At 43.5% G+C, this 260,774-nt stretch overlaps 8 protein-coding genes and 1 long non-coding RNA gene across 10 annotated transcripts; 5 read left to right on the plus strand and 4 right to left on the minus strand.

Annotated features, from left to right (window-relative positions):
• Positions 1–3,489: 3,489 nt before the first annotated feature.
• LOC109900023 (extracellular serine/threonine protein kinase FAM20C) lies at positions 3,490–105,802 on the plus strand. Its single transcript, XM_031835283.1, has 9 exons — positions 3,490–4,952; positions 5,342–5,520; positions 8,192–8,270; positions 82,767–82,859; positions 89,681–89,796; positions 92,133–92,313; positions 92,579–92,688; positions 98,674–98,815; positions 103,976–105,802. The coding sequence occupies exons 1-9, from the start codon at positions 4,213–4,215 to the stop codon at positions 104,235–104,237; spliced, it is 1,902 nt and encodes a 633-aa protein (XP_031691143.1). The 5' UTR covers positions 3,490–4,212; the 3' UTR covers positions 104,238–105,802.
• Positions 105,803–109,660: 3,858 nt separating this feature from the next.
• LOC109899165 (forkhead box protein L1-like) lies at positions 109,661–114,597 on the plus strand. Its single transcript, XM_020494223.2, has 4 exons — positions 109,661–110,067; positions 110,817–110,918; positions 111,012–111,078; positions 111,483–114,597. Exons 1-4 carry the CDS (start codon positions 109,922–109,924, stop codon positions 111,951–111,953), a joined length of 786 nt encoding a protein of 261 aa, XP_020349812.1. The 5' UTR covers positions 109,661–109,921; the 3' UTR covers positions 111,954–114,597.
• A 490-nt stretch (positions 114,598–115,087) lies between these two features.
• On the minus strand, positions 115,088–117,618 carry LOC116376168 (uncharacterized). The gene is made up of 2 exons (XR_004211561.1): positions 117,530–117,618; positions 115,088–115,514 (listed from the first exon to the last, which is right to left on the minus strand). It is a non-coding gene; the product is annotated as an uncharacterized LOC116376168 (long non-coding RNA).
• Positions 117,619–118,097: 479 nt separating this feature from the next.
• Positions 118,098–134,620, minus strand: LOC109900019 (TOM1-like protein 2). The gene is made up of 15 exons (XM_031835284.1): positions 134,508–134,620; positions 133,911–134,040; positions 133,084–133,168; positions 132,158–132,386; positions 131,222–131,356; positions 130,900–131,091; positions 130,637–130,753; positions 130,287–130,420; positions 130,090–130,138; positions 128,759–128,921; positions 128,430–128,553; positions 128,165–128,246; positions 123,040–123,099; positions 122,460–122,496; positions 118,098–122,383 (listed from the first exon to the last, which is right to left on the minus strand). The coding sequence occupies exons 2-15, from the start codon at positions 133,960–133,962 to the stop codon at positions 122,241–122,243; spliced, it is 1,602 nt and encodes a 533-aa protein (XP_031691144.1). The 5' UTR covers positions 133,963–134,040; positions 134,508–134,620; the 3' UTR covers positions 118,098–122,240.
• On the minus strand, positions 133,869–138,485 carry LOC109900020 (ATP synthase mitochondrial F1 complex assembly factor 2-like). 2 transcript variants are annotated; one of them, XM_020495738.2, is made up of 9 exons: positions 137,725–137,859; positions 137,397–137,527; positions 137,243–137,287; positions 136,985–137,133; positions 136,711–136,808; positions 136,470–136,550; positions 136,195–136,307; positions 135,850–135,965; positions 133,869–135,709 (listed from the first exon to the last, which is right to left on the minus strand). In XM_020495738.2, the coding sequence occupies exons 1-9, from the start codon at positions 137,841–137,843 to the stop codon at positions 135,572–135,574; spliced, it is 990 nt and encodes a 329-aa protein (XP_020351327.1). In that variant the 5' UTR covers positions 137,844–137,859; the 3' UTR covers positions 133,869–135,571. The 2 variants fall into 2 exon arrangements, with proteins under 2 accessions (XP_020351327.1, XP_020351329.1); XM_020495740.2 differs by having other exon boundaries at positions 137,397–138,485.
• Positions 137,937–148,036, plus strand: LOC109900022 (glucose-induced degradation protein 4 homolog). Its single transcript, XM_020495741.2, has 6 exons — positions 137,937–138,390; positions 140,969–141,028; positions 145,368–145,475; positions 145,937–146,038; positions 146,175–146,305; positions 146,643–148,036. Exons 1-6 carry the CDS (start codon positions 138,202–138,204, stop codon positions 146,704–146,706), a joined length of 654 nt encoding a protein of 217 aa, XP_020351330.1. The 5' UTR covers positions 137,937–138,201; the 3' UTR covers positions 146,707–148,036.
• An 18,854-nt stretch (positions 148,037–166,890) lies between these two features.
• LOC109898944 (putative neutrophil cytosol factor 1C) lies at positions 166,891–188,753 on the plus strand. The gene is made up of 8 exons (XM_031836448.1): positions 166,891–166,932; positions 167,255–167,356; positions 180,490–180,562; positions 180,789–180,972; positions 181,218–181,411; positions 181,602–181,732; positions 186,695–186,861; positions 187,364–188,753. The coding sequence occupies exons 1-8, from the start codon at positions 166,891–166,893 to the stop codon at positions 188,118–188,120; spliced, it is 1,650 nt and encodes a 549-aa protein (XP_031692308.1). The 3' UTR covers positions 188,121–188,753.
• A 6,542-nt stretch (positions 188,754–195,295) lies between these two features.
• Positions 195,296–200,320, plus strand: rnf151 (ring finger protein 151). The gene is made up of 5 exons (XM_031835285.1): positions 195,296–195,630; positions 196,083–196,228; positions 198,237–198,333; positions 198,665–198,894; positions 199,780–200,320. The coding sequence occupies exons 1-5, from the start codon at positions 195,628–195,630 to the stop codon at positions 200,036–200,038; spliced, it is 735 nt and encodes a 244-aa protein (XP_031691145.1). The 5' UTR covers positions 195,296–195,627; the 3' UTR covers positions 200,039–200,320.
• Position 200,321: 1 nt separating this feature from the next.
• Positions 200,322–236,727, minus strand: LOC109900018 (testis-expressed protein 2). Its single transcript, XM_020495732.2, has 12 exons — positions 236,495–236,727; positions 228,995–230,497; positions 226,568–226,774; positions 225,863–226,178; positions 220,952–221,076; positions 220,697–220,846; positions 220,421–220,520; positions 219,082–219,214; positions 202,949–203,080; positions 202,488–202,703; positions 200,989–201,109; positions 200,322–200,767 (listed from the first exon to the last, which is right to left on the minus strand). The coding sequence occupies exons 2-12, from the start codon at positions 230,465–230,467 to the stop codon at positions 200,591–200,593; spliced, it is 3,150 nt and encodes a 1,049-aa protein (XP_020351321.1). The 5' UTR covers positions 230,468–230,497; positions 236,495–236,727; the 3' UTR covers positions 200,322–200,590.
• Between the last annotated feature and the right edge of the window lie 24,047 nt (positions 236,728–260,774).

Below are 260,774 nucleotides of genomic sequence, written 5' to 3' on the forward strand. Positions count from 1 at the left end.
CAGATGTCACAACGTGTTATACAGAAACCCAGCCTAAAACCCCAAACAGCAAGCAATGCAGATGTAGAATCCCAGCTGGCAGTCTTTTTCTGGCTGTGCCGGGTGGAGATCATAAGATCATAAGAGTACATGGCCATGGTACAAACCCGAACAGGAATATCACGTCAGTGACTCAACCCACTCAAGTGACGCACCCTTCCTAAGGATGGCATGGAGGAGCTAGTGACTCAGACCCGTGACTCAGTCCCCTTAATAGGGTCAGAAGCAGAGAATCCCAGTGGAGAGGGGAGCGTGCCAGGCAGAGACAGCAAGGGCGGTTTGTCGCTCCAGTGTCTTGCCATTCACCTTCGCACCCCTGGGCCAGACTACACTCAATCATAGAACCTACTGAAGAGATGACGGAGTCTACGTCTCTCACATGGATAGGCAAACCATTCCATTCAAATTGATTTTAAAGGAGAAATCCCTGCCTCCAGCTGTTTGCTTAGAAATTCTAGGGACAGTAAGGAGGCCTGTGTCTTGTGACCGTAGCTTACATGTCGGTATGTACAGCAGGACCAAATCGGAGCGATAGGTAGGAGCAAGTCAATGTAAAACCTTAAAATCAGCCCTAGCCTTCACAGGAAGCCAGTGTAGAGAGGCTAGCCCTGGAGTAATACGATACATTTTTGGGGTTCTAGTCAAATTTCTAGCAGCCGTTTTTAGCACTAACTGAAGTGTATTTATTGCTTTATCCTGGTGTCTGGAGAGTAGATCATGACATGGGTGTGAGGGTTATGAGACAGATTGAAGCATTGAAACATTCATCCTGAGGTGTTCTGAAACATGACATGGTGTGTTGTAACACATGGGTGTTAGGGTTATGAGACAGATTGAAGCTAAACTGAAACATTCATCCTGAGGTGTTCTGAAACATGACAGGTGTGTTGTAACACCAGTTAATCAAGAATGTGTTATATATTTTTTTAGGGCAATGGTCAGTAAAATATCAAGAATACAAAGGTGGTCTTGATTCATATTGAAAGGTTGAATAAACTGCACAATGCAGTCAGTCATTCAGGCCATGGGGTTTGTGAAGAGTCACTGACCCATTGACTGCATGCTATCATCATCATGCCTACCTGGCTGACATCAATACACATTCATTCAACCCTGGCTATTTCCCCTCGGGTAGGAGAGGAAGCTAGAATAGTCCATTGTCAGAATATGTAATTGTGGGAAGATGGGAAACAAGACCACTATATTGTTGTCATTTGAGAGTGTTGCGGGGGGGGGTATCCAGAGACATATCACTGCTGGCCTGTGTCAGCCAGAGATAACACAGAGCACTTTGTCACGTAAAGGGCATCCTAGGTGATATCTTGTGGCCAATGACACAATGAGCAGAAACGTCTATTTGTTTCAATTAATTAATTTAGAAATTAATCCATTATTAAATGTTATCAATTATACAATTGTTTCTCCTCATCTCATTGCAGTCTCTACTGGTACAGTTGGCAAATGGTATTGGACCACCTGTAAAATGATGTCTTCCCCTTACAGGGCAATGGTCAGTAAAACAGCAAGAATACAAAGGTGAACTTGATTCATATTGAAAGGTTGAATGAATTGCACAATGCAGCCTGTCATTCAGACCAGTGTTTTTAGATTCAGTGACCCATTGAGTGCATGCTATCATCATCATGCCTATCTGACTGACATCAATAGACGTATGGCTCTGGCTATTTCACCCTATAGGCAAGAGGGAGGAAGCTAGAGCAGTCATTGTAGATGATCATAGTGGATGATGGGTAACAAGCGAAGCATTGTCTCTAAGTACAGATGTAGGATCTTATTTAGAGACAGTTTACTACAGTTTACTACTGCAGCAACAGGAAATGTAAATTATTATGTGGATTATAATTAATGGAATTTTTTTGTAGGAGTTGATACATTTTTTTGTTCGGGTAAATCAAGTCTGACATTTTAAAGTGGAATAAAAACAACTTTAGAAGCCTTTTTAAAACTTGAATACACTAGAAGTTTGCATTTCTGGTTGTGCAGGAAAATTCTCAGTAACAAAAGACTGATCAAATTAAGATCCTAGATCTGTAGTCTGAATCAATGCCATTAGTAACCTTCTATTTTATTGAGTTTCTTCATGGCTTCAAAGTCCATGTGTCACCCCATGTTATCCCTGCAGGAAGGCAACATAGCAATTTGGTGAACTAATCTCTAATCTATTAAGTTAGTGGGGCTATGTTCCTCCTCCTCTGTCTCACACAATAGGCAAGACTGTAGTGGTCTGTTGTGTTAGGTGAGTGAGTCCCTAGAATGTTACTTGCTTCTTGGAAAGGCTCCTTTTGGTAGGACTGAAATAAACCCATAATTTCTCACTCACTCACTTTAGTACACACACACACGCATGACCGCAATCATACACACAGGCAGGCAGGCAGGCACACACACACACACACACACACACTTCCAATTTAGTGCCCGGATTGACAATTATCATTATGTTCCCATCTAATTTTGCCTTTACAGATACTTAATTAGTCCTCACGGTTAATGTACTGTTTTATGTAAATCCCTATAAAGTCTAAGCGCATCCATATACCTTTGTGGTGTGGCGTGGCACAGACCCCACTGTCTGTCTCCTTTCATGTTGTTAAGCCATGCTGCTTTTACTGTAGCTATAATGTCATCTCAAAAGGTAATCATGATGGACATGATCGGTCATACAAGACATGGTCCAACCATCCTAACCCTAACCATCCATTCAGTAGCTTTACGGCCAGTCAATTAGCCATAAAGACTACCATTGGTCTGTTGATTGGGAAGTGAAGGCAGGCGATGTGAATATTAGCTGCAGCCATCTGCTGTTTCTGTACATTTCCATACTGCCAGGTATTCCTGTAGTTGTTTTTGGCCACATACATTTGTTTTATACATGTTGATGATGCTGCTGTACCACAGGAGGTTGGTGGCACCTTAATTGGGAAGGACAGGCTCATAGTAACGTCTGGAACAGAATTAATGGAATTCCGTTCCAGCCGTTCACTCCATTCCAGCCTTTATTATGAGCCGTCCTACCCTCACCAGCCTCCTGTGTGTTGTACAGATAATGCAGTGCTGATTTGGCTGAATGGAACCCCTGGACTGACACTACCATGTCTCCATAAGGAAGCATCCATGATGCAAGCAGACGCACTTCACTAATCAGTAGCCATAAATCATTGAATGTATAGTATTCACACAACATTGTGCAACAGCGGATTTTCGCCACTGTGATGAGACGCCCTCTTCTTGCACATCCTGGATGTGCAGGGGGATATTTTCAACAATACAGACACAGGCAGGCCAGGCACTTGAGCCTAAGGGGTTTGCTGTCCTCATCCTCTCTCTATGACTGAAAGAGAGACTCAGCCAATCTGTGCACGGTGACGCACCGCAAGGCTGGATCTAGATGCGCTTCATCATCATATTTAACACACCCACCCTCGATCTCACGCTGGACAGACAGTGGTTCTCTTTTTCCTCGCGCAAAAGCCACATATTCGAGAGAGAAAGCGAATCGGCACCTGTCCGAATTATTTATTTGATTTGTCTCGTTTTGGTTGTTTTGTATTGCCTGTCGTTATTCCGGATTTGTTGTGTGATCATTGACATATATTTCATACTGGGTCACTTACTGTGCAATAGGCTATATGTGAACTAATTCACTTAGCCTACACTTTTTTAATTTAATTTTTTACCTGCGGCGCTTTTCAACGTTGGTTCGCCGTTTATCGTGGCAAAGGAGGAATCTCAAATAGTATTTTATTTATTTATTATATTTTGACATTGGTGAATAGCGCTCTCTGCGCGTTTCCTATCCCGGACTGGACCAATGCGTTGTCCGTGGCCAGCGGATCCACGATAGCCTCGTTTCTCACACCGCAGAGTTCACGCTCAACGGCCGGACGGATGTGTGCCAGCAGACCCCGCGAACACACACCTCTGATGGATCATTTATCTACCGTTTTTCAGCTTTTATTTCGGGCCCCTTGCACTTTCTTTATACCTTATGTTGTGCATAAAGCCTTGAGGTCGGACTCGGATCTATAGAGTAGAAAGCAGTTGAGATAATGCCGCTTGCTCAACTTGACCGTTGGTCTGAACCGAATCGACCTGTTTTACCTGGGCGCATGCGGAGAATCCTCTCGTTCTGAATCACAAAAGGAGCCTTCTATGTGGTTGGGAATACAAAAGTTGAACACTGAAAACTTTAGTCTACTCAAGACGGCTATAAGTGAAGATGGTTTCGTGTTCAACGTGTATTTCATTAAATTGGCATCCAGCGTTATAAACATAATCAGTGATGTAGTGAGTCTGTTCATATGCGTGCTCATCATTTGCAGTAAATACTCACAACAGCTCAAACAGAGGACTATGAAGATGCTACTCTTCCGTAAATTCCGGGTTTTGATTCTCATGGTGTTTCTAATCGCCTGCTCGATGCACATCTTGATAGACTTGTTACCAAAGCTGGAGAGGCGCGGCAACACCGGCTGCTCCTGCTCGCACACGCCGAGCGAGGGCCCTCAGAACTGGGCTAAACACCGAGCCAGGTCGGGAGTGGAGTCGGGCTGGCCTAACAAACACACTCTGAGAATCCTCCAGGACTTCAGCAATGAGCCAAACTCTAATATCTCTTCCCATTCTCCGGAGAAGATCCCCAAAGCGGGGGATAAAACGGAAGCCTTTATACGGCCTGAACATTATGCGCAAAATGGTGACAAAAATAGACGGTTTATACCGGACACTGTGCTCAACAAAAACGTACCTGTCAAAGGTTCAAGGTTGCGGGCGCTGTTTGACCACCCATTATTTAAGAGAGCCTTACCATCTCTGACCGACGAGGACACATTGTTCAATGTCAACACAGACATCAGATTTGACACCAAAGGCGCCACAGAGAATCAGGAATGGTAACCTATATTTTTATAGATATTTATAGACTATCACCACAATCTGAAAGTGATTATTATCCTCCTCAAATTCAACATAAGACATGAACATACATTAAACAAACAATACACCTAAGATATGATATGTTAATGACAATTGTAATCGTGTTACTACATGAATAAAAGTGTTATTACACAAAGGGTTATAGGCTGCTGAACCGTATTATCAAATGTCCCTCTTGCAAATTCAAGTCCCTTAGTAAAACATGTCACCTCAACACACGAAACACTAAAACAGCTGAAGCACTAAAAAGGATGGTGATTCTGGGGTTACACAAAATGCATAATCATGTCATCCTCCCTGTTGTAATAACACTGATCACCCCCCCCCCCCCCCCCTCTCCCCCCAGGCATGCTGAGCGGAACATGGAGGAGTACTCTCCGACAGGAGGGGAGCTGACGGTTGACTCCTACCCCAACTGGCTCCGCTTCCACATAGGGATTAATCGATATGAGCTCTACTCCAGACACAACCCAGTCATCGATGCCCTCCTCAGAGACTTGGTCTCACAGAGAATCACCAGCGTTGGTAAGTCAGAGGAGAGAAGGTAGCTTCTCTATAGCCTGGTCCCAGATCTGTTTTTACATTGTTCAGCCAACTCTCATGCCATAGAAGTTGAGAAACTAGCCTGGTTACAGATCTGTTAGTGGTTTGTTTAGCCACCTCCTCTGACTATCATTGACACAGATAACTTGGCGAAGGCACATACAGATGGGACGAGGATAGTTTGTCCTCTGTATGGCACAACAACAGTAGTCAGAGGACTTGGCTAAACGAAACACAGAAACAGATCTGCGACCAGGTTCTCTCTCCAAATGCAGTGAAATGAGAGGATGCAGGATGGATTCAGCTTGGTCTGGCAGTATGGCCAGCTACATGCTGCTCCCTCCAGCCCATGTAATTACACAGCTATATGACTACTGAGAGGCCAGGATGTCAATACCAATTGAGACTACAGAAGCCATCAGTTGGTAGTTTGGGTTTTTCTTTATATAGCATGCCTAGCTACCGTCACATCTACTTCACTCATTCACAGAAAGAATACAATACAAATGATCAATGGATATTATATACTGTATATTGATAATGTATGACAAATTCAATTTTCTAGTTGATAGGTGACATATTTGGTCATGTGTAACTCACACTAGGACACGTAGAACATAGAGCCTAAAGCCTTTGGGTCTGTTACATCAGGGCATCTTTATAGAGTGGGTATGCCAACAGTCTAGAGACTGAAACGTTGACATTTTCCTCTTTAACGGTTCACCCTCTTCTCGCCTTTGCACAGCCCATGTCAACATCTCTTTACATGAAACAATATTTTCTCAAAGCTATTATGGTATTTTTCAAAGACTTTGTGCCTCTTTTTTTGGGGCCAATTTGCTTTACGGCCAAGAAATTGACTTGAATTTTGTCCCTTTTTGGATGTGAGGATTCCATCTTCTGCCCTCTGAACAGCTGTCTCAGGAGTCCCTGTAGAATGGCTTATTATGTTCTAGGTTCTAGAATGAGAGAGCGAGAGAGAGGGAAGAAAGAACAGAGAGAGAGAATAAGGGAAGAAAGAAGAGCGCGAGAGAGAACAGAGAGAATGGAAAGAACAGAGAGAAAACAGACAGCGATGTGAATGCACTCTTTGTCCTTCACCTCCCAGTCTCCTTCCTGATCAAACAAACACTGTGACATCATCTGTCACTCAGTCACACAGTCTGAACTAGAGGTCGACCGATTATGATTTTTCAACGCCCGATACCGATATCGATTATTGGAGGACCAAAAAAGGACCAAAAAAGCAGATACCGATTAATCGGCCAATTTATTTATTTGTAATAATGAATATTACAACAATACTGAATTAACACTTATTTTAAAATAATATAATACAACAATAAAATCAATTTAGCAAAAACAAAGTGTTGGAGAAGAAAGTCATGTGCCAATATGCAATATGTGCCATGTATGTTCCATGTACAAATATGTGCCATGAAAAAATGTGTGCCATGTAGAATATGTGCCATGTAAAATATGTGCTATGTAGAATATGTGCCATGTTAAATATGTGCCATGTAAAATGTGTGCCATGTAAAATACGTGCCATGTAAAAAGCTAACGTTTCAGTTCCTTGCTCAGAACATGAGAACTTATAAAAGTTGGTGGTTCCTTTTAACATGAGACTTCAATATTCCAAGATAAGAGGTTTTAGGTTGTAGTTAATATAGTATTTATAGGACTATTTCTCTCTATACCATTTGTATTTCATATACCTTTGACTATTGGATGTTCTTATAGGCACTATAGTATTGCCAGTGTAACAGTATAGCTTCCGTCCCTCTCCTCACCCCTACCTGGGCTCGAACCAGGAACACATCGACAACAGCCACACTCGAAGCAGCGTTACCCATCGCACCACCAACGTGACCCATTGCACCCCTTGCAGCGCAAGGGGAATAACTACTCCAAATCTAAAAGCGAGTGACGTTTGAAACAGTATTAGCGCACACCCAGCTAACTAGCTAGCCATTTCACATTGGTTACACCAGCCATTAGGCTGATAGGCTTGAAGTCATAAACAGCGTTGTGCTTGTGAAGAGCTGCTGACAAAACGCACAAAAGTGCTGTTTGAATGAATGGTGACGGGCCTGCTGCTGCTTAGTCAGACTGCTCTATCAAATCAGACTTAATTATAACATAATAACACACAGAAATGCGAGCCTTTGGTCATTAATATGACACAATTTCACTAGTTAACTGTACAGTTTGCAAGATTGGATCCCCTGAGCTGACAAGGTGAAAATCTGTCATTCTGCCCCTGAACAAGGCAGTTAACCCACCGTTCCTAGGCCGTCATTGAAAATAAGAACGTGTTCTTAAATGACTTGCCTAGTTAAATAAAGGTATAAAAAAAAGAAAAAAAGAAAGGAAATTGGTGCCCAAAAATACAGATTTCCGATTGTTATGAAAACTTGAAATCGGCCCTAATTAATCGGCCATTCCGATTAATCGGTCGACCTCTAGTCTGAACTGAATCAGTGGGAGAGGTTGACCATCCTCTGGAGAGGGAAATTCATTGCGTAATTGATTATATCATCTCTGATGATTTCCTTGTACTCTACAATGTCATCCAGTGAGAATGATTCTGCCATACTGTAATTGCTGTCAATGATGATTTGAGTTGTTTGTCTTTGTGTATCTCCAACAGCCATGAAGTCTGGAGGCACACAACTAAAACTCATCATGACGTTCCAGAACTACGGACAGGCTCTGTTCAAACCTATGAAGTAAGTAGACTGCTTTATAACAAGCAGAAATGCGTCTCATGGTGATGTATTGTATAGGTTCAATAGGCTATTCGTACAGTGCCTCAGGGGGACAATCTAGATGAATAAAGGTTAAATGAAAACTAAATTAATTTTATTTAACCTTATTTGTATCCAGGTTGGCCATATTGTAATGATAATATACTTCCTCTGAGAGACTTGGTCCTTTGGTCCTAATCCTTTTCATCATTGTTATAGCTAGCTGGGTTTTAAATTGAATTACTTTTGTTATCGTAATTGGTTAATCATATTCACCCTCCCGTGGTGTGTGGCCTCAGTGGCAGTGTGGAGAGCTGGGTTAAGCCTGTGGCTGATCCCAGGGGGGAGAAGGAGGAGGAGGAATGGGAGGAGGGAAGGGGAGAAGGTGGTGGAGGAATAGGAACAGGGAAGGGGGACAAGGAGTAAGAGGAGGGAAGGGGGGAGAAGGAAGAGAAGGGGGGAAGGGGGAGAAGGAGGAGGGAAGGGGGAGAAGGAGGAGGAGGGAAGGGTGGAGAAGGAAGAGGTGGGGGAAGGGGGAGAAGGAAGAGGAGGGGGGAAGGGGGAGAAGGAGGAGGGAAGGGGGAGAAGGAGGAGGGAAGGGTGGAGAAGGAAGAGGAGGGGGGAAGGGGGAGAAGGAAGAGGAGGGAAGGGGGAGAAGGAGGAGGGAAGGGTGGAGAAGGAAGAGGAGGGGGGAAGGGGGAGAAGGAAGAGGAGGGGGGAAGGGGGAGAAGGAGGAGGGAAGAAGGGAGAAGGAAGAGGAGGGGGGAAGGGGGAGAAGGAAGAGGAGGGGGGAAGGGGGAGAAGGAAGAGGAGGGAAGGGGGAGAAGGAGGAGGGAAGGGTGGAGAAGGAAGAGGAGGGGGGAAGGGGGAGAAGGAAGAGGAGGGGGGAAGGGGGAGAAGGAGGAGGGAAGGGGGGAGAAGGAGGAGGGAAGGAGGAGGAGTGAAGGGTGGAGAAGGAGGAAAAGGAGGAGGGAAGGGGGAGAAGGAGGAATAGGAGCAAGGAAGGGGGAGAGGAGTAGGAAGAGGGAAGGGGGAAGAAGGAGGAGGAGGAGTGAAGGGGGGAGAAGGAGGAATAGGAACAGGGAAGGGGGGAGAAGCTATTCATAGGCTGTCATTACTAACTCCTTCAGTCTAGTCATATTAAGTCAAGCGAGACACACCTCAAATCAGGAGAGGAGAATCAGGAGAAGCATACTGACATTTTAAACCAGGTGGTTCGAGCCCTGAATGCTAATTGACTGAAATCTGTGGTATATCTGACCGCATGCAACGGGTATGACAAAAAAGTACTTTTTACTGCTACTAATTACATTGGTAACTAGTTCATTATAGCAATAAGGCACATCAGGGGGTGTTGTATATGGCAATATAGCACGTCTAAGGACTGTTCTTACGTACACAATGCAACATGGAGTGCCTGGATACAGCCCTTATACCACAGCCCTTATACCATATACCACACCCCCTCATGCATTGTTGCTGAAATATGCAATCAAAATCCATCCAGATTTTCTCTATGTGGTACACTAATATTACATTTGAACAAAAACAGAAATTACGTTTGTTTGGGATTTGAATCTATTTGTTGTTTGAGGCTGTCAACTCATGTCTGATATTATCTATCCTCTTGGTGTTCTAATCTAAAGACAAGAGGGGCAGGAGGAGTATGAGACTTATTTTCACTCCCCCGTCTTGATACATTTAATTTAACAAAGCATGGCCATCAGAACTGTCTTGATGGCAGAGTTAGACCCCAATCTCCATCCAGCTGGACTGGCAGACATTTCCTCTGCACTATTCCCTAGACAATATTGTGAACCGACACACACACACACTTACATTTGAGACATTTTGCAGACACTCTTATTCAGAGGAATCAGTGTTAACTGCCTTTTGCATGGGCACATCGACAGATTTTTTTCACATTGTCTGTTCGGGGATTCGAACAGCAAACTTCCGGTTACTGTACCAACACTCTTAACCGCTAGGTTACCTGCCGCCACACACACATGCATACACATGCATGCAAACACTTGCACACTCACACACACACTGCTCCATAACACCCCACCAACTCTCTCCTCAATCTGTTTGCGTGTTGCCACATGGTGCATCAAAGAGACAGAGGCTGCAACATCAAAGGCTTCACATCAGCATCTCCTCTGAACACAAATGCAAATGCATCAACATTTGCGAGAGAGGAGCAGAGCGTCTGGGTACCAATCTGGCGACGGACTCTACCAGTAAACTGGGTTCAGAATAGAATGGCACCGAGCAGGTGCAGAACAGAGCAGGAATCCAGTAGTGCTGCTCTGTATCAATCCTATGTCTCTCTCTCTCTCTCTCTCTCTCTCTCTCTCTCTCTCTCTCTCTGTCTCTCTCTTTCTCTCTCTCTCTCTCTCTCTCTCTCTCTCTCTCTCTCTCTCTCTCTCTCTCTCTCTCTCTCTCTCTCTGTCTCTCTCTCTCTCTCTCTCTCTCTCTCTCTCTCTCTCTCTCTCTCTCTCTCTCTCTCTCTCTGTGTGTGTCTCTCTCTCTCTCTCTCTCTGTCTCTCTCTCTCTCTCTCTCTCTCTACCTGTCTCTCTGTCTCTCTCTACCTGTCCCTGTCTCTCTCTACCTGTCTCTCTGTCTCTCTCTACCTGTCTCTGTCTCTCTCTCTCTCTCTCTCAATTCAATTCAATTCAATAGACTTTATTGACATGGCAAGTTAAATTACTTGTCAAAGTATACAGTACCAGTTAAACGTTTGGACACACCTACTCATTCAAGTGTTTTTCTTTATTTTTAATAAATGATAATAATGAAGACATCTAAACTATGACATAACACATATGAAATCATGCAGTAATAAAAAGGTAGCCGCCTTTGCCTTGATGACAGCTTTGCACACTCTTGGTATACTCTCAACCAGCTTCACCTGGAATGCTTTTTTCAACAGCCTTGAAGGAGGGTCCCACATATGAAGAGCACTTGTTGGCTGCTTTTCCTTCACTCTGCTGTCCAAATCATCCCAAATCATCTAAATTGGTTTGAGGTCGGGTGATTATGGAGGCCAGATCATCTGATGCATCACTCCATCACTTTTCTTCTTGGTCAAATAGCCCTTACACAGCCTGGAGATCATCCGGAACCAACCTGGAAGCAAAAATCTCAAATTTGGACTCATCAGACCAAAGCACAGATTTCCACCAGTCTAATGTATATTGCTCGGGTTTCTTGGCCCAAGCAAGTCTCTGCTTCTTATTGGGGTCCTTTAGTAGTGGTTTCTTTGCAGCAATTCGAACATGAAGGCCTGATTCACACAGTCTTCTCTGAACAGTTGATGTTGAGATGTGTCTGTTACTTGAACTCTGTGAAGCATTTATTTGGGCTGCAATTTCTGAGGCTGGTAACTCTAATGAACTTATTCTCTGCAGTAGAAGTAACTCTGGGTCTTCCTTTCCTGTGGCAGTCCTCATGTGAGCCAGTTTCATCATAGCGTTTGTTGGTTTTTCCGACTGCACTTGAAGAAACTTTAAAAGTTCTTAAGATTTTCCAGAATGACTGACATTCATGTCTTAAAGTAATGATGGAATGCCTTTTCTCTTTGCTTATTTGAGCTTTTCTTGCCATACTATGGACTTGGTCTTTTACCAAGTAGGGCTATCTTCTGTATACCACCCCGTACATTGTCACAACACAACCGATTGGCTCAAACGTATTAAGAAGGAAAGAAATTCCACAAATGTACTTTAAACAAACCACACCTGTTCATTGAAATGCATTCCAGGTGACTACCTCATGAAGCTGGTTGAGAGAATGCCAAGTGTGTGCAAAGCTGTCATCAAGGAAAGGGTGTTTACTTTTACACATCGCAAATATAAAATATTTTTGATTTGTGTAGCACTTTTTTTGCTTACTACATGATTCCATATGTTATTTCATAGTTTTGATGTCTTCATTATTATTTTACAATGTAGAAAATAGTAATAATAAAGAAAATCCCCTGAATGAGTAGGTGTGTCCAAAATGTTGATTGGTACTGTACATATAACAAAATAGTGGGACCAACAGCAATAATAATAGTATTAGTGGAAATGGGATTACCATTAACAGAAATTATGTCTACTTATGATAAGGTAAAAGGTTTATGTTTTGTCTCTATATGATATGGTAAATATATCCAATGCAAAAAACATCGACATTTAAATTGGATTAATATGCATATATTCCCGTTAATTCCCAAAGAAAGTTTCCACCTATGAATATTCCCCAAAATGTGCAACCATACTCTGATCACTCTGACATCAATGAAATGTAATTCAACCAGTCAATAGTAGTAGACCAGTCTCAACCAGTCAATAGTAGTAGGACCAGTCAATAGTAGTAGACCAGTCTCAACCAGTCAATAGTAGTAGACCAGTCTCAACCAGTCAATAGTAGTTGACCAGTCAATAGTAGTAGACCAGTCTCAACCAGTCAATAGTAGTAGACCAGTCTCAACCAGTCAATAGTAGTAGACCAGTCAATAGTAGTAGACCAGTCTCAACCAGTCAATAGTAGTAGACCAGTCTCAACCAGTCAATAGTAGTAGACCAGTCAATAGTAGTAGACCAGTCTCAACCAGTCAATAGTAGTAGACCAGTCTCAACCAGTCAATAGTAGTAGACCAGTCTCAACCAGTCAATAGTAGTTGACCAGTCAATAGTAGTAGACCAGTCTCAACCAGTCAATAGTAGTAGACCAGTCTCAACCAGTCAATAGTAGTAGACCAGTCAATAGTAGTAGACCAGTCAATAGTAGTAGACCAGTCAATAATAGTAGACCAGTCTCAACCAGTCAATAGTAGTAGACCAGTCAATAGTAGTAGACCAGTCTCAACCAGTCAATAGTAGTAGACCAGTCTCAACCAGTCAATAGTAGTAGACCAGTTCTCAACCAGTCAATAGTAGTTGACCAGTCAATAGTAGTAGACCAGTCTCAACCAGTCAATAGTAGTAGACCAGTCTCAACAGTCAATAGTAGTAGACCAGTCAATAGTAGTAGACCAGTCAATAGTAGTAGACCAGTCAATAGTAGTAGACCAGTCTCAACCAGTCAATAGTAGTAGACCAGTCAATAGTAGTAGACCAGTCAATAGTAGTAGACCAGTCAATAATAGTAGACCAGTCTCAACCAGTCAATATTAGTAGACCAGTCTCAACCAGTCAATAGTAGTAGACCAGTCAATAGTAGTAGACCAGTCTCAACAGTCAATAGTAGTAGACCAGTCTCAACCAGTCAATAGTAGTAGACCAGTCTCAACCAGTCAATAGTAGTTGACCAGTCAATAGTAGTAGACCAGTCTCAACCAGTCAATAGTAGTAGACCAGTCTCAACCAGTCAATAGTAGTAGACCAGTCAATAGTAGTAGACCAGTCAATAGTAGTAGACCAGTCAATAATAGTAGACCAGTCTCAACCAGTCAATAGTAGTAGACCAGTCAATAGTAGTAGACCAGTCTCAACCAGTCAATAGTAGTAGACCAGTCTCAACCAGTCAATAGTAGTAGACCAGTCTCAACCAGTCAATAGTAGTAGACCAGTCTCAACCAGTCAATAGTAGTTGACCAGTCAATAGTAGTAGACCAGTCTCAACCAGTCAATAGTAGTAGACCAGTCTCAACCAGTCAATAGTAGTAGACCAGTCAATAGTAGTAGACCAGTCAATAGTAGTAGACCAGTCTCAACCAGTCAATAGTAGTAGACCAGTCAATAGTAGTAGACCAGTCAATAGTAGTAGACCAGTCAATAATAGTAGACCAGTCTCAACCAGTCAATAGTAGTAGACCAGTCTCAACCAGTCAGTAGTAGTAGACCAGTCAATAGTAGTAGACCAGTCAATAGTAGTAGACCAGTCAATAGTAGTAGACCAGTCTCAACCAGTCAATAGTAGTAGACCAGTCAATAGTAGTAGACCAGTCAATAGTAGTAGACCAGTCTCAACCAGTCAATAGTAGTAGACCAGTCAATAGTAGTAGACCAGTCTCAACCAGTCAATAGTAGTAGACCAGTCAATAGTAGTAGACCAGTCAATAGTAGTAGACCAGTCTCAACCAGTCAATAGTAGTAGACCAGTCAATAGTAGTAGACCAGTCAATAGTAGTAGACCAGTCAATAGTAGTAGACCAGTCTCAACCAGTCAATAGTAGTAGACCAGTCAATAGTAGTAGACCAGTCAATAGTAGTAGACCAGTCAATAGTAGTAGACCAGTCAATAGTAGTAGACCAGTCTCAACCAGTCAATAGTAGTTGACCAGTCAATAGTAGTAGACCAGTCAATAGTAGTAGACCAGTCTCAACCAGTCAATAGTAGTAGACCAGTCTCAACCAGTCAATAGTAGTAGACCAGTCAATAGTAGTAGACCAGTCTCAACCAGTCAATAGTAGTAGACCAGTCTCAACCAGTCAATAGTAGTAGACCAGTCTCAACCAGTCAATAGTAGTAGACCAGTCTCAACCAGTCAATAGTAGTAGACCAGTCAATAGTAGTAGACCAGTCAATAGTAGTAGACCAGTCAATAGTAGTAGACCAGTCTCAACCAGTCAATAGTAGTAGACCAGTCAATAGTAGTAGACCAGTCAATAGTAGTAGACCAGTCTCAACCAGTCAATAGTAGTAGACCAGTCTCAACCAGTCAATAGTAGTAGACCAGTCTCAACCAGTCAATAGTAGTAGACCAGTCTCAACCAGTCAATAGTAGTAGACCAGTCAATAGTAGTAGACCAGTCTCAACCAGTCAATAGTAGTAGACCAGTCTCAACCAGTCAATAGTAGTAGACCAGTCTCAACCAGTCAATAGTAGTAGACCAGTCTCAACCAGTCAATAGTAGTAGACCAGTCAATAGTAGTAGACCAGTCTCAACCAGGCAATAGTAGTAGACCAGTCTCAACCAGTCAATAGTTGTAGACCAGTCAATAGTAGTAGACCAGTCTCAACCAGTCAATAGTAGTAGACCAGTCTCAACCAGTCAATAGTAGTAGACCAGTCAATAGTAGTAGACCAGTCTCAACCAGTCAATAGTAGTAGACCAGTCTCAACCAGTCAATAGTAGTAGACCAGTCAATAGTAGTAGACCAGTCAATAATAGTAGACCAGTCTCAACAGTCAATAGTAGTAGACCAGTCAATAGTAGTAGACCAGTCAATAGTAGTAGACCAGTCAATAATAGTAGACCAGTCTCAACCAGTCAATAGTAGTAGACCAGTCTCAACCAGTCAGTAGTAGTAGACCAGTCAATAGTAGTAGACCAGTCAATAGTAGTAGACCAGTCTCAACCAGTCAATAGTAGTAGACCAGTCAATAGTAGTAGACCAGTCTCAACCAGTCAATAGTAGTAGACCAGTCTCAACCAGTCAATAGTAGTAGACCAGTCTCAACCAGTCAATAGTAGTAGACCAGTCAATAGTAGTAGACCAGTCTCAACCAGTCAATATTAGTAGACCAGTCTCAACCAGTCAGTAGTAGTAGACCAGTCAATAGTAGTAGACCAGTCTCAACCAGTCAATAGTAGTGGACCAGTCTCAACCAGTCAATAGTAGTAGACCAGTCTCAACCAGTCAATAGTAGTAGACCAGTCTCAACCAGTCTCAACCAGTCAATAGTAGTAGACCAGTCAATAGTAGTAGACCAGTCTCAACCAGTCAATAGTAGTAGACCAGTCTCAACCAGTCAATAGTAGTAGACCAGTCAATAGTAGTAGACCAGTCTCAACCAGTCAATAGTAGTAGACCAGTCAATAGTAGTAGACCAGTCTCAACCAGTCAATAGTAGTAGACCAGTCTCAACCAGTCAATAGTAGTAGACCAGTCAATAGTAGTAGACCAGTCTCAACCAGTCAATAGTAGTAGACCAGTCTCAACCAGTCAATAGTAGTAGACCAGTCTCAACCAGTCAATAGTAGTAGACCAGTCTCAACCAGTCAATATTAGTAGACCAGTCTCAACCAGTCAAAAGTAGTAGACCAGTCTCAACCAGTCAATAGTAGTAGACCAGTCAATAGTAGTAGACCAGTCTCAACCAGTCAATAGTAGTAGACCAGTCTCAACCAGTCAATAGTAGTTGACCAGTCAATAGTAGTAGACAGTCTCGACCAGTCAATAGTAGTAGACCAGTCTCAACCAGTCAATAGTAGTAGACCAGTCAATAGTAGTAGACCAGTCTCAACCAGTCAATAGTAGTAGACCAGTCTCAACCAGTCAATAGTAGTAGACCAGTCAATAGTAGTAGACCAGTCTCAACCAGTCAATAGTAGTAGACCAGTCTCAACCAGTCAATAGTAGTAGACCAGTCTCAACCAGTCAATAGTAGTTGACCAGTCAATAGTAGTAGACCAGTCTCAACCAGTCAATAGTAGTAGACCAGTCAATAGTAGTAGACCAGTCTCAACAGTCAATAGTAGTAGACCAGTCTCAACCAGTCAATAGTAGTAGACCAGTCAATAGTAGTAGACCAGTCTCAACCAGTCAATAGTAGTAGACCAGTCTCAACCAGTCAATAGTAGTAGACCAGTCTCAACCAGTCAATAGTAGTAGACCAGTCTCAACCAGTCAATATTAGTAGACCAGTCTCAACCAGTCAATAGTAGTAGACCAGTCTCAACCAGTCAATAGTAGTAGACCAGTCAATAGTAGTAGACCAGTCTCAACCAGTCAATAGTAGTAGACCAGTCTCAACCAGTCAATAGTAGTAGACCAGTCTCAACCAGTCAATAGTAGTAGACCAGTCTCAACCAGTCAATAGTAGTAGACCAGTCAATAGTAGTAGACCAGTCTCAACCAGTTCAATAGTAGTAGACCAGTCTCAACCAGTCAATAGTAGTAGACCAGTCTCAACCAGTCAATAGTAGTAGACCAGTCAATAGTAGTAGACCAGTCTCAACCAGGCAATAGTAGTAGACCAGTCTCAACCAGTCAATAGTAGTAGACCAGTCAATAGTAGTAGACCAGTCTCAACCAGTCAATAGTAGTAGACCAGTCTCAACCAGTCAATAGTAGTAGACCAGTCAATAGTAGTAGACCAGTCTCAACCAGTCAATAGTAGTAGACCAGTCTCAACCAGTCAATAGTAGTAGACCAGTCTCAACCAGTCAATAGTAGTTGACCAGTCAATAGTAGTAGACCAGTCTCAACCAGTCAATAGTAGTAGACCAGTCTCAACCAGTCAATAGTAGTAGACCAGTCAATAGTAGTAGACCAGTCAATAATAGTAGACCAGTCTCAACCAGTCAATAGTAGTAGACCAGTCAATAGTAGTAGACCAGTCAATAGTAGTAGACCAGTCAATAGTAGTAGACCAGTCTCAACCAGTCAATAGTAGTAGACCAGTCTCAACCAGTCAATAGTAGTAGACCAGTCTCAACCAGTCAATAGTAGTAGACCAGTCTCAACCAGTCAATATTAGTAGACCAGTCTCAACCAGTCAATAGTAGTAGACCAGTCTCAACCAGTCAATAGTAGTAGACCAGTCAATAGTAGTAGACCAGTCTCAACCAGTCAATAGTAGTAGACCAGTCTCAACCAGTCAATAGTAGTTGACCAGTCAATAGTAGTAGACCAGTCTCGACCAGTCAATAGTAGTAGACCAGTCTCAACCAGTCAATAGTAGTAGACCAGTCAATAGTAGTAGACCAGTCTCAACCAGTCAATAGTAGTAGACCAGTCTCAACCAGTCAATAGTAGTAGACCAGTCAATAGTAGTAGACCAGTCTCAACCAGTCAATAGTAGTAGACCAGTCTCAACCAGTCAATAGTAGTAGACCAGTCTCAACCAGTCAATAGTAGTTGACCAGTCAATAGTAGTAGACCAGTCTCAACCAGTCAATAGTAGTAGACCAGTCTCAACCAGTCAATAGTAGTAGACCAGTCAATAGTAGTAGACCAGTCTCAACCAGTCAATAGTAGTAGACCAGTCTCAACCAGTCAATAGTAGTAGACCAGTCAATAGTAGTAGACCAGTCTCAACCAGTCAATAGTAGTAGACCAGTCTCAACCAGTCAATAGTAGTAGACCAGTCTCAACCAGTCAATAGTAGTAGACCAGTCTCAACCAGTCAATATTAGTAGACCAGTCTCAACCAGTCAATAGTAGTAGACCAGTCTCAACCAGTCAATAGTAGTAGACCAGTCAATAGTAGTAGACCAGTCTCAACCAGTCAATAGTAGTAGACCAGTCTCAACCAGTCAATAGTAGTAGACCAGTCTCAACCAGTCAATAGTAGTAGACCAGTCAATAGTAGTAGACCAGTCTCAACCAGTCAATAGTAGTAGACCAGTCTCAACCAGTCAATAGTAGTAGACCAGTCTCAACCAGTCAATAGTAGTAGACCAGTCTCAACCAGTCAATAGTAGTAGACCAGTCAATAGTAGTAGACCAGTCTCAACCAGGCAATAGTAGTAGACCAGTCTCAACCAGTCAATAGTAGTAGACCAGTCAATAGTAGTAGACCAGTCTCAACCAGTCAATAGTAGTAGACCAGTCTCAACCAGTCAATAGTAGTAGACCAGTCAATAGTAGTAGACCAGTCTCAACCAGTCAATAGTAGTAGACCAGTCTCAACCAGTCAATAGTAGTAGACCAGTCTCAACCAGTCAATAGTAGTTGACCAGTCAATAGTAGTAGACCAGTCTCAACCAGTCAATAGTAGTAGACCAGTCTCAACCAGTCAATAGTAGTAGACCAGTCAATAGTAGTAGACCAGTCAATAATAGTAGACCAGTCTCAACCAGTCAATAGTAGTAGACCAGTCAATAGTAGTAGACCAGTCAATAGTAGTAGACCAGTCAATAATAGTAGACCAGTCTCAACCAGTCAATAGTAGTAGACCAGTCTCAACCAGTCAGTAGTAGTAGACCAGTCAATAGTAGTAGACCAGTCAATAGTAGTAGACCAGTCAATAGTAGTAGACCAGTCTCAACCAGTCAATAGTAGTAGACCAGTCAATAGTAGTAGACCAGTCTCAACCAGTCAATAGTAGTAGACCAGTCAAATAGTAGTAGACCAGTCTCAACCAGTCAGTAGTAGTAGACCAGTCAATAGTAGTAGACCAGTCTCAACCAGTCAGTAGTAGTAGACCAGTCAATAGTAGTAGACCAGTCTCAACCAGTCAGTAGTAGTAGACCAGTCAATAGTAGTAGACCAGTCTCAACCAGTCAGTAGTAGTAGACCAGTCAATAGTAGTAGACCAGTCTCAACCAGTCAGTAGTAGTAGACCAGTCAGTAGTAGTAGACCAGTCTCTCTCTCGCTCTGTCTCCTTTTTGCATCCGGAAAGTCTTCTGTTTTGTGAAAAGTGATTTTGAGTATCATTCAGGTCAGTCAGCTTCCTCATTGCCCAACTCAGGCAACAGTAAGTCTGATGATTCACCTCTTAACATCGGCCTTGTCATGTTGTGCGCCTTACAAATGATCTCTGCATCCTAGTTAGTTGCACAATGAGGTAGAGCCACCCACGGTACAGTCTAGTCTACTGTCTTAGTGGGTTAGCCTGGAATCCTAACTGATAAGCTCCATTTCACCATGATTCCAGTCTTTGTTTGGGTATAGAGCAGTAGGTTGGGCTTTAACACTGCCTCTGTAACGGTCATTATTCAGTCTAGCTGTCTGCCTGTCAGTCTCTCTGTCTCGTCTGTTTATGGGTGTGGAGGAGACGTGATCGTCATATGTACATCCAAATTAGACCCTGAGTACACAGACATTGTTTGTTAGCTGATGAGATCAAATTGGAGGCAGGGTTGGGTGTTGATATAATCATGGTTTCTGTTCCAGCATTCCTGGTTAACTGTATTGCTTGCCAATCAACTCCACTGAGTCATACAGTACACACAAATCCAATATACCCTGTCGCTTTCTATGGAGACAAATTGGATAGTCTGTGTAGTATCAATCAAACACAGGAGGCTGGTGAGGGGAGGACGGTTCATAATAATGGTGCAACCATATATTTAACTGATTGACAGTTTGACAGTAGAGCCAGTGCAATATTTTTCACTCTTTTTTGTCAGTATATTAACAACACCAAATAACTCCCCTGAGATATGTGTAGGCATATCATTACTCACACAAAACATTTCAACATTTCATCAAAATGGGCGAGATGTGAAACAATGGTTTTATCAAATAGCATCAGAGCTCAGGGCGATGTGCTGTATTGAGATAGAATAATGTCTGAACTGAACAAGACGTGTCTGAACAGAGTGTCTTTCATTCACTTTGATGGCCGCTTGGCTTCTCTCTGAGAACAATGCAGCCCTATGACAATACAATGAGTTCTGTTTTGTCAGCCTTATAGAGAGATATCAAACTAACACAATCGTTCAACATTCTCAGCATATAATATCATCTCTTCTCTTTATTTTAATCTCGAATACAATATGAACATTATTTCTCTCTCTCCCTCCCTTTCTCTCTCTCTCCCTCCCTTTCTCTCTCTCTCCCTCCCTTTCTCTCTCTCTCCCTCCCTTTCTCTCTCTCTCTCTCCCTCCCTTTCTCTCTCTCTCTCTCCCTCCCTTTCTCTCTCTCTCCCTCCCTTTCTCTCTCTCTCGCTCCCTCCCTTTCTCTCTCTCTCCCTCCCTTTCTCTCTCTCTCCCTCCCTTTCTCTCTCTCTCCCTCCCTTTCTCTCTCTCTCCCTCCCTTTCTCTCTCTCCCTCCCTTTCTCTCTCTCTCCCTCCCTTTATCTCTCTCTCCCTCCCTTTCTCTCTCTCTCTCTCCCTCCCTTTCTCTCTCTCTCCCTCCCTTTCTCTCTCTCTCCCTCCCTTTCTCTCTCTCTCCCTCCCTTTCTCTCTCTCTCCCTCCCTTTCTCTCTCTCTCCCTCCCTTTCTCTCTCTCTCTCCCTCCCTTTCTCTCTCTCTCCCTCCCTTTCTCTCTCTCTCCCTACCTTTCTCTCTCTCTCCCTCCCTTTCTCTCTCTCTCCCTCCCTTTCTCTCTCTCTGTCCTCTCTTTTTTATAATATAACAATATTTGACTAGGTTGTAGAGGAATGACTGGCCTCAGGACAACTGGTTGAGAGGAGATGAATATGAGACAGGTCTAAAATGAGTAGAACTGACACTTTATGATTACTACAATGACACAGCTTCAGGCCAGCGAAGGTTGGTATACTGTAGTAGATGTTTCACCTCTAACCGCTGGTTCAGGGTCAGATATTGTTTTCCCATCAGATTGTTTTATGGTGAACAAATACTGATTATTGTAAGGTTGTGTGATCCCAGATCTGTGGTGATTGAGGGTTCATCTTCTAACATAAGTGACACAGGGCAGTGATTGCTAGATGCGGATGCCTTCCCCGGGCCATTGAAAACAAGTCTAGGAAGCGCAAGATCTGTTCTATATGCACTATTTCTATGCTTTTTAATTAATTAATTTTTGCATCTTTTTCTTTCAGGTTTGTACACCAGGCAAATATATTTCACAGCGGTTTAGATGGTACAATGATTTTCTACACTATACTTGATTGTTTTGTCACATAAACTGAAATTAGGCGAACTATTAGAATTTTAGCAAGCAGGAAATTGCAGAGCGATTTCTGCATAGTGCACCTTTAATTGACCTGCCGGGTAAAATAATTATAATTACAGTAAGTAAAACAAGAAATACCACACTCTTCAAAGATATATTATGATGATCATCTGAACACAGATCTAGGATCAGTTTAGCGTCACCCTACTATAACTTAACTATTAGGAGGAAACACACAAACAGACCTTAGACCAGTGTCTTAGTAGCAGTTCACAGTGTTCCTAATGGGAGATGAAGTGAGTCAGAAAAACAAAATAATGAATCAGTTAAGATCCCAGTGTGATCATGTGATACAACAACACTGTGAGCCCAACACTGGTTCAGCAAATTACCCCCTAATGTTTAATAATGTTTTGACAATTTCCCTGTTGTAATACTGTAATTGGGTCCTCTGGGCTTTGTTGAGTTCAACAGGGTTTGTGTTGAATGACTTAATATATGTTTATGGAGGCTAGTCTAATGAACGGGAGGCATTGTGAAAGGCAATGTAAGCATAACACACGCACGCACGTACGCACGTATGTACGTATGTATGTATGTATGTATGTATGTATGTATGTATGTACAGTGGGGCAAAAAAGTATTTAGTCAGCCACCAATTGTGCAAGTTCTCCCACTTAAAAAGATGAGAGAGGCATGTAATTTTCATCATAGGTACACTTCAACTATGACTGACAAAATTAGAAGAAAAAATCCAGAAAATCACATTGTAGGATTTTTTATTAATTTATTTGCAAATTATGGTGGAAAATAAGTATTTGGTCACCTACAAACAAGCAAGATTTCTGGCTCTCACAGACCGGTAACTTCCTCTCCTCTCCTCTCCTCTCCTCTCCTCTCCTCTCCTCTCCTCTCCTCTCCTCTCCTCTCCTCTCCTCTCCTCTCCTCTCCTCTCCTCTCCTCTCCTCTCCTCTCCTCTCCTCTCCTCTCCTCTCCTCTCCTCTCCTCTCCTCTCCTCTCCTCTCCTCTCCTCTCCTCTCCTCTCCTCTCCTCTCCTCTCCTCTCCTCTCCTCTCCTCTCCTCTCCTGTCCTGTCCTGTCCTCTCCTCTCTGCTGTGCTCTCCTCTTTGCTCTCCTTTCCTCTCCTGTCCTCTCCTCTCTGATCTCTCTGCTCCGCACTCCTCTCCTCTGCTAGGCTCTCTTCTGCTCTATTCTCTCCACTCTCCTCCTCGCTGTTCTCCTCTCCTCTCTGCTCTCCTCAGCGTTGTCTAGCATTGCTGAGTCTCATTGTTATAAATGAACACTTCTCAACCCAGTGTTTGTCCTCACCACACCCCTGATGATTTTGGACAGGCTGGGAGCAAACAAACCTTTCTCTGTTACATTCATTGATAGGTAGCTCTGCAATCCGTGCATTACTCACAGCTACCATGCTGTGAGTGTTTAAACCTTAGAAACATTTCTTTAAAAAGCTAAAAATCCTCCCTCCAGGTTGATTATTATCAGTTAGAATGTTGTTCTGCTTCCACTGTTAAAGGAATGAAAACACATTTTTGTGCTTAGTAAAGGAAAGGTGACGGGTTAATACAGAATCTGCATATCACAGGTTCTCTGTGTGTTTGTCTTTGTACGCCTGGGTGCGTGTGTGACTTCACTCCTGACATTTCTGTGTTGTCTCAGAGGCATAATGTTTATGGCTCATCACAATGCATCACATTAAGGCAGGCTCTGATAAACCCGCTCATTGTCTCTGGGAAGACAGAGAAGGTTAATCACCCTGTTTTTATGACACTGATGTACACAACCCCTCCTCCGGCCTCATCCCTATCTGTTCTCCTCTGGAGAGAGAAAGAGTCATTTTAACAGTAGCTCATTGTGTGACTGTGTCAGTTGATATCAACTGTCACCTTGTGTCATCTCTTGGAGAGAGAGAGACATTATTAGACCCAACCAAATCAGGAAAAAACTAAACATAATTACTTGACACATTAAGAAGAATTAACAAAAAAACTGAGCAAATTAGAATGCTTTTTGGCCCTAAACAGAGAGTACACCGTGGCAGAATACCTGACCAAAATGAAGGAAAGCTTTGACTATATACAGACTCATTGAGCATAGCCTTGCTACTGAGGAAGGCGGCCGTAGGCAGACCTGGCTCTCAAAGGAAGACAGGCTATGTGCACACTGCCCACAAATGAGGTGGAAACTGAGCTGCACTTCCTAAACTCCTGCCAAATGTATGACCATATTAGAGACACATATTTCCCTCAGATTACACACACCCACATAGAATTAAAAAACAATCCCAATTTTGATCAACTCCCATATCTACTGGGTGAAATACCACAGTGTGCCATCACAGCAGCAAGATTTGCGACCTGTTGACACAAGAAAAAGGCGACCAGTGAAGAACAAACACCATTGTAAATACAACCCATATTTATGTGTATTTATTTTCCCTTTTGTAGTTTAACTATTTGCACATTGTTACAATACTGTATATAGACATGATATGACATTTGAAATGTTTCTATTCCTTTGGAACTTTTATGAGTGTAATGTTTACTGTACATTTTTGATTGTTTATTTCACTTTTGTTTATTATCTATTTCACTTGCTTTGGCAATGTAAACATATGCTTCCCATGCCAATAAAGCCCTTTGAATTGAATTGAGTTGAATTGATATCCCTCCAAGGCCGACAGTACAACTCTATCTTTCTGCCCAGAGATAATGTAGCTGCTCTCAAAGCCATCACGTTGATTCTTTCAAACTGCTTGACGAAAACAGTGAATACTCCTTTTACCCTGACGTACCTGGGTATGAGACGTGAAGCAGCCGGTTAACTCTTCTCAACTTTGATCGGCACAGTGCTTTTCCACGTTTATAGCTGTAGGTTTAATCTAGTCTCCTGCATGCCAAAAGAATAAAGCCATTTCAAATGTCATATTAGGTCTATATACAGTATTGTAATGATGTGCAAATAGTTTAAGTACAAAAGGGAAAATAAATCAACATAAATATAGATTGTATTTAGATTGTATTTACAATAGTGTTTGTTCTTCACTGGTTGCCCTTTTCTTGTGTCTCTCTGTCTCTCTCTCCTCACCAGTAGACATGTTTTATAACCGGTAGTTCGTTTCGGAGGAAAGACCCTCAGGAGAATCATTCATACATAGATAATGAAGCAGGGGGTGAAATACCACGTTGACAGTTCCACAAAGTCTTGACTGTCAGGGTTAATTATGACACCGAAGGGCCAGTGTCCTGTTTTCACTCCTCACATCTCCTCTCACCAGACGGACAGTAGGTCTAATCGGGTTTTTATTTTTATTTTGTACATAGGAGCTAAGTGATCTGATATGAAATATGGTGTTGTATAGGTCTATATGCATCATTATTGGACAACAGCTACATCTATTTGCTGCTGTACAGTACATGGTAGTTTGGTCTTTCCCTAAGCTAAGTGATCTGATTCTAAATACACCATGTTGTGTTGTAAATATATAATATCTGGTCTTTCCCTAAGCTAAGTGATCTGATTCTAAATACACCATGTTGTGTTGTAAATATATAATATCTGGTCTTTCCCTAAGCTAAGTGATCTGATTCTAAATACACCATGTTGTGTTGTAAATATATAATATCTGGTCTTTCCCTAAGCTAAGTGATCTGATTCTAAATACACCATGTTGTGTTGTAAATATATAATATCTGGTCTTTCCCTAAGCTAAGTGATCTGATTCTAAATACACCATGTTGTGTTGTAAATATATAATATCTGGTCTTTCCCTAAGCTAAGTGATCTGATTCTAAATACACCATGTTGTGTTGTAAATATATAATATCTGGTCTTTCCCTAAGCTAAATGATCTGATTCTAAATACACCATGTTGTGTTGTAAATATATAATATCTGGTCTTTCCCTAAGCTAAGTGATCTGATTCTAAATACACCATGTTGTGTTGTAAATATATAATATCTGGTCTTTCCCTAAGCTAAATGATCTGATTCTAAATACACCATGTTGTGTTGTAAATATATAATATCTGGTCTTTCCCTAAGCTAAGTGATCTGATTCTAAATACACCATGTTGTGTTGTAAATATATAATATCTGGTCTTTCCCTAAGCTAAGTGATCTGATTCTAAATACACCATGTTGTGTTGTAAATATATAATATCTGTTCAAAGCTGTACATGAGTACAGCACCTTGACTCCATCTCTCACAAGGGATTTTTAACTCCCTGATCCAGTAAAGGGAGATGGGAGTTGTGGATGGCTCACCCCATTGATGTAACTGTCCTCAACGCAACGCGTAACATCCCTGTCCCAACATGATTAGTTCTCTAGTCTCCCCTCTCCTACAGTCCACCAGGGTTGATGAAGACTTTCTATTTGGACTCTGTCTCTGTTAGTTAGATGTTGAATCTCTCTCTCTCTCTCTCTCTCTCTCTCTCACTCACTCGCTCTCTCTCTCTCTCTCTCTCGCTCTCTCAGCCCCTCATGATGGGTTCAGATTTTTTTGTGTGGCCCTCATCCCCATCAAAGTTGCCCACCCCTGCTCTAAATTGTACCAGATAGGGGTTCTTTGGCTTGTAACTGTAGCAAAACCCTTTTTGGTGCTACGTAGAACCATTTATGAATGTTCTATAAATAACCATGCTGATAAGGTTCTAAATGGCACCTGTATAGTGCTATGAAGAACCCTTTCCTAAGGTTCTATAACGTACCATTACAAAAAGTAGTTTATAAACTGGGTGATTGACTCTGTTATATATGGCCAATACACCACAGCTAAGTGCTGTGTCCAGGAACTCCGGTTGCATCGTGCTTAACAATATTGGCCATATACCACACCTTATTGCTTAAATATAACACCTAAAAAGGGTTCTGCTGTCGTTAAATACCTTTTTGGGGCTATATAGAACCCTTGTTATGGGTCTTTGTAGAGCCGTTATAGAGAATGGTTCTATAAAGAATCTTCCTCAATCTGAAAGGTTCTTTGTAGATCCTTTTGAATATAGTTGTTTTTTATTCTGGTCAGCCATATTATATTGTTAAATTCATAAGTGTTATTATGTGTTCATTGACAAGTTGAATCAAGTCATCTACCTCTGGAACAGCTGGGGGTCCCTGAGGGGAGAATTGACAACTAGTGACTGATTCAGTCAACCACGTTCAAAATAAACAAGGCCATACGTGAGTCTCTCACAAGACGCTGGCCGTAGTCATATATAATATGTCATTCTTCTTCTTCTCTGAGGTTTAACGGTGGTTGACATCCAATATGTTGCATTGCTACCCCCAACCGAACTATAGTGTAGATCCATTACACTTTGTGATACAAAATGGGAAAAAGGAACCAAAAAAATTAACAAAATTGTATATATACAGTGCCTTGCGAAAGTATTCGGCCCCCTTGAACTTTGCGACCTTTTGCCACATTTCAGGCTTCAAACATAAAGATATAAAACTGTTTTTGTGAAGAATCAACAACAAGTGGGACACAATCATGAAGTAGAACGACATTTATTAGATATTTCAAACTTTTTTAACAAATCAAAAAATGAAAAATTGGGCGTGCAAAACTATTCAGCCCCTTTACTTTCAGTGCAGCAAACTCTCTCCAGAAGTTCAGTGAGGATCTCTGAATGATCCAATGTTGACCTAAATGACTAATGATGATAAATACAATCCACCTGTGTGTAATCAAGTCTCCGTATAAATGCACCTGCACTGTGATAGTCTCAGAGGTCCGTTAAAAGCGCAGAGAGCATCATGAAGAACAAGGAACACACCAGGCAGGTCCGAGATACTGTTGTGAAGAAGTTTAAAGCCGGATTTGGATACAAAAAGATTTCCCAAGCTTTAAACATCCCAAGGAGCACTGTGCAAGCGATAATATTGAAATGGAAGGAGTATCAGACCACTGCAAATCTACCAAGACCTGGCCGTCCCTCTAAACTTTCAGCTCATACAAGGAGAAGACTGATCAGAGATGCAGCCAAGAGGCCCATGATCACTCTGGATGAACTGCAGAGATCTACAGCTGAGGTGGGAGACTCTGTCCATAGGACAACAATCAGTCGTATTTTGCACAAATCTGGCCTTTATGGAAGAGTGGCAAGAAGAAAGCCATTTCTTAAAGATATCCATAAAAAGTGTTGTTTAAAGTTTGCCACAAGCCACCTGGGAGACACACCAAACATGTGGAAGAAGGTGCTCTGGTCAGATGAAACCAAAATTGAACTTTTTGGCAACAATGCAAAATGTTATGTTTGGCATAAAAGCAACACAGCTCATCACCCTGAACACAACATCCCCACTGTCAAACATGGTGGTTCAAGGGGGCCGAATACTTTCGCAAGGCACTGTATATATATATATATATATATATATATACATTTATATATATTTATTTTTATATATTTATATGTTTTTATATATTTATATATACAGTACCAGTCAAAAGTTTTGACACACCTACTTATTCCAGGGTTTTCTTTATTTTTACTACATTGTAGAATAATATTTTAGAATAAGGCTGTAACATAACAAAATGTGGAAAAAGGGAAAGGGTATGAATACTTTCCGAATGCACTGTATAGTGTACCATGGGTAAAGACTCAAAAAGACTGACAGTGACTCCTCAGGTTCACCACGGAGGTGAGCCTGGTCACAAACACCAGAAATCTTCAAATTCAATTGCTCCACCTCCACACTTAATGCTACCCCTACTCCTTGCCCTGTTCCTAAGAGCAAAGGAAGAAACAGATCTTGACTCAAGTTTCATGGCACAGAGCGTCTGATCCTTCTGGTCAGAAGAAACACAAACTTCAGAAGTCCACTTCGGGTTACCTTCACCGATTCAACAACACCCATCTTCTTTTCCACCAAACCGGGAACCATCCATTGATCAGCCAAAAGGCCTGGTATAATGTGTAATGGCATAACACAACACATTAGATCAACTGAAATGATACTCACGGCTGCACAAAAAGAGTTGTGAGAAAACCTACACACCCAAATATGCTAATGAGCTGCCTCCCCTAGAGTTTAATGATCATTCAAAGAGCAAATTAGCCTTTTGTGAACTGCAAAGAACCATTGAAGGATTATTTGAGCCATTATGGTTCCACATAGAACCATCACCCTTCCCAAAGAAACGTTGAGAAACCCTTTATTTTGTTAGTACGTTTCAGGGCTGTAGAATATAAAAACCTTCACAGAGGAACACAAAGCAGACAGAAGTGTTCCTATATCAATGCATAAGGAGGACACACCTGCCATAACAGCTTATCCACCATCATTAATTGTCTACATTTGTGAATGTGATTGTGCTATCCAAGTGGTAGGCAGTAGTCACAGCTGTTTTGGATGGAACAACAACAACAAAAAGTATTCCACAGGGACTGGAAACTGGTGGCTTATCATATATAAAAATGTATTGCTCTTTGTGTGTGTGTGTGTGTGTGTGTGTGTGTGTGTGTGTTTTCCTCCCTCTTATTCTCCCCAGAGAGTTTATTAAAGTAGTTTGTGGATTGTGTAAAATGAAAGGATAAAGAAAATTGCATATGGCAACCAGCCCCACCAAAGAATGATTATAATTTGTTGTTGCAAAGAAAACATGACTAGTGTACTTCAGCTTGGTTTTGCCAATCTGGAGAAAAACAGTTTATGAAACTCCATGTAGTAGGGACAGACCATCTTGTTAGTCTTTCAGTAAGGAGGGAAAACATGATGGTGTTTGTCTATTGGCTTATTCAAATATGAGCTTTGGAGTTGAATCTCTGTCCGAGCAAGACCTTGTGTCTGGGGGAGTGTCTCGCTCATCAGTCACAGTAATGACCCAGTGAAGAAATCATAAAACAGTGCCAGAAATAGGATTTTATATTTACCTTCTGCCCTACCCCCTTCCTCTCCCTCCCACACAGTAGACATCATCATCAAGATGGCTGCCACTTGTAGTCTCTCTCTGCAAAACATTAACTCTGGCATACTTTCAATACACTGATCCAAATAAACTAGTTGGCCAACCATTATATAAACAAATGACTTGGCTTTAGCATGAAAACATCACTTCAGATCAACAAAGTGATAATCCTGCTCCAGCTATGATCACTTAATGGCATTTTTCCCTTAGAGGAAGTGGAAAGGCTTGGGATGGGACTATTTGAGGTTTTAGAGTCTAAAAAGGCCCCAGAACGAGTAGGTCACCACAGGCTATTATTTAATTTGTGAATGTGTTATGAGGGAGTGTATGGTGAGGCTCTGTGACTAGTTATGTAGGCTTTGGTTCCCCTGTAGGAAAATACATGACAGTCATTCAGGAAGAGGTTTACAGAGTGGCACCGAGACTATAAGTGACTATAACTGCCACCAGACCTCTCTCTCTGCTGGATCCTTCTGGTATTCTGCAACATATTTGTCACAGTTCTATTTTTGTATATCTATATCATGTGTATCTATATCTTTGGTTCTATATCTACACACAGTTCTATTTATATCATTAATCTAAAAGTAATGTTGATTCTCTTTCTTTCTCTCTTTCTCTCCTCTCTCTCACCACTCGACTCCCTTTTCCAGTCCTCCTCCCCCATCCCTTCATCTTGGAGCAATAGAAAGCAGAAAGCACTGCCCTTTGTCTAGCAACAAACATGTTTTCTCTTTAACAACCTGACCGATCCAATACGAAGGAAAATATATCTCTTAAAATCTTGTGTTTTTCACTCCTTCTCACTTTGTGTTTTGCTCCAGTGACTCTTACCAAAGCAGTTTATCCACATTGTTGGACAATGTGAACAGTCGTTCATGCACTGCCAATGTCAAGGGAGTCATTTATAATCTCTTTTTTCTTCTCTGACAAACGTGTTTTTCCCCAATGAAGCGTCCCAGATGGTGCCTGTAAATGTTTAACAAGGTTAGTTTTCAGTTGTAGTTTCCACAGTGTATCCTCTCCTCTATTATCCTGTTATATTGGTGTGTGTAAAATAACACAATGAAAGGTTTGGGTTCGTGTAAGGTCAAACAGAGAGTTTTTTAAGATGCCATATTCTCTACTTACACAATAACACAAGGAGCTCTGCAGATTGTGTGGGTTGGGATCATCCTTTACTGCCGTCTCTATGGGTGGTTTCTCTCAGTTTCTTTCTGTTTCCAGCAGGCTCTCTCTTTCTCCCTGGCTCTATTCCAACCTCTCTCTCTTATCTCTATCTCTGTCTTCCCTGCTCTCTTCATCTATCCATCTCTCTCTCTCTAGGCATCAGACTGGGTGTTGGTCAGGGGGTTCTCCTCACCGCTGCCTTACTGCCTGGTCACAAAGGCTCGTCCCAGAGTTTCCCTACTATATTTATAGAAGCCTTTCTGTGTTTTAAATGCTTATCAACAGCCACATTATTCCCCACCCACCAATTTACCGTACTGAGTAGTGCATCTCTGGCTATACCACAGGATCTGACTACACCACTGGCTATACCACAGGGCTCTGACTATACCACAGTCCTCTGACTATACCACTGGCTATACAACAGGGCTCTGACTACACCACTGGGCTCTGACTACACCACTGGGCTCTGACTACACCACTGGGCTCTGACTACAACACTGGCTATGCCACAGGGCTCTGGCTACACCACTGGGCTCTGACTACACCACTGGCTATACCACATGGCTCTGACTATACCACAGTCCTCTGACTACACCACTGACTATACAACAGGGCTCTGACAACACCACTGGGCTCTGACTACACCACTAGGCTCTGACTACACCACTAGGCTCTGACTACACCACTGGCTATACCACAGGGCTCTGACGACACCACTGGGCTCTGACTACACCACTGGCTATACCACAGGGTTCTGACTACACCACTGGCTAAACCACAGGGTTCTGACTATACCACAGGGTTCGGACTCTACCACAGGGTTCTGATTACACCACAGGGTTCTGACAATACCACAGGGTTCTGATTACACCACAGGGTTCGGACTATACCACAGGGTTCGGACTATACCACAGGGTTCTGATTACACCACAGGGTTCTGGCTATACCACAAGGTTCTGATTACACCACAGGGTTCTGACTATACCACAGGGTTCGGACTTTACCACAGGGTTCTGATTACACCACAGGGTTCTGACTATACCACAGGGTTCTGATTACACCACATGGATCTGACTATACAACAGGGTTCTGATTACACCACATGGATCTGACTATACCACAGGGTTCTGAGTATACCACATGGTTCTGACTGTACCACAGGGTTCTGATTACACCACATGGTTCTGACTATACCACAGGGTTCTGATTACACCACAGGGTTGTGGCTTCTCTCAGTCACATCCTACAGTATAGGTTCTCTCCACCACATCTCTCTTTCTCTTTCTTTCTCACTTTCTCTCTATCTCATTGCTCTCTAATGACTATTCCAATAAGGAGTGTCACTCTGCGTCTACCACATACTCTGTCTCTCCTCATGCACAGTCCACATGATTTACTGTTGAAACCCAGATACTGGAACTAGAAGGATCTATTCTATACTATATCTTTTTGACTCTCTTCCATGTGTTTTTGAGCCATTTTCACATTTTATTAGCTTTTGGAAATGCTTTATTGATTTGATATTCTACACCATTTAGGATGTTTGTGCCTTGAGAGCAAACCAGCCAACATTGCGAGATCTACTCAACATACCTGTGGTGACATCTGTTATCCAATCACCTCAATTCACGTCAACGCAAAGGAACCAGGATTAAGAAGTACTGATTGTGTTGCAATTAAGCCTCCTGGAAAAACTGGGGAAAACAGCTCTACATGCCTGGTCCTGTCGGTGCTGTGGCATGCCAACAAAGCCTTACTACCGAGACTGCTTAGCTGTATAATTAGCTTAATTTTTGCAGCAATACATCCCAAACATGAAAGATTTTCGAGAAACAAATCTGTTATAGTTAGAGAAGTCAAAGAAGCGAACAAGGATGCTTCTGTCTGAAATTATATCCAATAGGGATCTACTTTTGACTGAATTGTCCCCCTATTCCCTATATAGTACACTGCCTTTGAAATATCACCCTATTCCCTATATAGTACACTGCCTTTGAAATGTCACCATATTCCCTATATAGTACACTGCCTCTGAAATGTCAACCTATTCCCTATATAGTATACTGCCTTTGAAATGTCAACCTATTCCCTATATAGTATACCGCCTTTGAACTGTCAACCTATTCCCTATATAGTATACCGCCTTTGAAATGTCAACCTATTCCCCATATAGTACACTACTTTTGAACTGTCAACCTATTCCCTATATAGTACACTGCCTTTGAAATGTCAACCTATTCCCTATATAGTACACTACTTTTGGACTGTCAACCTACTCCATATATAGTACACTACTTTTGAACTGTCAAAATATTCCCTATATAGTACACTACCTTTGAACCATCAATCTATTCCCTATATAGTACACTACTTTGAACTGTCAACCTGGAAAGTTAAAGGCCTGGTGTCTGCAGTTTGGTCTCCTACCCCGGGTGTTGTGGCCCTTAGCAGTGTATGAGGTTCCAATCTCAACAGTGGAGAAGATGGAAAGAGGAGTCACAGGCTACTTAAAGAAGTGGCTCGGAGTTCCACGATGCCTTACCACCATCGGCCTCTATGGAGATGGTGTCCTCAAGCTGCCCCTCACCAGTCTAACAGAGGAATTCAAGTGTTCAAAAACCAGGCTCCAGATGACACTGAATGAATCTCGAGACCCAGTGGTGAGCAACAACGCGCCGACCTTGGCAACTGGGCGCAAATGGAGGCCAGGAAAAGCAGTCCATGAGGCAACAGCAGCCCTCAGACATGCTGACATTGTGGGTCATGTTCAGCAAGGGAGAGGAGGCCTTGGGCTAACTAGCCGTGCTGCTTGGAGTAAGGCCACTGCACCAGAGCGGCGGAAGATGGTAGTGCAGGAAGTACCCCATCAGGAGGAGGCTGCAAGGTGGGCCAAGGCAGTCTCTCTTGCCAAACAGGGACAGTGGACTCGATGGGACAGTGTGGAGAAGAGGAAGATCAGCTGGAAGGATCTGTGGGCCATGGAAGCGAGGCGGTTGAGCTTTTCCATCAGAGCAACATATGACGTCCTTCCAACTCCAGTTAATCTTCACCAATGGTATGGTGAAGATCCGGACTGTGCCCTCTGTTCCATGCCAGCCAACCTCAGGCACATTCTCACGGGGTGTAAAACAAGCCTCACCCAAGGACGCTACACTTGGCGTCACAACCAAGTCCTTAAAAACCTTGCGTCCGCCCTGGAGGACAAGCGAGCTGCCACCAACTCCCTACCACCCCCAGCAGCATCACACCCCTTATGGACAAACTTTGTCCGCGAAGGGGCTAAACCACCGAAGCGCGGCTCGACAACATTAGAGCGAGAACAGCTGCGTTTGGCCCGCGACTGGAAAATGCTAGCTGACATTGGCCGACAACTTGTGTTTCCTCCGGAGATCGCAACCACCACCCTAAGACCTGACATGGTGCTCTGGTCCCGTTCCCTCAAGAAGGTCTTCATCATTGAGCTCACAGTACCCTGGGAGGACTCAGTAGATGAGGCTGGAACACAGAAGTCCGACCAGTGGAGGTGGGCTGCAGAGGTTTTGTGGCAACATCTACAACCAGACTGCTTAGAGACCTTGGAATTAAGGGCCAGAGCCAGCGTTCGGCAATCAAAGCTGTATCGGAGGCGGCAGAAGGCAGCAGTCAGTGGCTCTGGATGAAGAGGAAAGACCCCAGCTGGGCCCCGAAGTGAGAGGGCCAGGAGGTATGTAGTCAACAATGCTTGACTCAGGGAGGAGGACGCCCCTGCCATGCATAGTCCCATGGGATGTTGGCTATCATCAACAAGGCAACTCCTATGACTAATTGGGAATGGGACGCAAGCGTAGGATTGATCACCCTGTCGCTGGCCGCCTTTGGGGAGGGTGTATAGTGTGAAAGGCCGAAACACCCTAGGAACCAAAGGTACACTACTGACGATGCGCTCCCCAAATTTCACCAGGCTCACTGTTCATTAACTCTTGGAAGTGCTTGCACAAAGGATAGTAACATCTCATCCTGTGTTCTTGGAATCACTACCTTTGAACCGTCAATCTATTCCCTATATAGTACATTACTTTTGAACTGTCAACCTATTCCCTATATACAGTGCCTTGCGAAAGTATTCGGCCCCCTTGAACTTTGCGACCTTTTGCCACATTTCAGGCTTCAAACATAAAGATATAAAACTGTATTTTTTTGTGAAGATTCAACAACAAGTGGGACACAATCATGAAGTGGAACGACATTTATTGGATATTTCAAACTTTTTTAACAAATCAAAAACTGAAAAATTGGGCGTGCAAAATTATTCAGCCCCTTTACTTTCAGTGCAGCAAACTCTCTCCAGAAGTTCAGTGAGGATCTCTGAATGATCCAATGTTGACCTAAATGACTAATGATGATAAATACAATCCACCTGTGTGTAATCAAGTCTCCGTATAAATGCACCTGCACTGTGATAGTCTCAGAGGTCCGTTAAAAGCGCAGAGAGCATCATGAAGAACAAGGAACACACCAGGCAGGTCCGAGATACTGTTGTGAAGAAGTTTAAAGCCGGATTTGGATACAAAAAGATTTCCCAAGCTTTAAACATCCCAAGGAGCACTTTGCAAGCGATAATATTGAAATGGAAGGAGTATCAGACCACTGCAAATCTACCAAGACCTGGCCGTCCCTCTAAACTTTCAGCTCATACAAGGAGAAGACTGATCAGAGATGCAGCCAGGAGGCCCATGATCACTCTGGATGAACTGCAGAGATCTACAGCTGAGGTGGGAGACTCTGTCCATAGGACATCAATCAGTCGTATATTGCACAAATCTGGCAAGAAGAGTGGCAAGAAGAAAGCCATTTCTTAAAGATATCCATAAAAATTGTCGTTTCAAGTTTGCCACAAGCCACCTGGGAGACACACCAAACATGTGGAAGAAGGTGCTCTGGTCAGATGAAACAAAATTGAACTTTTTGGCAACAATGCAAAACGTTATGTTTGGCGTAAAAGCAACACAGCTCATCACCCTGAACACACCATCCCCACTGTCAAACATGATGGTGGCAGCATCATGGTTTGGGCCTGATTTTCTTCAGCAGGGATAGGGAAGATGGTTAAAATTGATGGGAAGATGGATGGAGCCAAATACAGGACCATTCTGGAAGAAAACCTGATGGAGTCTGCAAAAGACCTGAGATTGGGACGGAGATTTGTCTTCCAACAAGACAATGATCCAAAACATAAAGCAAAATCTACAATGGAATGGTTCAAAAGTAAACATATCCAGGTGTTAGAATGGCCAAGTCAAAGTCCAGACCTGAATCCAATCGAGAATCTGTGGAAAGAACTGAAAACTGCTGTTCACAAATGCTCTCCATCCAACCTCACTGAGCTCGAGCTGTTTTGCAAGGAGGAATGGGAAAAAATGTCAGTCTCTCGATGTGCAAAACTGATAGAGACATACCCCAAACGACTTACAGCTGTAATCGCAGCAAAGGGTGGTGCTACAAAGTATTAACTTAAGGGGGCTGAATAATTTTGCACGCCCAATTTTTCAGTTTTTGATTTGTAAAAAAAGTTTGAAATATCCAATAAATGTCGTTCCACTTCATGATTGTGTCCCACTTGTTGTTGATTCTTCACAAAAAAATACAGTTTTATATCTTTATGTTTGAAGCCTGAAATGTGGCAAAAGGTCGCAAAGTTCAAGGGGGCCGAATACTTTCGCAAGGCACTGTAGTACACTACTTTTTGACTGTCAACCTACTCCCTATATAATACACTACTTTTGAACTGTCAAACTATTCCTTATATAGTACACTACTTTTGAACTGTCAACCTATTCCCTATATAGTACACTACCTTTGAAATGTAAACCTATTCCCTATATAGTACACTGCCTATGAAATGTCACCCTATTCCCCAAATAGTACACTACTTTTGAACTGTCAACCTATTCCCTATATAGTACACTACCTTTGAAATGTAAACCTATTCCCTATATAGTACACTGCCTATGAAATGTCACCCTATTCCCCAAATAGTACACTACTTTTGAACTGTCAATCTATTCCCTATATAATACATTACTTTTTAACTGTCAACGTATTCCCTATATAGTACACTACTTTTTAACTGTCAATCTATTCCCTATATAGTACATTACTTTTGAAATGTCAACCTATTCCCTATATAATACACTACTTTTGAACTGTCAACCCTTGTACAGTACACTACTTTTGAACTGTCAAGCTATTCCCTATATAGTACACAACTTTTTAACTGTCAATCTATTCCCTGTATAGTACATAACTTTTGAAATGTCAACCTATTCCCTATATAATACACTACTTTTGAACTGTCAACCCTTGTACAGTACACAACTTTTGAACTGTCAACCTATTCCCCATATAGTACATTACTTTTTAACTGTCAATCTATTCCCTATATAGTACATTACTTTTGAAATGTCAACCTATTCCCTATATAATACACTACTTTTGAACTGTCAACCCTTGTACAGTACACTACTTTTGAACTGTCAACCTATTCCCCATATAGTACATTACTTTTTAACTGTCAATCTATTCCCTATATAGTACATTACTTTTGAAATGTCAACCTATTCCCTATATAGTACACTACTTTTGAACTGTCAAGCTATTCCCTATATAGTACACTACTTTTGAACTGTCAACCTATTCCCTATATAGTACATTACTTTTGAAATGTCAACCTATTCCCTATATAGTACACTACTTTTGAGCTGTCAACCTATTCCCTATATAGTACATTACTTTTGAACTGTCCACCTAATCCATATTTAGTACACTACGTTTGAACTGTCAACCTATTCCCTATATAGTACATTACTTTTGAGCTGTCAACCTATTCCCTATATAGTACACTACTTTTGAAATGTCAACCTATTCCCTATATAGTACACTACTTTTTAACTGTCAACGTATTCCCTATATAGTACATTACTTTTTAACTGTCAACGTATTCCCTATATAGTACACTACTTTTGAAATGTCAACCTATTCCCTATATAGTACACTACTTTTTAACTGTCAACGTATTCCCTATATAGTACATTACTTTTTAACTGTCAACGTATTCCCTATATAGTACACTACTTTTGAAATGTCAACCTATTCCCTATATAGTACACTACTTTTTAACTGTCAACGTATTCCCTATATAGTACACTACTTTTGAACTGTCAACCCTTGTACAGTACACTACTTTTGAACTGTCAAGCTATTCCCTATATAGTACACTACTTTTGAACTGTCAACCTATTCCCTATATAGTACATTACTTTTGAAATGTCAACCTATTCCCTATATAGTACACTACTTTTGAGCTGTCAACCTATTCCCTATATAGTACATTACTTTTGAACTGTCCACCTAATCCATATTTAGTACACTACGTTTGAACTGTCAACCGATTCCCTATATAGTACATTACTTTTGAGCTGTCAACCTATTCCCTATATAGTACACTACTTTTGAAATGTCAACCTATTCCCTATATAGTACACTACTTTTGGACTGTCAACGTATTCCCTATATAGTACATTACTTTTTAACTGTCAACGTATTCCCTATATAGTACACTACTTTTGAAATGTCAACCTATTCCCTATATAGTACACTACTTTTTAACTGTCAACGTATTCCCTATATAGTACATTACTTTTTAACTGTCAACGTATTCCCTATATAGTACACTCCTTTTGAAATGTCAACCTATTCCCTATATAGTACACTACTTTTTAACTGTCAACGTATTCCCTATATAGTACACTACTTTTGAACTGTCAACGTATTCTCTATATTGTACACTACTTTTGACCAGAGCCGGCCTGAATTTCGGACACACCCCGAACCAGCCAACGTTTCACTGCTGAGACAAGCTTTTCTATTTAGAAATGATGCTTTTCAGAGCAGGGTTTACCAGGTTGGTTTATTGTCATTTCAACAGGGTTGATTAGACCGTGCCTTGCTTGGCATCTCAAATTAAACATTGCTCCGACATCACCAAAAAGATATACCTCAAATGTGACTCATAGCTACAGAGGGTAGTGCCTTCGGCCCAGTACATCACCTGGGCAAAGCTTCCTGCCATCCAGGACCTCTATACCAGGCGTTGTCAAAAGAAGGCCCTAAAAATTGTCAAAGACTCCAGCCACCCTAGTCATAGACTATGTTCTCTGCTACCACACAGCAAGTGGTATATGAGCGCCAAGTCTAGGTCCAAGAGGCTTTTAAACAGCTTCCACCCCCAAGCCATAAGACTCCTGAACAACTAATCAAATGGATACCCAGAGTATTTGCATTACCCCCCCCCCCCCCCCCCCCCTTCTACGCTGCTGCTACTCTCTGTTATTATCTATGCATAGTCACTTTAATAACTCTGCCTACATGTACATATTACCTCGACTAACCGGTGCCCCCGACACATTTTTATTTCGTACTTTTTTTTAGGTATTTTCTTAAAACTGCATTGTTGGTTAAGGGCTTGTAAGTAAGCATTTCACTGTAAGGTGAATGCCTGTTGTATTCGGCGCATGTGACAAAGAAATTTTTATTTTATTTGATCATACCACATAAAAGGCCCAATTCAACATCCAGATTATGAGATAGGGATTGGGAGTTGTACTGTAGCTAGTGACGTGTCATTGGTGGGATAGGGATTGGGAGTTGTACTGTAGCTAGTGACGTGTCATTGGTGGGATAGGGATTGGGAGTTGTACTGTAGCTAGCGACATGTCATTGGTGGGATAGGGATTTGGAGTTGTACTGTAGCTAGTGACGTGTCATTGGTGGGATAGGGATTTGGAGTTGTACTGTAGCTAGTGACGTGTCATTGGTGGGATAGGGATTGGGAGTTGTACTGTAGCTAGCGATGTGTCATTGGTTGCAAGACACTTGAATGGAGTTTAATAGAGCATCAGACAATAACAGATGATGTGTGAGTCAGTGATTATCTTTAATAGAACTTAGTTTCACTCCACTTATTTTGTGTTGTTGGCTGTGAAAGCCATTGTGATGTAATATTTTTCAGTCTGTCTGTCTCTGTGTCAACCCTAGCCTAGGGGCTTGGCACAGTGGGGAACAACAATGCTCATTTGAACACATCAGCACTGTATTGAACAGTTTTTCCAGTTTCTTTGTTTCAATGGACATCAAGGAAAAACGGAAGACAGTGATATGTCTGATGTTTCCTGTTTTGGTGCACGATTATTCCCTGCTTTGGCTAACATCAAGGGCAGTGGAAATGGACTGGCATTAATTAATCTGCTTTTATTCCTGTCATGGCATACACGCACACACACACTCACACACCTCCCCAAAAACGCATTTATGGCTGATTTATTTATTTCAATTATCGCCCAGCGCTAACACACACACACACACACACACACACACACACAATGTAGCTGTACACTCTTGATTGTCTGTAATGAATGAATAGGGTCAGGCTAGGTATGGGACTCCAGAAACTAGATCTGTGATCTCCTTTCTCTCCTTTTACCTCCGAGCCCCCTATAGGGGAGGCAGGGTAGCCTAGTGGTTAGAGCGTTGGACTAGTGACCGGAAGGTTGCAAGTTCAAATCCCTGAGCTGACGAGGTACAAATCTGTCGTTCTGCCCCTGACAGGCAGTTAACCCACTGTTCCTAGGCCGTCATTGAAAATAAGAATTTGTTCTTAACTGACTTGCCTAGTTAAATAAAGGTTAAAAATAAAATAGGCTCTCTGTGTTGGAGTCCTACTCTACTCCTGGCTATAGGATCAGACAGAGGGCTCTCTGTGTTGGAGTCCTACTCTACTCCTGGCTATAGGATCACTCTGCTTCTGGCTATTGGTTATTCTGCACTGGGACTGGCTGGGAGTATTAGGCATGGGGGTTACATAGGGTCTTCTGCTGGAATATCAATACAATACATAAAAACATTAAAACCGAACATTACACAAATATAAAGGAGAAGGGACTTTTGGGCCGGTGGAGTGAAATTCAATAGTCTGTTTTAGTGCAGAGATGTGTGTAAAGGTGTTTTATTTTATTTTAATTGAACCTTTATTTAACCAGGAAAAGCCCATTGAGACACAAACTCTCTTTTTCAAGGGAGACTTGGCAAAGAAGGCAGCAACAATCAATATATTAGAGAATAAAAAAATACAATACAATTACATTTTTTAAAAGCATTTATACTCCTCTGTAACAGAGTCTCCCATCAAAAATATAAATTCATTCAGTGGCACTAACATATACATGAAGCAAGGGTTGTAGACTATTCCATGCCTCTGGTGCACAATATGAGAAGGCTGTCTTGCCTAATACTGTAAATGAACTGTGGACTTTAAGTAGCAACCAGAGCAGACTGGGTATGGTAACTGCTGGTGGTGAAGGAGACCAGACTACAGAGGTAAAGAGGGAGTTTACCCAGAAGGGCTTTGCAGATGAACACATACAAATGTTACTTTCTGCGCGTATAAAGTGAGGTTCAACCCACCATTTGGAACAAGGTGCAATGGTGGGTGAGTGACTTTGCATTTGTAATAAAGCGCAAGGATGTATGATAAACAGAGTCCAGTCTCTGTAAGACAGAGGCTGCATGCATATGCAACAAGTCACCGTAGTCAATTACAGAGAGAAAGGTGCGTATGTTTAGCTGCTCTACAGGTACTCCACCATGATAATCACCTCTGCTCCAGCATGCCACGTAGCAGGGTGCCAAGTCCTGTTCATTTGAAACTTAAGAACATGTCTTGCCTGTCTCTCTGCACACCTGTAACTTGGGAAGTATCTGCTCTCTGCAACTGGGATTTCCCTGCAATTAAAAAAATAATTAACCTTTATTTAACTAGGCAAGTCAGTTGAGAACAAATTCTTATTTTCAATGATGGCCTAGGAACTGTGGGTTAATGGCCTTGTTCAGGGGCAAAACGACAGATATTTACCTTGTCAGTTCGGGGATTTAACCTTTCGGTTACTAGTCCAATGCTCTAACCACTAGGCTCTAACCACCTGCCACCCCAGGCTTCAACCAGGCTTCAAAAAGGTCTCTTTTTTAAATTGATTTTTTTACCTTTATTTAACCAGGAAGGGCTCATTGAAAGGGCTCATTCAAGAGCGTTCTGGCCAAAATAGGCAGCACCAAGTTATTACAAAAAAATTACAGACAGACAACATAAAAAAACTACAAGTAATCTAGTAAAAACCATTGAATTCACAAGAGTATAAAACAGCAAATTAAAAACATTGCCAGGTCAGGGAATCAGCCTCAAAATCTTTCATCATGGATTTAAAAACACCAATCGGGACAGGTTCTTCCAGTTCAAAAGTATTTTGTAAGGTGTTCCAAGACGATGACGCAGAGTACATAAAAGCCCTTTTACCAAATTCAGTTCGGACATTAGCAGGATAAAGTCCAGCGAACGAAGAGAGTACCCACCACATTTCTGAACAATAAAAATGCACCAATAAAAAGGTAGTAAACCCAAAATGGCTTTGTAAATAAAAGTATACCAGTGTCTGAGCCTACGAGTGACTAGAGAAGGCCAGCCAGCCCTGGTTTACAAAGTGCAGTGGCGCGTAAGTGTTTTGCAGTTTAAAATATATCTCAAAGTGTCAATGTGGTAAAGAGTGTCAATTGATCTTAAACACTGAGCGGAAGCATTCATATATAAAATATCCCCATAGTCTAGTAAAGGCATAAATGTAGCTGATACTAGCCTCCTTCTGGCTTCAAAAGAAAAACAGGCCTTATTCCTAAAATAAAATCCCAATTTCAGCTTCAATTTTTTTGTAAGTGGTTGAATATGCAATTTAAAAGAGAGGCCGTCGTCAATTAAAATTCCAAGATACTCCACTACACAAGATACTCCACTCCACTACATCCCACATTGAGGGAGAGATTGTTGTCCTGGTACCACACTGCCAGGTCTCTGTCCTCTTCCCTATAGGCTGTCTCACCGTTGTCGGTAATCAGGCCTACCACTGTTGTGTCTCAGTAAACTTAACGATGGTGTTGGAGTTGTGTTTGGCCACGCAGTCGTGGGTGAACAGGAGGGGTCTAAGCACACACTCCTGAGGGGCCCCAGTGTTGAGGAGCAGTGTGGCAGACATGTTGTTGTCTACCCTTACCACCTGAGGGAGGCCCGTCAGGAAGTCCAGGATCCAGTTGCAGAGGGAGATGTTTAGTCCCAGGGTCCTCAGTTTAGTGATGAGCTTTGTGGGCACTATGGTGTTGAACGCTGAGCTGTAGTTAATGAACAGCATTCTCACATAGGTGTTCATTTTGTCCATGTGGGAAAGGGCAGTGTGAAATGTGGATATTTTGGGGCAGGATGCGAATTGGAGTGGGTCTAGGTATCCGGGATGATGCTGTTGATGTGAGCCATGGCTACCGACGTGAGTGCTACAGGGCGGAAATCATTTAGGCAGGTTACCTCCGCTTCCTTGGGCACAGAGACTATGGTGGTCTGCTTGAAACATGTAGGTATTACAGACTCGGTCAGGGAGAGGTTGAAAATGTCAGTGAAGACATTTACCAGTTGGTCCGCGCATGCTTTGAGTACAGGTCCTGGTAATCCATCTGACCCGCGGCTTTGTGAATGTTGATCTGTTTAAAGGTCTTGCTCAGATCGGCTATTCAAGCCCTGCCACTGTAACAGTATAACTTTAAACCGTCCCCTCGCCCATACCCGGGCGCGAACCAGGGACCCTCTGCACACATCAACAACAGTCACCCACGAAGCATCGTTACCCATCGCTCCACAAAAGCCGCGGCCCTTGCAGAGCAAGGGGAAACACTACTTCCAGGTCTCAGAGCAAGTGACGTCACCGATTGAAACGCTATTTAGCGCGCACCACCGCTAACTAGCTAGCTATTTCACATCCGTTACACCACATCTGACGATGTAGCATGATTCAATCTTAATCCTGTATTGAAGCTATGACTGTTTGATGGTTCGTCTGAGGGTGTCTGGATTAGTGTCCCGCTCCTTGAAAGCGGCAGCTCTAGCCTTTAGCTCGATGAGGATGTTTCCTGTAATCCATGGCTTCTGGTTGGGATATGTATGTACGGTCACTGTGGGGACGACGTCGTCAATGAACTTATTGATGAAGCCGATGACTGAGGTGGTATACTCCTCAATGCCATTGGATGAATCCCAAAACATATTGCAGTCTGTGCTAGCAAAACAGTCCTGTAGCCTAGCATCCGTGTCATCTGACCACTTCCGTATTGCGTGAGTCACTGGTACTTCCTGCTGTAGTTTTTGCTTGTAAGCAGGAATCAGGTGGATAGAATTATGGTCAGATTTGCCAAGTGGAGGGAGAGCTTTGTATGTGTCTCTTTGTGTGAGGTAAAGGTGGTCTAGAGTTTTTTTCACTCTGGTTGAACATGTGACATGCTGGTAGAAATTAGGTAAAACAGATTTAAGTTTTCCTGCATTAAAGTCCCCGGCCACTAGGAGCGGAGCTTCTGGGTGAGCATTTTCTTGTTTGCTTATGGCCTTATATAGTTGGTTGAGTGCTGTCTTAGTGCCAGCATCAGTTTGTGGTGGTAAATAGATGGCTACGGATAATATAGATGAGAACTCCCTTGGTAGATCTTGTGGTCTACAGCTTATCATAAGGTACTCTACCTCAGGCAAGCAATACCTCAAGACTTCTTTAATATTAGAAATTGCCCACTAGCTGTTATTGACAAAAGACACACACCCCCGTCCCTCGTCTTACCAGACATAGCTTCTCTATCCTGCTGATGCATGGAAAATCCCTCCAGCTCTATATTATCCATGTTGTCGTTCAGCCACGACTCGGTGAAACATAAGATATTACAGTTTTGAATGTCTGGTTGGTAAGATAGTCTTATATCATCCATTTTGTTTCCCAATAATTGCACGTTGGCCAATAGAACGGATGGTTAGTGAGGTTTACTCACTCGCCTACGAATTCTCATAAGGCAGCCTGACCTCCGCCCCAGGTCCAAGACCTCCGGTTTTGGACCTGTTCCTGAGAAAGCACTATATCCTTTGCATCGGAATCATTAAAGAAATATCTTTGTCCAGTTCGAGGTGAGTAATCGCTGTTATTTTCAGTCATAAGAGATGGTAGCAGCAACATTATGTACAAAATAAGTTACAAAATAAGTTACAAACAATGTGAAAAAACAAACAAAATAGCACAGTTGATTTGGAGCCCGTAAAACGGCAGACATCCCCTCCGGTGCCATCATTACTATGTTCTGAGATCAGAAACCTCTCGACTGGGGTCTTAACATTACATTATAAAGTAACACCATTGTCGATGCAATGCTACTAGGTTGCTAGGTTTTTCTGAAGTGTGTAAACCCTGGTGGAACTTTGGGTCTTAGTCCAGTAGTGTAAAGTAGGATTTGAACTGTGTTGGAGAATGATGGTCTTTAGTCCAGTAGTGTAAAGTAGGATTTGAACTGTGTTGGAGGATGATGGTCTTTAGTCCAATAGTGTAAAGTAGGATTTGAACTGTGTTGGAGGAGGATGGTCTTTAGTCTAGTAGTGTAAAGTAGGATTTGAACTGTGTTGGAGGATGATGGTCTTTAGTCCAGTAGTGTAAAGTAGGATTTGAACTGTGTTGGAGGAGGATGGTCTTTAGTCTAGTAGTGTAAAGTAGGATTTGAACTGTGTTGGAGGATGATGGTCTTTAGTCCAGTAGTGTAAAGTAGGATTTGAACTGTGTTGGAGGATGATGGTCTTTAGTCCAGTAGTGTAAAGTAGGATTTGAACTGTGTTGGAGGAGGATGGTCTTTAGTCCAATAGTGTAAAGTAGGATTTGAACTGTGTTGGAGGAGGATGGTCTTTAGTCCAGTAGTGTAAAGTAGGATTTGAACTGTGTTGGAGGAGGATGGTCTTTAGTCCAATAGTGTAAAGTAGGATTTGAACTGTGTTGGAGGAGGATGGTCTTTAGTCCAGTAGTGTAAAGTAGGATTTGAACTGTGTTGGAGGAGGATGGTCTTTAGTCCAATAGTGTAAAGTAGGATTTGAACTGTGTTGGAGGAGGATGGTCTTTAGTCCAATAGTGTAAAGTAGGATTTGAACTGTGTTGGAGGAGGATGGTCTTTAGTCCAGTAGTGTAAAGTAGGATTTGAACTGTGTTGGAGGAGGATGGTCTTTAGTCCAATAGTGTAAAGTAGGATTTGAACTGTGTTGGAGGATGATGGTCTTTAGTCCAATAGTGTAAAGTAGGATTTGAACTGTGTTGGAGGAGGATGGTCTTTAGTCCAATAGTGTAAAGTAGGATTTGAACTGTGTTGGAGGATGATGGTCTTGTGTTTCCTCCATCCTCAGCCCCAGCCTAGCCAGGCAGGATCCCCAGGGGCTAGCCTAGTACATAGACACTCAGTGTCAGTTTACAGCGGAAGCTCACACAGCGTAGTGTGTGTGTGTTTGACAGTGCTCATCATCCCAAACGACAGAGGAAGAGTAGTGCCACGAGTTCGCTCTTCTCCCTTTCCCCCTCTCTCCCATCCCTGCGAATGACTTTCACATGTTCACAGATGCGATATGATTCTCCTGAGATCTCTAAGTCTGGGAGTTCATTGACTGTCTGACTAAGCTGACTTATGCACTGGGACTGGAGGACAAGGACAGCATGTGTTGTCCAACAACATTTTGCATTACGTGTCACTGCACTACATTTACAGTGATATCTACACAGCGAAATCCACACAGCGATCTCCACACAGCAGTCTCCACACAGCAGTCTCCACACAGCGATCTCCACACAGCAGTCTCCACACAGCGATCTCCACACAGCGATCTCCACACAGCAGTCTCCACACAGTGATCTGCGTTTTGAGCTCTGTTGGCAAGTTACCTTCAAATCCTACATTGTTATTTGGAAATATTTTGAAGTATTTATGAGGCTCTGGCTTTGTCCTCCTTAGTGTGGCCTTCAGCTTTCAGCTGCACAGTGAGGTTTGCATCACTAAGAAGATATGAGTCTGATATTCTTCTTCTGATAAAAGGCCTGTCTTTACTGTGTTTTCAAGTTCAATCTCTGATGTGTGTGTGTGTACTTGCGTGCATCACAGCTGGGGTCAATTAAAATTGAAGGCAGTCAATTCTGGAAGTGTTTTTAATTTAAAATAAAAAATGTAAACTCTTTTGAAATAAATAGCGTTATTGAGAAGTCATTGAAAATCAATGGCGTTTTTTCTACGTTTTGAATTGACCCCACCCCTGGCATATGTGATTGGCCCATGCAGCCTCTCAAGGGAAGATTCATAAGCCAGGCCAAGCAGAGCTGTGTAATCTGAAGGAATGGACGGCCCCTGGCACTCTAACATTATGACTGTGTCATCATTGACCGCCTGTCTGGAATAGCCAGTCAAAGTGTGTGCATGTGTGTGTGTGTGTGTGTGTGTGTGTGTGTGTGTGTGTGTGTGTGTGTGTGTGTGTGTGTGTGTGTGTGTGTGTGTGTGTGTGTGTGTGTGTGTGTGTGTGTGTGTGTGTGTGTGTGTGTGTGTGTGTGTGTGTGTGTGTGTGTGTGCAGGTTTGTGTGTATATTCTCAGGGAGACCTAGCCAGCTGTATGACTGAGGACTCCACTCAAATGGCACAAATGATGCTCCTTTTATTGGCAGCTCCCAGGTTATCCCACTAACCAACCCCCCTCCCTGGCCCTCAGAATGCCCTTGTAAAAATGATCCCACCACTCAGTAGATCCTCTCCCTTCCTGTCCTCTCCTCTCCTGCCTCCTCCCCTACTGTCCTCTCCTCCCATCCCCTTCTCTACCAGGGAACTCTCCCTCTGCTCTCCAGACAGAGCTAAACCCATCAGACCCCAGCTGAGAGGAATGGAACAGATCGACTCCAGTTACTCATCCTAAGCTTGTGTTAATTAAGAAGCCCCTGTGTATGTGTAGCCTAGCTGGTCTAGCAGAGAGACACTGTTCGTTCCTTTTCCGTCCTCTTAAATGTATATAATTTCTACCACTTGAAGAGAAGGAACTACAAGGCTGCATGCATCTTTATAACACTTTTATCTACCACAACAATATGATGGATCTAGACTCTTACAGGATGAAGTACCTGTTGTTTATTTCATGGCTGTTGTAGAGCATCCCTGTAGCCCTCAAATTCAAATCTGGATCTCGAAGCCAGTCACACTTCTAGTTTTCATCCTCTCATTCTGATCAGGGACTGATTCAGACCTAGGACACCAGGTAAGTGCAATTAACTACCAGGTAGAAACAAAAAACAGAAGTGTATTGGCCCTCCAGGACCAGAATTGAACAGCCTGATGTAGACCATCACTGTGGGTTAGACCAGGGTTTCCCTAACTGGGTGGACATTTTGGCTTTTGCGCTTGCACTACACATCTTCTGATGACATCCCCCACTGTAGGTGCTTTTGGTAGCCTGGTTGCGTCCAGACTGAGGAGAAATCCGCACACAATGCATCCCTGACCACCTCCTGAGTGGTCAGACAGATCTGAACACAAAGCGACATTTGTGTCGTCTAGGCCCGTCTTTTCAATAATATCATCGTATTCTGTTAGCAGAAGTCGCATGTACTGTAAGTGTCAACACAACCAGAGAAATGCTGAGGGGCTGCCTTAACCTCTTTGGGGTAGTTGGGACGCCAGCGTCCCACCTGACCAACATCCGGTGAAATTGCAGAGCGCAAAGTTCAAGTTACAAAAATTATAATATTAAACATTCATGAAAATACAAGTGTCATACATCATTTAAAAGTTTGACTTCTTGTTAGTCCAGCTGCTTTGTCAGATTTCAAAAAAGCATTACATTAATTTTCCAATCAAACAGAGGCAGAAATAGCAATAAAATAAATCACTTATTTTTGAAGATCTTCATCTGGTTGCAATCACAAGGGCCCCAGCTACATAACAAATGGTCCTTTTGTTTGATAAAGTCCTTCTTTATATCCCAAAAAAGTTAGTTTAGTTGGCGCGCTTGACTCAGTAATCCACCGTTTTCCCTCGTTCAAAATGCATACAAATGAATCCCGTAAATTACCAATAAACGTCTTCCAAACAAGTCAAACGACGTTCCTAATCAATCCTCAGGTACCCTAATATGTAAATAAACGATAAAATTTAAGACGGAGAATAGTATTGTCAGTACCGGAGATAAATAACTACGTTTTTTATTTTTTTATTTCACCTTTATTTAACCAGGTAGTCTAGTTGAGAACAAGTTCTCATTTACAACTGCGACCTGGCCAAGATAAAGCATAGCAGTGTGAACAGACAACAACACAGAGTTACACATGGAGTAAACAGTAAACAAGTCAATAGCACAGTAGAAAAAAAAGAAAGAGTCTATATACATTGTGTGCAAAAGGCATGAGGAGGTAGGCGAATAATTACAATTTATCAGATTAACACTGGAGTGATAAATGATCAGATGGTCATGTGCAGGTAGAGATGCTGGTGTGCAAAAGAGCAGAAAAGTAAATAAAAACAGTATGGGGATGAGGTAGGTAAATTGGGTGGGCTATTTACCGATGGACTATGTACAGCTGCAGCGATCGGTTAGCTGCTCAGATAGCAGATGCTTAAAGTTGGTGAGGGAGATAAAAGTATTTTGCAATTCGTTCCAGTCACAGGCAGCAGAGAACTGGAAGGAAAGGCGGCCAAATGAGGTGTTGGCTATAGGGATGATCAGTGAGATACACCTGCTGGACCGCGTGCTACGGGAGGGTGTTGCCATCGTGACCAGTAAACTGAGATAAGGCGGAGCTTTACCTAGCATGGACTTGTAGATGACCTGGAGCCAGTGGGTCTGGCGACGAATATGTAGCGAGTGCCAGCCGACTAGAGCATACAGGTCGCAGTGGTGGGTGGTATAAGGTGCTTTAGTAACAAAACGGATGGCACTGTGATAAACTGCATCCAGTTTGCTGAGTAGAGTATTGGAAGCTATTTTGTAGATGACATCGCCGAAGTCGAGGATCGGTAGGATAGTCAGTTTTACTAGGGTGAGGTTGGCGGCGTGAGTGAAGGAGGCTTTGTTGCGAAATAGAAAGCCGACTCTAGATTTGATTTTAGATTGGAGATGTTTGAGTCTGGAAGGAGAGTTTACAGTCTAGCCAGATACCTAGGTACTTATAGATGTCCACATATTCTAGGTCAGAACCATCCAGGGTGGTGATACTAGTCGGGCGTGCGTGTGCAGGCAGCGAACGGTTGAAAAGCATGCATTTGGTTTTACTAGCGTTTAAGAGCAGTTGGAGGCCACGGAAGGAGTGTTGAATGGCATTGAAGCTCGTTTGGAGGTTAGATAGCACAGAGTCCAAGGAAGAGACAGAAGTATACAGAATGGTGTCGTCTGCGTAGTGGTGGATCAGGGAATCGCCCGCAGCAAGAGCAACATCATTGATATATACAGAGAAAATTGTCGGCCCGAGAATTTAACCCTGTGGCACCCCCATAGAGACTGCCAGAGGACTGGACAACATGCCCTCCGATTTGACACACTGAACACTGGGCTCGGAAACCAGATTGCACAGCGGAGAAGGTACGGTGGGATTCGAGATGGTCAGTGATCTGTTTGTTGACTTGGCTTTCGAAGACCTTAGATAGGCAGGGCAGGATGGATATAGGTCTGTAACAGTTTGGGTCCAGGGTGTCTCCCCCTTTGAAGAGGGGGATGACCACGGCAGCTTTCCAATCCTTGGGGATCTCAGACGATACGAAAGAGAGGTTGAACAGGCAGGTAATAGGGGTTGCGACAATGGCGGCGGATAGTTTCAGAAATAGACAGTCCAGATTGTCAAGCCCAGCTGATTTGTATGGGTCCAGGTTTTGCAGCTCTTTCAGAACATCTGCTATCTGGATTTGGGTAAAGGAGAAGCTGGGGAGGCTTGGGCGAGTAGCTGCGGGGGGAGCGGAGCTGTTGGCCGAGGTTGGAGTAGCCAGGAGGAAGGCATGGCCAGCCGTTGAGAAAAGCTTGTTGAAGTTTTCGATTATCATTGATTTATCGGTGGTGTGTGCACCCTCACCGGAACGCACTACAAACACTACAGCCAAAATGGGAGCCACTTACAAAAACTACAAATTCTAGCTCATTTTTCAAAAAATAAGCCTGAAACTTTTTCTAACGGCTGTTGACATCTAGTGGAAGCCCTAGGAACTGCAATCTGGGAGGTATTCCTTTTACATTCCCATTGACAGCCATTGTAAACAGTGGTGAGCTGACAAAGAAAAAAATCTGGATGGATTGTCCTCGTGTTTTCGCCTGTCATATCAGTTCTGTTATACTCACAGACATTAGAGTGTTTTCTATCCAATACTACCAATTATATGCATATCCTAGCTTCTGGGCCTGAGTAACAGGCAATTTACTTTGGACACCTCATTCATCCAAGCTTCCGAATACTGCCCCCTATCTCGAAGACATCCATGTCATTGGCATCGGGGTAGCAGTTGTTGTTGGGGGTTAGCTGCCTTGCTCAAGGGCAGAATGGCAGATTTTCCCACTTTGCCAGCTCGGGGATTCAAACCAGCAACCTTTCAGTTACTGGCCCAACGCTCTTAACTGGGGAACTCTGAAAAAAACTTACTCCAACTAGGAAAAATTGTTTTGAACGTTCATACAACTAGGAATTCCAAGTCGGAAACTCAGGCATCTTTCTAGAGCTCCGACTTTGCGACCTAAAGATCACTGACTTTATGATTTGACTTCAGAGTTCCCAATAGTCTTGAAAGCACCATTAGACAGCCTTGTTCGTTCCTCTGTAGTGTGAGAAGAGAGGTCCACAGGGATGTTCATACATCAGCCGGGTGCAGGAAGACCATCCATTACCCATAATCATTAAAACATAATTGGCCAGGTGGCATGTTGAGAGGGCTGGAGATGAAAAATACAGGTAACCACCAAAATAATGAAGGGATGAAGGGTACAAAGTATACTGAAAGCAGGTGCTTCCACACAGGGGTGGTTCCTGAGTTAATTACCTTATTTGTATTGCTTTGGTACTGTTTTCACAAGTACTGAATGTGGTACATTTTCACAACTCTTAGTACAAAACTCCAAACTGGTCACACTTGTAACGCAGCCAGTCTTTCATTTAAAACATGTCATTGTATATTAATTTGGATTATGAACATCTTTCACCACACAACCATTAATTCAAAATATGTTTATTGTGAAATGTAATGAGAACGGTGGTTTAAATCACTAAAACACAACATAATGACATCTTTTCAATTTAGTCATTTTAACTACCAGTTAATCCAATAGCAAACAATGCAAGATACGTCTTTCAAATCGCCCTTAGAAGTGCTGAAAGTAATATGCCACAGTACAGTACTGTAAATTACAGTAGATCACATAGTTTTCACATTAGGCAATGCACTTACATTACCCAACAAAATGGACAGAAAATCTATAATTTCCATAATATCTATCCAATGTGTGATCAATGAAGACATTCTCTACAATCATTGATGAAATAAATGTATAGATAATTGCAACATAGGCGAACTGTCTGTAAGAAATGTATGTTTTTAGTGTATTACATGTATTGAAACAAATGAGAAGAGAATCATATGAAAAGTATTGTGTGCTTTGTGAAAGGCAATTACTTTATATGAAATGTATTCCAAGGTGACACTGATTAGGTTTGATGAAAAAGTTAGTATGATTTTGTGTAGTCAATTGAAAATGTGCTCAAAGTTGTGAAAAACTGCCTTTTTGATGATCTGTTTTGAGTTCTGTACTAAGAGTTGTGAAATATTACCACATACTTGTGAAAATAGTCCCAAAGCCATAAAAAAAAACTGTACGCAATTAACATCCCATCACGCTTAGAGTCATGTATAAAAAGTCCCAGCTGCCCATTATTATAACTACCATGGCTAAAAGAAGAGAGCTCAGTGACTTTGAATGGGGGGTCTCAAAGGTGCATAGGGGGTTTAAAGAGGGTGTGTGTGTGGGGGGGGGGGTGTGGGGGTGTGTGTGGGTGTGTGCATGCGTGTTTGTGTCAGTCACCAAATCTCAACCCATTTGAAAAATGATGGGAGATTCTAGAGCAGTGCCTGAGACATCAGTTTCCACCACCATCAACAAAACACCAAATGAGGGATTTTCTCGTGGAAGGATGGTGTCACATACCTATAATATTTTCCAGACTTTTGTAAAATCTATGCCTAAGGTGCATTGAAGCTGTTCTGACTCATGGTGGCCCAACGCCCTATTAAAACACTTTATGTTGGTGTTTCCTTTATTTTGGCAGTTATCTGTACATCCCTGTTCTGTGGCTCATCTGAAACAACAAGTCATTCCCGGTATATATATATATATATATATATATATCTATCTATCTATCTATCTATCTATCTATCTATCTATCTATCTATCTATCTATCTATCTATCTATCTATCTATCTATCTATCTATCTATCTATCTATCTATCTATCTATCTATCTATCTATCTATCTATCTATCTATCTATCTATCTATCTATCTATCTATCTATCTATCTATCTATCTATCTTTCTTTCTTTCTCTCACTCTCACTCTCACACTCTCACTCTCACACTCACTCATTCACTCAGGGGAGGGGGAATGGAGAGAGGGGGGGGGGAAGAGAGTGAAGAAAGAAGTGAAGGCCAGGTCACTGGGTGGGTGACTTTTAGGAACAGATGTATGTAGTTACACAGAGAACGCTCCAAAAACCTACTGTCAACTTAGAACCACTTTCTGAATTCTATAGTGTCTAAGACAAGGGGAGTTAAGCCAGTTTATGCAATAAAGATCACCAAGCAATTTTTAGAGTGAATTATATTATATAGACTACAACTATGTTTTAGAATGCTATAGAATTTCAAAAAGGACCATTGAAGAATGTAAGGATTCCGACCATCAATTGCTTGTTTTGAAATGGCATCAAAATGAATCACCTTCTGAATGAGCTCATGGGACAGACCAGAGACCATTCCATTCAACTTCACTAACTTCCAAATGTGGTTTGTGTTTCATACTGAATCTAATACAGTTAATATAAAGAATAGCACCTTCAGACACAAGGATGCAATGAGCAGGGGTCAATGAGCAGGGGTCAATGAGCAGGGGTCAATGAGCAGGGGTCAATGAGCAGGGGTCAATGAGCAGGGGTCAATGAGCAGGGGTCAATGAGCAGGGGTCAATGAGCAGGGGTCAATGGGTAGGGGTCAATGAGCAGGGGTCAATGAGCAGGGGTCAATGAGCAGGGGTCAATGAGCAGGGGTCAATGAGCAGGGGTCAATGAGCAGGGGTCAATGAGCAGGGGTCAATGAGCAGGGGTCAATGAGCAGAGGTCAATGAGCAGGGGTCAATGAGCAGAGGTCAATGAGCAGGGGTCAATGAGCAGGGGTCAATGAGCAGGGGTCAATGAGCAGGGGTCAATGAGCAGGGGTCAATGAGCAGAGGTCAATGAGCAGGGGTCAATGAGCAGGGGTCAATGAGCAGAGGTCAATGAGCAGGGGTCAATTCTATTTATAAAACAACAATAGCAGTGGGTGTTGTCCTTATACTGCATTGCAGTAACAGGGATAATAATAGTCCATTCCATTTACATGAAGAGGGTGATTGTGTTATCGAGACAAAAGCAAACATTAAAGTAAATGCATGGAAGCTTGGTGATTGTTGACGTCAGTCTTGTTATCAACATCAGAAGGATTAAATTGCACCTTTGGCACTGTGAGAGGTTGAAGCAGGTGTTATGGATGTGTGGATCAATGAATCAATGCAGGAGAAGTTCTACGATCAGCACAACTAGAATAACAATGGCAGCTATTCTACCTTCACTCTTCTACCTTCACTCTTCAACCTTCACGCTTCTACCTTCACGCTTCTACCTTCACGCTTCTACCTTCACTCTTCAACCATCATCTGAATGGTGGTATTAGAATGATGGATTATCTTCTATGACAGTGGTTCCCAGACTGTGGGGCAAGGGATCGGCAGGGGTCATAGAGGATAAAGGAACTCAGTCCGAATTTCAACTTACTCTTGAAAGTTGTAATAGTAGAATGCACAAGGTGCAATTTGAAATTGAGTATTCCATCATCAGTTTTCCTGTTGTCATATCATTGCATACCTTAGAGAGCTATTTATAACTTGTCAGAAATGTCCAGATCAATTAGCCCATGTCAGCTAAGGTTTTTTAGCTTGGTGTTTTAGCCCATATATTTTGTTGTAATGTTTGAGTCACAAGAATATCACATGAATACACAAGACATGGCAACATTTATAAAATTGCAAGGAAATGAGCTTTAAAATGGCAACATTTTCTCTGCACCCCATTACAAAATGTGTAGAATTGCAGGAAATAAGCTTTAAACCTTGCAAAATTGTCTCTCCACCAACAAGAGGGGTGTGAACAGTTAGTGTCATGTACAGTGTTTGTGTCCATAGAAATAGATGTGGCACGCAAGTGCAGGGGTGGCACGGGATGTTCCCCAATGCTGTCAGGGGAAGTTTGGGAACTCCTGCTCTATGACACATACAGTATGTTCCTAAAGGAGACCAGAATTTCTCCTGCCCGCGCTGTAAAACACACATACAGTCCTCATTGCTAGAGATTAAGAATAATTTAAAGACATGGCTTGTACATTGAGTGAACAAAACATTAGGAACACCTGCTCTTTCCATGACTTAGACTGACCTGTTAAATTAAAATTCTTATTTACAATGACAGCCTACCAAAAGGCAAAAGGCCTCCTACGGGGACGAGGGCTGGGATTTAAAAAATTTAATTTATTAAATAAAAATATAGGACAAAACACACATCACGACAAGAGAGACAACACAACACTACATAAAGAGAGACTTAAGACAACAACATAGTATGGCAGCAACACATGACAACACAGCATAGTAGCAACCCAACATGACAACAACATGGTAGCAACCCAACATGACAACAACATGGTAGCAATCCAACATGACAACAACATGGTAGCAACCCAACATGACAACAACATGGTAGCAACCCAACATGACAACAACATGGTAGCAACCCAACATGACAACAACATGGTAGCAACACAAAACAGGGTACAAACATTGTTGGGCACAGAGAACAGCGCAAAGGGCAAGAAGGTAGAGACAACAATACATCATGCAAAGCAGCCACAACTGTCAGTAAGAGTGTCCATGATTGAGTCTTTGAATGAAAAGATTGAGATAAAACTGTCCAGTTTGAGTGTTTGTTTTTGCTCGTTCCAGTCGCTAGCTGCAGCGAACTGAAAAGACGAGCGATCCAGGGATGTGTGTGCTTTGGGGACCTTTAACAGAATGTGACTGGCAGAACGGGTGTTGTATGTGGAGGATGAGGGCTGCAGTAGATATCTCAGATAGGGGGGAAGAGGGTTTTATAAATAAGCATCAACCAGTGGGTATTGCGACGGGTATACAGAGATGACCATTTTACAGAGGAGGGATGTGTCCTATAAGGAGCATTGATTGCAAATCTGATGGCCGAATGGTAAAGACCATCTTGCGGCTCAAGAACACCCATACCTGCTGATCTATAATTTACTTCTCCGTAATCTAGCATGAGTAGTAGGATGGTCATCTGAATCAGGGTTAGTTTGGCTGCTGGGGTGAAAGAGGAGCGATTACGAAAGAGGAAACCAAGACTAGATTTAACTTTAGCCTGCAGCTGTGTACCATCTCGCCATACTCCCAAGTACTTGTATGAGGTGACAACCTCAAGCTCTAAACCCTCAGAGGTAGTAATCACCCCTGTGGGGAGAGGGGCATTCTTCTCCCAAACCTTTGTTTTGGAGGTGTTCAGAACAAGGATAAGGTCAGAGAAAGCTTGTCGGACACAAAGAAAGCGTTGTTGTAGAGCATTTAACACAAATTCCGGGGAGGGTCCAGCGGAGTATAAGACCGTATCATATGCATTTAAATGGATGAGACAGCTTCCTACTGCCTGAGCCATGTTGTTAATGTAAATTGAGAAGAGCGTGGGGCCTAGGATCAAGCCTTGGGCTACACCCTTGGTGACATGCAGTGGCTGAGACAGCAGATGTTCTGACTGTATACACTGCACTCTTTGAGAGAGGTAGTTAGCAAACTAAAGAGTGTTTTATATCCTAATCTGACGATTATATGCATATTCTAGATTCTGAGCCTGAGAAATAGGCAGTTTCATTTGGGTAATTTTTCATCCAAACATCAAAATACTGGCCCCTACACTCAACAGGTTAACCGGCCCACAAGAATGAAATGGTCTACCGTATCAAAAGCTTTGGCCAGTCAATAAAAATAGCAGCACAACATTGCTTAGAATCAAGGTCAATTTTGACATCAATGAGGATCTTTAAGGTTGCAGTGACACATCCATAACCTGAGTGGAAACCTGATTGCATACCAGAGAGAATACTATAGACATCAAGAAAGCCAGTCAGTTGATTATTGACAAGTTTTTCCAACACTTTTGATAACCATGGAAAAATAGAAATAGGCCTATAACAGTTAGGATCAGTTTGATATCCCCCTTTAAATAAAGGACAAACTGTGGCTGCCTTCCAAGCAATGGGAACCTCCCCAGAGAGGAGAGAGAGGTTAAAAAGGTCAGAGATATGCTTGGCAATGATAGGTGCAGCAACCTTAAAGAAGAAAGGGTCTAAACCATCTGACCCAGATGTTTTTTGGGGTCAAGTTTAAGGAGCTCCTTTAGCACCTCGGACTCAGTGACCGCCTGCAGGGAGAAACTTTGTAGCGGGGCAGGGGGAAAAGCGGGAGGAGCATCGGGGCTAGTCACATTAGAAGGGGTGAGAGATGAGGAAATGTTGGAAGGGCAAGGAGGCATGGCTGAGTCAAATAGAAATCCTGACTTAATGAAGTGGTGATTAAAGAGCTCATGTGCTTCTTGTCAGTAACAACCACATCATTAACTTTAAGGGACATGGGGCAGCTGTGAGGAGAAGGGTTTATTCTCCAGGTTTTTAACCGCTTTCCAGAACTTCTTGGGGTTAGACCCACAGAGAGAGAACTGCTCCTCCGGAAGGCCAAAGTTAGTTACTTATTTCTTATTTGCCTTAATGAGAGCCAGTCAGCCTGAGTATGTGTGTGCTGAGCCTTTCGCCAAATGCAGTTCTTGAGGTGGAGTAACTCTGCAAGATCATAGTTGAACCAGGGGCTGAACCTGTTTTTAATTAACAATACCACTGAAAATATAAAAAAAGAAGTTTCAAGCGTCTTCGAAAGAGGGGATTAAGCTGATTCTATACCAATTTACAGAGGCCAGTTGATCACTAAGGTCATTACTGAAAACACCAGACTGATACCTATCAGGATTATTTGTGAGGATAACATCTAGGAGTGTAGCCTTTTCTGGATGTTTGGAGTCATACCTTGTGGGATTGGTAATAATCTGAGAAAGATTTAGGGAGTCCCATTGCTTTAGGACTTGGTCAGGTGGTTTAAGCATGTCCCAGTTTAGGTCACTGTCACACCCTGACCTTAGATTCTGTGTTTTTCTATATATTTTGGTTAGGTCAGGGTGTGACTAGGGTGGGTACTCTAGTTGTTGTATGTCTAGGGTTTGCTGATTTTTTGCTTTTGGTGATGCAAAACAAACTTGCCCATTGTCAGACTCTTTTCACCAGCCCGCATAGATGCTCGGTTGCCTAGAACGTCCGGCTGCCCAGAGTTGGAGCGCAGCAAGACACAAACACGCAGTCTAGTGATTGAACTTACTTTTTTCATCATCATTACAAACATCGGCTAAGCTGCTCAGGAGGCAGACAGACAGTCAAGTATTGCTTTTTCAGGAACTATGATATGGCCGCAACTATAAAGGTTAGCCTACATCATCACACAAAACATTGATTGTTTTTTCTCCAAAGTGTAGGGACTGCATCCTTCTTGTGCAACTGCAATATCGTTTACAACAGACAGAGAGACAAGGTTGTAGCCTTTATAATATACAGTATGTTTTACGAATGTTCGTTAAAATTGCGCAGGTTTCTTTTTCAGCTGTTCAGAAATATGAGGAAGAGACATAGTGTAACGATTCTCCTCCTCTTCTGAGGAGCAATGCGCAGCGTGATAAGTGTCCATGTTGTTTATTAAGACCGGAACACTGAAGCAAAACAAAAATAGAACAAAACGCAACAGTTCTGTCAGGTACTCACACACAACACTAAACAGAAAATTATCACCCATTATCACCCAACTCAAAATGGGAAAACAGGCTACCTAAGTATGGTTCTCAATCAGAGACAACAATTGCCAGCTGCCTCTGATTGGGAACCATACCAGGCCAAACACATAGAGATAGAAAACATGGAACACAAAACATAGAATGCCCACCCCAACTCACGCCCTGACCAAACTAAAATAGAGACATAAAAAAGGAACTAAGGTCAGGATGTGACACAAAGGCTACATCATCATTGTTCAGAAGAGAGGGAGAAAAGAGATAAACGTGAAGAGGGGGAGTGTGTGCAGCAGCTGCGTTAGTGTGCGTAAAATAACAAAATAACACACAAAATAGCACATGTGCAGAATGTTTTTTAAATTTATTTCACCTTTATTTAACCAGGTAGGCCAGTTGAGAACAAGTTCTCATTTACAATTGCGACCTGGCCAAGATAAAGCAAATCAGTGTGACACAAACAACAACACAGAGTTACACATGGAATAAACAAACATACAGTCAATAACACAATAGAAAGGTCTATATACAGTGTGTGAAAATGAGGTAAGATAAGGGAGATAAGGCAATAAATAGGCCATAGTGGAGAAATAATGACAATTTAGCAATTAAACACTGGAGTGATAGATGTGCAGAAGATGAATGTGCAAGTAGAGATACTGGGGTGCAAAGGAGCAAAAAATGAAATAACAGTATGGGGATGAGGTAGTTGGATGGTCTATGTACAGATGGGCTATGTACAGGTGCAGTGATCTGTGAGCTGCTCTGACAGCTGGTGCTTAAAAGTAGAAAGGGAGATTTGAGTCTCCAGCTATAGGGATTTTTGCAATTCGTTCCAATGTGATCCGGATCCTTAAGTAAGAGATTTCCGGAGAGGGAGTGTGGCTTTGGCGAAAACACCGTATCCATAGCCACGGCCTATTATTAATCCCTTATGATGAAATTAAATAGAAACCTACACTTTAATATAACACTGTCGGAACGTGACTATCATTAATGTGATGACTGGTATTCATTGAATAATTACGTACTACGTTTAATTATTACTTGATTAAATGAATCATGTAACAATTAACTCATCAAGAATTTGGGGCACCATGGGAAAGTTTATTTAATTAGTTACCATTTCCCAAAATAACTCAAGACTATATCGATACCACACCAGTCATCAATCATTCACTTATTAATTATTTCCTCATATCAGTCTCATTCTAAATGTCGTTGACTCCGTTAATCTGCACAAACCCTAACCTAAGTGATGAATCAGCAATACACAAATTAGCTTAATTATGTATTTACTAACTAACTAAATAATCACACAGAAATACATAAACACACACACTGTATATGTTATTGATTACTAACATAAGGCAATGAGAAGTGCCTAGTGGATTAACAAAAATACGGCCGTTTGGTTACACAATGGAAATGGGTGGGGGGAAAAAAAGAGCGGTAGAGACAAAGAGAGTGGACATATCGTACATACATTTGGAACTACGCTCACCGTAAATATTAATATTTAGCACCCTAACAACCACTAATCGCATTTAGAAATGCAACATATATTTACTCGTAGATGTCTTTCTCTGTCGTCTCTCTGTTGAAACCACTCGTCCATCTATGGCGAGTAGTTCGATGCAAGTCTGGATGTCCATCAGAGGTCACAATGTCCTTCTTAGTTGTAGGCTTCTATTGTTCTGGAGTGTTGCATTTCTAAATCCGAATGAGCGGTTGTTAGGGTGCTAAATATTCATATTTACGGTGAGCGTAGTTCGAAATGTATGTACGATAATTCCACTCTCTTTGTCTGTCCTGTTCTTTATCTTTCCCCACCTGTTTCCATTGTGTAACATCAGAGGTGTACCACACGGTGGTAAAGAGGGAAATGCTCTTCCCTTTCGTCATGGTCAATTGTCCTAGACTACTTCACAGTACCCAGCTGCAGACTGAGAATGTTTGGTCTAATCTTCACCTTCACTCGTTGAGAGTTTCACAGGATCTATTATTTTCTGGTCTTGTAGTTTTAACCATTTCGTGACGTCCTGCTTACACCATCTAATGTACAATTCCTTACGAGTTATTTCAAGCACTCTGGCCTGAAATGCGGTTCCATCATGTTGACACAAACTCTGAGCTCACTTGGGCGTGGCTACTAACCGTAGCCACATGAAAAACTATTCTCATTTAGAAGGCTGAAATCACATTGCTATCTTTTCACAAATAGATTCATATTTAATCATATACGTTTTACAACATTTAGATGTAAATCTGAAATATACATTGTGAAAGCTCTTAAAGTTACGATGTTCCCGTTATAACGTATTTCTGATCATTTTAATGACATCCCAAAAGAAATACTAATTTCCCATATTCCATCCCTGATCATCCCCATCATTTGGATGTTGAAGTATATTGTCCCAGTGTCCATTGTCTAATGTTTGAAGATTTGTGCAAGAGTCTCTCTTCTGTAACCCAAATGATTTCTTTCCCAATATTGCAGAACCAAACGGAGAGATTCTGCAAGGTATTTACGATTTGGTTGTTAAGTCATAAAACCGTGCCAACTCCAACAGGAGAGAGAGAATTTGGCTATCTGTCAGCCATTGGCCTAGCTGGTCCGGCACCTTTGATCCTCACCAAGGAGAGCGAGTCATGACAACACTTTTACTTTAACGTAATGATACAACTAGTTGTTGATTCCAGACTAACTGACTTGCCTAGTTAAATAAAGGTCAACAAAAACAAAAAAATATTAAATTAAATACCTTGATGTTTCACACCTTTTATAATTAAAATAATTTGTTTAGACTTTATTTTATGATACTTATAAATACATTTTATAATCAGCTAGTGTTGATTAACACTTTACTCTGCATCCCTGAGGGTAGTAAGATATATTATATAATTTAGGTGTTGTTAGCACCATAGAGCCCTCTATCTCTCTTCACCAGCCCCACAGTGAAGCCTCATCACTGGGCTGTGTTGAGAGACACTCCACACTCTGCTTCTCCACGACTCAGGGTTGGACGTTAATAGCCTGTTTGAAATGCTTAATCGCGTTCTCAAGCTACGTTTTTAATCATATGCATTTTCATTAAATGTAATCGCTTAATAATGTCCTGGTGGCTTTGATAAAGATGCACTGGAAATGGAATGAGAGAAATTATATACACCAGGTGCTGTAGATGTCCTGGGTAGTGTTCCCACGGTGTTGCGTTGGGCTGACCGTACCACCCTCTGGAGAGTCCTGCAGTTGCTGATGCTGCAATTTCCATTCCAGGCGGTGATAAAGGCCAACAGGATGCTCTCAATGGTGTATCTGTAGACATTTGTGAGGGTCTTAGGGGCCAAGACAAATTTCTTCAGCCTCCTGAGGTTGAAGAGGCGCTTTTACGCCTTCTTCACCACACTGTCTGTGTGATGGGACCATTTCAGGTTGTCAGTGATGTGCGCACCAAGGATCTGAAAGCTTTTGGCCCTCTCCACTGCGGCCCTGTTGATGTCGATGGGAGCATGCGCTCTCTGCTGTCTCCTGTAGTCCATGATCAGCTCCTTAATTTTGTTGACGTTGAGGTTATTTTCCTGCCACCACTCTGCCAGGGCTCTCACTTCCTCCCTGTCTCATGGTTGTTGGTAATCAGGCCTACCACTGTTGTGTTGTCAGCAAACTTGATGATTGAGTTTGAGATGTGCGTGACCATGCATCCAAGGGTGAACAGGGAGTACCGAAGGGAGCTGAGCAAGCACCCCTGTGGGGCCCCCTTATTGAGGATAAGAGTGGAGGAGGTGTTGTTGCCTAACTTCCTAACTGTCAGGAAGTCCAGGACCCAGTTGCAAAGGGTTCAGACCCAGGGCCCTGAGCTTAGTTATGAGCTTGGAGGTCACTAATGTGTTGAAGGTTGAGCTGTAGTCGATGAGCAGCATTCTTACATAGGTATTTCTCTTGTTCAGGTGGGATAGGGCAGTGTGCAGTGCGATGGTGATTGTGTCATACATAGATCTGTTGTTGCAATATGCAAATTGTAGTGGGTCGAGGAAGTGAGGCTACAGGGCGATTGTCATTTAGTTCAGTTACCTTCACTTTCTTGAGTACAGGAACAATGGTGGACATCTTGAAACAAGTGGGGACAACAGACTGGGATATGGAGAGATTTAATCATGTCTGTAAACACATTGAATCAAATCAAATGTTATTTGTCACACACATATTTAGCCGATGTTATTGCAGGTGTAGTGAAATGCTTGTGTTCCTTGCTCCAACTGCGCAGTAGGATCTAGCAATTCACAACAATACACACAAATCTCAAAGTAAAATAAATATCTAAGAAATTCACTACCGTTCAAACGTTTGGGGTCACTTAGAAGTGTTCTTGTTTTTGAAAGAAAAGCACATTTTTTGTCCATTAAAATAACATCAAATTGATCAGAAATACACTGTAGACATTGTTAATGTTGTAAATGACTATTGTAGCTGGAAACTGATGATTTTTTATGGAATATCTACATAGGTGTACAGAGGCCCATTATCAGCAACCATCACTCCTGTGTTCCAATTGCATGTTTTGTTGCATTATTATGGTGAAAATTATCTTCCCCAAATTTGAAACTCACGAGCTGCTTATGTATGTCAGATTAATGTGCTCCATTTTAAGAAGTTATACAAACATATAGGCCTATGGGCTAGACTACCTGAGGTGTGCGACTATGATTTGAAAATGTTGCAAAATGTTGTTTCTTATGCTGGGCATCCGTGACATGTAAATATAATTCACAAGTGATAGGCTAATATTGTCACCGAATTCATTTTTTTTCTTTATTTGTAATATTTTCTACAGAATAATAGAATAATAAAGTAGAATAATAGTGAAGACATCAGAACTATGAAATAACACATATAGAATCATGTAGTAACCAAATAAGTGTTAAACAAATAAAAATATATTCTTATGACAGCTTTGCACACTCTTGGCATTCTCTCAACTAGCTTCACCTGGAATGCTTTTACAACAGTCTTGAAGGAGTTCCCACATATGCTGAGCACTTGTTGGCTGCTTTTCTTTCACTCTGCAGTCCAACTCATCCCAAACCAGCTCAATTGGGTTGAGGTTGGGTGACTGTGGAGGCCAGGTCATCTGATGCAGCACTCCATCACTCTCCTTCTTGGTCAAATAGCCCTTACACAGCCTGGAGGTGTGTTGGGTCATTGTCCTGTTGAAAACAAATTATAGTTCCACTACGCGGAAAACAGATGGGATGGCGTATCGCTGCAGAATGCTGTGGTAGCCATGCTCGTTAAGTATGCCTTGAATTCTAAATAAATCATAGACAGTGTCAACAGCAAAGCACCCCCACACCTCCTCCTCTATGCTTCACGGTGGGAACCACAGATGCGGAGATCATCCATTCACCTACTCTGCGTCTCACAAAGACACGGGGGTAGGAACCACAAATCTCAAATTTGGACTCATCAGACCAAAGAACAGATTTCCACCAGTCTAATATCCGTTACTCGTGTTTCTTGGCCCAAGCAAGTCTCTTCTTCTTATTGGTGTCCTTTAGTAGTGGTTTCTTTGCAGCAATTTGACCATGAAAGCCTGATTCAAGCAGTCTCCTCTGAACAGTTGATGTTGAGATGTGTCTGTTACTTGAACTCTGTGAAGCATTTATTTGGGCTGCAATTTCTGAGGCTGGTATTTTTGATGAACTTATCCTCTGCAGCAGAGGTAACTCTGGGTCTTCCTTTCCTGTGGCGGTCCTCATGAGAATCAGTTTCATTATAGCGCTTGATGGTTTTTGCGATTGCACTTGAAGAATCTTGAATATTTTCCGGATTGACTGACCTTCATATCTTAAAGTAATGATGGACTGTCGTTTCTATTTGCTTATTTGAGCTGTTCTTGCCATAATCTGGACCTGGTCTTTACCAAATAGGTCTATTTTCTGTATACCACCCCTACCTTGTCACAAAACAACTGATTGGCTCAAACGCATTAAGAAGGAAAGAAATTCCACAAATTCACTTTTAACAAGGCACACCTGTTAATTGAAATGGATTCCAGGTGACAACCTCATGAAGCTGGTTGAGAGAATGCGAAGAGTGTGCAAAGCTATCATCAAGGAAAAGAATAGCTACTTTGAAGAATCGTAATTATAAAATATAGTAGGCCTAATCTATAGAAAGCTGATGAGAACCCCCTCTTTTTAGTAGAGGCCATCACTCTTTTCTCGTGCTTAGCCTATACAAATGTTGCACAACATGAGCACATGGCCTGTCATGAAGTGTTTGATTAGATTTTCAAGTACATTTTCATTGATGTCAGAGTGATCAGAGTAGGGTTGCACATTTTGGGGAATATTCAGAGGTGGAAACTTTCCTTGGGAATTAAAGGGAATATATTGGAATTAATGGAAATATATGCATATTACATGTTTTTTGCATTGGATATATTTACCATATCATATAGAGACAAAACATAAACCTTTTACCTTATCATAAGTAGACATAATTGCAAATGCTCAAATATTTTACAATATAAATTAAAAAACGATTTAGTTACGAATTGAACTTAAATTAAATGAGTTGACTCTTCACATGGGATGATTTCACTGAACAACAAAAGAAAGGCAATATTGAAAAATAAAATTATAGTCTAGAAACTAAAGCTTTGGTTTTCTTCCTCTCAGGCTTCCATGTCTTCTCCCTGGACCTCCTCAATGTCCACCTCTTGGACATCAGACTCTGAGGCCTCATCTTCACTGTCATTTTCCAACCTTGTTGAGGATGACTTGTTGTCAGGCTCAAATTTGCCAGGATGGCCACCAATTTTTCAACCCTTGTATTGGTCAGCCTGTTGCGTGCTTTGGTGTGTGTGTACCCAAACAAGGACCAGTTGCGCTCTGAGGTGGCCGATGTTGGTGGGATTTAGAGGATGATGGAGGAAACAGGGTAAAGACCCTCAGATCCACAAAGTCCCTTCCACCCGGTGGCTGATGAGATATGTTGGCACGACTGCCATATTGCATCTCCATACCAAATCCCTTGCTTGAAAGTGTACTTCACCAGACTGACAAGAACCTTGCCCTCATCTAGGCCAAGGTGGCGAGACACGGTAGTGATGACACCATAGGCCTTGTTGACCTCTGCACCAGCCAGGATGCTCTTGTCAGCATACTTGGGGTCCAACATCAAATCAAATCTAAGTTTATTTGTCATATGTGCCAAATACAACAAGTGTAGACCTTACATTGAAATGCTTACTTACAGGCCCTAACCAACAGTGCCATTTTTAAGTAAAGAATAGTTATTCTGCCGGGGCGGCAGCGTAGGCTAGTGGTTAGAGCGTTGGACTAGTAACCGGAAGGTTGCAAGCTCAAACCCCGAGCTGACAAGGTACAAATCTGTCATTCTGCCCCTGAACAGGCAGTTAACCCACTGTTCCTAGGCCGTCATTGAAAATAAGAATTTGTTCTTAACTGACTTGCCTAGTTAAATAAAGGTAAAATATATATATATTTTTAAATTAGGTGAACAGTAGATAAGTAAAGGAAATACAAAACAACAGTAAAAAGACAGTGAATAATAACAGTAGCGAGACTATATACAGTAGCGAGGCTATAACAGTAGCGAGGCTATATACAGGCACCGGTTAGTCGGCCTAATTGAGGTAGTACGGTTGGTATGGTTAAAGTGACTATGCATATATGATAAACAGAGAGTAGCAGTAGCGTAAAAGAGGGGTTGGCAGGTGGTGGGTGGCAGGACACAATGCAGATAGTCCGGGTAGCCAATGTGTGGGGGCACCAGTTAGTCGGGCTAATTGAGGTAGTACATGTACATGAATGTATAATTAAAGTGACAATGCATATATGGTAAACAGAGAGTAGCATCAGTGTAAAGAGGGGTTGGGGGAACAATGCAAATTGTCTGGGTAGTCATTTGATTACCTGTTCAGGAGTCTTATGGCTTGGGGGTAAAAGCTGTTGAGAAGCCTTTTGGTCCTAGACTTGGCGCTCCGGTACCGCTTGCCATGTGGTAGTAGAGAGTTTATGACTGGGGTGGGGTCTTTGACAATTTTTAGGGCCTTCCTCTAACACCGCCTGGTGTAAATGTCCTTGATGGCAGGCAACTTTGCCCCAGTGATGTACTGGGCTGTATGCAATACCCTCTCTAGTGCCTTGTGGTCGGAGGCCGAGCAGTTGCCGTACCAGGCAGTGATGCAACCTGTCAGGATGCTCTCGATGTTGCAACCTTTTGAGGATCTGAGGACCCATGCCAAATCTTTTAGTTTCCTGAGGGGGAATAGGCTTTGTCGTTACTGTCTTAGTGTGTTTGGACCATTCTAATTTGTTGGTGATTTGGACACCAAGGAACTTGAAGCTCTCAACCTGCTCCACTACAGCCACGTCGATGAGAATGGGGGCGTGCTCGGTCCTCCTTTTCCTGTAGTCCACAATCATCTCCTTAGTCTTGGTTACGTTGATGGATATGTTGTTTTTCTGGCACCACCCGGCCAAGTCTCTGACCTTCTCCGTATAGGCTGTCTTGTCGTTGTCGGTGATCAGGCCTACCACTGTCGTCTGCAAACTTAATGTTGGTGTTGGAGTCATACCTGGCCACGCAGTCGTGGGTGAACAGGGAGTACAGGAGGGGACTGAGCACTCACCCCTGAGGGGCTCCAGTGTTGAGGATCAGTGTGGCAGATGTGTTGCTACCTACCCTCACCACCTGGGGGCGGCCTGTCAGGAAGTCCAGGATCCAGTTGCAGAGGGAGGTGTTTAGTCCCAGGATCCTTAGCTTATTGATGAGCTTTGAGGGTACTATGGTGTTAAACGCTGAGCTGTAGTCAATAAATATCATTCTCACGTAGGTGTTCCTTTTGTCCAGGTGGGAAAGGGCAGTGTGGAGTGCAATTTGGTTGTATACAAATTGGAGTGGGTCTAGGGTTTCTGGGATAATGGTGTTGACATGATCCATTGCCTTTCAAAGCACTTCATTTCGACAGGTTGCGTTAGTGTTCTTGGGCACAGGGACTCTGGTGGTCTGCTTGAAACATGTTGTTATTACAGACTCAATCAGGGACATGTTGAAAATGTCAGTGAAGTCACATGCCAGTTGGTCAGCACATGCCCGAAGCACACGTCCTGGTAATCCGTCTGGCCCCGCGGCCTTGTGAATGTTGACCTGTTTAAAGGTCTTACTCACATCTGCTACGGAGAGCGTGATCACACAGTCGTCCAGAATGGCTGATGCTCTAATGAATGCCTCAGATTTGCTTTCCCCGAAGCAAGCATAGAAGTGATTTAGCTCGTCTAGTAGGCTCGTGTCACTGGGCAGCTCACATCTGTGCTTCCCTTTGTAGTCTGTAATAGTTTGCAAGCCCTGCCACATAAGACGAGCGTCGGAGCCAGTGTAGTACGATTCAATCTTAGCCCTGTATTGGCGCTTTGCCTGTTTTATGGTTCGTCGGAAGGCATAGCAGGATTTCTTATAAGCTTCCAGGTTAGAGTCCCGCACCTTGATAGCGGCAGCTCTACCATTTAGCTCAGTGCGAATGGTTCCTGTAATCCATGGCTTCTGGTTGGGATATGCACATGTATGTACAGTCACTGTGGGGACGACGTATGTGGTGTTCTCCTCAATGCATTTGGAAGAATCCCGGAACATGTTCCAGTCTGTGATAGCAAAACAGTCCTGTAGTTTTGCATCTGCTTCATCTGACCACTTTTTTATAGACCGAGTCACTGGTGCTTCCTGCTTTAATGTACTCTGTGGCATGTATGGGTTTCAGGCAGAAGTCTTCACGCTTTTTGATTGTATATCAGAACTGCATTTTCCTCTGCTTGGAGCTACAGTGAAGTGGGCAGGGCAGTACGGATTTTTTCTCTTACATCTGCAAGCAGAGTGTGAACATCAAACAGGATGGCATTGTCTCCCTCAATCTGTGCAATGGCTACTGCTATAGGTTTCAGGAGTTTCAGGCTGCTTACCACTCTCTCCCAAAATACATCACCCAGGAGGATCCTCTTGATGGGGCTGTCCATATCAGCAGACTGTGATATGGCCATTTCTTGGAGAGACTCCTTCCCCTCTAGGAGACAGTCAAACATGATGACAACACCACAGTAATGGGTGTTGCTGGGCAGCTTCAAAGTGGTGCTCTTATTCTTCTCACTTTGCTTGGTGAGGTAGATTGATGACCTTTCACATACCTAACCATTTACTTGGCTCTCTTGTAGAGTTTATTCATTGTTTTCAGTGCCATGATGTCCTTGAGGAGCAGATTCAATGCATGAGCAGTACAGCCAATGGATGTGATGTGAGGGTAGGACTCCTCCACTTTAGACCAAGCAGCCTTCATGTTCGCAGCATTGTGTCACCAGTGCAAATACCTTCTGTGGTCCAAGGTCATTGAAGACTGCCTTCAGCTCATCTGCAATGTACAGTAGAGACCAGTGTGTCTATTGTCCCTTGTGTCTGTGCTCTTGTAGAATACTGGTTGAGGGGTGGAGATGATGTAGTTAAATATTCCTTGCCCACGAATATTCGACCACCCATCAGAGATGATTACAATACAGTCTTCTTTCTTATGATTTGCTTGACCTTCACTTGAAATCTGTTGAACTCTGCATCCAGCAAATGAGTAGATAAAGCATTTCTGGTTGGAGGGGTGTATGCTGGGTGAAGAACATTCAGAAATCTCTTCCAATACACATTGCTTGTGAGCATCAGAGGTGAACCAGTTGCATACACAGCTCGAGCGAGACATTCATCAGCATTTCTCTGACTACATTCCTCCAGTGAGTCAAAGAAATGTCTGATTCCAGGAGGAATCAGTATTTGCAAATGCACACAGATTTTCCTTCTACAATGCCTGTGGCATTTTCCTGTAAAGATTAGAAAAAAATGAGTAAAAAAACAACAAATACAATTCCATGTACAGATAAATAGTTAAGCAGTTAGATTAAACAACTCCTTCGTAAGATAAATGTTTTAAAATGAAACATGTATGGAAACAGGTGAATTAACACTCCTCAGTTAGCAGGCTCAAGCAAGCTAAAACCCACATGGTAGCAAAAACTAACTAGCAGAAATTGTTAACAAGTTAGAAATGATTTAAACACACTTTGCTGTAGGCTACTATTTACTAGTTATCAAAAAATTATGTATGTCATGTAAAATATATTCACCCCACCCAGTATTGTAATCAAAACTTACCAGAAAGCATGTAGTCCTTGGCTCAGACAGTGTAGTAGTGTGGGCTTAATAGCATCTCATTAGTCCATCTGGCCGTGCTTCTGCTCCAGTTTCAACTGTTCTGCCTGCGGCTATGGAACCCTGAACTGTTCACCGGACGTGCTACCTGTCCCAGACCAGCTGTTTTCAACTCTCTAGAGACAGCAGGAGCGGTAGAGATACTCTCAATGATCGGCTATGAAAAGCCAACTGACATTTACTCCTGAGGTGCTGACTTGTTGCACCCTTGACAACTACTGTGATTATTATTATTACTTGAACATGCTGGTCATTTATGAACATTTGAACATCTTGGTCATGTTCTGTTATAATCTCCACCCGGCACAGCCAGAAGAGGACTGGCCACCCCTCATAGCCTGGTTCCTCTCTAGGTTTCTTCCTAGGTTTTGGCCTTTCTAGAGAGTTTTTCCTAGCTACCGTGCTTCTACACCTGCATTGCTTGCTGTTTGGGGTTTTAGGCTGGGTTTCTGTACAACAGTTTAATATATCAGCTGATGTAAGAAGGGCTATATAAATACATTTGATTTGATTTGATTAGTGTGCAAGCTCTTGAGAATCAGCTGTACATGTGATTGACAGACAGTTCGCAAGTTTGTTAGGCTACTAATGACCAGCAGCAGCATCAGAGCTCGGAGAAGCCTAATTTCCTTGACTAGGCGGTCGCGTGGAATTTGACAGCCGTCATGACTCCTGACCGCTGGTGTTGCGGTAATATGGTCACCGCAACAGGGACAATATATCCAGAGAGAGCCATGGTTCCGTGAAACAGAGTATGTTACAGTCCATGATGTCTCTCTGGAATGAGATCCTCACCCTGAGCTCATCTACTTTATTGTCCATGGACTAAACATCAACAAGTAATATACTCAGAAGCGGTGGATGGTATGCACGCTGCCTGAGTCTGACTAGGGCCCCACTCCTTCTACCTCTTCTCCAGCTTCGGCGTTTTGGTGCTGCCCCCGGGATGAATAGAGCTTCCTGGGGAAGTTCTAAAGGATCCAGGTCAGGTCAGTTCTGGTCTGATAAAGTTATTTCTGTATGTAGGTAATAATAGAAACATTCTGAGCAAATAATGTAAGAAATAACACAATAAAACCAAAATACTGCAATGTTGGTTAGGAGCTAGAGACAGGGCATATCTGTCAGTGTTGGTTAGGAGCTAGAGACAGGGCATATCTGTCAGTGTTGGTTAGGAGCTAGAGACAGGGCATATCTGTCAGTGTTGGTTAGGAGCTAGAGACAGGGCATATCTGTCAGTGTTGGTTAGGAGCTAGAGACAGGGCATATCTGTCAGTGTTGGTTAGGAGCTAGAGACAGGGCATATCTGTCAGTGTTGGTTAGGAGCTAGAGACAGGGCATATCTGTCAGTGTTGGTTAGGAGCTAGAGACAGGGCATATCTGTCAGTGTTGGTTAGGAGCTAGAGACAGGGCATATCTGTCAGTGTTGGTTAGGAGCTAGAGACAGGGCATATCTGTCAGCACCATCTTGTTAGCGCCTAAAGACAACATCTATTCCATGTTGGTTAGGAGCTAGAGACAGGGCATATCTGTCAGCACCATCTTGTTAGCGCCTATGGACAACATCTATTCCATGTTGGTTAGGAGCTAGAGACAGGGCGAGCATATCTGTCAGCACCATCTTGTTAGCGCCTAAAGACAACATCTATTCCATGTTGGTTAGGAGCTAGAGACAGGGCGAGCATATCTGTCAGCACCATCTTGTTAGCGCCTAAAGACAACATCTATTCCATGTTGGTTAGGAGCTAGAGACAGGGCATATCTGTCAGCACCATCTTGTTAGCGCCTAAAGACAACATCTATTCCATGTTGGTTAGGAGCTAGAGACAGGGCATATCTGTCAGCACCATCTTGTTAGCGCCTAAAGACAACATCTATTCCATGTTGGTTAGGAGCTAGAGACAGGGCATATCTGTCAGCACCATCTTGTTAGCGCCTAAAGACAACATCTATTCCATGTTGGTTCCATGTGGAAACAACGTTGCTTAAACCAGTGTGTGCCTAGTGGGTTGCTGATTTTTAGCTTTGAAATGCACAGGTGTAACATAGACGCAGGAAGCAGGTGAAGTTAGGGAGTTTATTAACAACAAACATGGAATGATAAAAAACAAGAGAAGTGTCTGCAATGTTAGTAATGAAGTCCAGGTGTGACTGATGATAGGGCACAGGTGTGCGTAATGATGTTTGCCGGGTGTCCGTAGAGGTGGGTGGCCAGGAACTGATTGTTAGTAGACCGGTAATGTCGAGCGCCGGAGTGGGATAGCAGGAGTAGACATAACAACAGAATTGAAAGCTATATTGATATTGCAGTGTCACGTGTGCTCCCTCTCCGGTCTCTAGGTCACCAGGCTGCTGACTATTGCACATACCTGTTACCATCTTCACGTGCAGCAGCGCCTAATGACAATCATCTGGACTCCATCATCTCCTTGATTACCTGCCCTATTTATGTCACTACCTTTGGTTCCTTCCCAGGCGTTATTGTTTCATGTCTGTGTGCTGTATTTATTAAATATTCACTCCCTGCACTTGCTTCCTGACTCTCAGTGCACATCGTTATGTGCAGTTATAGGTGCCTGAGTTCTGCAGTGTATTCTAGTGCTGTTGCTGCTTATAATGCATCTACAATTCGATACTGTGGCTGCTTGCAAATGTAGGAACGTAATTTCATAACTTTTTTGGGATCTGAGAATTTTCCTGCACAGGAAGTAATACAAACTTGTAGTGTATTTGAGTTTTAAAAAGGCTTCATCAGCAGTGAGCGGTAAATCGCTCCCAGACGATGTATAGATGATGGATCCCTCTTTATGACCTGTTGATGTAGCTGCCAGCCTGGGCATTTACAGGATGTCATTACAACAGGGCCTGGTAGGGGAGGCTTGCTTATGGAGTATTGTAGTGAAGGATATTAGGTTATGCCTGTCAGTTTATCTACAGTGTGTGTGGTAGACGGGGGGTGGGGGGGTGGAGTAGCTGTGTGTGTGTGTGTGTGTGTGTGTGTGTGTGTGTGTGTGTGTGTGTGTGTGTGTGTGTGTGTGTGTGTGTGTGTGTGTGTGTGTGTGTGTGTGTGTGTGTGTGTGTGTGTGGGATTACAGATCTCATCCTGTATTGCATTGCAGGTGCAGGATCTGTCAGTCAATCCCTTAGCTGTCTCTTGCTGTCATCGTGAAACCTATTCAATAACACAATAACATGCAGTTCTTCTGCGTTCTCCTCACAGAGTAAAAACACATTTCATGTTGTCTTGCCACACACTAACCCTCTAATGGTTGTTTCAAACTCGGATTTACATTTAGGTCTATTTATAGCTTAAACACAGGACTTTTTATATGTTGGGAAGTTTAATAAAGAAGGGATATTTCTATCTGTTACCACCCAGCAAGGTCAAAGATATCAGGCCTCACACTTATAGTTATTAGAATTCAACACATGTTATTTGATATATCTTAGAAAGTAGACACACAGAGAAGAGGACTGCCTATAGTGTCTTGGAAGTCAAAGTCAAATGGTAATGCAGAGAGAGAACCTGTCAGTCAGTCTTTTAGTACCGACCGACTCTCCAGTCATCTCCAATCCCTGTGTCAGAGTGTAACAGACCACCCCTGGGCCTCTCCAAAGCCACATCCAACCTCTTCCTTTCACCGACTCTCCCCCTCTCCATAGCCAGAGATAGCCTTTAACCATCCTCCTTTCAGCTGTGGGATCTGAGGCATCAGGGGGGGATTGAGGAGTGTTGAAGGGTCTTTACTGTTCTTGGAGATACAGAGTTGTCTCACAAACACACACACATACACACGCATACAGTACAGGCACGTATATGCACGCACGCATGATGCACGCACACACACACACACACACACACAAACAGGCATACCTGGACCACCGTGTAGGAGTGGTTAAGAATCGTCTGGCTACAAGAGTCTCTAAGTGGAATGTTTACTGCCTAGCTGAGTATCTGTTCACACACTCCTCCCTCATAGACAAGGCAGTCTGGAGCATGCTCAAGGTCTCCTCCTCCTCCTCCCCTCTTCTCCTTTCAAATTCTCTCATCCTCACCCAACCAGTACACACACACACTGTCTGACTGAGCACTAAATCACTATAAAACACAGCAGCCCATTGAGGCAGGGAGCGATACAGTGGTCATATACACTAGATAGCCTCTCCTATTTTAACTCTGTTTTTAAATGTGGCTGGGGAAAAGATACACTTAGAAATGAGGCGTCTCATTTCCAACACAACAACATGATTATGCTGATTATGCATATTTATTACATTATATTTTTTATAATTTCTCTCATAAAAACTATAAGGTGCTTTTGTAGATAAATACGTCACCATCATCCTTTAGGGAGATGTGTGTTGCCTTTCTCTTTGATCAGCTCTATGATCAGGCCTAGTACTCCAGTAGAGTTAAAACAACAGGCCACCACCACCATCAGGCCTAGTACTCCAGTAGAGTTAAAACAACAGGCCACCACCACCATCAGGCCTGGTGCTCCAGTGGATTGACTAGTGTTCCATTATTAAAGTGAGCAGTGATTCCAAGCCTATGTATACAGGGCAGCAGCCTCTATGGAGCAGGGTTGCATAATCAGGTGGAAGCCGGCTAGTGATGGCTATTTAACAGTCTGATGGCCTTAAGATAAAAGCTGTTTTTCAGTCTCTCGGTCCCCGCTTTGATGCACCTGTACTGTCCTCACCTTCTGGATGATAGCGAGATGAACAGGCCATGGCTCGGTGGTTATTTTCCTTTATTATCTTTTTTGCCTTCCTGTGACATCGGGTGCTGTATGTGTCCTGGAGGGCAGGTAGTTTGCCCCCGGTGATGGGTTGCAGGCGGTGCAGTTGCTGTACCAGGCGGTGATAGTGCCTGACAGGAAGCTCTCAATTGTGCGTCTCTAAAAGTTTGTGAGGGCTTTAGAGACCAAGCCAAATTTCTTCAGACTCCTGAGGTTGAAGAGGCCCTATTGCATGGTGTGTCAGTGATGTGTACGCCGAGGAACTTGAAGCATTCCACATTCTCCACTGCGGTCCCGTCGAAGTGGTTAAGGGCGTTCTCCCTCTGCTGTTTACTGAGTACACGATCAGCTCCTTTATTTTGTTGACGTTGAGTGAGAGGTTATTTACTGGCACCACTCTCCCAAGGCCCTCACCTCCTCCTTGTAGGCTGTCTCGTAATTGTTGGTAATCAGGCCTACTACTGTTGTTTCATCTGCAAAATTGATAATTGAGTAGGAGGCGTGCATGGCCATGCAGTCATGGGTGAACAGGGAGTACAAGGACAGGGCTGAGCACGCACCCTTGTGGGGCCCCTGTGTTGAGGATCAGTAAATACTTTTCAGGACAGGAAGTTATAGAAATGTTTTGTGTAGAACAGATATGAGTCTCTGACATATGTAATAGGGACTTTTAGCAGCTCTATGCCATTTTCTATCTACAACATACTGAACATGAACCCTTCCTAAACAGCCCCAGAGGGACACCATGTGTGTGAAACAGGGTTTTTCTGCAGCCAGCTCTTCAACCTACAGTATGTGTCTGTTTGACAGATTATAGATGACAGAGACTGGAGGCAGCCTTTAAATGCACCTGTAAGGGCAGAGTAATGCCCTTGTCCTTTTCCTCTGTAGGTCCTTTACACAACATTTTTGCCACATATAATCTATGCTCTACATGAGCCCACAGTAAGTATGCACTTATCATGTCAATATGACTTCGGGAGAAAAGGACTTCTCTGCCACATATGTTCTTTTTTTTCTGTCAGTGAGAGGTCAGGTATGATATGTAGTGTACAGGTATGCCTATGGTTTTCCTGTTGCGCATTGCTACTATTCTCACACGCCAGTGTTTGCAGAGACACTGCAGGCCTATTGGCTGCCTTGGGCTTCCAAGCCGCCATGCTGCCAAGAAGTTGTCTAACCCTGGAGTGTAAACTATGTGTTTACTCCTTGCTACAGGGTCATGACAATACCCTCCTCCCCCTGATAGGAATCACAGATGCCTCCTTAGCTTCTCTCTCTCTCTCTCTCTCTCTCTCTCTCTCTCTCGCTCCTTCACTCTCTCTCACTCACTCCTTCTCTATCTCTCGGTCTCTCTCCCATATCTCTCTCCCTCCCTCTCTACCCCCTCCTCTCTTGCTCTCTCTCTCTCTTTCACCCCTCTCGCTCTCTCTCTCTCTCTCTAGGCCGGTGTGTAATACCATGCTCCAGATAGATAGCTTTATTGGCATTTGAATTAGATGTGTATCAAAGTAATTACCCAGCCTTCCTGCCTCTGGGCAAGACACTCATTGACAAATACGTGTCAATGCTGGATCATCTCTGGCCATGTAGACAATAAGAGGGGAACACACACACACACCATGCATATAGGCACACACACACAAACACACATATCCCACACACACCGTGCATGCACACACACACACACATCACACACACGTACGTACGTGAGGCACACGCACATGACAGCCACAGAATGTCAGGGGGGACACAGCAAGGCAGGGTCTTAGACAGTCAGGGGGGGACACAGCAAGACAGGGTCTTAGACAGTCAGGGGGGATACAGCAAGACAAGGTCTTAGACAGTCAGGGGGGGGGGACAGCAAGACAAGGTCTTAGACAGTCAGGGGGGGACACAGCAAGACAGGGTCTTAGACAGTCAGGGGGGATACAGCAAGACAGGGTCTTAGACAGTCAGGGGGGGACACAGCAAGACAAGGTCTTAGACAGTCAGGGGGGGACACAGCAAGACAGGGTCTTAGACAGTCAGGGGGGGACACAGCAAGACAGGGTCTTAGACAGTCAGGGGGGGACACAGCAAGACAGGGTCTTAGACAGTCAGGGGGGACACAGCAAGACAGGGTCTTAGACAGTCAGGGGGGACACAGCAAGACAAGGTCTTAGACAGTCAGGGGGGACACAGCAAGACAAGGTCTTAGACAGTCAGGGGGGACACAGCAAGACAAGGTCTTAGACAGCCGCTGGGCCATAGGTTAACACAGTGAAAACATGGTGTGTATTCTGTTGCACAGAAATGAAATCCAAGATTTTGTTATGTCTAGTTTTCACAAGGAAAGGAATGTGTTAGGAATGTGTGTGGTATGATTGTGGATTTTCAGGAGCCTGAATGACCTTGAATCATAGGACTGAATGTTTGCCAGAAGAAAGGTGTTAAAAGCTAGTAGGCCTACTGTACTAGTGCAGTAACTAGAGAGAAGACTTGTTTTCATACACATTTTTTCACTTGAGAAGAAATACTGAACCTAATATCTTAGATGCGAAATTGCTTGGCCCAAGAAAGTCTCTTCTTCTTATTGGTGTTGTGAGGGTTCAGTGATCAGCCGGAGGAAGACGACACGACAGCACCCTCCTCGGGGGATAGGTACTCAGTGTAAAGCCAATTAGTACACACCTGGGCCCACTAATTGGCTTGGTGTCTCCCTCTATACAGCCGTGGCCAAAAGTTTCGAGAATTACACAAATATTTATTTTCACAGATTCTGCTGGCTCAGTTTGTATGATGGCAATTTGCATATACTCCAGATACTTCATGTTATACTTCATGTTATGAAGAGTGATCAGATTAATTGCAATTAATTGCAAAGTCCCTCTTTGCCATGCAAATTAACTGAATAAAAAAAACATTTCCACTGCATTTCAGCCCTGCCACAAAAGAACCAGCTGACATCATGTCAGTGATTCTCTCATTAACACAGGTGTGAGTGTTGATGAGGACAAGGCTGGAGATCACTCTGTCATGCTGATTGAGTTTGAATAATAGACAGGAAGCTTCAAAAGGAGGGTGGTGCTTGGAATCATTGTGCTTCCTCTGTCAATCATGGTTACCTGCAATGAAACACGTGCCGTCATCATTGCTTTGCACAAAAAGGGCTTCACAGGCAAGGATTTGCTGCCAGTAAGATTGCACCTAAATCAACCATTTATCGGATCATCAAGAACTTCAAGGAGAGCGGTTCAATTGTTGTGAAGAAGGCTTCAAGGTGCCCAAGAAAGTCCAGCAAGCGCCAGGACCGTCTCCTAAAGTTGATTCAGCTGCGGGTTCGGGCGGGGCACCAACAGTACAGAGCTTGCTCAGGAATGGCAGCAGGCAGGTGTGAGTGCATCTGCACACACAGTGAGGCGAAGACTTTTGGAGGATGGCCTGGTGTCAAGAAGGGCAGCAAAGAAGCCACTTATCTCCAGGAAAAACATCAGTGACAGACTGATATTCTGCAAAAAGTACCGGGATTGGACTGCTGATGTCACGTTCGTCATAATAACACTCAGACCAAAGCGCAGCGTGGAATAAAGAATCAACGAAACGTTACGTTCTGGAGTGCTCACAGGCAACTACACAAAAACAAAATCACACAAAACATAGTGGGGCAATGGCTGCCTAAATATGATCCCCAATCAGAGACAACGATAAACAGCTGCCTCTGATTGGGAACTATACCAGGCCAACATAAAAATAAAACACCTAGATAGGAACACCCCCCTCCCCTAGTCACACCCGACCTAAGGAATCAAAAGGCTCTCTATGGTCAGGGCGTGACAGCTGAGGACTGGGGTAAAGTCATTTTCTCTGATGAATCCGCTTTCTGAATGTTTGGGGCATCCTGAAAAAATCTTGTCCGGAGAAGACAAGGTGAGCGCTACCATCAGTCCTGTGTCATGCCAACAGTAAAGCATCCTGAGACCATTCATGTGTGGGGTTGCTTCTCAGCCAAGGGAGTGGGCTCACTCACAATTTTGTCTAACACAGCCATGAATAACACATCCTCTGAGAGCAACTTCTCCTAACCATCCAGGAACAGTTTGGTGACACACAATGCCTTTTCCAGCATGATGGAGCACCTTGACATAAGGCAAAAGTGATAACAAAGTGGCTCGGTGAACAAAATATTGATATTTTGGGTCTATGGCCAGGAAACTCCCCAGACCTTAATACCATTGAAAACTTGTGGTCAATCCTCAAGAGGTGGGTGGACAAACAAAACCCCACAAATTCTGACAAACTCCAAGGATTGATTATGCAAGAATGGGCTGCCATCAGTCAGGATGTGGCCCAGAAGTTAATTGACAGCATGCCAGGGCGGATTGCAGAGGTCTTGAAAAAGAAGGGTCAACACTGCAAATATTGACTCTTTGCATCAACTTCATGTAATTGTCAATAAAAGCCTTTGACGCTGATGAAATGCTTGTAATTATACTTCAGTATTCCATAGTAACATCTGACAAAAATATCTAAAGACACTGAAGCAGCAAACTTTGTGGAAATGAATATTTATGTCATTCTCAAAACTTTTGGCCACGACTGTACAGGTGTGCCAGGAGAAGAGCTGGGGATGAATTGGGATCAGACACGGGGATCTGTGAGGACGTCAGACTTTCCTACCTCAGAGAAAGCGTCTTCATCTGATGCACCTTGGCTCTATGTTAAACAAGGCAGGCTAAAGATAGATGTAAATATGATGTGTAGATGTAAATATGATGTGTAGATGATAGCCGTTTGTTGTTTTGTGTTCCCTTTTTGGCCACAGCCTTTTGGTCAGCTGCTTAGTTTCTGTTTATTCTTTTTAGGCTGTTGTTTCAGCGTTGGACCCTACCTTGTACTGGGCTTATTTTATCGGGTGAAAGAAACCCTGTTTAGTGACAATGCAAAAGGAAAGGAACCACAACCACTGCCTCCGGTAATTTCATGCCTCCCTCCAGTGTTAGAGTATTTCGGACGAGCTGATCCGTCACAGTGTATTTTAGTAGTGGTTTCTTTGCAGCTATTCGACCATGAAGGCCTGATTCACGCAGTCTCCTCTGAACAGTTCATGTTGAGATGTGTCTGTTGAACTTTTGAAGCATTTATTTGGGCTGCAATCTGAGGGGCAGTTAACTCTAATGAATGTATCCTCTGCAGCAGAAGTAACTCTAGGTCTTCCTTTCCTGTGGTGGTCCTCATGAGAGCCAGTTTCATCATAGCGCTTGATGGTTTTTGCAGCTGCACTTAAAGAAACTTTAAAAGTTCTTGAATTTTTCCAGATTGACTGACATTCATATCTTAAAGTAATGATGGACGGTCGTTTTTCTTTGCTTATTTGAGCTGTTCTTTCCATAATATGGACTTGGTCTTTGACCAAATAGGGCTATCTTCTGTATACCACCCCTACCTTGTCATAACAGAACTGATTGGCTCAAACGCATTAAGAAGGAAAGAAATTCCACAAATTAACTTTTAACAAGGCACACCTGTTAATTTAAATGCATTCCAGGTCACTACCTCATGAAGCTGGTTGAGAGAATGCCAAGAGTATGCAAAGCTGTCATGAAGGCAAAGGATGGCTACGTTGAAGAATCTCAAATTTAAAATATATTTTGATTTGTTTGACACTTTTTTGGTTCCTACATGATTCCATATGTGTTATTTCATAGTTTTGATGTCTTCACTATTATTCTACAATGTGGAAAATAGTAAAAAATAAAGAAAACCCTGGAATGAGTAGGTGTGTCCAAACTTTTGACTGATACTGTATATCATAAGATATCTTGTTATAATTACAATTGTTCTGAAGACCAATGTATCCTTAACTACAACAACGTTCTCAGTAATGGTTACAGAAACATTCACTTCCTATGACTGATATGTGCTTGGCTGAATGCACCGACTCTAAGTTGCTAAACAAGAATGCACGCTAAATGACCAAAATGTAAACATGAACTTGCAAAGAACAATGGGTAATATGTCACTAGGTAATTACAGTAATATGCTGTAATTGTAATTAGTACTGTGATTAGTAACTCATTTGGTACTGTAATTTCTGCCAATAAGTTACTGTACATTTTACAGGAAATGTCTTACAGTGTAACCAAACACCATACGTAGGCCTAAGCAGAGTCACTTTTTCACTGTTGTTATTCTCATCAGGCAAAGACAGTCTGTTTCAAATTAGAGGTCCCTGTAGAGTCTTCTTCTTAGAAGATAGAATCTGCAGGCTGACTGGTCTTTGAGGATGAACAAGAGAGAGAGAGAGAGAGAGAGAGAGAGAGAGAGAAAGAAAAAGAGAACAAGAGACAGCGAGAGAGAGCTGAGTCTGGAAGGAAGGAGGGATGAGGAAGTGTTAGTAGAGAGTTAGGAATGCGTTGTGGAGTGTTCCATGATTCCGGGTGAGTTATGTAATGATGGGTGCATATGTCAGCTTCACAGCTGTGGAGCAACAATCACACAGCTGAAGGCTACAGAGAGAGGGAGAGAGAGAGAAAGAGGGAGACAGCGAGAGAGAGAGAGGGAGAGGACATGAGGGGGGAGAGTGTGAGGAAGAAAGGGGGAATAGAGAGACAGAGAAGTGCTTGAGGGAGGAAGAAAGAGAGGGGGGGTGAGAAAGAGTGATAGAAGAAGAGAGAGAGTGTAGCGCATTGCCTTGCCAAGATAAGAATCTGTTTCCAATCCTCCTCCTGTCCCTCCTGTCCTCTCCTCTGCTCACTACCCCTCCTCAGCTGATGAGATAAGGCCTGCAGAGTAGGTATGGATGTGGAGGAGGTTGCAGACCCATTTCTCCTGAAACGACTTCTCTCTGATTGTGTTTTTTATTCTTCTAAAGCTTGTGTAGACAACAGTTTGAGAGGAAACGTGAAGCATGTCATTGAATGGATGGAACAGTCCCATCTCAGCTATGTTCCTTCTATTAATCAGCAATACACCCTGACTACACGTAGATGTTGGATGTTTTGTGGTATTTATGTTGTTGTGATTAACAGAGTTTGTGAACTGCAGTTCAACTTGCTATAATTTCTTTACTGAAAAACATACCTTCTGTGTCAGCTCGTTGATAATCTAAATGTACGAAAGTGTATGTCTGTCTTTCTTCAGCTTCAATGCCTTTGACTCCTTTGTGCCTCGCCTCTAAACTCATCCTCTCTGTTGGGCTCTCTGAGAGGGTTAAGCCTTAAAAAGCCTTTTTTTAAACAGTCAAAGCATTCGGTCAGACAGTGTGTGGAAAGCATTTTCAGGGAGGATCATAGGACTCCAGAAATAGGTACGGTAGAGGGCTACAGTAACCTCGATTCTCAAACACAAAGCCACAATACAATCCGCAAAGTTTCAATTGTGGCTTCACCTCTGTTAGTGCTTCAGAGAGGGCCTTGGTTGTGTGGTAGGCGGTGTCTTTTTGTTAGGTATAGAAGTTGGCATCTTAAAATCCTAGATCTGTGCCTAGAGCAACGTCTATCTACTCAGATAAAACTTTGATCTACCTTGACACTGATCTAAGGTAAATGCAGCGTTCTTTCTCCTAAGGCTATGCTTTGGGAAGGGGAAGCTGATCCTAGATCTGTGCCTACCCAGAGCTTATTTTTTTGTATGGGGTTAAGAGAACAGGGTTCTCTGTAAACCCCTGACCTCTATAAACCCCTGACCTTTTCTTGTATGGGGTTAAGAGAACAGGGTTCTCTGTAAACCCCTGACCTTTGCCCTTTCCCCTGCAGGCAGACTCGGGAGCAGGAGACGCCCCCTGACTTCTTCTACTTTTCGGACTTTGAGAGACATAATGCTGAGATCGCTGCCTTTCATCTGGACAGGTAATTCACACACACACACCTGTACCTGACACAAAGAATCCACAGTGTGTATGTAGACACCCACCACCTCCGGAGTTAGTCAGACACCCACCACCTCCGGAGTTAGTCAGACACCCACCACCTCCGGAGTTAGTCAGACACCCACCACCTCCGGAGTTAGTCAGACACCCACCACCTCCGGAGTTAGTCAGACACCCACCACCTCCAGAGTTAGTCAGACACCCACCACCTCCGGAGTTAGCGTGACACCCACCACCTCCGGAGTTAGCGTGACACCCACCAACTCCAGAGTTAGTCAGACACCCACCACCTCCGGAGTTAGTCAGACACCCACCACCTCCGGAGTTAGTCAGACACCCACCACCTCCAGAGTTAGTCAGACACCCACCACCTCCGGAGTTAGTCAGACACCCACCACCTCCAGAGTTAGTCAGACACCCACCACCTCCGGAGTTAGTCAGACACACGCCACCTCCAGAGTTAGTCAGACACCCACCACCTCCGGAGTTAGCGTGACACCCACCACCTCCAGAGTTAGTCAGACACCCACCACCTCCAGAGTTAGCCAGACACCCACCACCTCCGGAGTTAGTCAGACACCCACCACCTCCGGAGTTAGTCAGACACCCACCACCTCCGGAGTTAGTCAGACACCCACCACCTCCGGAGTTAGTCAGACAACCACCACCTCCGGAGTTAGTCAGACACCCACCACCTCGGGAGTTAGTCAGACACCCACCACCTCGGGAGTTAGCCAGACACCCACCACCTCCGGAGTTAGTCAGACACCCACCACCTCCGGAGTTAGTCAGACACCCACCACCTCCGGAGTTAGCGTGACACCCACCACCTCCGGAGTTAGCGTGACACCCACCAACTCCAGAGTTAGTCAGACACCCACCACCTCCGGAGTTAGTCAGACACCCACCACCTCCGGAGTTAGTCAGACACCCACCACCTCCAGAGTTAGTCAGACACCCACCACCTCCGGAGTTAGTCAGACACCCACCACCTCCAGAGTTAGTCAGACACCCACCACCTCCAGAGTTAGTCAGACACCCGCCACCTCCAGAGTTAGTCAGACACCCGCCACCTCCAGAGTTAGTCAGACACCCACCACCTCCGGAGTTAGCGCGACACCCACCACCTCCAGAGTTAGTCAGACACCCACCACCTCCAGAGTTAGCCAGACACCCACCACCTCCGGAGTTAGTCAGACACCCACCACCTCCGGAGTTAGTCAGACACCCACCACCTCCGGAGTTAGTCAGACAACCACCACCTCTGGAGTTAGTCAGACACCCACCACCTCGGGAGTTAGTCAGACACCCACCACCTCCGGAGTTAGTCAGACACCCACCACCTCCAGAGTTAGTCAGACACCCACCACCTCCGGAGTTAGTCAGACACCCGCCACCTCCAGAGTTAGTCAGACACCCACCACCTCCGGAGTTAGCGCGACACCCACCACCTCCAGAGTTAGTCAGACACCCACCACCTCCAGAGTTAGCCAGACACCCACCACCTCCGGAGTTAGTCAGACACCCACCACCTCCGGAGTTAGCCAGACACCCACCACCTCCGGAGTTAGTCAGACACCCACCACCTCCGGAGTTAGTCAGACACCCACCACCTCTGGAGTTAGTCAGACACCCACCACCTCGGGAGTTAGCCAGACACCCACCACCTCGGGAGTTAGCCAGACACCCACCACCTCCGGAGTTAGCCAGACACCCACCACCTCAGGAGTTAGCCAGACACCCACCACTTCCGGAGTTAGCCAGACACTCATTTTGTCATCATTTACTGTACATATGGAATCAATATGTGTTGAGAAAGAAAGAAAATAAATAAATATTATATCAATTAAAAATGGCATACAGGGAGTGACCATTAAATCTGGTCGCAAGGCAGATACAGTGGACGGATAAGACACTCATTTTAATAGCATGTGTAGACTCATATCAAAAATGTGGACACAATCAGAAGATCAGGACAAAGGATGCATATTAGCAGCAGGTAAAAATGGTGCTCATGTCTGTATATCTGAGGAACAGTTAGCAGGCAGAGTTCTGTGTTACTCTATTAAAGCTCTACTCATCAGGAGGCCCATGAGTCATACTGACTGACTGGCTGAGCACTGCCTTCCTGCTCTTATAGGTGCATCTCAAATGGAACCCTTTTTCCTACATAGTGCACCATAGGGCTCTGGTCAAAAGTAGTGCACTATGTAGGAAATAGGGTTCCATTTGGGACTTGACTATAACAGCAGGAAGGCCATAGTGCACTACTTTTGGCCGAAGCCCTATGTAGGGAATAAGATTCCATTTGGTCTCCGGCCAAAAGTTGTGCATTATGTAGGGAATAGGATTGCATTTCGGACATAGATTTAATTTAACAATGACTAGCTAACCCAACCACCCGGCTCTGTCTACCTGTTTCTTTCTGGCCTGTCTGCCTGTCTGTCTGTCTGCCTGTCTGTCTGTCTGCTCTGTCTTCCATGTCTGCTCTGTCTGTCTGCTCTGTCTTTCTGTCTTTCTGTCTGTCTGTCTGTCTGTCTACCTGCTCTGGAACTCCACTGGCTTTACAAGTCTTTATATCCTGCCTGTTAAGAATGCATTAATGATCCTAGAAGGAAAACTTCCTGGGTCTCCTGGATGTAAAGGAGACAAACAAATTATTATAATAACACTGCCATGGTTATGCCCTTTATTATAATAGTAGTGCCATGGTTACACGTTCTATTATAATAATACTGCCATGAATGTTCATCTCCAGAATATAAAAATACTGCCATGGTTATGTTTTGCTCCTTATTATAAAAATACTGCCGTGGTTATGTTATGCTCCGTATTATAATAATACTGCCATGGTTATGTTATGCTCCGTATTATAATAATACTGCCATGGTTATGTTATGCTCCGTATTATAAAAATACTGCCATGGTTATGTTATGCTCCGTATTATAATAATACTGCCATGGTTATGTTATGCTCCGTATTATAAAAATACTGCCATGGTTATGTTATGCTCCGTATTATAATAATACTGCCATGGTTATGTTATGCTCCGTATTATAATAATACTGCCATGGTTATGTTATGCTCCGTATTATAAAAATACTGCCATGGTTATGTTATGCTCCGTATTATAAAAATACTGCCATGGTTATGTTATGCTCCGTATTATAATTATCATAACTCAAGGCGAGACCCAGATGCAGATACAGGAGGAAGATAGTTGGAGTCTGAGATGTTTAATAATCCAAAAGGAGTAGGCAAACAGAGTCCAGAAACAGGCAAGGGTCAAAACCGGGAGAACTAGAAAAAGGAGAAATAGCAAAAGCAAAGAACAGGAAAAACCGCTGGTTGACTTGGACATACAAGACGAACTGGCATAGAGAGACAGGAAACACAGGGATAAATACACTGGGGAAAACAAGCAACACCTGGAGGGGGTGGAGACTATAACAAGGAAAGGTGAAACAGATCAGGGTGTGACGATAATAATGCTGCCATGATTACGCTCTGTATTATAATGATACTGCCATGATGGTTACACTGTATTATAATGATACTGCCATGATGGTTACACTCTGTATTATAATGATACTGCCATGATGGTTACACTCTGTATTATAATGATACTGCCATGATGGTTACACTCTGTATTATAATGATACTGCCATGATGGTTACACTCTGTATTATAATGATACTGCCATGATGGTTACACTCTGTATTATAATGATACTGCCATGATGGTTACACTCTGTATTATAATGATACTGCCATGATGGTTACACTCTGTATTATAATGATACTGCCATGATGGTTACACTCTGTATTATAATGATACTGCCATGATGGTTACACTCTGTATTATAATGATACTGCCATGATGGTTACACTCTGTATTATAATGATACTGCCATGATGGTTACACTCTGTATTATAATGATACTGCCTTGGTTATGCTCCGTATTAAAATAATACTGCCATGGTTATGCTCCGTATTAAAATAATACTGCCATGGTTATGCTCCGTATTAAAATAATACTGCCATGGTTGTGCTCAGTATTATAATAATAATGCCATGGTTTGGTCTCCATAGCTACATACTGTAGTGACATGGAGGTCTAATAGTTTTCTTTCAGGTCAATGATACTATATCGTTTGGAGTCACCTGTCGCAGCCCTTTTCACACAGCAAGGCTTTTCTCTGTCTGGCTCAGTTGTAGTCAACTGTGGTGTGAAGATTGTCATGATAATGTACTTGTTATCTCTTAGGTAGAGGATGGAGGAAAATAAGAGGGAGGATGTAGGGTGGTGGTAGGTAGAAGAGGGAGGGGGAGGGTGGAGGTAAGGGAGGGAGGGTAGAGGTAGAGGAGGGAGGGTGGAGGTAGAAGTAAAGGAGGGATGGGGGAGGGTGGGGGTGGAGGTAGAGGAGCGTGGAGGTAGATGGAGTGGAGGGTGGAGGTAGAAGAGGGGGGAGGGTGGAGAAGGGAGGGTGGAGGTAAGGGAGGGAGGGTAGATGTAGAGGAGGAAGGGTAGATGGAGGGGAGAGTGGAGGTAGGGGATGGAGGGGAGGGTGGAGGTAGAGGTAGAAGGGGGAGGGTGGAGAAGGTAGGGTGGAGGTAAGGGAGGGAGGGTAGAGGAGGGAGGGTGGAGGTAGAAGTAGAGGAGGGAGGGGGAGGGTGGGGGTAGAGTAGGGTGGAGGTAGAGGAGGGTGGAGGTATATGGAGGGGAGAGTGGAGGTAGGGGATGGAGGGGAGGGTGGAGGTAGAGGTAGCGGGGGAGGGTGGAGTTATAGAAGAATGGAGGTACAGGAGGGTGGAGGTATAGGAGGGAGGGTGGCGGTAGAAGAGGAAGGGTAGATGAGGATGGAGGGAGAGGAGGGTGGAGGTAAAGGAGAGAGTGTGGAGGTAGAAGAGGAAAGTTGGAGGTAGAGGACGATAGAGGATGGAGGGTGGAGGTAAAGGAGGGTGGAGATAGAGGGAGGGTGTAGATAGAAGAGGAAGGGTAGAGGTAGAGGAGGATGGAGGGACAGGAGGGTGGAAGGTAGAGGAGGGTGGAGGGAGGGAGAGGAGGGAGAGTAGAGGTAGGAGGAGGGTGGAGGTAGGAGAGAGAACAGTAACAGAGAGAACAGTCTATGACTAGGGTGGCTGGAGTTTGAGCCCCAGTGATGTACTGGGCCGTTCGCACTATCCTCTGTAGTGCCTTGCTGTCCGAGGCCGAGCAGTTGCCATACCAGACAGTGATGCAACCAGTCAGTGGTGCTGCTGTAGAACTTTTTGAGAATCTGAGGACCCATGCCAAATCTTTTCAGTCTCCTGAAAATACTGAACTGTATTTGGCATGGGTCCTCAGATCCTCAAAAATGTGACATTGCCAAAGCAAGTGAAATGGATAAACAAAAGTGAAATAAACAATAAAAAGTCAACAGTAAATATTACACTCACACAAGTTCCAAAAGAATAAAGACATTTCAAGTGTCATAGCATTGTATATACTGTATACAGTGTTGTAACGATGTACAAATAGTTAAAGTATGGGTTATATTTACAATGGGGTTTGTTCTTCAATGCTTGCCCTTTTCTTGTGGTAAAGGGTCACAAATCCTGCTGCTGTGATTGCACACTGTGGTATTTTACCCAATTGATTTGGGAGTTTATCCAACAACAACAAAAATACTTTGTGGGTCTGGGTAATCTGAGGGAAATATGTGTCTCTAATATGGTCATACATCTGGCAGGTTAGGAAGTGCAGCTCAGTGTCCAACACATTTTGTGGGCAGTGTGCACATAGCCTGTCTTCTCTTGAGAGCCAGGTCTGCCTACGGTGAACTTTCTCAATAGCAAGGCTATGCCTCTCTCTCTCTCTCTCTCTGTTTCTCTCTCTCTCTCTCCCTCTCTCTCTCTCTCTCCCTCACTCTCTCTGTTTCTCTCTCTCTCTCCCTCTCTCTCTGTTTCTCTCTCTCTACCTCTCTCTCTCGCTCTCTCTCTCCCTCTCTCTCTCTCTCTTCCTCTCTCTGTTTCTCTCTCTCTCCCTCTCTCTGTGCCCCCAGGCCTAGTTCATGTCGGTAGGTAAATGTTGAAGCATCCCTGGTTAACAGTGGTGTCATCATTAACAGAAGGGGGGTTATACATGCATAAAATTAGTGTGTAGCACGCACAGAGACAGGAATAACAGCACTCGGAGAGAGAGAGAGAGACTGACAGAGAGAGAGAGAGAGAGAAAGAGGGACTGACAGAGAGAGAGAGAGAGAGAGAGAGAGAGAGAGAGAGAGAGACCGTGTTCATGTTAGAAGACTCCATCTCCCTGGAGTGGTCTCATACGTGCTGAGAATACTATGAACACAGGACATCTGCATAGTTCATGCATACACACATTCACAGGACATACACACATGCCAGTATTCTGTGCACATACCTGGGTTCACACACAGATGAATCATCATCAGAGGCATGTGTTCAACTTCTCCCTTCTCTGGATAACTGTCTCCTTCCCACATTGCAGTAGAGTAGAATAGAAACATAGCATATGTCAGAACTACATGGTGTAAATTAAGACCAAGCATGGTTGATTAGATCATTATCATCACTGATTTAGAATAGAGTAATTTGAGCTTTTGATGTGAAATCATTTAGACTTTCTGTGATGACCTAGACTGTTATTGTAGCAGTTCAAAGCAGAGTGCTCTTATGTCACAGCTACCTCTGGTGGTGTTAAAAATAAACTACAGCTTACTTGAAGAAGAATAGTAGAATAAATATGGTGGCATAGCATGTGGACCTATATGTCTCTCTATGTCCTGTTGCAGGATCCTGGATTTCCGCCGTGTCCCTCCTGTAGCCGGTAGACTATTGAATATGACTAAAGAGATCAAGGACGTGACCAGAGACAAGAAGCTGTGGAGAACCTTCTTCATCTCACCAGGTACTGAACCATACATGCTACACTCCTCTGTTCTCTGTGTCCTAGAGGACAGTAGTCTGAGGTTCAAACACAATTGTCTTGAGCAATGAAACTGAATGAGTCAAATTCAATGAAACTGACAAGGGAAGCTTATACAGCTTTATTCACATCAGGGGGATTTAGAGAAACAATGTAGCTTTGATCATGTTAGGGGAATTTAGGAAAACAAGGTAGCTTTATTCATGTCAGGGGAATTTAGGAAAACAAGGTAGCTTTATTCAACTTAGGGGAATTTAGCAAAACAAGGTAGCTTTATTCAAGTCAGGGGAATTTAGCGAAACAAGGTAGCTTTATTCATGTCAGGGGGATTTAGGAAAACAAGGTAGTTTTATTCATGTCAGGGGAATTTGGGAAAACAATGTAGCTTTTTTCAAGTTAGGGGAATTTAGCAAAACATGGTAGCTTTATTCAAGTCAGGGGAATTTAGGAAAACAAGGTAGCTTTATTCAAGTTCGGGGAATTTAGTGAAACAAGGTAGCTTTATTCATGTCAGAGGAATTTAGGAAAACAAGGTAGCTTTATTGAAGTTAGGGGAATTTAGCAAAACAATGTAGCTTTCTTTATTCACATCAGGGGGGTTGAGTTCAGGGCTCTGTGCAGGCCAGTAAAGTTCTTCCACACTAATTTCTACAAACCATTTCTGTATGGACCAAGCTTTGTGCACGTGGACAGTGTTATGCTGAAACAGTAAAGGGCCTTCCACAAACTGTTGCCACAATGTTGGAAGCACAGAATCGTCTAGAATGTCATTGTATGCTGTAGCTTTAAGGAGCCTAGCCTAGCCTGAACCATGGAAAACAGCCCCAGACCATTATTCCTACGCCAAACTTTACAGTTGGCACTATGCATTGGGGCAGGTAGCGTTCTCCTGGCATCCGTCAAACCCAGATGTGTCCATTGGACTGCCAGATGGTGAAGCGTGATTCATCAATCTATAGAAAACACGTTTCCACTGCTCCAAAGTCCAATGGCGGCGAGCTTTACACCACTCCAGCCGACGCTTGGCGGTGCGCATGGTGATCTTAGGCTTGTGTGCAGTTGCTCGGCCATGGAAACACATTTCATGACTCCCCCGCTGAACAGTTATTGTGCTGACATTGCTTCCAGAGGCAGTTTGGAACTCGGTAGTGAGTGTTGCAACCAATGAGACTATTTTTACGCGCTACCCACTTCAGCACTCGGCAGTCCATTCTGTGAACTTGCATGTCCTACCACTTTGTGGCTGAGCTGTTGTTGCTCCTAGAAGTCTCCACTTCACAATAGCAGCACTTACAGTTGACCAGAGCAGCTCTAGCAGGGCAGAAATTTGACTAACTAACTTATTGGAACGGTGGCATCCTATGAAGGTGCCACGTTGAAAGCCACTGAGCTCTTCAGTAATTCCATTCTAGTGCCAATGTTTGTCTTTGGAGATTGCATGGCTGTGAGCTCGATTTTATACAGCTGTCAGCAATGGGTGTGGCTGAAATAGCCGAATCCACAGATTTGAAGGGGTGTCCACATACCTTTAGTGTAGCTTTGTTCATGTCAGGGGAATTTAGCGAATAAGGTTTCTGCATTCATGTGAGGGGAACAAAGCAGTGGTGAAACTTAGGTTCCTTACGATATGATATATGGCTCTTTTCACACACTTTGGTGAAACCATTTTTGTGTGTTGCACTTGCATTCAGTACCCACTCTGCACAGACAGATTCAATTCAATGTCTATTCCACGTTGGTTCAATGTAATTTCATTGAAATTACGTACAACCAATGTTGTGTGTCCAGTGGGTAGCGTCTATGAATCAGATAATTATGTATAGTATTGGCGTCAAACAGAAGAACCAAGGACACAGTTGGTTCCTGAGGTATTTACAGAACAACTGGTGCTGTGAGATTAGATTAGGATATCAGGACCTGCTTAGGCAAAGGAATTGTAACAGTAGAGCAAATGATGCAGTATATGGTAAAATGAATGGCTGCGGGGTTGCCGTTATAATGAGTACATGATGCTTGGACTGCTAAGGCATAAATGTATGAAAGTGTATTATTATTTTAAATGTATGTGGTTCTGTTCTTGTCTATTAATGTTCTGTATTATGTTATGCTTCATGTTTTGTGTGGACCCCAGGAAGAGTAGCTGCTGCTTTAGCATTAGCTAATGGGGATCCTAATAAAATACTAAACATTATAATAATAAAAAACACAGTATGAACATATCAACTGTGTTAAAGGACTGTAGATGGTTCTATCGGTCACCAAATTGACAAATCAATATCACCAACTAAGCCATTCATGTCAACTATGTAATTTCTCAGCCAACAACATCTGTTTCTACGGGGAGTGTTCGTACTACTGCTCTACGGAGCATGCTCTGTGCGGTAAGCCAGACCAGATCGAGGGTTCTCTGGCTGCCTTCCTCCCAGACCTGGCCCTGGCAAAACGCAAGACCTGGAGAAACCCCTGGAGACGATCCTACAACAAACGCAAGAAAGCAGAGTAAGGCACCAATACAAGGATGACATAAAATAGCAAATAGAGTGGTGCATTTATATACAGGCTTATACACCCATGTAGAGTTTGAAGAGTTAAGATGTTGAACAGTTTTATTTTAAGGTTGTTCACTCGATAGGTATATGTACATACTGTATATGATCATTACTCTGCTGTGTGTGTGTGTGTGTGTGTGTGTGTGTGTGTGTGTGTGTGTGTGTGTGTGTGTGTGTGTGTGTGTGTGTGTGTGTGTGTGTGTGTGTGTGTGTAGGTGGGAGGTAGACCCTGACTACTGTGAAGAGGTTAAACAGACCCCTCCCTACGACAGCGGCACCCGTCTATTGGACATCATGGACATGACCATCTTTGACTTCCTCATGGGTGAGACCACACCTCTTAATACATACTTCACAGGAGGCTGCTGCGGGGCGGACGGCTCATAATAATGACCAGAAAGGCACAAATGGAATGGCATCAAACACCTGGAAACCATGTGTTTAATGTATCTGATACCATTCCACTGATTCCACCAGTCATTACCACGAGCCTGTTCTTCCCAATTAAGGTGCACCAACCTCCTGTGACTTACATCAGTGGAGGCTCCTCAGAGGAGGAAGGGGAGAACCATCCTCAGTGAAAACATTTTTTACCCTCTTCTTAGGGCTGCAATCTTGTTAACGGGATCGATATGACAACAGCCAGTGAAAGTGCAGGGCGACAAATTCAAAACGACAGAAATCTTATAATTAAAATTCCTCAAACATACATGTATCTTATACCATTTTAAAGGTCATCTTGTTGTTAATCCAACCACAGTGTCCGATTTCAAATAGGCTTTACAGCGAAAGCACCATAAACGATTATGTTAGGTCACCACCAACTCACAGAAAAACAGCCATTTTTCCAGCCAAAGAGAGGAGTCACAAAAAGCACAAATAGAGATAAAATTAATTACTAACCTTTGATGATCTTCATCAGATGTCACTCATAGGACTTCATGCCACACAATACATGTATGTTTTGTTTGATAAAGTTCATATTTATGTTTAAAAAATCTCAGTATACATTGGCGCGTTACATTCACTAGATCCAAAAACATCCGGTGATATTGCAGAGAGCCACATCATTTTACAGAAATACTCATTATAAATGTCGGTGAAAATACAATTGTTAGACATGGAAATATAGATATACCTCTCCTTAATGCAACCGCTGTGGCAGATTTTTTTTTTACTTTACGGAAAAAGCAAACCATGCAATAATCTGTGACCGGCGCTCAGAAAACAAAAACAAATTATCCGCCATGTTGGAGTCAACAGAAATCAGAAATAACATTATAAATATTCCCTTACCTTTGATGATCTTCATCAGAATGCACTCCCAGGAATCCTAGTTCCACAATAAATGTTTGTGTTGTTCGATAATGTCCATTATTTATGTCCAAGTAGCTACTTTTGTTAGGGAGTTTAGTACACAAATCCAAGTTCTCGTGCAGGTCCAGCCGAACGTCGGACGTAAACTTCAAAAAGTTATATTACAGGTCTTAGAAACATTTCAAACTAAGTATAGAATCAATCTTTAGGATGTTGTTGTCATAAATCTTCAATAACGTTCCAACCGGAGAATTCCATTGTCTGTAGAAAAGCCATGGAACGCAGGTCGCTGTCATGTGAAATGCGCGTGACCAGGACCTGGCTCTCTGCCAGACCACTGACTCAAAGAGCTTTCATCCAGCCCCACATCACAGTAGAATCCTCATTCAAGTTTCTAAAGACGGTTGACATCTAGTGGAAGCCTTAGGAAGTGCAACATAACCAATATCCCACTGTGTATTCAATAGGGGCTGGGTTGAAAATCGACCAACCTCAGATTTCCCACTTCCTGTTTGGATTTCTTCTCAGGTTTTTGCCTGCCATATGAGTTATGTTATACTCACAGACGTCATGCAAACAGTTTTAGAAACTTCAGAGTGTTTTCTATCCAATACTAATAATAATATGCATATATTAGCAACTGGGACTGAGGAGCAGGCCGTTTACTCTGGGCACCTTTCATCCAAGCTACTCAATACTGCCCCTGCAGCGATAAGAAGTTAAAAAGTCACCCTTTTTAGATTAAACTATACTAAACATATCCACGTCACCAAATAATTGATTAAAACATACTATTTTGCAATGAAGGTCTACAGTAGCCTCAGCAGCACTAGGGTAGCACCATGGTGTAGCCAGAAGACAGCTATCTTCCCTTCTTCTCTGGGTACATTGACTTCAACACAACCTAGAAGGTTCTCACCCCCTTCCATAGACAGTAATTATGATAACTGCAAAGGATCAGAGAATGAATCTAGTACTGAAAGCAAAAGTTAGCACCGCAGAGCATAAAATGTGGTGAGTAGTAGTTGAACAGTTTAACAAATTAATTTCTTCCAAAATGAGGGAGAAGCAAGAGAGAGATTAACATTTTTTTTTTTTTTTACTGTCAGTTTCACTTCGTTAGCAAATGCAGCTAGCTAGTTTAGCCTACTCAAACACCCTGCTCAAACAGTGGGATGCTATGTAAGCTAGCTGGCTATGACTATCCAACATAACACTGGAACTCTTCCAAGTCAAGGTAAGCTTTTGGTTTTACTAATGTATTGCCACCGGGGCCCTCCGGTGTAACTGCTTACTGTAAACTGTAGTCTGGCTTTTTTATGGCAGTTTTGGAGCAGTGGCTTCTTCCTTGCTAGCGGCCTTTCAGGTTATGTCGATATTCGACTCGTTTTACTGTGGATATAGTTTCACTCCCTGACCATAGAGAGCTGTTTATTCTCTATGTTGGTTGGGGTCGGGGTGTGATTTATGGTGGGTTATCTAGGGGAATTGTATTTCTATGGTGGCCTGACATGATTCTCAATCAGACGCAGCTGTTTATCGTTGTCTCTGATTGGGGATCATATTTAGGTAGCCATTTTCCCAATGTGCTTTGTGGGATCTTGTCTAGATATAGTTGCCAGTGAGCATTATTATTAGTGTCACGTTGTTGTTTGAAGTTTTCATTTCCAAAATAAAGGATGGAAACATACCAAGCTGCATCTTGGTCTACTCCTTATGACGAACGTGACATATAGATACATTTGTACCTGTTTACTCCAACATATTCACAAGGTCCTTGGTTGTTGTTCTGGGATTCATTTTCACTTCTTGCACCAAAGTACTTTCATCTCTAGGAGACAGAACGCATCTCCTTCCTGAGCGGTATGACGGCTGTGTGGTCCCATGGTGTTTATACTTGCATACTATTGTTTGTACAGATGAACGTGGTACCTTCAGGTGTTTGGAAATTGCTCCCAAGGATGAACCAGACTTGTGGAGGTCTACAGGTTTTTTTTCTGAGTTCTTGGATGTTTTCTTTATATTTTCCCATGATATCAAGGAAAGAGAGTTTGAAGGTAGGCCTTGAAATACATCCACAGGTACACCTCCAATTGACTCAAATGATGCCAATTAGCCTATCAGAAGCTTCTAAAGCCATGACATAATTTTCTGGAATTTTCCAAGCTGTTTAAAGGCACAGTCAACTTAGTGTATGCAAACTTCTGACCCGCTGGAATTGTGATACAGTGAATTATAAGTGAAATCATCTGTAAACAATTGTAAACAATTCTTGGAAAAATTAGAATGCACTGTGGCACGTCCACAGTTACCCCCGGACAGGGCCAACCAGGCAGGGTATAACAGCAAGGGTGGTTAGTCACTCCAGTGCCCGTTCACCTTCGCACCCCTGGACCAGTTTACACTCAATCATAGGACCTACTGAAGATATGGGTCTTCAGTAAAGACTTAAAGCTCGAGACCACATCGATCAGCAGACCGTTCCATAAAAATGTAGCTCCATAGGAGAAAGCCCTGCCTTCAGCTGTTTGCTTAGAAATTCTACGAACCATAGCGTACGTGTAGGTACAGTACCAGTCACAAGTTTGGACACACCTACTTATTCAAGGGTTTCTTTATTTGTTTCTGTTTTCTACATTGTATAATAATAGTGAAGACATCAACATTATGAAATAACACATGGAATAATGTAGTAACCAAAAAGTTTTAAACAGCTTTGCACACTCTTGGCATTCTCTCAACCAGCTTCCGCTGGAATGCTTTTCAAACAGTCTTGAAGGAGTTCCCACATATGCTGAGCACTTGTTGGCTGCTTTTCCTTCACTCTGCAGTCCAACATCACAAACTATCTCAATTGGGCTGAAGTTGGGTGATTGTGGAGGCCAGGTCATCTGATGCAGCCTTACACAGCCTGGAGGTGTATTGGGTCATTGTCCTGTTGAAAAACAAATGATAGTCCCACTAAGCAAAGGACAGATGTCCACCAGTCTAATGTCCATTGCTGGTGTTTCTTGGCCCAAGCAAGTCTTTTCTTTTTATTGGTGTCCTTTAGTAGTGGTTTCTTTGCAGCAATTCGACCATGAAGGCCTGATTCACGCAGTCTCTGAACAGCTGATGTTGAGATGTGTCTGTTACTTGAACTCTGTGAAGCAATTATTTGGGCTGCAATCTGAGGTGCAGTTAACTCTAATGAACTTATTCTCTGCAGCAGAGGTAGCTCTGGGTCTTCCTTTCCTGTGGCGGTTCTCATGAGAGCCAGTTTCGTCATAGCGCTTGATGGTTTTTGCGACTTTCAAAGTTCTTGAAATTTTCCAGATTGACTGACCTTCATGTCTTTAAGTAATGATGGACTGTCGTTTCTCATTGCTTATTTGAGCTGTTCTTGACATAATATGGACTTGGTATTTTACCAAATAGGGCTATCTTCTGTAAACCACCCCTACCTTGTCACAACACAACTAATTGTCTCAAACACATTAAGAAGGAAATAACTTTTAACAAGGCACACCTGTTCATTGAAATGCATTCCAGGTGACAACCTCATGAAGCTGGTTGGGAGAAGGCTAATAGTGTGCAAAGCTGACATCAATGCAAAGGGTGGCTACTTTGAAGATTCTCTAATATAAAATAGATTTTGAATTGTTTAACACTTTTTTGGTTACTACATGATTCCATATGTGTTATTTCATTATTCTGCAATGTAGAAATAGTAAAAATAAGGAGGTGTGTCCAAACTTTTGACTGGTACTGTATGTACAGTAGGACCATATCAGAGAGTTAGGTAAGAGTCCATGTAATGCTTTGTAGGTTAGCAGTAAAACTTGAAGTTAGCCCTAGCCTTGACAGGAAGCCAGTGTTGAGAGGCTTGCACTGGAGTAATATGACCAAAATCTTTTTATTCTAGTCAAGATTCTAGCAGCCGTATTTAGCACTAGCTGAAGTCTATTTAGTTATCCAGATAGCCAGAGACTAGAGCATTGCAGTAGTCTAATCTTGAAGTGACAAAAGCGTGGATTAGTTTTTCTGCATCATTTTTGGACAAAAAGTTTCCGATTTTTGCAATGTTACGAAGATGGAAAAAAGATGCTCTTGAAATATTTTTGATATGTTCTTGAAAAGAGAGATCGGGGTCCAGAGAAAGGAAGATGTCCTTCACAGTTTTATTTGAGATGATTGTACACCCATTGACATTCATTGTCAGATCCGACAGCAGATCTCTTTGTTTCTTTGGACCTAGAACTAGCTTCTCTGTTTTGTCCGAGTTTAAAAGGCAAACATTTGCTTTCCACTTCCTTATGTCTGAAAAGACAGGCTTCCAGGGTAGACAATTTTGGGGCTTCACCATGTTTCATCGAAATGTACAACTGCGTGTCGTCTTCACAACTGTGAAAGTTGACATTGTGTTTCCGAATGACATCACCAAGAGGTAGCATATATAGTAAAAACAATAGTAGTCCTAGAATGGAACCTTGAGAAACCCCGAAACATACTATTTATTTGTCAGAGGACAAACCATCCACAAAGACAAACTGATATCCGACAGATAACATCTAAACCAGGCTAGAACTTGTCCACGTAGATCAATTAGGGTTTCCAATCGCAATGCACTATATTAGCCCACACAGCGACAAGGATACACTTTCATCCTAGGTTTGGGACCTCATATTGAATCTTATAGGGATGCATAATGATATATAGAACAACCTTACAATTATCTACTTTGGCATCATGAACCCTCTAACACAATACATTCATTTGACTTGGTGAAAATCTGTTTTTGGACCTAACTCGCTTACCACTTTTTCCATGTGGTTTCTTGGTTCACAGACTCCATGAAATGATGACCTCTTCATAATTATGCGGTCAAATTATTAATTTTGTGTATGGTTTTCTAGAAACAAGGGTGGCTCAACTTACCCCTTTGGCTGAACTTACCGCACTCTCCCCTACAACTACAACATGGCTCCCTTTCTAAAATGACATCTCTCCTTAGGCAACATGGATCGTCATCACTATGAGACATTTGAGAAGTTTGGCAACGAGAGCTTCATCATCCATCTCGACAATGGGAGAGGGTTTGGAAAGCATTCTCATGACGAGGTGTCTATTCTGGTGCCTTTAAGCCAATGTTGCAGGTTAGTGACTTTTTAAATATTTTCCATCAACTGGCATGTTTGATGTATCATTGGGCATGCAGACATCAAGGGCTTACCAATTAAACTGAAACGTCAGACACCTGTATTCATCCTGAACAATGAGAAATAAGGTATTTTTTATTTTAATAATAAAAAAAAATATATATATATATATATTAAACGTTGATTTTTAATAACATAGTAAAATGAATAATTTCAAACATAAAAGACAAAAATACTTAACTTCTGACTATTTTAATACACAGATAAGCGAATTTGTCGCTATACTTTTGGTCCCCTAAAATGGAGGGACTACAGGACTTTCTCCCCGTCTTCTTTGATTCGGGTTTGTGTGTAGCTGGTCTCCTGGGTGGTGGGGGATACTGGGGGTTCAACCTGGATGAGGATGGTCTCATGAGGGGAAACTGTATCAGCCAGTTCATGGGCAGCAACAGGAGGAGAGGTGGAGGATTGTAGTGTGTTGGCATGGGTGTTGATTGCCACCTACAGTCTGATATACCAAGGCTTTCAGACAATCAGCATTCAGGGCTGGAGCCACCCAGTTTATAAATAAACTTCTGGCGCTGTCACGCCCTGACCTTAGTTATCTATGTTTTCTGAATTATTTTGCTCAGGTCAGGGTGTGACGAAGGTGGGTATGTGTGTTTTTGTCCTGTCTAGGGTTTTTGTATATCTATGGGGGTTTTGTATGTCTAGGTAATGTAGGTCTATGGTGGCCTGAATTGGTTCCCAATCAGAGGCAGCTGTTTATCATTGTCTGTGATTGGGGATCCTATTTAGGTTGCCATTTTCCATTTTGGTTTTGTGGGTTATTGTCTATGTGTAGTTGCCTGTCAGCACTTGTGTTATATAGCTTCACGGTCGTTTTGTTATTTGGTTGGTTAGTTTGTTTAGTGTTCTTCGTTTTAATAAAGAAGAATGTATTCATGTCACGCTGCCCCTTGGTCTCCTCTATACAACGACCGTGACAGGCGCTAACATGCGTCCTTTGTCCTGATCGTGCCCACATTTTCAGAAATGCGTCTACACATGGTCTTATCGGTCCACTGTGTCCGCATTTTGTATGCTAATTATTTGACAGATATTCTTTCAAAATAATACATTATTTACATTTGTTTTTTATTGAATATTTAAAACAAGCCGCTCAACAACTAGATCACATTAGCCATCTAACAGCCTCCCATGCAGAGCGACACACAGAAGCAACCAGGGTCAACTCCCTGCTCATGGGCACGTCGACAGATCTCCTACCAGCCCTCCAAGATCCCCCCCTACAGTTCCCCAAGAGCTACCCCCCCCCCCCCACAGTCCCCCCCCGAGAAGAAATAAATACAATAACTCCATTCCCCACCCCCAAGACCCCCCCAATGAACCAACAACCAACCAAATGAACAAAAGAGGAAAAAATAGAAAGACAAAGCAAAACAGAAACAACAATGCAAAAAACAAGAGACATCAAGGACAACAAAAATCATAACAGCAAGGCCAACTGAATATGTTTGAGTGCATGTATGACATTATTTCCATTTGTTTGTGTGTGTGTGTGTGTGTGTGTGTGTGTGTGTGTGTGTGTGTGTGTGTGTGTGTGTGTGTGTGTGTGTGTGTGTGTGTGTGTGTGTGTGTGTGTGTGTGCGCACATGTGTGTGTATTTGAATGAGTGTGTGTATATTGCATATGTAAAAACACCTGCACTGCATCAGCCTCAGGAAAACCGGCATTAGCTGTAACAACACTGCCCCTCAGTGTCATTCAAACTTACTTTTTGTTATATTTTATTTGTACGTATTTTTTTAAACGTTTATCTTTGACCGCCATTCATTCAAATCAATCACATTATTTATAACGCCCTTTTTACATCAGCCGATGTCACAAAGTGCTGTACAAAAACACAGCCTAAATCCCCAAACAGCAAGCAATACAGATGTAGAAGCATTCCCCCGCCCTGCAACTCCACTCCCACTTGTCTCCAATTCCACATCCCAACCCTCAGCTTCCCCCATCCCACCTATCTCTGCTGGCCACCCTCTTCGGATTTTGATGCACCATATATCTTTCAACTGTGATGTGATGTTTAACATACAATTTCAATCTATCTAATCGAATAGAATCCACAGATTGCGAGTTAAAGATAAATACTTTTACTAAGTGTATTAGTATATTAGTAATTGACAGGCCCGGTTTCTCCAGATCTCCCAACGGTGCAATTTGAGATCAATGTTATGCATTTTCAGTCCAAAAACAGGCTACTTGAGGGCAATACCAAAATAAATGGTCTATTGATTATCTATCCTCACAACAAAATCTGCAGAGCTGTGATGATTGTATGCCCCAAATATTTATGATTTTGTTGGTGGCAAGAATTCTATATAATAATTTTATCTGAAGGGCATTAAATCTTGAATCTCGCGTCATTTTATATATCAACTCATACACACTGTACCATGGAATTTGTACATGAAAAATCTCTTCTCAACTATTTTGCAATCTGTATGGTACAGCTGTCAACATACTGGTCCTCAAATGAAACTGGTATACTTTCCTATTAATGCTATTATTATTCCTCTGCCAGTTTTGATCCTTTATATTGGGGAGACAGACCAGTTCCCTACTTCCTCCCACTCCATTTTTGGGGTAATGCTGAAATCAATTGGTTGTAATCTTGGATTGAGCAAACCTTCCCACACAATTCTGATAACTTCCTGAAAGACATAACTCTACCATTCCAATTTACAGTATAAATACAGGTATTTTGTCAACCAGCGCATTTGAGTTCAGCCATAATATTTGTTGTAATATTTGTTCTATCTTTTCAGGGGATGAAATTGAAATTGTAGCCAGCTCTGCAATGCTTGTTTGAAAAAGACTGACACTTTAAAAAAAGTATTATTTTAAATGAATGGTTGTTATTTTTTTAGTAATCCACCTGAGAACCATTTAGGGTTCAAGTAAAACTTTTGAATAAGTGAAGCTTTTAGAGAGAGGTTTAGTGTTTTTATATTTAATCATCTCAACCCACCCAATTCACATTTGTGTATCATTTAGTATTCCAGATAAAGTGAAATATATTTAGCTCATATGATTTTAAAAACAAATCATCGGGAGTAGGCATCGCCATGACTAAGTGAGTAAACAGAGTTAATCAGACTTATTTTTCCATAAATAGACAGGTATTTACCTCTCCATGGCTGCAGGATCTGGTCTATTTTACAAGTTTTCTATTGAAATTAATTTATATATTTTGTGTTATGAATACCAAGTATGTCTACTTCACTATCAGCCCATTGTATAGGTAAACTGCAGGGTAATGTAAACGTTTTTTTAAAGATCCAATATGTATCATAATTGGGTTTTAGTCCAGAAAAGTTATCTAGATCTTCAATGAGACATTGCAGGGATCTAGGTTGCAGACTTAATATAAAACTTGGGTCATCAGCATACATGGACACCTTTGTTTTTAAGCCTTGGATTTCTAATCCTCTAATTTTATTTGATATGATTTTAATAGCTAGCATTTCAATGGCCATAACAAATAGATATTGTGACAGAGGACACCCTTGTTTAACTCCTCTTGACAATTCAAAACTCTCTGAGAAGTAGCTGCTATTTACAACTTATACCTGGGGTTGCTATACATTACTTTTAGAGAAAATCACCAAAATTGAAAAAATCCAGGCATTTATAAATGAAATCCAGTCTTACTTTATCAAAGGCCTTTTCAAAATCCGGTATAAATACCAGGCCTGGCTTCTTATGTTTCATGATGTTCTATTATTTCTAGTAGTTGTCGTATATTATCTTCAATGTATCGTCCATGTAAAAAACCTGTCTGATCAGGATGAACAATACCTTTTTAATTCTGAGTGCTATGCATTTCACTAGTATTTTTGCATCACAACATTGATGTGAATGAGGCTTTCAGTTTTTAAGATAGATTGGATCTTTATATTTGCCATCTGGGTCTTGTTTTAATAATAGTGAAATCAGACCATCCTGTTGAGTACCTGACAGACTACCATTTCTATAGGAGTAGCTAACAATGGAGCTTTGAGTATATCTAAAAAGGCTTGATATACCTCTACCGGTATGCCATCAAGCCCTGGGATTTTTCCAGACTGAAAGGATTTAATAGCTTCAAAAAGTTATTGCATTGATCTTTCTGTACATTTGTTAATGTTCTATTTTTTGTATTATTTGGATAGAATTCTTTACAGTAATCGTCATTAAGTGGGAGAGGATGAAATGGAAAAGAGAACATCTGCTTAAAATATTTAGCTTCCTCTTTTAAAATATAATTTGGAGTCATAGATGACTCCGTCTTCAGTAACGAGTTTCTGCAAATTCCTTTTGTTAGCGTTCCTGTGTTGGAGATTCAGGAATAATTTGGTGCATTTTTCTCAATATTCCATCCAGTTTGCTTTATTTTTGTAATAGATTACATTAGATCGTTCTTGAATAAGTTCCTCAAGTTCTTTTTATTTTTCCTCTAACATATTTAGTATCGTTTTTATTGCTATCTACCTGTACTATTCGTTCATGTATTTCCCTTGTTAGTCTTGTCTCTTTAGACAGAAACTGCTTTTTTATTATTGATGAATATTGAATTGAATGACCTCTGAAGGTACATTTTAAAGGTATCCCAAACAATAAGGTGATTTGATGAACCTATATTGTACTGGAAAAATTCAATTATGAATTATTAGGTTATAGTTAAAAAATAAATTGTCCTCCAGTAAACTTTGATTAAATTTCCAATGTCCGCGTGGAAATTCTATAAGAGTTATGTGAATGCCAATTAGATGATGATCCGATTGCATTCTGTCTCCTATTGAAACTTTTTTAGAAATTAATCTCTGCTTTTTTTGTTGAGTGCTCCAAATCCTTTCTGCCTCGAATTACTAATTTTGGAAGATTTTCTTGTTAAGTCCTTTTGTTGGATTTTTGTCATAGTTGTCGAGCACCGCTCCTACTTTTCTTTGTTTGTTGTAGGCTTTCCTGAACTCTCAGAATTTACTTGAAATGGGACTGGTGAACTGCAATGCACTTAACCTGAGTTTTCACTTATCATAAGTTGATGACTTTATATGAAGTTGTAATCAAACAGCATTAATGAACTTCCTCCATTCCCTCCTGTCCTTCCAGAGTGAAGAAGTCGACACACCTGCGTCTGCAGCTGCTGGCGAAGGAGGAGTACCAGCTGAGTGGTCTGATGTCTGAGTCTCTGCTGAGGGACAAACTGACACCCATTCTCATCCAGCCACACCTGAAGGCTATGGACAGACGACTACACCACACACTCAACGTCCTGGCAGACTGCATCGAGAAGGAGGGCTATAGTAATGTTGTGGAGGAAGACCTGGCAGGGGAGAGGGAGTGGGGGCACACATCACCCAGGGGGAGGTAGCTGCGAGGCCTGAACCGTTCTAGAATAAACTAGACTGGATTGGACTGGATCGCACTGGCCGGAAGTAGGGTGGATCGGACTTAACTGGACTGGATTGAACAAATGTGGACGCTATCACCATAGGCCCCTTATTGCCCACCACAGCGCTACAGACCATGAAAGTCTTGAGAGATGTTTGTCTTGTTCAGAAGAGATTTTTGAATTCAGTGAATTCCAAGACTGATATTATTTCTTCTGTTGTCACCTGAATCATGTGTGTTTATACGCATTGTTGGGACCTGTCAAAGGCCTGTAAACAACATGCCTATTGGAGGAGATCGACTCTGTCTTAATTAAGAAAAATGTTTTATTGCTAATTGTGTAATTACTTCTGTTGTTTTACGTTGTTGTCGATGTGTTTTTTTATAAATATATTTGATTGGAGTGCCGGTTTACTGCAAATTGTGTCTTCTGCTTTTCATCTTTCAAATGCAACCTGTTCCGAGAGTATTTATTAGTTACCCCTGCCACAAAGTGGTCACAGTTCAAAGTTTGTCAGGTAGATGGTAGCACTAGTGCATCTACAAATAGCAATGTCCTTTGTCAATAAATTTGAACTTTTTGTTCAATGTTAGTGGAAAGGAATCTGAATCGCTTATGGATTCTGTTTGAACTGTGTCAAAACCTAACCATGGTACAGTAGGCTGAGTCCAATTTAGGCTCTTTTGACTTTTCAAGAACTGCACCAGTCCAGAGCTGTATCACAATTCACAGACCCGTTAATCATTGGTGGGACTAAATCAAATCAAAATCTATGTTCAAATCTATGTTTATATTACAACAATTATTCAGATTATTGCTTTGTACTTTTTTTTTCTTTTTTTTCTTCTGCTTGTAGATTATTTTATTGATTTGAGGATGAAGTTCAGATTTAAAAGTAGTCCTCTATTATGGTACTAAGAAGCTAAACGTGACACCAAGGTTTTGTATGATGATTGTTCCTTTAGAGTGTGATGAATGTCTGATGTCCAGATGGAAATGTGGTCTACAGATATTCAGGATGTACATTTCTTAACTTTCCAATGGCAGATCTGCTTTGCTGGAGAAAACATTTCAGTTATAGCTACTGAAAGTCAATATATAGATCATTGGAGGCTGGTTGGAGGAGCTATAGGAGGATGGGCTCATTGTAATGGCTGGTATGGAATAAATGGAACAGTATCAAAAACATTAAACATATAGAACCCACATTTCTGACTCCATCTATTCCATTTTCAGCCATTACAATGAGCCCATCCTCCTATAGCTCCTCCCACCAGCCCCCACTGCAGTAGATAAACCTAGTGCCTGTGCAATGATAGAACTACTTGAAAGTTTGGGATCATTACTAAGAGAGTAATTGCAGGAAAATATGAATTCCTGATATAAAGCTATATACATAGGTGGGGAGTTCTGTGCGTATACTCCATCCATCCCATCCTGTTTTTATCTGTGTCTCCTTAGGTCTGTCTGGTTGATACTGTATGTATGGACGGTTTATGTGGAGGTTTGTAAAGGTGCAATTAAACAAGATGTGCATTTAAATGTGTCATTTAACCTCATCAGTTATATATCTCAAAGTTAGAAAAATAGATCCAATAATGATTGAGACGGGGCAAAAAACTCTGACTTGACTCTGATCCTTGTAGGCACCACAGAAACAGTCAAGTCTGACAGAAAACAAATATATCTCATTGCCTCATCTGTAGCTTAATTGACACAATCAAGTGAGTTAAATACACATAAGTACAGTAATGTCTACTACAGCACCCCAACATCAACATGTTTACAGTCTTTTTATTTTGATAACCTTTCCCTGGCCCCCGTAAAAGCCTCCGCTATGCTTTATAAACACATCCATAGGACTGAATGGAGGAAGCCCAGTCTGAGTTTACGACTCAAATAGCACCCTATTCCCTATATTGTGCACTAATTTTAACCCTATGTGCCCTGGTCAAAAGTATTGCACTCTAAAGGTAATAGGGTGATATTTGGGATGCTGTCTGAGACAAACATCTAATAGACAGAGACCACAGGCCTAACTAGGGTAATCAGCCTGACCGCAGGCCTAACTAGGGTAATCAGCCTGACCGCAGACGGGACAGCAGAGGAATCATCGTCATGGGAATAAACCAGGAATCTGACTAAACAGGACGCCTTATCTGATCCTGCGCCCACCCTCTTTCCTCTGCACTCCTCCGATGGAGTGACCATAGAATAGAATAGAATGGACATAGTTTTGGAATCTGGTAGAGGTTCTAATTCTATGATAGTGACTCTTTGTTTGAAAATGTGGGTGGTACACCATGCCCTGGATTTGCTCCAGAAGACGGTGGTGCAGTTGATTTCACTGCATCACTAAAGAAAGGGAATTAGTGTACTGGCATGTTTAGAATAGATAATGAGTTATTGCAATTAGAATAACTGGCTATTCACTTTATTTGCTAAATAATTTTGAGGAAGACGAACCAAAGGTCACAAAAGTTGCTTTCAAACAGAGAGGATACACCGTGGCTCTAAATGTGAATACAATATCCTGTAGTTGATAAAGACACCTCATTGTTGCAGTTGGACTGACACCTGATTATAGTTGATATAATACACATTTGCTGGTATAGGCCTACAGTGCCTTCGGAAAGTATTCAGACCCCTTGACTTCTTCCACATTTTGTTACGTTTCAGCCGTATTCTAAAATGGATTAAATAAAACATGTTCCTCATCAATCTACACATAATGCGCCATAATGACTAAGCGAAAAAACATTTTTTTTTAGAAAATGTTGTACATTTATTACAAATAAAAACCAGAAATACCTTATTTACATACACTACCAGTCACTACCAGTACCAAGGTTTGGACACACCTACTCATTCAAGGGGTTTTCTTTCTTTTTGATATTTTCTACATTGTAGAATAGTAGTGAAGACAACAAAACTATGAAATAACACATATGGAATCATGTAGTAACCAAAAAAGTGTTCAACAAATCAAAATATATTTTACATTTGAGATTCTTCAAAGTAGCCACCCTTTGCCTTGACGACAGCTTTGCACAATTTTGACATTCTCTCAAACAGCTTCATGAGGTAGTCACCTGGAATGCATTTCAATTGACAGTGTGCCTGTCAATTTCTTTCCTTCTTAAATCAGTTGTGTTGTGACAAGGTATGGGTTGTATACAAAAGACAGCCCCACCAATAAGAAGAAGAGACTTGCTTGGGCCAAGAAACACGAGCAATAGACATTAGACTGGTGGAAATTTCTCCTTTGGTCTGATGAGTCCAAATTTGAGATTTTTGGTTCCAACCCACGTGTCTTTGTGAGACGCAGAGTAGGTGAACGGATGATCTCTGCATGTGTGGTTCCCACTGTGAAACATGGAGGAGGAAGTATGATGGTGTGGGGGTGCTTTGATGATGACACTGTCAGTGATTTATTTAGAATTCAAGGTACACTTAACCAGAATGGCTACCATAGTATTACGCAGCGATACGGCATCCTATCTATTTTGCGCTTATCGGGACTTTCATTTGTTTTTCAACAGGACAATGACCCAACACACCTCCAGGCTAAGTAAGGGCTATTTGACCAAGAAGGAGAGTAATCGAGTGCTGCATCAGAAGACCTGGCATCCACAATCATTCGACCTCAACCAATTGAGATGGTTTGGGATGAGTTGGACTGCAGAGTGAAGGAAAAGCAGCCAACAAGTGCTTAGCATATATGGGAACTTCTTCAAGACTGTTGGAAAAACTCCACCAATCAGGCCTTTATGATAGAGTGGCCATACGGAAGCCACTCCTCAGTAAATTGCACGTGTCAGCCTGCTTGGAGTTTGCCAAAAGGCACCTATAGACTCTCAGACCATGAGAAACAGTGCTCTAATAAAACCAAGAAGGAACTCTTTGGTCTGAATGGCAAGCATCACGTCTGGAGGAAACCTGCAACCACCCCTATGGTGAAGCATCATACTGTGGGGATGTTTTCAGTGGTAGGGACTGGGAGACTAGTCAGGATCGAGGAAAAGATGAACGGAGCAAAGTACAGAGTGATCATTGATGAAAACCTGCTCCAGAGTGCTCAGGACCTGAGACTAGGGCGAAGGTTCACCTTCCAACAGGACAACGACCCTAAGCACACAGCTAAGACAAAGCAGGAGTGGCTTCCGAACAAGACTCTGAATGTCCTTGACTAGCCCAGCCAGAGCTCGGACTTGAACCCAATCGAACATCTCTGGAGAAACCTGAAAATAGCTGTGCAGCAACACTCCACATCCAACCTGACAGAGCTTGAGAGGATCTGCAGAGAGGAATGGGGGAAACTCCCCAAATACAGGTGTGCCAAGCTTGTAGCGTCATACCCAAGAAGACTCAAGGCTGTAATTGCTGCCACAGGTGCTTCAACAAAGTATTGAATTAAGGGTCTGAATACTTATTTAAATATTATGTTTCATATTTTTTATACATTTGCAAAAATGGCTAAACCTGTTATGGGGTATTGTGTGTAGATTGATGAGGGGGGGGGGGGGACCTGTTTAATATTTTTTAGAATAAGGATAAGGGTCTGAATACTTTCTGAAAACGTTCCTAATGCACCATACCTAGGCTGCCAGCATATGGTTGGGCACATTTTTCATGCCATTACTTGAATGTTTTATTCATTTGGAAAATGAACAATTACATGATCTGAGAATAGGACTCTTTTTATTTGGACATAGACATCTAAAATGTTCAATCTTGTTTGACTCTTTAAAATTGACCTGGGTGTTGACACTTCGTTGCCCCATTAGTATAGAATTAGTAAACACAGAATTGCATTTTAAAACGGTTCTGGTCGCATCGATATAATCACACAAAGGGCCGCTACAACAATTAATCTACTGGATCCCAGCAGACCACACATGGAGGCCTCGCCACGGGCTGTTTTCTCCGGTCTGTGTCAGCTGCCTGGAGAGACCTACATGCCCCTTTAGGAGCCTGTCTGAACACACATCCCCTGTTTCACAGAAACACAATTTGCGGCCATTATACAGCGTTATAGACTGCATCTACAAAACTCTCCTTGTTGACTAAAACGCAAGGAACCCCCCCTCCCACACACACACACACACACAAAAACAACATTGGACAGAAAATAGTATAGTCTTGACACGACACACTTTTTAAAGAGTTAGGCTGAAGACAAACAATAGAAAGAGAGCGATGGAGATGTGAGGTTTGCTAGAATTGGATTAGTTTAAATTCTGTTAGGTAGATGAACCTATAAGAAACAAAACAAAGTCAATTCTAAGTAGGCTATAGACCACCCAGATTCAAAGTGAGACAGAGATTAGTCTAGCTACCAGTTGATCACGCCCCGGGTTCAGACATTCAAGCAGACAGCATTTGTTGGGCTGGCCAAGTTATTTGGTGCATGGCATGTCTTATCGGCGCTAGCCTAGCCTACAGTAGCTGGGGACCAACAGTCAGCCAGTCAGGAGGAGAGTGGGGGTTCCTTGGGACCCAGTCATCAACGAGGGAGAAGGTAAACTTCATTCTCAGTAGCTACCACTATGAGTAGAGTATGCTAGAGTAGAAGACCGTTGACATTCACTGTAAAGGAAACAAGTGTCTGCTTTTGTTGGTATTTCGAGGGTGGTAAAAACTCGCCTTTATTTGTTAATTAGATGAAGCAGTCCGATAACAGCCAGTGTGGAAGTGTAGACATGTTTGATAACTCACAGTATCCATATAACTGCTTCAACTATGATGGAGATGGATACCCTTCCTGCAGCACTGATGAAGACAAGAAGATGTGTCGACCTGCTTACAGGTAGAATTCTTATGATTAATATAGGCTTATGAATTTATAATATAATTATCAAGTATTGTTATTAGCATTATTCATGATCTAAGCTATTATAAATTATGTATTAAAATATTACTTTATGTTTAGTTAGTTTTAATGTGTAAAAAAGTACTAAAGAAATTACAATTATTTTGGTATTTTATAGACCATAATATAAATCCCAAAGGAATGTAATGCAACACATGAAAAACATTTTACTGGATTAGTTTAAATTCTGTTAAAGAGATGAACCTATAAGAAACAAAACAAAGTCAATTATAAGTAGGCTATAGACCAGCCAGATTCTCAGTTTCCTTATTTTCTTCATTTCAAATAACCAAATATTGTTGTATTATTTTAATCAGATTGTGGTATTTCAACCAATATCCAAATTAAATTAGTATCATAATTAAGAATATTAAACCAGTTTCCTTGAATATAATTTGAATCCGTTTTATCAATATATTCTTGGTCAGGGTTGGGTAGGTTACTTTCTAAATGTAATCCGTTACAGTTACTAGTTACCTGTCCCAAATTTTAATCAGTAACGTCACTTTTGGATTACCAAAATTCAGTAATGTAACCTGATTACTTTCAGGTACTTTTGGATTACTTTCCCCTTAAGAGGCATGTAATCAGTTACTCTCCAACCATGTTCTTGTGAATTTCAATGTGAAAACCAACAAATAAATCATTTTACTTTTTGTAACTTTCTGTCTGCCCTTTCTCCTCAGTTACATAGCGTTGATAGCCATGGCCATCCAGCAGAGTCCAGAGCACCGGGTCACCCTGTCAGGGATCTATGAGTTCATCATGAAGCGTTTTCCCTACTACCGGTCAGGAGCTTCACATGTCTAGTCAACAGACATTTTCTGGATACCTTCCACAAATTCAGTTTGACAGAGTAGTGTTTCCTTTATCCACTACAGGTCCAACCAGAGGGCATGGCAAAACTCCATACGACACAACCTCTCTCTCAACAGCTGCTTTGTTAAGGTAAGGGACATTTTATCACATGTTGTGTGATGATATTTGATCATTTGATTAAGAATCATTATCAGAGTACAAATATTATCACAATCTTCGATACAAGTTTCACTTGATATCAGTCAGAATAATATATAAGACTATAATATTTTATCCTCATTGATTAAATATTGTATGAAAGTTAGAAAATGTATTACAATAATAAGGTAACTGTAAAGACAGGCATACACGTTTACATACACATTTACCAATCGACTGTATGAATTGTAAGCAAATACTTTTTTGCACACAATATCAGACATAACACTGTTTCATTACAGTACTGTGTGTAGAATTCACATTTGAGCGTGATCTCAAAAATGACGGGTTTATTTCTTTTTTCTTCTTGGTGTGTTATTTAATTTTCCCTTCAGGTTCCCCGCACAGAGGGAAATGAGAAGGGGAAAGGCAACTACTGGACCTTCGCCACCGGCTGTGAGTCCATGCTCGACCTCTTTGAGAACGGCAACTTTCGCAGGCGCCGGCGCCGACGCAACATGAAGATTGGTTTCAGAGAGCCTGGGGAGCCTTTCCTCCCAGTAAACAACAACAACAATAACAACATCAACAACCAACAAAGTGGCTCTACCAGGCGGACCGATCCTAACCCCAACCCGGACTCCTTCTGCTCCATCAGTCCTGCCCACAGACCAGGTCACCACAACCCCCTCAACCCAAACTGCCAGGGGAAACCAGAACCGGAAATTAAATTCAGTATTGACTACATCCTCTCCACCCCAGACCCCCCTCTGCCGGGCTTCAGACCCCCACATAGTGGTACAACAGAGCCCCACATACACGTTCTGGAGCCCCAACACCTCAACCTGCACTTCTGGACCCTGTGAGTGTCACAGTCTTGACTACAAAGAGAGCGAGACTACATCTGAAAGACTGGATGGTTTCTCCTCCATATCTGAATTAGTAAATGAAGAGATCAAAAGACTGCCCTTTTGTGCAAGGGGGTATTTTATTGACTTGTCCTGTGATTAAATAACATAGAGAGGTCAAGTATTGTGCTGTGGATCCTAGCTGATTATAGTAAATATACATTAGTCTACACTCAAAAGAAACTTGTACACTGTTCATAGTCTTGTCCCAAGGCATACATGTTTACATTACGCTTTATTCATAAAGTAGGACATTCTGTTACGAAGGTCTGTGAAAATAATGATTCACCTATTTAATATCTATAATCTATATAATATCTATAATCTATATAATATCTTGCCTATTTTAAGGACAGGATAATACAGAGTATGCTGACTGTATGAGAAATCTGATCAAACTGAAGGGAGTGTGAAATCATCATAAACTGTTAAGATTAAAAGGTAATAATCTCTACATTGTTTTGGGTTAGTGAAAGTGTCAAAGCAATGAACAGGGTAAAGGGCACATGTCACAGCTGGTACTCAGCCACTTCAACCCTTGTTGTGATTGAAGGCAATTATCATGAGGTTGAATTCATCCAGGCTGAGCTCTCGCCAAACCTAATCTTTCCCAATGACCTTTTAAATTCTCCTGAGATTGATATAGTCCATATTTAATCCAGGCACTCCATTAAAATACATTATATTCATATATTGTATGCAGGAGTTTACACATGGGGTCTACTCTGCTAACATTTATTTCCCTGTTATGAGGAGGGATATCAATCATCGCCAGGTTTCTCTTGCTTGTTTGAAGGGACAATTTTCAATTTAACCTTTATATTATGCTGTGACTACATCATTCAGGACAGGAGGGAGTTCAACAGAACACAACAACACTTAACATGAGTGGCATTTAATATAGCATTACACTTGCAAGGTGAGAACGAGATGTGACCCTAGTCAAATACAAGAGGCCTGCCATAACACTGCCGCAACCCCCTCCCGACCACCCTGACGCAATTATAATTAAACACACCGGCGTATGCCTCCTTGCAAATCCTGTGATCGATCAGTGATATTAACATTCATACCTGCTTGGCCCTCCAGCCAACGTCTAGCAGCACCACTGTTATGGATCAGTAGGTTTCCATTAACGAAGCTGTTGATATAAGGTGGCGCTGTGGATGTAGGCCTATTTGGGTAAATTAACTTAGCATAAAGTGCTGCAAGGCTGGTCTGGGTCTGCGTTGAGACACCAAAGAGAAAGAGCACAGGCAGGGGAAAAGTCAGTACACACATTATGTTGTCAATGAATCCTCCTATTATTGCTGTAGCTGCGGACTCAAGGGTTCTAGAACGGTGTCTATTACATTTATTAAACGTCTTCATTTCATGTTTGATTTATTTTTCTTGGGAAATCTTTTTTTATTAATCCAAAATATCGCAAAATATTTTAAAAGCATTTTGAGGCTGTCAACATTTTTTAAAACCTTTATTTGTCATATTGAGCAAAGAAAACCTGACTCTGCAGCTGGCCTATCTAGCAGAAATCACCGAGTTCTGCCTGCCTCCAGGACAAGACTCATCCCAATAAACGTCAACCTGCTGTGGGCTATGTTGCAGGTAGGTAATGTTGAAATGTGCAGCGCAGTGTAGATTGAGTGGAATAGGGAGAAGGAAATTGGGAAAGGAATGATCTGCAACGTTAATAACATCTAAATCATAAACACAAGTAAGTCATTTAATCTACAGCGTTTATTTTATAATTGGATTTTCATTCTTGGGAGTAATTTTCAACATGACTATGATCGTGAATCTCATTATAAATATGTGTGTTGTTGTTTATAAACAATACAATATAGTGTATGTTTGTATATGAGAGAGGCTGTGTAATTTCTCTTTACTTGACTAACAACCATTTCTTTGAGCTGTGGTAGGAGGGGATTGGAGGGGGTAGGGGTGCAGTTTGTTGTATGGGACTTGCTTATGTACCAGTCCTACAATGGAATGCAGATTGCTGGGTAATGATATCAGGCTTGCATCTAGCTAATGAAGATGGGTTGGAATAGCCTGAGAAGCCAGAAAGGACTCACATACATTTGAATCCATTCGAAGCCCCATTTACAGAACAAGTTAAAGGGCCAGGGGTAGATTCTGCGGGGTGGAATATGCCAGTTTTAAAATGGCTTTTAAATGTGTTTTGAATGAGAACATCAACACTGGATGTCAAATCAATGTCAGTTTAGATGTGTTTACAGTTAGATTATATTTACTGTAGCTCCTTCAGGCCCTGTATGCCTCCTGCTACTGGAGACCTGTTAGGATGTCCCTGCTAAACCCCAAACGGGGGATTAAAAATGACGAGAAGGGTGGAAGAAATGAAATAGGATGTAAGAGAAATATGGGAAGTATCCCTTATTTTACATCACTATTCACTGAGATTTGGCATCTAACTGCCTAGCAAGCAGGAACCACTTTATATGTTTAGGCACTTCAGTGAATCTCAAAAGAAATGAGAGTAATTTGTTAGCTAATTACTATGTAGTTACGGTAGCTTGCGACTCTTAGTAAATAGCAAGTAAACATCGGACTGTAAAATAAAGCGTAAGCCCTCATTTCCAATTCAGCCTGCCTCATTTCTCTTCCACCTCCAGTTACATGTCTACTTGTTCCAGTCAGGAAGCCTGGCAGAGCTTACGATGAGTCCCAAATGACACCCTATTCCCTATATAGTGCAGTATTTATGAGCAGGACCCGTAGGGCTCTTCTCAAAAGTAGTGCACTATGTAGGCAATAGGGTGCCATTTGGGAAGCAGCTTACTAAGACCATAGACAGAACACAATGTCTAATCCAATGTTTGATGGGCCAATCTGAGACAGCCACTTGTTGTTTCTGAGTCAACGTCTTGTAAACCATCTTCAAGAATATTATCTGTGACAACATCTATAAGGGTACAGCAGATTGCTTTAAAAAGCTAACTAGCATATTCACATTATATTGTCCCATGTTTCAGAATTCACACTTCACAGTCATGTCCTTTGGGTAAAAATACAATAATTTATATGCATTTATCATGAAATGATAGATGAGAAGACGGCAGACAATGAGATTAAAAAGTTTCAGAATCAGACCTTGACTTTATTTAATTATTCCTTGCAATTTTAAAGACTGATATCCACAGCATGCACAATGTGTGTGTTATCATGACACAGCTCTGTGTTGCATGGAAGGCGCATTGCACACCATGTACACACACATGCAATGCAACTACAATGCACCACAGCCCTGGTCAATACACACAAACGCACGCACGCCAGTCAGTCTCTCTCACACACACACACACAAACACACAGAGACACACACATCAGTCAATTTTGCTGCTTTGCTATGAGTGTACGGGCTGATAGACGGTCGTTAGTCCCAGTCCCTTCCAGCGCTGCTTGCACATGGCTATTTGCCTTCTCACACCCAGTTTGGCCAGTAGGAGCTGCTCACAGCTTCGAATGTGAACTGTGATTGTCATGTTTCCATTGAAACTGAAGAGAGAGGAAGAGAAGAACATCATTAATCCTGTCTGTTTTACACCGCTACTGCCTTCAGTGGGTTCTACCACAGATAAAAGGTTATCAGTATCTTTGATACTACTATGTACTGCAAAGATCCATGGTCCCATGTAAACAACCACTAGAAAAGGGGAGGGCAAGAGACCATTGACATTAATAGAGGCTGGGCGACTGTAAGACCACTTGTTAATTCATGTTGTTGTGTAAGTCGACCTATGCCAGGGTTCCCCAACTGGCGGCTTGCGGGCCAAATTTGGCCTGTGGGTGGTTTTATTTGGCCCCCCAAGTTTTCTGAACAAAAACTAAAAACATTTTTGTCTTTAATTTAACATATATCATATCATATATGATCATATATAATATTTTTGTCTTTAATTTAACATATATCATATCATATATGATCATATATAATATTTTTGTCTTTAATTTAACATATATCATATCATATATGATCATATATAATATTTTTGCGGGAATCTCCTTGCGAATGATTTTGTTCATTGTTGGACATAAAACACTGCAAAAACACCAGGAAATCAGCTCCAAGTGATTTTAATTTAACCTCCTAGAGTCGATTGACTTCAATCTAAGTTACATCACAAAAAAATCCCAATAAAATGTGTCAGTTTAAGCTAGAGTTTAGGTTTTTTCTTTTGCATTGGATGCATCTCAATCCACTGCATCCGCCAGTGTCACACTTGGCAAAGCTATAGAGGTCTTTGTGAGACCATGAGACATCCTGAAATCGGTCTTCTCACGTAAAACTAAACTGCTACCAGGCAATGGAAAGGGGAGACTCTCACAAAAACGATGGTGTTTTCCGTTTTGCTCTACGACCCCCACAAGTGTCACGGTACCGGTTTTAAAAAACGAATGGAAAAATGAATGTGATTTTGTGCATACCCAAAAAAAGGGGTTAAATATGTGTACAAAAATATATATATGTATTTCCTGAGTTTTCTTATATCTCCTAGATATAGACAGACACTTCAAAACCTTGGTTTCTTTTTTGACTATCTTTTTTGCCATTTATGAATATGTTATTCAATGTGTTTCTCTAGGCTTTAGTAGTAAAGCCCAAAATCTAAATTTTATCAATTACATTTTGTATATATTTTTTGATACCTAAAGGGGTCCTACAATTCTAAATGTAACAGCTAAATGATCCATAGTATGACCAGTTTAAAACAATTCCTTGTCAGTTTAGTACCCCATCCACCAACAATGTCTTAGACTCTAAAGAAAATACATTTGTTCCCAGGTATTCCCACGCATAATTGAAACACGTGATCTTATACAAATTTAAGCAAGGTTTAAAGTTATTATGTTTTAGACAAACATATCTGTTTGGGTTTTCTGTGTTCAATTTGTAGTCTACAAAATATTTGTAATTATGTCCCGGCCCCCAACAATCTGTTCCAGAAAAAAATCATCCCGAGGCTGAATCTAGTTGATTATCCCTGGCCTATGCTCAGACTGCTCCCTCTACACACATACTTTAATCAAGAGCTCTATGATTTTAATAATGTAATTGATTATTAGGACATCTCTATCTATTTCAATCAATGATAACGCAGAGGCAGCTTTCCTCTCTCTCTCTCTCCTGTTACCACTATCACATTACTGGACAATACGGAAGTCTTCAATGCAGTACTCGATCGCATGTGGCATGATCACATGTTTTTCTTCGAGGTTTTCAGACTCTGGTTTTGAATCTTCTAAAGGTTTTGAATCTTCTAATGATAATGAAAGTGTTTTGGCGGGGTCACTTAAATCATTCACATTTTCCAAAAATGTCAGATTATAGTAAATTACAGCGTTGAAATGATGAGAATGGATTATTATACAAGATTGAGATAATTCAGTAAATAATCAATCAAATATGAAATTTGAACACACTGCAAAATACATGTACATTGCCATAAAATTTCGCAACAAGAAGAACAAACATCCATCTAATGCAACAATATATTATTACTAAGATTTACCTTCCAAAGTGAAATCCACACGTTATGGAATAGAACAGAATAGAATTTGTGGACAAGTGTCTACACATTGTCAGCAAGCTTGTGCAAAGCAACAGTTGTGCAATAGGACACGCCCATATTTTTGACCGGGAAAATGCAGCAGGCAGTATGGAGCAGAATGTGAGGAGCCAGTTATGCTCCAGATGAGGTGATCCTAAACAACCAATGGGAGAGCCCCTAGACTACTGGCGGTTAGGTCCTGCCCCCCTAAGGAAGAATACTGATGATAGAGAGCCATGGGGTGAGGATTGGAGGGAATGCAGTGTTTCCACAGCAAGGTGCATGGTTACTGTAGGTCAAATTAGACTAGAGTACTGTATGTGAGGCAGAAGCCATGAAAAGGTTTACTTCTGTTCCACAGTACACTAATGTACAGTAGTGTACTTTGTTTTATTTCTTTGCAAGCATATGTAATTATGCACAGCCAAACCTGCACACAAATGTATCAGACAAATTGATACAGTCTAGACTCAACATAACTATATATACAGCATTAAACTATATACTGTAAGAAAACAAAACAAAGGGATAAAGTTGGAGCAGATTACACTGCTATAGCATTTTATTGGTGTTCAACACATGCATGAGTCAAACAATAGAGTCAAACAAGTGAGCTCCAAAAGTATTGGGACAGTGACACATTTGTTGTTTTGGCTCTGTACTCCAGCACAATGACTACGAGGTTAAAGTGCAGACTGACAGCTTTTTAATTGAAGGATATTTCCATCCATATCGCGTGAACTGTTTAACAACTAAACACTTTTTGTACATAGTTCTCCCATTTTAGGTGACCAAAAGTATTGGGACAAATTCACTTGTGTATTAAAGTACTAAAAAGTTATGTATTTAGTCCAATATCCATAGCCTGCAATGAATACATCAAGCTTTTGACTCCACACATTTTTTGGGATGCATTTGTTGTTTGTTTTGGTTGTGTTTCAGATTATTTTGTGCCCAATATAAATTAATGGTCATTAATGTTGTGTCATTTTGGAGTCACTTTTATTGTAAATAAGAATCTAATATGTTTCTAAACACATCTACATTAATGTGGATGCTACCATGATTATGGATATTCCTAAATGAACTGTGAATAAATATGAGTGAGAAAGTTAGAGGCACAAATATCATACCCCCAAGACTTGCTAACCTCTCACCATTATAATAACAGGGGAGGTTCGCATTTTTTGGGAGGTATGATATCCACATCTGGCTTCTTCACTTGTGAGATCATCTGAGACCAGACACCTGGGCAGCTGATGAAACGAAGGAGGTTTTCTGTAATAAAGTCCTTTTGTGGGGTAAAAAAATCTAAATTCTGATTGGCTGGTCCTGGCTCCACAGTGGCTGCACCCCTGCCCACCCATGGCTGCACCCCTGCCCACCCATGGCTGCACCCCTGCCCAGTCATGTGAAACCCATAGATTAGAGCCTAATGAATGTATTTCAATTGTCAGATTTCCTTACATGAACTAAAACTCAGTAAAATCGTTGAAATTGTTGCATGTTGCATTTATATTTTTGCTCAGTATACTTCAATTGGGGCAGGCAGGTACAGTAGCTTAGTGGTTAGAGCGTTGGACTAGTAACCGAAAGGTTGCAAGATTGAGTCCCCGAGCTGACAACGTGAAAAGCTGTCATTCTGCCCCTGAAGGCAGTTACCCCACTGTTCCTAGACCATTATTGAAAATAAGAATTTGTTCTTAACCGACTTGCCTAGTTAAATAAAGGTTAAAAAAAATACACATAAGTGAATTTGTCCCAATACTTTTGGTCCCCTAAAATGGGATGACTATGTACAAAAAGTGCTTCTAATTTCTAAACAGTTTACCCAATATGGATGAAAACACCTTCAAATTAAAGTGTAGAGTACAGAGCCAAAACAACAAAAAGTGTCACTGTCCCAATACTTTTGAAGCTCACTAACACAGTAACAGCAGAAGCAGTAGGCAAACATACAAACTCCCTTATAAAATACCCTTTATTTTTTACCATATACACATTATTTGTTCTAAGAGCAGGCTTCAAAGTGACCACATGGCAAGCTAAGTCATACCTGCCTTGATTATACAATATAAAGTATAGAATCAAAGTTCCACTGAGCAAGCTAGATCAATATCAAGCTATATTAAACTATGTATACTGGATGGCACACATAGCAATACTTCTTCCCCCTCCAACACATCAGATGTACAGGCTTATAGCAGGGCAACTCTTCTACATGCACACACCATATTTCCATTCATAGAAGAGACGGAAAACCTTTTCAGAATGTGCAATGTCAACACTTCTTTTAAAGTGTCTTTCAGAAGCGAGGTCATTTCTGATGCCTATGATGTTGGTTCATCATGTGCTAGGCTGTCCCATGGTGTGTGTGTGTGTGTATATATATATATATATATAAGACAGAGGGTAACATGACTGTACTGCTTGTTCAACAAACCATGGAAAAACAAACAAATTCAATAGGGTTATTTTCTTAGTTACAAACCAATGAGTGGACACTTGCCATAAATAGTGACCGTTAAATTTGTTGCAAATTAATCCGAATACATTTATACAATTGCTAACATTGAATCAGCATAAATCAGTGTAGGAAAAACTGTTGGAAGTCCATAAACATCAAAACATGTTTAACACATGAAAAACCTTGATCGGTCTCATAAAGCAGTTCATGACTTCATTCTGCTTTGTAAAAATAAAACTATTTCAAATACTGATAGAGCAGAAGAAAATACGAAATAAATTATTCCTACACTTGTCAATATTTCAAAATTCTCAGTTGATTACAGATATGTTAAAACGTACCAACTCACTCAACTAGATCTTTAATAATAAAACGGCAGAACAAGGACTGTCAAGTGTTTGTGATTGTATGAAACTGCACATGTACTATCAAGAAAGAGAATAAAGATGATTTCAGTACTCCATGTTCTTGCACATACCAGTAAAGCAGTGTTGTTTCTGAAAACATCAATGTCACCTTCGCTAAATGGTGAGAGCCTAGCTCCTACTCAGGCCATCCCTCTTTTCAGCACAGTCACTGTTTCTGATCAGCTGTTGAGACCATTGAGCTAACTGGCTAGCATCTGAGTGATGTGCCAGCACAGCCAGCGAGAGACAAGAACATGGTAGAGTTCAGGTGAAAATATAACATTGGACTCCCCAATCGGAGAGCAAATGTCCCCTTCATAGTGTTCATAAACATCTCTTAAATAGGTTTTTTTTTTTTACATCAACTAGACAAAACTTCAGTCCATTAATTCAGTTATTATTCAACACCAGACATAGAATATTCAGTCTGCCTCCATATCTGTAGTGAAAACCACATTACAGACTTTAGGTTTTAAAGTTATTGTTCTAATACATTATCACTTCACTTCTGACTGACTCTTACAGCATTATCAGCTACTCTATTCACTATGAATGTGATGCAATCATGCTTGGGCTCCACAACAATATCTGGTCTTTGGCTTCCCAACAGCATTGTACCTGTCCCAATATATGGATGAACAGAAAATCATTGTCAGGTAGATACTACTTATTTGTTCGTTAAAATAAAATGTTTTACACCTCAATAAACAACCATAGCAGTGCATTTAATGATTTAATGATTGTTGTCTTACTCTAAAAAACGTCAAATGACAATGAATAACCCCAAAATAAATCTCTCCAAACTAATATTCTAGAATTCTACACACTCAAAAACAAAGTAAGACATCCAGTCAGAGGCTATAAATGGACAATATAATATACTTGGAATTAAACACATCGTAAAAACAATACAATGATCCAGAATATTCCCCAATCATACATATCATGATATATTTCAATACTACCTGCCCTCGTCTGACCTATAAAAAAGGTTAACATTAACTGTCCCTGGACTTCATTTAGCTCCCTTTGGACGTCCCTTTAAGTCCGAGGAGGGAATGAAGGGTGGATGGATCTGTTAATACATGCAGTAGAGTAGGGGACGACTGACTAGGGATGGCTTCTTGCTGTCAGAACAGAGCAAAATATGTGTAGTGCTGTAGGCAGGGTACGTCTCATATTACCCTTCAGAGGAAGACCAGCCCCAGGACAGAGTGAGCTGCTGGTTTATAAAGATGGCTGTTGATACTCCACAGTCCTTCTTAAGCTGGAGAAAGTTCCAAACCAACTGTTAGATAGGGACTGTTGATTTTGGGAATACATTGCAACCTTGTCCCTAATGAAGCTGGTTTCTTTCAACAACAAAAAAAACACAAAAAAACATAACAAAAAAAAATGTACAATGCGGGGGGGGGGGGGGTGTTCCCTTCAGTGTAGTAAATTGCCCGAGAACATGAATATGCGTTACTGGGTAGCAGACGTTTAGCTGATGGTAGACAGCTCCAGAGTGGGAGGATGAGAAAGTGGATGTGTCACAGACAACAGTCTGGGGACTCCAGGCACTGATCAGGTCAGAAGTCAAAAGGTTAAGAGAGGTCTACTAAGCGAGGGGTTTCAAACCTCTCCTCAGGGAACCCCAGGCGTTCCATGCGTTTAGACTATTCCATGGCTAGCACACCTGATTCAACATCTTAACTAATCATCAAGCCCTTGACTAGGTGAATCAGTGGGCTAGTTCAGGGCTACAACATTGTGAAATGTCTGGGGGTCCCCGAGGAGAGGTTTGAAAACCACTAAACTAAGTGAACAGGGCGTCCTCTGGTCTTTCAGCCTTCTTCTGGGATGCACCGGTAGTTGCACGGGGATCACCACTAGGGGGTGAGGGGAGGCTGGGCACCGTCTCTGCTGCCTTTGCCCGCTCCTCCAGAAACTTGTCAAACTCTAGGAGGAGGACAAGAGGGATCAGAGGAAGCATATTATACATGCTAGCTACTAGAGGTGAATAAATGTTTCCTACCTTCACTGGTCACCCCCTCTTCGCCCTCCTCTCCTTGCTGTCGAGGAAGGAAAAGCATCATTGTGGAACTATCTTAAGGATAACCTGAATTCTGAATTTAAACTCCTGTAATATACTTTTACATTTTGACCTTTCATTTACCCAAAAGTGCTGATTGAAACACAACCAGACCCAGCATTGACAAGTTTCTGTGCTTAAAACCACCGACAGGACTACACCCACACAACGGCGGATCCCCCATTTCAAACCGCAATGCCATTTAGGTTAAAGAACTTCAACAAAAGACAAAGTATTACTACATATTCGTACATTAAATTAAATGTTAAGACAAAACCACCATGCACCAAAGAGGACAGAAATCGTCCTTTGTTCCCTGCCAGGACACACCATTATTTAAGACTACACAGAAAGCTACAATGGATCAGAAACGTGATTGGTCAAAGATGAGGAAATGTGTTGAAAGACAAAGAAAGTGGAATGTGTTAAGTTAGATTTCTGAAGAACAAGAGGAGTCCAAAGATGGAAGGATGCATCAGGAAAAAGAGAAAAGAAAACAGGCGGAATAAAATCATAGTCTCACCACGTCAGTACACAGCCACTCCTCTATGTCATCCATGACAGAGGATTGGCCAATGGGAATCTACAGGGCAACGTCATGGACAAACAGCACCACAACAACAAAAATATCCACAGAAAAAAAAAGAAAAACAAACCCAACTTAAATATAAAAATAACTGAAATAACACAAAAAGCAATACTTAAACCTAACATTTAATAAAAACGCAAGCAAACCATTTGATAAATGGTATATAGACCTCTGCTACTGATTGATGACATGCAGTACCAAACACCATGAAACACTCCAACTAACACACAGCCATGTGAAAGCTTTGCAACGCCATGCAGTGACAGTCAATATGGAGAGGCAGCATCTTCCAAGCTGTATGAAAAACTGTGGGATGGGATGGCCATGCACTAGACTTTAATGTTAGAGTTGTTGTTAGGGAGAGAGGTTGTCTTCTCAAAACAACAAGCAAACTACCACAGGCCAGCTAAAAAGATCTATCCCATCAAAAACAAATCCTAAATAACAAATCTCTATATGAAATCCTTACTTCTCTGAGTGAGTGTAAGCTTGGGATCAATGGTTAGAGCAGAGGCCAACAGTAAACACACACGCGCCAATGGTGGAAAATAATGTATTGCCCGTAGGGCTGACCCAATTTAGTCGACTGGTCGATTGTGTGGTCGATAGGCTGTTGGTCGACGGAGAGACCTGTCCGATTCTCGCCTGTCTCAGTGGCCTAATCCATTGTGGAGGCCGTGGGGATGGTACAGTCCATCACTAAGACATATGTGCTACTGAAATTGTATATAGTTATATTATGCAAGAACAAAACGGTGCAAGGTTAATTATTATTTTTTATTATTTTATAACAAATGTTTGCCGAATTGTGTGGTTAATTACTATCAACATATAATGCCAAACATCCCCTTTCATTTAACTGTGTATCTGCCATATTGTTTTGCAGACAGCACACGCGAATCTGCCTAACTGTTGCCTAAGACTTACCTACTGCTACATACGGTAGCTACTTGAAACTCTTATTAGATCTAATCAAAGGCAAAATGTCAAAAAAGTCTGCAGTATGGCAACATTTCATTGTAGTAAAGGATGACACCAAAAAAGGGGAATGCGAACTCTGCCAACAGCGGTTTGCTTACCATAGTTCGACAACAAATATGACATACCACTTGAAAAACAGTAAGTTAACCTCCTTTGTCTTTCTAGTTGCATGCTAAAACATTGACAGGTTTTATATGATTGAAAAATGAACATTACCAGATTTAATAGGCCTATTACAATGTAATAACATAGTATTAGCATACAGAATTTAAAATGTACTTTGTGTATTTATAGGCGCATCCCCAGTACAGCGCCTCCACTGCTAGCTCAGGTTTAACCACCTTGGACCAAAAGCCCCACATCTCAGAAGAAAAAAAAAACGAGAGATAACCGATGGTATCGTTAGAATTCATTTCCCTGGACATGAGGCCCGTTAACCTGATAGAAGCCGTGGGATTTAAGAAGATTATGAAAATCTTGGAGCCTGGTTACACCGTTCCCAAGAGAGAGACTGTTATGCATGCTCTGACTGCCAAATATCATAACACAAAAGAGAAGGTTTTGGAGTCCATCCAAAACAGTCAGGCAGTAAGTTTTACAACCGACATGTGGACCTCCCTGAGAATGGAGTCTTACATGACCATCTCTGCCCATTTCATTACCACGACCTGGAGACTGCAGTGTCTTGTGCTGGAGACAAAACAAATGGAGGAGAATCCCACCACAGCCAACATTGCAGAGAGACTAGGAGAAGTTGCAGACGCATATGAAATCCCAGGATGTAAAAGGGTTGCTTTGGTACATGACAACGCTGCAAACATGGTTTTGTGTGCGGATATACTGAGGCAGGAAGCGGAATGGGCAGACGTTAAAGGAGTCAGATGTACCGGGCACACCTTACAGCTGTGCATCAATGCCGCTCTCGAACAAGACCCCGTCTGTCGCACTGCGGCTGCAGCCAGACACCTCACGGCTCATTTTAAGAAGGAAGTCAGAAAGGGACTGAAGCAGAAACAACAAAAAGGTGGCTGAACACCTCCTGACCCAAGACGTTTCCACGCTGTGGAACTCTTCTCGGACAATGCTAAAGTGTCTGCTAGAACATAGATGGCCCATATCCGACGTGCTCTCCGGCCCCAACTACACAGAGAAAAGGGAACACAGCCTTGATCTCACCACAGCGCAATGGAACATGGCAGAAGACATTTGGAATGTGCTGAAGCCTATGGTCACCCTGACGGAGCTGCTGTCTGAGGAGGACAACACATCTTTATCTGCAACCTTACCCATGCTGGCCCATCTCAAACGCCGCCACTTAGCCGTGGCGGAGGACGACAGCCCTACCACTAAGAGTCTCAAAACAAAGCTGGTGCAGGAAATTGACAGAAGATGGCAGCTCAATGACCAAATATTTGATAGTAGTCTTCCATCCAAGCAGCAGTCATAGACCCCCGCTTCAAGCTGCTTTCCTTCCTTGACGATGCAAAACGGGATGAAGCCAATGTCAACCTGTCCCAGCTGGCCGACAGTTTGAGCGCGTCACAGCTAGAGGAGCCAGGGCCCCATGAGAGAGAACGAGACAACTCTACATCCACGGAGGAAGCTGCACAAAAGAAAAGGAAAACTGACAAGGAGCGAGAGATGGAGATGCTCATGTGTGGAGATGAGGAAAAGAAAGAGGATCAACGGGATAGCAAAGAAGAAATTAAGGATTATCTCCCAGATAGAACGAAAGTCAACGGTGGGCCGCTAGCTTGGTGGGGAAAAAATGAGGACAGGTATCCGAAGCTGGCCAGAGCAGCGAAATACCTCTTCTCCATCCCGGCGACCTCTACTCCATCAGAGCGGATCTTTTCCAAGGCAGGGCTTATATTCAATAAAACCAGGAGCTGCCTTCTGTCCGAAAAAGTGTTGACAAGCTGGTGTTCCTGTCTCATAACTTGAAAAGATTGGGGAAGTAGGTTAATAAGTGGCAGCCCAGGTCTATGTGAGGAAGTTAAGTAAGCCAGTCCGATACAGCTGACAAGAGAGACGACTAAGCTATTATGCAGGCGGATTAACGTTTGGAATTGTGCAATAGTCTATGCTTAATAGTCTTGCTTTTTGTAAGAAGCCTAGGCCTAAATATGCCATTTTATGTTCAGCACTAGAGATCATAAGTTGCTGATGAAGGTGACTTAAATAGCCTACTGTTGTGAAGGGCCACAACTTGTTCTTCGTTTATTTTATTAGTTACTAAACATAATATATTTACTGTAATACTGTTCAATTACAGTGTCCTCAGAAAGTATTCACACCCCTTGACTTTTTCCAGTGTGTTACAGACTGAATTTAAAATGGATTAAATTGAGATTTGTCGTCACTGGCATACACAAAATACCCCATAATGATAAATGGAATTATGTTATTCCAAATTTTTAACAAATTAATTGAAAATGAAAAGCTGAAATGCCTTGAATCAATAAGTAGTCAACCCCTTTTTTATGGCAAGCCTAAATAAGTTCAGGAAAAAATTGGCTTAACAAGTCACAAGTTGCATGGACTTTGTTAAGAATTTAACATCATTTTTTTATGACAAACTCATCTCTGTACCCCATACATACAGATAATTGTCAGGTCCCTCATTTGAGCAGTGAATTTCAAACACAGATTCAACCAAAGACCAGGGAGGTTTTCCAATGACTTGCAAAGAAGGTAGATGGGTTAAACAAATGTTTAAAGCAGACATTGAATATCCATTTGATCATGTTGAAGTTATTAATTCCACTTTGGATGATGTATCAATACCCCTAGTCACTACAAAGACACAGGTGTCCTTCCTAACTCAGTTGCAGAGGGATTTCACCAGGAAGCCAATGATGACTTTATAACAGTAAGAGCTTAATGGCTGTGATAGGAGAAAACTGAGGATGGATCAACAACATTGTAGCTACTCCACAATACTAAACTAATTGACAGAGTGTAAAGGAAGCCTGTACACAATAACATTTAAAAAATCCCCAAAAATCCAAAACATGCATCCTGTTTAAGGCACTAAAGTAATACTGCAAAAAGTGTAGCAAAGCAATCCACTTTGGTCCAGAATACAAGGGGCATGCAGATTTTTGGGGGGGAAAACAGGTTTTAAATTTTAATTTCGAGAAAAGGATACAGACAAATATTAACTTACAAATGGGAAAATGTACAAGGTTAAAGTGGTTCTTGCAGAGGGGCACTTCTTCTGGTGCAGTCCAATCAGACTTAGGGCCATGGCCATTCATACTGTACTGAATACCACTGGGACAGTTAAGATAGCAGCATGGTCAATCCGGCATCTGCATTGGCCGTACAGCATTTACTGCGATGCTGCCTTTGCAGAAGTCTGGGCATTCATACTTCTTGCAATTCGCAGAATTGTTGTAAAGAAAGTTGTCAAGGAAGGGAGTTTGTGTTTATACAGGACGTACAGCTCCCACCTACCATTCACATCAATGTGGAGCCTTACAGAGCCCTCTGTAATGTTACAACATTTTGGAGGTGCTTGATTTGGCTTCCACAGACCTCAGGAGGCTCTGCAAATGCATCACACCCTCCGTACTGAGCATCTGGACCGCATTGCCAGATCAAGCATAAAAACCAGCTTTTTAAATGTGAATATGTTCAATTAAAACTGTACTCTTTCTGTTACTGTATAATTAATTTCCTAGTATTTTCCTCACTTCATCAGGTTGTTACTACTGCTGCTCTACTTACTGTATGGTTGAAAACCTAAAGTAACATTGTTCACTTAGGTTTATTTTCTTCTGGTTATCTTGATCTCGGGCTCCCTTTTTAATCATTAGTGGGTCTTAATTATTTCATCAATCAGTGCTCTTAAAGAATCAAACAAGCGCAGTGCATATAGTTAATTTTATTCAAACACATAGGGTGTGTATATATGGAAAAATACACGTTTTAAGAACAGAAGACTCTCAGTCGACCAAGATTATTTTTTGTTGGGGACAGCCCTACCCGACAGTAACAGCACACCACATGGAAAAGTTAGTGATCATTAGTGATGTTAGCGCACTTCTAAAGGTTGACCAGCCACAATACTCACTCCTCCTGCAGGCTGCTGCCTGACTTCCAGAGTAGGAGGCAGCTCAATCCCACCTACAGCATTAAGGTCCTCTATAGGAGCTCTGCCAGGATAGAGGTAATGACGATGAGGACAGCAAGTTATAAAACATTCCGATTTCAAATGTATGGTGCAGAACAGACACTGTCAGTCATGTAGAAAAGCTAATTGTGTATGCTCTATTCATTACAAGCCTAGGAGGTAGGGGTTGTCTCTGAACAGGAGAACATGTATGATGTGTTCTTACGTGACGAGTGTCTCGGTGGTCAGTGCCAGAGCTCCAGTCCTGGTCTGGGCAAACATGTCAAAGTCGTCCTGAGGCTTACAGCTGGGAAGAGAGCTCAGAGTGCTGGTCACACTGGCACCCACGTCTGAGGAACAACAAAAAGACAGCCGCCATATTGTTCCAACAAAATAAAAATTAAATATAGAAATATTTATGTTTTTAAGAACTTGTCACATTGCTAAATTACCTGGCAAACAGTTCAAAGAGAACAAAATGCTTCAGCACTGTTAAAGTAGATTTTATTTTTACTAAATAGACTTCGGTGTACAGTAACAGTCTGGAGGACATACCGAGGACGGCCAGCCGAGAAGCGAGGGAGGCAGGTGAGGAAGGACGTTCGGCGGGGGCGGTGAAGGACGGAGGCGTGGCGGTGGAAGTGACCATGTTGCTGACGACAGCAGGAGATCCAGGGCCCAGGTCTATAAGGTTGTCCTCTGTAGCCTCACTGAGGACCTGGGATCCAGGGATGACAGAGGGGGAAAGAGAGAAAGAGACCCATTGAAGAATGCTAATTCCATTTTCCATTACCATCACTACAATAAAGTGACAAACGAGTCCTGAAGTAAGGGGACAGGGATTACAGAAAGGGCTCTGACATTTGGCTTCAGTTTTGTTCATCAATTTGACTAACATCAACATGATTACCTTGAACAGAAAGGTACAGGCAAATAAAGCACGTGAGAGGTCAGGGAGAAAAACATGAATCTGCCCATGAATGAGGAACAGTTGTTGTTTGTGGGACTTTTTCTGAAGGGAGGGGTAGGTACTCAGCCAGAATGAGTTAGTGAGAGAATTGCAATAATACAATTTGTTTGTGGCGAAGAATGAGCTGTTTGGTGTGTCTGTGATATTATCATTTATTTATGAGCAGTGACCACAGTAACCATGCAATGACCTTTGCACTGGGTGGATGTTTTTTCTTTTGGCTGCGAAAGAGAATAATCCTTCCTCTTGAGAATGATGGGTGGTGGTGGGGAAGGGGTTGGTGCATCTTTAGACACGGGTAGATGTTACCCCTTAGGCACAGATCTAGGATCAGTTTACCCTCCCTGAATCCCAACTTTAACCATACGGGGAAGAAACCCACCAGGTTTAGATCAGTGTCTAGTGGCAATTACTCCCATCTTTAGACTGTCTCTGTGTCAGTTACTGAGGGGAGTGGGCGGTTAAAGCGTGCCACACGGGATGTACAGGGTCCATATAGTTCAGCCATGTGTTAACAGTGGCCACCTTGGGTCCAATATTACTTATTGGGGCGACTTTCATACTTGCCTGCCTCAGCTAGACATAGAGACAAACAGAAAGGAGAAAGACCATGAAAATCATTAACATGCCTGGGCAACACAGTTCAGTGTGGACATGATATTAATGGTACGATACGGACATCGACAGACGATCTAACATGCCTACATCTCTAGACAGAACAGTTGTATTTTAGACAGACTCGACAATGTTACAGAATGAGGAAATGTGAGAAACAGGCAAGCTATGGAAGACAAAGTACAGAAACTTTACCACAGAAATATGCGACAACCATGTACAAATAAGAAAGGGATGTCATATTGTGTGTGTGGTGGTGGGGGGGAGGGGTTACGTTCTATGGCTGTCACTGCTAACTCACCCCATTATTGATACCCTGAGATGCTCTGCCTGACCGGTACCTCTCATACCTGAGAGAGAAGCCAAATAACAAGTAGTCCATACCTGCTCACAACGGCTATTACATGAAGTCATGCATGCCTCTCAGAGGAGAAAGGTGTTGAGACAGAAATGTCAGCCATCTCTTAGTGGTGGGTGGGTGTGTGTAAGCTAGCCTACCTGTCGTAGCGTAAGAAGATGTTGTTGAGGTCGTCGTTGACGTGCAGTAGTTCCTCTGTGACCTCCTCGTCAGACACACAGGAGATGAGCTCCACTATCCTCTGCTGCATGGCCCGGCACGTCCGGTTCAGCTCCTACAAAAAGCACAGGAGGGTTAGCCGTCAAAAGATATAGTGCTGCCCAGGCTGAAATTACTTGTTGATATTACAGATACTTTCACCAGTACACCAGAAACAATGAAATGGCCTCCTTAAAATAAAGCCTAGGAGTTTTCGGTTGTCATGTCACATGCCCAAGAAACCCAGCCCTATTTACACGCTATAAGAATACCAGAGAGAAAGGAGTATGACCTGCAGGAGCTTGTGGTCCGAGGGGTCCTCCTGTCCAGGAACCATCTCTGTCAGCATCTCTGACATCACCTTTGTGTTGCCACGCACAATGTCCAGCTCCCTTCGCAGCCGGCAGATCTGAACAGGGAATACCATGTCAACTCCTCTCAGATCCATCTCCATGCACCTTAGAATGCAAGCTATCCAGAAGATTTTAAAGCCTTCTTACAAATCTGAGAAGGGATCAGATTATGCAACTGTAATGGAAATTCACTCTCGCCTACCTGTTCAGGTGAAGGGTTGATAGACCCAGAGGCGCCAAGGTTGGGGACCTGCGGGGCGGAGTAGGTGGGAGGAACAGACAATGCAAATGATGGGGCGGAGACAGCATGGGGAGGAGGCTGCTGTTGGGGTTGGGGGATAGGCTGGGCCAGGGGAGGGGCGGTGGCTTGGTTCTCCTCTGGGCCAGTCAAAAGCTTTAAATTAAAAAAAAAAAAAAAAAACTCAGATAAACTTGTTGAAAAATGGCAGAACAACAGATGTATTTTCATACTCAATTTAGAGTAAGGAAATGCATGCAAATGGATGTGACAGTGGCAGTTGTACCCGCTGAGGTGTGTGGATGGGAGACAGGACATCCAGGTCTGACATTGGGAAATCTATACCCTTTCTCTTCAGCTCCTCATAGATCTGGACCACACCCGTCAGGTCTGGACTACTCCTGAACGCATCAGCCCACGCCTGGGAGACAGGAGGGAGGGAGAAAGCAGATGAGAAAGACAAGTGTTATATACACTGTATAATCTTCTCATGTTTCTCAGTGCTGTATTCATTAGGTGGTCAAAGTATTAAGGTCAGAGGTGTCCCAAATTTGTTTTAGGCTACCACAGAAGCTATTGCTTGCCGAACAAGGAAGCATCTTTGGTGTATCATCATTACACATACATATTTGTGAGAAAACTGTGCTGCGTTTGTAATATAACACTTGCACGAGGTGAGAAACCATTCAGTTCATTGCGGTCAGGTCTCTGTTTTGTGTTACAGTACTTGTACAAGATGATATGAACAGAGTCTGAGCCAAAAACCGTATGGTTCCTCATTGCTGTCAGGTCTGTGTGCTCTAGCAGACATCAACAGCCACCATGTCAGCGGGAAACTAGAAGCCACCTGAGGTAATCGGCCAGGGTTACCCGAGATCCCCATGGTACACAGAGAACCAGTGGCCTGGCTGCAGTTAGCACACCAGCAAGACCCTGCCTGGTTAACACTGCAGCTACATGTAACCAAACACCCTCCTCCACTGCCTCAGTATGTAGCCTATACCGTACAGTACATTCTCAAAGCACTTGCCATACAGTATACTTCCTCAAATGACTCCCATTTTCTCAAGGACAAACTATCATCATCTCCTCAGACAATTCTGTCAGAATACTCAATGAAAGCTGGTTCTATTACTCAATATTACTCTATTACTCAAGTCGTCAAATATAAAGGAAAACATGTCATGCATACACATTCACACAAGTGTGTGTGATCCTTTACCTGGATCAGTGAGAGCACTTTGTCTTGTACGATAGTGGGAGGGTTGTTTTTGGGAGAGATGATTTTCACAAGCACGCCGTCTATGAAGTCCCTGCTGGTGATGAGGGCATGAAAACGATGCCCACAGTTCTTCACACATGTCTCCAGGACGGTCAGTGCCAGCATCACCTCCCTGTAGTTCTTGTTCCCGTTCAGCCTCTTCTTCATGGCCCTGATGGCATCCTTGGGCCTGCAGCAACAACACACAGAGCAGAGCACAGGGTCAGAGAGGGAGGAGACAGACACATGATGTGCATGATACACAAAACATATAGTCTACTGTGTAGTAACAATGTAGTAACAGCACCACCAAGCATCATTTCTCCATGTTGACTGAAATAATGTTAGTAACACTTTACTTAAAGTCTTTAACACTCAATGTTTTACTTACATGGTCTAATAGAGGGCTCTAGTTTAGGTTACACTATAATGCAGATAACAAATCAATCGTACTGTGATAGGTAGGTGTGGCCTTCCCTTGAATTCTTCATATAGGGCTTTATCAAATCTCATACTTTGAGATAAACTGGGAGTAGGGGCAAATCAACATACCCTAACTTCCCACCCATTTATCAAACAGAAACAGGCAATGGCTTTCAACACTTTCACAAACAAGGTTAATGGACCAGATTGCCACCCAAGCCTTAGATAGTAGAAGAGCACTTGGAGCAAATCCATCCTCAAGTCCATTACTGCTTCTGATAAGACAAGTATTTGATAAGCGGCAAACAAAGCCAGAGATCTTCAACAAGAAAGCGTGGTCATATTCACATGTAGGTCACTAGGGACAAATGGAGTCAAACTTCACATAGCTCCAGAAGAGGTGTAAAATGTGTTTTTGACCTCATATTATTCATTGGCATAGTTGAAAGCCATTTTCTACTTACCCATCCTCAGTTTCATTTATGATGTCACATATTTCCATATTGAGGGTCCAGTCCTCACTCTGAAGGGAGCCATCAGTGGCTCTCTCTAAAGAAGAGAGAACATTACATTTCCTCTTGTCAGAGCAGTAGAAAAATATTGTAATTTGAAAACAATATATTTTTCATGACTTTAATGATCACATACTAACTTGTCAGCTAGCTAATTGTCTCACAACCACTGTCAACTCTATACTGTGGAACAGACAGGTAGTGCTAACTAGCTAGTTGCCCACACTCGTACTGGGAGGGCTGGTTATTGCGGCTTAGGACAGCTGCGCCCAGGTCAGTGATCCAGTTGTATCAGTTGTCAAATGTATGGCAAACGACAGACATGGTTCAATCGAATAGTTAGCTAGCCAGCTACAATCATTCGCTAGTAAGCCAGTTAGCGCAACCAGATACAGTACAGACCGTAACCTAGCTAGCTTGGTTGCTAACTAGCTAGTTTAGTAGTGGGAATGAATACAAGTTAGTTGACGTTAGCTATAGCAGGCTAGCGATACAACATATTGTTCCAGATCCCCACCACGAACTAGCAAGATTACCACCAACTATTGTTGATGCGTATATACACATAGCTAGTTAACATCTTTATTGCCAACCAGGCTGCAAATAACCAAAATAATAGCAAGTCAGCCAGGCATATAGCTTCGCTAATAAGTGGATCGATAGCCAAAGAGCTTAAAAGACGATAGCAAGTAAGAATCAAATGTCAATGCGATTCAAGAACGTGAAACACGATTATCTGACGTTTCCTTTCAATCACAGTTTATTTTATAAAGACTTACCAATGCAATGTCCCACAGGAGTGCTGTATGGATTTCCCAAAAGGAACTCCATCTTGATCGACAACAAACAATTTGTACGAAGTCACCAGTTCATGGGAAAGGAACAAGTAAGCCCCGCCCGCATGTCAATCTGATTGAGCAACATTAACATCTATCTTTACATTATTATTGTAAATAAATAACAACCAACAATAAAACCTACTCATTTTGGTTTTAGGTTTTTTAAACTTAATAGGATTTTACAATCTGTGCAGTGGACACAATCCAATGTAAACCCTTGAGAAAGTATGTTTACATAGCAACCTTCTCACGTCAACAAGACAATAATTCAATGAATAAAAAATACAAGTGTTTCCATGTCATTTGTATTCTAATGCATTTAGGGTTTGATGCAAAGTTGTTAGACAAAAAAGCTGGTGATATATGTCCCTGCTCTGCATGTAACAAACATAATTGAGTCAGTTTGACCCATTGATAGATTTGTTCAATTTCTACTGAAGCAAAAGAGTAAACTTTGTACAAGCTAGTCACCACATAATAAATACAGTGGGAGTGGGTGAGACGTCTGGGCAGAAACAGACAGAGGGTAACACTTACCGTTTCCATAAAAACATCCGACATTCCAAAAAGTCACTGATGACTGAGGTACCTAGCTAGGTTTTCATCCAATTGGGAACAGATTTTCATACGAATATTCAAAAATCTGCATAAGAACAAAATACGCATTTTCCCACCCAGATAAATGGTTCCATCAATGACGTAGATGCGTGATGACATAACGCACCTACCCGTTGCGTTAAAAACCCATGTACCGAATAACAAAAACAAGTGAAATGGGTTTCAATCGAATTTTCAACTCTACTGATAGTTCCCTCTCAAAAAAAAGTGCGTTATATAGCGAGTGTGCCCACTCTGGTATTGGCACGTGCGCTCTAGCAAACAGCACGTGCGGATAGGCCATTGTACATAACGAGATTATTTTGTGTCAAACAGCAGCCAAGCATCGATGATCATGTCACCAGAATAAGACCCTCTATATTTATTGGAAAGGGGCATCAATTGAGATGATCACCTTACACTTTATTTAATCCGTAGCCCAATACAGTGGTTCCCAAATTTACATCGATATGATGGTTAATATATCAATACTTATTTTCAAGTAATTTCCACCAACGTTTCTCATGTAATTAATTTGACAGATACAAAAATATCCCAACTTGTCTATCATATTGTGTTTTGTCAACATTTGTAAAGTTTGCAGACAAATGTTCTGTTTCCATCAAGCCTGCCATGATATTTTTGTCCCACGTGTACTTTACTCCCATAAAAAGGTTGGATGGAAACCTGGTTAGTGATTCAAAACACATGTAGAAGAGATGATCATCATACTTGGCTGTACTTTACAGGGAAGGAGTGGCAGAGGAGACGGTTCCTCTTTACTGAAATGAATCATCACAGGACGTTTTATAAACTACAGATTATGTCACGGACCTGGGTAGATAAAATATGTGTTTTTGTTCCACCAAGGACAACACCAGAGATAAATTCATGTCCTAATGAGTTGGGATTTCTTCCCAGTCAGAGGCTAGTACACCGCCTTTGTTGTCTTTGCTCTTAGAGTGCTGTCTGAGCTTGTATGTTTGACTCAGGGAAGCGCCTCCTTAGTCTTGCATGAGTCTGCGTTTGACCGTTGAACTCTCAGAGGAGAAATGTACAAACAGAGCCCCTGCTGCTGTACGTGCTCTCAGCTCATACAGGTCAACATCATGAGCCCACTCTACATTTCCCCAATGCCCGATCTGTGGAGAGGGGAAAGAGAGTGAGGGGAAAATAAATCATTAGTAAGAGAGGAAGACAGAAACAGATAGGGAGATTGAATACATAGCCAAGATGCTTTTCTAATCTCTGTATGTGCATTGATTCTGTGGCGAGTTCATACCTGAAACTCCTCCTCTAGTCTTGACAGCAGCACAGCCTGCTCCACTGTAATGTGTTTGTCAATCAATGCAAATGCCAGCACCACAGACTTCAGCTGGGTGATCACATACTCCAGTCCTACACAGAGGACACGCAAATAGTATTAGTGCAGTCGTGTACTCTCTATTTAACTGAGAGACTCAGCAATATGATGATGAACAGTGGTGCAACTTCTGAGGGTTCTCTCTCCATTGGTCTAGGCAAGAGGCTTTCTTCCTTCTTTCTTCCTTTAGCACCCACACAGTTCAGAATTTGCACATGTGCACAGGATGGGAGTATCTCTAATTACGCTTTTAGTTGTTTTTACCTGTCAGGGACCAGAAGTTATAGGAACCCAGGTGCTGGCGAAAAGTATTCATCGTTGCCTGTGGGATCTCAGGCCCCAGTATATTGGTAGAAGAGCCAATGACTACGTTGTACCTGCAAGAGGAAAACATTAATTCAATACTCTCAAGACAATGCTACAAATCTGTTTCCCTCCTTTGCTGAAGATGACATGCAAATAAGTAGACATGTCCAGTGAACTTCTAGTAAGGTAACTCACAGAAAATGAGTCAATGATCATGTTAAAGTGAAACTAACCCGTCTTCAATCCAGTTCAGCACAGGGTCCCATTCATTATTCTGAAGCTCCACTAAAGATGGAGGCTCCTCAACTCTGTAACTACAAGGAGACAATATAAATCAGTTATAATTCCTACAAAATCACACGCATTAATGATCTGATGGAGAGAACCTGTGTATCATATTTGTCCTTTGTTAGGCAGGTTACTTTTATTCACCAGAAACTAAAACCCTATGCTACTACAAAGACCTCTGCGTACCAAATTGTATCAGTCTCCAGATACTTGAGGGCAGCAGTGATTATTTGGTCCTTGCTGCGGAATGTAGGGTTATCGAGGGCTGTGTTGCAGAGAGTGGTCTGAAGTAGGAGAGAGAACAAATCTCAAATGGCACCCTTTTTCCCCGATTAGTTTTAAATCAGTGCCCAAGTCAAAATATCTAATGAAAGTAGTGTCCTGTTTGGGGTACAGTGTGTCATTCCAGATACAGCCAATATGAAGCATCAAACAAAAGAACTAAGGTAAATGGTCATACCATATGCATGCTGTAGAACTTGAGCGTGTCTTTCTGAGTATCCCACTCATTCGCCACGGCAATGGCTAAGGCTTCGTTGGGGGCTGTGAACAGCTTTCCTCCTGGTGTCTTCAGTTTCCGTTGGTCCAGGTTGATCTCAAACATGCCACCTGCTGACCAAAAATCAAGGTAATGTTACAGTAAGTTCTTGAATTCTTAGCACTCAGACTTATTTCAATCAAGAGAGAAAGTATCTCACTCGCCCGGTCCAGTACTCACCCTCTCCGTGGGATATGCTGACATCCTCGTAGAATTTCTTTCTTTCTGTTGATGACAGCATAACAAAGTCAACATGTCAAGAACTGTGCAACCTCCATGGTGCATATAGCCAGATATTTGATGAAAAAATGTGATTAAATGGTGCACCTCTTACCTGTGATAATGGAGTAATATTTTGAGTTCACAGAGAGTAGAGGGAGCGGCAGCTTGAGAGCTAGACTTCTTGGGCAGGCAATGGGGGGAGAGAGGGCATGCCCCACACGACTGTGCAATCTCACAAGATTCCTCAGCATCGTGTCAGTGACAGAGAGTTATTAACAAACAGGTTTTCCCAATTCAAGTGGGGTTCAAAACTTGCATTAACGTTAGCTAGCAGGAATTATGAATGCCGGATATTGTCGCTATTCAAAATGTAGGAAACATTGCGGTCACTATAAGAAACGACCAACGAGTAGTTGAAGGTTGACTGATCTAAGACTCACCATTTGGAGAAATACGATTGTATTTCCACACACATCTCACTGCAATGCATCGCATCTCTACATGAGCGTGACCTTCCGTGTTTGACAGACCGCAGATTCGACAGAATTCCCAGATACATGGGAACCGTAGTTCCATGGTGGTTATAAAATTAACCAGAATGGAACAGTACCAGAGCGGAGAAAACTACATCCGCACACTTCCCAGACAGCATTGCGCTAAATAAGCCAGTCAGGAGCGAGGTTTTAGATCACTGAAATTCCTCAGCTAATGAGAGAGGAGGATGCTGCTGCCTTACGGCACCTGCGTCAAAGTCCGCTTACTTTACTCAAGACTGTTGGTGACTAAAGTGCTTACACATTTGGAGGCATTTGGATGTAGGTGAGCCGCCTCATTCGTGCTCTCCGTACCCCCTTCCCACGTCTATCGCCCGGACGGCCACTGACTGCGTTCGGTGTCCTCCCCGCGGTACCCGAATCATGCCTGTCCCCGCTGGATACCTCCGTAACACCCCCATGGCCTTCACATCCTCGGCCTCGCTTATCCCGGCTCCCCCGATCAACACCCACCAGCCCGGGGTTGTCGCCTCGCTTCTGTACAGCGGCTCCAAGTTCCGAGGACACCAGAAGAGCAAAGGCAACTCTTACGATGTCGAGGTTGTTTTGCAGGCAAGTTCAATTTATGAAACTTTAATTTGCCAGTCAGCTGACGAGTAATTTTGCTGACATGTCATAACACGTAATGATTGACAGCTTCCAGAAATTACCTGAGGAACCCTCAACTCCGTTCTCTTATATCGAGGCGGAGTTGAGTTTTGATGACTGGTCGCGGGATTTACTAGCATCAGCATTGAGACGCCATCCATCCATTATTGTAAAAATTTTAATTCTGAAAACGCTTACCTGTACTTATGTTTGTCATGTGTTCCAGTAGTAAGCTATACCACTTTAGGGCAAAAATGTAAATTAACTACTGAAAACACTACACATATTTGAATTTAGTTACACTACCACCAAGTTAATGCAAAATGTAGTTAAATTAACGTTACTAGTTTAACTACATGTCGTTCACTAACGTTACTCCCCAACCAACACTGGTTATGCTCGGCGGTTACTTATTTTACTATATGCCGGTATTGATGCACGGACCGTTTTGGGTTTTTACTTGTATAACGAGGTTTGTTTTGTTAAATGTGATGTCTTGTAACGTCCATTTTATATATATATATATATATTTTTTTGTTTGTTTACTCCGCTACTTGAGTCATCTCTGCTCTCTCTCTGCTTCTTTCCACACAGACCTAGTCCCGCCCCCTGTCATTCAAGCATTTGTTGCTTGACCACGAGACTTGTTTGGTCTGCATGGTCAATGCAACAATGTTGTTGACAACGATGTCACTTTCCTTCGTGCGTGCTATAATTACACTATTCGTTTGTATTTTCTTAGCAAGTTTCAGCTAAATCGTGTTAGCAGCTAATCGCTAAATAGTATCTGCAAAACACCAGTCTAACGTTAACAATGAAGAGGAGACTAAGGGATGCTGGCCATCTAGGCAGAGTTGCAAAGAAAAAGCCGTATCTCAGACTGGCCAACAAAAAGAAAGGATTAAGATGGGCAAAAGAACACAGACACTGGACAGAGGAACTCTGCCTAGAAGGCCAGCATCCTGGAGTCCTCTCTTCATTGTTGACGTTGAGACTGGTGTTTTGCGGGTATTTGAGGCTTCTGTTTCTCAAACTAGACACTCTAATGTACTTGTCCTCATGCTCAGTTGTGCACTGGGGCCTCCCACTCTTTCTATTCTGGTTAGATACAGTTTAAGCTGTTCTGTGAAGGGAGTAGTACACAGCGTTGTACGAGATCTTCAGTTTCTTGGCAATTTCTCGCATGGAATAGCCATCATTTCTCAGAACAAGAATAGACTGACGAGTTTCAGAAGAAAGTGTTTAGTTTCTGGACATTTTGAGCTGGTAATCAAACCCACAATGCTGATGCCCCAGATACTCAACTAGTCTAAAGAAGGCCAGTTTTATTGCTTCTTTAATCAGAACAACAGTTTTCAGCTGTGCTAGCATAATTGCAAAAGGGTTTTCTAATGATCAATTCGCCTTTTAAAATGTTTAACTTGGATTAGCTAACACAATGTGCCATTGGAACACAGGAGTGATGGTTGCTGATAATGGGCCTCTGTACGCCTATGTAGATATTCCATTAAAAGATCATCCGTTTCCAGCTACAATTGTCATTTACAACATTAACAATGTCTAAACTGTATTTCTGATCAATTTGATGTTATTTTAATGTGCAAAAAAATTGCTTTTCTTTCATAAACAAGGACATGTCTAAGTGACCCCAAACTTTTGAACAGTAGTGTAATTATAATTCTATTTCTATTTCCATTATTCCAACAGTTCACCCAAGTGTTTTGATCTAAGTCGGCAGTCAAATCGCAATTGCAACATTTGGGTAAAAAAGAGGCCTAGTTTCTTTTGCCCATATCATGCAGCCCTATGTGACAGTGTGGAAATTGTCTCAAATGAGTGCATGGAATGCAGCAATTGCGGGAAATTATTTTTGGTTGAATTGAACAGTATAAAACAATCAGAATGAAGAAAGACCCATTGAATGTGTTGCCACCGTAGCGTCACGCACAACTCAAAGTAAAACTTTTTTTCAAAAACATTAAATACCTTCATACCATCAAATTTGGAAAATACTTTGATATGACATTTTGGCCATATTGCCCAGCCCTACTGCCAGTGTCATCTTACATTTAGTCAGGGATGCTCTAACAGCCATTATAAACTTTGTGGTTCAAGCCCTAAAAGCTGATTGGCTGACAGCTTTTGTATATCAGACCATATACCACAAAAATGTATATTATTACTGTTCTAATTCCATTGGTAACCAGTTTATAATAGCAATAAGGCGGCTAAGGGCTGTTTGTAATATGGCTAATATACCATGGCCAAGGGCTGTGTCCAGGCACGCCGCATAGTTGTGCTTAAGAACAACCCTTAGCTGTGGCATGTTGGCCATATACCACAACCCCTCAGGCCTTAATGCTTAATTAAACCTAGCTTTAGGATGACCCTATCATTAATTGAAGTGACATGTGATAGGGTTAACATTTTCATTACCAGCTCTCCTATCAGTCCTGAGACTCCAGCAGAAATCAGCTTTTCATTGATCTTACTTTCTGTATGTCCAGCCTTTATATTCACAATGAAGTGTTGTTTCTTTCAGCATGTGACCATGGAAGCCTCATACTTGTGTGGGTACTTGAAGATCAAAGGGTTGACAGAGGTGAGAATGAGTTACGTGATACTGAAAAGAGGTTAAATAGAGGTTGAATCTCATGCTTTTATTTTCATGTTTCTGATTGCTGTTCATTGACTACAGCTCAGCATTCAACACCGTAGTGCCCACAAAGCTCATCACTAAGCTAAGGACCCTGGGACTAAACACCTCCCTCTGCAACTAGATCCTGGACTTCCTGATGGGCCACCCCCAGGTGGTAAGCATAGGCAACAACACATCTGCCATGCTGATCCTCAACACTGGGGTCCCTCAGGGATGCATGCTCAGTCCCCTCCTGTACTCCCGACTCAAACACTATTAAGTTTGCTGACGACACAACAATAGTAGGCCTGATCAACGACAATGATGAGACAGCCTATAGGGAGGGGGTCAGAGACCTGGCAGTGGGGTGCCAGGACAACAACCTCTCCCTCAATGTGAGCAAGACAAAGGAGCTGATCATGGACTACAGGAAAAGGAGGGCTGAACATGCCCCCTTTCACTTCGAGTTTCAAGTTCCTTGGTGTCCACATCACCTACAAACTATCATGGTCCAAACACACCAAGACAGTCATGAAAAGGACATGACAAAACCTATTCCCCCTCAGGAGATTGAAAAGATTTGGCATGGGTCCCCAGATCCTCAAAGTTCAACAGCTGCACCATCGAGAGCATCCTGAACAGTTGCATCACCGCCTGGTATGGCAACTGCTCGGCATCCGACCTTAAGGCGCTGCAGAGGGTAGTGCGTACGGCCCAGTACATCGCTGGGGCCAAGCTTCCTGGCATCCAGGACCTATATACTTGGCGGTGTCAGAGGAAGGCCCAAAAAATTGTCAGACTCCAGTCACCCAAGTCCTAGACTGTTCTCTCTTTGTTTTTACACTGCTGCTACTTGCTGTTTATTATCTATGCATAGTCACTACCCCTACCTACAGTTGAAGTCAGAAGTTTAGATACACTTAGGTTGGAGTCATTAACATTTGTTTTTCAACCACTCCACACATTTCTTGTTAACATAATATATCTTTGGCAAGTTGGTTAGGACATCTACTTTGTGCAAGACAAGTCATTTTTCCAACAATTGTTTACAGACCGATTATTTCACTTATAATTCACTGTATCAAAATTCCAGTGGGTCAGAAGTTTACATACACTAAGTTGACTGTGCCTTTAAACAGCTTGGAAAATTCCAGAAAATGATTTCATGGCTTTAGAGGCTTCTGATAGGCTAATTGACATCATTTGAGTCAATTGGAGGAGTACCTGTGGATGTACACTGCTCAAAAAAATTAAGGGAACACTTAAACAACACAATGTAACTCCAAGTCAATCACACTTCTGGGAAATCAAACTGTCCACTTAGGAAGCAACGCTGATTGACAAATGTCACTAGCTGTTATGCAAATTGAATAGACAACAGGTGGAAATTATAGGCAATTTGCAAGACACTCCCAATAAAGGAGTGGTTCAGCAGGTGGTGACCACAGACCACTTCTCAGTTCCTATGCTTCCTGGCTGATGTTTTGGTCACTTTTGAATGCTGGTGGTGCTTTCACTCTAGTGGTAGCATGAGACGTAGTCTACAACCCACACAAGTGGCTCAGGTAGTGCAGCTCATCCAGGATGGCACATCAATGCGAGCAGTGGCAAGAAGATTTGCTGTGTCTGTCAGCGTAGTGTCCAAAGCATGGAGGCGCTACCAGGAGACAGGCCAGTACGTCAGGAGACGTGGAGGAGGCCGTAGGAGGGCAACAACCCAGCAGCAGGACCGCTACCTCTGCCTTTGTGCAAGGAGGAGCACTGCCAGAGCCCTGCAAAATTACCTCCAGCAGGCCACAAATGTGCATGTGTCTGCTCAAACGGTCAGAAACAGACTCCATGAGCGTGGTATGAGGGCCCGACGTCCACAGGTGGGGGTTGTGCTTACAGCCCAACACCGTGCAGGACGTTTGGCATTTGCCAGAGAACACAGAGAGTGGCTAATTCGCCACTGGCGCCCTGTGCTCTTCACAGATGAAAGGTTCACACGGAGCACATGTGACAGAGTCTGGAGACGCCGTGGAGAACGTTCTGCTGCCTGCAACATCCTCCAGCATGACCATTTTGGAGGTGGGTCAGTCATGGTGTGGGGTGGCATTTCTTTGGGGGCCCGCACAGCCCTCCATGTGCTCGCCAGAGGTAGCCTGACTGCCATTAGGTACCGAGATGAGATCCTCAGACCCCTTGTGAGACCATATGCTGGTGCGGTTGGCCCTGGGTTCCTCCTAATGCAAGACAATGCTAGACCTCGTGGCTGGAGTGTGTCAGCAGTTCCTGCAAGAGGAAGGCATTGATGCTATGGACTGGCCCGCCCGTTCCCCAGACCTGAATCCAATTGAGCACATCTGGGACATCATGTCTCACTCCATCCACCAACGCCACGTTGCACCACAGACTGTCCAGGAGGTGGCGGATGCTTTTGTCCAGGTCTGGGAGGAGATCCCTCAGGAGACCATCCGCCACCTCATCAGGAGCATGCCCAGGCGTTGTAGGGAGGTCATACAGGCACGTGGAGGCCACACACACTACTGAGCCTCATTTAGACTTTTAAGGACATTACATCAAAGTTGGATCAGCCTGTAGTGTGGTTTTCCACTTTAATTTTGAGTGTGACTCCAAATCCAAATCCAGACCTCCCAGACATAATTTTTGTGTGATTTTGTTGTCAGCACATTCAACTATGTAAAGAAGTATTTAATAAGAATATTTAATTCATTCAGATCGAGGACATGTTATTTTAGTGTTCCCTTTATTTTTTTGAGCAGTGTATTTCAAGGCCTACCTTCAAACTCAGTGCCTCTTTGCTTGACATCATGGGAAAATCAAAATAAATCAGCCAAAACCTCAGAAAACAAATTGTAGCCCTCCACAAGTCTGGTTCATCTTTGGGAGAAATGTCCAAATGCTTGAAGGTGCCATGTTCATCTGTACAAACAATAGTACGCAAGTATAAACACCATGGGACCACGTAGCCGTCATACCACTCAGGAAGGAGACTCGTTCTGTCTCCTAGAGATGAACGTACTTTGGTGCAAAAAGTGCAAATCAATCCCAGAACAACAGCAAAGGACCTTGTGAAGATCCTGGAGGAAACGGGTACAAAAGTATCTATTTCCATAGTAAAACGAGTCCTATATTGACATAACCTGAAAGGCTGCTCCACAAGGAAGAAGCCACTGCTCAAAAACCGCCATTAAAAAAAAGACTATGGTTTGCAACTGCACATGGGGACAAAGATTGTACTTTTTGGAGAAATGTCCTCTGGTATGATGAAACAGAAATACAACTGTTTGGCCATAATGACCATCGTTATGTTTGGAGGAAAAAGGCGGAGGCTTGCAAGCTGAAGAACACACTCCCAAACGTGAAGCATGTGGGTGGCAGCATCATGTTGTGGGGGTGCTTTGCTGCAGGAGGGACTGGTGCACTTCAAAATAGATGGCATCATGAGACAGGAACATGATGTGGATATATTGAAGCAACTTCTCAAGACATCAGTCAGGAAGTTAAAGCTTGGTCGCAAGTGGGTCTTCCAAATAGACAATGAGCATGCTTCCTAAGTTGTGGCAAAAAGGACAACAAAGTAAAGGTATTGGAGTGGCCATCACAAAGCCCTGACCTCAATACTATGGAAAATTTGTGGGCAGAACTGAAAACGGGTGTGCGAGCAAGGAGGCCTACAAACCTGACTCGGTTACACCAGCTCTGCCAGGACGAATGGGCCAAAATTCACCCAACTTATTGTGGGAAGCTTGTGGAAGGCTACCTGACACGTTTGACCCAAGTTAAACTATTTAAATGCAATGCTACCAAATACAAATTGAGTGTATGTAAACTTCTGATCCACTGGGAATGTGATGAAAGAAATAAAAGCTTAAATAAATCACTCTACTATTATTCTGACATTTCACATTATTAAAATAAAGTGGTGAACCTAACTGATGTAGGACAGGGAATTTTTACTAGGATTAAATGTCAGGAATTGTGAAAAAACTGAGTTTAAATGTATTTGGCTAAGGTGTATGTAAACTTCCGACTTCAACTGTACATGTAAAAAATTACCTCAACCTGTACCTCCGCACATTGACTCGGTACCGGTACCCCCTGTTTAAAGCCTCGTTATTGTTTATTGTAATATTTTACTGTAGTTTATTTAGTTAATATTTTCTCTACTCTATTTCTTGAACTGCATTATTGGTTAATGGCTTGTATAAGTAAGCTTTTCACTTATGACAAATTAAAATGTGGGTTGATTTGATTCCCAGCCTATAACTTGTTTCTCTGTTGTGATTTTCTTCCGTAGGAGTACCCCACTCTGACTACGTTCTTTGCTGGGGAGATCATCAGCAGGAAGCGTCCATTTCTTACCAGGAAGTGGGATGCAGATGAGGATGTGGATCGCAAACACTGGGTAAATCGAAGATGTGATCTTTAATTTTAAAAAGAAAAACGTGATTCCACCAACATTGCTCTGCTTTAGACCTCCGATCCAAATAAAGTAGGCTAATGTTGTCTGGTGAAAATGCGGGGGCATAACCCCCCCCCACCCCCCATGAATGATGTTGGTTTGCAGTCACTGCTTATTTGGTCATATCAGGATTGAGTGAAGGTTGTGCTGAAAGTGGGGGCACTTCACTAAGATGGTTAATATCTTCTCTCATGCATCTCCCCTTAACCAGCATCTGATGCAATTACACACAATTCTAGTTCTGTGTTTCTGAGATCAGGTTGCTACAGAACAGTGGTTTGGCTTTTACTGTCTGATATCAGTAGAATTGTCGTCAACAATAGTTCTGATTGTTAACAGATTGTACTGTTCCAGCAAAAGGACCCCTTGTGGTGTGTTTTAACCATTTTCTATTTGGGCTCCAGGGCAAATTCCAAGCCTTCTACCAGTATGCAAAAACGTTCAACTCGGATGAGTTTGACTATGATGAGCTGAAGAACTCTGACTACATTTTCATGAGGTGGAAGGTAAGCTTAAACCTGACCGCATATCACCTTTTCTTCCCCGACCAAGGAAAACCTGAAACATGCATATGAAGTTTGGAAACATTTCCCCTGTATAATGTTGTTATAAGGATGTACTAACTGTTGTTTTCCTCTATAGGAGCAGTTCCTGGTCCCTGATCACACCATTAAAGACATCAGCGGTGCTTCCTTTGCTGGTTTCTACTATATCTGCTTCCAGAAGTCCACAGCCACCATTGAGGGGTACTACTACCACAGGAGCTCAGAATGGTAACGGGACATTAAATACCAACGGGTCAATTCATGAACATTTTATGACTGTTAACTTAGAACATATTCCTGTGCATCATTTATTTTCTCTAAATTAATCTTTTTTTATTTAGAATGGTTTTGCAAATATTTGATGTTATCAAGGTCAGAATGGTGTTCATGCCCCACAGAAACAGGGCATGAAGTTATGTGATTTTTATTTGTCACGGTAAACAATGCACTGTTTCCTGTTAGATATGAGTCAAGGACTAGAGGTTGATTTGGGAAAGGCCAATGCATCTCTCCTCTCTTGACTTTCCACAGTAACTAGCACTGTCTGACTCTGTCTCCTTCACAGGTACCAGTCTCTGAACCTCACCCATGTTCCAGAACACAGTGCAGCCATCTATGAGTTTCGGTGACCCAGGAATTGTGGCTCTGTTGGCTCAGAAGGACTGTAAAGGCCTGCAGAAGCTACTGAGGCTGGGGAAGGACTGGGGAGAAGGGAACATGGAAACTGTTGTTACGATTACCAAGAGTACATCTGAGGATGAAGTAAAGGAAATTATGGATTTATTGATGGACAGATGGAAGGAGGTATTTTAGGCTGGAGCCTTCACAGATTAAGGGATGGAAAGATGGATGCAAAAGACTGAGGGAAAGGACTGCTCTGCCCCAGGGCAGGCAGGAACTTCAGTCGTAAGATTGGGGCAGACAGTTGCAGCAGTGTGATGCTTTATAATTTCTTAATTTGTTTTAATGTCTGGTTTAAAATATATTGTTTTCTTTCACTCTGCTGCTTTGAGGTCGAGTCCTGGACTCCATTACTACAGCACTTATCTTTGGACACTATAAATACAGCTGAAGATTCCCTCTTGGGGACTTGTCTGCTGTTATCCAATCACAGCTGAACAGATCTTGGACAAGGATTCTTCTAGAATTTTACTCTATCAAATGCTGGGTCAATTTTGAAGCTGAATGAATGTCAGCGTTTGGAATAAAGTTTACTGATCTTTGAACTACAGGTCAGGCATCTTTTGGATTGGAGCTTTAAAGACTTTATAGCTCATTGAATGACAGTGTTATTGTTTTATTGGACATCTCAGCTAACTTCTCTGATTGCCTGTGAAGAGATTTTGCAAGTTCTATCTTCAGCTACCCATTGTAAAGCTTCAGAAGACAGAGTAATGAGTGTCTGGAGGTCTCTGACTAATGAGGTAACATTCATGATTGCTTCTGTTACTGGATTTATTTGCCACCATTGTTGTTTAACTCCAGTGCAACACTGCTAACTCAGTGTACATACATAACGCCACACGTAGATCCTGGTTGGATTTGACATGGAATCATGTTATTAGCCCCATGCAGTCGGAAGCATTTTACTTTTCACTGACAAAAAATCCATGCCCCCTCATCGTTAACTATGCAACATTATTTAACAGTACAACTCTGACTTCAACCATACAACTTGTTTTCAGAAAACAGATTTATTCTATCATGATAGTATTAAATGTGTCTCTTTCTCATTAAAGGAAATATTGTGTCTAATTGCCTTTTTAAAGCAGTCCCTTGCCATGGAATGGTGCCAACTTTTTAAAGCTTATCAAAATGTGTGTGTGTGTTTGTGTGTGTGTGTGGACTGAAAGTAGATTGGTGTGACTATGAGGAATGGAGTAAATCATATCAAAACGCCTTGTCTTTTTCTTGAAAAATAAATGACTGTTGTATTAACTGTACTGCAATGACATACTAGCAATGAGTCCTGCTCTTTATATTTCTTCATACAAACACCTACAAGGAACTAAATAAATATTATATCTGGTTGTATATTCTGAACCACATCAAGGTCAAGAATGCACAGCGGGAAAATGTGTGCAGTGTTTGGTTCCCTGTTCCTACCTACGAACCACTGCCCTCTAGTGGTCGTAACTATCTGATACACAATGTTGTGTCAATAGTTTACAAAGTAATCTGGGTCATAACGAAAAAAAGGATTCCTTACCCAAGGACGCTTCGACCGGTAACACCTGGAAAGTAACAAGTAACCAATTACTTTGTTTATGTTCTCATAAACAACACAAAAACAAAACGCCCACTATACAAATCATTCCCTAAAACAGTCAACATACGATTTCCAAATTCTGTCAAATGTGTCTGGTTTATGTTCGATGTTATATTATATAGAATCTAATGGGGTGTAGCTTGGTAGTTAAGGGTGAATATGAGGTGTACCAATCATTTTTCCGTAGCAATTAGACCTGGATTACAAAACTTTCTCTGATATTGATCAATATTTACATTTCCCAACAGACAATCTTGGAGATGGGTGGATATCAATTCCTAGGCACAATAAAATGATAGCACATACATTATCCCAAAATAGTGTTCAGAGGAGGCTGGTGGGAGAAGCTATAGGAGGACAAGCTCATTGTAATGGCTGGAATTAATACATGGAAAGGTATTGAACACAGAAAACACATGGAAACTTTTTGCATCTCCAACAGCGATGTGACATTTCTGTGTGCATTACATTCATTCTGGCAGGAATGTGGTAAATCCTATGATTGATCTTAAATTGCTGTCGTTTCTGTCCCATGTTGTAGGAGAAGGTATGAACATTTTCAAATATCTGTGACCAATAGTTCTCCATTTCTTCCTTTAGATCAGGTAGTTTCAATCAACCCTTGATATAACTTGACGATCAACGTCTTTGGCGTAGAAGCTTCTTTGGTTATGTCTTCTATTCTAGATGCCATTAGGTTCATCCAGATTTGTTTTTTATTTTTATTTTACCTTTATTTAACCAGGTAGGCAAGTTGAGAACAAGTTCTCATTTACAATTGCGACCTGGCCAAGATAAAGCAAAGCAGTTCGACAGATAAAACGACACAGAGTTACACATGGAGTAAAAACAAACATACAGTCAATAATGCAGTATAAACAAGTCTATATACAATGTGAGCAAATGAGGTGAGAAGGGAGGTAAAGGCAAAAAAAGGCCATGATGGCAAAGTAAATACAATATAGCAAGTAAAATACTGGAATGGTAGTTTTGCAATGGAAGAATGTGCAAAGTAGAAATAAAAAAATAATGGGGTGCAAAGGAGCAAAATAAATAAATAAATAAAAATTAAATACAGTTGGGAAAGAGGTAGTTGTTTGGGCTAAATTTTAGGTGGGCTATGTACAGGTGCAGTAATCTGTGAGCTGCTCTGACAGTTGGTGCTTAAAGCTAGTGAGGGAGATAAGTGTTTCCAGTTTCAGAGATTTTTGTAGTTCGTTCCAGTCATTGGCAGCAGAGAACTGGAAGGAGAGGCGGCCAAAGAAAGAATTGGTCTTGGGGGTGACTAGAGAGATATACCTGCTGGAGCGTGTGCTACAGGTGGGAGATGCTATGGTGACCAGCGAGCTGAGATAAGGGGGGACTTTACCTAGCAGGGTCTTGTAGATGACATGGAGCCAGTGGGTTTGGCGACGAGTATGAAGCGAGGGCCAGCCAACGAGAGCGTACAGGTCGCAATGGTGGGTAGTATATGGGGCTTTGGTGATAAAACGGATTGCACTGTGATAGACTGCATCCAATTTGTTGAGTAGGGTATTGGAGGCTATTTTGTAAATGACATCGCCAAAGTCGAGGATTGAAGCGAATTGAATAATATTTCTGAGTTGTAAGAACATAAAGAACTCGGCTTTGGATAATCCAAATCTTTCTTGTAATTGATTGAATGACAGCAGAGATCCATCCTAGTACACATGCTCAAAATGTACGATGCTGCTTTGGAAGCAGAGTTTAAAGGTGGTATCATTCAGCGCTGGAGGTACAGTGGGGTTATTCCAAATAGGGGTGCCTGGCGATATTGGTTCTTTCCACCTGACTTTATGTTCATTTTCCCAAATACAAATGGAATGGAGAATCATTAGATGCTAAATTTTAACCGTGATGAGCTTCGAACTCACATATGCTAAACGTTTGCGTTAATCATGTTTGCCTCAAGTAACCATCTGTCCAACATATCATACTACACTGAACAAATATCTAAACGCAACATGTAAAGTGTAGGTCCCATGTTTCATGAGCTGAAATAAAAGATCCCAGAAATGTTCCATACACACAAAAAGTTGATTTCTAAAACAATGTGTGCACAAATTAATTTTCATCCCTGTTAATGAGCATTTCTCCTTTGACAACATAATCCGTCCACCTGACAGGTGTGGCATATCAAGAAGCTGATTAAACAGCATACTCATTACACAGGTGCACCTTGTGCTGGGGACAACAAAAGGCCACTCTAAAATGTGCAATTTAGTCACACAACACAATGCCACAGATGTCTCAAGTTTGGAGGGAGCATGCAATTGGCATGCTGACTGCAGGAATGTACACCAGAGCTGTTTATTTTTTAATTTCACCTTTATTTAACCAGGTAGGCCAGTTGAGAACAAGTTCTCATTTACAACTGTGACCTGGCCAAGATAAAGCAAAGCAGTGCGACAAAAACAACACAGAGTTACACATAAACGAACGTACAGTCAATAACACAATGTACAGTGCATGCAAATGTAGAAGATTAGGGAGGTAAGACAATAAATAGGCCATAGAGGCAAAGTAATTACAATTTAGCATTAACACTGGAGTGATAGATGTGCAGATGATGATGTGCAAGTAGATACTGGGGTGCAAAAGAGTAAAAAGATAAATAACAATATGGGGATGAGGTAGTTGGGTGTGCTATTTACAGATTGGCTGTATACAGGTACAGTGATCGATCGGTAAGCTGCTCTGACAGCTGATGCTTAAAGTTAGAGAGGGAGATATAAGACTCCAGCTTCAGTGATTCTTGCAAATTGTTCCAGTCATTGGCAGCAGAGAACTGGAAGGAAAGGAGGCCATCACCATCACTGATGTGCTAGTGATGGCTGTTTAGCAGTCTGATGTCCTTAAGATAGAGACTGAAAAACAGCTTCTCGGTCCCAGCTTTGGTGTACCTGTACTGACCTCGCCTTGTGGATGATAGTGGGTTGAACAGGCAGTGGCTCGGGTGGTTGATGTCCGTGATGATCTTTTTGGCTTTCCTATGGCATCAGGTGCTGTAGGTGTCCAGGAGGGCGGGAAGTTTTTCCCCATGCGTTGGGCAAACCAGTTGTGCAGTTGCCGTACCAGGCGGTTATGCACAATTTACCATTAATTTCAATAGGGCACAAAATAATCTGAAACACAACTAAAACAAATCGCAAATGCATCCAACAAGTTTGTAAAGTCACAAGCTTGATGTAGTCATTGTTAGGAATATGGGACCAAACACTAAACATTTTACTACTTTAGTACACATAAGTGAATTTGTCACAATACTTTTGGTCCCCTAAAATCGGGGGACTAGGTACAAAAAGTGCTGTAATTTCTAAACGGTTCAGCTGATATGGATGCAAATACCCTCAAATTAAATAGTAATTATATAATTTCACATTCCAAGTGATGGAGTACAGACACAAAATAACTAAATGTGTCACTGTCCCAATACTATTGGAGCTCACTGTATATACAGTACAGTGCACTCCACTGTATAAACCCCAGGTCACTGCATAAATCCCAGGTCACTGGATAAACCCCAGGTCACTGGATAAACCCCAGGTCACTGGATAAACACCAGGTCACTGTCACGAGGGACTGGGTGTGTGAGGTAAGAATCAGGCTCAGAGAGCAGAGAGTTGCAAAGGGAAAAGTGCACTTTAATCTGGCACCAAAATACAATGCCCAAAACACAGGGTACACGGTCCGGACTACTAACAAACCCAAGGACACAACACATTACACAAAATTAATCCCGCACAAAACAAAGGCGGGTTTACTAGGCTTAAATAAGGAAGCACATCAGGAAAACACAATTAGACACAGGTGCAACTAATAAGACAAAACAAACAGAAAAAGGAAAAGGGATCGGTGGCAGCTAGTAGACCGGTGACGACGACCGCCGAGCACCGTCCGAACAGGGAGAGGAGCCACCTTCAGTGGCAGCTAGTAGACCGGTGACGACGACCGCCGAGCACCGTCCGAACAGGGAGAGGAGCCACCTTCAGTGGCAGCTAGTAGACCGGTGACGACGACCGCCGAGCACCGTCCGAACAGGAAGAGGAGTCACCTTCAGTGGCAGCTAGTAGACCGGTGACGACGACCGCCGAGCACCGTCCGAACAGGGAGAGGAGCCACCTTCGGTGGCAGCTAGTAGACCGGTGACGACGACCGCCGAGCACCGTCCGAACAGGGAGAGGAGCCACCTTTGGTGGCAGCTAGTAGACCGGTGACGACGACCGCCGAGCACCGTCCGAACAGGGAGAGGAGCCACCTTCGGTGGCAGCTAGTAGACCGGTGACGACGACCGCGGAGCACCACCAGAACAGGGAGAGGAGACACCTTCAGTGGCAGTTAGTAGGCCGGTGACGACGACCGCCGAGCACCGTCCGAACAGGGAGAGGCGCCACCTTCAGTGGCAGCTAGTAGGCCGGTGACGACGACCGCCGAGCACCGTCCGAACAGGGAGAGGAGCCACCTTCAGTGGCAGCTAGTAGACCGGTGACGACGACCGCCGAGCACCATCCGAACAGGGAGAGGAGCCACCTTCAGTGGCAGCTAGTAGGCCGGTGACGACGACCGCCGAGCACCGTCCGAACAGGGAGAGGAGCCACCTTCAGTGGCAGCTAGTAGACCGGTGACGACGACCCCCGAGCACCGTCCGAACAGGGAGAGGAGCCACCTTCAGTGGCAGCTAGTAGGCCGGTGACGACGACCGCCGAGCACCGTCCGAACAGGGAGAGGAGCCACCTTCAGTGGCAGCTAGTAGACCGGTGACGACGACCGCCGAGCACCGTCCGAACAGGGAGAGGAGCCACCTTCGGTGGCAGCTAGTAGACCGGTGACGACGACCGCCGAGCACCGTCCGAACAGGGAGAGGAGCCACCTTCGGTGGCAGCTAGTAGACCGGTGACGACGACCGCCGAGCACCGTCCGAACAGGAAGAGGAGCCACCTTCGGTGGCAGCTAGTAGACCGGTGACGACGACCGCCGAGCACCGTCCGAACAGGGAGAGGAGCCACCTTCGGTGGCAGCTAGTAGACCGGTGACGACGACCGCCGAGCACCGTCCGAACAGGAAGAGGAGCCACCTTCGGTGGCAGCTAGTAGACCGGTGACGACGACCGCCGAGCACCGTCCGAACAGGAAGAGGAGTCACCTTCGGTGGCAGCTAGTAGACCGGTGACGACGACCGCCGAGCACCGTCCGAACAGGGAGAGGAGCCACCTTCGGTGGCAGCTAGTAGACCGGTGACGACGACCGCCGAGCACCGTCCGAACAGGAAGAGGAGTCACCTTCGGTGGCAGCTAGTAGACCGGTGACGACGACCGCCGAGCACCGTCCGAACAGGAAGAGGAGCCACCTTCGGTGGCAGCTAGTAGACCGGTGACGACGACCGCCGAGCACCGTCCGAACAGGAAGAGGAGCCACCTTCGGTGGCAGCTAGTAGACCGGTGACGACGACCGCCGAGCACCGTCCGAACAGGAAGAGGAGCCACCTTCGGTGGCAGCTAGTAGACCGGTGACGAAGACCGCCGAGCACCGTCCGAACAGGGAGAGGAGCCACCTTCGGTGGCAGCTAGTAGACCGGTGACGACGACCGCCGAGCACCGTCCGAACAGGGAGAGGAGCCACCTTCAGTGGCAGCTAGTAGACCGGTGACGACGACCGCCGAGCACCGTCCGAACAGGGAGAGGAGCCACCTTCAGTGGCAGCTAGTAGACCGGTGACGACGACCGCGGAGCACCTCCCGAACAGGGAGAGGAGACACCTTCAGTGGCAGCTAGTAGGCCGGTGATGACGACCGCCGAGCACCGTCCGAACAGGGAGAGGCGCCACCTTCAGTGGCAGCTAGTAGGCCGGTGACGACGACCGCCGAGCACCGTCCGAACAGGGAGAGGAGCCACCTTCAGTGGCAGCTAGTAGACCGGTGACGACGACCGCCGAGCACCGTCCGAACAGGGAGAGGAGCCACCTTCGGTGGCAGCTAGTAGACCGGTGACGACGACCGCCGAGCACCGTCCGAACAGGGAGAGGAGCCACCTTCGGTGGCAGCTAGTAGACCGGTGACGAAGACCGCCGAGCACCGTCCGAACAGGGAGAGGAGCCACCTTCGGTGGCAGCTAGTAGACCGGTGACGACGACCGCCGAGCACCGTCCGAACAGGGAGAGGAGCCACCTTCGGTGGCAGCTAGTAGACCGGTGACGACGACCGCCGAGCACCGTCCGAACAGGGAGAGGAGCCACCTTCGGTGGCAGCTAGTAGACCGGTGACGACGACCGCCGAGCACCGTCCGAACAGGGAGAGGAGCCACCTTCGGTGGCAGCTAGTAGACCGGTGACGACGACCGCCGAGCACCGTCCGAACAGGGAGAGGAGCCACCTTCGGTGGCAGCTAGTAGACCGGTGACGACGACCGCCGAGCACCGTCCGAACAGGGAGAGGAGCCACCTTCGGTGGCAGCTAGTAGACCGGTGACGACGACCGCGGAGCACCACCCGAACAGGGAGAGGAGACACCTTCAGTGGCAGTTAGTAGGCCGGTGACGACGACCGCCGAGCACCGTCCGAACAGGGAGAGGCGCCACCTTCAGTGGCAGCTAGTAGGCCGGTGACGACGACCGCCGAGCACCGTCCGAACAGGGAGAGGAGCCACCTTCAGTGGCAGCTAGTAGACCGGTGACGACGACCGCCGAGCACCGTCCGAACAGAGAGAGGAGCCACCTTCAGTGGCAGCTAGTAGGCCGGTGACGACGACCGCCGAGCACCGTCCGAACAGGGAGAGGAGCCACCTTCAGTGGCAGCTAGTAGACCGGTGACGACGACCCCCGAGCACCGTCCGAACAGGGAGAGGAGCCACCTTCAGTGGCAGCTAGTAGGCCGGTGACGACGACCGCCGAGCACCGTCCGAACAGGGAGAGGAGCCACCTTCAGTGGCAGCTAGTAGACCGGTGACGACGACCGCCGAGCACCGTCCGAACAGGGAGAGGAGCCACCTTCGGTGGTAGCTAGTAGACCGGTGACGACGACCGCCGAGCACCGTCCGAACAGGAAGAGGAGTCACCTTCGGTGGCAGCTAGTAGACCAGTGACGACGACCGCCGGGCACCGTCCGAACAGGAAGAGGAGTCACCTTCGGTGGCAGCTAGTAGACCGGTGACGACGACCGCCGAGCACCGTCCGAACAGGGAGAGGAGCCACCTTCGGTGGCAGCTAGTAGACCGGTGACGACGACCGCCGAGCACCGTCCGAACAGGAAGAGGAGCCACCTTCGGTGGCAGCTAGTAGACCGGTGACGACGACCGCCGAGCACCGTCCGAACAGGAAGAGGAGTCACCTTCGGTGGCAGCTAGTAGACCGGTGACGACGACCGCCGGGCACCGTCCGAACAGGAAGAGGAGTCACCTTCGGTGGCAGCTAGTAGACCGGTGACGACGACCGCCGAGCACCGTCCGAACAGGAAGAGGAGCCACCTTCGGTGGCAGCTAGTAGACCGGTGACGACGACCGCCGAGCACCGTCCGAACAGGAAGAGGAGTCACCTTCGGTGGCAGCTAGTAGACCGGTGACGACGACCGCCGAGCACCGTCCGAACAGGGAGAGGAGCCACCTTCGGTGGCAGCTAGTAGACCGGTGACGACGACCGCCGAGCACCGTCCGAACAGGAAGAGGAGTCACCTTCGGTGGCAGCTAGTAGACCGGTGACGACGACCGCCGAGCACCGTCCGAACAGGGAGAGGAGCGACCTTCGGTGGCAGCTAGTAGACCGGTGACGACGACCGCCGAGCACCGTCCGAACAGGGAGAGGAGCCACCTTCGGTGGCAGCTAGTAGACCGGTGACGACGACCGCCGAGCACCGCCGAACAGGCAGGGGAGCCACCTTCGGTGGCAGCTAGTAGATCGGTGACGACGACCGCCAAGCACCGTCCGAACAGGGAGAGGAGCCACCTTCGGTGGCAGCTAGTAGACCGGTGACGACGACCGCCGAGCACCGTCCGAACAGGGAGAGGAGCCACCTTCGGTGGCAGCTAGTAGACCGGCGACGACGACCGCCGAGCACCGTCCGAACAGGGAGAGGAGCCACCTTCGGTGGCAGCTAGTAGACCGGTGACGACGACCGCCGAGCACCGCCGAACAGGCAGGGGAGCCAACTTCGGCGGGAGTTGTGACAGTCACTGAATAAACCCCAGGTCACTGGATAAACCCCAGGTCACTGGATAAACCCCATGTCACTGGATAAACCCCAGGTCACTGGATAAACCCCAGGTCACTGGATAAACCCCAGGGCAGTGCTTGAAATCAGGACCAAAGTTGTTGCTATTTTTCAAATGACCACAAGAGAACAGCAAAAGACTTGTAGAGCAAACCCCACTGATACAACCCTGCTATCTATTCTTTGATAATATAACGTTAAACATTCAAATTAAAAAGTTTACAGGATTGATGAATAAACTGCTTATTTGTGAAGGTAATAATAATAATAATTCATTTGTAAAGCACTTTTCTATGGAAGTATTAGAGCCAGGTGAAAAGAGAAAAATAATGACCGTGATGGGTGGTTGCAGTGGTGATTTTAGCATGTAAATCATGAGCAAACAAAAAATGTGTGATGCATGCCAGCAAAGCCACTACACGACACGACACAACACAACACTAAACAATACATTAATTGCACTATAACGGTGACAAACAGTGCCCGCAAACTGTTAGGGCCTAGATAAAGCCATCCCTACAGCAGAGTCCCAACAGCAGAGTCCCAACACCTTACCACCGCTACACCTGGCTTTCAGCGGAGCCTTGTCTGCTTTCAGACAATGAAAGCGCTAACAATATTCAATGATTACATTGCTCTAAAACAGGTTATAGGCTATTTGTGCACTACCAAGTTAGAACAGTAGGTGAAATTAAGAGGTGAAAATAGTAGTGATGGGCATTCCGTCTCTTTTCAGTGAGCCGGCTTGTTCGACTCAGCTCACCAAAAAGGGCCGGCTCCTTTCGCTCCCAAACGGCTCTTTAAAAAAAAAAAATTCGTGTTTTTTCAAGTCACACAGTTTTCGATAGTTTGACTATGATTGGTGTTAAAACAATTCTAATTAAATTATTAAATAAAATCACATATAAAAATAAATAAAAATGCATAGGTTTGTTATGGAAGATATAATGCTATTAAACATTTGCATTTAAGTACAACATTTTTATGTATATAAACAAAGTGCATATAAATGTAACAATTCAAGACTAATATCATCTGAACAGCATAATAATAGAATATTGCACCATATCAAAGAAAAATAAATAACAATGTGCAAAACTGCAGCATCCCACTTAAAACAAAAAGGATCTGACTTCCGTTATGGCATCTTTGTGCTGCATCCCCAGTTGCTCTCTCGTCAAACAACATCCAAACAGCAGACGTTTGTGGCACTATTGCTGGTGCTTCTGCTCTATCTGATCCATCTTCTTCCTGTTGCCCTGGTGCCTGAGCCTGCTGACTGCTGGGGCTGTCCCTCCCTGCTGCTGAAGTTATTCTTTGAAGAGCCTCATCAATCGCTCTGTTATCACTGAAGGCTAACTTCTTAAACCTGGGGTCAAGGTGCAGCGGTTTCTGATAGCACGTGATTCTTTTCCATTCTGTGGAACTTCCTGTCCATAGATTAACGTAGGGTGTCCATCAACTCTGTCACATGTCATGTGGTTACATTTGCTTCTCTCTGGCGGCTGGATGTGATTCACTGCAGACCCTTACACAGGAGTATCATTTTTAAGGCTGTCACATAGCTGAAAAGAGAGAACATTAGTTCAGGTTCATGTTTTGTCTACTGATACTACATTCTCATCTACTGCTCATATACATAACTAATACTGGATTAAATATATATATATATATTTTTTTTTTTTACCTTTATTTAACCAGGCAAGTCAGTTAAGAACAAATTCTTATTTTCAATGACGGCCTAGGAACAGTGGGTTAACTGCCTGTTCAGGGGCAGAACGACAGATTTGTACCTTGTCAGCTCGGGGGTTTGAACTTGCAACCTTCCGGTTACTAGTCCAACGCTCTAACCACTAGGCTACCCTGCCGCCCCGGCTGATCTCCACAGTGACCTGCTCAAATGGTTCCAGGACTCTGCACATCTCCTCCACCACCTCCCATTCCTATTGGGTCAGAGCATCAACAGGTGCATTGACAATGACCAGGGTAGAGATGATGGCATCCTTTGACTCAAGAAACCGCTTCAACATATAAAATGTTGAATTCCACCTTGTAGTACAGTCTTGTTTAGGCCTCAGCTCAGGCATCCCCATCTGGCGTTGTGTAATTTTTCAGCACCTGTGGAAGTACTCCACAACTGCTTTCACTTTGTCCACAGTGAGCATCATCACCCTCAGAGCATCTCTTACAATCGCACGTTGTGTGTATGCAGGTGTGTGTGTGGGCCGTAAAAAGTTGTGGCAAAACAAACAAATGGCGTTCAAACAAGGAGTTACGCTTATTTGGTGTTTGGTATTTTAATAGGACACGCATTAGCTGATGTGAAAGCAGAACCTTCTCTTTCTGGGGTCCACACAAAACATAAAAAACTGACATAAAACTGGGCTACGGCCGTGTGGGAACAACAGCCACCTGCTTCAGTCTGGAGGGATTCGTGGCGGAGGTGAATTTTTTTCGAGGCTCTGGTGTCCGGGAGAAATTCGGCAGGACTCCCTCAATGTGGCAGACTATGTGGTGGCGTCTACGTCCCAGAGAGGATCCGAGCTTACTCGAGTTCCTCCAAGAACCTCCAAAGACTGCCGATTCACCTCAGCTCGGCAGGGCTAGGCTGTCTCCAGCTGAACGTGTAGGCAGACTTGACACCCAGAGTTGTCTGTATTGCGGTACTGCTGGTCATTATGTGTTTACCTGTCCCTTCAAGAGACATAGCTCATTCGTTGGGGTAGGTACTCTGGTGGGTCTTAAATATAATTTTCTTCTCTCCTTATTCGCCCCCCTCTACATGCCATCCTGCTGTGGGGCGACCAGTCCATGTCTCTCCAGGTACTCATCGACACGGGAGGCCGACGTGAGTCTTATGGACGTCACCCTGGTGTCTGAACTGGGCATCCCCTCTCAACCCCTCTCCATTCCCATGGATGTTAGAGCACTGGACGGGCGCTCTGTAGGCCGGGTCACCCACCATACCACCCCCATCAACCTACGAGTGTCAGGGAACCACAGCAAGACGATCCAATTCCTGCTAGTTGAATTTCCGCAGGTTCCCGTGGTATTGGAATCTCTAGGCCCAGAGACACAATCCCTCTATCGACTAGGCTACTGGTGCCATCGTGGGCTCGAGCCCGTCCTGCCACACTCATTGCCTGAAGTCAGCTCTGCCTGCCCCAGGACGTCTTCGTGGGGGCTTGGAAATTGCCCTGGACCTCTCCGCCATGACATAAGTATTTGATACATCAGAAAAGCAGAACTTAATATTTGGTACAGAAACCTGTGTTTGCAATTACAGAGATCATACGTTTCCTGTAGTTCTTGACCAGGTTTACACACACTGTAGCAGGGATTTTCTGCTTTTCTGATGTATCAAATACTTATGTCATGCAATAAAATGCAAATTAATTACTTAAAAATCATACAATGTGATTTTCTGGATTTTTGTTTTAGATTCCGTCTCTCACAGTTGAAGTGTACCTATGATAAAAAATTACAGACCTCTACATGCTTTGTAAGTAGGAAAACCTGCAAAATCTGCAGTGTATCAAATACTTGTTCTCTCCACTGTATATAACCAACTCAGATAACCACATTCTATATACCAAACGTGTATATTCCCCAGAGTTTCGTGATGACCCAAAAATAAATAACTTCTCTGTCCAAGGTAACAAGCCCCAGTCAATCACTCCATAACTCATCATTGCACATCCTCTGTCCTGTGCCCTTGTCATATAAATAACTTGTAAGTTGCAGGATCATTCCAGGTAACTACTGTCCTTGTAGATATGATGTGGTTGGTTAGTTAGCACTTTTGGTTTGGTAGGGTATCTAGTGGCAGGTCTGGAAAACCCCATCCCTCTCATTCAACTGGTATGCAGTGGAGGACAAACCCATTGTCTAGACACGTTTACACCAGCACAATGGATCTTTATGTTATTTATTTCCCAGAAATAGTAGGAAGGTCAGTGTTGCTCTGCAGTGACACAAGGGCATGGCTGGTATTTCCTGACAATAAAAAAAGCATCACAGGAATTAAATAAAGTTGTATTTTCCTGTGTCCCATCATAGTGTTTTTTAATTCAAGAATATGGCTTGTGAGTTAAGGTCGATGATGAGTGTATGAATGTACCACAGAATGGAACTGACTGCGTTTTAACTACTTTGCAGACATGAAACAAACAGAATCATAATATAAAAAATATATATATCAAACCACAAGTTTGTGCTTCAAAACCAACTTTTAAGAGGTTTTAAAAATTCCATGACTTACAGTGCATTTGTGAAGTATTCAGACCCCTTGTTTCCATATTTTGATACGTTACAGACTTATTCTAAAATTGATTAAATACACACACACACACAATACCCCATAACGAAAAAGGGGAAACAGGTTTTTAGACGTTTTCGCTAAAAAAATGTTTTTTAATTAAACAGAAATACCTTATTTACATAAGTATCCTGACCCTTTGCTATGAGACTCAAAATGAGCTCAGGTACATCCTGTTTCCATTGATTATCCTTGAGATGTCCTTGAGATTATTCTTGAGTGACCGATGGTCACTCTGACAGAGCTCCAGAGTTCCTCTGTGGATATGGGAGAACCTTCCAGAAGGACAACCATCTCTGCAGCACTCCACCTATCAGGCCTTTATGGTAGAGTGGCAAGACGGAAGTCACTCCTCAGTAAAAGGCTCATGACAGCCCACTTGGAGTTTGCCAAAAGGCACCTAAAGTACTCTCAGACCATGAGAAACAAGATTCTCTGGTCTGACGAAATCAAGCTTGAACTCTTTGACCTGGATGCCAAGTATCACTTCTGGAGGAAACCTGGCACCATCCCTATGGTGAAGCGTGGTGGTGGCCACATCTAGCTGTGGGGACTTTTTCGCAGCAGGGACTGGGAGACTAGTCAGGATCAAGGGAAGGATGAACAGAGCATAGTATAGAAAGATTCTTGATGAAAACCTGCTCCGGAGCGCTCAGGACCTCAGACTGGGGTGAAGGGTCACCTTCCAACAGGACAACGACTCTAAGCACACAGCCAAGACAAAGCAGGAGTGGCTTTGAGACAAATCTCTGAATGTCCTTGAGTGGCCCAGCCAGAGCCTGGACTTGAACCCAATCGACCATCTCTGGAGAAACCTGAAAATAGCTGTGCAGCAATGTTCCCCATCCAACCTTACAGAGCTTGAGAGGATATGCAGAGAAGAATGGGAGAAACTCCCCAAATACACGTGTGCCAATTTTGTAGCGTCAAACCCAATAAGACTCAAGACTTTAATCGTTGCTAAACATGCTTCAAGATGGCCACCATTGTTCCTGTACCCAAGAAGGCAAAGGTAACTGAACTAAATGACTATCATCCCGTAGCACTCACTTGTGTCATCTTGAAGTGCTTTGAGAGACTAGGTAAGGATCATAACACCTCCACCGTACCTGTCACCCTAGACCCACTTCAATTTGCATACCCCACCAATAGGTCTATAGACGATGCAATCACCATCACACTGCACACTGCCCTATCCCACCTGGACAAGAGGAATACCTATGTAAGAATGCTGTTCATTGACTACAGCTAAGCAAAAAACACCATAGTACCCTCCAAGCTCATCATTAAGCTTGAGGCCTTGGGTCTCAACCCCGCCCTGTGCAATTTGGTCCTGGACTTCTTGACGGGCCACCCCCAGGTGGTGAAGGTAGGAAACAACATCTCCACTTCACTGATCCTCAACACTGGGGCCCCACAAGGGTGCGTGCTCAGCCTCCTCCTGTACTCCCTGTTCACCCATGACTGCGTGGCCATGCACGCCTCCAACTCAATCATCAAGGCGTACACATGGACAAACTGAAATGGTCCACCCACACAGACAGTGAAGTGAAGAAGGCGCAACAGCGTCTCTTCAACCCCAGGAGGCTGAAGAAATTTGGCTTGTCACCAAAAATACTCAAACTTTTACAGACGCACAATTGAGAGTGTCCTGTTGGGCTGCATCACCGCCTGGTACGGCAACTGCACTGCCCTCAACCGCAGGGCTCTCCAGAGTGTGGTGCGATCTGCACAACACATCACCAGGGGCAAACTACCTGCCCTCCAGGATATCTACAGCACCTGATGTCACAGGAAGGCCAAAAAGATCAAGGACAACAACCACCCGAGCCACTCTATCTCAAGGCCATCAGACCGTTAAACAGCCAGCCATCACTAACACAGTGAGGCTGCTGCCTACATACAGACTTGAAATCATTGGCCACTTTAATAAATGGATCACTCGTCAATGTAATAATGCCACTTTAATAATGTTGACATATTTTACATTACTCATCGCACATGTATATCCTGTATTTTATACCGTCTATTGCATCTTGCTTATGCCGCTCGGTCATGGCTCATCCATATACTGTATTTCTATGTATATATTCTTATTCCATTCCTTTACTTAGATTTGTGTGTATTAGGTAGTTGTTGTGGAATTGTAAAGAGAGCCTAACTTTCATGGTTGTTTGATCAATGGGACTGTGAAGTTCCCAAATTGTCACGGGCATCCTCCTCTTCATCTGAAGAGGAGAGGCGAGAAGGATCGGAGGACCAAAATTCAGCGTGGTATGAGTTCATGATGAATATTTAATAAAAGAAAGCACTGAACACTGAATACAAACTATACAAAAACAATAAACAAATAACGACCGTGAAGCTATAAATGAGACCTGTGCTGACACAAGCAACTAACATAGACAATCACCCACAAACAAACAGTTAAACCCAGGCTACCTAAGTATGATTCTCAATCAGAGACAACTAATGACACCTGCCTCTGATTGAGAACCATACTAGGCCGAAACATACAAATCCCCAAATCATAGAAAAACAAACATGCCGACCCCAACTCACACCCTGACCATACTAAATAATACAAAACAAAGGAAATAAAGGTCAGAACGTACCCCCCCCCCCCAAAGGTGCGGTCTGGGTGGGCGTCTGTCCGCGGTGGCGGCTCTGGCACGGGATGTGGACCCCACTTCACCATAGTCATTGTCCGCCTCCGTGGCTTCCTAACCACGGCGACCCTTCTAAATGACGCCACTGGACAGAGGGGCAGCTCGGGACAGAGGGGCAGCTCGGGACAGAGGGGCAGCCCCGTACTGGCTGACGACTCTGGCAGATCCTGGCTGACTGGCGGCTCTGGCGGATCCTGGCAGACTGGCGGCTCTGGCGGATCCTGGCAGACTGGCGGCTCTGGCGGATCCTGGCAGACTGGCGGCTCTGGCGGATCCTGGCAGACTGGCGGCTCTGGCGGATCCTGGCTGAATGGCGGCTCTGGCGGATCCTGGCTGACTGGCAGCTCTGGCGGATCCTGGCTGACTGGCGGCTCTGGCGGATCCTGGCTGACTGGCGGCACTGGCGGCTCCTGGCTGACTGGCGGCACTGGCGGCTCCTGGCTGACTGATGGCTCCTGGCTGACTGGCTGCTCCTGGCTGACTGGCGGCACTGGCGGCTCCTTGCAGACTGGCGGCACTGGCGGCTCCTTGCAGACTGGTGGCACTGGCGGCTCCTTGCAGACTGGCGCCACTGGCGGCTCCTTGCAGACTGGCGCCACTGGCGGCTCCTTGCAGACTGGCGGCACTGGCGGCTCCTTGCAGACTGGCGGCACTGATGTTGCTGGGCAGACGGGTAGCTCAGGCGGCACTGGGCAGACTGGAGACTCCAGCAGCCCTGGAGAGGAGGAAAGCTCTGGCAGCGCTGGATGGAGGAGCTCTGGCACCTCTGAACTGAGGGGCAGCACCAGAGGCGGGAACACCTGTAGCGAGGAAACAGAGAGCCTGGTGCGTGAGGCTGCCACAGGACCCACAAGGCTGGGGAGACCTCCAGGAGGCTTGGTGTTCGGAGGAGGCACCTGAAGGACCGGGCTGTGGGGGAGCACTGGAGCTCTGGTGCCCAGCCTTGGCACCACTCCCCCAGGCTGGATCACTACTCTAGCCCGGACCCTCCAGAGTGCAGGCACAGGTTGAACCGGGCTGTGGGTAAGCACGGGAGATCTAGTGCCTACTACGCGCACCTCTCACTTAGGGAGCGCAGGCATAGGACGCACTGCACCCTCCCAGCACCCCGGAGACACAGTACGCAGAGCCGGGGCAGGATACCCTGGACCAAACTGCGTACCGGCGACCAGACACGCTGAGCAGGCAATGACTAACACCTGCCTCTGATTGAGAACCATATCAGGCCCAAACACAGAAACATACAAACAAGACATCCAACATAGAAAAACAAACATAGACTGCCCACCCCAACTCACGCCCTGACCATACTAAATAAATACAAAACAAAGGAAATAAAGGTCAGAATGTGACACAAATGTTAGAGAACTCCTGTGGTATTTACATATTTGCAGAAGTCCATTCAAGTACATTTTGTGGCTTTTGGCGAATGCATTCTAATGATCTAAAGTCACGTTGTTACCACTGCCTGTAAACACACAATCCTGTTCAAAGTGAATGATGGCAGGCCCGTGTGGCAAATGGCTTATTTGCATAAAGGCCTCCTGTAGCTGTGATTGGCTATGACGCACCGGTCTGCGTAAACTCCGGTCCTGGACAAGACAGATGTTGTTATTAGGTTTTGCAGTGTCTATTTATTGTCCAAACGTATGGCAGCTTTCCCACTCTATATAGCTATAGAATTGTCATCAATGCCTTAGTATACGTCATCCCCAAATATTCTATGAATGACCATATCTAAGTAAACATTTCTAAAAACCTGTTTTTGCTTTGTCATCATGGGATATGTGTGTAGATTGATGAGGAGGGGAAAATAACGTAATACATTTTGAAATAAGGCTGGAAAAAGTGGGGAAAAAATCAGTTGGTCTGAATACTTTCCAAATGCACTGTATATGAACAGATTTTTATATGATTTTAAGTTGCTAAAACACTGTCAGTTTCACTTTAAGTACAGAGGTGAGACAGAGAGGGCAGGGCATGAAATTGCATTATAGGCTACAACAAAAAAGAACAGGGAGCAGCATTACGTGAAGAGGTGATCATCAAGGTTCGGGTCAATTCCATTTCAATCCCAGTCAGTTCAGAAAGCAAATCAAATCAATGGCCTTTGTGGTCCAGTGGTTACAGCTGCTGACCCTGGCAAGCCACACACGTATGCCAGAGTCTGCATTGGGTTTGAATCCAGACCACTGCCCTTTGACTCACCCTCCCCTATCTTTCCAACATTTTACAGTCGGGTTATGTAGTACTATATTGGATCACTCCAATATGGTATCCTTATTGGAGTGATCCTTATTGGAGTGATCCTTATTGGAGTGATCCTTATTGGAGTGATCCTTATTGGAGTGATCCTTATTGGAGTGATCATGTGTGTGAGGTAGAATGCCCTACCCCTTCATGGTGAGGCAGTTTACACTGTTGGCTTAATTCTTTTTCCACAAGAAAAAGCTACAGCCATTCATGTCTCCTCTCCTTCATTCAGATAGTGTATGAGACAAATGCTAATACTGTAGGTCCAGTTCTATATGATCATACAGTATTGCACAATGTATACTATAGACCATTAATATTACACTGTTGGCTTCATTTTCCAGTATTGGGCTGAGTTTATGTTAGCCCAACCATAGTGAGACTGGTGTTATTTTCACACAGTTTCTGGGTTACAATAGTTGTTTTTACACTGTTTTACAGTACAGACAGTAACTATCATAGTTTCCCTTGGAAACTCATATCTCAGCTCTTTACACTGATGGTTTCGGTGTGTAGCTGTGTTTACTATAGTTATGTTTCACTACTTTACAGTACAGACAGTAACTATCATAGTTTCCCTTGGAAACTCATATCTCAGCTCTTTACACTGACAGTTTCGGTGTGTAGCTGTGTTTACTATAGTTATGTTTCACTACTTTACAGTACAGACAGTAACTATCATAGTTTCCCTTGGAAACTCATATCTCAGCTCTTTACACTGACGGTTTCGGTGTGTAGCTGTGTTTACTATAGTTATGTTTCACTACTTTACAGTACAAACAGTAACTATCCCTTCATTGGAAACTGACAGCTTTATGACACTACTGTTTTTTTCACAGTGTGTAGCTGGGTTTACCTTGGTTTCTCTTTTGCACTTCTAACAGTAGACTACATGAAGTAACTATGCTAGTTTCCAGTGACTATCCTAGTTTCCCTTGGAAACTCACTTTTCAGCTATTACACTGCTGTCTTGTACAGTGTGGCAAAATGGCTTAAGGACAACAATGTCAAGGTATTCGAGTTACGGGCCTCACCCTAAACGAGGAGAAGAGTCACCTGATATCCTCACGGAAGGTGACCTACCTCGGGATGTCCATAGACTTGACTCTCATGAAGGCACGGCTCCCTCAGGTGAGAGTAACAAAATCCTATCCTACCTCAACCGTTTCCGGCTCGGTCGAGCCATGTCTGTGTTAGATTGCCAACTGTTACTCTGTTAGCATGGCTCCACTGTTGGTTCCACTGGGCATTCTCCGTCAGACCACTCCAGCCATGGTTCAATTCTGGCGGTCAAAACAACACAGACACTGTCAACTGTTGATGCAAGTCTGAGGATCCTATCAAAGTGGCTATCCCACTCCTTCCTGGTAAAGGGGATGAGCCTGATTAGAGTCCACCATAGAGAGCTGGTGTGCACTGAAGCCTCTCTGACAGGTTGAGGTGCCATGTTCAGTGGCAGCTGGCTGCTGGATTCCCCCCATGGAGTGGTCATCACATCAGTGTGCTGGAGCTCAAAGTGGTTCACCTAGCTCTCCAACACTTCCAGCCCTACCTGGTAGGACAGTATTTCCTGATCCTTTGGCTTGGGAGCTCTTGCCGTGGGCCTAGACCCGCTTGACATCGGGGGGGGGGGGGACTAGAGTCTACACCCTCAGGTGGTGGTAAAGCTTTAGGACAGGGTCAGGAGAGCACAGGTGGATCTGTTTGCATTTCAGGAGAACTCATTTCCCCAGTTGGTTCTCGAAGTTGGACCCTACGGTACTGTTGCGGCAGCTATTTAAGGTGGACAGCCACAACACTACTAATCTGAGGATACTATTGTGTATGTTACCGTGGAAGAGTTTTGAAATCTGTCACACCCCCTTTGAATGGAAAGGTCTAAATGGAATCCTTGGAACATCCCAACTCTGACATCACCCCATTGAAGTAAAAAGTTGAAACGGTTTAATCATCTTTTGTTTTGTCAGAGGAGAATAATATGCACGATTAAAAACAATATGCTACGTATTGTTTTATCTATAAAATGTCTTGAACAAACAATTTGTTTTGAACACTTTACAATTTTGGGGGGGATCCTTCCCGTAAACCTCATTATTTCGAGGTCCACCCCCTAATAATGTGCGAGTGGAGAAGCACTCTCATTTCAATCAACTGCATTCCATCAACTTTCACTCTCCTCGCCGACTCTCCTCAATTACCTTGGACCTTTTTCAAAAGGAGACGAGAGAGGACGGAGGAGAGAGGACACGTGAAGTGAGCAAATTTAATTCATAAAAGGCCTATATCTTCAACAAAGCTAAAAACAAATTGACCCAGTGCAGTCAAAAAACATGATTTTCCTGTGTTTTGCAGTGCATTCGGAAAGTATTCAGACCCCTTGACTTTTTCCACATTTTGTTACTTTACAGCCTTATTCTAAAATGGATTACATTTTAAAAAATCCTCGTCATTCTACACACAATACCCGATAATGACAAAGGGAAAACAGGTTTAGACATATTATTTAAAAGATATACGTTTTTTTATTTAAAAAATTACAAATGTATTAACATTTATTAAACAGAAATAGCTTTTTTACATAAGTGTTATGAGAAATTGAGCTCATGTGCATCCTGTTTCCAATGATCATCCTTGAGATGTTTCTCCAACTTGATTTGAGTCCACCTGTGGTAAATTCAATTGATTGCACATGATTTGGAAAGGCACACACCTGTCTATTTAAAGTCCCACAATATTTTTATATTTAACCAGGCAAGTCAGTTAAGAACAAATTCTTATTTACAATGACTATCTATACCGGCCAAACCTGGGCCAATCGTGCACCGTGCAATCACAGCCAGATCTGATGCAGCCTGGATTTGAACAAGGTACTGCAGTGACACCTCTTACATTGAGATGTGTCTTAGACCACTGCGCCACTCAGGAGCCCAAAACTTGACAGTTTCGTGTCAGAGCAAAAACCAAGCTCCGAAACAGGATTTTGTCGAGGCATACAGTGGGGCAAAAAAGTATTTAGTCAGCCACCAATTGTGCAAGTTCTCCCACTTAAAAAGATGAGAGGCCTGTAATTTTCATCATAGGTACACTTCAACTATGACAGACAAAATGTGGGGGAAAAAATCCAGAAAATCACATTGTAGGACTTTTAATGAATTTAGTTGCAAATTATGGTGGAAAATAAGTATTTGGTCAACTACAAACAAGCAATATTTCTGGCTCACAGACCTGTAACTTCTTCTTGAGGCTCCTCTGTCCTCCACTCGTTGCCTGTATTAATGGCACCTGTTTGAACTTGTTATCAGTAATAAAGACACCTGTCCACAACCTCAAACAGTCACACTCCAAACTCCACTATGGCCAAGACCAAAGAGCTGTCAAAGGACACCAGAAACAAAATTGTAGACCTGCACCAGGCTGGGAAGACTGAATCTGCAATAGGTAAGCAGGTTGGTTTGAAGAAATCAACTGTGGGAGCAATTATTAGGAAATGGAAGACATACAAGACCACTGATAATCTCCCTCGATCTGGGGCTCCACGCAAGATCGCAAGGGGCCAAAATGATCACAAGAACAGTGAGCAAAAATCCCAGAACCACATGGGGGGACCTAGTGAATGACCTGCAGAGAGCTGGGACCAAAGTAACAAAGCCTACCATCAGTAACACACTACGCCGCCAGGGACCCAAATCCTGCAGTGCCAGACGTGTCCCCCTGCTTAAGCCAGTACATGTCCAGACCCGTCTGAAGTTTGCTAGAGAGCATTTGGATGAACCAGAAGAAGATTGGGAGAATGTCATATGCCGGGATCTGCCAGAGCCGCCAGTCAGCCGGAATCTGCCAGAGCCGCCAGTCAGCCGGGATCTGCCAGAGCCGCCAGTCAGCCGGGATCTGCCAGAGCCGCCAGTCAGCTAGGATCCGCCAGTCAGCGGCGGATAGATATGTAGATTGTAGATTGATGGGGTTGTGTTCAGTGTAGTATTCTAGGTAAGTCTATGGTTGCCTAGAGTGGTTCTCAATCAGAGGCAGGTGTTTATCGTTGTCTCTGATTGGGAACCATATTTAGGCAGCCATATTCTTTGGGTATTTCGTGGGTGATTGTTTCCTGTCTCTGTGTTTTGCACCAGTTAGGACTGTTTCGGTTTTTCACGTTTTTCTTCTTTTGTATATGTATTTTGTTCACGTTATCATCTTTATTAAAGATGTTCAACCATAACCACGCTGCATTTTGGTCCTCCTCTCCTTCCCAGGAAGAAAACAGTAACAACAGTCCTGTAAGGCAAAATAAACTATACAGAAAACAAGATCCCACAAAACACAAAAGGAAAATGACAACTTATATATGATCCCCAATCAGAGACAACGATAGACAGCTGCCCCTGATTGGGAACCATACTCAACCAAAAACACAAAGAAATAGAAAACATAGATTTCTTTATTGTTTTGGTTAGGTCAGGGTGTGACATGGGTGATGTATGTGTTTTTGTGTACTGTCTAGGGGTTTTGTAGGTTTATGGGGCCGTTTACTATCTAGGTGTTTATGTATGTCTATGGTTGCCTAGATTGGTTCTCAATTAGAGGCAGCTGTTTATCGTTGTCTCTAATTGGGAACCATCTTTAGGCAGCCATCTTCTTTGGGTATTTCGTGGGTTATTATCTATGTCTATGTCTAGCTGCCTGTGTCTGCACATTTAGATCATATAGCGTCACGTTCGTTTGTTGTTTTGTGAGTTTGTTTCAGTGTTCTTTATTCATTAAATATAGAACATGTATTCATATCACGCTGCGCCTTGGTCTCCTCTTTACGACGAACGTGACACATATCAACACATTCACTGGAGACGAAGGAGTCCCAAAGTGGCTGTAAACAAGTAGCGGTATCATATTTGGTTCCCAATACAAGAAGATTGAATAGATTTACTTACAGTAAAATAAAATATTTATGTTACAACACTATACAGTTTACAGCAAAAGTGGGTGACGAAGTATCCAATGCCAATTTCTTTAATCAAGAGTCAAAATGCACATTATATAATATATAATAATAATAATAATATATATTCCATTTATCAGACGTGTTTATTCAAAGCGACAGTCATGTGTGCATACATTTGATGTATGTGTGGTCCCGGGAATCGAACCCACTACCGTGGTGTTGCAAGCGCCAACCACTTGCCTGATACAGACAAAACCAAAGGCCTGCACACACAGTTTACCTCTTTAGTACTACCGGCCTCATTATGATGTTCTAAAAATAAGATAACAATGCTGGCATAGGCAATTATTTCTATTAAGTAAAGACCATACAACTGTAATATTCTGTATGGCCATGGATACATAGGCTATTGCAGCTTTTTTTCTAGGAGACAACCAGGAAAGGGAAGTGACAGACTCCAGTGACTCATCTCCAAATGAAAGGTAAGGTTCCTGGAACTGACTGAATGAAAGGATAGGTGCTTCACCGATGTGTTACTGGTGTTCGAGAGTGGAATGATAATTCCACGTGCCATGCATCAGCCTTTCTGACAACTTGCTGGTAAAATGTAACAGTCCAAGTGTTATGCCATGCTCTGCTTCCTCCTGAGCTATTGTCTATTGTTGAGCAGAGATGCTGATGCTTGCATAGATAACCTGTCTGGTTGGAACTGGGCAAATACATTATTCAATGTATTATTCACATCCAATGTATGACAAGTTTATACATGAGTCACTTAACTACATAAACCAGGAATAGCTTTAGTCTATTTAAAAAAATGTAGGTACAGTGGGGAGAACAAGTATTTGAGAACCTGCAAAATCGGCAGTGTTTCCTACTTACAAAGCATGTAGAGGTCTGTTATTTTTATCATAGGTACACTTCAACCGTGAGAGACGGAATCTAAAACAAAAATCCCAAAAATCACATTGTATGATTAAGTAATTAATTTGCATTTTATTGCATGACATAAGTATTTGATACATCAGAAAAGCAAAACTTAATATTTGGTACTGTGTTTGCAATTACAGAGATCATACGTTTCCTGTAGTTCTTGACCAGGTTTGCACACACTGCAGCAGGGATTTTGGCTGGCTAGGCCACTCCAGGACCTTGAGATGCTTCTTACGGAGCCACTCCTTAGTTGCCCTGGCTGTGTGTTTCGGGTCGTTGTCATGCTGGAAGGCCCAGCCACGACCCATCTTCAATGCTCTTACTGAGAGAAGGAGGTTGTTGGCCAAGATCTCGCAATACATGGATCCATCCATCCCCTTTGCAGAAAAGCATCCCCAAAGAATGATGTTTCCACCTCCATGCTTCACGGTTGGGATGATGTTCTTGGGGTTGTACTCATCCTTCTTCTTCCTCCAAACACAGCGAGTGTTTAGACCAAAAAGCTCTATTTTTGTCTCCTCAGACCACATGACCTTCTCCCATTCCTCCTCTGGATCATCCAGATGGTCATTGGCAAACTTCAGACGGACCTGGAAATGCGCTGGCTTGAGCAGGGGGACCTTGCGTACTCTGCAGGATTTTAATCCATGATGGCGTAGTGTGTTACTAATCAAATCTAAATCAAATCAAATTTATTTATATAGCCCTTCGTACATCAGCTGATATCTCAAAGTGCTGTACAGAAACCCAGCCTAAAACCCCAAACAGCAAGCAATGCAGGTGTAGAAGCACGGTGGCTAGGAAAAACTCCCTAGAAAGGCCAAAACCTAGGAAGAAACCTAGAGAGGAACCAGGCTATGTGGGGTGGCCAGTCCTCTTCTGGCTGTGCCGGGTGGAGATTATAACAGAAATTGGCCAAGATGTTCAAATGTTCATAAATGACCAGCATGGTCGTATAATAATAAGGCAGAACAGTTGAAACTGGAGCAGCAGCACGGTCAGATGGACTGGGGACAGCAAGGAGTCATCATGTCAGGTAGTCCTGGGGCATGGTCCTAGGGCTCAGGTCCTCCGAGAGAGAGAAAAAAAAGAGAGAATTAGAGAGAGCATATGTGGGGTGGCCAGTCCTCTTCTGTCTGTGCCGGGTGGAGATTATAACAGAACATGGCCAAGATGTTCAAATGTTCATAAATGATCAGCATGTTCGAATAATAAGAAGGCAGAACAGTTGAAACTGGAGCAGCAGCACGGCCAGGTGGACTGGGGACAGCAAGGAGTCATCATTTCAGGTAATCCTGGGGCATGGTCCTAGGGCTCAGGTTCTCTGAGAGGGAGAAGGAGAGAATTAGAGAACGCACACTTAGATTCACACAGGACACCGAATAGGACAGGAGAAGTACTCCAGATATAACAAATTGACCCTAGCCCCCCGACACATAAACTACTGCAGCATAAATACTGGAGGCTGAGACGAGGTGAGATCTTGCATGGAGCCCCAGACCGAGGGTGATTGACCGTCATCTTGAACTTCTTCCATTTTCTAATAATTGCGCCAACAGTTGTTGCCTTCTCACCAAGCTGCTTGCCTATTCTCCTGTAGCCCATCCCAGCCTTGTGCAGGTCTACAATTTTATCCATGATGTCCTTACACAGCTCTCTGGTCTTGGCAATTGTGGAGAGGTTGGAGTCTGTTTGATTGAGTGTGGACAGGTGACGAGTTCAAACAGGTGCAGTTAATACAGGTAATGAGTGGAGAACAGGAGGACTTCTTAAAGAAAAACTAACAGGTCTGTGAGAGCCGGAATTCTTACTGGTTGGTAGGTGATCAAATACGTATGTCATGCAATAAAATGCTAATTAATTACTTAAAAATCATACAATGTGATTTTCTGGATTTTTGTTTTCGATTCCATCTCTCACAGTTATGACAAGTTACGGTATGTCATCAAACTCATATGATATGATATTATGATAAATTACAGGATGTCATCCAACTCATATGATACGATATTATAATAAATGATGGTATGTCATTCAACTCATACGATATTGTAAGACTGGGTAAGAGGTATGATACTTCCTCTAATTCTTATGATATTGTAGCCTACAACTACTATTCAATTCGCAATGTAATGTAACATTTCAAATGCAATGAATGGCGCTGAGGCCAGGTTGCATAGAGAGGAGCTCACTACAACTGCACCACATCTAAATACATCATCTATAGTTTGCGGACAAAAATCCGTGCACAAATGGAGATAGGCTTTAGGTCGCCAGTACTGTTTTGCGCTGGATCGGCACATTTACATTGCGCTTCTAAATGAAATGCCTAAAATAAAACTGTGTATAATAGCATCAATATCACTACTATTTAACCTCTATGAGGTGTGTGCATCAGGCATTAGGCCTACTCATGGAGAAGGCTGGTACTAGTAGATTATTAACCTCTGATGAGCCGTTGAGTCATTTAAAACAAATTCGCATTGGACAATAACAACTGTGTGTGTGTGTGTGTGTGTGTGTGTGTGTGTGTGTGTGTGTGTGTGTGTGTGTGTGTGTGTGTGTGTGTGTGTGTGTGTGTGTTTATTTTTTATTTTTTATTTTTTATTTCACCTTTATTTAACCAGGTAGGCTAGTTGAGAACAAGTTCTCATTTGCAACTGCGACCTGGCCAAGATAAAGCATAGCAGTGTGAGCAGAGTTACACATGGAGTAAACAATTAACAAGTCAATAACACAGTAGAAAACAAAGGGGGAGTCTATATACAATGTGTGCAAAAGGCATGAGGAGGTAGGCAAATAATTACAATTTTGCAGATTAACACTGGAGTGATGAATGATCAGATGGTCATGTACAGGTAGAGATATTGGTGTGCAAAAGAGCAGAAAAGTAAATAAATAAAAACAGTATGGGGATGAGGTAGGTGAAAAAGGGTGGGCTATTTACCAATAGACTATGTACAGCTGCAGCGATCGGTTAGCTGCTCAGATAGCTGATGTTTGAAGTTGGTGAGGGAGATAAAAGTCTCCAACTTCAGCGATTTTTGCAATTCGTTCCAGTCACAGGCAGCAGAGTACTGGAACGAAAGGCGGCCAAATGAGGTGTTGGCTTTAGGGATGATCAGTGAGATACACCTGCTGGAGCGCGTGCTACGGATGGGTGTTGCCATCGTGACCAGTGAGCTGAGATAAGGCGGAGCTTTACCTAGCATGGACTTGTAGATGACCTGGAGCCAGTGGGTCTGGCGACGAATATGTAGCGAGGGCCAGCCGACTAGAGCATACAAGTCGCAGTGGTGGGTGGTATAAGGTGCTTTAGTGACAAAACGGATGGCACTGTGATAGACTGCATCCAGTTTGCTGAGTAGAGTGTTGGAAGCCATTTTGTAGATGACATCGCCGAAGTCGAGGATCGGTAGGATAGTCAGTTTGACTAAGGTAAGCTTGGCGGCGTGAGTGAAGGAGGCTTTGTTGCGGAATAGAAAGCCGACTCTTGATTTGATTTTCGATTGGAGATGTTTGATATGAGTCTGGAAGGAGAGTTTGCAGTCTAGCCAGACACCTAGGTACTTATAGACGTCCACATATTCTAGGTCGGAACCATCCAGGGTGGTGATGCTAGTCGGGCATGCGGATGCAGGCAGCGACCGGTTGAAAAGCATGCATTTGGTTTTACTAGCGTTTAAGAGCAGTTGGAGGCCACGGAAGGAGTGTTGTATGGCATTGAAGCTTGTTTGGAGGTTAGATAGCACAGTGTCCAAAGACGGGCCGAAAGTATATAGAATGGTGTCGTCTGCGTAGAGGTGGATCAGGGAATCGCCCGCAGCAAGAGCAACATCATTGATACACAGAGAAAAGAGTCGGCCCGAGAATTTAACCCTGTGGCACCCCCATAGAGACTGCCAGAGGACCGGACAGCATGCCCTCCGATTTGACACACTGAACTCTGTCTGCAAAGTAATTGGTGAACCAGGCAAGGCAGTCATCCGAAAAACCAAGGCTACTGAGTCTGCCGATAAGAATATGGTGATTGACAGAGTCGAAAGCCTTGGCAAGGTCGATGAAGACGGCTGCACAGTACTGTCTTTTATCGATGGCGGTTATGATATCGTTTAGTACCTTGAGTGTGGCTGAGGTGCACCCATGACCGGCTCGGAAACCAGATTGCACAGCGGAGAAGGTACGGTGGGATTCGAGATGGTCAGTGACCTGTTTGTTGACTTGGCTTTCGAAGACCTTAGATAGGCAGGGCAGGATGACTGCGGCAGCTTTCCAATCCTTGGGGATCTCAGACGAGATGAAAGAGAGGTTGAACAGGCTGGTAATAGGGGTTGCGACAATGGTGGCAGATAGTTTCAGAAATAGAGGGTCCAGATTGTCAAGCCCAGCTGATTTGTACGGGTCCAGGTTTTGCAGCTCTTTCAGAACATCTGCTATCTGGATTTGGGTAAAGGAGAACCTGGAGAGGCTTGGGCGAGGAGCTGCGGGGGGGGGGGAGCTGTTGGCCGAGGTTGAAGTAGCCAGGCGGAAGGCATGGCCAGCCGTTGAGAAATGCTTATTGAAGTTTTCGATAATCATGGATTTATCAGTGGTGACCGTGTTACCTAGCCTCAGTGCAGTGGGCAGCTGGGAGGAGGTGCTCTTGTTCTCCATGGACTTCACAGTGTCCCAGAACTTTTTGGAGTTGGAGCTACAGGATGCAAACTTCTGCCTGAAGAAGCTGGCCTTAGCTTTCCTGACTGACTGCGTGTATTGGTTCCGGACTTCCCTGAACAGTTGCATATCACGGGGACTATTCGATGCTATTGCAGTCCGCCACAGGATGTTTTTGTGCTGGTCGAGGGCAGTCAGGTCTGGGGTGAACCAAGGGCTGTATCTGTTCTTAGTTCTGCATTTTTTGAACGGAGCATGCTTATCTAAAATGGTGAGGAAGTTACTTTTAAAGAATGACCAGGCATCCTCAACTGACGGGATGAGGTCAATGTCCTTCCAGGATACCCGGGCCAGGTCGATTAGAAAGGCCTGCTCACAGAAGTGTTTTAGGGAGCGTTTGACAGTGATGAGGGGTGGTCGTTTGACTGCGGCTCCGTAGCGGATACAGGCAATGAGGCAGTGATCGCTGAGATCCTGGTTGAAGACAGCGGAGGTGTATTTGGAGGGCCAGTTGGTCAGGAAGACGTCTATGAGGGTGCCCTTGTTTACAGAGTTAGGGTTGTACCTGGTGGGTTCCTTGATGATTTGTGTGAGATTGAGGGCATCTAGCTTAGATTGTAGGACTGGCGGGGTGTTAAGCATATCCCAGTTTAGGTCACCTAACAGAACAAACTCTGAAGCTAGATGGGGGGCGATCAATTCACAAATGGTGTCCAGGGCACAGCTGGGAGCTGAGGGGGGTCGGTAGCAGGCGGCAACCGTTAGAGACTTATTTCTGGAGAGAGTAATTTTCAAAATTAGTAGTTCGAACTGTTTGGGTATGGACCTGGAAAGTATGACATTACTTTGCAGGCTATCTCTGCAGTAAACTGCAACTCCTCCCCCTTTGGCAGTTCTATCTTGACGGAAGATGTTATAGTTGGGTATGGAAATCTCTGAATTTTTGGTGGCCTTCCTGAGCCAGGATTCAGACACAGCAAGGACATCAGGGTTAGCAGAGTGTGCTAAAGCAGTGAGTAAGACAAACTTAGGGAGGAGGCTTCTGATGTTGACATGCATGAAACCAAGGCTTTTTCGATCACAGAAGTCAACAAATGAGGGTGCCTGGGGACATGCAGGGCCTGGGTTTACCTCCACATCACCCGCGGAACAGAGAAGGAGTAGTATGAGGGTGCGGCTAAAGGCTATCAAAACTGGTCGCCTAGAGCGTTGGGGACAGAGAATAAGAGGAGCAGGTTTCTGGGCATGGTAGAATATATTCAGGGCATAATGCGCAGACAGGGGTATGGTGGGGTGCGGGTACAGCGGAGGTAAGCCCAGGCACTGGGTGATGATGAGAGAAGTTGTATCTCTGGACATGCTGGTAGTGATGGGTGAGGTCACCGCATGTGTGGGAGGTGGGACAAAGGAGTTATCAGGGGTATGAAGAGTGGAACTAGGGGCTCCATTGTGAACTAAAACAATGATAACTAACCTGAACAACAGTATACAAGGCATATTGACATTTGAGAGAGACATACAGCGAGGCATACAGTAATCACAGGTGTTGAATTGGGAAAGCTAGCTAAAACAGTAGGTGAGACAACAGCTAATCAGCTAGCACAACAACAGCAGGTAAAATGGCGTAGACTAGGCAACGGGGCCAACAGATAAAACAAACAAGCAGAATGGAGTACCGTGATTAATGGACAGTCCAGCGTGCATCAGCTATGTAGCCAAGAGATCAGTGTCCAGGGGGCAGCGGTGGATGGGGCAGGGAAGCTGGACTGGCGAGTGTTATCCAGGTAAAAAAAACTAACAATGACTAAATAGCTTGTAGCTAGTTAGCTGGTTAGCTTCTGGAGGTTCTTGAGTGTGTTCTAAAAATGTAAAAAAATAATAGCGATTCCGTATCACATTGGGTGAGGCAGGTTTCCGGAAGGTATAAACAAATTAAAAGTCAAAAGAGATAGAAAGTAAATATGGGTCCGGTGAGCGTTTGGGACGCGGCGATTCAGGCGGTTAGCAGGCCTGTGCAAACAAGCTAACAGTTTGTAGACCTGGGCTAGACAAGGTAGCAGTTAGCGGACCGGAGCTGGACAAGCTAGCAGTTAGCAGGCCGAAATAGCAAGCAGGAAGATAGCGAGGGCTAAAGAGTTAGCCTTTGGGGGACGTCGCGATGGGGTGAGTCTGTTTATTCCTCTTCATGCGGTGACATCGATAGACCGGTCGTGGGCCTGGGTATTGTAGCTCAGGAGTATGCTACGGTGGTAGCGCAGGCCGGGCTAGCTTCAAGCTAAGTGGGTGGAAACGCTAGCCAGGAGTAATCATCAGGGGTTGCGGTTAAGCTAGATAGCTAGTTGTGAAGATCCAGCTGAAAAATCCAGCTGAAAAATGTTCCGTTTGCGGTGGGAATCCGGGGATGAATCCGGGGATGAAAAATAAATAGGTCCGTTATGCTCTGGTTAGAGTCGCGTTGTTCGAACTGGCGAGAGCTTTCCGAACTACAGGTTAGCTGATGACCGGTTAGCTGAAGACCGCTAGCATAGCTGGTGGTTAGCTGGCTAGCTTCAGTTGAGGGGTTCCGAAGTAAATATAAATACTTTAGGAAAAATAGCTACATTGGGTGAGGCGGGTAGCAGGAGAGTATTTGGAAGCTTAGGTTTAGCAAAATGTTTTTAAAGGGATAGCTATGTAAAAAATGAAAAATATGTAAAAAACGAAATATACAGGGACACGACACGACACGACGACTTACTGCTACGCCATCTTGGAAATCATGAGTGTGTGTGTGTGTGTGTGTGTGTGTGTGTGTGTGTGTGTGTGTGTGTGTGTGTGTGTGTGTGTGTGTGTGTGTGTGTAATTGCATGCACACACACAGGTAATAGCAGCCAAAAACAGGTTTAATGTCAACAACGTGATTCATCATCCCATCCTATTCACACAACAGGTTCTCGACACTGTCTATGTTGCTACCTACTGTGCTTCTTCAGTGCCACAAACACCTAGCAGGTATTAACTAACACTCTCTGAAGGTATCTTGCCAGCTAGGTGTAAGGTAGAATTAATTCACATTTTGCAAGTTCGTAGTAGGCTACTTGGTATGCCTACAATCATCGGATAAGTAAATGTAAGCCTGGTGCCTACCCATGACCAAACCATTTAACTTGGTAAATTACTATCCACTGTTTCTTTTGTAATTGATTGTTGTTGTTGGTGGAATGGATGGATGAATTGACCAATAAAAAAAAAATCAATTGAAAGCGACAAGAAATTTATTCGCTTTAGCCCACAGCCCACAGCCAGGTAAAAAGCAACAAGTGACGATATAGTTGCATAAGTGCCTACCGACTCCGCCTCTTCTCCTAAAGTATAAATTGTACTAAACTAGTCGAGCAGATAGAGATGAAAGCAAGAGGCTTGAGAGAAAGAGTAGATCATCAACTCAAAATTAGATTAGAATAAACTCAGACATGGGAGACCAGATGCGCTATGCCACTAGTGCCCAGATTATTGGAGTGATATATAGAGAGGCATTTCAAGTCAAGGTAAACCACTATAGAAATGAATAAGTGTAGAGTGTGTGTGTGTGTATTCCATTTTTGTGTATATAAATTGGTCAATTAAATTTTTTTCCTAATCTGTTAAATTTTTGGTTTTCTAAAATAATATAATTTCGAGTTTTCTACAGATGTTTATGATCTCCATACTGTGGTCTGATGAGAGTGAAATAATTGTCTACAGATCATTCCTAGATTTGAAGGAGTTTCATGTAAGTTTTAAATTGAACTTTTTTACCTTTATTTAACTAGGCAAGTCAGTTAATTAAGAACAAATTCTTATTTTCAATGACGGCCTAGGAACAGTGGGTAAACTGCATGTTCAGGGGCAGAACAACAGATTTGTACCTTGTCAGCTCGGGGGTTTGAACTCTCTAACCAATTCTCTAACCACTAGGCTACCTAGCCTACATCAATACATGAGTGTCAATTAGCCTACCGGTTAAGGTCCTTGGGCCAGTAGGTGAAAAATATGTAGACATGCCCTTGAGCAGGCACTCAACCCTAATTGTTCCTGTAAGTTGCTCTGGATAAGAGTGTCTGCTAAATGACAAAATAAATGTAACAATTAAAAGTGATTGATACATCTTTATCAGAGGATAAGTGATATCCCTCCTCTTATTTCAACAGAGACAATTGAAGAAGAGGTTTTTCCTTGAGAATCCTTTCCGCAAGAGAGACAGAGTGATTCCCAAATTCAGAGGTAAGTCAACAACCTCAGTCTCATCTTTGCCTCACAATCTACTCCCAAACTATTTAAACTCTGCTTTGTCACTTTGCTATCTCACTTCCTCATCACATTCATGTTGTTCTTCTTCCTACCTCAATGAAAAAGTTAAACCTCAACAATTCAAAAAGAGGGAATACATTTTTCTTTCTTTCACTGCGAATAGTGAGTTCGGATCTTACTAATTGTTGTTTTCTCTCAGCCACAGCTATGAGGAGAAAGATCCAGGAGAAGGGTCCTTGTTGGTTGATGCGTCGGATGAACTTACTGGAGAACTACTGCAGCGACCTGCTCAGGTGTGACCCCTCCGTGACCCGCAGTTCAGAGGTCACTCGGTTCTTCATGCCCAAAGACCACGACCTGCAGGCAGACTTCACCAAGAACAGGTAAACACATACAAACATTCCTCGTTTCAGCCTCTTTTTTAAAAATATATATTTTTATTGTTTCAGCATTCTTATTTCACTACACTAATAATTAAATCGTAGATTAACGTACTGGATGAGAGCAGCTACTTACTACATGGCAACAATCTTTTATGAGCCTAGCACTCTGGTCTTCTCATGTAAACTTAAAGAAAACGTCCAGCAGGTACTGTATGTTATCGGCAGCATTTGTCCCCTCTCCACAGCATCATGATGCTGCCATCGAAGGAGGGTGTGGGGAACATGAGCGGGCAGCGTCTGAGCATGGGCAATAGGACACACGCCTTTGTTAGCCAGTCTTACCGCTGTGTGGGGCCCTACAACACCAAGGACACTAAGAACAGGCCCTTTAAAGTGGCCTTGGATGAGAGGCTGGACGTGCTCATCAAAGACCCGGCAGGTTAGATTCCTCCTTAATATAGTTTACTTTTATTTAACTGTATTTAAACGTAGGTTAGCCCACATTTAATTTATCCTTACACTGTTAACCTGGGATAGGCTCCACTGTCAAGCTTTGTGTGGAGAAACATGGACATGAAGACTAGTCTAATTAAGACTTCCTCTGTCTCGATCTGTGTGTGTTCATTCAGGCTGGTGGTTGGTGGAGAACGAGGATAAACAGTTGGCCTGGTTCCCTGCTCCCTACCTGGAGATGTGTGAGGCAGAGGAGGATGAAGATGAAATGAATGGAATTCCCTTGGGGGGTGAGATACTTCATACGGTATATTAATGCATATCCTTTCCACAGTCCAAACGTGATCACAGTTTGTTTAATATACTAGGCCTACTATGGATTGCAGTTGGCGCATGGTGAAACCATAGTAGTTTGAACATTCCACAGCCAGCCAAACACCAGGGGGCAGTCCTGAGCTAGATAAAACACCCTCATCCCAACAAAGTAGAGAATGACAGATTGAGAATGTATTACAGATTACAATATGGCAATAAAAGATGTTCTGTCATGGTTTTGAGATTTGTCAGAATCCATTATCTACAGTGCCATCAGAATATTTTCACAACTTTGTCTTATTTCACATTTTGTTCTGTTTGGGGCAGTAGATATCCTAGTGGTTAGTGTTTGGCCAGTAACAGAAAGGTCGCTGGATCAAGTCCCTGAGCTGACAAGGTGAAAGTCTGTCCTTCTGCCCCTGAAAAAGGCAGTTAACCCACTGTAGGCTGTCATTGTAAATAAGAATTTGTTCTTAACTGACCTGCCTAGTTAAAAATTTAATAGATTTTTCTCACCCATTTACACACAGTACCCCATACTGACAAAGTGAAAACATATACAGTACCAGTCAAAAGTTCTCTCAACCGGCTTCATGAGGTAGTCACCTGGAATGCATTTAAATTGACAGGTGTGCCTTATTAAAAGTTCATTTGTGGCATTTTTTCCCTCGTTAATAAATCCTGTTAAGCCTACCCCCTACTTTTTCCAACATTCTGTTAAAAATCGCGCAACATTTCAGCGTCCTGCTACTCATGCCAGGAATATAGTATATGCATATGATTAGTATGTGTGGATAGAAAACACTCTGGCGTTTCTAAAACTGGTTAAATCACGGCTGTGACTATAACAGAGTGTGTGTTTCATCGAAAAGCGCAAGAAAAACTGATCACTGAAAACTGGAAAAAATATCAATGCGCCACTTGCATGTATTGTCTATGGGACACCAAATTAAATGGGGCTGAGATTGCAAGTCCTACAGCTTCCACACGATGTCGCCAGTCTTGTGAATTGCCTGGGGGTTGTTTCTTGGTCAAACGAAGAAGAGAGACCCCTTTCCATCCGGTCTCCGACAGGAAGTTTTGGAAGAGAGATTTCCGAACATGAGTTGAAGACGTGGAGCTATTGAATACACATCGCCCCGTGATCAATTTGATAGATTATTAACGTTTACTAATACCTAAAGTTGGATTACAAAAGTATTTCGAAGTGTTTTGTGAAAGTTTATCGTCGACTTTTTTTATTTTAAAAAATGACGTTGCGTTTTGAAACAGTGTTTTTTTCTGGATCACACAGTTTTCATAGATCGATATTTAGGGTATATATGGGCCGATTTAATTGAAAAAAAGACCCAATAGTGATGTTTATGGGACATATAGGAGTGCCAACAAAGAAGCTCGTCAAAGGTAATGAATGTTTTATATTTTATTTCTGCTATTTGTGTAGCGCCGGCTACGCTAATTCTTTTGTTTACGTCGCCTTCAGGTGTTTCGGGGTGTTGCATGCTATCAGATAATAGCTTCTCATGCTTTCGCCGAAAAGCATTTTAAAAATCTGACTTGTTGGCTAGATTCACAACGAGTGTAGCTTTAATTCAGTACCCTGCATGTGTGTTTTAATGAACGTTTGAGTTTTAATGAGTGCTATTAGCATTTGGCGTAGTGCATTTGCATTTCCAGATGGCTGGGTGGGATGATAGTTCTCCCTGTGACGCACTTAGGCATAGTGGGTGTGGAGTCAGGAGCATGAGGCAGAAGGTACAGAACAATACTTTAATCTCCGGCACAGAGAAAATAGCGCAGGCCAATACAGGGCACACATAAACGACCGGCCCAAAACCAGGACCTAACCAGTCCGGAGGAAAAACAAAACTGAAACGCACTGCCACACACAAACACAGAGGGAAAAATAAAACTGTACAAAGAGGCCTTACCTAGGGCCGACTACTGCCCCCTCTGGAGGAATTGCGTGCCCATAGTAAACAGAAAAAAAATCTGTTAAAAATTGCTAATATATGCATATAATAATTATTATTGAATAGAAAACACTCTAAAGCTTCTAAAACCATTCACATTATGTCTGTATGTAAAGCAGAACTCTCAGGGCAGCCATTCTACCAAACTCTCTCTTGCCTTCATGAAAGTTGGACCAACTTTGACGTCATCGCCCCCACCCTTCCTAACCAGCTACAGACCTGGGAACAGTTCCTATCTCTTCAGCGCGGTGTCCTCTTTCAGTGGGGCCTCTCTTTGTGAGAATCGCGTGCGCCCTCGAGTTTTGGCGGGCTGAAACCTCCGGGTCAAGCGAAAATACATGTACTTTCATGCGCACGTCTGGTCCGTAGCTCTCTTTCTTCCAGGATTGCCCAAACGATTTCGGTTTGTCTGTTCGGGCTAAGGTTTGTTTTGCATGTTTAGAACATGTTTAAGCTTGATTCTGCACTTAGTTTGACCAGTTTAGTCGACATATAATATGTACTTTTGAAGTTTAGATGCGCATCGACTAGAATTTTGGCTGCATTTCAACCGGATTTTGTCGCGTTTGGTAACCTAAAGACACAGACTTGAAAACCAAACGCAGTTTTTTGTAAGTATAACTCCTTCCACGTCTTCTGATCGAAGAACATCAAAGGTAAGGGAATATTTATGTGTTAATTATGGGTTTCTGTGGACTCCGAGATAGAGGAGACATAATGCTAATTTCTGAGCGCCGTCTCATATTATAGCCCAGTGAACGAATTCTGTAACGTTAAAAATAAATGTAACACAGCGGTTGCATTAAGAAGAAGTGTATCTTTCTATCTATATGTAGAACATGTATATTTAGTCAAAGTTTATGATGTGTATTGCTTGTTATCTGACGTTAGCTCCGGCAGATATCATCATTTCTCCAGACATTTGAGTAGCATTTTGTGAACATGCCGTCATTGTAAACAGAGATTTATGGATATAAATAGCATATTATTGAAAAAAACATAAATGTACTGTGTAACGTCCTATTACTGTCATCTGATGAAGATTTTCAAAAGGTTAGTGAATAATTTTTCTTTTAATCCTGCGTTTGTTGATTGCATTTTTTGGCTATGCAAATTAGCTGTGTCTTTGGTGGTGGTTTGACATAAATATGTGCTATGTTTTCGCCGTAAAACATTTTAGAAATCTGACTTGCTGGCTAGATGAACAAGGTGTTTATCTTTCATTTGAGCTATTGGACTTGTTAATGTGTGGAGGTTAAATATTTCTAAGAATATTTTTGCGTTCCGTGCGCCACCGTTCCAGCTGAACGTGGGAGGGGTCGTTCCCAAAAGGGAACACTAAACCGAAATAGCCCAACTTAAAACATAAACAAGAAACAGGTGTAACCAATAAGACAAACCCAACAGAAAAGGGAAAAGGGATCGGTGGCAGCTAGTAGACCGGTGACGACGACCGCCGAGCGCCGCCCGAACAGGAAGAGGAGCCACCTTCGGTGGGAGTCGTGACACTCCCCAGGTTCTGCAAAGTGTCTAAGACATCCTGTAACTCATAAAGCCTCCCCTGTTCCCCTTCCATGACTTTCCCTGGCAACAACATTTTAATTCATCTATCCTCCCCCTGACAGCAGCAACCATCTTGTCAGCAATTGAAAGCTCAGAAGTGGGTTTGATCAAAACCTGACCTTTCATCACAAGTATTGAGTCATAACAAGGTGAACGAGTCCAAGCATCTTCTGACAGGTGGCTGTTTTCATCATCCCTGCGGCAGCCTTGTGTTCTCAGAAAACCAGTTGTATTTCTCAGAACCTCAGACAGCCACGGTGGGGCCCAGACAGGAGGAGTATGACCGTAGGTGGTTTCCGCCTTCTGATAGTGTCGGAAGGGCACAACACTCAAAACAGGTGTTAACACACACAGAGGTCTCCTAAGAGGAGACCTTACAGTTTACAGTTTATCATAACACAATTTATTAACCCTTTAAAAGGTATGAGGCCTTGGTTTAACCCCTTCAACCCCAATAGGAAGAAGAGATTTGCTTGGGCCAAGAAACTTGAGCAATGGACATTAGACCGGTGGAAATCTGTCCTTAGGTCTGATGAGTCAAAATATGAGATTTTTGGTTCCAACTGCCATGTCTTTTGAGACACAGAGTAGGTGAATGGATGATCTCTGCATGTGTGGTTCCTACTGTGAAGCATGGAGGAGGAGGTGTGATGGTGTGGGGGTGCTATTGCTGGTGACACTGTCAGTGATTTATTTAGAATTCAAGATACACTTAACGAGCATTGCTACCACAGCATTCTGCAGTGATACTCCATCCCATCTGGTTTGCGCTTAGTGGGACTATCATTCCTTTTCAACAGGACAATGACCCAACACACCTCCAGGCTGTGTAAGGACTATTTGACCAAGACAGAGAGTAATGGAGTGTTGCATCAGATGACCTGGCCTTCACAATCACCCGACCTTAACTCAATTGAGATGTTTTGGGATGAGTTGGACTGCAGAGAGAAGGAAAAGCAGCCAACAAGTACTCAGCATATGTGGGAACTCCTTCAAGACTGTTGAAAAGCATTCCAGGTGAAGCTGGTTGAGACAATGCCAAGAATGTGCAAAGCTGTCATCAATGCAAAGGGTGGCTACTTTGAAGACTCTAAAATATAAACACTTTTTTGGTTACTACATGATTCCATATGTGTTATTTCATAGTTTTGATGTCTTTGACTGGCACTGTATATATTTTTTTTTTGCTTGAAAATGAAATATAGAAATATCTAATTTACATGATTATTCACACCCCTGAAACAGTACTTTGTTGAAGCACCTTTTGTGGCGATTACAGCTGTGAGTCTTTCTTGTTAAGTCTCTAAGAGCTTTTCACTTTTATTCTGAAAAACTTATGTGAAAAAAGTAAAGGGTTGTGAATACTTCTAAAGGCACTGTATAAATTCCTAGAATGACTACTGCTGATGGTGTTGTAGAACGGAATCCCTTTTGTTGTTTTAACAAGCTTCCTGGTTTGTCCCTCAGGAACTCTCTACTGTGCTGTGAGGAGTTACTCCACTAACAATAATGACGAGGTGCCTGTTCCTATTGGCTCTGTGGTAGAGGTGCTGAGGAAATCAGATGACGGATGGTGGTTCATCGGGTATGTCAACATGTAACCTGACTATCAGTCTGCCTGTCTGCCTCTCAGAATGCTACACAGACAAAGCAACCAAAACTGCATTTACTTGTCTGGTCTGTGATACAAGGCAACGCAACCAATGTACAACCTCTCATTTTCTTGGCTACAATAGTGTGACAGCAAGTATGTGGGAGGAACGTTTGAATGTATTGTCACTCCAAAAGTGATTATAGTTTATGTGAACAGGGAGCGCCTACTTGGCTGGCCACCAAAAGTTAATACCTGAAATAAAATGTCATAGTGACATCCCATGGTTTTCTTACAGTGTTATTTGGTAACGAACAACAGTGAAGAGAGAAGGGATGACCAATCACCTGTTAGTGCTTCCTTTTGATAAATGATGGTGACGAACGGCACCACTTCAATATTCTGTTAAGCAAAGACATGAAAGTCATGACCTCAAGATGTCCTGTAAAAAAAACAACTATTCGAACTCTGAGTGATGCAGCTCTTTTCTCTCCAGGTATAATGGAAGGATGGGCTATGTTCCCTCCATGTACCTGCAGCCCTACAACAACCCACGTGCTGGCCTCCACACCCTGCAGAGGAAGCTGCACAGCTCCTCTCTCAATCTGGCAACCCACATGAACAGCTCTACTCTCAACCTGGCATCAAGTGGTGGAAGCCAATCTAGCAACCGCTACCCAGCCACCCTGTATGAGGAGACAGAGCTTAAGGAGCATACTACCCAGCCCAGGGGTAATCCGTACCGGGCTCCCCATCTCCAAAAGACCCGCTCTCTGGAGCTCCTGTCTGAGACCCGTCTCGGCATGGCCGTCCCTCCATCCCAAAGAGAGAGAGAAGACCTGGAGTCAAAGCCGAATCCGGCAATCCGCAAGAGCACCATCAGCGGGAAAGAGTCCTCCATCTCTGACTTCAGCTCGTCAGGCATTGAATCTCTGGGCCGGAGTGTCAGGGCATATTCCTCCGGTGAGGAGGACCCCCTAAGCCCCCCACACAGCCCCAAGTCCTCACCCGAGCCAGGGGAGAGGAATAGTGGCCGCAGCCGCCCAGATGAGAGCCTCTCCTCCAGCTCCAGGCCTGAGGCTGGATCCTGTAAGATGCCCACCGCTGCCCCAATGGTGCCCACGCGACCCAGAGCCCATGAGATCCTGACTCGGTGTACCACTATTACCCGCAAGGCTGCCCTGGCCTCCAGGGGGGAGTTATCCCTGCAGGACCCCATCCAGACCCACAAGAAAGGTTGGCAGCAGTGGTAGGGGAAGTGGGAGACAGGGTCACGGGGAGCCGTGGGGAGTGCTGGTTTTGGGGTTGGGTTTAAACTCGTCTCTCGTGGTCGACTTTACATGTAGCGCAATACTTGAGAGAATGGCTCATGAGATTATGGTTAAATTAGCATAAGAACGCCTATGTTGTATGCTACACTAACTATGACTCCATCCAACAATTTTTATGTGAGTAATGTACCTATCAAATAAAAAACTCTTGACAGGCCTTTTATCCATAATCAGAGTTAAGATGGGAAGGAAACACATTGTTCTTTATTCAGTAACTTAAAAGTTATGTGAGAAAGTACTTTTTCAGATGTGTAAAGTCTCATACGCTTTAGATCTACCCCTTTGTAGTTCACCAATGACTGGTTTGTTTGTAGCTGACCAATGACTGGTTTGTTTGTAGTTGACCAATGACTGGTTTGTTTGTAGTTCACCAATGACTGGTTTGTTTGTAGTTGACCAATGACTGGTTTGTTTGTTGTAGCCTACATTTCATTCTATTGGTGTCTGAAGTCACTGTTATTCCATACTGGAATTTTACTGTAACTATTTACCATTACTGTCTGTATGCCTTATATGCATGTCTAACTAATATAGTGTGCATTAAACAATATCCTATACACTGAATTCAATGTATTCATCTTTCCAAGTCGTATTTTCTACTGTGGTCACGTGTTTCTTCCGTTTATATTGTCAGCTCAGAATCCACTACCTCGCAAGCAAACTGAACATCTTATTAAAAACATCCCTCCAACACACACACAATCCACCCGTTGCCTGCGAAGACATCAGGTGAACAGATACCCATGGTATTTAAGAAAACACTAGAAGTGATTGAGGAGCTGAGATTATGATTCAAATGGTTCATTACACTGTTTTTCTTGTTACTTTTATCTTTCTAAATGAGTTCAATTCCATTCATTTCAAAGGCGAGGTGACTTAAACTGCAAAATGAATGAAGTGAAGAACAAGCATTGTGTGAAAGCATTCGTGGGGATTGCCTTGACACTGTTAGACGTTGTAATCTGAGATTGTCGATTTGCTTCTGATTGAGGTGAGAGTAAAAGCATATCATGTAACATGGTTTCTTATGTTCTCTAACAGTCAGTTAGAAAGACAGATGAACGAACATTGAAAAATGAAGCTCTTGTCACTCTGTCATCGCCTTGCCATGGACACTGTTAGATGAAAAATGTGTTTCTCAATTTGTTGCTGTTGGCAGCAATTTCTCTATGTGTATGTCGAGAAAAGGCTTTTGTAAACATGACTCATGCTACGGACAAAGGGATTCACTTCTTATCACATCTTAAAAATAACTTAACCGTATCATATTCAATATCAATCTTTATGGACAATATATGTTTTGCTTTTCAGCACTTATTATTTAAATAAACAAGATATTCTGATCATTTCCCTCTGAGAAAAGGAATAGTGGACTAACAGTAGCAATCCATTCCTTATCACAACAAGATGAAACTAGCCTACTGCATCTAGATTAAATCTGTCAATCAAACAAAAAAGGAAATATATATAAAAGAGAAGAATGTGGAGTTTCCAAATCATTACATGAATTGAGGTTCTCTGATTTCATCTATAACTTCCACTATTACTTCTGGACTTGTGCACGTGACATTAAAACTTGAAACTAAAGCAAACCAACAGTGTACTTTTAGGAGTGGCATTTACAGTCAGGAACAAAGTGTTACTTGTGTTGACATTATGACTTTTATCCCAACACAAGCGGGAAGGACACTGATTAAACACGTAACCGCTGGATAGAGTAGCTGAACTGACACAGTGCCATTCTTGCTTATTACACACAAGTGTTGCTAAAAGAGTGACGGCTTATTGGGAAAATGAATTAATATTCATGAAAGGTCAAAGCAAAGACAAGGCAATGTGCCTAATGGGAATTGCTTAGGGATCAATGATTTACTGGTGGGAATGCTTTTAAATGAAGGTTAATACTGTAAGAAAGGAAATAAAGACTGGTAGATTATTCAATTGACCTTTAAATCACTGAAAATACAGACATTGCTGATATAAAAAAAAAGTTCCCATGTCTCCAATTTACAGGATGTAACATTTTGCCAGTAAGTCAGATCAGTGTAATGTTCTCAAAGCATGCCACAAGTTGGCACCAATTCAATTAAAACAAAAGGAGGGAAGCTTCAGAAATGTGAATCACAAACGTATGTTTCATGATTAACGACTCATGGTGTAATTGTAATAACATACAGGAACCAAGGCGTTTTGTTCACCTGACCTAGAATAACTCACAATGAAATGCCGACAGTGTTAACTCCAAAATTAAATTTATTTGGTTATTGTCACAGCACCATATGTCCCCCCCTCAAGCCGAATCCATGACAGCCATCAAGGAACTTCACAGGACTTTATGCAAACTAGAAACCATATATCCTGAGGCTGCAGTTATTGTAGCTGGGGATTTTTTACAAAACAAATTTGAGGAAAAGGCTACCTAAATTCTATCAGCATATTGACTGTAGTACTCGCGCTGGACAAAAACTTGATCATTGTTATTCCAACTTCATGGATGCATACAAGGCCCTCCCCAGCCCTCCTATAGGCAAATCTGACCACGACTCCATTTTGCTCCTCCCTTCCTAAAAGCAGAAACTCAAACAGGAAGTACCCGTGCTAAGGACTATTCAACGCTGGTCTGACCAATCGGAATCCACACTTCAAGATTGTTTTGATCACGCGGACTGGGATATGTAGCTTCCGAGAATAATATTGACGTGTGCACTGAGACGGTTACTGATTTCATCAAGAAGGGAGGTGTTGTACCCACTGTGACTATTAAAACCTACCCTAACCAGAAACTGTGGATAGATGGTACATTTGCGCAAAACTGAAGGGCAAACCACCGCATTTAACCATGGCAAGGTGACTGGGAATATGGAAGAATACAAACAGAATAGTCATTCCCTCCAAAAGGCAAAACGTCAGCATAGAGACAAGTGGAATCGCAATTTAACGGCTCAGACACGAGACGTATGTGGCAAGGTCTAAAGACAATCACAGACTACAAAAGGAAAACCAGCCAAACCGGACACTGACGTCTTGCCTCTGGACAAGCTAACCAATTTTTTTGCCCGCTTTGAAGATAACCCAATGCCACTGATGTGGCCAGCTACCAAGGACTGTGGGCTCTCCTTCTCTGTGGCCGACGTGTGTAAGACATTTAAAAGTGTAAATCCTCGCAAATCTGCCGGCCCAGACGGCATCTCTAGCCGCTTCCTCAGACATATTCAGTCTCTCCCTATCCCAGTCTGCTGTCCCCACATGCTTCAAGATGGCCACCATTGTTCCTGTGCCCAAGCATGCAAAGGTAACTGAACTAAATGACTATCACCCCGTAGCACTCACTTCTGTCATCATGAAGTGCTTTGAGAGACTAGTTAAGGATCATAACACCTCCACCGTACCTGTCACCCTAGACCCACTTCAATTTGCATACCGCCCCAATAGGTCCACAGATGATGCAATCGCCATCACACTGTACACTGCCCTATCCCACCTGGACAAGAGGAATACCTATGTAAGAATGCTGTTCATTGACTACAACTCAGCAATAAGTACCCTGAAATGGTCCACCCACACAGACAGACTGGTGAAGAAGGCGCAACAGCGCTTTGTCAACCTCAGGAGGCTTGAGAAATTTGGCTTGTTACCTAAAACCCTCACAAACCTTTACAGATGCACAATTGAGAGCATCAGGATGTATCCCCGCCTGGTACGGCAACTGCACTGCCCACAACCGCAGGGCTCTCCAGAGTGTGGTGCGGTCTGCACAACGCATTCCCCGGGGACAAACCACCTGCCCTCCAGGACACCTACAGCACCGATGTCACAGGAAGGCCAAAAAGATAATCAAGGACAACAACCACCCGAGCCACTGCCTGTTCACCCTTCTATCATTAGGGTGGCAGGTAGACAAGTGGTTAGAGCTTTGGACTAGTAATCGAAAGGTTGCAAGATCAAATCCCTGAGCTGACAAGGTAAAATTCTGTTGTTATACCCCTCTATAACCCACTGCCTTGTCCATCAATGAAAATAAGAATTTGTTCTTATAGTTAAATAAATTAAACATTTAAAAATCATCCAGAAGGTGAGGTCAGTACAGGTGCATCAAAGCTGGGACCAAGAGGCTGAAAAACAGCTTCTATCTCAAGGACATCAGACTGTTAAACAGCCATCACTAGCACAAAGAGGCTTCTGCTGACATACACAGACTTGAAATCACTAGTCACTTTAATAATGTTTACATATCTTGCATTACTCATCTCATATACTTTATTCTATAGTATCTACTGTATCTTAGTCTATGCCGCTCTGACATTGCTCGTCCATGTATTTATATATTCGTAATTCCATTCCTTTACTTAGATTTGTGGGTATTAGGTATGTGTCGTGAAATTGTTAGATATTACTTTTTAGATATTGCTGCACTGTCGGAACTAGAAGCACAAGCATGTCAATACACCCGCAATAACATCTACTAGACGTGTATGTGACCAATAACATTTGATTTGATTTGATCATAAAACAAGTCAATCATCTCAATCATCTCACTCAACAGGTCTGTAGGTATCTGTAGATGCTTGTCAGACAGTAATAATTAGCATCAGTACTTCCCACACTACCAACACTGCTGAGTAGCAACTTCCCCCTCTCTCCACCCAGATCAGTGCACTGTCTTTCCTAGCACATGAAGTTGGCACGTTTTCAAGATTCTCATCTCTGACGTTTATAACTAGTTTCTCGAAACTAAACACATAGAGAAGCATCCGCATTGCATGCAGTAAATCGTATCTATGCATTGTTAAGATAAAGATAATTACTTAATGGGAATGGATGGACCTGTATGATAAAGCAGAGAGTTAATATTAACCCTGAAGGGGAGTTGTTTACTGTTACTGTTACTACTGCAATATTTAGTAGTATTAGTAGTATTTATCAGTATTAGTAGTATCCTCAATTAGCTTCTGCAGAGGCTAATCTACCTTATGTCCAAATGTTGTCCACAATCATTTCCTTAGTCTTGGTTACGTTGAGGGATAGGATGTTATTCTGGCACCAGGTGGCCAGGTCTCTGACCTCCTCTCTATAGGCTGTCTCGTCGTTGTCGGTGATCAGGCCTACCACTGTTGTGTCGTCAGCTAATTTAATGATGGTGTTGGAGTCGTGCCTGGCCATGCAGTCGTGGGTGAACAGGGAGTACAGGAGGGGACTGAGCATGCACCCCTGGGGAGCTCCAGTGTTGAGGATCAGCGTGGCAGATGTGTTGCTACCTACCCTCACCACCTGGGGGCGGCCTGTCAGGAAGTCCAGGATCCAGTTGCAGAGGGAGGTGTTTAGTCCCAGGTTCCTTAGCTTGGTGATGAGCTTTGAGGGTGCTATGGTGTTGAACGCTGAGCTGTAGTCAATGAACAGCATTCTCACATAGGTGTTCCTTTTGTCCAGGTGGGAAAGGGCAGTGTGGAGTGCAATAGAGATTGCATCATCTGTGGATCTGTTTGGGCGGTACGCAAATTGGAGTGGGTCTAGGGTTTCTGGGATAATGGTGTTGATGTGAGCCATTACCAGCCTTTCAAAGCACTTCATGGCTACGGACGTGAGTGCTACGGGTCTGTAGTCATTTAGGCAGGTTGCCTTTGTGTTCTTGGGCACAGGGACTATGGTGGTCTGCTTGAAGCATGTTGGTATTACAGACTCAATCAGGGACATGTTGAAAATGTCAGTGAAGACACCTGCCAGTTGGTCAGCACATGCCTGGAGCACACGTCCTGGTAATCCGTCTGGCCCCACAGCCTTGTGTATGTTGACCTGTTTAAAGGTCTTACTCACGTCGGCTACGGAGAGCGTGATCACACAGTCGTCTGGAACAGCTAATGCTCTCATGCATGCCTCAGTGTTGCTTGCATCGAAGCGAGCATAGAAGTAATTTAGCTCATCTGGTAGGCTCGTGTCACTGGGCAGCTCGCGGCTGTGCTTCCCTTTGTAGTAGTTTGCAAGCCCTGCCACATCCGACGAACATTGAATCATACTACACCAGCTTCGATCTTAGCCCTGTATTGACGCTTTGCCTGTTTGATGGTTCATCGCAGGGTATAGCGGGATTTCTTGTAAGCTTTCGGGTTAGAGTCCCGCACCTTGAAAGCGGCAGCTCTACCCTTTAGCTCAGTGCGAATGTTGCCTGCAATCCATGGCTTCTGGTTGGGGTATGTACGTACAGTCACTGTGGGGACGACGTCCTCAGTGCACTTATTGATAAAGCCAGTGACTGATGTGGTGTTTTCCTCAATCTCATCGGAAGAATCCCGGAACATGTTCCAGTCTGTGATAGCAAAGCAGTCCTGTAGTTTAGCATCTGCTTCATCTGACCATTTTTTTATAGACCGAGTCACTGGTGCTTCCTGCTTTCATTTTTGCTTGTAAGCAGGAATCAGGAGGATAGAGTTGTGGTCAGATTTACCAAATGGAGGGCAAGGGAGAGCTTTGTCTCTGTGTGTGGAGTACAGGTGATCTAGAATTTTCTTCCCTCTGGTTGCACATTTAACATGTTGATAGAGATTTCCCTCGGTGCTGTGATCACTTGGCGGGATATGAAATATTATTGAAAAAACAAAGCTGCGAATTAATAATGAAAATAATAGTAACAATAATAATAATCACAACAACAATAATAATAATAACACTAATAACACTAATAATAACAATAATAATAACAATAACAACAACAATAATATAACAAATATGTGTAATAATAGCACACTTTTCAAAACATTTTAAAAAGCTCTCTTAAAAACCTTCAGCCAATGTCAGAGACAAAAGTATTGAAATTAATGTTATATAAAATAAACTACAGAATAAAGTTGGCTGTTATTGCATTTAAAAGGTCATTAAAACCGAAAGTGTACTTTTTATTGAATAGAAACCTCCACTGAGTTCTGAAAAAGGCCTATTCATAGTAGCCCACTCACTGTGGCCATCAGTCAGAGCAATAGTTAGAGAATGCCGATGGGTTTGGAAGCTCTAGAGCCAGCCGCCATTCATTTCCATAGCAACTCCCCCTGTCAAAGCCGTAAAACCTGGAGGGTACCAAAAAAAAAGGGAGAGAAAAAAAAGATAGAACGAGAAAAAGAGAGGAAAAAAGGACCCAGGTGGTTAGTCACTAGCTCTGGACGGAGTTTTGAGTCTAACAGTAAATACTATAGTGTGGAACTTCAGAGAAGAGGAATGACATGGATCTTTACCACTGGAAAGCTGAATGATTATTGGTCAAATGATGTCTTTTTTCCAGGGTGTTTTAGCAGTGTATTTTTGTGGCTTGGCACACAGGGATATTTGTTTGTGTTGTTGACATGTAGGCCAGTCCTAACTAAAGGGAGTGAGGGGCTGAGCTGTGGGAATGAAAACTGAAGCAACTGTGACCTCATGACAATTGACAACAGAGCAGTGAAATATGGTGAGTTAATATATATAAATATAATTTATAATGATGAGTGACTTTATGGATGAAATATGGATTATGATTTTCAAAAACAACTTTATGTCGAGAGAGCTACAGGTATCCAAAAAACTTAAGAGGTCGTAGAAAATGAACACAGATTATTATATATTTTGTTGAAATAAGGTATGTGGTTGAAGAATTCGTGTACTGGAGTGCCTGGACCTGGCAATTTGTCAACCACGTAAACATTTTGGGGAGATTTGATTGTTCCTGTTTAATGTATTATGTTTTGTTATAACAGAGTGGCTTTGATTTTGCTAACTTACTGCTATTGACATTACTTTGATTTAGTTACCTAAAGTACAACTATCTTATTTCCTAACTAACTTCTCTTGTGTGCGTGTGCATGTGTGTGTGTGTGTGTGTGTGTGTGTGTGTGTGTGTGTGTGTGTGTGTGTGTGTTTCAGAGTGGGGGTTACGACGTGGACCTGTTTGTGGACGGTCCAGACTATGACCTGCTCTGCACCATCTGTAGAGCTGTCCTGAGGTGTCCTGTCAGAGTGGCCTGTAACCATGTCTTCTGCAAGACCTGCATCCTACAGTGGCTCAGGAGGTACAGTACACTGGGTCATGTCCTCAGTTTAGGACACACTGTAGATACAGTGCCTTGCGAAAGTATTCGGCCCCCTTGAACTTTGCAACCTTTTGCCACATTTCAGGCTTCAAACATAAAGATATAAAACTGTATTTTTTTGTGAAGAATCAACAACAAGTGGGACACAATCATGAAGTGGAACGACATTTATTGGATATTTCAAACTTTTTTAACAAATCAAAAACTGAAAAATTGGGCGTGCAAAATTATTCAGCCCCTTTACTTTCAGTGCAGCAAACTCTCTCCAGAAGTTCAGTGAGGATCTCTGAATGATCCAATGTTGACCTAAATGACTAATGATGATAAATACAATCCACCTGTGTGTAATCAAGTCTCCGTATAAATGCACCTGCACTGTGATAGTCTCAGAGGTCCGTTAAAAGCGCAGAGAGCATCATGAAGAACAAGGAACACACCAGACAGGTCCGAGATACTGTTGTGAAGAAGTTTAAAGCTGGATTTGGATACAAAAAGATTTCCCAAGCTTTAAACATCCCAAGGAGCACTGTGCAAGCGATAATATTGAAATGGAAGGAGTATCAGACCACTGCAAATCTACCAAGACCTGGCCGTCCCTCTAAACTTTCAGCTCATACAAGGAGAAGACTGATCAGAGATGCAGCCAAGAGGCCCATGATCACTCTGGATGAACTGCAGAGATCTACAGCTGAGGTGGGAGACTCTGTCCATAGGACAACAATCAGTCGTATATTGCACAAATCTGGCCTTTATGGAAGAGTGGCAAGAAGAAAGCCATTTCTTAAAGATATCCATAAAAAGTGTAGTTTAAAGTTTGCCACAAGCCACCTGGGAGACACACCAAACATGTGGAAGAAGGTGCTCTGGTCAGATGAAACCAAAATTGAACTTTTTGGCAACAATGCAAAACGTTATGTTTGGCGTAAAAGCAACACAGCTCATCACCCTGAACACACCATCCCCACTGTCAAACATGGTGGTGGCAGCATCATGGTTTGGGCCTGCTTTTCTTCAGCAGGGACAGGGACGATGGTTAAAATTGATGGGAAGATGGATGGAGCCAAATACAGGACCATTCTGGAAGAAAACCTGATGGAGTCTGCAAAAGACCTGAGACTGGGACGGAGATTTGTCTTCCAACAAGACAATGATCCAAAACATAAAGCAAAATCTACAATGGAATGGTTCAAAAATAAACATATCCAGGTGTTAGAATGGCCAAGTCAAAGTCCAGACCTGAATCCAATCGAGAATCTGTGGAAAGAACTGAAAACTGCTGTTCACAAAAAATCCAACCTCACTGAGCTCGAGCTGTTTTGCAAGGAGGAATGGGAAAAAATGTCAGTCTCTCGATGTGCAAAACTGATAGAGACATACCCCAAGTGACTTACAGCTGTAATCGCAGCAAAAGTTGGCGCTACAAAGTATTAACTTAAGGGGGCTGAATAATTTTGCACGCCCAATTTTTCAGTTTTTGATTTGTTAAAAAAGTTTGAAATATCCAATAAATGTCGTTCCACTTCATGATTGTGTCCCACTTGTTGTTGATTCTTCACAAAAAAATACAGTTTTATATCTTTATGTTTGAAGCCTGAAATGTGGCAAAAGGTCGCAAAGTTCAAGGAGGCCGAATACTTTCGCAAGGCACTGTAGAAGGAATATTGTAACCATAACTGGTTATTCATTAGAAAAGACAGTAGCTGTATTATTATGAAAGGTAGGAAGCAACATCTCACTGGACACACACCGGTTGAATCAACGCTGTTTCCACGTCATTTCAATTCAATGGAACCAACATGGAATAGACGTTGAATTGACGTCTGTGCCCAGTGGGATGTGTTTCTAGAACACAAGATTCTGATTTTGGTACGTTTTCACAGTGCTGAAAGATGATTACCATCTAGTTTCTTCAGGTTTTCAACTGTAGAAATGATCCTTTCAAAGTGTAAAATGAATGTTATTGATTCAATTCAGCTCTCTTCTCTAGACAGGAGACATGTCCCTGCTGTAGGAACACTATCAGTCCCAGCTTTATGTTCGTCATGTACAAATTGAGTAAAACTATCAGCCGCCTCAGGATTAAGGTGAGTTATCACAGCCTGATGTTGCTAAGTGTTTCTATTACAAAGTAATGGAGTTCATTTTTCTCTGTAAGCAATGTGTGAGGGCCACATAGTGGCAAGGAAATTGGATGTTTCAAGCATAGAGGAACTTTCCCTGTCTCATATGTCATCATGCCTCTCATATTGAATAAATTATTTCTTCATAGATCATTCAAACAACCTTCGGCAATCTTTGACTTTCCCACACTCTTCCACTTCGTCTCCTCTCTTCTCTCTCTTCTCTTCTCCCCTCTAATCTCTCTCCTTCCCTCTCTGCTCATCTCTGCTCTACCCCTCTCACTCTCCCCTGTAGTGTAACAACGAGGGATGCTCAGCCACTTTCCCTCTGTGTGAGGAGTTCCTCCATAGTTCCTCCTGCCAGTTCCAGAGGGTCCCATGCCCCCACCAGGGCTGTGGTTCCTTGGTGCCCCGCTCAGCCCTGGAGGTCCACTCACAGCACTGCCAGCACTGGACCCAGCTCTGCCCCATGGGCTGTGGTACTCTGCTCACACAGGCCACCCAGCCCCAGCACAACTGCTTCAGGTGGGTGGGTGTTAAAACACTGGGAGTGGGTGGATGTTAAAACACTGGGAGTGGGTGGGTGTTAAAACACTGGGAGTGGGTGGATGTTAAAACACTGGGAGTGGGTGGGTGTTAAAACACTGGGAGTGGGTGGATGTTAAAACACTATGAGTGGGTGGGTGTTAAAACACTGGGAGTGGGTGGGTGTTAAAACACTGGGAGTGGGTGGGTGTTAAAACACTACGAGTGGGTGGATGTTAAAACACTGGGAGTGGGTGGGTGTTAAAACACTACGAGTGGGTGGATGTTAAAACACTGGGAGTGGGTGGGTGTTAAAACACTACGAGTGGGTGGATGTTAAAACACTGGGAGTAGGTGGATGAGGTGAGACAGAATGGATATAACGTTTGTATTTTGAATTTAGAAGCATGCCTCACTTTATTTATTTTGTAGTAGATTAGGTGAGTTTTCTATCCTGGAATCCAAAACTGAATATTACTGAAAAGGAAAGGAAGTGGAACAATATTCAGTTTGCATTCCAGGCTAGAATTTCCCCTTTATAATGCTCTGAGTCGACAGTCAAGTCAGAAGAAGGAATTCCTGACGACCACGGCCACAAATTGGGGGAAACAAACATTATTTCCCATTGACCCCCATTGTAAAAGAATCAACTTCGTAGATTTTTTTGTTGTTGCCTAAAACAAGCAGACAACAAGAAAATTGTGTTTGAAAAAGGTCACGTTTTTAATGTGAGCCACGGAGTAACCTAGGTAATCACAGGTTTCTTCCCCCACGGGGAAGCCACAACATTCTATCTAATACCGATTGGGAGTATATACAAATTCTTTAAGTAAAGCTCAGTATAAATGCATGAATCCCCTATGATGATAATGATGGTTACCCCAGGCAGCTGAGGCAGCATGTGGAGGCCCAGAGGCAGAGCCACAGAGCCATCGCTAGCGCCCTCCGGAGAAAGATGGGGAGAATGCAGACCGCCATGACACACGTCAGGAGGCAGGTGGCGCTCATCTGTGAGAGCCTAGAGGTCATGGGAGAGGGGGAGGCAGAAGGGGAGGGGGAGGAGGGTGGAGAGGTGTATGAGGGATATGGAGAGGGGGAGACAACAGGGGAGAGTAACACAAGCAGCAGTAGCAGCAGCTCTTGAGATGGGTACAAGTTTTTATTTTATTTTATTTTTTACAAATTATTAATTCAGTTTTATATGACAATGGTTTTTATATAAAATCTGTTTATGCGGAAATGTGAAAATGAAAGATGTTTTGGATTTTAATGATTTTAATGAAACTGTTCATTTCATTTTGGTGTATTTTGTAAAGACTGCAAATGTATTATTCTGGATTGTTATCTTTTCAGAATGTTTTTATTAGGTTGATTATTGTATTTCGGCAAAACCAAATCTCAAATGATTAAAAACATGACAAAAACACTTCCTCATGTCATGGTTTTATTCAATGATTGTTTTCATTTTCATGTATTAAATATGGACTGTCTGCTCAAAAGGACATTGAACTGTAAACAATTAAAACAGCAAGGAAACTCACACCTCATTACTGTTCCTCACATGTAAACATTGACCAAAGGTATGACTTCGGTTGAAGTACTGTAATATAAAGTATCCCACTACATTTGGTGACACATCTACTTGGGCTATGAGAACTTCAAGGGTGTCATAGCGTCATTGGGCCACAGGGAGGCACTAGTCCAACTCTGTAGTAGTATTGTCCTGGGAGATCCTCTCAATCGACTCCATGGAGGAGTGGTCTGATGACTGGGACGGACACTGCTGGGTCTGCTGGGCCGCTGGAGGACCATCCATCCCAGAATGCATCAGAGGCAGGTAGATGTCATCCATGTTGGGCAGCACAAACACATTCTGGAATGGAGGGAAGATAGGTTCATTGTTTAATTTGGGGTAGATTGTCTTACTTTGGATTTGTGGGGAAGGTGAGGGAGGGAGGAAGGGAGGGGGAGGGAGATGAGGGGGAGAGGAAAAGAGGAAGAGATAGATGAAAAAGACAAGGGAGGGCGAGAGGTGAGAGATACAAGGGTAGACAAGGTGAGGGAGGGAGGGGAGAGAGGATAGAGAAGTCTAACCTGGAACTCATCCTGCAGCCTCTTCTCAATCCACTCAGTCACGTGACAGAAGGTGACCTCCCTCTCCCCCAACTTGGGTCTGACATGCAGGTCCAGCTTGGGAGGTACACAGAAACTGTACCTGGAATACACACACACACACACACACACACACACACACACACACACACATCAATAAATACATAGAGCCAGTAATCATTTGGCCGGCCTTTTACTCTAATTGACAACAAAATACTTGTCTTTCATCATGAAGATGCAAGTACGGAAATTAATAAATAGAGTGAAGCTGAATGAATACGGACTAGGTTGTTTCAGGGCAGCGCCATAGAGTATATCTGAGTGTGGGCCAAACCATTTCCATCAGCAGGGGGAGGAGGGATATTGAGTGTGGGCCATACCATATTGTACGAATAGAGGGAGGTGGGATATTGAGTGTGGGCTGGACCATATTCTATCAGTAAGGGGGGGAAGGGATGTTGAATGTGGGCCGTACCATATTCTATCAGTAAGGGGAGGAGGGATGTTGAATGTGGGCTGTACCATATTCTATCTGTAGGGGGAGGAGGGATACTGAGTGTGGGCCATACCATATTCTATGATTAGGTGGAGGAAGGATATTGAATGTAGAGCCATACCCATAGAGGATGATAGAGGTATCTAGTGGCCAAAAGGTCATATTAGCATGGGCAGAGCCATTGAGGGCTTTCATGATTTTAATGTAGTCAACTGGGTGGGACTTCCAACTTCATTGGCTTATCCCTCCTGGTGGCCCTGTTGGAGTCATGTCCAACCGGATCATCAACAGGGATCAGCCAATCGTAAAGAAGAAAATTGACTGCCTCAAAATTGGCGCTGCCTATGCTGTTGTAACAGTATAACTTTAGACTGTCCCCTCGCCCATACCCGGGCGCGAACCAGGGACCCTCTGCACACATCGACAACAGTCACCCACGAAGCATCGTTACCCGTCGCTCCACAAAAGCCGCGGCCCTCACAGAGCAAGGGGAACTACTACTTCAAGGTCTCAGAGCAAGTGACGTCACCGATTGAAACGCTATTTAGCGCTAACTAAGCTAGCCGTTTCACATCCGTTACACTCACCCCCCTTTTGACCTTCCTCCTTTTTCCGCAGCAACCAGTGATCCGGGTCAACAGCATCAATGTAACAGTATAACTTTAGACCGTCCCCTCGCGCGAACCAGGGACCCTCTGCACACATCAACAACAGTCACCCACGAAGCATCGTTACCCATCGCTCCACAAAAGCCGCGGCCCTTGCCGAGCAAGGGGAACAACTACTTCAAGGTCTCAGAGCAAGTGACGTCACCGATTGAAACGCTATTTAGCGCACACCGCTAACTAAGCTAGCCGTTTCACATCCGTTACACTGTCACAGACGCTATAATGGCACAGATACAAAGATCGGTCCTTTATCTATCTCTAAGGCCGTACCATATTTTATCAGTAGGGAGAGGAGAGATGTTGAGTGTGGGACGTACCATACTCTATCAGTAGGGGGAGGAGGGATGTTGACAGCCAGTGTTCCAGAAAGCTCCTGAACCTCCACTGCCAGCAGCAGGGGCGTGTTGGACATCTCCTCAATCTTCTTTTTGATGAACTCATTCTCTGTCGCCTTCTGGAAGTACTTAGACTTTGCAATTTTGTCGACAAATCTCAAAATCCGCCTGCCTGTCTTCCCGCCACCAGCAGAAACCCTGCAGAGGGGAGGAGAGGAGGAGAGAGGAAGAGAGAGGGATAATGTTTACCGTGAATGCAGTCTCCGCTAACACAGGAACATTGCTTTTAAATATCAATCGGGCTATAACAAGGAGCTTCAGCGCTACAGATTGAATCGAGCCCTTAGTGTGCAATACAGCAGAAGGTCACAGTCAGGAAAAACATCATATCATTCCACATGGCCGACTATATTGGGCGTGTAAGAGAATGGAACATCCATTACCCTTCAGGACCAGGTAGAGTCCCCTTTTCTCCCACAATGCCTTGGGGCTCTGAGAGCAGTACTTCCTCCTCGTCAGAAGAACCGGCGCTGGAGGACTCCTCATCACTGTCAGTCAGAACACTGAGGACGGGTCTGTACTTGGACACAACAACACAGGTTAAAAATCTCACTGAGACTAAACTTAAGCCTAGCCTTAACCCTGACCCTAGCTTCATGTCCACATTTCACATTTCACATCCTGGTTCAACCATAACCCTAGCCTCAACCCCAGAGAAAGGGTTAGCTGATTGGGTGTGTCAAAAATAAATAGATAGGGGTGTCGAAAGAACGAAGGCGTATCGAAAGCACACATGTAATTCACGTGACTATCTGTCAGTTCTTACACGTGAGTGCAGAGATTAGTGGAAATGCGCATCGAGATGAACTTGAGGAAGTTTTGGAAACTGAGAATGATGGTGTTGTAAAATCACTCAGGCTTTAAGAAAACACTGCATGTAAATGCAAATATCTTGACATTTTACATTTATCAAATGTCATTGCAGTTGTGCAGGCTACTGTGCGCAATGTCATTATCAAACTTGTCGATATCCCATTCCTAAACACCGGTAGCAAGTTTTCTCAAGGGCAGACCAATGGGTGGCATACATGCCGATGACGACCAATTTATGAATCAAGTCGAGCCAAAATAGCTTACAGCCTATGCTGATAGACGTCTGATACTAGCACGTTATAATATCAGGAGATTCAAATGAGCTTACCCTGGTGGCAGATCTTCATGTCTCGTCACGATTGCTTTCATTAGTTTGAGTTGTGTATGTCAAAATGATTATGCGACTGAGCAATACTATGCATGACACATAGAAAACTGGTAATAATTGTACATGTTTGCTTTCATAAAAGTTTGAGTTGTGTGTGTGTTTAAAACTGCTTTAGCATCTTCCATGCACTTCCTGAATGTACTGAACAAAATAGGCTTGTCTGAGTGGTGTTACCTGGCAACAACCCTGTCCAATCGAGAGACCATCCAATACCAGTGTACTTTCGCCACGCCCATTTATTTTGACCCACCCACTTATTTCGACATGCCCACTACTCCGAGAGCAGTCCCGCACACAGCTACCTATAGTTGGAACCACAACCCTAACCATAAACTTAGATTTATGTCCACATCCCGGTTCAACTCTTACCCTTAACCACAACCCTAACCACCAACAACAGAGACCAGACACACATATCCTACAACTACTTGAACTGGGCCTCATACACAAAGACTTCACATTCTAACCCTAACCCTAACACAACCTATAAACTCATGGGACAGCAATGGGCAAGAAGTTTGCCCAGCTTACGCCAATATATACATGGCGGACTGGTAGACAACGGCATTGGCCAAATGCCAATTGCTGCCCCTGTTCTATAAATGTTGTTATCTGGACAATATCTTCGGAGGGTGGCAACACAACCTACAAGACTTCACTACAATTATACTTTTAGGGGAATTGTCAAATCCCAACTCTTCCGTTTTCACAAAACATACAGACGATCTAAATGACTTCTATGCTCACTTCGAGGCAAGCAATGCTGAAGTATGCATGAGAGTGTAGCCGATGCGAAATGGCTAGCTAGTTAGCGGTGGTGCGCACTGGTAGCGTTTCTATCGGTGACGTCACTCGCTCTGAGACCTTGAAGTAGTGGTTCCCCTTGCTCTGCAAGGGCCGTGGCTTTTGAGGAGCGATGGGTAACGATACATCGAGGGTGACTGTGCAGAGCGTCCCTGGTTCGCTCCCAGGTCGGGGCAAGGGGACAGACGTAAAGTCTATACTGTTACAAGAGCACCAGCTGTTCCGAACGACTGTGTGATCACGCTCTCCGTAGCCGATGTAAGGTCAACACTCACAAGGCCACAGGGCCAGACTGATCACCAGGACGTGTACTCTGAGCATGTGTTGACCATCTGGTAAGTGTCTTCACTGACATTTTCAACCTGTCCTAACTGAGTCTGTAATACCAACATGTTCCAAGTAGGGCAGGGCGATATGGCCAAAATCTCATATCCCGATATAGGTTATTTCATATCCTGATAATGACACATATCACGATAGCACATTTTCTGTAAATTCAACGAATAAATAGTTGATATAAAATGACCACATATAAAGGCCTATTTCTTATTACATTTTGAATTATACTCAAAAAATAAAAGGTACTTACTCATACTTAGCCCTAGCCCTAACCCTAACTTAGCCCTAGCTGTAACCCTAACCCTAACTTAGCCCAAACCCTAACCCAAACTTAGCCCTAACCCTAACTTGGCCCTAGCCCTAACCCTAACTTAGCCCTAGCCCTAACTTAGCCCTAGCCCTAACCCTAACTTAGCCCTAACCCTAACTTAGCCCTAACCCTAACTTAGCCCTAGCCCTAACTTAGCCCTAGCCCTAACCCTAAGTTAGCCCTAACCCTAACTTAGCCCTAACCCTAAACCTAACTTAGCCCTAGCCCTAACTTAGCCCTAACCCTAACTTAGCCCTAGCCCTAACCCTAACTTAGCCCTAACCCTATCTTAGCTCTAGCCCTAACCCTAACTTAGCCCTAACCCTAACCTAGCCCTAACTTAGCCCTAGCCCTAACTTAGCGCTAGCCCTAACCCTAAATTAGCCCTAACCCTAACTTAGCCCTAGCCCTAACCCTAACTTAGCCCTAACCCTAACTTAGCCCTAGCCCTAACCCTAACTTAGCCCTAACTTAGCCATAACCCTATCTTAGCTCTAGCCCTAACCCTAACTTAGCCATAACCATAACCTAGCCCTAACTTAGCCCTAGCCCTAACCCTAACTTAGCCCTAACCCTAACCTAGCCCTAACTTAGCCCTAGCCCTAACCCTAACTTAGCCCTAACCCTAACCCTAACTTAGCCCTAGCCCTAACTTAGCCCCAGCCCTAACTTTGCCCTAGCCCTAACTCAGCCCTAGCCCTAACCCTAACTTAGCCCTAGCCCTAACCCTAACTTAGCCCTAGCCCTAACTTAGCCCTAACCCTAACCTAGCCCTAACTCAGCCCTAGCCCTAACCCTAACTTAGCCCTAGCCCTAACCCTAACTTAGCCCTAGCTGTAACCCTAACCCTAACTTAGCCCTAGCCCTAACCCTAACTTAGCCCAAACCCTAACCCAAACTTAGCCCTAACCCTAACTTGGCCCTAGCCCTAACCCTAACTTAGCCCTAGCCCTAACCCTAACTTAGCCCTAACCCTAACTTAGCCCTAACCCTAACCCTAACTTAGCCCTAGCCCTAAATTAGCACTAGCCCTAACCCTAAGTTAGCCCTAGCCCTAACCTAGCCCTAACCCTAAACCTAACTTAGCCCTAACCCTAACTTAGCCCTAGCCCTAACCCTAACTTAGCCCTAACCCTAACTTAGCCCTAACCCTAACCTAGCCCTAACTTAGCCCTAACCTTAACTTAGCCCTAACCCTAACTTAGCCCTAGCCCTAACCCTAACTTAGCCCTAACTTAGCCCTAACCCTAACCCTAACTTAGCCCTAGCCCTAACTTAGCGCTAGCCCTAACCCTAAGTTAGCCCTAGCCCTAACCCTAACTTAGCCCTAACCCTAAACCTAACTTAGCCCTAACTTAGCCCTAACCCTAACTTAGCCCTAGCCCTAACCCTAACTTAGTCCTAACTTAGCCCTAACCCTATCTTAGCTCTAGCCCTAACCTAGCCCTAGCCCTAACTTAGCCCCAGCCCTAACTTAGCCCTAGCCCTAACTCAGCCCTAGCCCTAACCCTAACTTAGCCCTAGCCCTAACCCTAACTTAGCCCTAGCCCTAACTTAGCCCTAGCCCTAACTTAGCCCTAGCCCTAACCCTAACTTAGCGCTAGCCCTAACTTTGCCCTAGCCCTAACTCAGCCCTAGCCCTAACTTAGCCCTAGCCCTAACTTAGCCCTAACCCTAACCTAGCCCTAACTTAGCCCTAGCCCTAACCCTAACTTAGCCCTAACCCTAACCCTAACTTAGCCCTAGCCCTAACCCTAACTTAGCCCTAGCCCTAACTTAGCCCTAACCCTAACTTAGCCCTAGCCCTAACCCTAACTTAGCCCTAGCCCTAACTTAGCCATAACCCTAACCCTAACTTAGCCCTAGCCCTAACTTAGCGCTAGCCCTAACCCTAAATTAGCCCTAGCCCTAACCCTAACTTAGCCCTAACCCTAAACCTAACTTAGCCATAACTTAGCCCTAACCCTAACTTAGCCCTAGCCCTAACCCTAACTTAGCCCTAACTTAGCCCTAACCCTATCTTAGCTCTAGCCCTAACCCTAACTTAGCCCTAACCCTAACCTAGCCCTAACTTAGCCCTAGCCCTAACCCTAACTTAGCCCTAACCCTAACCTAGCCCTAACTTAGCCCTAGCCCTAACCCTAACTTAGCCCTAACCCTAACCCTAACTTAGCCCTAGCCCTAACTTAGCCCAAGCCCTAACTTAGCCCTAGCCCTAACTCAGCCCTAACCCTAACTTAGCCCTAACCCTAACTTAGCCCTAGCCCTAACTTAGCCCTAACCCTAACCTAGCCCTAACTCAGCCCTAGCCCTAACCCTAACTTAGCCCTAGCCCTAACCCTAACTTAGCCCTAGCTGTAACCCTAACCCTAACTTAGCCCTAACCCTAACTTAGCCCAAACCCTAACCCAAACTTAGCCCTAACCCTAACTTGGCCCTAGCCCTAACCCTAACTTAGCCCTAGCCCTAACTTAGCCCTAGCCCTAACCCTAACTTAGCCCTAACCCTAACCCTAACTTAGCCCTAACCCTAAGTTAGCCCTAGCCCTAACCCTAACTTAGCCCTAACCCTAAACCTAACTTAGCCCTAGCCCTAACTTAGCCCTAACCCTAACTTAGCCCTGGCCCTAACCCTAACTTAGCCCTAACCCTATCTTAGCTCTAGCCCTACACCTAACTTAGCCCTAACCCTAACCTAGCCCTAACTTAGCCCTAGCCCTAACCCTAACTTAGCCCTAGCCCTAACTTAGCCCTAACCTTAACTTAGCCCTAACCCTAACTTAGCCCTAGCCCTAACCCTAACTTAGCCCTAACTTAGCCCTAACCCTAACTTAGCCCTAGCCCTAACTTAGCGCTAGCCCTAACCCTAAGTTAGCCCTAGCCCTAACCCTAACTTAGCCCTAACCCTAAACCTAACTTAGCCCTAACCCTAACTTAGCCCTAGCCCTAACCCTAACTTAGCCCTAACTTAGCCCTAACCCTATCTTAGCTCTAGCCCTAACCCTAACTTAGCCCTAGCCCTAACTTAGCCCCAGCCCTAACTTAGCCCTAGCCCTAACTCAGCCCTAGCCCTAACCCTAACTTAGCCCTAGCCCTAACTTAGCCCTAGCCCTAACTTAGCCCTAGCCCTAACCCTAACTTAGCCCTAGCCCTAACTTAGCCCTAGCCCTAACTCAGCCCTAGCCCTAACCCTAACTTAGCCCTAGCCCTAACCCTAACTTAGCCCTAGCCCTAACTTAGCCCTAACCCTAACCTAGCCCTAACTTAGCCCTAGCCCTAACCCTAACTTAGCCCTAACCCTAACCCTAACTTAGCCCTAGCCCTAACCCTAACTTAGCCCTAGCCCTAACTTAGCCCTAACCTTAACTTAGCCCTAACCCTAACTTAGCCCTAGCCCTAACCCTAACTTAGCCCTAGCCCTAACTTAGCCCTAACCCTAACCCTAACTTAGCCCTAGCCCTAACTTAGCACTAGCCCTAACCCTAAATTAGCCCTAGCCCTAACCCTAACTTAGCCCTAACCCTAAACCTAACTTAGCCATAACTTAGCCCTAACCCTAACTTAGCCCTAGCCCTAACCCTAACTTAGCCCTAACTTAGCCCTAACCCTATCTTAGCTCTAGCCCTAACCCTAACTTAGCCCTAACCCTAACCTAGCCCTAACTTAGCCCTAGCCCTAACCCTAACTTAGCCCTAACCCTAACCTAGCCCTAACTTAGCCCTAGCCCTAACCCTAACTTAGCCCTAACCCTAACCTAGCCCTAACTTAGCCCTAACCCTAACTTAGCCCTAGCCCTAACTTAGCCCCAGCCCTAACTTAGCCCTAGCCCTAACTCAGCCCTAGCCCTAACCCTAACTTAGCCCTAGCCCTAACCCTAACTTAGCCCTAGCTGTAACCCTAACCCTAACTTAGCCCTAGCCCTAACCCTAACTTAGCCCAATCCCTAACCCAAACTTAGCCCTAACCCTAACTTGGCCCTAGCCCTAACCCTAACTTAGCCCTAGCCCTAACTTAGCCCTAGCCCTAACCCTAACTTAGCCCTAACCCTAACTTAGCCCTAACCCTAACCCTAACTTAGCCCTAGCCCTAAATTAGCACCAGCCCTAACCCTAAGTTAGCCCTAGCCCTAACCCTAACTTAGCCCTAACCCTAAACCTAACTTAGCCCTAGCCCTAACTTAGCCCTAACCCTAACTTAGCCCTAACCCTAACTTAGCCCTAACCCTATCTTAGCTCTAGCCCTAACCCTAACTTAGCCCTAACCCTAACTTAGCCCTAGCCCTAACTTAGCCCTAGCCCTAACCCTAAGTTAGCCCTAACCCTAACTTAGCCCTAACCCTAAACCTAACTTAGCCCTAGCCCTAACTTAGCCCTAACCCTAACTTAGCCCTAGCCCTAACCCTAACTTAGCCCTAACCCTATCTTAGCTCTAGCCCTAACCCTAACTTAGCCCTAACCCTAACCTAGCCCTAACTTAGCCCTAGCCCTAACTTAGCGCTAGCCCTAACCCTAAATTAGCCCTAGCCCTAACCCTAACTTAGCCCTAACCCTAAACCTAACTTAGCCATAACTTAGCCCTAACCCTAACTTAGCCCTAGCCCTAACCCTAACTTAGCCCTAACTTAGCCATAACCCTATCTTAGCTCTAGCCCTAACCCTAACTTAGCCCTAACCCTAACCTAGCCCTAACTTAGCCCTAGCCCTAACCCTAACTTAGCCCTAACCCTAACCTAGCCCTAACTTAGCCCTAGCCCTAACCCTAACTTAGCCCTAACCCTAACCCTAACTTAGCCCTAGCCCTAACTTAGCCCCAGCCCTAACTTAGCCCTAGCCCTAACTCAGCCCTAGCCCTAACCCTAACTTAGCCCTAGCCCTAACCCTAACTTAGCCCTAGCCCTAACTTAGCCCTAACCCTAACCTAGCCCTAACTCAGCCCTAGCCCTAACCCTAACTTAGCCCTAGCCCTAACCCTAACTTAGCCCTAGCTGTAACCCTAACCCTAACTTAGCGCTAGCCCTAACCCTAAATTAGCCCTAGCCCTAACCCTAACTTAGCCCTAACCCTAAACCTAACTTAGCCATAACTTAGCCCTAACCCTAACTTAGCCCTAGCCCTAACCCTAACTTAGCCCTAACCCTAACCTAGCCCTAACTTAGCCCTAGCCCTAACCCTAACTTAGCCCTAACCCTAACCTAGCCCTAACTTAGCCCTAGCCCTAACCCTAACTTAGCCCTAACCCTAACTTAGCCCTAGCCCTAACTTAGCCCCAGCCCTAACTTAGCCCTAGCCCTAACTCAGCCCTAGCCCTAACCCTAACTTAGCCCTAGCCCTAACCCTAACTTAGCCCTAGCCCTAACTTAGCCCTAACCCTAACCTAGCCCTAACTCAGCCCTAGCCCTAACCCTAACTTAGCCCTAGCCCTAACCCTAACTTAGCCCTAGCTGTAACCCTAACCCTAACTTAGCCCTAACCCTAACTTAGCCCAAACCCTAACCCAAACTTAGCCCTAACCCTAACTTGGCCCTAGCCCTAACCCTAACTTAGCCCTAGCCCTAACTTAGCCCTAGCCCTAACCCTAACTTAGCCCTAACCCTAACTTAGCCCTAACCCTAACCCTAACTTAGCCCTAGCCCTAACCCTAAGTTAGCCCTAGCCCTAACCCTAACTTAGCCCTAACCCTAAACCTAACTTAGCCCTAGCCCTAAACCTAACTTAGCCCTAACCCTAACTTGGCCCTAGCCCTAACCCTAACTTAGCCCTAGCCCTAACTTAGCCCTAGCCCTAACCCTAACTTAGCCCTAACCCTAACTTAGCCCTAACCCTAACCCTAACTTAGCCCTAACCCTAAGTTAGCCCTAGCCCTAACCCTAACTTAGCCCTAACCCTAAACCTAACTTAGCCCTAGCCCTAACTTAGCCCTAACCCTAACTTAGCCCTAGCCCTAACCCTAACTTAGCCCTAACCCTATCTTAGCTCTAGCCCTAACCCTAACTTAGCCCTAACCCTAACCTAGCCCTAACTTAGCCCTAGCCCTAACCCTAACTTAGCCCTAGCCCTAACTTAGCCCTAACCTTAACTTAGCCCTAACCCTAACTTAGCCCTAGCCCTAACCCTAACTTAGCCCTAACTTAGCCCTAACCCTAACTTAGCCCTAGCCCTAACTTAGCGCTAGCCCTAACCCTAAGTTAGCCCTAGCCCTAACCCTAACTTAGCCCTAACCCTAAACCTAACTTAGCCCTAACCCTAACTTAGCCCTAGCCCTAACCCTAACTTAGCCCTAACTTAGCCCTAACCCTATCTTAGCTCTAGCCCTAACCCTAACTTAGCCCTAGCCCTAACTTAGCCCCAGCCCTAACTTAGCCCTAGCCCTAACTCAGCCCTAGCCCTAACCCTAACTTAGCCCTAGCCCTAACTTAGCCCTAGCCCTAACTTAGCCCTAGCCCTAACCCTAACTTAGCCCTAGCCCTAGCTTAGCCCTAGCCCTAACTCAGCCCTAGCCCTAACCCTAACTTAGCCCTAGCCCTAACCCTAACTTAGCCCTAACCCTAACCCTAACTTAGCCCTAACCCTAAGTTAGCCCTAGCCCTAACCCTAACTTAGCCCTAACCCTAAACCTAACTTAGCCCTAACCCTAACTTAGCCCTAGCCCTAGCTTAGCCCTAGCCCTAACTCAGCCCTAGCCCTAGCCCTAACTTAGCCCTAGCCCTAACCCTAACTTAGCCCTAACCCTAACCCTAACTTAGCCCTAACCCTAAGTTAGCCCTAGCCCTAACCCTAACTTAGCCCTAACCCTAAACCTAACTTAGCCCTAGCCCTAACTTAGCCCTAACCCTAACTTAGCCCTGGCCCTAACCCTAACTTAGCCCTAACCCTATCTTAGCTCTAGCCCTACACCTAACTTAGCCCTAACCCTAACCTAGCCCTAACTTAGCCCTAGCCCTAACCCTAACTTAGCCCTAGCCCTAACTTAGCCCTAACCTTAACTTAGCCCTAACCCTAACTTAGCCCTAGCCCTAACCCTAACTTAGCCCTAACTTAGCCCTAACCCTAACTTAGCCCTAGCCCTAACTTAGCGCTAGCCCTAACCCTAAGTTAGCCCTAGCCCTAACCCTAACTTAGCCCTAACCCTAAACCTAACTTAGCCCTAACCCTAACTTAGCCCTAGCCCTAACCCTAACTTAGCCCTAACTTAGCCCTAACCCTATCTTAGCTCTAGCCCTAACCCTAACTTAGCCCTAGCCCTAACTTAGCCCCAGCCCTAACTTAGCCCTAGCCCTAACTCAGCCCTAGCCCTAACCCTAACTTAGCCCTAGCCCTAACTTAGCCCTAGCCCTAACTTAGCCCTAGCCCTAACCCTAACTTAGCCCTAGCCCTAACTTAGCCCTAGCCCTAACTCAGCCCTAGCCCTAACCCTAACTTAGCCCTAGCCCTAACCCTAACTTAGCCCTAGCCCTAACTTAGCCCTAACCCTAACCTAGCCCTAACTTAGCCCTAGCCCTAACCCTAACTTAGCCCTAACCCTAACCCTAACTTAGCCCTAGCCCTAACCCTAACTTAGCCCTAGCCCTAACTTAGCCCTAACCTTAACTTAGCCCTAACCCTAACTTAGCCCTAGCCCTAACCCTAACTTAGCCCTAGCCCTAACTTAGCCCTAACCCTAACCCTAACTTAGCCCTAGCCCTAACTTAGCACTAGCCCTAACCCTAAATTAGCCCTAGCCCTAACCCTAACTTAGCCCTAACCCTAAACCTAACTTAGCCATAACTTAGCCCTAACCCTAACTTAGCCCTAGCCCTAACCCTAACTTAGCCCTAACTTAGCCCTAACCCTATCTTAGCTCTAGCCCTAACCCTAACTTAGCCCTAACCCTAACCTAGCCCTAACTTAGCCCTAGCCCTAACCCTAACTTAGCCCTAACCCTAACCTAGCCCTAACTTAGCCCTAGCCCTAACCCTAACTTAGCCCTAACCCTAACCTAGCCCTAACTTAGCCCTAACCCTAACTTAGCCCTAGCCCTAACTTAGCCCCAGCCCTAACTTAGCCCTAGCCCTAACTCAGCCCTAGCCCTAACCCTAACTTAGCCCTAGCCCTAACCCTAACTTAGCCCTAGCTGTAACCCTAACCCTAACTTAGCCCTAGCCCTAACCCTAACTTAGCCCAATCCCTAACCCAAACTTAGCCCTAACCCTAACTTGGCCCTAGCCCTAACCCTAACTTAGCCCTAGCCCTAACTTAGCCCTAGCCCTAACCCTAACTTAGCCCTAACCCTAACTTAGCCCTAACCCTAACCCTAACTTAGCCCTAGCCCTAAATTAGCACCAGCCCTAACCCTAAGTTAGCCCTAGCCCTAACCCTAACTTAGCCCTAACCCTAAACCTAACTTAGCCCTAGCCCTAACTTAGCCCTAACCCTAACTTAGCCCTAACCCTAACTTAGCCCTAACCCTATCTTAGCTCTAGCCCTAACCCTAACTTAGCCCTAACCCTAACTTAGCCCTAGCCCTAACTTAGCCCTAGCCCTAACCCTAAGTTAGCCCTAACCCTAACTTAGCCCTAACCCTAAACCTAACTTAGCCCTAGCCCTAACTTAGCCCTAACCCTAACTTAGCCCTAGCCCTAACCCTAACTTAGCCCTAACCCTATCTTAGCTCTAGCCCTAACCCTAACTTAGCCCTAACCCTAACCTAGCCCTAACTTAGCCCTAGCCCTAACTTAGCGCTAGCCCTAACCCTAAATTAGCCCTAGCCCTAACCCTAACTTAGCCCTAACCCTAAACCTAACTTAGCCATAACTTAGCCCTAACCCTAACTTAGCCCTAGCCCTAACCCTAACTTAGCCCTAACTTAGCCATAACCCTATCTTAGCTCTAGCCCTAACCCTAACTTAGCCCTAACCCTAACCTAGCCCTAACTTAGCCCTAGCCCTAACCCTAACTTAGCCCTAACCCTAACCTAGCCCTAACTTAGCCCTAGCCCTAACCCTAACTTAGCCCTAACCCTAACCCTAACTTAGCCCTAGCCCTAACTTAGCCCCAGCCCTAACTTAGCCCTAGCCCTAACTCAGCCCTAGCCCTAACCCTAACTTAGCCCTAGCCCTAACCCTAACTTAGCCCTAGCCCTAACTTAGCCCTAACCCTAACCTAGCCCTAACTCAGCCCTAGCCCTAACCCTAACTTAGCCCTAGCCCTAACCCTAACTTAGCCCTAGCTGTAACCCTAACCCTAACTTAGCGCTAGCCCTAACCCTAAATTAGCCCTAGCCCTAACCCTAACTTAGCCCTAACCCTAAACCTAACTTAGCCATAACTTAGCCCTAACCCTAACTTAGCCCTAGCCCTAACCCTAACTTAGCCCTAACCCTAACCTAGCCCTAACTTAGCCCTAGCCCTAACCCTAACTTAGCCCTAACCCTAACCTAGCCCTAACTTAGCCCTAGCCCTAACCCTAACTTAGCCCTAACCCTAACTTAGCCCTAGCCCTAACTTAGCCCCAGCCCTAACTTAGCCCTAGCCCTAACTCAGCCCTAGCCCTAACCCTAACTTAGCCCTAGCCCTAACCCTAACTTAGCCCTAGCCCTAACTTAGCCCTAACCCTAACCTAGCCCTAACTCAGCCCTAGCCCTAACCCTAACTTAGCCCTAGCCCTAACCCTAACTTAGCCCTAGCTGTAACCCTAACCCTAACTTAGCCCTAACCCTAACTTAGCCCAAACCCTAACCCAAACTTAGCCCTAACCCTAACTTGGCCCTAGCCCTAACCCTAACTTGGCCCTAGCCCTAACTTAGCCCTAGCCCTAACCCTAACTTAGCCCTAACCCTAACTTAGCCCTAACCCTAACCCTAACTTAGCCCTAGCCCTAACCCTAAGTTAGCCCTAGCCCTAACCCTAACTTAGCCCTAACCCTAAACCTAACTTAGCCCTAGCCCTAAACCTAACTTAGCCCTAACCCTAACTTGGCCCTAGCCCTAACCCTAACTTAGCCCTAGCCCTAACTTAGCCCTAGCCCTAACCCTAACTTAGCCCTAACCCTAACTTAGCCCTAACCCTAACCCTAACTTAGCCCTAACCCTAAGTTAGCCCTAGCCCTAACCCTAACTTAGCCCTAACCCTAAACCTAACTTAGCCCTAGCCCTAACTTAGCCCTAACCCTAACTTAGCCCTAGCCCTAACCCTAACTTAGCCCTAACCCTATCTTAGCTCTAGCCCTAACCCTAACTTAGCCCTAACCCTAACCTAGCCCTAACTTAGCCCTAGCCCTAACCCTAACTTAGCCCTAGCCCTAACTTAGCCCTAACCCTAACTTAGCCCTAGCCCTAACCCTAACTTAGCCCTAACTTAGCCCTAACCCTAACTTAGCCCTAGCCCTAACTTAGCGCTAGCCCTAACCCTAAGTTAGCCCTAGCCCTAACCCTAACTTAGCCCTAACCCTAAACCTAACTTAGCCCTAACCCTAACTTAGCCCTAGCCCTAACCCTAACTTAGCCCTAACTTAGCCCTAACCCTATCTTAGCTCTAGCCCTAACCCTAACTTAGCCCTAGCCCTAACTTAGCCCCAGCCCTAACTTAGCCCTAGCCCTAACTCAGCCCTAGCCCTAACCCTAACTTAGCCCTAGCCCTAACTTAGCCCTAGCCCTAACTTAGCCCTAGCCCTAACCCTAACTTAGCCCTAGCCCTAGCTTAGCCCTAGCCCTAACTCAGCCCTAGCCCTAACCCTAACTTAGCCCTAGCCCTAACCCTAACTTAGCCCTAGCCCTAACTTAGCCCTAACCCTAACCTAGCCCTAACTTAGCCCTAGCCCTAACCCTAACTTAGCCCTAACCCTAACCCTAACTTAGCCCTAGCCCTAACCCTAACTTAGCCCTAGCCCTAACTTAGCCCTAACCTTAACTTAGCCCTAACCCTAACTTAGCCCTAGCCCTAACCCTAACTTAGCCCTAGCCCTAACTTAGCCCTAACCCTAACCCTAACTTAGCCCTAGCCCTAACTTAGCACTAGCCCTAACCCTAAATTAGCCCTAACCCTAACTTAGCCCTAACCCTAAACCTAACTTAGCCATAACTTAGCCCTAACCCTAACTTAGCCCTAGCCCTAACCCTAACTTAGCCCTAACTTAGCCCTAACCCTATCTTAGCTCTAGCCCTAACCCTAACTTAGCCCTAACCCTAACCTAGCCCTAACTTAGCCCTAGCCCTAACCCTAACTTAGCCCTAACCCTAACCTAGCCCTAACTTAGCCCTAGCCCTAACCCTAACTTAGCCCTAACCCTAACCTAGCCCTAACTTAGCCCTAACCCTAACTTAGCCCTAGCCCTAACTTAGCCCCAGCCCTAACTTAGCCCTAGCCCTAACTCAGCCCTAGCCCTAACCCTAACTTAGCCCTAGCCCTAACCCTAACTTAGCCCTAGCTGTAACCCTAACCCTAACTTAGCCCTAGCCCTAACCCTAACTTAGCCCAATCCCTAACCCAAACTTAGCCCTAACCCTAACTTGGCCCTAGCCCTAACCCTAACTTAGCCCTAGCCCTAACTTAGCCCTAGCCCTAACCCTAATTTACCTCTAACCCTAACTTAGCCCTAACCCTAACCCTAACTTAGCCCTAGCCCTAAATTAGCACCAGCCCTAACCCTAAGTTAGCCCTAGCCCTAACCCTAACTTAGCCCTAACCCTAAACCTAACTTAGCCCTAGCCCTAACTTAGCCCTAACCCTAACTTAGCCCTAACCCTAACTTAGCCCTAACCCTATCTTAGCTCTAGCCCTAACCCTAACTTAGCCCTAACCCTAACCTAGCCCTAACTTAGCCCTAGCCCTAACCCTAACTTAGCCCTAGCTCTAACTTAGCCCTAACCTTAACTTAGCCCTAACCCTAACTTAGCCCTACCCCTAACCCTAACTTAGCCCTAACTTAGCCCTAACCCTAACCCTAACTTAGCCCTAGCCCTAACTTAGCGCTAGCCCTAACCCTAAGTTAGCCCTAGCCCTAACCCTAACTTAGCCCTAACCCTAAACCTAACTTAGCCCTAACTTAGCCCTAACCCTAACTTAGCCCTAGCCCTAACCCTAACTTAGCCCTAACTTAGCCCTAACCCTATCTTAGCTCTAGCCCTAACCCTAACTTAGCCCTAGCCCTAACTTAGCCCCAGCCCTAACTTAGCCCTAGCCCTAACTCAGCCCTAGCCCTAACCCTAACTTAGCCCTAGCCCTAACCCTAACTTAGCCCTAGCCCTAACTTAGCCCTAGCCCTAACTTAGCCCTAGCCCTAACCCTAACTTAGCCCTAGCCCTAACTTAGCCCTAGCCCTAACTCAGCCCTAGCCCTAACCCTAACTTAGCCCTAGCCCTAACCCTAATTTAGCCCTAGCCCTAACTTAGCCCTAACCCTAACCTAGCCCTAACTTAGCCCTAGCCCTAACCCTAACCCTAACCCTAACTTAGCCCTAACTTAGCCCTAGCCCTAACCCTAACTTAGCCCTAACCCTAAACCTAACTTAGCCCTAACTTAGCCCTAACCCTAACTTAGCCCTAGCCCTAACCCTAACTTAGCCCTAACTTAGCCCTAACCCTATCTTAGCTCTAGCCCTAACCCTAACTTAGCCCTAGCCCTAACTTAGCCCCAGCCCTAACTTAGCCCTAGCCCTAACTCAGCCCTAGCCCTAACCCTAACTTAGCCCTAGCCCTAACCCTAACTTAGCCCTAGCCCTAACTTAGCCCTAGCCCTAACTTAGCCCTAGCCCTAACCCTAACTTAGCCCTAGCCCTAACTTAGCCCTAGCCCTAACTCAGCCCTAGCCCTAACCCTAACTTAGCCCTAGCCCTAACCCTAATTTAGCCCTAGCCCTAACTTAGCCCTAACCCTAACCTAGCCCTAACTTAGCCCTAGCCCTAACCCTAACCCTAACCCTAACTTAGCCCTAACTCAGCCCTAGCCCTAACCCTAACTTAGCCCTAGCCCTAGCCCTAGCCTTTTTATTTTATTTTACCTTAATTTTTAACTAGGCAAGTCAGTTAAGAACAAATTATTATTTTCAATGACGGCCTAAGAATAGTGGGATAACTGCCTTGTTCAGGGGCAGAACAACAGATTTTTACCTTGTCAGCTCGGGGATTCAATCTTGCAACCTTTCGGTTACTAGTCCAATGCTCTAATCACTAGGCTACCTGCCGAGATGTGTATCAGGATGTGAAACTTAAATCAGGTACAGCTGGATAAATAAATAATATTCAGCAGAGCTGTAAAGACAAGCTCATACATGCCGAACAAAAACAAGATCTACTGGATTACATTTTAATTTGGAAACAGACCAACTAATCAACATAATGTGCATGCACAGGCTCTGTTCAGAGGTTCACTATTAGAGGAGTAGGCTGGTGTCTTCATTATTATTTCACTATTTAGTTCACAGAGGGGGCAGACAGAGCATGGCAGATGTCAGCATAGATGCCGCGAGGCTGTGGTTATTTTGCAGCTTGAAATCCAGACTTGTTTTGTGCTAATATTCCACTCCTTGTACTCAGTGTCATATTCTAATTTTTATTTATTTGATTTATTTCACCTTTATTTAACCAGGTAGGCTAGTTGAGAACAAGTTCTCATTTGCAACTGCGACCTGGCCAAGATAAAGCGTAGCAATTCGACACATACAACAGAGTTACACATGGAATAAACAAAACAAACATAAACATAACATAATATAAACATGACAAGGAGTGGAATGATAGCACAGACAGACAGGTACCCAGCTAGGCTAGCAATTTTTCAGTTCAATTTACAATTAAATAATGAAAAATGTTAGTTGTACCACGTAAATGTTGCACAGTAAATCAGATATTTTCTTTTAGATGATAGTGCAGTAGTAACTGTAATGTGACTGACCCCGGGTTGCCAGTATCAGTGAGGCTGTCTGTGTCCAGGCCTCCCTCCTTGCCCAGTTTGGACAGGTTGATCTTGGTCTCCAGGGTCATCTGCAGGGCCCCGGTGTACACCACCTCCAGCTCCAGCCACAAGCCTGTGGAACACACCATTTTTATATATTTTATTTAAACTTTAATTAATTAGGCAAGTCATTTAAAAACAAATTCTTATTTTACAATGACAGCCTACCCCTGCCAAATCCTTCCCTAACACGGATGACGCTGGGCCAATTGTGCACCGCCCTATGGGACTCTCGATCACGGTTGGGATCAAACCAGGGTCTGTAATGACGCCTCTAGCGCTGAGATGCAGTGCCTTAGACCGCAAAGCCACTCGGGAGCCCCACATGCAGGTACGCTCGCTGTCTGTCTGTCTGCCTGCCTGCCTGCCTGCCTGCCGGCCGTTCCCTGGCTAGTATCTCTAGAGAGGGTTAGTCTGGATGTCCCACCCTCCTGTCTCTCTGCCCCCTGGCTAGTATCTCTAGAGAGGGTTAGTCTGGATGTCCCACCCTCCTGTCTCTCTGCCCCCTGGCTAGTATCTCTAGAGAGGGTTAGTCTGGATGTCCCACCCTCCTGTCTCTCTGCCCCCTGGCTAGTATCTCTAGAGAGGGTTAGTCTGGATGTCCCACCCTCCTGTCTCTCTGCCCCCTGGCTAGTATCTCTAGAGAGGGATAGTCTGGGTGTCCCACCCTCCTGTCTCTCTGCCCCCTGGCTAGTATCTCTAGAGAGGGTTAGTCTGGATGTCCTACTCTCCTGTCTCTCTGCCCCCTGGCATCTCTAGAGAGGGTTAGTCCGGATGTCCTACCCTCCTGTCTCTCTGCCCCCTGGCTAGTATCTCTAGAGAGGGTTAGTCTGGATGTCCTACCATCCTGTCTCTCTGCCCACACCACAACCCGCACCAGGCTCAGCTTGTTAGTTAGCCTCTCCAATCACATATCATCATTTACAGATTTATACAGAGCTCCCCCTGCACAGTCAATACATGTCACCATCATTCCTTTGGGGAATTATAATCTGTCGTAATTTACGGTAATTTTCAGACCTTCATAATCAGGGCAAATCCATTTAATCTGATCCTAAGTACCCCTCCAGAATCCAGATTAGACTGAGGATGACACGTTGTCATTGTTTTTCAATAATTGGTTCTCTGAGTAGTTTAATTTAATGTACTGTGGGCTGAGATACTGGGTCCAGAGTTTCTCCTGATCAGGTCACATGGTCTGGAAAAGCTCCTGTCCATTATTGCAGAAACGTCAGGGAGTGAATAAAAAGGTAGAGTGCGCTCTCTGGTTGTCACTCACCTCTGCTGTTGACCACAGGCCTGGATGCACTGGTGATTTGGGGCAGACAGGAGCCCATGTCCAGTTCAGTCAGAGTCAGCTCATTCATGAAGTAAGGCAGCTGCACAGGCACAAACAAACAAACAAACAAACTAGCTCTTCTGTTTTGCTTGTTTCCAGTGGGTGTTGTGATTATGTAGGCTATATATTACTAGCAAATGACTAAATATAAATCTTATACAAGCTCCCCTTACTCCTGAACAGAGGATTTTACACTGTGAGAGCTCACATACTCACTCTGATTCTGCTCAGCTTTTTCTGGATCTTTCTGGAGACAATGTCCGCCCAGTATTTCTCACGCAGGAAGTCCAAGAAGATTCGACCAATCAGGGCATTGACCCAGTCAGTCTGGCCCTCCCCCAGGAACTCTGGGAAATCACAGGTGCACTGTAGGGAAATAGATACACCACTACAGATTAACACACTATTTCAATTGACCATTTATCTCTTTCTAGATGTTTCATTCAGGTGGTCACAGGAAATCACCCTCACTTTGTTGGTGGGGCTTGTCTCTGTGCTGTTGAGGGGTGGGCTGGGCAAGGGGCTGGGCTGCTCTGAGGCCAGGAAACGAGCCTGGAACCGTCTTGAAGTGCTCACCCCTTGCACCATCGGCATATCTAAATACAGAGATGACAGTTGTTGCTTCACAGATATGATGTTGTTGTGATCATTTTCTTTTAAGAGTGTTACATGAGAGTGCATCTGTAAGGAAACGTGCTTGAGGGCATCACGACAGTACTACATTCTCCTGCATGTTCACGCATCTGTAATCTAGAAATTAACCTGAACACAAGGGACTAGCCTGGGGCAAAGGTGCCTGAACAATGGAGGAAACGGAGTAGCTGCAAAATAGGGGCGTAAACGTATGTTTTTGCACCCCCACAGAAAATGATTGTTATTTTCAATGATTAGTAGTGTTTTGAGCTAGGTTGTATTAAAATAGATATGTCCATTTTATATATGAAATAATAATTAAAGGATAGCATTTTGCACTCCATGCCTCAGTATGAATGGTTTTGACGACTCTGAAATGCTGCATTGGTCCCGCCCACTGTGTTGGTTGCGTGCGGTTAGAAAGCACTAATTGCACCACTGATGTTTAAAATGAAAGGCATCTATTTTGTTTTGCTATTGTTACATTTGTATCGTCATTTCATGTCCCATCATGGTCCAATGGTGTTGTTACATATCATTTGAGCTGCGTGCACCACGAGCAAATTCCTTGTATCCTTTCACTTTGCCTGTCAGAACCATGATGAGTATGTGTGATTAGGCCTCGCTGCAGCACAGACTGAGTAGCCTTCCATTCAGTGGCAGTGCATGGGGAAAAACACTGGGGAAGCCTGGGGGAAAAAAGCCATATTACAACCTATGTATTGTGATAATTGTGTTGTTCGCTCAATAACCTGTTAGGTCATATGCCTTGCCACTGTGATATATAGTCCTAAAGGCTGAGACAATAAGAAGACACAGTGGCAGAATAAATTCAACCACACCTTTGTTTCATCACAAAACCGGAGAGCAACATCTGTCTGGTGGAGACCACAAAGCATATTGCATGTAACAAACAGTTACATGACCTACAGCATGGTCAATCAAGTTAATATTGCAGATGTTTTCGGACCACTAAACAACTATTGATTTAGAACCACAGAGAGTTGCCACAAGTCGCAAAGACATTTTAGGAAAGGGACCATTTTAGCTAGCTAGCTACTGGAGGAGAATAACCAACGAGATGCAACAGTTCATTTTTTCCTCTGTCCATGACGTTTGGCTTATGATTTAATGTGATTGGTGTGAAGCCGAAACCAAACTGGCTTCCCTTGACACGTTTTTTTGATGCGACAGGTACATTCACAGCTCGCTCAGTTTAGCTAAATTCTGATTGGCAATTATTGTATAAAAAAAAGATCAAGGGAGGCCAAAGACACGCGGGCTTCCTTTGCATTCAGTGCTACGTGCGGCAACAATATCATACTCTTTTTGACCAAACAGCATCAGATAGATAGCCTGCACATAAAGAGACAGAGGGATGCTTTCTCTAGTGGGATACATTCAGCCTCTTGCAAATTGAAGGAAACACAGAGACGAAAGATAAATTAGTTCATATGTTTTTACATTATTTTATTGGTATTTTTTGGGGAAGGCTGGCTACCCTTGGCATCCATAAATACTCACCACTGCTTCCATCAGCTAAATCTGAGCAGAAAACTGCATGTCCAGTAGCTCATGGGATGTCAACGAGTAGCTCGCAAGTAGATAGTGAGAAAATAATCAGCAGGCTCCTGTGTTGAAAGTTAGGGTTAAGGTTAGGGTTAGGTGTAAAATCCCATTTAAGGAAGAGAAATTGTAGAAATGGCAGGGTTTAGGACTTTGTAGCTGAGGTAACTGGTGACGACAGTGTCTCATCTCCACTGTAAAAAGCATCTAGACATTATTATCTCTGACATTTTCAACATTGTTGCAATATCGAAATTCAATCTCCACTGTGTCCCATAATAATGAACATGTCGGAGTCAGTATATACAAATCAAATCCAATTGTATTGGTCACAAAAACATGGTTAGCAGATGTTATTGCGAATGTAGTGAAATGCTTGAGCTTCTAGTTGCGTCAGTGCAACAATATCTAACAAGTAATCTAACACTTCCACAAGAACTACCTAATACACACAAGTGTAAAGGGATAAAGAATATGTACATAAAGATATATGAATGAGTGATGGTACAGAACGGCATAGGCAAGATGCAGTAGATGGTATCGAGTACAGTATACACATATGAGATGAGTAATGTAGGGTATGTAAACATAAAAGCGGCATAGTTTAAAGTGGCTAGTGATACATGTATTACATAAAGATGGCAAGATGCAGTAGATGATATAGAGTACAGTATATACATACTGTATACATATGAGATGAGTAATGTAGGGTATGTAAACATTATATTAAGTGGCATTGTTTAAAGTGGCTAGTGATACATTTTTTACATCAATTTCCATTATTAAAGTGGCTGGAGTTGAGTCAGTATGTTGGCAGCAGCCACTCAATGTTAGTGGTGGTCTGATGGCCTTGCGATAGAAGCTGTTTTTCAGTCTCTCGGTCCCTGCTTTGATGCACATGTACTGACCTCGCCTTCTGGATGATAGCGGGGTGAACAGGCAGTGGCTCGGATGGTTGTTGTCCTTGATGATCTTTCTGGCCTTCCTGTGACATCGGGTGGTGTAGGTGTCCTGGAGGGCCGGTAGTTTGCCCCCGGTGATGCATTGTGCAGACCTCACTACCCTCTGGAGAGCCTTGCGGTTATGGGCTGAGCAGTTGTCGTACCAGGCGGTGATACGGCCCGACAAGATGCTCTCGATTGTGCATCTGTAGATGTTTGTGAGTGCTTTTGGTGACAAGCCGAATTTCTTCAGCCTCCTGAGGTTGAAGAGGCGCTGCTGCGCCTTCTTCACAACGCTGTCTGTGTGGGTGGACCAATTCAGTTTGTCTGTGATGTGTATGCCGGGGAACTTAAAACCTACTACCCTCTCCACTACTGTCCCGTCGATGTGGATAGGGGGGTGCTCCCTCTGCTGTTTCCTGAAGTCCACAATCATCTCCTTTGTTTTGTTGACATTGAGTGTGAGATTATTTTCCTGACACCACACCTCGAGGGCCCTCACCTCCTCCCTGTAGGCCGTCTCGTCGTTGTTGGTAATCAAGCCTACCAAGCCTACCACTTGATGATTGAGTTGGAAGCGTGCATGGCCACACAGTCGTGGGTGAACAGGGAGTACAGGAGAGGGCTCAGAACGCACCCTTGTGGGGCCCCAGTGTTGAGGATCAGCGGGGTGGAGATGTTGTTACCTACCCTCACCACCTGGGGGCGTTGTTACCTACCTTCACCAACAGCAAAGGACCTTGTGAAGATGCTGGAGGAAACAGGTACAAACGTATCTATATCCACAGTAAAACGAGTCCTATATCGACATAACTTGAAAGGCCGCTCAACAAGGAAGAAGCCACTGCTCCAAAACCGCCAGACTACGGTTTGCAACTGCACATGGGGACAAAGATCATACTTTTTGGAGAAATGTTCTCTGGTCTGATGAAACAAAAATAGAACTGTTTGGCCATAATGACCATCGTTATGTTTGGAGGAAAAAGGGGAAGGCTTGCAAGCGGAAGAACACCATCCCAACCGTGAAGCACAGGGGGAGGCAGCATCATTTTGTGGGGGTGCTTTGCTGCAGGAGGGACTGGTGCACTTTACAAAATAGATGGCATCATGAGGTAAGACAATTATGTGGATATATTGAAGCAACATCTCAAGACATCAGTCAGGAAGTTAAAGCTTGGTCGCAAATGGGTCTTCCAAATGGACAATGACCCCAAGCATACTTCCAAAGTTGTGGCAAAATGGCTTATTAAGGACAACAAAGTCAAGGTATTGGAGTGGCCATCACAAAGCCCTGACCTCAAGTCTATAAAACATTTGTGGGCAGAATTGAAAAAGCGTGTGTGAGCAAGGAGGCCTGCAAACCTGACTCAGTTACACCCAAAAAATTCACCCAACTTATTGTGGGAAGCTTGTGGAAGGCTCCCCGAAATGTTTGACCCAAGTTAAACAATTTAAAGGAAATGCTAACAAATACTAATTAAGTGTATGTAAACTTCTGACCCACTGGGAATGTGTTGAAAGAAATAAAAAGCTGAAATAAATCATTCTCTCAAATATTATTCTGACATTTCACATTCTTAAAATAAAGTGGTGATCCTAACTGACATAAGAAAGGGAACGTTTACTGGGATTAAATGTCAGGAATTGTGAAAAAGTGAGTTTAAATGTATTTGGCTAAGGTGTATGTAAACTTCTGACTCCAGCTGTATTTCCTTTAACATGTGTTGTGTGCTTATTATTTCAACATTGATATGTTCTATGGGCTATTTTTAGATGGTAAGGAGCATCATGTACTGCTGGAATGTCTACCAATGGCAAGTCCATATTTTTGTGAGAAATTACACTGGTCACTCAAAACATTTATTAAGTATTTATAGTGTATACATAGCCCACACTAGATGAGGTCACACAAAAAGACTATAACTAATGATTAGTAAATTGTTTATATGGACCTATGTTAAACATAGGATTTGAGTAATGATTAACAATAAATGATAAATAAACTATTTACTAATCCATTATAAATGCTTTATCACGTGTTATTATCAAGTACCACCAGAACGTATAATCCACTAGTGTAACATTTGCTTGATTTCTCCTTTCCATGTGTATTGCTAGTGCATTATATTTCCATGGCCAATGCACTGTGTTGAGATTTGTCATTATGCAACAATCACAAATAAAAGACTAGTGTGAAGTTAGTTAAAAGACAACCATACCAAATACAAAGACCAAGACCTACCTGATCTGGTCACACATCTACCAGGCCTTTCCTTCTCCTTCTCCATTACCATGGACGAGGACAGGAAGTGATGAAACCACTCCTCCTTCTCTCTTCCTGTCCGTCCGAAGAGGTATAGGGTTGTAGGGAGGTTCTGTGTTGGTTTGGGGGTTGTGGTGGGTCGTGCTTGGGGGTCTCCCCCCTGCTCCTCTCCTGTGGTCTCCTCTTTACCCTTCTCCTGCTCCATGACCCCCTCTCCCTCTGCCAGCTCGATGCAGATAGGGTATTTCAGGTTCCACAGCCTCTTACGGGCTAGCACAGAGGGCAGCAGGAACACCTGGCATGACAGCAAGACTTATTAGAAACCTGTTTTAACATTAAGTGAAGTGTGATCAAATGTACGTCCTTCAGTTCAGGGCCGAAACAAGTAGGTTAAAAAGAAATAGAGCCTGCACACTCCACATGCTCCACCACGCAACTTTATTCACAAGCAAAAAATGTTCCCTTCCTGCAAGGATCTCCGGCAGGTCATTGCAGAGTCTAAATGTTGTTTGTTTATAAATAAAGGTACATGGTGGAGCTTATGAGTGTGCAAGCTCTACAGCATTAATACGTGTGCTCATTATTATTCATTCTTTCACAGCATCTCTATGTTTTGTTTATTTCCTCAAATGAAACGGTAAGCTTTGAACGTTGAGTGTAAGTTTACAGACCAAGCAGACAAACCTTGCCGTTTTGTAGCTGGAAGCAGCGTGAGCTGACAACCACAGCCTCGGGGGGCTTTTCGTCATAGGTGGCCCTACGGCTGATGTTGTTCCTGGGGTAGTCCAGGCGGAGGCAGTGCCCCTCCAGGGTGGCGAACACAGAGTGGGTAAGGGACGGGTGGTAAGTCTCTGGGTCGTACTCAAACATCTCGTTCATCCATCCCTGGGACTATGGGAACATACCCAGTTATATAGTGAGACTGTGAGAGGATACCTGAATGACACATGGGAATACACTAAGAGCTTCAATGACTAACACTAGCTGTTGTGCAACGAGCTGTTTCATCGATTGATAATATCTTGTCCTAAAATAGTAGCTTGTCTTTCAAAACACCTGTCAGTTAGTCAGAGTGAAACACCTGTCAGTTAGTCAGAGTGAAACACCTGTCAGTTAGTCAGAGTGAAACACCTGTCAGTTAGTCAGAGTGAAACACCTGTCAGTTAGTCAGAGTGAAACACCTGTCAGTTAGTCAGAGTGAAACACCTGTCAGTTAGTCAGAGTGAAATGCCTGTCAGTTAGTCAGAGTGAAACACCTGTCAGTTAGTCAGAGTGAAACACCTGTCAGTTAGTCAGAGTGAAACGCCTGTCAGTTAGTCAGAGTGAAACACCTGTCAGTTAGTCAGAGTGAAACACCTGTCAGTTAGTCAGAGTGAAACACCTGTCAGTTAGTCAGAGTGAAACGCCTATCAGTTAGTCAGAGTGAAACACCTGTCAGTTAGTCAGAGTGAAACACCTGTCAGTTAGTCAGAGTGAAACACCTGTCAGTTAGTCAGAGTGAAACAGTTAGTCAGAGTGAAACACCTGTCAGTTAGTCAGAGTGAAACGCCTATCAGTTAGTCAGAGTGAAACACCTGTCAGTTAGTCAGAGTGAAACACCTGTCAGTTAGTCAGAGTGAAATGCCTATCAGTTAGTCAGAGAGTGAAACACCTGTCAGTTAGTCAGAGTGTGAAAATACACCATGACACAGAGAAAGCTACAAAGCAAAATATCTATCAATGTTGGTTGGACTTGACTTAAACCCTTTTGCTCTTTGGGGAGCATAGGTAATTCAATGGTATCAATGTTAGATGGAGAGTGAAAGTCTCAGAACTCTCTCACACTGATGACCATGATTAACTCTACCCTGAGGCTCGGTCTAACCTCCACCTTAAAAACAAACCCGCCAATTAACCAACAAGGGAATTATACCTCCTCCCTAAGACAGTCTGTCCCTCTTTCCCCTTTTTGGCTCTACCATTTACCACTGATAACACTGTTCTGCCTACCTGCCACCGAACCTAACAAATTACACAGCCCCAGCCTCTCTTGCTCAGCTAATTTCCGCTGGAACTGACAACGCTGGCTCAGAGCAATACCCTGCACCTGGCAAGACTGTGCTCTGCTCTGCTGTGAGACATCACTAACGAGGCTCTGTGTCTTTTTTTAGGAACTTTTTATTGGGAGACGTTAATTTCATTCCAGGCACTTTTAGCTGTCGCAAAGGGACCACATTAGAAATGATTCATGCTCAGAAGGAGAGAGAGAGAGGGGGAGTGGATGTGCTGACGTTCTAAAAACAAACTTTCTAAAGTTCATGCCATAGTATGGAGGAGGAGAAGTGCCATTTAAACATATGGTTTTCTATTCAGCAAATTATTGTGTGGGTGTTGACGTCATACTCTGACTCCATATGTTATAAGTCCCCATTCAGACCTCGCTGGGCTTTTGTGCTGAGAGAAATTAACTGTACAAAAAGGAATTAACTGTCATGATCGTCGTATGAAGGCGACCAAGGCGCAGTGTGGTATGTGTACATTCTCTTTATTAAAAGAATGAACACCGAACAAACTAACAAAATAACAACCGAAACGTGACTGACAGGCAACTACACATAGACAAAATCCCATGGGGTTGTTCTGTGGGGCTGTGCTGTCCATCGTCGTATGACGTATGTGTAGTTGCCTGTCAGTCACGTTTCGGTTGTTATTTTGTTCGTTTGTTCGGTGTTCATTCTTTTAATAAAGAGAATGTACACATACCACACTGCGCCTTGGTCGCCTTCATACGACGATCATGACAGTTAATTCCTTTTTGTACAGTTAATTTCTCTCAGCACAAAAGCCCAGCGAAAAGCCTAAATATGATCCCCAATCAGAGGCAAAGATAAACAGCTGTCTCTGATTGGGAACCACATCAGGCCAACATAGACATACAAAACCCCTAGACATACAAAAAAATCCTAGACATACAAAAACCTAGAGTACGCACCCTAGTCACACCCTGACCTAACCAAAATATATAGAACACAGAGATATCTAAGGTCAGGGCGTGACATTCACCTTCAGGTTCTTATGTTCACGCATTTCATTTGCTGACAACAACAAAAACATGGTTGAACATTGACTTACCCTGAGGACGTCTGATTTGGTGCTGAGGGCATCAGACTGCTGAACAGCCTCAGTCAGGGCCTGAACGTCGCTGTGTGGATGTGGCTGAGCGGTGTGTATGGTTGAGCCCAGCCTAAGAAGCAGCAGCCCTAGCAGGAAGCCAAAGGCCATGCCCAGAGCCAGGCCTGACATGTAGGGGCCCATGGGGAGAATGAAGTAGGCGTATGACAGCACAGCCCCACAGAACAACCCCATGCATGGTGGAGGTGGTAGAGAGGTGGGTTGACTGAACACACCATGGGGTCCTGAGGAGATCAGAGAACCAGGCAATCTCCGCAGAAGACTGTGATGATGTCTCTCGACGGCCACAACCTGCATGACTTCATCGTAGGTGCAGATCTCCAGTTCCTCTGTCTTGTAATTTAGTTTGCTATCGTGGTGATTGTGGACAGAACATGGTCTAATGGGCAGACCCTTCCTGGGATGTCTGGCACAAGGCCAGTCAAACACCGGCGGAGAGCCACCGTCCGCTCTCTTGGTGCTCCGCAGAGGAGACTCTGTGTTACCCACCTCCATGCTGTCCATCCTCCCCACACAGACCCCTCTGGAGCTGAGGGAGTCGGCTGAGGGAGTCCCCGTAGCTCTCTGGTGCTTGGGGCTGCCTGCTGCTGCATTCTCCTTCTCATCCCCCATGATCTTACTGAACATACTGATAGGCTTACTGAACATAGGCTCCTGCATGGCCTCAGAGAGCTTCCGCTTCGTGTCCTCCAGCTCCATCTTGAAGAAGCCCGTCTTGGTGCCCTCGGGCGGGGATAGAGTGACTGGCGAGGGTGGGGCGGTACGGGAATCTCCGTTACTCCTTCCCTTAGGTTGAGTTAGGTTCTTCCACTGCAGGTGGAGGTTGAGGCGGGAGTCAGACTTGCACTGGGACACCTCTGGCTCTGAGCGGGAGATCTCAGTAGAGATGGACTTGACCAGGCTGAGGAAGGGCCGGGGTCTAAGGGATGAGCCCTGAGGGAGCTCCAGCTCCGTGGACAGGGATTTCACCAGGTTGACCAGGGGCTGGTGGGTGGGGGTGACTGGGCTGGGGGAGAGGAAGCTAGGGGCTAAGATGGAGGAGTCCACCAGGGACCCAGGGGAAGAGGGGGAGAGGGGTATGTGGAAGGCTGGGGAGTACAGGAAGTGTTGGTTCTCCTCTGTGGAGTTCTGTCTCTCCTTGGAGAGGGAGATGTAAGGGGTCTGGTCGACATAGTCGGGTTCCAGGGGGAAGATGAGCTCGTTGTCATCCAGACTGTCCCAGTCACCCTCTGTGCCTGTTAGCTGGATCACGATCCCTCTCCTGAGCCCGCCATGGTGGGCCCTGACTGGGGGAGCAGGAGACGGACAGCGGGCCGGGCTCTGGGGGTCATGGGGTGGCCTTACACCTCCCATTCCACCTCCTCCATCTGCTCCTTCTCTTCCACTCGCCTCATTTTCTCCTATCTCTGCCATTTCTTATCTTTACATTGGAGACCAAGGCACCTAGGAGTTAGCATAAGAAATAAGAACCCAGTCAGCTACTGTTCATTATTAAGACCCAGGAGAGATGGAGAGAAAAAAGAGAGAGAGCTTCTTTTGACATGTTTATGCATCATTTTAATCATCAAAATGTTCCTTTTAGTGAGAGGAAGTGTGAACGTAGCTTGGCAGGAGAGGGGAAATGACTTACATATAAATCTCTGTATTGACGTCTGCCTACGTCTGAATCAGGACCTGATAACAATATTTCCCTCTCCCCCTGCTGTGGCTTCACATTTGTGTGTGTGTGTGTGTGTGTGTGTGTGTGTGTGTGTGTGTGTGTGTGTGTGTGTGTGTGTGTGTGTGTGTTGGGAAGTAGGGCCTATCCAGAAATAGATGAGAGTTTCCTCCCCATATGTTGTTTAAAATAGGGAAGAACACAGTGCTTCAATCCAATTCTGTACTTTGTTAGGGAAGAAGTGCTGATTAAAAGGTAAGATTACACTCATTCACAAGGCTACACTAATATAATAATTATTCATGCATATTAACTTACAGAGAAAATACACGTTTTATAAGCCTTCACATGTAAACACTGTTTGTAGAGGTATTGGTCTTTCACACAATACTGTAAGCCTATATGGAAAGGAAAGGGGATACCTAGTCAGTTGCACAACTGAAATGTGTGTTCCGCATTTAACCCAACTCGGGGGGATGCATTAATCAACATCAATGGTGTCTGGGGAGCAGTTGTTGTTGGGGGTTAACTGCCTTGCTCAAGGGCAGAACGGGACATTTTTCCACCTTGAAGATTCAGACCAGCAACCTTTCAGTTACTGGCCCAATACTCTTGACCGCTAGGCTACCTGCCGCCACATATGCACTTCTGCTCTGACCAAGCGTATGATTGGTGGTCTCTTATACACACCCCTCTGCATTGTTGCCATGCAACCAAATTAATTTGAGATTCTCCAAAACTCAATCTAAGCTCAATCAAGAAGACGTATCTCTCATACTCATCCATCACAGACGTCAGTTCAACGTCTAGTTTTGATTTACATTTGGTTGAGTTCTCAACTAACGTGAATTCAACAACAAATGTCACCATGTCATTGGATTTAGGTTAAAAGTTGGGTGAAAAAAATATGAAATTCCCTTACGTTTACGACATTTTGAGAATCCAATCAGTTTCCAGGTTGATTCAAAGTCATCACATAGATTTTTTTGGGTTGAAATTATGTGGAAACAATGTTGATTCAACCAGTTTTTCTTACTCTCAGCACTGTCGTCTGAGCACAGAGCAGCCTGTCAACATGATGTGATTGGTTCTTGCTTTAGCAGCTTAAAGAGCAGCTTATGTAACACTAAGATGAATGGTAACGGTAGTCAGACATGCTTTCACTCACCTCCTTCTGGCAGCCAGACAGACATTTATGTTTACATCTATTCTGTTCCCACGGTACTAGAGTGCTGAGTGGAACAGAGCTAACGGAAAGCTTAGAATGTAGGGACTGTGAGTGTGGAAATGACAGGATCAGTGGACAGGAAGATGATGATGATGACCCATATGAGATCCCAGTTTCTCCACCAGTCTATCTGGGGATTTGTCCGAAATGGCACACTTTTCCCTACATAGCGCACTACTGTTCGTAGTTTTAGTGCACTATATAGGACTTCCAGCCAGGACAATGGCAACAATAGAGACAAAACAAGATAAACACAAAGCAAACATTTGACTTCATCATTATCAGCTACATATGTGAATCGTAATAATCTAGCTAGCCAGCTAGTTAAACAGGCAAAATGACCTAAAATGAAGGTTATTCAAGGTAGACCAAAAAAAAATTGTGGGTATCTATCAGTTCTTCATGGCTAGCTAGCTATCCAGTTAGCCCTGTTGACTTACTATGGACTTGGGACTTACCCATTCACTGAACCGTCTTCCAGCCAGGACAATAGCAATAGAGACGAAAAAAGATATACACAAAGCAACAGTTTTGCTTTATAACTATCAGCTAGCTATATGTGAATAGTAATGATGTAGCTAACCAGATAGTTTAACAGGCAAAAATTACCTAAAACTAATATTATGCAAGACAGATGTAAATTATTCTGTCGTAGCTAGCCAGTTAGCCCTATTGATTTAATATGGGCTTGCTATCTACGGTACATTGGTACACGGTACACAGGTAAACATGCCAAAATTATATACACACACTCTCATACAAATACACACATACACGGACACACACACATGTAAATAGTGCCAGACATGCACTTAAACATATACAGTTGGCCTTGCTGTTATGATTTTAGTTGTTTTTTGCATTGTTGTTTTCTGTTTTCCTGTTTTTCTTTTTCTCTTTAGTTAATTTTCTTGGTTATTAGTGCATTGGGGGGTGGGGGGGGGGGAGGTGGAATGAATTAAATGCCTTTTTTATTTATTTTCTTGGGGGGGGGCTGTGGGAGGGGTCTCAGATGGTTGAGAGGCAGCTATTGGGGAACTGTGCTGGGATCTTGGTGGGTTCAGATCCCCGTTTTTGGCCTTGTGGGAGATCTGTCGACATGCCCTTGAGCAGGGCTTTGACCCTGGATACTTCGGTGTGTCTCTCTGAATGGGGGTCTGTTGGATGACTGGTATGATGTAGTTGTTGAGCAAGTATATTATATGTTTTGGATTCAATAAAAACATTTATTTTAAATTAATACATATTAAAAAACACAGCATGTATATATTTTGTATAAAATATTTTAGTCAGGCAACATATGAGATGGTGAATAGGCAACATTTCATTCCGAAGTCGGAGAATATTTTCTCTCGCTTCAGCTTATTGATTTCAATACATTTTGAGTAATATTTTACATGGTTGCGTCATATTTCTTTGCATACTTTCCGTTGAAGCTTGGATCGATGCATGCTTTGAAATAGGTCTAAATGGAGTATGCATTCGAGGAGTGCCCTCCATGCTCCGTTTCACATACTTTCATTTGTACTCATTCTCTGACCCTCCTGTGCCCCAATTTGTGTGCTCGGAGCACTGTAGTACGCATTTTGAGAAGCACCCACAGAGTCCCAGACAGCATCAGACTTCCCAGCCTGGGTGCACCGTGCATTCACATAAATAGTAGCAATATACACACATAGGTGCATGAGTGCACACACACAAACAGTATATGCAGGTGCACACAAACACACACACACAAACAATTCTCTATCTTTCTGTCTCTCTCCAGGGACCCTCCTCCACACATAAAAATACAAATATGCACAAAACGTATTCTGAGTGTGAATAAAGCCTTCACCTCTAACTGTAGTAATCTGGTCTCCATGGCCTAAGCCAGTGGCAGCGCTGTGCTATGACAGACATAGAATGCATCCCAAAGGGCACTCTATTCTCTTTATAGTACACTATTTTTGTCCACAGCCCATAGGACTCTGATCAAAAGTAGTGTCCTATATATAGGGAATAGGATGCCATTTTGGGAAGCATCCATGGTTATGAAATGCCTCAGGCAGTATTATCTATAAGGTAGTATTATCTATCAGGCAGCATTATCTATCAGCCAGCATTATCAACCAGACAGCATTATTCTAGACAGGCTCAACCACGGCTTAGCTAATATAATGCTTGACACACGATGATGGACTGGTGGACATTTGACGTGCCAACTCAGCATGTCATGTAAAGAGCAAGAAGGACTATCAGTCAGTGGAGCATGCAAAGGGAGACGTCATGCTGGTGACACTGGCAGTATAGAACAAGGTAACTATCAACTAGTTTACCAGTTGCAGTGGTACATGGATTTTCTATTGTAGGGTTAAGTAAAATTCTACCTAAAATGAATTCCCAATCTCATGTGTACTGTAGTATACTGTACAGACTAGAGAGGAAAACTTTATAGGAAGCAGCAAGTATTTGCCCTGATAATCTGAGATAGCCACTGTCATTCTGTCTATGGAGGAGTTACTCTACTCCTCTACTCCTCTATGGAGGAGTTACTCTACTCCTCTACTCCTCTATGGAGGAGTTACTCTACTCCTCTACTCCTCTATGGAGGAGTTACTCTACTCCTCTATGGAGGAGTTACTCTACTCCCCTACTCCTCTATGGAGGAGTTACTCTACTCCTCTACTCCTCTATGGAGGAGTTACTGTACTCCTCTATGGAGGAGTTACTCTACTACTCTACTCCTCTATGGAGGAGTTACTCTACTCATCTACTCCTCTATGGAGGAGTTACTCTACTCCTCTATGGAGGAGTTACTCTACTCCTCTACTCCTCTATGGAGGAGTTACTCTACTCCTCTATGGAGGAGTTACTCTACTCATCTATGGAGGAGTTACTCTACTCCCCTACTCCTCTATGAAGGAGTTACTCTACTCCTCTATGGAGGAGTTACTCTACTCCTCTATGGAGGAGTTACTCTACTCCCCTACTCCTCTATGGAGGAGTTACTCTACTCCTCTATGAAGGAGTTACTCTACTCCTCTATGGAGGAGTTACTCTACTCCTCTATGGAGGAGTTACTCTACTCCCCTACTCCTCTATGGAGGAGTTACTCTACTCCTCCTAGGGCAAGTCAATGTTCTCCATCACCAATGTGCCTACATGTGAGCATTACTGCAGTGACACAGACAGACAGGCTGATTGGGGATCATATTTAGGTAGCCTTTTCCACCTTTTTTTTTGTACCTTTATTTAACCATGTCATCTACAAGACCCTGCTAGGTAAAGTCCCCCCTTATCTCAGCTCGCTGGTCACCATAGCATCTCCCACCTGTAGCACACGCTCCAGCAGGTATATCTCTCTAGTCACCCCCAAAACCAATTCTTTCTTTGGCCGCCTCTCCTTCCAGTTCTCTGCTGCCAATGACTGGAACGAACTACAAAAATCTCTGAAACTGGAAACACTTATCTCCCTCACTAGCTTTAAGCACCAACTGTCAGAGCAGCTCACAGATTACTGCACCTGTACATAGCCCACCTATAATTTAGCCCAAACAACTACCTCTTTCCCAACTGTATTTAATTTTTATTTATTTATTTATTTTGCTCCTTTGCACCCCATTATTTTTTTTTATTTCTACTTTGCACATTCTTCCATTGCAAAACTACCATTCCAGTATTTTACTTGCTATATTGTATTTACTTTGCCATCATGGCCTTTTTTGCCTTTACCTCCCTTCTCACCTCATTTGCTCACATTGTATATAGACTTGTTTATACTGCATTATTGACTGTATGTTTGTTTTTACTCCATGTGTAACTCTGTGTCGTTTTATCTGTCGAACTGCTTTGCTTTATCTTGGCCAGGTCGCAATTGTAAATGAGAACTTGTTCTCAACTTGCCTACCTGGTTAAATAAAGGTAAAATAAATAAATAAATAAAAATACTAGGCAAGTCAGTTAAGAACAAATTATTATTTTCAATGACGGCCTAGGAACAGTGGGTTAACTGCCTGTTCAGTGGCAGAACGACAGATTTGTACCTTTGTATCTTGTCAGCTTGGACTAGTAACCTTTCGGTTACTAGTCCAACGTTCTAACCACTAGGCTACCCTTCCACCCCAACTGTTGTTTGTAGGATCTTGTTTTTGTATTGTTGCTTTTGAGCCCTACAAGGCTGTATGTTCATTCATTCATTCTCTTTATTGTTTTTGTTGCTGGTTCTCATTCAAATAAATTATGATGAACCTAAATCACGCTACGCCTTGTCTACCCATTTCGATGAGCGTTACAATATCTTCCAAATAAATTGGAACTGGAAGTGGTACAAAATAATAAACAGTGATCTCATTGATACATGTATGGTATAAATGGTGATCAGTTATTGTGATAAATGATGCCATGTCTAGAAACAAAATACAAAAAAGTTCCTGACATGCTATACATGAATGAACTAAATGCTACAAATAAAACATGTCAAGCCATAGGATGTTCTTACAGGTCTATAAAGCATGTGAGGCGCCAAAACATATTGAATTCAAAATCAATAATATCAAAACGGACCTCAACTCACTTGGTTATCGCTGCAGCATGGACACACACCACACCACTTCTTTATCGCATGGACAGTCTTTATTCTCGAAAATAACGGTTTGTCAAGATTTTCGGACGCGACCTGAAGAGATGTCCCGCGAAATGCGCATAGTGTGCGCTTGTCACATAAAGCCTGGCTATAGCTTCGCGCACTTGTGTTACAAATTGTAATTCTTCATGAATAATATTGCCGGTCTTTCGTATTTCAGTGAAGTGAAGTCACTGCCTGGTATAAACGTAGATAGATCAGCTGCAAACCGTTCTTAGAATAGAAGAGATCATGTGACTCCAGTTCCACCACGCGCTGCGCTCGCTCACACTTACCCCTCGCAGATTGACTCTGTTCTCTCCAGATGTGACACTCGCTCCCAGCATCAGCAGCAGCTAGAGCTCCTCTCAGAATCTTACCAATCTGATTATAAAAACCATGGCTGCAGTGCACATTAATCAGTGCACTTTAAACGGCGATGATCAATTGGTGTTGCTTCTATGTAGCCTACCTCTGCTTTTTTTATGAGGTTTAGCTTTATGTGAAACAACATAGGAACTGGCCACTACATTCCTTCACCCAAGCAAGCCAATACAAAGTTTACAATCACATGTCGAGTCAGTCTAAACTTTTAAATTGAAATACTCAAAACACCATCATTATGTAGTAAAACCATGAAAAGTAGTGCTTGCGCCTAAACTGAGATCTGGTGTTTGGAGGGTGTTTAAATGTAAACCCAATGTAAGTGTTAGGATACACAGAATGGAAGTACTGGTTATTCAATCTGAATATTTGTGTTTTTAAGTGTTTCAGTGCATGTAAAAGTCAGTATCAAAACAATGTTTGGGAAGACTGTGTCCTTCATACACTCAAATGGTTTCGAAATGCCAGTGGTTTATCGGATAAATATTGATTGATGAAAGTTTTCAGTCAATATTTTGATCAACATTTTAAAGAAAACTGGGAATTGAATACTTTTTTATGGGTAGACAATGGAACTAATTATAGGCCACAGCTGCCAGGCCCATCGTGAGATTAGAAATAATTGCACAATTAAAATGTTTAGGGCAAATCATAGCAGTGGTATCATGTATAAAGTGGCCTTTCATCACTGGTACCCAAGTGAGAAAGTGGATGTGAACTTGGGTGTCCTGCTTGTCAAAACACTGCCTTAGTCCATAATGCCATATTCTCATTGATTTGGAAGAATTGTAATATGATAAATACCTTACAGATCTTTGAACCGACTTACTTTATAAATAAAGAACATTTGAAAATACCTATTAATGTTTTGTTGTCTTTTGATCAGTTGCTAAGAAACAATAAAGCATTTGAAGCTTCAAAATCATGTCGTGAAAAAGTAATTTTGTACTCAATAATTATTAACTTGGACAAACTTATTAACTTGTATTTTCACAAAACTATATTTTCTTGTGTGCTTTGTTTGAGCATAATATTGTATATTTGGCCTTTTGGAATAACCAATGAGGAGTTAATCAACACACCATATGAGAGCAGGGAATATACAACACACAGGCGGCTGGCGGCACCTTAATTGGAGAGGATGGCTGGAATGGAATAGTATCGAACACATCAAACACATGGAAACCATACAATTCCATTTACTCCATTACAGCTATTATTACGAGCCATCCTCCCCTCAACAGCCTCCTGTGCTACAATAAGAGGAGGGAATCTTATTTACAGTATCTGGAAACTCCAGAAGAAGGCGATATAATTCTGCACTACACAAGACTCGAAACACCATAATAGTGTTTTCAACCTTTTCCGGGTTTGTGCTCCCAGTTTCTGGCAAGGTGTTGCATAACTCCTGATTAAGTGGTGTTACAACACCATGTCATGTTTTAGAACACCTCAGGATGAAAGTTTCAAAACACCTTAAATCTGTCACAATACCCTCACAACCATGTGTTTCATTACTTCAGCAAAGTTAAGGTTTAATCTCCTTTAATTGGTGGCAGCTCAGTTGCCACTAGTTTTAGTGTTTCAAAGCACTTCATTTTAACAGTGTATTTTTCACAGGCCAAGGATGCTACGGTAATGCTCTCGATTTCGACCCCATTCTATAGAAGCCTTTATTAACTTGTCCTATAGATACAAATAGCAGGAGTCAGCTCTCTGGCCTGGAGCAGGAGAACACTTACGAAAGCAGGGGAAAGGGATAAAAGAATGAACAGGGCTGTCCATCTCTCTTGGCCTAAATACAGAGAGCCCTGGAAATGATAAGGAACATTGCATATAGTGTTCAGACTCACTGCTGGAGCTGGGTTGGAATAACCTCTCTACCATCTCTACCATCTCTCTCTCTCTCTCTCTCTCTCTCTCTCTCTCTCTCTCTCTCTCTCTCTCTCTCTCTCTCTCTCTACCATCTCTCCATTTCTCTCCCTGTCTTTCTTTCTTGCTTTCACTTTCCTGCTGTCTCTTTTCTCTCTACCCCCCCTCTCTCTCTCTTGGATAATCACCTATTAGAGGATACCTCTGACCAAAGGAACAGTTATTGTTGTAGCTATTCTCAAGGGTACTGTGACATCACACCGTTCATCCCTCTCCTCGAACACAACACTGATGTCACTGATGCTGTTTTCTTACAATGGGAGCAGAGCCAAGTACTGAATACATAATCCACATCAAGCAGAGTCATCTCTTTCAAGTCCTATATTGGCATGGTCTGCATCCTACATGGCACCCTTCTCCCAATATAGTGCACTACTTTCGGCCAGGGCTCATAGGGCGTTGGTCAAAAGCAGTGCACATGTAGGGAATAGGGTGCCATTTGGGATGCAGCTATGGTCCAATGGCTTCCTAAGGGGTCCTTGATATAAATTAATGAAGACACATTTATTCTTTGGGGTACATTAATATATCATTATAATGACTGATTTACATAAGGATATCAGCAGATGTCACAAAGTGCTTATACAGAAAGCCAAACTAAAATCCCAAACAACAAGCAATGCAAATGTAGAAGCTCGGTGTCTAGGAAAGACTCTCTAGAAAAGCAGGAACCTAGGAAGAAACCTAGAGAGGAACCAGGCTCTGAGGGGTGGACAGTCCTCTTCTGGCTGTGCCAAGTGAAGATTATAACAGTACATGTGTGATGTTTGTCTCTCCTCATTTGATAGTAAAGAAATTAAAGTGACTATGCATAGATAATAAACAGCGAGTAGCAGCAGTGTAAAAACAAATGGGGGGTGGGGGGGGTCAATGTAAATAGTCCGGGTGGCCATTTGATACATTTTTCAGCAGTTTTATGGCTTGGGGGTAGAAGCTATTAAAGAGCCTTTTGGTCCTCGACTTGGTGCTCCGGTAGCAGAGAGAACAGTCTATGACTTGGGTGAAGTTGAGTTTTTGACAATTTTTCGGTCTTTCCTCTGACACCACCTAGTATATAGGTCCTGGATGGCAGGAAACTTGGCCCCAGTGATCTACTAGGCCATACGCACTACCCTCTGTAGTGCCATACCAGGCAGTGATGCAACCGGTCAGGATGCTCTCAATGTTGCAGCTGTAGAACTCTTTGAGGATCTGGGGACAAATGCCAAATCTCTTCAGTCTCCTGAGGGGGGAAAGGTGTTGTCATGCTCTCTTCAGAACTGTTGGTGTGTTTGGACCATGATAGTTCATTGGTGATGTGGACACAAAAGAACTTGAAACTCTCGACCTGCTACACTACAGCCCCGTAGATGTTAATGGGGCCTGTTCAGCCCGCCTTGTCCTGTAGTCTACGATCAGCTCCTTTGTCTTGCTCGCATTGAGGGAGAGGTTGCTGTCCTGGCACCACACTGCCAGGTCTCTGACCTCCTCCCTATACGCTGTTTTATTTGAGATGACTGTACAACCATCAAGATTAATTGTCGGATTAAACAGCAGATATCTTTGTTTCTTGGGACCTAGAACTAGTATCTCTGTTTTGTCAGAGTTTAAAAGTAAAACGTTTGCCACCATCCTCTTCCTTATGTCTGAAACAGAGGCTTCCAGGGTAGGCAATGGGCTTTCACCATGTTTCATCGCAAATGTACAGCTGTGTGTCGTCCGCATAGCAGTGAAAGTAGACATTGGGTTTCCGAATGACATCACCAAGAAGTAGAATATATTGTGAAAACAATAGTGGTTCTAAACGGAACCTTGAGGAACACCAAAACGTACAAAACGTACCAAAACGTGATTTGTCAGAGGACAAACCATCCACAAAGACAAACTGCTTTCCGGCAGATAACATCTAAACCAGGCCAGAACTTGTCTGTGTAGACCAAATAGGGTTTCCAATCTCCTCAAAAGAATGTGGTGATCGATGGTGTCAAAGGCGGCACTAAGGTCTAGGAGCACGACAGATGCAGAGCCTTGGTCTGACGTCATCAAAAGGTGCAGTCTCAGTACCATGATGGAGTCTAAAACCAGACTGGAGCATTTCATATACATTATTTGTCTTCAGGAAGGCAGTGAGTTTCTGCACAACAGCTTTTACATTTTTTTGGAGAGGAATGGGTGATTCGATATAGGTCCATCTTTTTTTTTCTGGGTCAAGGTTTGGCTTTTTTAGGACAGGCTTTATTACTGCCACTTTAAGTAAGTTTGGTACTGTTAAGGTTCTAATTTTTCAGAGTAAATAACTTACGGACACCAGAGACGTTTTAACCAAGTTTAATTCTGCCCAAAGATTCTGTACAGCTGTAATCAGACAACCCAACATTTGCCCCATCCAGATATTTATATGCCACTTAAGACAATCCCTGTCTCCAATCCTTACAGTTTATGCCCAACAGGAAGAAGGTAACCAGATACTTCAACATAAACCCTGATTACTCTCTTAAGGGGAACTGACCTCACCCCTCATTTGCTGACCTCAACCCCTCCTTCACCTAATCCACAGATATCCATCTGTCTTCCCTATACCAACAAGTCGCTCTCCTCTCCTGGAAGCCTTCTTCAGGGCTCGGGTATTTTCTGTATAACAGGGAGCTAATTTCTTGTCAGAAATGTTTTGGGTTTTTAGAGGTGCGACTGCATCTAGGGTTTTCTACAAAGTTAAATTTAGATCCTCCTGATTTTTGTCGGTGGAGGGAGTCTGGAAGGGCAGCTCTAGGAAGAGTCTTGGTGGTTCTAAACTTCTTACATTTAAGAATGACGGAGGCCACTGTGTTCTTTGTGATCTTCATGCTGGAAAATAAATGTTGCTACCCTTCCCCAGATCTGTGACTCAACACAATCCTGTCTCGGGGCTCTGGACAAATGGACAATTCCTTCGACCTCATGACGTGCACTGTCAACTGTGGGACCTTATATAGACAGGTGTGTGCCTTTCCAAATCATGTCCAATCAATTGAATTTACCACAGGTGGACTCGAATCAAGTTATAGAAACATCTCAAGGATGATCAATGAAAAGGGGACGCACCTGAGCTCAAATCGAGTCTCCTAGCAAAGCTTCTGAATACTTAAAAACCTGTTATCACTTTGTCACTATGGGGTAATGTGTGTAGATTGCTGAGGATTTAAAAAGAAAATGTAATCCATTTCAGAAAATGGCTGTAATGTAACAAAATGTGGAAAAAGTCAAGGGGTATGAATACTTTCTGAAGGCACTGTACACACTGTATCCAGGCAATGTTGTTCCGACTATATTTATAATAATAACATAATAACATAATAATATAATACCGTAGAGCTATCAGAATACCAATACCAATACCATGTTTTGTTAAACGTCTGTATAATTACTATTTTTGGGATTCACAGATTTCACCCTCCCTACACCTCTGATCAAAAACTGGAAACCTGTTTGATCACCTTGCATCCCAAAATCATTCTGGCTATGGATCCAGAGAACATCAACATGCCAGAGAATATATATATGTCATGGGACTTGGGATTCTGCTGGGAGTTAACCTCATATTTAGATTTTTTTATTTCACTTGGCAAGTCAGTTAAGAACAAATTCTTATTTACAATGACGGCCTTGGAATAGTGGGTTAACTGCCTTGTTCAGGGGCAAAACAACATATTTTTACTTTGGCAGCTCGGGGATTCGATCTAGCAACCTTTCGGTTACTAGCCTAACACTCTAGCCACTAGGCTACCTGCTTTGCCACTAAAAACACTGATAACTAAACTAGTGTGTTATTGTTATGCGTATGATTAATAATAGTAATAACAGGGGAGGGGGGTAGTTCAAAAATGTACCCCAAAAGGTTCTTCAAAAGGTTCTTTGAGGATCCATTAAAAGGGGTTCTTCGAGGACCTTATATGGGTTCCCCCACAGTTTCATTTAGAAGAACCCCTAAAGGATACTCCAGGTACCTTTTCTTTTTAGAGGGTGTGCTGCATTTTCTATAGGCCTATTGTTTAACTTTTCTTTGTAACACTTTGATATCTTGATAATATGCAGCTGTTTATAGGGCAAATCCCAGATTAAACAATAATAAAACGGTTGCCTTGCCATCTGAGGGATGGGCCTGGAGAAATGTAACCACTCTCAGATCAATAGACAGAGCTATGGATGCAAGGACTGACCATCCATGATATCAAAAGTAATGTTTTAACTGTCACATCTAACTTACCCAAAGACCTACACAGGCTTGCTGTCACATCTAACTTACCCAAAGACCTACACAGGCTTGCTGTCACATCTAACTTACCCAAAGACTTACGCAGGCTTGCTGTCACATCTAACTTACCCAAAGACCTACACAGGCTTGCTGTCACATCTAACTTACCCAAAGACTTACGAAGGCTTGCTGTCACATCTAACTTACCCAAAGACTTACGAAGGCTTGCTGTCACATCTAACTTTCCCAAATTCCTACAACAGTATTTTAACTGCAGGTTCTAACTGGCAATGCAAATGGAACAAACAATGCTTATTCTGTTATTAATGACATTGAGTAGATGAAATGCAGATGCTCTGTTTATCTGTCATGATTCTGTTATACTGATAAAACAATAAATTACTATAGTTTACTAGAAACCATTGCCCCTCTTACATTGTCTCCTTCATATTTACTCAGAACTGGAATAATCAGTCAGAATTTAGGTTATAGATGTTTGCAGTTCATGTCCAGCAGGTGGGGCGATATCTCTGTGTATGAGCCACTGAGAGCACCCCGGCTCAGGGCATCGGGGTGGTATACCCAGTCGTTGGACATGAGTCTTTTAGAGCAAGGAAAATGCTGGCCTGAATTGGCAAGGTGTAGACTGGTGGAACTAAGACTGTAGCTGTATCAACATTTTGACAGTGAGCTACTTTGTCAAAACAAAGGTTATTGGTTACATACACATACTTAGCAGATGTTATTGCGGGTGTTGTGAAATGCTTGTGTTCCTAGCTCCAACAGTCCAGAGAATAAATATGTTCAGTATGTGACGGGATGTATTGACATTATGGACAGTATGTGGATAGAATATATAGTATATCTCAAGAATGCGTGGATAGAATAGTATGCACAGCAATAGTTGAATAGGATGGATCTGACTAGAATATAATTGTTAGGTATTTCATGATGTACAAGAGGACCAGTGTTGGTCTCTCTCTCTGCCCCAGCAGGAAGTCATTCTGTGGGCCTTGGCAGTTGGCACGGACCCTGTGAGGGAGAGGAGTGGCCCTGCAGCCCAGCTAGGCTCAGAGGGGTATCATTACTCTACTAGCACGACTGACACATACATAGACACACAGCGCCTCTCATGAGTCACATACTCACTCATGTCTGAACCAGTTACTAGTCTACTGTGTGTCTTGAGGGAGCTGATGTGTTTTTGTGGATTTCACCAGAAACAAGTTTTAACGCTTTCTTTCTTTCTAAATATTGCTCCTTGTAGTGAGCATTCATTGCATAACTCAATGTTTGAGAGTTTACTGGAGCCCGTTAAAACATAACAGATTTATGTGAATTCTAGTCAATGCCACCCTATTCAACTATTTCTGTATTCAATATATACTCTTCTATCCTACGTATTCTACAGATAATGTATACTAAACATTTTATCCACATACTGTCCATAATGTCTAGTGTGTACATATATATATATATACACAGACACACTCTGGACTACGACATATAACAATAGCATACCTTTGAACTATATATCCCTCACAATGCCCTTTGAAAACCAACATATGATGTCACCTACATTAGGGTTAAACAGTCGGACCTGGCAGTTGTCATTATCGTGTTTCCTAGCAGAGGCCACCGATCAAAAGCATGACTGCGCCTTTACTCTAATGACATGTTGTTGTGTTAGTGCTCTCATAGACATCTTCTCAGCAGTTTGTCCTTTTATCAGGCCATAGCAAACACACACACACACACATATGGGACGATAGATGACTGGGCAGCAGAAACGTGTAATCAGGGTAGAGCTGAAGAGACCAGACATCACTTCACAATCCTGGGCAGTGCAGGCCAGCCCGACCCAAAGCAGTGTTTTGGCTGCCTCAGAGAAGTATGTGTCTCTACATACTTAGGTAAGCCACAAACTGGTTTGAACAGTGTATTCTGTTGAGGCATACGTACATAGACGACCAGTTGTGCCATGCTGTGTCCTGACATGTAGCTCTTCACACTGAGATCAGTGACATTTTAGCCATAGGGAATTACCCTGACACTAACTGAAACTCTATAAGACACTATGTCAAACTATTTTTGCTTAGTAGTCAAATACACCAAATACTGTATGCACGGGAATAAAGTTAAGTTGTTTACGTAGTACTGTCTGGGCCAGTCATTAGAATGTAACTCCCTGTCTTTTTTAAAGCAGAGTTGTTTATACAGGATATGAGTTGAAGGTGATTTGAGGACACTGCTGAAGCTGAGGTAATGAGCTTGATCAGAGAGCAGAGACGTGTCATGCACTCATCTGAAACCACAATCCTTGAAAATCTAACACTGCATATAGATGATGTATCTAAGAGTATTTGAAACTAACACTTCGGGTAAAGTGGGGGATGAGGTCAATGTTTGATACAGATGTAACATTTTCAGAGAAGGTTGAAATAACTTAATCAGTCTTAGCTACACACCATAAAAACAGGAAAGTGACCTTGAATTGTTTATACTGTACCTTATACAGTACACACCACAGCTGATTTTGTCCAGTGGGTGTCATTCAGGACAGGGACACACAAATACAAAGTCACCGACGCTAGCAGTGAGACAGCAGATGAGTGTACATGGGACCTATGGACCAGCATACTCCTTCATACATACACACACACACACACGCACACAGACACACACACAAACACAGACAATGCCGTCCCCATGGGAGAGTTCAGCACTCTGTTGTCTGCTTACTGCCATTAAAAATACCTGGAAACTGTCAAACGCAAATGCCTCGTCCCATAGGGGTAGCTCTACTAAAGGTATTTACACACCTGCGTATCTATCCACACCACTTATCCAGGCACATGTTGGTGGCATTCAGTTTGAAGAGAGAGATCCTAACGGCCATTTTTGTCATTCCTTTTTAATTCCACCAACATGCTAGAACAATATAGAACTTTCATTTTGAGCCTGTCACGAGTCCGACCGAGGGTGTTTCCTTTTCCCGGGCGGGTGGCGCTCGGCGGTCGTCGTCACCGGCCTATTAGCTGCCACTGATTGTTTTTCCTTCCCCCTCCTTCTATGTTTAGTGGTAGCACCTGTGTAGGGTTAATTAGTTTGTCTTTATTAGACAGCCGGCCCGCCTGGTTGTTGTGCGGGATTATTTCTATGTAACCTTCGGCTCTGTTTTAGAGGTACGTGTTTTGTGCCTGGTCGTGATTTTGTTCTATTGTACATTTTGATTCCCTGTGTTTGGGAACGTTACTTTTGTGAGCACTCTGTGGTGTGTTAGGCATTATTAAAAGACGCACAACATTGAACTCTCTGTCTCCTGCATTTGACTCCACACCCACGACACCCGGAGCATTACAGAGCCTACCAACATTCTATAACATTCAATAACATTTTTACCCCACCAACATTCTAATTTGCAAGATAGTGGATAAAATGGCTGGATTAAAATGACTAGTGCCCCCACCACATTATTCTAAGCCTCCAGGGACCCTCACCTGCCAATGGGACAGGATCACATCACATCTGGACAGCATTAGCCTCCATTTCCCCCTGTGGCTGGCAAATAGCCACATCCATCTTTATCCTCTGACACGCTGTATGAGCCCCAGACCCCACCACATAGTACAATGTAACCTGCATTTCTAGGGGCCCTTAAGACCACACACACACTCACAGCAATGCATCAAATAACATGATCCAGCTGACAGGCTGTGCAGTGACCTACTGATCAATGTTAAGTTTACAGTCAAAGAGAACAGTATTGACATATTTCAAATCCATTTAGGATTTGATATGAAGTTAGAAATTGACAATGGTACAAGATGACTTCTCGCCTTTGTGTCCTCAAATTGTATTTCAACAAGAAGGTTCGGTTGGCCCTTACACAGCACTCTACTACTGTGGATTTAAACAAGAAGGTTCAGTTGGCCCTTACACAGCACTCTACTACTGTGGATTTAAACAAGAAGGTTCAGTTGGCCCTAACACAGCTCTCTATTACTGTGGATTTAAACAAGAAGGTTCAGTTGGCCCTAACACAGCTCTCTATTACTGTGGATTTAAACAAGAAGGTTCAGTTGGCCCTAACACAGCTCTCTATTACTGTGGATTTAAACAAGAAGGTTCAGTTGGCCCTAACACAGCACTCTACTACTGTGGATTTAAACAAGAAGGTTCAGTTGGCCCTAACACAGCACTCTACTACTGTGGATTTAAACAAGAAGGTTCAGTTGGCCCTAACACAGCACTCTACTACTGTGGATTTAAACAAGAAGGTTCAGTTGGCCCTAACACAGCACTCTACTACTGTGGATTTAAACAAGAAGGTTCAGTTGGCTCTGTTCTCTACTACTGTTTATATACTGTTTATACTGTTTATATAAACATGTTGTTTTATTACAAGAAGGCTCAGTTGGCCCTTACATAGCTTTCAACTACTGTGGATTTGTGGAGAAGTTAGCATGTCTTGGGGGTATGATCTTTGACCCTCTGTAACTTTCTCACTCATCATTATTCACAATTAATTCAGGATTATTCATAATCATGGTAGCATTCACGTTCAAGTAAAAGTGTTAAAAAATATACTATATTCTTATTTACAATAAAAGTGACTCCAAAAGGACACAATACCTTATTTATCATTCATTTCTATTGGGCACAAAATAATCTGAAACATAACCAAAACAAACAACAAATGCATCCAACATATTTTTATAGTAACAAGCTTAATGTAGCCATTGCGTGCTATGAATATAGGACCAAATACCTAACTTTTTACTACTTCAATATACAAGTGAATTTATCCCAATACTTTTGGTTCCCTAAAATGGGGGTTTATGTACAAAAAGTGCAACAATTTCTAACAGTCTGCACTTTAACCTCATAGTCATTGTATAATTTCAAATCCAAAGTGCCAAAACAACAAAAAATGTGTCTCTGTCCCAATACTTTTAGAGTTCACTGTATATACAGTTGATGTCGGAAGTTTACATACACTTAGGTTGGACTCATTAAAACTCGTTTTTCAACCACTCCACAAATTTCTTCTTAATAAATTAATTGACATAATTTGAGTCAATTGGAGGTGTACCTGTTGATGTATTTCAAGGCCTACCTTCAAACTCAGGGCCTCTTTGCTTGACATCATGGGAAAATCAAAGGGAATCAGCCAAGACCTCAGAAAATAATTGTAGACCTTCACAAGTCTGGTTCATCCTTGGGAGCAATTTCCAAATGCCTGAAGATGCCACGTTCATCTGTTCAAACAATAGTATGCATGTATAAACACCATGGGAACACGCAGCCGTCATACCGCTCAGGAAGGAGACGCGTTCTGTCTCCTAGAGATTAACGTACTTTGATGCGGAAAGTGCAAATCAATCACAGTACAACAGCAAAGGACCTTGTGAAGATGCTGGAGGAAACATGAACAAAAGTATCTATATCCACAGTGAAACGAGTCCTATATTAACATAACCAGAAAGGCAGCTCAGCAAGGAAGAAGCCACTGCTCCAAAACTGCCATAAAAAAAGCCAGACTATGGTTTGCAACTGCACATGGGGACAAATATTGTCCTTTTTGGAGAAAAGGGGGAGGCTTGCAAGACGAAGAACACCATCCCAACCGTGAAGCACGGGGGTGGCAGCATCATGTTATGGGGGTGCTTTGCTGGAGGAGGGACTGGTGCACTTCACAAAATAGATGGTATCATGAGGTAAGACAATTATCAATTATGTGGATATATTGAAGCAACATGTCAAGACATCAGTCAGGAAGTTAAAGCTTGGTCGCAAATGGGTCTTCGAAATAAACAATGACCCCAAGCATACTTCCAAGATTGTTGTCCTTAAGCCATTTTGCCACAAAGTCAAGGTATTGAAGTGGCCATCACAAAGCCCTGACCTCAATCCTATAGAACATTTGTGGGCAGAACTGAAAAAGTGTGTGCAAGCAAGGAGGCCTGCAAACCTGACTCAGTTACACCAGCTCTGTCAGGAGGAATGGGCCAAAATTAACCTCATTTATTGTGGGAAGCTTGTGAAAGGCTACCCGAAATGTTTGACCCAAGTTAAACAATTTAAAGGCAATTCTACCAAATACTAATTGAGTGCATGTAGACTTCTGACCCATTGGGAATGTGATGAAAGAAATTAAATCTGAAATACATCATTCTCTCTACTATTATTCTGACATTTCACATTCTTAAAATAAAGTGGTGATCCTAACTGACATAAAACAGGGAGTTTTTACCACGATTAAAATGTCAGGAATTGTGAAAACCTGAGTTTAAATGTATTTGGCTAAGGTGTATGTAAACTTCTGACTTCAACTGTATTGTCACGTTCTGACCTTTATTTCCTTTGTTTTGTATTTATTTAGTATGGTCAGGGCGTGAGTTGGGTGGGCAGTCTGTTTGTTTTTCTATCATTTGGGTATTTCTATGTTTCGGCCTAGTATGGTTCTCAATCAGAGGCAGGTGTCATTAGTTGTCTCTGATTGAGAATCATACTTAGGTAGCCTGGGTTTCACTGTGTGTTTGTGGGTGATTGTTCCTGTCTTTGTGTTTGCACCAGATGGGACTGTTTTAGGTTTTCTCACATTTGTTGTTTTTGTTAGTTATCTCATGTGTAGTTTCTTTATCAATTAAAGTTTATGAATAACCACCACGCTGCGCTTTGGTCCGCCTCTCCTTCAGATGAAGAGAACCATTACAGAATCACCCACCAACCAAGGACCAAGTGGCGTGGTAATGGGCAACGGCAAAAGCAGCAGCAGGAGAAGCAACAGAGGCAGCAGCAGCAGGAGCAGCAGCAGTGGGAGAGGCTGCACTATTTGGAGAGATGGACTTGGGAGGAGATTCTAGACGGTAAAGGACCCTGGGCAGAGCCAGGAGAATATTGCCGCCCCAAGGCCGAGCTGGAGGCAGCAAAAGCAGAGAGGCGGCATTATGAGGAACTAGCACGGCAGAGCGGATGGAAGCCCGAGAGTCAGCCCCAAAAATGTATTGGGGGGGGGGCTCACAGGGAGTATGGCTATGCCAGGTAGGAGACCTGTGCAAACTCCCTGTGGTTACCGGGGGGCAAGAGAGACCGGGCAGGCACCGTGTTATGCGGTGGAGCGCACGGAGTCCCCAGTGCGGGTGCACAGCCCGGTGCGGTACATTCCAGCTCCGCGTATCGGCCGGGCTAGAGTGGGCATCGAGCCAAGTGCCATGAAGCCGGCTCTACGCATCTGGTCTCCAGTGCTTCTCCTTGGGCCGGCTTACATGGCACCAACCTTGCGCACGGTGTCCCCGGTTCGCCTGCATAGCCCAGTGCGGGCTATTCCACCTCGCCGCACTGGCAGGGCGACCGGGACCATTCAATCGGGTAAGGTTGGGCAGGCTCGGTGCTCAAGAGCTCCAGTGCGCCTGCACGGCCCGGTCTATCCGTCACCACCTCCACGCACCAGCCCTCCGGTGGCAGCCCCCCGCACCAGGCTGTCTCTCCAGCCCATCCTTACAGGGGCTCCCTCCTCTCCAGCGCTGCCGGAGCCTCCCGCCTGTCCGGCGCCGCTGCCGGAGCCTCCCGCCTGTCCGGCGCCGCTGCCGGAGCCTCCCGCCTGTCCGGCGCCGCTGCCGGAGCCTCCCGCCTGTCCGGCGCCGCTGCCGGAGCCTCCCGCCTGTCCGGCGCCGCTGCCGGAGCCTCCCGCCTGTCCGGCGCCTCTGCCGGAGCCTCCCGCCTGTCCGGCGCCGCTGCCGGAGCCTCCCGCCTGTCCGGCGCCGCTGCCGGAGTCTCCCGCCTGTCCGGCGCCGCTGCCGGAGTCTGAGGCGCCAGAGCTTCCGCCCCTCTGTCCAGAGCTTCCGCCCCTCTGTCCAGAGCTTCCGCCCCTCTGTCCAGAGCTTCCGCCCCTCTGTCCAGAGCTTCCGCCCCTCTGTCCAGAGCTTCCGCCCCTCTGTCCCGAGCTGCCCCTCTGTCCAGTGGGGTCATTGAGAGGGGTGGCCATGGTTAGAAAGCCACGGAGGCGGACAATGAGGCGGACTAAGACAATGGTTAAGTGGGGTCCGCGTCCCGCGCCAGAGCCGCCACCGCGGACAGACGCCCACCCAGACCCTCCCCTATAGGTCAAGGTTTTGCGGCCGGAGTCCGCACCTTTGGGTCACGTTCTGACCTTTATTTCCTTTGTTTTGTATTTATTTAGTATGGTCAGGGCGTGAGTTGGGTGGGCAGTCTGTTTGTTTTTCTATCATTTGGGTATTTCTATGTTTCGGCCTAGTATGGTTCTCAATCAGAGGCAGGTGTCATTAGTTGTCTCTGATTGAGAATCATACTTAGGTAGCCTGGGTTTCACTGTGTGTTTGTGGGTGATTGTTCCTGTCTTTGTGTTTGCACCAGATGGGACTGTTTTAGGTTTTCTCACATTTGTTGTTTTTGTTAGTTATCTCATGTGTCGTTTCTTTATCAATTAAAGAATATGAATAACCACCACGCTGCGCTTTGGTCCGCCTCTCCTTCAGATGAAGAGAACCATTACATGTATATCCACATTCTATTCTTTATCTGCTTGGTGAACTATACACATCCCTAGACCCTCATAATAGTATTCAATGCATTCAAGACTAGCTAGCTTGCATTTTCAGAGTTGCTTCTGCTAGACATGTACTGTATCTCTGCCTCATCCTATCGCTACTCGGAGACAAGCTGTGGTAGGGAATGTTAGTAAACACCACCTCTGATTCCTGTCCAGTATTGTTGTCTGTCCTGTGAGAGAGATAACCGTGAAACACATCAACCAATGTGTCGAACAGCTGCGATGCAGGCCCTGAAACTATTTCATTTGTTCCTCCCGCCCTCTGCAGGGATTTAGAACTATGTCTACGTCCCAAATGGAACCCTATTTCCTATATAGTGCACTACTGTTGACCAGGGCTCGTAGGACTGTGGTCAAAAGTAGTGCACTATGTAGAGCATAAGGTGCCATTTGTGGCACAGTGACCTGGAACTGATCTCAGAAGGGTTGTTTTACTGTGAAGAAATGCGTTACGTAACTATTTCTCTGTTCTGTTCTTTCTCCCTGTACAGTCACACAGGCCTAAGAGACAAGATGACGAGTCCAGCTTTTGAATAGGCTGTCACAAGAGTTTGGTTGATGTTAGAAAAATAGTTTGAATTATACTCTAACTAGTAGCCTACAACTCATAGACCCAAGGTGCTGCAGAATCAATTTTCCAAAAAAAACATTTTGACATTCTGACATACAGATGTAGGATCTTAATTTGATCACCCTGTTGTAGGATAAATTTGAGGACATTTAAGGTTTGAAAAGGCTTGATTTTCCCTTACAAAAAAAATGTAGCAACCCCTACAAACATGTCTGTTACTTATAATCCACATAATTCACATTTCCTGTTGCTGCAGGATTATTTCCCTGCTGTAGCAAACTGGCTCAAATTAAAATCCTACATCTGTAAGTAGCCTGTCTCTTTACTCATTTTTATTTGCTTTTTGGTTTCTAGAAGTTTCTCTGAAATGGTTAGCCCCCATGGACACTTCTGTTTATTTATGGATAAACTGGTTTGTGATACATTATATTTTCATTCTCTGTGGAAGCCATCGAAGAAGAGGAGACCAGTATGATTGCAGTCCTTATTCCATAGATGACATCATACTGTAGGCTATAGAATCATGTGGTTTGGGATTCTCTCTGTATGTGTCCCCACTAAATGTGACATTTTAGTCATTTAGCAGACACTCTTATCCAAAGTGACTTATAGGAGCAATTAGGGTTAACCCACTGGGCACAGACATCAGTTCAACATCTGATTTACATTTGGTTAAGTTGTCAACTAACGGGAATTCAGCGTGACATCAACAACAAATTTCATCACGTCATTGGATTTAGGTTCAAAGTCGGTTCAAAAAGATTAAGTGCCCTTAAGTTGACACTGTTTTGCAAATCCAATCAGTTTTCCACATTGATTTTTGGGGTTGAAATGACATGGAAACAACATTGAATGAATCATTTTTTTCTCCCAAGGACACATTGATAGATTTTTTACCTAGTCGGCATGGGGATTAGAACCAGCAACTTTCTGGTTACTGGCTCAGCGCTCTTAACTGCTAGGCTACCTGCCGCCTTCTATGTAGTAATGTATATGAAATACATACTGTATTGCAGAGCTTAGGATAAGTTGTTGGACTTGTTGCAAAAAGGAAACATCAGGTCAAGAAAGACCCCACGTGCATGCGTACCTATCGCGCACACACACACACACACTTCATGTGGAAAGTGGGTCCACATGCTGTCCACAGCAGGTTGTTATGGGTGGTCCTTTCAGATCACAACCTATCAGAGCTGGGCTGATTGCTTACTCCTGTAGATTAAAGACCAGATACCTTTGTTGAGATTGTTTTCCTCACTGATTTAAGGCCATGGTTTCATTGTTCCTGGGAACGCATATTGTTGTCACGCTCTTCTCCCTGTTCGGGCGGCGCTCCGCGGTCGTCGTCACTGGTCTACTAGCTGCCACCGATTCCTTTTTCTTTTCTGTTGGTTTTGTCTTGATTGTTTTCACCTATATCTTATTTGTTGTTAATTAAGGGGCTATTTAAACTCCCAGGTCCCGCCTGCTTTTGTGCGGGTTTATCCTTTATGTCAGTGGTGTGTTATTGTTTTGCTCTTATGTGTTTGTTGTCCGTTATTTCCCCTGGTTGGGGGACTTTTGTCATTTTGTTTTGTTGTCTGAACCCAGCTGAATAGAACATATTCATTGGAAGCACTGCTCTCTGCACCTGACTCCACACCCACCACTCCTAGCGATCCGTGACAATTGTCCATATTTCAAAAGTTGTTTTGACACTGTTCAACCAACATTGACTTTCGTTACCCAAATACTGCGGTGCATATTTTACCAATATATTTCATTTTTTTGAGAGACTTCTGTTGGCTTTTTTTCAGGTTCATATTTATTTTTCCCATGGGTATTGTTAGTCTTCATAAAAAGCTCTTCAGCATATACAGTAAATCCAATCTATTACACTACTTCAATAAATATCATGACCATTTAATGACCTGTCTTTTGAACTACTCTAATGGCCTCTTAAGTACTGTGAATGTGCCACTCCATCTTATTCATCTGCTTTTTCCATCTAGCAGCAGCAACAGCAGTAGAAATGTACTTCAGGCCTCTAGACTTCCAGTTGTTCTCTCCCAATGTTGTGTCTGGCTCTCCAGACGGTATCACTAACCTCTGAATATTTCCCCAGTCCCTACAGTTTTATAAGGACTTAACCCAGTAATCATGGTCAGTGTATTTGTTTTAACGTGAGGGTCTGACTGTTTTCACTTGGTATAACCCAGCTGATGTCCTCAGCTCTTTCTCTTTCCCAACATAAAGGCAGATCTCAAACAGTTTATATACAGACGTAGGGGCTTATTTTGATCACTCGGTTGCAGGAGAACTTTCCTGCTGTCTGCATCTGCATCTGCATCTGCATCTGCATTTCCTCCTTTTCCTCTACTTTGTGACACCTGCTGATGTAAAAGGGGCTTTATAAATACATGTGATTGATTGATTGTTTAAAAAGGCTTCTGAAGTTTGTAATTATCACTTTAATCAAGAAAAAATAGTTAACCCCTACAAAAATGTCCACTAATTATCCATATAATCCACATAACTTTCATTTCCTGTTGCTGCGGATTATTTTCCTGCTGAAGAAAACTGGCTCAAATTAAGATCCTACATCTGTACTAGTTCGCATTGAGTAATGAGTACAAAGAAACAATCAGACCAGAAGTTAACAGGAACATCTCTGCCTGGTCTGGTTTTATTAGACTCAGACTGGAAGATTTAGGATCAACTCACCTTCCCCTAATCCTAACCTTAACCATTAGATGGAAAAAGTATCTCTGACCTCAGAACAGTGTCTGGGTGCAACTTAACACTTTTCTTTTAATTAGAGACAATAACAGTGTTTAACCACAATGCAGCGCATTAAAGCCTTTAATGGTCGTTGGACAGGCATCAGCTTGGGTCTCCTCCATGGCATCTTGGTCATCTTTAACTTCACAAGCTGATACATTTTTTATTATTCGCCAAATTCCCACATCTCTCAGGAATACGTTCCTGCATGGGCACGCCTGGCACTTATACCCTCAGAGCTGCTCCTGTTTGAAAGCACTTTTGCGCTGCCTGCCTGCTAGCCCACCTGCTAGCCCTGCAATAATCCCCTATACTTAGCCACCTAACCGCAGTACTCTGTCCTACAGTTACGGAATATGGCCCTATAAATGGGTTTCACAAAACAGAGAGATAAATAGAGATATAGATAGGGATTGAGAGAGAGAGAGAGAGAAAGGGAAATAAAGGGAAAGAGAGAGAGGGAAAAAGAGAGAGAGGGAAAGAGAGGGGGAGAGAGAGAAAGAGAGGGAGAGAGAGAGAGAGCGAGCGTAAGAGAGAGAGCAGGAGAGAGAGAGAGGGAGACAGAGCGAGAGAGACTTACAGGAAGAGAGACAGAAAGGGTTGGATGGGTGCTGGGATCATTTGTACACTACAGTGCCTCTTCTCCATGATCAGAATGGACTCATTAGTGTAGCGGCAGTTAAGTTGTTTTCTATTCAGCTGTTTTGAGCAAACATGGTTAGCAAGACTGCTCTACATAACATTATAGATTAACTCTACATAAGCTTACTGTAAAAGCGGAATGAAAACAACATCTTGCAGAGATTGGAAAGACACTAAAGTTCACCCAGGAATTACCGCAAGGATACTTCCCTCCTGTTTTACTGAATTCAGTGCCACCCTTGTCATCAGCGCCTCAGGGGGGTTGACGATATTGATTTGATGTTTTCCAAAGAGGACTGTGAGAACAGGGGAAGCTGATAGGACATGGTTGCGCCTTTCAACAACTGTATTTTCTCTGCGGGATAAACAGCCAGAGAGGGAGCAGTCAGATCTCTTCCTTCATTATAGCAGCCTCCAGTTCTTTGAAAGGGACGAGTTGTCAATTTCTGCATGATGTGCCATGGCCCCTTCTGTCCCTTACAACAGAAGGGCTCCCTAGGGCTGTGTGTGTGTGTGTGTGTGTGTGTGTGTGTGTGTGTGTGTGTGTGTGTGTGTGTGTGTGTGTGTGTGTGTGTGTGTGTGTGTGTGTGTGTGTGTGTGTGTGTGTGTGTGTGTGTGTGTGTGTGTGTGTGTGTGTGTGTGTGTGTGTGTGTGTGTGTGTGTGTGACATTCCATCCAGGTGAGTCAATAGGCCAGTTTCAAGAGCATCTCTTCAGCAGATAGCCCATGCACTGTATCGCCTGTAGTCCTGTACCAGCTCACTATCCGTCACCCTCTTCAAAACACTAAAATTGAGAAGTGTTGCTCATACAGTTTCACCAGAGACAGTGAGGTGCTAAACCAGGTCTATCCAACCCTGTTCCTGGAGAGCACCTGATTCTAAAAATTAGCTGGTTGATTAACTGAATCAGGTTAGTTACAACTGGGATTGAAAACCTACAGGAGGGTAGTTATACAGCAATATAGTTGGAGAGACATGTGCTAAACCATTGTGGAATGCTTTTAAAACATTGAACAAAGCTATTACTCTGAAATGTTTTCTATTTTTGTTTCACAAAAATAACTGTTTGGTAGTCAGCCACCTCTTTCTCTGTGACAGACAGGACATCAGTGCCAAAACCCTGATCCATACTTCCCAACAATACGTCAGCTTCTATGAAATAGGATTTTGGCTCCTCATGACACGACAAGTGATAACGTTTATATTTCCGGATCCCTCTTTGAAGAGACAGGACAGGTCGTCATAGGGACTTACCCAGGATGACAGACCATAATCTGCTGCCAAGCTTTGTACAGTTGTCTCCTTCCCACAGCTAGAACCTTACACAGGTGGGTAGGAATTCAACACGGGAATTCAACATGTGTGTGTGTGTGTGTGTGTGTGTGCGTGCGTGCGTGTGTGTGTGTGTGTGTGTGTCATTCAACTGACCATAAAACATATAATTTTCATTTGAGAGATGCAATGAACAGAGAAGCAAATTCTGTTCTTTTTAACATCCTAAACAGCTTTGAGAGTACTCAGAGGCAGGGAGCTACTGTAAATCATGTATTTTAGTTTTAAAGACTGGAGCACATTGACAGGCCCCTGGGTAAAAGTAACAGAAGGTCGATAGATATTGTCATTGGGTTTGGATTTATTTTCCTTATAGATGTGCTGTCATGCCACTGGTCAAAGTCATCAATACCTGCCAACATTGAATCCTAAAATACAATCAATATTTCATTGACTGTAAACACTATACTAACAAAAATCCCTGCACTGGACTTTACTACACCTATCAGTTGTTCTGCTGTTAATACAAGAATTCAGTCTGTCACCTCAGACTGCATGTCATCAGAGGCTTCTTTACACTCTGCTAACATAGTAAACACAACAAAAGCAACATCACCACAGTCTGCCACATATAGCAGATGTGCTGATGATTCTAGTGGGCAAAACTATAAACTAAATGTTTCATACAGCTGAGTTACAGAATACACTAAACATCCCTGTCTCATCTTCTAGCTGAACAAGATGTATGACAGTTAGCTGATGGAGAGAAAACTGAGTCTGAAAGGAAGGATTCAAGTGAGCTGAACAGGACTCTTCATCAGATCACTGAGCTGGGTTTCTACAAGTCTAATTATATGAACTGAACAGGGCTCTTCATCAGATCACTGAGCTGGGTTTCTACAAGTCTAATTATATGAGCTGAACAGGGCTCTTCATCAGATCACTGAGCTGGGTTTCTACAAGTCTAATTATATGAGCTGAACAGGGCTCTTCATCAGATCACTGAGCTGGGTTTCTACAAGTCTAATTATATGAACTGAACAGGGCTCTTCATCAGATCACTGAGCTGGGTTTCTACAAGTCTAATTATATGAGCTGAACAGGGCTCTTCATCAGATCACTGAGCTGGGTTTCTACAAGTCTAATTATATGAACTGAACAGGGCTCTTCATCAGATCACTGAGCTGGGTTTCTACAAGTCTAATTATATGAGCTGAACAGGGCTCTTCATCAGATCACTGAGCTGGGTTTCTACAAGTCTAATTATATGAGCTGAACACGGCTCTTCATCAGATCACTGAGCTGGGTTTCTACAAGTCTAATTATATGAGCTGAACAGGGCTCTTCATCAGATCACTGAGCTGGGTTTCTACAAGTCTAATTATATGAACTGAACAGGACTCTTCATCAGATCACTGAGCTGGGTTTCTACAAGTCTAATTATATGAGCTGAACAGGGCTCTTCATCAGATCACTGAGCTGGGTTTCTACAAGTCTAATTATATGAGCTGAACACAGCTCTTCATCAGATCACTGAGCTGGGTTTCTACAAGTCTAATTATATGAGCTGAACAGGGCTCTTCATCAGATCACTGAGCTGGGTTTCTACAAGTCTAATTATATGAGCTGAACACGGCTCTTCATCAGATCACTGAGCTGGGTTTCTACAAGTCTAATTATATGAGCTGAACACAGCTCTTCATCAGATCACTGAGCTGGGTTTCTACAAGTCTAATTATATGAGCTGAACAGGGCTCTTCATCAGATCACTGAGCTGGGTTTCTACAAGTCTAATTATATGAGCTGAACACGGCTCTTCATCAGATCACTGAGCTGGGTTTCCATGAGTCTAATTACACTAAACTAAAAAAGAAACGCAACATGTAAAGTGTAGGTCCCATGTTTCATGAGCTGAAATAAAAAATCCCAGAAATGTTCCATATGCACAAAAAGCTTATTTCTCTCAAATATTGGGCACAAATCTGTTACATCCCTGTTAGTGAGCATTTCTCCTTTGCCAAGATAATCAATCCACCTAAAAGGTGTGGCATATCAAGAAGCTGATGAAACAGCATGATTATTACACAGGTGCATCTTGTGCTGGGGACAATAAAAAGCCACTCTAAAATGTGCAGTTTTGTCACACAACACATTGTCACATTGTGACAGATTGAACAAGGACAGGCTCAGGTTGAACAAGGGCAGGCTCAGATTGAACAAGGACAGGCGCAGGTTGAACAAGGACAGGCTCAAGTTGAACAAGGACATGCTCAGATTGAACAAGGACAGGGTCAGGTTGAACAAGGACAGGCTCAGATTAAACAATGACAGGCTTAGGATGAACAAGGACAGGCTCAGATTAAACAATGACAAGCTCAGGATGAACAAGGACAGGCTCAGATTGAACAAGGACGGGCTCAGATTGAACAAGGACAGGCTCAGATTGAACAAGGGCAGGCTCAGATTGAACAAGGACATGCTCAGATTTAACAAGGACAGGCTCAGGTTGAACAAGGACAGGCTCAGATTGAACAATGACAGGCTCAGGTGGAACAAGGAGAAGCTGAGAAAAAAAGAAGATTGCTACAGCAGTGGCCTTAAACAAACGTGCCATGAATTGCTGTTCTGTTCTGAAATTAGTATTAGAGTGTGCGTGACTACCTTTATTTTTCTAAGTTTACCAACCATCAAGAGAGAATTCCATTAACTGTGTGTGTGTGTGTGTGTTTGTGTGTGTGTGTGTGTGTGTGTGTGTGTGTGCGTGCGTGTGCATGTGTGCATGCGTGCGTGAGTGTGCGCGTGTGTGTAATGTGTGTGTGTGAGTGTGTGTGTGCGTGTGAGTGTGCGTGTGTGTGTAATGTGTGTGTGTGAGTGTGTGTGTGTGTGTGTGTGCGTGAGTGTGTGAGTGTGCGTGTGTGTGTGTGTGTGTGCGTGTGTGTGTGTGTGTGCGTGAGTGTGTGTGAGTGTGTGTGTGCATGTGTGTGTGTGAGTGTGTGTGAGTGTGTGTGTGCATGTGTGTGTGTGAGTGTGTGTGTGCGTGTGTGCATGTGTGTGAGTGAGTGTGTGTATCAGCTGCAACCATTCAGATTGTTCAGATTTTTTTATCTCTATTTTGTTATCGTGGAACATTCTATTGATCTTTTAGCCAACTGACTGTAACATAATGCATGGTAATATCTGCTGTAATGTCAGCTTTACTGGTCCCCTCTCCAGTCTTTCTCAGGTTACAGAGGAAACCCTAGCCCTTTGACTACAAGTCCCTATTGTAGGAGACAGATCCAGTTTCAGCTTTATTCCACTCTTTACTCCTTTATTTCCTTGTTGCTTTTATCAGCAGCAGCTGGGTTGGGTTTTAGCATTTAGTTTTCCTCCAATAGTTATTGCATTCTACCTGGTGATGCACAACGCATCACCGGGGGCAAACTACCTGCCCTCCAGGACACCTACACCACCCGATGTCACAGGAAGGCCATAAAGATCATCAAGGACAACAACCACCCGAGCCACTGCCTGTTCACCCCGCTATCGTCCAGAAGGCGAGGTCAGTACAGGTGCATCAAAGCAGGGACCGAGAGACTGAAAAACAGCTTCTATCTCAAGGCCATCAGACTGTTAAACAGCCACCACTAACATTGAGTGGCTGCTGCCAACACACTGACTCAACTCCAGCCACTTTAATAATGGGAATTGATGGGAATTGATGTCAAATATATCACTAGTCACTTTAAACAATGCTACTTAATATAATGTTTACATACCCTACATTACTCATCTCATATGTATATACTGTACTCGATACCATCTACATATTGCCTATGCCGTTCTGTACCATCACTCATTCATATCTTTATGTACATATTCTTTATCCCTTTACACTTGTGTGTA

Source organism: Oncorhynchus kisutch, linkage group LG11 (assembly GCF_002021735.2).
Source record: "Oncorhynchus kisutch isolate 150728-3 linkage group LG11, Okis_V2, whole genome shotgun sequence".
Lineage (NCBI taxonomy): Eukaryota > Metazoa > Chordata > Actinopteri > Salmoniformes > Salmonidae > Oncorhynchus > Oncorhynchus kisutch.

What these genes read in the sequence shown, in the direction of transcription:
- LOC109900023 (XM_031835283.1), top strand. Translation starts at nt 4,213, where the DNA reads ATGTGGTTGGGAATACAAAAGTTGAACACTGAAAACTTTAGTCTACTC. An exon ending in ACAGAGAATCACCAGCGTTG is followed by an intron (nt 5,521 to 8,191) that starts GTAAGTCAGAGG and finishes TATCTCCAACAG; the next exon opens with CCATGAAGTCTGGAGGCACA. An exon ending in AACCTTCTTCATCTCACCAG is followed by an intron (nt 89,797 to 92,132) that starts GTACTGAACCAT and finishes GTAATTTCTCAG; the next exon opens with CCAACAACATCTGTTTCTAC.
- LOC109899165 (XM_020494223.2), top strand. Translation starts at nt 109,922, where the DNA reads ATGAAGCAGTCCGATAACAGCCAGTGTGGAAGTGTAGACATGTTTGAT. An exon ending in AAGCGTTTTCCCTACTACCG is followed by an intron (nt 110,919 to 111,011) that starts GTCAGGAGCTTC and finishes TATCCACTACAG; the next exon opens with GTCCAACCAGAGGGCATGGC. An exon ending in TCAACAGCTGCTTTGTTAAG is followed by an intron (nt 111,079 to 111,482) that starts GTAAGGGACATT and finishes TTTTCCCTTCAG; the next exon opens with GTTCCCCGCACAGAGGGAAA.
- LOC109900019 (XM_031835284.1), bottom strand. Translation starts at nt 133,962, where the DNA reads ATGGAGTTCCTTTTGGGAAATCCATACAGCACTCCTGTGGGACATTGC. An exon ending in CCATCCACACACCTCAGCGG is followed by an intron (nt 131,092 to 131,221) that starts GTACAACTGCCA and finishes TTTAATTTAAAG; the next exon opens with CTTTTGACTGGCCCAGAGGA. An exon ending in ACCACCGAGACACTCGTCAC is followed by an intron (nt 128,247 to 128,429) that starts GTAAGAACACAT and finishes CTATCCTGGCAG; the next exon opens with AGCTCCTATAGAGGACCTTA.
- LOC109900020 (XM_020495738.2), bottom strand. Translation starts at nt 137,843, where the DNA reads ATGTATCTGGGAATTCTGTCGAATCTGCGGTCTGTCAAACACGGAAGG. An exon ending in ATATTACTCCATTATCACAG is followed by an intron (nt 137,288 to 137,396) that starts GTAAGAGGTGCA and finishes TGTCATCAACAG; the next exon opens with AAAGAAAGAAATTCTACGAG. An exon ending in CAGCATATCCCACGGAGAGG is followed by an intron (nt 137,134 to 137,242) that starts GTGAGTACTGGA and finishes TTTGGTCAGCAG; the next exon opens with GTGGCATGTTTGAGATCAAC.
- LOC109900022 (XM_020495741.2), top strand. Translation starts at nt 138,202, where the DNA reads ATGCCTGTCCCCGCTGGATACCTCCGTAACACCCCCATGGCCTTCACA. An exon ending in ACATTTTCATGAGGTGGAAG is followed by an intron (nt 146,039 to 146,174) that starts GTAAGCTTAAAC and finishes TTTCCTCTATAG; the next exon opens with GAGCAGTTCCTGGTCCCTGA. An exon ending in TACCACAGGAGCTCAGAATG is followed by an intron (nt 146,306 to 146,642) that starts GTAACGGGACAT and finishes TCTCCTTCACAG; the next exon opens with GTACCAGTCTCTGAACCTCA.
- LOC109898944 (XM_031836448.1), top strand. Translation starts at nt 166,891, where the DNA reads ATGTCCATAGACTTGACTCTCATGAAGGCACGGCTCCCTCAG. An exon ending in GCTCATCAAAGACCCGGCAG is followed by an intron (nt 181,412 to 181,601) that starts GTTAGATTCCTC and finishes GTGTTCATTCAG; the next exon opens with GCTGGTGGTTGGTGGAGAAC. An exon ending in GACGGATGGTGGTTCATCGG is followed by an intron (nt 186,862 to 187,363) that starts GTATGTCAACAT and finishes TTTTCTCTCCAG; the next exon opens with GTATAATGGAAGGATGGGCT.
- rnf151 (XM_031835285.1), top strand. An exon ending in TCAGCCGCCTCAGGATTAAG is followed by an intron (nt 198,334 to 198,664) that starts GTGAGTTATCAC and finishes TCTCCCCTGTAG; the next exon opens with TGTAACAACGAGGGATGCTC. An exon ending in CCCCAGCACAACTGCTTCAG is followed by an intron (nt 198,895 to 199,779) that starts GTGGGTGGGTGT and finishes TGGTTACCCCAG; the next exon opens with GCAGCTGAGGCAGCATGTGG.
- LOC109900018 (XM_020495732.2), bottom strand. Translation starts at nt 230,467, where the DNA reads ATGGCAGAGATAGGAGAAAATGAGGCGAGTGGAAGAGAAGGAGCAGAT. An exon ending in AAAAGCTGAGCAGAATCAGA is followed by an intron (nt 220,521 to 220,696) that starts GTGAGTATGTGA and finishes GTGCCTGTGCAG; the next exon opens with CTGCCTTACTTCATGAATGA. An exon ending in GGCTGCAGGATGAGTTCCAG is followed by an intron (nt 200,768 to 200,988) that starts GTTAGACTTCTC and finishes CCTCCATTCCAG; the next exon opens with AATGTGTTTGTGCTGCCCAA.